Below are 288,358 nucleotides of genomic sequence, written 5' to 3'. Positions count from 1 at the left end.
ACATCCACGTATGCAGAAGATCAGAAGCGTGTTTTTAATGGGGGCAACAATGTGTCCAAGTAAGAAGGAGAAGGAGGAGGAGGAGAAGAAACAAGAGGAAAGAAGGAAGAAGAGAGAGCTCCTCCCCATTTGCTGGCAAATAGTGGTGTGCAATGGAATGCAAGTAGAAGTCTTTAAAGACAAGATTTTCAAGGAAATCTCTTTAAGGAGACTACCTTAGGCAGGGAAAGCATTCTTGTTCTTTATCCTTTCCCATTTGTATTTAGGATGTGATGGCTGGTGTTACACAACCACTTTAGAGCCACAAGGAAAAGCAGACAGAAGTGCAGATATCCTGATCCTGAACAAAGGGCCACTAAACTATAGCCAGTGACCCTTAAACTTATGATTACATTCTATGTTAAAATTAAGCTTTTATTCACAAGTTCTGCCTCAACAACTTGTAGCCAAACACAATCCCTAACTAATTTATGAACAGTTATATCTTGCAGTCTTGTGAGACTGAAATTAACATAGGCAGAATTTCTGGCATTTCTTAGAGCTAATTTTACTCATCTATCCCATCAGAATTTACGAAATGCCTTCTCTCTGCCAGGCACCTTTCTCGGTGCTAGAGAACATTACTTTGCCCTCATGGAGATTATATTCTAATGAAACTTTACTGCCGTTTGCCCAAATGTTTCCTATTTTTAACTCTACACATGATTTTGAAAACTTTCTGCCTTATGCAAAATCTGGATTTATATATTTCTATTTTATATGACACATTTTTAGCATTAGATCCATATATCTACCTATTGGCCAAATACAATTTGCATGTATGTGTGTGTATTTGCTATGTAGTTACTGAATACATCTAAAAAAAGTGTCCGCTCTCAAGAATCATAAATTTCTACTAAGAGGGATAAGATGTGAATGGATAAAAAACACCAATGGTATTTATGCCCCAATGTCATGCTCTCCATGAGCTTCTCTCAGTGTTTGAGCCCAGCAGAGATACTAGAGCTCTATCATTCCTGTCCAACACAGGACTCAGCTAGCAGGCAGTCTTCCCTTACAATTGAAATGCAATCTGTGGTTCCTCCTACCCACTTCTACGTCCCTCTCTTCTTCACAAATCAGACTTGTATTCTGCTCCTCACTCATCATTTCATCCATCACACGAATTCCCCCACAGTAAATCTGTGACATGTCTAAACCCACATTGATGTCTGCTTCTTAAAGATCCCAAATTGATGCAAAGTCAAATAATTGCCCATAATTCCAAAGAGAGCTGATGGCAAAGCCATTCCTAAGTATTTATATTACTAACTTTGATCAACTGAACATAAATATAATGATGATGAGTTGAAATACATTGAAATTATTTGGTGATGAGTGCTACCTCAGTAAGGTTTTCATATATTCTGGTGGAGTGGTTCTGATTCTCTCATTAAATAGCTGTGATTTTGAGCAAGCAGCTTACCTTTCTGTGTCTCTCTTCTTTCAAATGTAAAAATGAAAGATTGCCCACTCACAGCTTGTAAACCATTTCTCCGTCACGTGTCCATGGCTGACCTCATTAATCCAGCCCCACCCCTTTTCCACCCTATGGCACCAGACAGAAATTCTAATTGATTGGAGTTGGGTGTGTATATGATTAAACTTATTTGCTTCAGATGTGTAAAGATCAGTATACTCCAGGCAGCCCAGCCCAATGGGGTTAGATTATTACACTATTTTTGACCATAGTACCACCCACAGCAATGAACTCTTTAAGACATCCCCTCACACCTGTCTGAAATTCTCATCACCATCATCAGCCTAAACCAGGACATCAGAATGAAATGATCTTACCCTACTTCCGAATTTATGTCAATCAACACCAAATCACCTTCTCCCAGATGAGTCTTTATCACCCTATAATTCTGCCCACCCTCTATTCTGACCCCATCTTCCTCCTCTCCTCATGAGCCTTCTAGAATTCATGGTCTATTATCAGCAAACCTCTCCCTTTATTGTCGTTCCCTTCAGCTTCTCGGACATACTTTAACTAAAGCCTAGTTCTTCACTTGTAGACAGTGGATCCCCCAGAACTTTGTTAAAAGTGAATGAGTTCTCTCTTACACACCTCACATCATCTTGCACCTCCAAGATCATTGTCTCGTCCTCTCACTGAGACTCCCAGCTTTGGACTTAACTCGATCACTATATTACCACTACCACCCTTCTTCTTGACCTAGCCCTTAGCCACGCCTCATGCTTAACAAATTTAGTACCTTCCTCATTATTTGTCTCCAGCATTACTCTTGTCATGATTCTTGTTGACACTCAGTATCCACACAGACAATTCTTTTATTACTCTGGCCTCTTGGTTAGAGTTTTCTTGATCTCTCACCTCACAGTGTTGTCTATGCAACTTCAGCCACCCAATTCTCAGGACATTTCCTGAACTTTGTTTTTGCCATAATCTTCATTTCAAGTACCCTCTCCTCATACCACCCCTCTTTTCTGTGCAACTTACTCACTCTTGTGTCCTGAGTCACATAATTAACCAACCCCACAGGGGCCAGTAAAGCATAGACCCTAGCACTCATTCTTCTCGTGTCCTCATTTCCCCCCATAAGCTGACTTAGATTCCGGGATTCTTCACAAACAGGCACAAGTCCCTTTCCCTTTCTTCTTCCATCATGACTCCCTGGCCAAGGCCCAACCTTGATAGATTGAATTCTTTATTTTCAATGGATCTGCACCAGGCTAATTGAACTTAACTGAAGAAAAACATACACAAATGCTTTCTCATGTCACTTAACAATCATTATCATGGCTTGCCAGAGGGTCCTTAAAATTGTCTGACAATCCTACTACAATTTCCAATTCTGTTTTCTCTCCCATGATTCTAGGTGATGACTGCATACATCACCTTTAAAATTCCAGCATCTCCTGCCTCCTCTTTGCTGCTCCCTGCCATGACGTCACTTCCAACGGCACTGAGAAAAACAGAAGCCATCAGAAGAGAGCTTCCCTCTGCTGCCCCCACCACATTTACCCCCTCCTCACTCCTTCTCTCTTATTCTCATGTTTTCTTAGCACTTACCCCACCCAAATCTATTATTTATGTAATCAATTCTTTATTGGTTCGCCATCCATTTTCTCCTGTAGAATCTAATTCCCAGGATAGTGGAGATTTGTCTTTGTTCATTGCTATATCCTGAGCAGTGCCTGGCATGTAGTCACATTCAATAAATGTTTGGTAGTCATGCAGCCATTAGGTTGAGGAGACACAGTTCGTAGCGTGCAATCACAAAGCATACTTGTGCTTGTCTCCTCGTCGCCCATAGCCCCTTCAAACCAGCTCTCATGGTGCTCGTTCTGCCGGGAAACTGTGCAGGGTTTTTTATTCTTTTGGTCATCCTTCAGTGCACAAATAGTTTTCTTGTCCCTTTAATTCACGAAACAGTGTCTCAATTCAGTAATTAAAATGTGTACTTCCACTTAACAGTGTATCTTCAATTAAAATTAAAGCTTGTGCCTCTCCTCCAGCTCAGACTGCTCCATTTAAAAAAAACCTATGGTCAGAAGGGGTTGAATGGTCTTATCTCTGTCCCAGCTTTTTCTTTTCCTTTCCTTCTTTCCCAATTTGCCATTCGAGATTTCTGGTAGCTTCCCCCAAAAACAATGTTGGAGAACTAAGTATCTTTAGCTTCTCTCTGCTTAGATCGGCTCACCTCCTTGGGACAAAAATTAAGACCTTCATAAGAAATACTCACTCTTCCTTTGCTCTGATGAACTCTTAAGTGCCTGCTACTCAATAGAACAAACATGGTTTTGTTCCATTAGTTGAGCATTCAGCCAGCCAGTCCATCCGTGCTGCGATCTGGCAGTGAACCTGAGTCTCCAAACAAATATATAATAATAGCTAAGACTTAGTTTGGCACTTAATTTGTGCCAGGAGCATTTGAAGTTCCTTAAAATATAAATGTATTTAATCCTCAAACAGCATATAGACATAGATACTATAATGATTCCCATCTTACAGATGGGGAACTGAGGCCTCCTTTGTGGCGAGTCCTGCCTGTTGAGTTCTAATGCCACACTTTGGCCCATGGTTTCTATCAGCATTAATCTCAGCCAAAACAACTGAGCTTATTAACTAAAATCCAGAGTAGATAATTTCCAAGTTTATTTCTGATACTTAACGATTTTGAAATTTAAAATAGTATCATTGCCCCATTAATCCATGGTAAGAAATACAATAGGTTTAATTTGTGGTGGTGGTGATGGTGGTGGTGTCAATAGAAACTTGGCAGTGGATTGTCCTGGTCTAAATCCTAGAGGACCCCAGTGTGCTTATAGCTATGACTTTGTGGTTCAGCCAAAAATTGGCACAACATAGATGGTATGTACTCCTGGAACCATGCAGTCAAACTCTTCTCTGGTCCTATCCCCAGATGTTGAATGGACCATTCAGACTGGCACAAAACTGCATGCAGCAAATTAACTTATAGTGTCTGGAAGACTTGACATGAAGACCTACTTTTTTTTAAGTATATACTTAAAAGCCAAACTTCCAAATGTTTATGAATCTCTGCACCCGTATAATTCCAACCTTCTTCTACTGAAAAGATCTCAGAAAAGTGGGAAACAGAATTAACTCCATGATAACTAGTTGGAGGTTTAGTGATACAGGAAAAACAGGTAATAAATGTGAATTTTATGACAATATTTTGGTACTCTCTTCTGGAGCATCTCCTGGCCTGAAAGGGAAGGGGCTGGAGGACTCTCTCTGAGTTCGAGGATATTTAAACTGGCTTCCTGAACTGTGGTCTGTGAGGATCCTAGAGGTTTGTGCCCTTTGTTAATATCCAGCTGACAATCATTACTGTGATGCAGAAATAAGCTCAGAAAGAGACTATTAATAGTTAGAAGGCTCCTATGTCTCACATTGTGGATTTTGAAAGCTTTGCAGGGCACCGGAAGGGCACGAGTCTCCTGTTTGCCGGTCTGTAGCTGTGACTAGTGAGGTATCTGTGAACCCAGAATTAAAAGACAAGGGGAATCCATAAATGTAGGTATATAATAATAAGGTGGATCTAGAGAGAAAATGATACCAAGTCCTTACTCCACTACCCCTAGTACTATTATCCTTATTTCATCCCATTGCAGCGATCTCCTAACTCTTTTCTCTGCTTTCAGACTTCCCTACTCCTATCCAAACTCAACTTCACAGCCAGAGTCATATTTCTAAAATGCAAATATGATCATGTCACTTCTCTGCTCAAAAACTGTTGCTCCCCACTGCCTACAGGCTAGAGTCCAAACTCATTAAAATGGAAGTCAATGCCCTTGAAAACCTGGCACTGACCCACCTTCTGGCCTCGTTTCTCAATGTAATATTTCCAAACCCATCATACTTTCTCCATTCTCTCTGTGATCCTTTGCACATGCAGGCCTCCTATCTAGAATTTCCTGCAGTTAGGAGGGTATCAGTTGCAAGTAACAGAAAACTCAGCTCAAACCATCTTCAACAATGAAACCTACACATTGGCTCACAGATTAAAAAGTCAAGATGTGGACAGGATTGGTATTTGGTTGAACTAATGACTCACTGCATTATCAACGGTCTGCTTTCTTGCCATCTTCCTGACTTCTGCAGTGTTATCTATTTCAATATCTGGGAGGCTCATCTTGGGGTAACAGCATAAATATTATCAGCATCCAGGTCTTCATAGGAAGAAACGTAACACATTTCGAGGAAAGAATGGCTCCTGGAGAAAAATCTGGATGTTGAAAAGGGGAAATAGAAGAATAGTTTCAGGGCACCTTTCAGTTGAAATAATTTAGAAATCTTTCAAGTCCTAGCTCAAGGGTTCCATCAGATGTGGGGAACACCCCCTCTCCCTCATGTTGTTCATAATTTCTTATTTCATGTTCATCTGATGCATTATACATAGCTCTTTCATTAATGTTACTACAATTCATAAAACTTCTCATATAGGCCTATTATGCGCTATTTGATAAACATTAACCTACTTAACACTAATAGTAAAACTTTGAAATCGATATTGCTATCTATGTTTTATTTATGAGGAAACTGTTCATAGAAGTTAACTCCCCCAAGGTCACATGATCAACAAACTAACTTCTGAGCTCATATTCCTTGCTCTATACTATGTAAATGAAAGCATGTTTTAAAATATTCTTACATAGCAGTCACCAGAAAGATATGTTGAGTAACATAACACATATCACACTGTTTTACATTTATCGGTCTCTCTCCAACACCAATAATAAAACCCTTATAAAAAGGGATTGTATCTTATTTCAGTTGAGAACCCTGGAGTCTCATGATTAAAACCATGGGCTTTAGAGACAAACTGGCTGGATTAATATCTGAATATGGGGATAATAATAGCACCTACATTACAGAGTTGTTATGAGGGTTGAATAAAGTATAGAAAATCCAAACGACTATGCTTGAAACATTGAAATATTACCTAAAAAGTAGTGTTGTTTGTCTTTGATCCCTTTAGAATAGTGCCTGATACAAGGCAAAGTAGTCAATGAAATATGATCAGAGTCATGGGTAAGATCCTTAACCTGCCAAAAACTAAACTTTTCCTCCAAGTTTCCACACTGTCTTCTAGCTCTAAGGACACAGACATATTTTGTGCATCTGCAAAGCAACCAAGACCTGGTTAGCACCAAACTATGTCCTTTCAGTGTCCTAGATGAGAAACAGGAAGAGAAAAAAAATCATAGAATGGTGAGATGGAAATTGAAGATGGTCTAGGAATCAGGAGATTTCAGTTCCTAGAGCTGTTTTTTCTAAGTGTGTGTGACATTGAAGTGAAATCAGCAGAATCTGATGACTGAATGTGGGACTTGAGAAGGAAACAGAAACTCAGGATTGTTCTAAGTTATTCTGATATTGGCCAAACCTGTCAATGCAATAGGCTTTGATTTTCCCATCTTGATGCACCATCACCCTTCTGGGTTGTTCTGAAGATCAAGCATGCTTCACATGTAAAGAACGGCACTAAGTGGGTAGGAGTCAATGCAGCCAGCCACAGTGAGAGAGCAGCAGCCCTCCTGGCAGTGTCCGAGAAGGGAGGGTCTTCTACGCCACGTCAGGGACTTGGGACTTTCTCCTAGTGTGATGGGAAAGCATTGGAGAGCTGGATGCAGTTGAGTGGCATTGTATTTGCATTTTAGAAATATTTCTTTGATTACAGTTTGGGTAAAGATTGGAAAAACAAAACTAGCCATACCAATAAAGGGTTATTGGAATAATCTAGGCAAGAAATAATAGTAGATTGGGCTAGGGTTATAGCACTTTCTCATTTAAACACAAAAAAATACATGAATTAAACATGTTCAGTCATACTTGGTGACTGATTTAATGTAGGAACTGATGAAGAAAGAGGAATCTAAGAATATTCTCAGTTATTCTGACTCATCCAATTGGGTGAAGGTGGTGCCACTTTTTAAGATCAGAAAACTAGAAGATCAGGATTAAAAATAATCAGTCTCTTCAGAAATTAAAATAAAACATCAAAAAAACTCTTACCTGTTGCATGCTATAATGTGGACTTATAGATTTCATTATAAGACATATGATTTTATAAAAATCACTGTGGGATCTAGTCTAGAGAATATATGTGAAATTAAAGAAATGGCAAGAATTTATCAAGTTCGTTTATTCATTTCAGCCAAGGTGTCAGGTACTAGTGTAGGCACCTGTGCTACAAGAATGAGGAAGAGAGAAAGTCCTGCTCTAAGGAAGCTGATACTGTAGTGGGAGCAAAACATACAATAAACAAAAACAAGTAGTTAAAAAAAAAACAGCAATGAGGATTCTTCAGAGCACTAATGTAAATTGATGTGACAGAAAGGGCCAGAGTATTGCCTTTAGAGGCAATAGGAAGGGAAGGCTACTCTGGTGTAGGGGACACTAAACTAAATAACAGGAGACCCTTATTAACCAAGTGACCCTTATTAACCAAGAGAACGGGCATTTTAGGTTCAAGGAACAGTCAATGCAAAGGCCTTGTGGCAGGAAAAGGCTTATGTTGTTCGTGCCAACCATAGTGAGTAATGGGTAGAGTGGCACAGGAAGAGCAGTAGATGAAAGCATTTCACTTGTGGTTGCAAACTGAGACTTGGAGTCGCATTTTATTGAAGGTCTGAAGGAAAGCCAGGAAACAGATTAAACTAGTTGATATGCTTAAAGGTGCCCTAGTTGCTCTATGAAGAATGGATTGTAGGGAGCTACACCGATAAAATGGTCCAGGTGAGAAATGCTTGGGGCTTGGTGATCAAGGATCTGCAACTTTTTTAGTATAACCATGGATATAGCAAGAGAAGAGTCTCTGTACAGAAAAAAGTTACAATGAGAAAGGAAAGCAGGGGTAAACAAGAAGGTCAGCAGGGGAAAGGCTGCCCACAGGAACTGAAGGAGAGCCCCAGGCTTCTGAAGGGAGGGAGAGTGATGACCCCCCACCAGGCAGAGGGCAGACAACAGAAAACAGGCGATCAATCAGGGGAGGAAAGGGAAAGTGAGAGAGAAGCAGAAAATCTACAAAGAGCATATTTTAGTTAAAAGATACATTTATGTTTGGCATCATTTTGAAATATGTATTTGCTTTGTTAATAACACTTTTATTTTTTAATTATATGTAGTGAGAGCTAGGCACTGGGATATTATGATCTTTGAAGGTGTACTTTAAAACCTCTGATGGTCTTAATTTATCTCTGAGGAATGAATGTAGCAAGACTTCAAGAGAGATGAAGGAGAAAATATAAAGAAGACACGTTACAGGCTTTGTTGGGGGTTGTAGTACAAGAAAAGCAAGCTGGAAATAAAGAGGTCAAAGATGCTCAAGACACAAAAGGAGAAATATGCTGACTCTTTCATCATAAAGAAAGCAGAAGACACAGATCTTGCAAAAGCCAATTTTGTGCAAATGCCCAGAAAAGAAAGTGAATAATTAGGAGGGGCATTCTGAGATTAGTTGAAGTGTTAATAATATTCAGTAAAACACGAAACAAAACAAAAATGAAAACAAAACCTAAATGCTTTAGAAGTGATACACTCAGGAAAAGTAGCCAGACACTGAAAATAATGGGAAAGGAAGACTGAGGAATGAGTGGACTTTAAAGAAAGACTCTAAGTAAAGGTGTCCCTGGATTCTGAAGGCAGCTATGAACCCAGATTCTGCTTCTTTTTCACTGTGTGAGACACTGAGAAGTTCAACTTTTCTAAGTCTCAGTTTCTTTACCAAAGATAGGGATGATGGAAAGAAAAAATCATAATATATATATGAGAAGGTTTTGTAAACTTTAAGAAATTACATTAGAGAAAGAAATAATTTCAAAGAAAACCTGAATAATACATGCATGTATATATATATATATATATATATATAGACACACATACATACATACATATAAATACATATACACAAGCACACACATACATTTTAAAGATCACTCTAGCTGCTGGGTGGAAAATGGTTTGTCAGAAATGAAACTAGGGAGACCAGTTAAGACTATTAAAAACAGTGCAACAGTGGAGAAAACCCAGAATCACATTCATTGCACATAGGGAAATTTGAAAAATGCCTTAGTGGGTGTTGTAGGTCAGTGAGAAAAACGACTCTCCAATAAATAGGGCTGGGACAATTGGTTATCTCTATAGAAAAAGTAAAAATGAGTATGTACCTCACACCATAAAAACATTAGCTAAAGTAACAATCTTTACTTTAAACATCTCATAGAAAAACATTCTCATTTTTAAGGGAAGAATTTTTAAATAAGACAAAAGGTAAGCAACTTATAGAAAACAGGAATGACAAATGTGACTATTAAAAAAATAAACTTTGGTTCATCAAGAGAATCCACAAAGATGGGGGAAGAAAATAACAAACGTGGCTGAGATATACACACATATATACACACACACATCCCTCCCACCAAGAAAACAACTCTCCTGCAATGTGTTAATTATCCCCTTCATTACTGTTATCATATGTGTGTGTGTGTGTGTGTGTGTATTTCTACATAATGTATTATAGTTTTGCTTGGTTTTGAAATTTAAGCAAATGGAATCATAATATTTTCCTTGGGTCCAAGAAAACCATAGTATTATGGTTTCTAGCTCTGTTCTTATTGATGTAGGCAGCTCCTTCATTGTCACAGTTGTGTTTTATTTCATGGAATGTTTATGTCATAGTATATTTGTCCTGTTATTCTCCTTTAACTTGTTTCAAGGGCTTTGCTCTTATAAACAAAGTTATTGTGAACACTCTTGAACATTCCTCCCAGTGTTCAGGGGCAAGATTTCTTTCCAGCGGTGGTCAGCAAACATTTCTGCAAAGAACTCAATATTAAATATTTTAGGCTTTGCAGGCAAGATGGTGTCAGATGTAATTACTCAGCTCTGCCATTGCAGCATGAAAGCAGCCATTGATAATACATTCTCATAAAACTTTATTCATACAAGCAGTTGGCCAGATTTGGCTTATGGGCTGTAGTTTGCTAGCTGCTGTTATAGACAATAATAAAAAAAATTAATACTGAAGAAAAGAGCAAGCTGCAATAAAACATGTTATGATTCTATTTGCATACATTTCAAAGCCAAACAAAACTGTATCATCATACAAAACAGAGACACATATATGTGCGGCAGAACTATCAGAAAGCAAGGGGTCGTTTCATTACCAAAATGCAGGATAGAGCGTTTCTCAAGGGACAGGGGATGAGGGCCACTGAGGACTCTTCAAAGCTGTTGGTGATGTTGCAAAGCTTGAATTGGTTGGTGGATACAGGGAGACATTTCATTATTATTTTTAAACAATATATTTAAGTCCTCTAGACTACTCATTATATAAAATAAAATATGTATGTGTATATGTACACTTTATTTCTCAATAAAAGCGAAGAATTTAAAAAGAGTGTATTATAGTGGTGTAGGTGATGATGCCTTGGTCCAAGGTGGTGGGGACTGAGACATGGGGTCAGATTTGTAAGATATTTTGTAATCAAAAGTAACAGGACTTCATGATTATCTGCATGTCAGGGGTGTTCAAAGATGACTTGAATATTTGGCATGAATACTGCCAAATTTTTATATGGCAGTCTATGGCTAGACATGGGGTTATTTTTTGAAATAAGAGGACTTGGGTAAGGTGAGGCAGAGTTTAGTCTTGAGTGAATTAGTGGTGCCTGTGAGATTCCTGAGAGGAGATGGCTTTAGGCAGCTGAATGTATAGGTCTTGTTCAGAAGGCATTGCATGCTGTGGGAGTAGGTGGAATACATGGTACTAAACGCAGGAAGGCCTTAGAGTTGACCTTGAACAATGCAGTGGTTAAGGATGCCAACCCCCCACATGGTCAAAAATCCACGTATAACTTTTGATTCCCCAAAACCTTAACCACTAATAGCCTACTATTGACTGGAAGCCTTACCAATAACATAAACAACCAATTAACACATATTTTGTATGTTGTATATATTATATACTATATTCTTACACTAAAGTAGCTAGAAAAAAGAAAATGTTTTTACAAATTGTTACAAATCTCCAAAATATTTTACCACTATATTTGTTTTTAAAAATCTGTGCATATAAATGGACATGCACAGTTCAAACCTGTGTTGTTCAAGGGTCAACTGTGTCCTTAGCAGTGAGTGTTAGGTCTTAGTGTCAAACCACACTCTGCCACCTACCCGCCAAAATAACTTGGAAAATTACTAAATCCTCTCTGCTGTAGTTTCTTCATTACATTACATGTCATGTACATTCATTACAGTTTCTTCATTAAAGACAAATGCAATTAAGGTACATTGCACAGGTACTTGATAAAAAGTAGCTCTTAACTAATATTATTATATCGTCTAGGTCATAGAAAATGTTGACCCAGTGGGCAGGGTATGTGAGAAAGTTTTCCTCTTCAATTCTGCCATTTCCATTCTCGATGGGGAAAAAAAGCCACCATTTTGCCAAAACTGTATTTTTTATTCCCAGCCTGAGGCACATCGAAGGCAGTGGGGACAAACCAAGAAAGAGGGAGAAGAGAGGGACCACCAGCTCACCAGATTATACTACACAACGCAGCATAAATCTCACCCAACTTGTTTCCCGACCATGAGCATTACATCCTGCTCCGTAAGTAGTCTAAGTCCCTAAATGTACCTGGACCGTGCAGAAACTTCACTTTCCCTTCCTCTTTTCTTTACTTTTCTTCAAGTCCATCCACCCACATCATCTTCCCTCTGTGGAAGCTACCATCCTCATCTGGAAACATTCAGATGAGCTCTCAGTTTTGCCCGTCGCTGGGAAACATTTTCAGATATTTGGTATGAAGATTGCTGGAGGAAAACAAAACTGTTTTCTCTCCTGCTGCTACACCAAATTTAATGAAAGATTGCCATCAGGTGTCTAAATGCTTAAGTGACCCAAAGGTCAGAGGAGGGCTTATCTGCTCTTGGACAACCTCATATGAATCACAGACCCATAAAGCCAAAGGAATTAGAGTGAATAACAGAAATCATCATGAAACTCCTTTTCCATTGTCTTGTCTGGGTTTTTATGTGAAATTTTTTAAAATGTTAAATGATTTAAAATGTTTGCTATGAGAAAATGGAAAGTCAAAACTCACCTTTTTCATAACTCAGTGCTACATTTGTTACACCTCCTGAAATGCCGATTATTTTTCTAAAAATTGTTATTATTATTAGGAATGCCCTTTTTAATTATAAATATATTAACCAAAAACAGTATTCCTTTTGAGTGAAAGTGAAATGATATAACATGCTGAAGTGGTTTCAACTTGCATAAAATTGCAAAGCTATACTTTAGTTTCAACCATAGTAATTCATTCATTAATTCAACCACTATTTACTGAACACTTATATTAATTCAACCACTATTTACTGAACACCTACTAAGTGTTATAGACTGTACTAGACTCCAGCAAAAAGCAGTAGAACCAGGTGGACAAAGTCCCTACACTCTTAGAGTTTGCATTAGAGTTGAGAATAGAAAGTTGAAATGGAGAGACTGGCAATAAACAAAAGAAGAAAATTTGATTACAGAACACAAGTGCTTTGAGGAAAAATAAACCAGATGGGGACTCAAGTGATCCAGAAGTCAGAGTATTGGGAAAAGGGAACAGACCCTCTCAGGAAGATGGAAACTGGAAGGATGGAAATGAGCCATTCAAGTGATGATGGGGAGGTGGAGGGACACAGAATAGGATCTCCTAGGCAGTGAGGTTTGCAAATGCAAGGGCCCTGGCTGGGAAAAAAATTGGCTTTTGTTCATAAATCATCAAGGAAGCCAATGGACAAGTGCATAGAGGAGCAAGTGAATGAAAGATTGTACCTGCAAAGACCTAGGAGCCAGGAGATGGTTACATCTAAAATTAATCCACTGTCTCTGGACCCAGGCATTGTTACCCACTTGTGATCAATCTTGGGGAAAACTACAGATCTGGTGGCTATTTTGATTCTCCTTCTTTGTCAGCTGTGTCCTTTGATTGATCAGGTTTACCTCTATAAATTTTACAAATCCCACCCAAAGTTCCTGGCCTAATTAGGCACTCAGCATATCTCAGTGGGCCCATTAAAGAAGCCCCAGATTCTGGTTCCCTGCTGCCTCTAGCCTGAAGTTTCTCCACTCGGAAGCAGTTAGCTTGTTAAGGTCCCTCTGACCAGGGTGCACAACCTCAGACAGTCTCAGAAGCTCCCCACAGCTCAGACTGATGACTCACAGCAGAACGGCTCTCACAGTCTAGCCCCCCAGTTACATTTCCTGTTCACTTCCTGTATTCATTTCCTATTCATTGCTTCCTGCTGTAATGAAGCACCACACACTGGGTGGCTGAAACAACAAAAATTTATCATCCCAAATTCTGAAGATTGGGAGCCCAAAAGCAAGGTGTTGGTAGAGTTAGCTCTTTCTGAGGGCCTTGAGAGAAGGATCTGTTCCCACCTCTCTCCTTACAGATGGCTATCTTCTCCCTGTGTCGCCTCTATCATCTTCCCTCTGTTTTTGTGTCCAAAATCTCCTCTTCTCATAAGGACATCAGTCAGGTTAGATTAGAGCTCACCGTAATGACCTCCTTTAACTTGATTACTCTGTAAAGGCCCTATCTCCAAGTAAGGTCACAGTCTGAAGTACTGGGGGTTAGGACTTCAACATATAAATGTGGGGAGGGGATGACACCATTCAACCCATAACACCTCCCATCTTCCATCCAATACTCATTCTATGCTCTGATCCCATTTAACCCTCAGTTTTCCAAATCCTCCTGTACTCTCTGACACCACTGGGTGTATCTTTCTTTTTCCTCTATGTATGGAATTCCCTTCAGTCTCACTGAGTTTGGTGAAATCTTAAAAAGTCAAACTCAAACATTACGACCTCTATATAAGTCCCTCACCTCTGGAATACAATTATGTAATTGGAAGAAATGGTCTCACTCACTTATGTGTTTGCACCAGTTTCCTTGTAGCTGGACAGGACTTGTGATGCATTATAGTAATTACTTTGGGGCACATCCATCTCCCCAGATAGAGGGAGATGAGCTACTACAGGCCCTGCATATTCTAGGTGCTCAATAAATGCTTGGTGGACTCTCACTGCATGGTATTGCTTTCACTCTTTGTTGGTTTTCTTTTAGAAATATTTTGTTGGAGACTTTTGACAATGACAAATGGCATTATCAAAATAATGATGGAGACAATGTAATGGATCATGCTGTCAGACTCTGCAGTTTCTTTTATATATGAAGGATTGACCAGCTATGTGATCAAAGGAAAATAGAAGTATTATCCACTGGATGAGGGGTTGGGCTTGACAACCTTTAAGTTCTCTACCACCTCTCACATATTATGACAGAACTTCCAGTTGGATTTGAATAGCTGCTTAAATGCTAACCCATCCTGTCCCCCGCACCATAAGTAATACTTTATTACACAGATTTTAAAAGTGCATTGGAATAAATAATCATCCAAAGAGGTAGCCCATGAATTAAGTGTCCCAAGCTCAGATGAGTTTGACTAAAACTAAATTCCAAATCTCCCTCTTGAAGCTGACAATGATGTCAACACAGTAAAGACTCAAAATAAAATCCAGCAGCAGAATTTTTGTTTCAGCATTTCTCCAATATATTTGGTTACAGAAACTTTTCTATATATAAAAGTGTATATATACACACATAAACTTATAAATATATTTTGTGTATATATGTGTTCATAAACTTATAAAACATTTATTTGCATATAAATGTATATTCATATATTTACATATATTATGAAATACATGTTTTGTATATAAATGCAGATAGATGCACAGAAAAGGATATTGCAAACAAGCATTTCATCTTAAGAAACTAGTGTCCCGTGGAACCTCTTTTAGGAGAATCAGACCCAGTAACATTCAATGAATCTAACAACAAAGGAATTTGTATTATTGGAAATGGGCATTTATATTTCCTTTTAAATACTATATACTTGTATTTTGCTCCCATTCTACACACACATGGATTAGAGAGAGTAATATAAAACTCATTTATCCACCTAACTCCTCTGTAAAGACATGTAGCGGCAAGAGTTCTGAACCTCTGAAGACATGGTAAAACCAGTGATTATAATTTCAAGGCAAAACTTGTAGCACTTTAGGTAACAGAGTCTCATAATATTTGCTCAGCAGACATTGCCTGTGATTTTGGAAGAGCTCTACGTCAGATCTCTGACTCATAAGGATTTTGCAAATGATTGTGATGATCAGTTTTATGTCAATTTGGCTGACTCTAGCCTGAGGATATTCAATCAAACTCTAATCTAGATGTCGCTCTGATTGAAAGTATTTTGTAGATGGGAAGAGAGTCTATAATCAGTTGACTTTAAGTAAGAGTTTGTTCTAGATAATCTGAGTGGGTCCAATTCAATCGTTAAAAGGCCTTAATTGCAGTTGGAGCCTCACTGATGAAATAGAAGTTTGACGTGTGGTCAGCAGCTTTGACCCAAGTCCAAGAATCCCACTAGGCCTTCCTGATGACCTGCCCTATGGATCTGGGACTTGCCTAGACAGTCCACACAATTGCATAAGCCAGTTCCTTGTAATAAACCTCATACTGTGTATCTCCTGCTGGTTCTGCTTCTCTGACTGAGCACTGATGGATTCCAGGGGGATGCGTTTTCTGTGGCCACCACCCACACTTGCTTTTGACTGGTGATCAGGAGCCTCTTAAGGGCAGGGAGTAAATCTCATTCATCTCCATGGCCCCAGTACCCACACGATTTGGTAGGGTTGAGCTCAGTAAATATGAATTGAAGGAAATAATTATCTCTACAGGCCAAACCCATGACAATGGCACATTTAAACAGACTTTTTTGTGCCTCTGTGTGGTTTTATAAAGACTCACTAAAGTCATATTTTTTGTGGTTTTGCTGGTAAAGGAAAAGAATTCTATTATTCTCTCTCCTTCTATAGAACAAAGGAAAAATATAAAAGCATTACAAACACAAGCCTTGTCTAATTATTAGGGAAATTTATCCAGCAAGCACAGCAAACAAAATAGTTTCAAGGGTAATAACTCTGGTTTTTTTATGTAACTGTAGAATTTTGGAACAAAAAGGATTCTTACTAACCCTATGACATAACCCCACAATTTTGCAAATTAGGAGACTAAATTTTTTAAATCATTTTTATCACACTCTAAAATGCAGGTATATAATAAAGAAAGCCCGGAGTTTCAATGGGGCTGTATTGGTAAGAAAAAGAAAAACAGCATAATTTTCACTGAATATATATATGATAGATGTTGCACTATTTTGTTTGTATTCCCAACAAACATATTCTTCCCTCAACAATAGGTCAAGTGATTATGATGAAGTGAAATAGTGTTATAAATGTACAGAGGATGTGTATAATGTAGGGGTTGTGGGGGGAGATAAATGTTACTTGTTCAAAAGAAGAGAAATGAGGAAAATAACTCACCATAGAGTTCTACTATATGCCAGCATTAGTGATACAGAGAGATAATGAAGTAAATAATACATCCCACATCACTTAATCTTTACAATCCTATAGGTTTTGTTATCAATATTTTACAGGGTAGGCTCATATAGTTTAAATAATTAAGTCAATAACTAATTAGTCAAAGAAGTAGGATTTGAATTCAGGGCTGACTCCAAGGATGATCGGTTTTTCTCACTATGTAAATACTTCCTTTGCATTTTTATCATACTCTAAAATAGACAAACTCTTTAATATATGTTTGGGTTTGGGATCATAAAAATTCAGAACTATTTTCCACACCCATCCCTTAAGAAAGGAGCAAAAAAGTTAGATTGCTGGAGGACAGGCACCCCATTTATTACAGGGAAAAGTGGAAGGGAGAAGCCAGCTTCAAAGTGCAGCCACATTAGGGCTTCTGAATACTGGCATGCAGATCACTTACTCAGAAAGTTTGTACAACATGCCTTTTTCCTTATTAGTAGGAGAAGTTAGAACTCTAGCCCATCCTTTAGAAATCAGACGTAGAATATGATCCACAAATGCTAACCATATGGAAGCCAAAAACAGAGAACACCCATGCTGTAGCCAGGCTGATCCAAAGGGGGTGACAGGGAATGCACTCGGCTGTGCTCATTCAGCACCCCTTCTCCCATCGCAGGGGTCAGTACAGTCATACTTCTCCAAAGATGGGGAGGGGTGAGTGGTGGAGAAAGATCAGAGCGTATCTTCTAAAACTTTACCCTTTGGAAAGTGTGGTGAAATCCCACCTACCAGCACTCCGCTCACCCTGCCAATCACAGAAATTTAAGGAGTGGAAATTGGGGCCCTTTCTAATCTTTTTCCAACCATGTTAATCAGAACGTAGCTACCTCTCTGGATGGAGATAAGGAAAGACTGGAAGATTATTATTTTATTTGGGACAATCTCACTCCCACTTTCATGAGGTGGTTCCCCCATGTCACTGCCTCTTTGGAGGAGCTCGAGGGCAGCTGAGCTTTTCTGAAATTATGAAAACAATAGATTAAGTAAACACCAAAGCCAAGTTCCACCCACAGTTAGAAATATATTTCCTTGTCTATTTACCATCCAAAATTTCACCCAGTCAATTGTCCTACACAGCTTACCAGAGTCACACAAAGGTATCAGTTCCTAGGACTGCTGTAACCAAGTACCACAACATTGGCTGACTTATAACAACAGAAATGTCTTTTTCTCACAGTTCTGAAGGATAGGCCTCTAAAATCAAGATGTTGGCAGAGCCATGTTTTCTGTGAAACCTATAAAGGAGAATCCTTGCTTGCTTCTAGTCTCTGGTGTTTGCTTAAAATTCTTCAAATTCTTTGGTTTAGAGACACTTCTCTGCTCTGTCCCCACCACTGCATGGCCATCTTCTCCCTTTCTGTATCTGTGTCTGTATAGGGTGATCTTTCTTCTGTTGTCTCCCTATATTCCTCTTATAAGGACCCTTGTCATATTAGATTAAGTGCTCACCCTACCACAGTGTAATTCTCAAGATTCTCAGCCTAAATAATTATATCTGCAATGACTTGTTTCCAAATCAAGTTATTCTGGTATACAGGGAGTTAGACCTGCAACATATAATAGGGATGCAATTCAACCCATAACAAAAAGTCATCACAAAACTACGTAACGATACTAAAACTACAACATCCATAACTGAAACGAGCTCCAGATTTAAGCAATTAAATCTTTATATTCCTAGGAAACATGTAAGTCCAAAAATTAAAGTTGATGTCCGGTGATATTACAGTCCAAAAATTCTGAAATTAAGGCCCTGAATTTACCTCATTCTGCTTTACCTCAATCACATACATCTCTCTCTGATGTGTTCCACCAGGAGCTGTACTCCTTGGAATGGTGGTGATATTGTCAAGAATTAGTTCAATACAATCTCCTTTGTGCTCTTTTTTTCTCAAAAGTCTGAAGTATCAATAAGATCCACAAGATTATCACAGCAGCACCCCTATGTCTGCACGGCATAGAGAACAAACTATTCCCCAGCCCCAAAAGTAAAGTTACACTTCCAAACCCCTCAGCCCAGCAATGGGTATAGGCCAAGTGAAGGAGGACAGAGAATGCTTAGACCGTAACAGAGTTTTGCCTAGATTTTATGTTTTTCCATCATTAGCAGTTGTGTTGTCCACCATTCACAACTGTGGGGCCTAGAGCAAGAACACAAAGCGAGGTCCTCCTATTGTCTAAAGATTCAGAAGTTATACATCAAATTAACAAACTGAAATACAACATGTCCTAGCCTCCTTCCCAGATAAAAATACAACCAGGAAGTCAAGTTAGAATTTAGAATTATTAAACTCTTCAGCGTTCTTTTTCTGATGACACTTTTAAGAGACACTTTTAATGAGACCCTGGGTGCAACCCTTTTCCTCCTTTACTCCATGATCACAGAGCTCTTCCCAACTGTTCTCTCAACATCTTTTTCACTTTTTGGTTCTACCTCAGTTTTCCCTCTGCTGTTTCCACAGCTAAACCCTGAGTTCTGGTTCTGTGTTTATCTAAAACATCTTGAGTTTTGTTTATCTGCTCTCCCAGGTCCTGGCACTCTTTCCATGTTCGCCTAATTCCCAAGAGAAGCAATTTCAGATACAAGCCATCTCTGCAAAATTTGTGTCCTTGGGGTTTGTAATGATCTCATGCAACTCTTCTCCCTTTGTTCATGGAAGCTTCTCCAACGAATCAAGAACACTATTAATCTCTACTTGTTTATTAAGAAAACATACCATTTTTCCATGATTTAGGCCAGTGTCAAGGCATCTGAACTAAAAAACCATTGTCAGAGCTTTCCGTAATTGGCAGTCTAGACACGCATGAAACAATGTAAAGAGAGAGGGGAACACTAATGACTCTAGGACTCTGTGAACAAGCCACATGGAACCAGGAGGTTCATCCTTCCAGAGTCCTATCATTGACCTTCTCTATAGTTAGCTCACAGAAAAAAGGAAATAGAGACAGAGGAAAGAAACAGAACTGGGGCAGGTAATCCATCGCTCTTTATATCCCACAAAAACAACTTAAAGGCTCAATGTCAAATAGAGCTTTTTGTGCTCTAGTAGAATTTACTTGTCCTTTTCTGTCCTGATCTGAAGTTCTAGGTGAGAACACCACAAACACAACAATAAAGATACTGTTACACATACTGGTAGGTAAAAGGCAGATTTGCTCAGTTTGAACTGAGCTTTAACTAGAAATAAAAACAACCCTTTCCTTATAATCTAATCACTATCTCAGCAGAGCCTGTAAAGTCAAAGTCAGCTTTAGAAGTCCGTTCATTCAATTCCAAATTGACGAGGCTCAGCACAGCCCAGGTGAGTTTCAACAACAAATACAGCAGAACTACTGAAGGGGAGCAGAGTATGACACCCCAAAATATGCCACGTTGGTGTATTGATTATTTTGAATTAAATTTGCTTGAGAAACAGGCAGTACAAGAAGGGCGCTCTGACTCTGCTTCGTCCGCCCGAAAGCAGGAAATAAATCCCCCGTGTGAAAGGTACCTTCTCCGCACCAAAGGGAGAAAGACATCCTTCCAAACAGGATTAGAGAATTTAGGGCTCAGAAAACTATGTAAACAAACGTTGTTACTTCCTAACGTACTACTCCAAGCCCAAACTTCTTTGTCTTGCCTATCTTCACAAATTTATTGTTTCTTTGTGTACTAGGTATAAAAGCTAGCTGCTTTGGTCACTTCTTTGAGTTTCATATTTTAATAGAGTTCCCATACACACAAAATTGAATTTGTTTTTATCCTAGGAATCTGTTCGTATGTCAATTTAATTATTAGACTAGCCAAAGAATCTAGAAGGGAAAAGGGGCAAGTTTTCCTCCCCTGGTCTACACAATTTAAATACTTTGCTTGTTCTTCTCCCTGGTCCTTACTGTCATCAAGAAGGGTGACTTCCCTCCAAAGGAATTAAGTTGAAGGAAGAGTCAATGATTGTCTAGTTAAAAGATGACATTGTCTTCATTTTATAGGTGAGAAAACCTCAAGCCCTTGCATTATGTGCTGACCACACACTGATTATACCTAGGATGAGCAGAAATCTGCACTGGCACCTTGAGCTATATAACAAGAAATGAAGGGTTTTCTGCCCTCAAGGGCTGCATTATCTTGTGGAAGGCTAAAATAATTCTAAATGATGGCCCACTGGGTCCTTTTCAGTTCTGAGAATCTATGAACCTATAAATAAACAACTTTTATGAACCAAGACAATTAAAAGTAGGTTCTAATGGAGAGTTCTATATTAGTAAGAGAAAACATGCAGCTGAAGGAATGGAAAAGATCTCAGGGATAAAGTGATATTTAAATAGGAGGATGAGTTGAAGTTCACAAACTAATTCATGTTAACTATTTTTATAAAATAACTCAATTTGCTCATGAGCCCTGATTTTTACCTTTTAGGGGGTCAACAGACTCAGTCATGCCATTTCAAGGTTGTTCCATCATTTTTTTACTGAAACCTACTCTCTTCCAGATTAACTCTCCTTTTAAATAAATTTTCAGGGTATTTTCTTTTTTGTTTTTAACTTTGTTTGCAGGATCTCTGCACACCCTTTTCCTTTCTTTCTCTCCTTAGACCTGATCTAAAATCCCAGAGGGTCAGATCCAAGTGGTATGATCAGAAGGAACTGTTGTCAGGTCTGCTCTCCCCCCCCAGGGTCTCCCTGGCCACCGGGTCACAGGATACCCTGCACCAGAAGCCGCTGGGGGTGCTGGAAATGCCCAAGTGCTCCGGGCATGGCCCTCATGTGCGCCACTGTGGTCCATGGTACCTTCTGTGGCCTAGACTCATGACTGCCCATCCTCATTCCCTGCTCCAAGCTGCTGCCGCTCAGCCAGCTTTCTCAGTACTTCCTACAACCTGACGGGGCCTGGGAATTCTAGACTGCTGTCTCCAGACTCCACTGACATTGGGGACCCTCTGAGGCTGCCTTAAGCTTTTCATCAGCCTCAACTACAGAACTGCCCTCAAGAGGAAAGCCAACAAACACGTTCTATCTCCCGCCTGCAGTTCCATCTCAGCTTTCTCCCCTCTTCTCTTCTCCCTGCTTCCCCTTCTCTCTGCTCTTCCTGTCTCTCTCTCTCCCCTCTCTCTCTCTCTCTCTCTGGTAAAGTGCAGGAATCTTTGCTTTCTCTCCTGGGCAACACCAACCTCTCTGCGGCTCTCTGACAGCCTGCTTTCCCTGGAAATTGCCTCTTCATATGTAAAGCCCTCTTTGGCATAGAGGGGGGAAGTCTTTTTCTCTCTCTGTACAGCAGGAAACATTGACCCTTTTGCTGGTAGGAAGGACCAGGAGAATAAATAAAACTCTTACAGTTGTGTGACGGTTTGGGGCTGCACAGAGGGGAGGAAGCTGACAATTGTGTGGGCTTCTCTGGACACCAGTCCTGACTCAGCTGAGACAAGGTTTACTTAGAAGAGGCTGTTACCTCCCAGGGAAGGCTCACCTCCAAATGGGCAGAGTGCCATATGGTAACTTTCTGGACACGAGTGACTTTTTTTTAAATGCCACTTTTATTACGCTTCTTAAACATTACTTGAGGCCACTACTTTAAGATGCAAAGGGTAAGACGTTCCACTGGGCTACAGCTCACTGGCATTTGAAATTTGTGCCTTTAATTGTTAGTTTTAGGTATAAAGAAAGAAGTGATGTTAGATTTGCTGCCTAAAATTCTGAGACTTTTCCATTTTGAACGACCTGTGTGCCTACTCCATGAGAGAGGGGCGACCTGCTCTTTCTGTGTCATCGATCCACCTGGCTCCTTGTTCCCAGTCGCCGTATGGCTGTAAGTTGGCTCTGTCTGGGCTTTCAAAATGTTTTCAAGTCTCACTATTAAAGGGCTTATTCTAGGCAGAAAGAATAAGAGTCATGACTGAGTATACAGCCTGCAGGGTGGGAGGGAAATACAGCAAGTACTAGAATTGGACTTAAGTTCAGGTTTAGACCATACCGTGAAGAGTCGTGATTGTAGAGTTTATTCATAGACAAGGAGGAAACGTTAAAATGTTTAGGTTTGTGAGTAACGTAACTTAACTAAGTCCAGAAAAAAACAATGATCTGAAAACAGTCCTCTGTAGGAGCTCAGAATAATTGTGATTTGGGGAAGAAAAATCATGCTTTGCAGGCACAATATATGGACAAAAGGGCACTGCACCCTAGAAAAATGTCCTTTCCCCAAAACTAGAACCAATAACTTCTACCCAAAAGATCATGGGACTGTTTCTAGTAAAAAATGGTTATTTATATCATTAGGGCATAGACATAGTCTTGAGAAGTATAAAACACATCAAGACGACTTTTTAAAAGATTATTAAATATAGGTCATTTCCAAATCCCCCTGATCACGCCACATGTGTTCAAATTATGCTCCCAAGACTTATACTGTGCCAGCTTGGTGTGACTTCTGAGTGACAGCAGCTGAAATGTGCTTTAAAAATAGGTTTTCTTTAATTGGATTCAAAATCAATTAAAACCCCATTAGAAACATAATCATAGTGATACAAATCATAAAATGGTATCTTTTAAAATAAACTAAAAACGGGGGGTGCTTGTGTAATTAATGCTTGGTACCACATAGACTGCATCATACTTCTCAGTCACCACCTGCCCAGATGCAGGTAGATGTTTCAATTACTGGAGAAAGAGCAATCAGAAGAGAATGTCAAATGCAGGTGTGCACCAATAAAACCTCTAGATCTGGTTCTCTTCTGAAAGAGCTGAAAGCCTCATATGTATCCCAACATGGTTTAGGACATATTCCCCGTCTTTCTATCAACTAATTAACCCATGAGAACAAATTAGGCAACACCTCCGTTCACTTATTTTTACTCATTATTCAAGGCTCAACTTGTGTGTTATTCTTTTGACAAAGCTAAACCTGATTCCCTTAGCTGCAATTGGCTCCTCAGAACAATTATGCATGGTCCTTTGGCTTTTATCACTTCAAAATTGCTTTAAGTGTACACTCTGTCCTTGTTCTCAAAGTGTGGTCCTCAACCAGGAGCATCAGCGTCACCTGGGAGCTCATCAGGTCCCACCCAGACATGCTGGGTCAGAGTCCACAGCGTGACACGACCTCAAGTAGTTCTTCTAGCCATTGACATTTGAAAAGCAGTGAATTTTGTCTTGTTCTTAGTAGAGTGCCTTAGAAAGAACCAATTCTCAACATATATTTATAAATGAATAAAGGCTTTTACAATTTTTTGACATATTAGCAATATTGTATTAAAAAAATGAGCACATTTTTCTATAGTGGGGGCAACCTTTACTTTTGAGTGGCAAGAATTAAATGAGACAATTGCATATAAATCACTTATCGAAGGCAATTACATTTAAATGCTTAGAGTGGCTCTCATATAGTTGGCTTATTAAATGGTAGTTAATATTGTCATTATCTAGATTCTTATGCCACTTGGTTTCTTTGTCCAGAGAGGCATGATTTCCTTCTTTTGGTCAATGTATTCCAGTAAAACTTGGTTGAAATCTGCTTCCATCATAGAGCAGGAAAATGACATAATATTGCATAGCCATCGTTTAAAAACAGTAGGAAAGGCTTTTCCTCTGGTATAGCAGAATGACCATGAGGCTTATGTAAGGGATATAATTATTATGGTCATTCTATAGAGCATTTCTGAAGTAGCCACTGGGTATCCTGGAAAATTCAGAACAGGCAGAAGAGCTATGCCTTGTATGTTCTATTCAGCATGAAAAAATTTTGGGAGGGGTGAAGGGAATCTTCCTTCATCCAAATTCCAGTTTTCATCCATTTCCTCATCAATTGTGCTTTGAAAAATCTTTTTAAAAGAAGATACAAACAAAAAGCAAAAAAACTTGGTTGAAAAAGGTACACATTCCCAGTTTCTGAACTAATGCTTGAAGTGAGGGCCTATATAAAAATGAAGTAGATAATTTAGTTGTCCTTTTATCAGACTAGGGGGCGGGGGCACATGATAAGATTCCCTTCAGCAGCCTACTGACTCTTTCAACCTTGCCTCTTAAAACCTTTCTGAACACAGGAGCTGATACTGCAGGTTTTATATTTATAATGATTAATTAATTCTGCACTAAGCAATGTTCTTGACTGCAAGAACAAAATCCACTTTAGAAAGCCTAAATGACAGCTTGCCTGAAATAATTAACACCCATCCTGACAGAACTGAAATGTTCTTACTCTACCCAGGTAGATTTCAGCAATTTAATTACTAGTATTTCTAATTGTTCCAAAATTATAATAAAAATAAGGAGAAACTGAGAAGGCAACGATGCAGATGAAGAAAATCAAGTATGGGATAGAAAATGAGGAAATAACATTTACATGTGAATACACCTAAAATTGTTACATACAACCCAACACAAACACATATTTTGGTTGGATGAACTGGGAACGTAATTATGATTATAACGTGATTATGGTCCAAGGGTTTGGATGAGGCTCTTAGAAGCACCTGCGTGGCTCTCTGGAACTGCTAAACACTCCAGCAAAGAACTGTATGACTGTGGCTTCTGAATGTCAGAGGTTTAGCATTTTCTTGCAACTCCTTGGCCCTTAGTGGCAACTTTATTATCAAGCTCATTGTGGAACTTAAAAATCTCCAGATTTGAGAGTTTCTGACATCTGGTTCACGTGACATAAGTAAATAAAAGAGGAAGAAGCATGTGATACTGTCTTTTGCCTTTTCCCATGAATGTCTGAGTACAGTTCATAAAATTACCTTCAGGTGGAAGCTCTCAACCAAGCAAACAGCACAGCGCCTGTCAGATGACGCCCCTATAAAGTGACAGCTTTGCTGATAAAAGACTTTGATGACATCCTCCCCATTCTTATTCTCCCGTCTCCCTGTTTTGTATTCCCTAAATATCTGGTAAACGAATTCTAAATATTTCCTTCTGTTCCACAGGAAATCCTAATTACCTTTTTGAAAATTTGCTGATGAGATGGTAAAAGCATCTGAGTTCCTACTTTGAACAAATCATTTTGTTTTCTTAAAGGAAAAGTAAGTGAGACTCTTCTTTTCTGTTTAGATTTAGCAAGTGTAGTCCAACGTTTCATTGATGGGATTTATTCATAAAATCTTTGATCACATTTTTCCTTTTTCGTTATAATGTGTCAATTGTGCTGTGGCTACCAGCCTCAATGCCTTCCACACTTTGGAGAATCCTCTTAATTATCAGGGTAATTGTCTAAAGCTGCACTGTTCAATGCGGTGGCCTCCAGTCACTGTGGATTTCAATCACTTCAAGTACGGCTCATCCCAAATGAGATGTGCTATTTATCAGTGTAAAATACACACTGGATTTAAAAGACTAAGCACAAGGGAAAACATTTTTGAACACCTCAGTCATTTTTATATTGATTACATGTTGAAGAAAAAGTATTCTGGAAATTTGGGCTCAATAAAATTATTAAAATTAATTTCTTGAGGTTTTTTTTTTTTTACCTTTTTAATGTGGCTACTGGAGAATTTTAAATGACATGAGGGTCTCATAATTTGGGTTTGTATTACATTTGCACCGGGCAGGGCAGGTCTGCAGAGGGCTGCACACTCAACAGTTTACAAAGTATTCATCTGTATGTTCTTAAGGTGGAGAGAGGGCTTCGGAATCTGAGCAGTATAGATTTATATTCTCTTTCTGGGATTTTCTATAAATGAAAAGCAGAATACTTACCTCTTAGAGATATTTTAAACAATAAATGAATAAACGATTAAAGAGCTAAAGGCTATATATACCTGGCAATGTGGTAGGAGAAAGAACATGGGCTTGTCCAACCAAACAGGATAACATACATGCTCCTCTTCCCAGGGGCTGACAAGAATATGTATGACATCACAGTATAAATTATAGGATTTAGTACTAAACACCACCTTGAACATCCTCTAGTTCTGCTTTCTACATTTTACAAATAAGGAAATTCTATCCCAGAGAGAGTTCAACTTGACACTGATTTTCACAGAGCTATTTAGCCATTGAGGTCTAGATCCAATCCAATATCCTTTATACTATACAACTCTATACTCCAAATTCATTCACCTTTAATAATAGCTAAACTCTACTGTTAAATACAGAGCTCCATTTGAGAAGAGACAATTCAGAGAAAGCATAGCAACAGCACAATTTTTGTGGCTGAATCCTATTGTTATTTTTTTCTGTTTATATTTCTTGGCCCTGTTTTAAAATGAACCCATGTTCCCATAGTCAAACTTTACTTGCCTCAAAGCTTCAGTGCAGAAGAGAGCAACTTGCATTCTTCCCACACTTGGCCTTCCCACATCCAATGAAGACAAAATGTTTAGTCTCAGAGCTGCAAATGCAGCCTGCCTAATGTTGTACAAACTGAAACAACAAAGACACCAAGTTACCTGGCTGATTTCTCAACTGCATCCATCTGCTTCCCCATATCTAAACCCTCAGAACATTATGGGTCTGTTCTACATCAGGACAGGAGCCTTACTATTTAAAAATCACTCCTGGAAAGCATCTGAAGCTGAATGAAACCCCCTAAGTGCTTCTGATCCAGCTTTCCTAATTATTTTTCCACAAACCTCTAATAAAACTTTTCAAACTTCAGAGCATCACTTCCTGTTTACAGCAATAACATCATGCAAAACCTGGTAAGGGTAATTATTTGAAAAATGCCTTCACAAGTGAAGTCTTCTCAATCTGAGAGCATATTTACAAACTCCTCTTGTGCTAACTTACTCCCACCAAGTTTCCTAATGGCCCCCGCAACACACACACACCATTACTTGGCACATTCTTGAATCAATTATTGCTATTATATCTACTAAAGAAGGTGGTAGAAATGACCCTGTATTGTTCTACATCTTTAGCATGCCAATAAGAAATGAACTACAAGTTTATGAACCTTGGCCAGACTATATAAATTTCAAGGAAATAATGTTAATTTATAGCAACCACAGTACATGTTGATATCCCTCTAATCTCTAAGGTTGGTTACCAGTCCTTGTGATTCATATCTCTAGCAGGGGAATCTAAATCTTCCCCATCTCATGGAGTCATTTGTTCTTAGGAGAGTTAGATATAGTTTCCAGTTGTGCTTTTTGGTGAGTGAGCAGAAAGAAATTACCAGCAACAGTATCTTCAAAGAACATCTATGGAATATTCGTTTACACCCAGCAAAGCTCTGGGTATCACATAAAACCTGATAAGCTGGCATGGCCCTGCCCTTTTGAAACTTAGATAGATGCCCATATTGTGAATATATATAGACTTCAAGCATATACTTCTGTCATTATTTGGTAGACATATCTCTCAGCTATATAACATAAAAATACTGACTTTTAACAACCCTTATTTCTATAGCCTCTATTTGTGTAGCAAACTCCGTAGAAAGTCATTAAGTACTTTCCTAAGGGAGTACCTTTTTAAAACTTGTGTTGACTACCATATTGCTTCAAGACAGAGCCATAAATTGAATTTGAATTATAACTTGGTGCCTGTCTATAGCTTTTATCTCTCATATCAGTCAAACTATGGTGCAAGGATGCAGACTTCTGAGGGATGTAGTGTAGAAAGGGCTGACCCAGGGAATAAATACTATACTATACAATACATCAGATCCTTTCTGCATGCCTAATCCAAGACAGGCATTATCCTAAGTGCCAGGTGGGTTCAAATCCTGTCTGTACGTCTAACTATGTGACTTTTAGCAAATTCCTAAACTCCTCTCTGCTTCAGTTCCCTCAGCTGTGAGATAAGGATAATAATAATAATAGCAGTAATAAATAAGTCATAGAACAGCTCTGAGAACTAACCTATTCAGACGTTAAGACCCACAGAAAAATGCTTGATGCATATTAAGCACATACGTTCTGAGTTGTTGTTAATCCTCAGAATAACCTTCCTAGGACTAACACTATTCTGAACTTGCAGAGGAGGAAACCAAGGGACATAGGGGTAATGCAATTTGCCAAAGGTAACCCAGCTAGCAGGTGATAGGTCTGGGGGGAGTCAAAGTCAGAGATTCCAGAGCCATAGCCCAAGCTTTTAACCACCAAAATTCAAATCTGCTGATTACCTATCAAGAGTCCTATAAAATTCCCATTTGAGCCTTCACTTGACAATCAGTTTTCCAACAGTGGGGACAAGGAATAGTAAGCAAAGAGCCCCTTGCACACCAAAGCCTCCAGCAGTGCCCTCTGTGAATATGTCTTCTCCTCTCAAGTGATTCATTCTTTTAACAACCAGGGCTTCGTCCCTTCAGTACCTGTCATTACCAACGATCGCTCCTCTCTGATTTCTTGGTCTTGTGTTGTTTTGTCTTCCTCCAGCATTAATGTTGCCTTCACTTCCCACTTCTCCATCGCAGCCAGGCATCCGCCCTTAACTTTTCGTTTTTGCACTTTATTCCGTCAAATCACCTATAACCAAAGCTCTGAAGTAGAAAACTTGGGCAGTGCAGCCCTCCCCCTAGTGGTAATGAGGAGAATGTCCTAAATTTGGGTTACGAATGAATCACTTTTTGTTCAAACCTACTTTGAAAGTTTTTATAATGAGGTGCAGACGAATGTGGAATATCAAATGACAAGGATAAAACAGGTTTCTGATGCCTCCCTAACAGCTTGGCATTTCAGTCATCTGGAGGATGAGTAGAATTAACAAGATAGAGTAAAGGGGTGGGGCAAGAAAACTCAAATTCCCAGGGCATGCCCTTTGTCGTGCATTCAAAATCGCTGAGGCAAAGCAAGCAAGTCTTTTTGGAAGGGGACTGGGAAATGAAGAAAGGCCAGCGAGGCTGGAATGCAGAGAAGAGACTGAATTAGCAGGGCTGGGGCATGCAAACTCTTACAGGCAAACTTGAGGATTAGGTCTTTTGTCTAAAAGCAATGGGAAGCAATTACAGGTCTTTAATCAAGGAAGTGATATGCTCAAGCTAAAATTGTGAATAAATTCCTCAAATCATATCTAGTCATACATGTTAGAGGTAAGAGTCATTCCCAACCCAGGGATTTTGTTTTCCCCATTTTCTTCTTTTCATATTACTGGACATGGATGAGACCAAACCAATAGCAGCAGAGACCTGCTTTCCTGACAGAGACAGTAAAAGGAATGGTTTTACTGGGAAGCAAGGGATGTTTCTAAGTCAGCCTTCCTGACTGGGTAGATGTCAGCTCCCTTTGGAAATGCTAAAGTTATTTATCAGAGTAACAAGTTAAATTTCTTGGCGATCCTCCCCTCTGTGAAGGGAAAAACAATAAATGCTTCTCTGTGGTTATACATTTGCTTAGCCACTTACTTACCCAAACGGTGTGGGAGTCCCAGAGGAGCTTGGAATGTCAATGCTGCCAAGACTCTACCCATCCTTTCTGCCCTTCTTCTCTCTGAACCTTCCTGGCTGTGACCCACCTCTTTCTTCTCTGCTCAACTGTAGTAACTGACATCACTGATTGCAATCTAACAGTCAAATGTTATTGAACGTAATCAAAAGAGAAACTGTGAGTTACCTGCTTGCCCTTCCCCAAAGCTGCTCATACGGCAAGTAGAGATCAATGCAGAGATGGTGGTGAGACGTCTACAAGCTAAGGCAGGCCAAGGATTGTCAGCAGACCATCAGACACTAGAGGAGAGGCAGGGACCAAGTTCTCCCCCCCAGTTCTTAGAAGGAACCAATTCTGTCGACATTTTATCTTGGACTTCGAGTCTGCAGAACTGTGAGACAGCAAATTTCTGTTGTTTAAACCACCTAGCTTATAGTAGTTTGGTAATGCATCCCTAGAAAACAAATATAGCTTTTGGTCTCAGTCTTCCATATCTGAAAACTGAAATCCATTACTTCCCCAACAATGAAGGTCAGAGAGCTCAGAATCATCCTTGATTTGTCAATTTTCTTCCACACCCCTCCACTATGTTCAAACCATTTATAAGCAACCTGTCAATGAGTAATATTGCTCCCTTCTCTCTTGTTTCCACCACCATCCCCTAATCTAGGTCTCTATTACTTCTTGCCAAGACTATGGCAAAAGATTGTATTTCCTATTTAAAATTTTCCAGTGACTTCCATCACATTTAAAATAAAATTCAAACTACTTGATGGATTCCTGGGTCTCTCTTGTTCACCTTATTCCCCATGCTTCAGCATGCTCACGTCTTCCCTGTTGCTAAAAATCACCAAGGTTAATCCACCTCAGGGCCTTCGCACTGGCTGTTCACTTCTATCTGGAAGGCGCTTCATCCAGACATTTGCAGAGCTGGCTTTTTCTTGTCTTTCAGACCTCAGTTCAAGTGTTAAACTCTTCAGTGAGACACTCCCTGATTACCTCATCTGAAGTAACCCCTCAGTCCCCCTCTATCATGTCATCATTTTATTTTCCACTTGGTCCATTTTATTCCTTAATATTTTATTTTTGGTCAATTGAAAATATTGATTGAACTCTTCCTTACTCTTGTAAAGACTCTCCCAGGTGAAATGACAGTCTTTGTTCTCAAACAGTTTACATTCGAGTGGGGCAAGACATCCCTAACTCATGTTCTTCTGGTTTATTCCTTTATTATTTGTCTGCCAACCTACCCTCCCGCCCCCACTAGAATGTAAGCCATAACACATCAGCGCATCCTTCTACCTTGCTCATCTCTGTACCTTCAAAGCCTTAAAGAGACCCTGGAACATTTTTTTAAATAAAAATACTGAACAAAGAAAAGAAAATAAGGAATGATTGATTTCGTACTTACAATATGGCATTGCAAACCTGTATCTCAACTCTACCATTGAGTGTTCTAGTTTGTATAAATGAGTTTCAGTGAATTCATCTATAAATATGGGACTAATAATAACCACCTTCAGGCTTATTATGTGCACAAAAGAAGGTTCTGCTTGTAATTTTTTTTTAGGTTCCAAATTTCTTTATTTGAAGGAATGGTACAAATGAAAGAACTTAAGTAGATGTTTTGGTACACGTAATTTGCACAATGTCACACACAAAGGAGTACACAGTAAATGCTTAATGAATTAAAACTAAGTGATTAGGAGCCTTTCTTAGAAACCTAAAAATTATGACTGGATTCCCAGGTAAAATTTTAGATTTAACTACTATCTCAATTCCCCAGACATCTTCCTTTCCCCTGCACTCCCTCCTTCACAATCATTTTATGCAGGACTTGTGATATTCTAGGTTAAACCATAGGCTTTCAGATGTAATAAGCTTCATCTGTAGTAAGCAAGATCCACTTATTTTTACAAGAATTACATACAGCCTTGTATTAATTAACTATTCCTGTGGGTTTGGCCATCTCCTCAACTTTGTACAATCTTCTTGGGAAGAGGAGAAGACGCACACTCATATTTTGGCTGCCATATTGGCCATTTATCAATTCTGGGTACCCTGCTGGTTGTCAGTCTTCAAATACTTGCCAGTTGGGTAGGACTGATTTTGGTAGGCAGCCTCTCAGATAGCTCTCAATGCTCCTGCCCTCCTGAAATTGTATGACCTCCTCCCCTTGAGTGATGGCTGGACCCAGGGATTCCCTTCTAAAAACAGAACCCTGCAAAAGTGATGGTATGGTATGTCGCTTCCATTATGACATTAACAGAAGACTGAGGTGCCCATCCTGCTCTTGCTCTCTGCCTCTGTCTCTGCCTATCACTGCCTCTCTTTGTTTTTGTCCATGTCTCTGTCTGCCTCTCTCTCTCATCTCTCTTGGAGCCCTCCTTCTGCGGAAGCAAGGTGCTGTGTTGGAGAGTCCTAAGGAGAGGCCCACATGGCATGGAACTGATGTCTTCAGTCGACATGCAGCTAGGATCTGAAGCCCCCGCACAGCCGTGTGAGTGAGTGAGCTGGGAAGCTGCTATTCTCAGACCTGTCCACAGCCATGTGACATGGCGCCTCCCCCACCAGAGCCCTGAAATGACTGCAGCCCCCAGAGAACACTTGACTGCCATCTTTTGAGAGACCCTGAGTCAGAGACATTCAGCTAATCCATTCCTACATTCCTAACCCACAGGAACTCTGAGAAAACAGCTTTGTGGTGTTTTACATCACTAAGTTTAAGGATAACTTGTTATACAGCAAAAGATAACTAATACACCCATGTAGGACACTTAGTAGTTGCTCAATAAAAGTTCTTTGAACAACCAAATTATTATCTTCTGACTCTTCACTGACAGTTAAGACATAGGAAACCAGAGATTTATAAAAGCAACTTCTACTTTACTCTGCAATCTGAAACTACAAGAACATAAGCATAGAAATCAGATTTTTACTCAATTAATTTTTTGATGATATTGTGTGTCAGAAAGTGAATTATGATATGACCCCTGACTCCAAAAAGGACATACCAAACTGGAAGGCACATAGCAGTCTTCCTATCACTCATGGATGTTTCCAGATAGTGTCTCTCTGTATAAAATTCTGGATGAAAGAAAAAATAGTAAATTTGATAGTTATTTTTAAGAGTATCAGGCCAGATAAATCTGTATATAAGTGCTGGCTCTCCACTGACTAACAAAGATTTCTGGAGGAAGTAAATAAATCTAAGTCCTCAATTTCTTCAATAGTAAAATAGGCATCATGATATCCAACTTGTTAAGGATTTATATGGTCAACCCCCAGGTTTAGAATTACCAGTACAATAAACTGAAAAATATTTATGGTCTCATTTGCCATGCTTCCCCAAAAAGGATCATCAAAAGGGAAAAACACTGAAACGTTTAACTAGAAGGATCCTATAGAAAAGCAAGTGACTCATGTTGAAAGAGTGGAAGCCTATAGGCAGGAATTCCTGACTAAGTGTGGCTCTAACCAAAACTATAAAATCAGCTGGGGTATGCTTAGATCTCAGACTTTCTCCAACATTCCCCAAATACATATGGAAGCAGGAATCACTTACAGCTTGGGAAAAATAAACTTAAAACATGACCTTGTAAAATACACAGTAAATGCAAGAAATTTATAGACCTGAGAAATGAGATGGGATGAAATGGAAATATCAAAATATATAACTGAAAAAGGCATTAAAAATCCAGAGTTTATCTGAAAACCTTAAAAACAAAGTCTAATAAAAGACAAAATTAGTGTTTATTTATCAAAATGCTTGTCTTTTAGTCTCTGGGTGCCCATTTGCCTTTAGTTTACACACAATTCTAACGAACAGGGAAATTTGATTTCTCAGTTCCCCCTAGATAAGGCTCAACCAGTTGCAGAGTCAGACAAGCTGAGAAGCACCAATCTGACAGAAAGAAGACAAATGACAACAAATTCGACCAAAGCCTAAAAAACCAATAAGAATAATCTGAGGCCATTTAACGAAGAGAAAGAAAATCCTCTATCTCCCAATTTTATCAGTGTATGCATTCCTACTGTATAGAAGTGCATACGTATTCTGATTAAACTGGATCTTTCCAAAGATGCTAAAAATTATGTTTTGCATTTTATCTCCCTAAACTCAGAAGTATGCCATAACTCTAAAAATTTTTTATTGTTATTTGGCATTAAAATGATATAAGATGTCACATTTCAGTCATCCACTGAATTCAAATGTCCTCTAACTTTGTGACAGCAGTTCAATAAAATATTAAGTAAATGCACATAAAGGGATTACATGGAGGGGCACTAGTCTGGGTGAAGTAGACCCTAACCTTTGATTGTGACAATGGAGAATGATAGGCATTCTTGTGCTTCGTGTGTGTCCCTGTGACTGTCAGGCAGAGCGGTTTGCAGATGAGCAAATAGCCAGTTGAGAAGGAAAGTTTATAAGCCATAGTACCTGGCTTTTCTTTTCCATGTGTATTGATAGGAAATAGACACTCCATGGAAGATGCTCTCAGCATCTCACACTACTGCCCTAGTTCAATGAGGTTCCCTCAATCAGTTTGCCTTTGTGTTGTCAATTGTCTCATTTGCAAGCTTTGAACCAAGAAGTATTTCCTACCCAGGATCTTTCTCCGCAGTGGCTTTTTAAGGGCCTCACACTACGTGGAAATATTCTGTGCTGGACGTTCTCCATTTGCTTCTATGGCTCTACTTTCCATTCATCTCTGGGCCCCAGGAGGCTGACATCAGAAGCCTCCCTCAGACAAACCCCTTGCCCCTGCCTTCTGGGCAGAGTGGCTGTGAGAGGCAGCACCAAGGGCTCGGGGAGTGGGAGAGGAAGACTGCATTTTACCCTGGTGGTTACCTCTGTGCTGGACCAATTCTTAGAAGTGGCTTCTCTCTCTCTCTCTCTTCCTTCCTTCCTTCTTTTTTCTTTCTCCCTCCCTTCACTTCTTCCTTCATTCTTCATTCGTTTGCTCATTCGTTCATTCGTTTGTTCCTTCCTTCCTTCTTTTTTTCCTTCCTTCTTTCTCTCTTTCCCTGTATCTCTCTCTTTATCAATTTTATTTGCATGTCCTAAAACCCCTTCTAATTGTACTGTTTATTGAGTTTTGTCAAATACATATACCTGTGTAACTACCACAATCGAGAAAGAAAACATTCCATCAGTACAAAATGTTACCTAGTTTCCCCTTACAGTCAGCTCCCACCTTCCCAGCCCCAGCAACCACTGATCTGATTGTCATTATAGATTAGTTTCACCTTAATTAGAATTGAATAGAAATGGAATCAGAAGAGTATGAACTGTTTCATTCAATATAATTATTTTGAGCTTTATGTTTTTGAGTCTATCAGTAGTTCATTACAATGTATTGCTTTGTGGTATTCCATTGTACGCCTGTCACAACAAAGACCAAGAAGGGCTACTTTCATACACGCCTCTCCTACATCTGGCATTCTCCCCAGGTCTACCACCCTTGTTGATTTCCCTTAAGTCTGCCGCCGTCTTTGTAAATAGCACCTTCGTGAACTCTAGTCAACAACCCCATATGAATGTACCCTCTGACCCTTGCTGGGCCCTTAAGTAACACACCATCACTTGGGAAACACAATATTAAAGAGTATATAAACTTCTTCTCTAAAGTGATGGATGTTTTTATCGGCATCATTCGACCATCCTTCTTTATGTCCCTCTGTGGCAAACAAAAGGAGGTGTCAGCCTTTTTTAACTGCAAAGAGAAGAGAAATGTGGAGACCTTCTGGTCCTTGCCTGTGGTAGGTCATGAAATAGTAGACAGAAAAAGAGTAGGGCTGAAGAATCTGATGTCCTTAAATTACTAAGCCTTCAGAGTCCCTTTCGTATTTAAAAATAGTCTGTTTCTTCAAATGATAAAATGTATGTGTGTCTAATGAATATTTAGAAAATGCAGGAAAATGTAAAGAAAAAATAAAAGCCATCCATAAACTCACCTTCTTGAGATAAAAGCAGTGTATTTCTTTCCAGTCTTCTTTTTTTAGTGATGATCCATGTGCAACTGTTTTAAATAAAATTAGATGCCTGGAGTAGTTTTGTTTCCTGTCTTTTTATACCTAACTATATACTGCAGCATTTTCATTACCATTAAATATTATTTGCAGACATTATTTTTAATGGCTGTATAAATCTTACACTATATAACGCAAGTGTTCAACTACTTCTTATTGTCTGTGATCTTTTGCTTCTATAGGGACCTAAATTTTGCAGAAAGTGAACCAAGTTTCAATTCACTCATTGGCCATTACAATGGTGTTCTTTGACATGTGGGGCCAGCCTAGCTCCTAAATAGAATTTAAAATCAAGGGATTTAACAATTGAGAGAAAGGTGCCTGACAGCTAATCAAGGCATTTGGGGAATATTCACTGGACTTAACTAGGAAAATAATGGGGTTCTCAGTTTCTACCTCCAGGTAACTTCTAAAGTCTGCCCTGCTAAGGTTCAATTAAGATAAAAAAAGATCAGTTAACTTCTCGGAAGAACCATAATTCCTGCAATAACAAATGTCAAACGTTGCCATTTTAGCTGTTCTGAGTGACTGCCTTGTTATTTCTAAGGGTTTTAAGGGTAGTATTTGTCAATGACAGTGTCACTGACTTTCCTAAGTAATTAACTTCATATCCAAAAATAAACTTAATTGTTTAACCACCAGTGTTTTAGGCACCATGGGAGGGATGTACCACTTCCTTTGGAAATAAATCTGATTCCTTCAGTCTCTCAATTTATTTCTCCAGGAACTGTGTTATTGTCTTGTAAAATGTTCCACCCCTCCCATTATCTCCTAAGTAGTGGTTAGAATGGGGGAGAAAACAGTTATATTGATATATGAAGTTGGAGGCAGATGTCAAGCTAATTGATCTGAGTAGGTTAAATGGGTGAAAATACTTCTAAAAATCAATAGAGGTGCTAATTTGGCTAATTGTTGGATAGTGTTTCTTTTTTAAGTGAGCGATTTTGCCAATTACTGTTTATCATGTTGTTGTTGTTGTTTTTCCATTAAATTTTTCAGTTTCAACTTTACTGAAACTTACATGATTTAGGTTTCTGATGTGTCTTTGCCCCAAAGGTTTTATTGCCAACTTGGTGATAGGTAGTTTTCCTGGATCTGCTGATCTTAGAGTGCAAAAACTAGGCTTGATCTTTTACCAAGACAACTCCAGCAAAGACTATTTTCTGCCAGTGACATCTAAAACAAAAACAGGAGTCCTTGTCTTTATTAGAGTTGATGGACCAAGAAATAAAAGTTGAAGCATGTTATTTAAATTTATAAGGGTAAGATACAGACAAACTGAAGATAACTATCTTACTAATTAAAAAACTGGGAAGGGAAATGTAGAGGGAGTGGATAATGAACTAATTTTTTACCTCTTTATAGGTGTTGGGAAAGGGTTGCCAGTAGATACTGCTTAAGATTGATGGCTAAAACATAATGGACAGTAGATAGAGGGAGCGGATGTAGGGGAAAGAATGAGAAAGCAAGGACAGACATTTTTTAACCTGTCTACGTAATAATTTAAAAATAATATAAGCACAAAAGAGTTGGGAGTTTGGAAAGAATAGTGAGTAGATAAGAAGGACAGAGGAATCCTAGAATCCCATAAAGTAAAGACTACAAGATGCCTAGAGGAACAGCATTTTTTCCACTCAACCGATTTACAAAGGACAGACTAAGAGACAGATGGTTGAATAATAGAGGATATAACAAACACTGAGACAAAAGGACAAAACAGAGTATATTCTATTGATGTGCATGATATTTTCTTGGAATAATACTTGGAAAGTTCTCCTTGCTCACCCCCACCCCAAAGCCTGCTCACCAATGGCAGGAATTCTTATAAAATGGGACTAAGCCTTTCACTCCAAAATGAGGGATACCATAGGGGAAAATGTACACATTAACTCAGGGTTCTGCTTGAGTGATTTTGACCTAAATTGAAACAAAGATTTAAATGTCTAATATTAGCATAGGACAAAACTCTGAATGCAGAGACAGGGAAAGCCCTGTCAAGATGTGCTCAAAAAGGGATGACCAGAGGCACAGGCTACAAGCATTTTACACCATACCTTTTCCTGCTGTGCTTCCTGCTGTCTGCCTCCTTCTTTCTTCCTGTGCAATGGTCCACGATGTTGGACCTGTTTTTATGGCTAAAATAAGCATCAGAATTGGAATTTCAAATAGTTACTGTCAGATTTTGGTCGAAGTCTTTGGCAGATCTCCCTGTTGGAATATTCACTGTCCTATCCGTGTGGTAATGATAAACTCAAACCAGCACATCAACTGGACTAGAGAACTTTTCAAGTCCTTTCCCAGGGAAGTTAGGAGTTCACATTTTTTTTAATTAACATAAACATCAGGACGACACCATCTCCCTGCAAGTAATGTGTTATCATCACCAACACTACACTTGGGTTGCCATATGACCTAAAATAACTTAATTTCACTTCTCTGATGATCAGCCTGGTCATCTATAAAATGGAGATATTGAACTTGGCCCTGTTCACTTTGTAAAGAGACATAAATGTGGGAAAACATATGAGGCAACAAAAAAGAGGAAACCACTAGGAAGCATTAAGTAAATATGAAAATAATCAGAAATGATTGGAAGGTTGTGAGTTCTTTGATGTCAGGGACCCCACATATTGTGTGGAATGGTAAATGCCATAGATATTCAAATATGTTTTATGTATATCTAATGGAGAAAACAAGGCAAAAATAGACAAATATGCAAATGACAGTATAACTGATTCCATAAGGCAGAGTGTTAGTGAAGGGCATAGTCAGTGCGATGATGTCAGAGCACACTGAGCCCTCCAGGGGGCGCTCTGGAATGAAACTGTGGGGGAGAGACCTCAGGTGGGCTTGAAGACAGATGAGATTTAGTTAGCCATTGAAGAAAAGAGAAGACTGTCAAAGGTAGAGGCAAAATATAATTGATAAAATTATCAAGTATTTATAATACATCTGGAAATTATTGTCTGGTAACCCTTAACATGTACTCTTTAGTCTTCCCAAAAACTTTCTGGGGAATAAGTATAAATATTAATTTAAGTTCCCAATCATTTATTTTCATAGATAAACCATGATTCAAAGAGATTGAGGTGCCGAGATCAGAGTTAATCATGGGGAGGCTTGAGTGACTGACTCAAGCTCCTTACTCTTAACCACACTGTAAAGCGAATGTGCACACAGTTTGGAAACCGTAGACCACCATTCACTTGGCATGAGATGTCATTTAGCCCTCAGAGGAGGATTGGTCTTGACATCCTAGAAGAGATGCTCCTTTGCAGCCTGAACTCTGTGGAAATGCATCTATGATCAATCCACATTTTTTTGCAGACACTGTTTTTTTGAGTGTGCCTACTTGCTAAAATTTATTGTCAAAATCAGTGCTCAAGGAACTTCCATGGTTATTGTAGATATGTGCAGAGTCAGAAAAAATTTGAATATACAAACATGCATGATACCATCTGAGGTCCAGTGCTCTGTCTGCTTGGTTTAGTTCTCATTCTATAAACAAGGGGCCTTTCAGAACTTATTTAGTGCCAGGCTTTGCACATTATTCTTGCTTTTGTTTGGTGCTTTCATTGTTGGAAATGGCTCCCAAGTGTAGAGCTAAAGTTCTGTCTGGTGGTCCTAAGCACAAGGAGGCTATGATGTGAGAAAACACATGTGTCAGGTAAGCTTCATTCAGGCAAGAGCTATAGTGCTGTTGGCCATGAGTTCAATGTTAATGAATCAACAATATATATTATATATTAAATAAAGAGTCTTTAAACGGAAACACCCAGAAAACAAGATTATGTTCTGATCAGATGACAAGAATGTGACCAGACGCTCCCGAAAACCTAACCCTGTATTTCTCCCGGGAGCAATGGCTCAGTCAGTGTTCTCCAACTCAGAGTTTGCTGCAACTTTACAGAACATAACTACTGCAAGTAACAAAAATCAACTCTATTTCCTTGAAGACATACTATGTTGCACACAGTATCACTAATGAGTTATGTATCACAAATTAGTTTATTGAATTTACTAACTCTTCAGGGAAGAGGTGAAGTTAGAGACAGGGACAGAGGTGGAGAAAGGTATGGATAGATAGGGTCCTGAGCCAAATGGGCAAGTGTAGTGGGTTATCACAATGGTGAGGAAGATGATGGATCCGTCTTACCAGCTAAACAGAGCTGGATTTGAGGCTCTGAGTGTGAAGGACTCTCGAAGGAGACAAGGAGGGAACCTGTGAGAACAAGCTTTAGCTGTTCAGCATTTTGTCTTTTGAAAAAAGGACCACTCAGTACAGCTCTGTGGGCGGTGCCCATTGTAGTCAAAAGGAATTATCCAAATGGAAAGCCCCCTCCCTAAAGCACCTGGTTAACTGTCCAGTCAGGGCCAGGGGGCTGTGTTTTCCCTTCAGTGTTTTCAGCTGGGATTTGCCCATCCCAGGCTGTGCTTTTAAACCGTTCCATGAGAGCAATGCCCATCAGGTCAGAGGAAAATGGACAGAGTGTCCAGGGCCCAAGGCCTATCATCACAGAGTCAAAGCTTCTTTGGGGGTTTATGTTTTACCATAGAAGCTCAGGCAAATTTTTGCACTACCCTCTATAATGTTCCTGTGCCTATGAATGCAACAAAAAAAGTGTACTTTAAGAATAATAGCTAATATGCATGAGACACTGACCAAGAGTCAGGCACTGTTCTATGCTTTTTACTCTCCTTTTCTTTCCTAATTCTCACAGCATGAAATAGCAGGATTATTATTGCCATCAGTTTCATTTTAGGTGGAGAAACTAAAGCTTGGAAAGAATAATTACTTTGCCCAAGCCCACTCAGTCAATCAATGCTGCATGCAAGATTCAATCCCAAGCTGGCTGGCTCCAGAGCTCTGCTGGATCCTTCAAGGCCCACCAGAAGTTCCTCCAACTCCATACATCTTTTCATGTCCCCTATAATGAGCCCAGTGTCCTCTGAAATCATATCATTCACCACACACACCCTTTTCTTATGATATGAGGTATATTTATCATTTCCATTTTTATTACAATGTGTCTATCCTAGGGTTTCTGGAACCCCCCCATTCCAAGACCCCAAGTTTTAGAAGGACAAATCTATAAGATTAGGTCTGCCAGGGAAAGTCTTAAAGTTGTTTAAGCTAAGTAATAAGCTCAGCTTGTATCACAGACAGCCTTAAGCCCTCAAATGGGGGAAAAGAGATAAAGAGCAAAAGAAAGTGGTGGTGAGAGAAGTACATGGAAGAAGATAAAAAATAGAATACAATTGTTGGAAAGAAAAGAAGATGAGATAGAAAGAAAAATAAATAAATAAAAGTTGTATATGAGCGTGGGCATGGTAGAGAGGGAATAATACTGGTGAAGGAGTCTGTAATCACACATGTTCCATGGGGTTGCCACACCCACATGGGCTGGCCCAAATTCAAGGCTAATAATTAGAAAACCAGAGTTCTGACCCTGTGTTCACTCTTAATTAGTTAGGAAATCTTGAGCAATTCAACCAACTTCCAATCAACATGCCTCACTTAATCTCAACTTCTTCTGCTCCATTACCTCCCCTGACCACTTCGCTAGATGACTGAGAGAACAAAATAAGTGAACATTGTATGAAAGCATTGTGGGGAAAAATGCATTTTATAGAGAATTTTACTGCACTTTTAGAAAGTATGGCTTGCCAACCATGCTCTTTGTTGGGTACTAGAGACTCAGAGATGAGCAGGACCTGTCTCCGCCTTCAAAGAACTCACAGGCCAGGAATGAAGATAAGTTGTGTTAACAAATGCATGTCAAATCAGTAGGAAAAGTGTAATGAGAAAAACATTTTCCTGGACTAGGGAATAGAGAACTTCATCAGGAGAGGTCAGGGGGAATGTCAGAAAAAGAAAACCAAGGTGTCAGTATTTTATTATGAGGGAAAAAAAGGAAGGTGATGGAAGGAAAAGTAAGAATTAAATAAAAATGTCCAGCTTTAAAACCACCTGCTTCAGTATGAAACACTGTATTTGTTAATGCCCAACTTCCTTTCTCTGCAATTTTAATCAAGTCCAAAAGGACACTTATGAGATTAAATCACCACCCACAAGACCTTGATTTATCCAGGAAAAATGGACTATTTCAGCCTCTATCCCATAAGCAAAATAGACAGGCCAATTTTGCCTTTAAAAAATCAACAGGTAGAGGCATAACAAAGGTCATATATTATGAGGCTGCAGATGGAAATTCAGCCCCAGCAGTTACATCGACACAGTTATTACTGTTATTACAGCTAAACCTCCTCATTCCACTGACATTATTAACCAAGACAAACGTGGCCCTGCAGCTTTATTTCACAGGGTAGATCACCTATTAAACCAAGAACAATATCGTTGTCTTTTGTAGCACTTCCAAAATTGCTTCCTGCCTCTGAGAGATTTCCTGGTCTTTTTTCCCCTTACCATCAAAACAGACCCCATCTATCTCATACCTTGTTAGATAGACATATTTTGTTTTGCATATCCCAGTACATCCCCACAATATTCATGCAAATAAGAGACATGCAGTTGCTGTGATCATTTGTACAATCATCAACACGCTTTCTGGAAATCTCATTTACGTGCTTACAGAGTGAATCCGCCCCTTAAAAAGCCCAAAATTAATCAAGGTGGTTTTTTTTCCTTTAACCAGAAATGCATGTTTCAGGATTAGTGAAATTTATCCCAGAATTGAGGAAGAAACCAACTCTCAGAGTAAAGGATTTGACCAAAGTTACACAGCTGTATGCGGCTGCACAGGAACCAAAACTATGGTCAGACAGATCTTTTTTTACCTATTTATCTAGAGAAAATGGCAACTCATTTGAAACAGGAATGCAAACCTTTACTATGTAGGTGATAACTAAAATTATACCACCTGCATTTAGCTCATAGGTTGGGCTGATTCTTGCATGGAAATTCCCTTCATTAATTATGTCTTTTGTACCTCAATTAATTTACAGAGTAAATCATTCCCACACTCCATGTCACATGTCTTGATGTGTAAGGTTCCCTTCTTGTCAAAGGGGAAGCAAATACCCTCAAAGCACTGATGATCCTGGAACTAGCAATATTGACTATTTTCAATGGAGTCCTAGGTGCACAATGTAATTATGAATAAAAACCCCATCAGAAATAATTATGGCAATCATTTGGCAGCATCTTCCATTCACTTGTGAAGGGTAATCAAGGGGAAGAGCCCAGCAAGAAGTTTAGGGCAATCCTCTCCTTAAGAAAAAGGAAATATCTTTTAGGTTTTGCAAAAGTCCAAATGATCAAAGCCGTCCAAGGAGGTTTGCCATATGGCTTGGGTTTTGCATGTCTTTTCTTGAATTTTATTCTCTAATAAAACACACCAACACGTTGCTGCTGAGCAATAACAACATAGCAGGACTAGATGCGCCAATGGTGTCAAGGTCGAGAGCCTGACCTCCGGGGGTCTCTGTGGGCCGCCTCTCCCTTGGTCTCCACCCCTCCTCGCCAAGCTGGCCGGTGGCAGACAAGCATGATGAGTGGAAGCAGAGCTCTGTTAGTCTCAGTGGTTCCCGCGGTCTGTGGGCAGCCAGACTGATCCAGGGCCAGACCTGGCTCCCCAGCTCTTCCCTTTTGGCGACCAGCCACCTGGAGTCTGTTCAAATGAACAAGCTGCCTTTTCTTCCTACATATTGGTTTCTCCTCCATTTGAAAACAAAACTCTTCCCCATCTGCTTGCTTCTGGGATCACCATAATTGCATGGAAGATAATTGGCGGCAACTCAATCTGAGGAAAACCCTGTTGATTCGAAGCACAGTCTCAATAAACGTTTGTGTTTCATCGTTTTGCTAAATGGAGCCTGCGTCCCAGCCAGCTTTGCTAACACAGGAGTGGAAATTAATGGGAAGCATATGAGGAGGAGGGGAGTTCGCAAACAATGCTCCTCCACGACCCTCTTTTGTTTCTAAGAATCCTCTGGTGTCAGGGGATCCAGTGCTTTGTCTGGATAGTGTCCTCCAGAATCCATAAAGCACCGAAGTAAATGATGTCAACATGGAGCCTTAAAACCAACAGAACTGCCAAGAACAGGGCCATTTTCATGACTCCATATACTAAACTGTGGTCCTGGATCTGAGTACTGAGCTGCTAGGCTCCCATAGAAAAGAAGAAATGGTTGCCTTAATACCTAACATTTGCCTGCTGAAATGGTCATTACCTGCCATGAAAGAAATCACTCGAGTTTGTTCACAGTTGAGCAGGAAGCATTGGTGCAAGAGAGTAAGCTTGTCATTCACACTTCTGGGGTTCAAGTCCTGCCTCTGATACCCACAAACTGAGCTGCCTCTGATTCCACAAATGGGGGTTCAAGTCCTGCCTCTGATGCCCACAAACTGAGCGACTTCCAGCATGTTCTTCACTCTCCCTCAGACTCAGTGTCTCATCTGTAGTACGGGGGTTAAGAATCATTTCTAACTCACTGGTTTTCTGAGAAAGATCATTCATGTAAGGATTACATCAGTACCTGATGCACATTAGGCTCTATAAAATTTGGCTATTATTGCTTATTACAGTTGGTGTTCATTAAACAAACCTTTACTGAGCACACTCACTATCTAGCAAGCACTCCTTTGAGTTCTGGAAATAGAGCAAAGAAAAACATCAACAAAGTTTTGGCAATCATGAATATGTAGGTGCTTGTAATAGAGATAGACAATAAACATGAAAATAAATTAAACCAGATCATTTGAAAGGGTAAGGATGTCTATGATGAAAATAAAAAAGTAGATGGGATAGAGAGAGATGGCAGGAGACTACCACTTTAGGTAGAGTTTTCAGGAAGAATTCTCTAAACTGGAAATATTTTGAGTCACAACTTGAATGCTTAGACATAGGAAAGAGCTGGTGCAACAGCCAGTAGTAGGGATGGTTTTGACATGTTCAAGGAAAAAAGATCCTGAGGATGGAAAACAGTGAACAAGGGATAAGGAAGTCATGAGATGAAGACAGAGGACTTGGCAGGACCTTGTAATTCAAGGTAAATATTCTTTGGTGCTCAGTGGAAGGTTCTGCAAGAAACTGGTGTTGGGCTATTTCTATGTTTAAATGCTCACTCTGGTTGCTTTGACAATACTGTCATGGGCGAGAGCAGAAACAGACTGATAGGATGCTGATGCTGTGTCCTTTTTGAGAGATGATGGGAACTTGAACTAGCATGATAGCTGCAGAAATAGAGAGAGGTGGAAAGCATTCAAGCTGTATTCTACTTTAGTAATGTCATTCATCCTGGCACATGTTTATTTTCACTGATGTGATTGAGCTCAAGTTCTTAATTTCACTCCTGAGTTCACCTGTCCAGCAGAGTTCACACAGACAGTGGAAGGGATTTAAACGGCATACATTCAAGGGACTTCCCTTCATTAGTCCACTTAGCAGAAAGTGCCAGGGGCTTTTAATCAAAAGAACCTAGAATGAGCTGGACTCCAACATCCACTATGTCACTTTGATCAGGTCACTCACCATCCAGCCTCAATGACCTCATTCCAAACTCATAGAATTATGAAAATGATGTATGTGGAAATGGTTCTGGGAGTTTTCATGTGGTATTAAAATATAAAGAAATAATTCTGAACAGAGCTGGAACAGATGGTTTCTGCTTTTCTTCTTGTCTGGTGCCCAACCACAAGACCAACTGGGCCACAACTTGTTTGAGTTTCCATATTAGTTTGTTAGGGCTGCTGTAACAAATTAGCACAAATTGGGTGGCTTAAGACAACAGAAATGTGTTCTGTCACCAGTTCCAGGAGCTAGAAGTCCAAAAGCCAGGCATTGGCCAGACCATACTCCCTCTAAAGCCTCTAGGGAGGAGTCCTTCTTTGCCTTTTCAAACTTGTGGGAGCCTTATGTTCTCTGGCTTGCAACATCCTTGCCCCCATCCTCACATGGCCATCTTCCCTCCACATCTGTGTGTCTGTCCTTACGTGCCCTTCTCCTCCCTGTTTCTGTCTTCTCTTCCTATAAAGACAGTAGCCATATTGGACTAGGGTGCACCCTAATTGACTGGGACCTCATCTTGACTGTAATTGCCAGGACCGTATTTCTAAATAAGAGTACCAGGCAGCAGGCATGAGGACCTCAGCATACCTCTCTTGAGGACACCAAAAAGCAAATACTCACATTTGGACTGTCCTGGCATCCTTCTAAACAGAACAGCAATGACCAGTTTTGAGTTTGAGGAGATGCCTCGGCAAGAAGGCAAAATCAAGAATCTAGGGGAGAGAACTCTCATCAGTAGGTGGAAGAAGATAGGATAAATTTGATATATTAAGACTGAAAATTAGGCTGGAGCCTTTTGGTAGCCCCAAGGAGGGTTATCAAGTTTGAAGAACTAAGGAAAAGAGGGACCATAGAATAAGCCAGCATTGTCATAAGGAATGGAAGAGTTAACCTGGCACAAGTGGGGGCAGTGGGGACACTTGCCACAAACAATGGATACTGCCTGGGCACTCCATTTGCCAGGCAAAGAGTAGGTTACCTGACAGGAAACGAAGCAAATGATTCAGAGAAAGCAGGTTTCAAGTTTGGCAGTTCATTAATTGAGCACAGGTGGAAGCCCTAAAGAAATTAGACTGGAAGTCACTCTGAACTGTAGGTGTGTTTGATGGTGGCTCAGTCTAGCAGACAGTCAGGTTCCTAGGCAGACAAGTTAGAGAACTTTTTCTCAAATTCTTCTTTTGTTGGTTTCCTTTTTGTTTTTTATTTTAATGAAAGTTCAACTTAAACCTTTTGTGAGCATTCAGTTAATTTCACTGAGCAGAGATTGTAAATAATAATCCCAATTTATTAAAAAAATTTTTCTTCTGTAGCTGGGGTAGGGACTCTAATCCTGGAATTAACTAAGTACATTAAAAAAATATTCAAATGGAGCTTCATGGGATGTCTTCTGAAAGAAATTAATTCAAGGAATGTCGAATTTTATGTAGAAAGGCAAGAAACAGAATATTCTCTTTCCACAAGAAATCATAGCAGCTTTCAGGGATCAAAGCAGTAGGCAAATCTTTATCCCAGTGCTGGTGAAATGAAATGTGGCCTTTGAATCCATAAAGTGGAACTGACAATGTTTCCTCACAGCATCAAATGCTGCCATGTAAATTTTGCTATATATGGTTTCACCCACATATGTCATATCAAACCACATTAGCAGATGTACCAACACTCTACCAATCTCTGAGAGATCTATCAATATGTTAGCGTAGTTGTACGTCTCTGTGTTTATATGGTTACTCACCCATCTCCCCTGCTAGACTGAAACCCCCTTAAAAATAGGGGCTGTCTTTCATCTCCATGTACCTGGACCACTGTGTAATCAAAACCTGAAGAATGAATGTACCTTACATACAACCACGTGTTTCCCAAAATTTATGACAGAAAACACTCTGGGGAAGGTGACATCTGAACTGAGACTTGATGGAAAAATAAAAAGATATTACAAGCAGCAAAAATGAAGTGGACACAAGCATGGAAGTAGGAAATTACTGAATGAAAATTAGAAGATGACAGGTTTGATGTTAAGACCATAAAATTTGCAGAAGCCATACATAATCCCAAGCATGTTATCTCAACCTTATTTTTTAGACTTCAGTATCAGTTAGGGTTCAATCTAAACACAAAAACTACCCTAGGTGTTTTAGTCAGGGGGGTGGATTTAACATAGGCAGCTGGGAGCTTATAGGATTCTTGGAGCTTCTGGACAATGCGTTCAAGTCTGGGGCTCTGGGTACATCTCTCAGACTGATTTACAATGAGCCACCAGGAAAATTACTATCTCTGAGAACACTGGTGCTTTGGCAGCATCAGAAAGCTGCTCCTGCCTCTGTTGCTCTGCTATGATTGCCTACAAATGCCTGGAAGCTGATGGTGGGCAACAGAATGCTGTGCAAACAGCTCCATGTCTGTGCCTTGTGTGAAAATGGCAGGAAGATGGGACCTTCCAAAGATTGCACAAAATCACTTGTGGGTAGAAACTTACTCAAATCCAGAGCCCTATCCATAAAGAATTCCAAGAAATGTCATTTCAATGTAGTTTTCAGCTTTTTAACCTCTCCAGTTAGAAGGAAGCTGGTGGTTTCAGTTCTCCAAATCACACCGCTCAGAAAACCTATTGCAGTATTAAAGCACAGACAATCAAAGTGATGGTTTGAGAAAATTTACAGTCTGAAAATGAAGAACCAACAGAAACAAATGAAAAGATGTATTTGATAATGTGAATGCAATATTATTTTATTGATGACAAAAAAAATCTATTTAAAAAAATATATTTCCTTCTTTGGAATGCATGTGTGTGTATGTGAGTGTATTTTAAGGAAACTGTTTTATGACTGATAAAGACATTTATCAGTAGGGAACAATGAAATACTGATAAGGGAAAAGCATCCCTCAGCTCAGAAGGACTGCCTACAGTTGTCATCTTAGGCTGTGGCTTGCTGAATCCTGGAGCCATCCACAGGGCTTCTTGAACTCATTTGGCATTTTAAATATCAGCTGCAGTTGGAGGTCAAGCATGAGCTTAAATTTCTATGGGGTTCATTCAACACGGTGCCTCAGGTTTTGGGTATTGGAGAGCTGTCATCATAATTGGGCATCTAATCTGATGTGACTTCAATACGTATCTTTCACTAAAACCTCCTGAGAAGATTTTAGAATCCCTGATTGGTTTAGGAAAAGAAAAATTTTCTCCATTAATAGAGAGAAAGAAAAACGGTCACATTCGGAGTGAGGCTTTCAAGATCCATGACTGAGAGAAGAATCTCCATCACTTCACAGCTCCATCCTGGCTACGCTTCTCTCCTGTGCACCATCTGGGAGTCCCGGATGTGTTGTCTTCAACCGGAGCTGACACCCAGTGCTCTTCCTACCTGGTATATGGCCTGGGGCTAGTTATTTCACTGCTCTAAACCTCAGCTTCACCACCTGTAAAATGGATGTGACATTTATTTTGTAAGATGGCCAAGGGGGATAATGAGATATATAAGTCATGGCCTTAGGATAGTTCTAATAAATGCTAGTCTTCTCACTTGTTTCCTACTGAACTGTGTGCTCAAAGAGCATACTGTATGTCTCTTTGTTCCTGAAACCTATGTATGTATATACCTGGCACATAGTAGCTTCTCAGTAACTGTTTTTTGGATAATTAATGTTAGGATGGATGGATGAACGGATTGTTCACAACAGCCACTCATGCTACGAACCAGTGTGGGCTGATCATGGAGGCTGTACCTACATCTCTGTAATGATCGGTGGTGAGTTTATAATGTGGACACCAGCCCATACTGAGCAGTAAAGCAACAGTCATTTTCACTCTTGATCAGAACCAAACAAGACCCTCTTTCTTACTGCCACAGGAGACTTGACTTGCATTTGAGGCAGCAGGAGTAATTGTCCTTTCCAACAGGCTTATTTCACAGCCGATTATGCTGTGGCAGCCCCAGACATCCCATCATAACCATGGATAGAATGTCTTTGAAGAGCCTGATTGCTTCAACAAGAAGCAGTCGCTCAAAATACTACATATCACTCAATCTTCAAAGCAACTTATCATATCAACCAGTCCTTCCTGAGGCAAGATCTGCTGTTGCCAAAAAAAAAAAAAATTAAAATAAAAAATACTAGGCTTAGAGATACAATCAGTCAATTAACAAGCCTTGGTATCCACAGTGCTGGGCACCAACAAGGATAAAAGGCTCAGACATAGCTGTTTGGCTACCAAACAATAACTTTAAATCAAATAAATATAGGGCTCTGATTCTTCACAATTTGCAAGGCTTTGGAGGTACAGATGTCATTGTCTTGGTGGGAGTCCCATGGCTTACTCTCACTTCTCAGTACCTCCAAGTGGATATTATCTGGGCTGCCTAATCATCCCTGGCATCATTAGTGACTGTGGAAAGAAACGCCACATCCTCTCCACTGCTTCCAACTCACTATGGAAAGAGACAGGGTGGTTAGGATAACTCCTGGGAAGTAGATTGCTAGAAGAGGCTTTCTCTCCCTCTAAGAAGTGAAATTATGAGCCTTTGATCTTACATTTATTTTCCTTTTCTGAAGTGAATTTTATGCCTGTGGAAAGTGCCAGACTAGCAGGCCAGGGAAATGAAGGGTTGGACTTGCCAAAGAGAAACATCAGTGTGAAGGAACAAAGGACTTTGCTCACAAAAGTCGATTTTTTCCTCCCATGTCTAGGGGGTTTAGGAGAAAAGTATCCAAGAATTATATTGTTTCCTATCTCTGTTGCACAGTTTAATTTGAAAATTTGGCCAACTCCCTCACTGTACCTCAGTTTTCCTTTCTGTTGAGTGGATGGAATCGTAAGTGTCCTTTTCTTTTTCAGAGAGATACTGGGGGACAAGGGTGTTTTCAGGTTTGAAATTCTTCTGCTTACCAGAGAATAAGCATGATAGCAACAAGACCCCAGTCCTCTTCTGGGTGATGCAGAATGTATGCAGAGAAATTATTCATCTCCTTGTGTTTATCAAACCCCACTGGGTCCCCAGACTGTGCCCGCCTCTGTGTGAAGCAGACAGAGATGAAGAAATGGGATCCTGCCCTCAGTCAAGAATTCTCTCTGAAATTTTTTGATTTCTCTGAAAATAAAAACACTGATCTACCCAGAAAAAAACAAAAGTAAGCCAATGTATTATTGAGAAAGAAAAAAGTTCAGCCCAAACTGACTTGTCATAACCTAATAACTGTAAAGTATTATGGGGTTAGCAATTGCACTGAGTAGCTACCACCCCCTGGGGCTGGGAACACTAAGGGTAAGATTGGCATCATTAGAACAGAACAAGAACTCAAAGAGGCTGAAACTCAGATCTTTGAGGAAGAAATACTGTTCGGCTAGAATGGGTGTCTCTGAAGGTATGTCATGGGGTTGGTCTTGCAAGTGTTGGAAAACGTCAACATGCACTCAGCTGCTGGAGAAGAGAAGCATCCCCTGAGCAACACGGACAGGAACAGGAAGTGGAATAAAGCAAATGGAAGCACATAGAAAGGAGCCGGCCCCTTCTCCCCTTCAGCCTGCTCACAGTATCCCTCTAAGGCCCCCACTTGGCAGCACTGCACAGGGAGCAGTGGGTGAAATGGGAAGGTGGCTGCCAAGCCCCAGTGCCAGCATCACCAAGAGGACTAGAGAAGGGGCAGTTTGGAGTGGAGAGACAATTCCTTAGTAATTAGCACTGGGAGGTAATCAGGCAGAGGAAGAGATGTGTACCTTTTGGGAGCTGGTGCTATCAAGATACAATAGAGAATAAGACTCAGGAGAAGCAGAAAACTGAAGTGAGAGATAACCTGTAAAAAAATGAGAGATAAATGTAAACCCTTGCAATTCACAAGCAAAATGTGAAGAAGGAGTAAATATAACACAGAATATAAGATTAAGGTGAGTCAGCCAGGTCAGGGACCAGGGTAGTGAGCCAGATAGATTGGAACGGGTAAAACACTGGGGGCATGGACTCTCACTTAAATACAAGCCCCATCAATTATTCAATGTCTGACCTTGGGCAACTTGCTCAAACCCTTTAAGTTTCATTGTCCACATCTGCAAAGTGGGGATAAGAAAGTTATCTACCTTGTAAGGTTATTGTGAAGAGTGAAGGAGATAATTTGGTAAAAGGGCTTAGTGGAGTGATTGGCGTACAACAAGTACTGTTTTTTCTTTTTTCCAAATCCATTTATACCTATTTTCCTCATTAGTGATGCTAGGGAAGAAACTGCTATTTGTTCTCCATTGTCCAGTTTTTCTTTCAAACATAATAATCTTAAACTGGGCACATGATTCCGTAGAGCAATGACTTTATTTCTCAGCTATCCTTGTGCAGCAGCCAGTAGACTAAGTTCTGACCAATGAGATAATAAACCTAGTGAGGCACACAATTTTGGGTGGCAGCTTTAAAAGAAGGGCCCCTTTTCTTCTTCGCTTTCCTCCTTCCTGCTGGCTGGAATGTACACATGGTGGAAAGTCATCTTAGATTTGTGGATGGAAGCATCACTCTAGAGCTGGTAGAGCAACAAGATAAAAGGAGCCTATTCACATGACGATATAACACAGCCATCACAGCAGCTCGGACTTCATGGAAGAGAGAAGCGAACTTCCATCATGTTGCAGTCACTGCAATTCAGAGTGAACTAGAAGTGGTCCCCATCCTCATGGAGCTTGCATTCTGAAGGAGAGTGTAGCTGTTATAAAGGTATGTCAGATGGGACACTTTTGGTTTCAAGAAACAGAACAACCAGAAAGTAAGAGCCTTTGAAATGAAGATTTGTTTGTTTCACAAAAATAAGAAATCTGAGTATTTCCAGGGTTCATTCCATGGCTCAGCAATGTCAGGGCTCTGTGTCAGTTTCTCTGTGATACTTTTGGCCCTATCCTCATGGTCCAAAAATGGCTGCCATAGCACCAAACATCATATCCTCACACAAAAAAAGTAAGTAAATCAAGAAAAATGGGGAAAGATGTACTCCCTGTTTCTCTCTTCCATCAGGGTGAAAAGTCTTTGACAAGTGTCCTTACCAGGTTTGGTCTCAGGTCTCACTGCTCAGAATTGGAACACTTGCCAATACCCTAGCAGTGAGGGAGGCCAAGCAAGCAGCAACTGTGTTTTCAGCCTCTGTAGGCTTTGGAAGGGGGGATGTCAATACTGTTAGGCATCAATCTTTTCAGAAAACTTTCTTCACTTTCTATAAATTTCACGTGCTGAAATTCTTGTTTAAATATGCTTATCTATACCATGACTTCTTGTTGAGTTGTTCCCTTATATTGCAAAGGAAGTACATAAGGGTTAATTAATTTTTTGAAGAAGTAGTTTTAACTACTATTTAATTCAATTCTACCATATGTCAGGTGCAGTGTTGAGCACTTAGTATACATTATATCATTTAATAAAGTATGCTTTCTGAAAATTGCTGGTCATCTGCTTGTTATCTTCCAAAGCACTGCATTTTAGTAGGAATAAAAATAAAGCTGTATGAAAGAAGGCTCTGTGAATCAATTTTCAATATGCTCAAGAATCAACATTATAGAAAGCAGACATCTTATTATTGTGGCCAAACTACATGAAGTGTTGGCTTTGCTTTTAGCTATGGCTTCATAGATTCTGATAACAATGACAGAAAACACAATGAAAACTAAAACATATCTGGCATTTTCCTGTCAAATAAACCAGCCACTCCTTGGGAAATGAGACATCAGTCAAGAATTTATATTGATTCACCAAGATCATTCTAGGGCTGACCAAAAAAGTCTCAGAGTTCTTCTGCTATGTTTAAATATGTGCTGCAGAATTTGTGAGCCCTGAGTTATTTGTAACTCATAAATTACTACACATTTACTTTGTACCATGGGTCCATGGCTTGTGTTTGAATCTGCTGAGTTTAAGGAATTAATGTTCAGAGATTTTATTAAAACTGTCACCATCACATCCCATCACCCTCAAGCAGATGGTCAGATTGCAGACATGGTAGAATTTACTATGGTCGCAACGAAGAAAGTTTTGAAAAAATTGTCCAATACGATTAAACAAACATCTCATCATACAGCATGGCCTAAATGTGATATCAGGTCTGTGGTTTGGTCATTTGTGCTGCATCTCATGTCTTGGCTACATCTACACTTATAGATGGACAGGCTCAGCACAAACATAGTCTGGACTCATCTGTTCTCAATCTTGGGTAGCCATAATAATCACATAAGGAACATGTTAATGAAATAGATTCTTGTGACTTATCCTAAAATGTATATTAAGTAGACCTGGCTTAAAGTAAATGATTCAGCATTCTTAACACAGGCCCTGGTGGTTCTGATGCAGGTAGACTGGACCACCAACCATTGATCTAGATGCTGCTTGCTTGGCGTCTACTTTTCCAACTTTAATTTATAAAATTTAGTCTTTGCAAGTAACTATGAAGTTGGGCTAAAAGAGGATTCATTTAAATTAGAGATCATATAGGCCAAGTCATGCATTGGTTAGACATCAGAAAAATCAATGCAACATACTGCGTTGACTGGCACGAGCACACATATGTACACATACACACATCAGCCCAGTGACTCAATAAAGGCAAAGCTATTAAAGTATTTCATAGCAATCACTTATCAAATGAATTATTACCAGAGACATCATATAAGAAAATGTTAACTATTTTAGGACCACCATGAACTTCTACAATCAAGTTTCCTGATAGTTGTGTATACCTACTGGCATAACAGAAAAACCTGAGGCACCCTCTTTCAGGATAAACCCTATCCTAATGTTAGAGACCAAGTATAAATATCTGATAGCCAAGGACTTCTGAATTCTTAAACTTACCTTGACAAATATCTTTCTCTCCTTAAGGTTCCCAAGAGAGATATATGCAAAGTACGGCAGCAGGATATTTAGAATCAAAAGGACCACTAAATAGCTATGCAATATCCTCCTACCATTTACTCTGCTAAATGGCAGAATCACAGCAAACTTGCTTTTGGTGGGGACCCAAGAGGGACCTTAAATTCCCTCCCTCTTCCTGCAAATCTAAAGTTTGAGACAATTATATACAGGTAAATGTGTCAGAGTTGGAGAAAGGAGGGAAAGATGAAAGATAGATCAGAGGATACAGAAAAGAAAAAGAAAATGAACCAGTAAATGTGGAGAGAGAGCCTTGACATAAATTTCCTCCCCAGTCATATGCTGAGAGAGACTGACAAATGAGTGACCATGGTTCTAGAGGACAGCAAGCCCTGCCTAGGTGTGCAAATCACAAGAGCCCACCCTTAAAGACTGTAAGCATACCTGTAACAACATCATGGCCCCAGGGAATGCTTTGATCTCAGCAAAGCAACTGCTCCTTTGGCTGCAAGTACAAAAGGGATTAGGTAGTGATGGTGGAAGAGAAGTCCAAGTTCACTCTAGCTATGACACACTTGATCATTGGATTTGACACTGAAATGGAAAGGTCAATCTCTCCCCTCCTCCCTCTTACCTTTTTAAACCTTTCTCATCTTTCAGGGTTCAGCCCAAACATACTCTTTGCTTGACCCCCTGCCCAGGCAACTCTTGCCCTGTGATCACATGGCACACACCTATACCATTCATTTGGCAGCCCCCCTATTGACAGATCGTGAATGATGATACCTATCAGAAAGGAATACAACCCTTGCATGAATTAGTAGAATAATCAGATGGGATCTTAGAAACGGGATTATGTCTTGTCTTCCTAACAGGATTCCTCGTTCTTCAAAAACAGCAGCTCAGTTTTGAATATTTTACAATATTTGTATCACCTGTAATCTATAATCTAGAAATAGCCTCACTGATGAACATTCAATTTACAAACTTTCACAGAAACAAAGGTTTTTCACTTGGGCAAAAGTGAAGCAATCTGCCTGCCATCAACAGACGGTCCCCTGAGATGCAGTGATCAAGTCTTCCATTAATTAACTGCATGTTTGAAGCAGTATCATGTTATCAACTTATTTATGATAAAAAATGAAAATGCAAGAGTATTTGTGGAAAATGAGGGTTAAAAACTTCAGAACTGTCAAATAGTCACAGTTCTTCTGCAAAACTTTACATAAATATGCTGACAGAGCCTACTTGTCAAGTATCTCAGGACTTCTGAACAAATAAGTTAATGAACAGCCTTCTCGGTCCTGACTTGAACATAAGTTAAAGAAGATTCCGCACCGTCTACTCCATGTAGTTAAGTACTCAATAAATTTTTATCTGATTCTTTTCTTTTAATTTCTATGATTCCAAATGTAAACTTTAGCCTTTTCAAAGGCAAGAATCACATCAGCCAAATCATCATCAAAATAAGCCCATAATACAAGCCCATGTGTGAACTTCTACATGTTAACCCAGAAGTTTTCCCTCTACAAAAGTACAGGAAATGAAGGGAAAGGAAAAAGATGCAGAGACGATCTTCACACACTTGTCTGCATCAGAGTGAGTAGGTTCAGGTCAAACCAGGCTTGGTTTCTTCAGATGGAGACATTCAGTAAGTACACGGCTTTGGGTAAGCTACCTAGTCATTCTATGCCTCGGTTTACTGCTGTAAAATGGGGGTGACAATAATAGCAGGATCTTTGTCTTACAGTAGATACTCTAAGGCTTTAAAGTGTTCGGGGTTGGCAAACTATAACCTACAGCCCAAATCTGATCCACCACTCATTATTCATAAATGAACTTTTACTGGAACTCCCCCACCCCAAGAGTTACAGCATGTGAAGGGCTCAGAGCTTTGCCTGTTCCCCAGTAAACGTTCAGTGAGTGTTAGCTGTTGTTTCTGTGGTGTCGGGAAACATAGCCTGTAGCCCCACTTCTGCTGCTACCAAGCCCTGTGATTTTTATGCTTCCTTGTCTGAGAAATGGCAATATTTAAATATTTAAACCAGATGATCTGTAGCACTAATTCCAACTCACTATTCAGTAAAGAAAATACATACAGTATTTTAAAGCAAAGTATAGACAAGGGGAAAAATAGAGAGTGGAGTCATTACTTGACAGAAAATATTTTGCCTCCTCCTCCCACAAACAAAATCAAAAGCAGCGAAGAGAGGGACTGGGATACAAGGAGAGACAGCAACACTATAAAAGGGAAGAAGCAATGTTTCACTCGAGCTCTGTTGCTTTTATTAACTGGGAGACAAATTCACTAGGAACTTTTAATTCTTCAAATAACAAGCACCATAAACACCATTATCTGTTTGCTTGTGCCTGTGGCATTTACAGTAATTCCTCAGATTAAAACTGCAGCTTCTAATATTACAGGACAAGGATGGAGTGAGAAAGGCTTAATGCAATTCAAGATATTCAAAGGTAAAAAGCTGCAAATGAAAATCATCACAATGAGCAAGAATAAAATTATTATAAAACTGTCACATTTCTAATATTTCATATCACTTCTGACCATAAGCTCTACAGCTATAAAAGCAATATCTTTTGCTCCCCAGTGTGCAGTGGTGATGGTTCACATTCTTCAAGGCTTATGATGTTAAAATGCCTTTAATTATGTTCCGGATAGCTATTCGTAAGGCATTCTTAAACCTCTCCAAGGTCAGCATCTTCCTTCTCACTGATTCTCAGATCATCGCTCTATGATTCTAGCTTCACTGACACAATATTCACTTTATCCTGGGGAAAGAAACAGTTGCTGAATTGGCCACACTGGCATCCGGGACGGGAGCAAGAACTGTCCCGGAAGGTTCCTTTGCTGGACACTTGATGTCTGCGTTGGTCTCCTCTGCCATTCTTTAGAGGTCAGCCAAACAGGAAATTCAGACTGCGACTTAAAGCAATTCAAAAGTCCAGGCGCTGCAAACAGCCACCACCTTTTGGGGCCATTTGGAGACCCTGAGTATCAAGCAGATGGCAAGCGGCAGAGCTCCTCATAGATTTGTGTTTCTGGCGACACCTTGTAATGGGGAACATGAAAGCAATGTTGAGTTGCCAATCGCAGGGCTAAGTGGGCACCTTGAAAACTGAGAACCTGAGTCAATCCATAGCTTATCCTGAATTTAAACAATGGCTGACTGTGCTTCAGACAGTAATAGACTTTACTCTCAAACCATTAATTTAAGTGCTCAGACACCAAAACCCCAAAAAAGAATCAGCTTCATGGATCGCTGGCCTTGTTAACAAGCAGTGAATGGGGTAAGGTATATTTCAGGAGCATTGGCTCACCAAGTTCTTGTGAAACGCATTGCATCTTTGGAAATGTCCTTGTTTTCAGGGATTTTCTTTTCATTCACACACACACACACACACACACACACACACACAGACCCATACATCTGTTTCCCTGATGTGAAATTTTCTGAAAGACTGTGAGAAACAAGCAGGGGCAAAGGGAATCCGAAGCCCAAAGCTGTGCAGAAGGAACACCAAGTACAGAATGGGGTGTGGAACTATCTCCAGGGGCTGCCCAGGTAATGAGGAATGGCTTCATTTTCCTATGAAGGAATATGTTATTTTTTGAATATTCACAATAATGATTTTTAAAAATAATTTTACCATGTAATAATTTTTTAAATAATTTTACCATGGTCTTTCTGCTTATTGAGAGAAATCCATGCCCCTCAAAGGAAATTTAGAAAATACAGAGATGTCTCCGAATAATGTTCAACTACTCAGAGACCACCACTGACAACTTTTTGATGTATTTTTACCTAATCCTTTTTCTAAGCATTGTTGTATTGCCATTTTTTTTTACCTATTCATTTCTCATCTAGACCTAATCGCAACCTTTAATTACTTTGCTTATTTGTTGGTTTATTGTCTTTCACCCAACCCCTAGCCCCAAATTCTCCTCCTGCCCTAGAAAGTGTGCTTCCAAAAGGAAAAGAATTTTGTCCTACTCTTTGATCTCACAGAACATGGGGCCTCGTCAGCACAAATGCACAGATCAGTTGCGATCATCTTGCACATGCAACTTTAGACCTTTATTTCTCTTCCAGTATCAGAACAGTGTAATAAGCACATCTTGTGCATCCCTGCATAATGCCCTCACTCTCCACCCACTCCAGGTGCAGCAGGAGCAGGTGTTCCTGCAGGCCTTGGGGGGCTGCAGACAGCAGCAGATAGAGAACGCTCACATGGACTTGGCTTCTTGCTTGAGGGCTTCTCTCATTCCACAAAGGGGACACTTTTGGGAACCCGATACACAGCCCTGAGTTGTGCTTATTAAGGCTGCTTTTGGCCAGTAAGGGGCAGGAGCCAGGGGATGAATGTTCTCTCCTTTCATTCCAGAGAAAGACGGTTCTCAGACATATTTCATAAGATCCCTTGGAAGGTCCTAGTAGGATTGAGATCCAGTTAGCCATGGACAACATAAAAACACCTCTTGTTTTGGTTCTCCCTGTTTTACTCCTCTGTGCTTTATGAGCATGCTCCACGGAATGCCATCTTAAAGCTATTAACCTGTACACATGCCTTTAACTCAGATCCTGCTTCAGGGGAAATCTGCCTAAGAAAAAGTTAAATTTTATACATAATTATAAATTATTTAAAATGCAAGTTTAATGGCTGCATAATAGCTACTTATATGAATTACTATATTTTATGTAATAATTTTAATATTACTGGAATTTTAGGTTTATATTTTAGGTTTATAGTTCTTAATCTTACAAATAAGGCTATGATAATTATCTGCATGTGTAAAGCTGTTTCTCATTTAAGAAAAGGAATTAGTGAGTCAAAAATAAGAATCTTTTTACGTTTTAGATCGTATTGACCAAATTACTTTACAAAAAAGACTGTACCACTTTGTGGTCCCACTAACAATATATGAGCTTGTTCCTTTCATTACAACCTTAACAGCACTGTACATTATCTGCATTTCTATTTTTGATAATTTGGAAGGTTGAATACAATTTTTTACTTTAATTTGCATTTCTAGTATTCCCTCTTTTAGTAACTGCCTCTTACTGAAGAGCAATACTTTTCAGAATTTTGTGAAACTCTGAGCTAGACATACCCTACAACAGGAGCCAAATCACCCCAGGAGATAGCCATTAGCATAAATGAGGATTTGAGAGTCTAAAGGAAGGTTTGAGTTGGAACAAGGAGAAGGGAGCTCTTCAGCTGAATAAAATATGGATGTCTATTACCTGCTGGGCACATGGGAAGATACTAGAGATGCAAAGATGAAAAAATCAGAAAACTGTCATCTTGAGGCTGTCTAGTGATCATGCTAAGAGAACTAAACACCTGAGTTAACGTCATCCTAGAGGAAAATTATAGAGGAAGCTTCGTTAAAGTTTGATTTTACTAGGAAGGGAAAAAGCTAGTTCAAAATCCCACACAGTAAGTTAGGAAAAGTGCACTAATTGGATTGTGTTTAGTTTGACTATGAAATAAATCAGAAAATGCTATGGTTTAGAGCTACACACACAACTGGATTAGGCCCATGTGGTCCTAGGGGGGCAAGTGGTAATACAATAGTACAGTAAGAAAACGTGATCCTAAGGATCAGGCAACCCTGGTTTCATGACTGAATTCAACCACTTCCAACTTATGACTGTGGACAAGTTCATCTCTCTGGTTCTCTATTTTCTTATCTATGAAATGAAAAGTATAATATATTCCTGACAAAATTGTAAAGTATCTTTAAATATGATAGTGTATGGAATTGCCTAGCAAATTATAATGGTACAAGGTAGTTAACCCATAAAATTCATAAAGAAAAAAAGGTTAATTTTTTTTAAAGTCAAAGACAAAATTCCTCTGTGAATAAGGGCTGTATTTTGTTAAGTGAAATAGATCAAATCACATCTGATGTGAAAAGATAGACACTGGAACAGCATCTGAAAATGGAAGAAAGACTCTAGAAGATAGAAACTATGAAGAAGGTAAGAATAGCCAAAAAAAATACAGATTAAAGAAACCATCCCAACAACTTTGTCAAGAATGAAGGACATGAAACAACCACTTAAAAGTTGTTTGTTATGTGGTTACTATAGTTAATAATACTGTATGACATGCTTAAAATTTGCTAAAAGAATAAATCTTACACGGTCTCATCACACACACACACAAAAAGGTAACTATGTTCAGTGATGGATGTGTTAATAAATAGTTTGTGGACCTCTTTTCACACTGAAAATATGTATCAAATCATCACAATATATCCACCTTAATGATAAACAATTTTTATTTGTCAATTACATAGTGATAAAGCTGGAAAAAAATATAAGTGGCTTTTCTCTCCCTGCTCACTAAAATTGGATGTTATCAATCTTCAAATCTGACAAGTTTTCTGAAATGTATTTAGTAATTTTTTACTTTGCAAATTTTATTACTAGTGGAGTTGAAGACCTTCCTCACAATGAAATAATAAAAAAAATTATCTTGGGAAAAAATTTGTTTGCTGGTCAATGCTAAACTATTACCCCTCCTTTTATATCCAGAACTACAGCAAAACAAACACCTCCATAATGCATGTATTAATTAACTATTATTTATCTGTTGGGCACTCAGTTGTGGTAGTAGCTACATTAGCCCTGGTAAGTGCAAATCCATGCCAATGAGGCCATTTATGGTGTCTGCTCTGTCCCCATGGCCATCTCATCCACATGCACATCACACCAGCACTGAGGCAGCCAACAACAGAAGAGTCATTTTGAAAATTGGTTGTTTAGTATTTCTTTCATTGAAGATACACTGGGATGGGCATTAACATGTCTTAATAAAGATCCTTACACTTAGCACCTACCCCTATGTTTGCTCACATGCCTCTATTCTTGTCCCTAGTCTTCTAGTCTTTTCCTGCCATTTGTCTAGCCAGCTTCCCAAGATATTCACATCTGCCCATGAATCCATATATATTTCAACTTAAGGTGGCCACTCCTCTGACCACATAAAATTGATAACCAGGTGCACCACTTGTATGTCTGCCAAACCCAGATAGCACATTCCATTGTCCATGAGTCAGTCACATAGTCCCACCTTAAATGAAAGAGAGGCTAGACAAGCTGATCTTATTCTGAGCCTGGAATGTTCAAATCATTGTCTCCAACAAAAGATTATAATAAAGAACAAGGAAAAGTGAATGGTCAAGTCAAGAATTATTGAGGATTTTCCAGAACTATTTAAAGGTACCAATTCTCAGAACTAGGACTTGCAAGAAATCTCAAGGGGACTAAAAAAGAAATCCACACCTTGATCATCATAAAAATACTGAAGAACACCAAAGAAAATGAGATTTTAAGACACAAATTGCCTGCAAAGGAATGGAAGTTAGACTGAATGATGATTCAATAACAATAAGAGATGGATTGTATTAGTATAACACTATCAATGTTATCAGGAAAAACTAAAGTTGAACTCTTGTTCAAAAATGAGGGTAAATACATTTTCAGATAAATAATGTATGAGAAGTTCAACTTCACATAGACCCTCCTTAGAGCACAACCTATGGGAAGTACTTTAAACACAAGGAAAATGATCACAGAATATCTGAGGTAGAATGGTGAACAATAAATTCAATAAATAAAATTGAGAAGTATGTGGGTAAATCTAAACCAACATTGACTATTCAAAATAACTAAGAATTTTTAGTTGCTGGAGAGGAAGAGACTTAAAATGCAGAAAAATAATATTCAAATTGGAAAAAAGTGATCAAGACTAAAACATATAAAGTCTTTGAATATCTGGGCAGATAATAAAGTGGTGGTGACGGTTGTTAAATAAGTCTGTTCCAGGTGTTAAGGTAACAAAGAAAAAATACATTGAGCACATACATCCAAACATATAAAGAGAAAAAGTGAAATAAAATATTTTATATATATATATATATACAATCATATTATTTTACTCACAAATAGAACAGAAGGCAGTAAAATGAAGCAATATATTTTTAGGTGTACATACCAAACCATAAAGGAAGTTTAGAGAGTAAGTCAGGGAAAATTTGCAACAGTGGTTACCCTGGGAGAGGGCATGGGGACGTGGGGAAGCAAGAGGGATGCAATGAGGGAGGGGCACACAGGTTTCTATTTTTAAAGCTGGGTGGTGGATACGCAAATATTTATTTTTTATTATATTTTAGAGGAATCATACATGTTTTAAATATTCTTTTGCATGTACAAAATATCTCATCCAAAAATATACTAAAAAGAAAGGCAAATATGTGAGTTGATGGATGTGTGAACTAACGCAACTGTGGGACATCCTTTCACAATGTAAATCAAATCATCACTCTGCACACTTTAAATATATTACAGTTTGATTTGTCAATGATGCTTTCATAAGGCTGAAAAAATGAATGACAAATAAGTAAACAAACAAGGAGTTTTACAAGTGTCCTGCTAACTCTGAATATTCCAAGCGCCATGAGCGTTAGTCAGCATAGGTTGTCAGCACATACATTTTAGAGGAGGAATGGGAAGTGTCAATTAATGCCATCAGTCAATTCATCAGTCAAACATTAATCCAGCAGTATGACTAAATGGAGGTTAGTGAAGAGTGGTCCCAGTGGTTCTGGATGTGTGCCGCTCCCTGGAGAGCTCTCCCTGGGTCGGAGGGGAGAGGAGACTTAATAGAACTTCTTACTCCTGGTTTAGTCCTTGGGAACTGCTCTGGGTCTTGGGTGTGGGTTTGTCTGACAGCAATGTGTAAGGGACTCTGTGTGTTAACTGCATAGTGTGGTGTACATGCATACTGAATTTTTCTCCTTATGGGCTGTATCTCTTTACTATTTTTTTCCTCCCTCAAAAGCATAGCAACAGGTGATTGTTTAACAAAAAAAGATGATAGTTAATAATAAGACTCTTATTTCTTCTAAAGTTGCTGGAAATTGTGCCTGCTCAACTCCCTGAAGAAACTAGGATGAAATAATGGTATACATTTTAATAAAATATGCAGGGAGTTTGAACATTAAAACTGCCATTATCGGTATTACCATTATCAGTAGAGAGGTTGTATACCTAATTCTCCATACATTATGCTAAAAAATTAAATCATTATATCTAATACAATGTCAAAGTCAATGCTAATGTAAAAATTAACTACAGGGAAGTACAAAAGTGGAAGAAGGGAATTCTAAGAGAACAGATTAGAAAGATGGTAGCAAGAAGTTATCTTTGGATTCTAGAATTAATACAGAGCTTTCTAAGGTAATGCTCTGAAAAAAATCCATTCATGGACTGTCTAGCCATAGTCATTTATGTTTTCATAAATGATATGTAAAATGACTGGTTGTTAAAATGCAATATTGACATTAGGTTGATAACAAATCAACAACCAAAAAATGCCCATGAGTGTATTCACCCAAGTTATCATAATTGGCCAGACACTGTGCTCTGACAGAAATATGAGGGCAAAACAATCAGGGTTCCTACCTAGTTGGGTGAGTGAAGCACCAGAGGGAAGAGGTTCCATTCTCATGCAGTGAATCCCTGATTCCCATGCTCTCTTGGCAGGTGCTTCCTGAAATGTTAGTTGAACGGAGTTTGTCATGTTGGGTCAAAGTGCTTCCAGAATACTGAGTAGGAGGTAATATTTGAGCTGAATCTTTAGGAAGTACAGAGTATTTCCAAGAAGAAAAATATTCGTCTAGCAGAGATCACTGGAAAGAAAGACTGCTTTTTTCCATTCAAAATGGACAGGCAGGCCTTGGAGGGTTTGGAGCGCCCAGAACAGAGGGTGGCTGGAGATGCGACAGGGTAGTAGCACTGGGCTGCACATCAAAGATGTCTGCCGCAAAATAAAGAGCTGTACTTTCTCCTGCAGAAGATACAGAGCCCTCAGAGGTTTTTCTGCAGGTGAGCATGCATGCAGGTTGTTTCTACATGGAGTAGAGTTCTTGCAGCATAATAGAGGGTGGACAGGGAGAGGGATGCCATGCCATAGGTCCTGTATTAGTGTCCACGCAAAGATGAAGAAGACACTATCACTTCCTCATGGGTGCCGGAAGCCTAGTGGGAGAACAGGTAAAATCAGGGGCAAATAATTGCTACACAAGGCTGTTACATGTTATGATAAAGGTATGCACAGTAGTGTCTTTTGAAGGACACACAGAGATACCTATCCGTGGTGAAGTCAGAGAAGGCTTCCAGGAGGAAGTGTCAGTTGAACTGAGCCTAGGAAATCAGAAAATAAAGGCACACATGCTGTTCTTTAACTCATTGCTCAGTCCAGACCATAAAGTTAAGAGATCATAACTGATTCTTCTCTAGTGGCATTTACTTGCGTAACATGGCAGGATATAAATATAAAATTGATTAATGTAATCAATCAATGAAATCATAAGAACAGTATTTAATCTTCTTAGAACAGGAACTATTTGATTGATTTATCATGCCCACTAAATGTTTATCAAGGGCTATGAATCAAAGAAGCTCCAAGAGAATTTGAAAAGTGACAGAACTATGGCAGAGGGGATTCCCACAGTGGGAAAGGTTAGTGGAAAGAAAGAATTTTTTTTTTTCCCATTCAAAACTTGAGGCAATGCAAGAATAAAAGGACGTGCAATCCTTGAGTGTTTCAGAGCGCCTGGAGCAGAGGAAGAGCTGGAGATGAGACTGGCAGTAGACTGGGCCATATATGAAAGATGTCTGCCCTGAAATAAAAAGCTTCCTCCTACAGAAGATGCAGAGCCTTCAGAGGTCCTGTTCCCTAAGCGCCTTTTAATACTGAGGTTCCATTTCTGCCACCTTCCAGCTCAAGAAGCTTATCAATAATGCAAATTTTTCATGCCAAAAAAAAAAAAAAGGCTAAAACAAGACTTATACAAAAAGTAGAAGTATCTTGATACAAACTGAAACTTCATGGGACTTCTGAGAAATAAACAGAGAAATGTGGACTAAGCAATTCCAGACAAAGGGAATATTCTGGACAGAGTACCTAGAAATAAGCAAAGGCATGGCTTTCTCTTTTCCTCCCGCCACGCCTCCCTCCCTCACTCTCTTTTCCTTTCCTTCTTTCTTCCATTTGATATTTCTTGAACCCAGATTTTTTTCATTTTCAATTTAAAACATATTCCTTCTCTGCAAATTGCTTTAGTTCAGTGAAGGGACACCAAAAGGAGAAGCTACCCTGCCCTGTTTCCCCTCCTAAATCTAATCCATCTTCTGGAGACAGGAATGGGGGTTGATCAGGGAATATATCCCAAAGGAGGTGATGCCCAGACGGAACCATCAAGGAGCCCAGGAGGCACTCCAGGCAGAAAACCAGCTCACCGCAAAGCAAACTACAGAGTGTGGCATACTCCGTGAACTGCAAGGATTTGACTGTATCAGAAGCTCTGGGTGTGTTGCAGAGGGGTGAGGGGGAAGATAAGAGGAGCAATGTGATGATGTCTCACAGGCCAGGAGACCAACCTGGCCCCCGGTGAGGAACAGTAGGAAACAAGGTTGAAGAGGTCACTTAAGGTCCTGCTGACTAGAGAACAGCAGATGGACTTTACACAAAAATGTTTCCTCATAGTGCTTGAGAACTATGTTTGCTAAGCAATTTTGCACACTTGAAAGCAATATGGGCACATTTAGTCCTTCTAACTGTAGTTTGTGTTACCTGTAATTATTATTAATTAAGGCAGAGACTTGTGTATATGAAAGGAGTGTGGAAATCTGCAGGGTTCGCTTTCCTATTTGTCAACTTTTATTTGAAAACAGCAGGTGAAATTCTGATCTGAGCAATGTTTAGCCTCAAACTATCATGCAGATTGTTTCGGTATCTATGTAATTGCAAAAGACTGCTTTGGTCGAAGCTCCTGAACACTTTTTATTGCTAATTTTGGCAATAAACCTGTTAATTAGTTAATTGTAAAACATCAGTGAATCAAGCAAAAAGAATCCATCTGTTTATAAAATTTCAAAGATCTCTTCTGGGCATAACATTTAGAAACAAGAGCTGGCTTGCACGCTATTCCCTGCTAACTACAAACCATCTCTTTGGAATATTTGTACAGTCTCCTCTCAGGATTAAGAGGTGATATTTTAATGCAACCATTTGCTATATGTGAAGGTAATTTTGTAGGCACATGATGTTGCATACAATTTGTTTCAGGGACTACTGGAAACTGAAAAATTAGTAAGGGATGTACAAGTTTTTTCATCCATATCACAGGCTGAACCTAGAAATAATTAGCCAGGCAGGAAAAAAATGCAGAAGGGTATTCCACACAGAGAAATACAGTTATAAAACCAAGGAGGAAAAACAAATCAGAGGAATGCAAAAATTCCTAAACAAAGAATCTGCAGTGCACTAGGGAGAAGGGCAAGAGAGAGGACTGGTGATCTGGGCAGGTGCCAGACTGTGAACACGTTACACTTCCCTAAGGAGGAAGCCTTCCTGCAAGTTTACTGTCAAAGACACAAGAATCCATTGAAGTTCTTCCATCTAGAGAGTATGAGGAAGAATTTGTCTTTAGGAAACGTTGCCGATCTTTTAGTTGGAAAACTGAAGAGTCCTGTGGTCTTCCTTCTCCCAGGAAAAGCCCAGGCACCTTCCCAACCAAGCAGGGGAAAAGTCGCCAGAAGAGGAGGCAGAGATGTGGGTTCTTCTCCTAGGCCTGTGCTGGCCAGTTGACAAATGAGTCATGTAATTCACCTTGCCTGGATCTCTACTTTTCTTTGTAAAGTTGTTGGGGACACATTTAGTCTGGGTTTAAGGGTATAGATTTTTATGGTTTCATTCAGTCACCTCTGTGTATAGCTAAGTTACTGATAGCCATCAGGGTGTAGGGATGGCTTCAAGGAACTCCTCCCACCAGAAATATAGTTGAACCTTGAATAACAAGAGTTTGAACAGCTTGGTTCCACTTATGTGTGGATTTTTTTAATGAGTGTATTGGAAATTTTTGGGGGAAATTTGCAACAGTTTGAAAATATGCTTTATTTTCTCTGGCTTACTTTATTGTAAGAACACAGTATATAATCCATATGAACACATAAAATATGTGTTCATCCCTGTTTATGTTATTGGTAAGGCTTCCAGTCGATAGTAGGCTATTAGCAGTTAAGTTTTGAGGAGTAAAAGTTATATGTGGATTTTCAACAGTGCAACAGTCGACATCCCTAATCCTTGTGATGTCCAAGGGTCAACTGTACTATCTCACCTCCTGACATGAAAGTGCAGGGCCAGAGGCAATGACTCAGTGTGAGTTAAAGCACTCATGACTGGAAGCAGGTAAGCCTGGTGAAAGAAACAAGGTTTGAAATTAAAGATACAAGAAACTACCCCATGATCTAAAAATCATTAAAAGCAGGTGTAATTTTGATGGACACCTAATGGTAAATGGAAGTTATGGAGTTTGTTATATCTGAATTTTTGGCTAAAATCTGCCTTTCAATGTCAGAATGATTTCCGTTGATTTTTGTATTGTGATCCATGGATTTTGTTTTGAACTCTGTTCAAAACATTATATGACTTTTCTCACAATTCTTTAATAAATGCATTTAAAGATAACAAAGGAAGGTACCCTTCAGGTGTATCTATATCCAATCATTTGTTTTGTTTTCTTTAAACATTCTAAAACATCTTAATTATCTTTCTAAAATTCAATTAAAATGAGTATATATTAGGCCTCTGGATAGGAGCCTTGAAAGATACAAAACTTTCAAACATTCTTTTTCTCATTTATGCTCTCCTTTTCTGTGAAATTTATTGTGTCTTCTAGTTCATGCAACTAGCAATTTCAACATTATGGGTGGCCCAGGTACCAATAATTTCCATGCTCATTTTTCTGCCTTTACCATAGATTATCTAGTTGTAAGTCAAAATTCCATTTATTTCATTATTTAATGCCTTTTTATTTTTATATTCCCATTTGGGAGGGGGGTGCATCTGTTTTTGAGCACTCTGATTTGTCCATGAAGTCCTCACTTAAATATCAGCAAACCTTGAGGAAGAGAAGGTAGCACACTGTGATGAAGTATGAAGAGCACTGAGTTAGGAGTCAGAAAATCTTGCTTCTTTCTGGTGCAGTCTTAAGAGCTATGCAGCCTTCAATAATTCATTTAATCACCTTAAGCCCCATTCTCCCCAACTATAAAAACAGAGGGCTGGACCAGATATCATTTTAGATTCCTTTCACTTAAAATACTCTGTAATTTTATTTCCCAGGCTGCTTTTGGGGGTATCCATTTGCTTTCAGCCCAGGAAAGCAAAGGTCACTGTTATTATAACCCAACAGCTGGAGAGATAGACAAAGGATGACAGCTTCCCTAAGTGCTCCTGATGCCCCAATTTTTGTAAATAAATAAAAAGACTTCATTTTCCAAAGCAAATCCTGAGTTGCAAAAGCCATCTATTTTTCTTCATGGGGAGGTAAAAAAATTAGCATTTAAAAATACGCCAGCATGTAACATTTCGTTTGTTTCCATAATGCCTGATTTCAGGATAAAGATCTTTTTTTCAACACAGAAAGCAAAGCCTCCTAATTCGTCTGACTTACAGGATCATTTACATATCCAGTGGAACATTTATTTTATCTGACCAGAACTGAAGATGATACAACATTCGTGGCTGAGATTAAAAATATATAAGGATGGAATATTGATGACAACACGCAGTATACAGGAGAGCGGTCCAGGTGATGCACTGTGGGTGATAAGAATGAAATGGTTCTCAGCGTCAGTGAAATGATAACCTCAAAAGATAGAGATTAATGACAGTAGTTTCTAAGATTGAAAGAGGAGAGGCAAGGATAAAAGAGGAATAAATTTAAGCATTTCAACAAAGGATAGAGAAATTTAAGGGATAATGTTAATTGAATTATGTGTTGTAACCAGATAATACTCTATTATACAAAGATGAAAGCCACAGTCGTATCAAACCATCTCGTGGAAAGACGTCAACTTGAATCCACAAGGGTTATTTTTAAAGTGGCAGATTCTAATATGAGTCTGAATTTCAGGAGTACAATTTTAGTATAAGCTTCTTAATTTATGATGGTGATAAACTTAGTTTGATTGCTCAGGTACGTATATCCAGATTTATGGCAACATCAAGATAACTGAATGCATTGTGACTTTTCAACCAGAATTCATTGTTTCATTTTACATAGATTTATTGAGTGACCCTATGTGTCCATAATCCCAAATGGTCCAAAGGGCCCTATTGTTTCAATCCCCATTCATTCAACACACCTTTCCTAAGTACCTTCTGTATGAAGAGCACTGTGTGAAGTTCAGAGCCTAAAAGAATGAATACACTTTTTGAGGACAAGAGTTATATCATCTTTACCTTTCCATGCCTAGCAGTTCTGACCTAATACATGTACTTGGTAAATATTAAAATGGACTGAATATTTTAGGGTGGCAGATATACATGAAACTAAAAGAACCAAATAACATCTTATGTGTCTATAATTATGAACTTAAAAAGTTGAAAGAGACCTTTCTATGTCATTGAATCTAATGTTTCCTAAGTGTGTCCCATGGAATAAAAGTAATGGATGTTACTGAAACAAAAGAGAGTAGAAGATTCATTGGTCAAATATTTGGAGAAAACAGAAACAAGATCCTTTTCTTCTTAGAGACTTTGATATGCTGACATTTTATATTTCTCTCAAAATCAGATATAATGTAGCATTTCCAAACATCTTCATCCAGGAGGCACTATTTTGAGCCACATCTTGTGAAACTAAGGTTCTGAATTTGGGAAGAGGTCAACTGGCCCATTTTCCTTGCTTTAACCCTCAATCCCAACCATCCTTCACCTAACGAGAGAGACTTTGTGATTCTGCTTAACTCTACAATAAAGTGGTTCATCTACTTTTTGTGCAAACTGATTCTATCATTGGATAGTCTTAATTGTTAGAGATCTTTTGGAATTTGAGCTGAAATTTGCCTTACAGTTCAATGAAGCAGGTTTTGACAAACAATGGTTTGCAAGAAAAATCTGGCCCATGTCCTATTGTTTTTGCATGGATTATTACGGCCTTCAAGCTAAGATCTCCTTTATATCATTTAAAGACTTAAAAAAAAAAAGAATATGCAACAGTGATCATATATGGTGTGATCATATTTACAATCTGGACCTTTATTAAAGGGTTTGTAGATCTATACTCTAAAGAAGCTATCGCTAGACTTTTTGGTCATGTTTTCTGTGGTAAGCAGCCTCCAGTGTAGTCTCCAAAGATCCCTATATCCTTGTATTAAAATCCTTATATAATCTCCTCCCCTTAAACATGGGCTAGATTTAACATCTCACTTCTGTTCTATTCACAGACTTGCTTCTATTCTGTTCTGCCAAATACAATATGGCAAAAGTGATAGAAGGCTTCTTCTAAGATTAAATTATAAAAAGACTGGCTTCTGAACTGAATGCTCTCTCTCGTCCTTCTACTCACCCGCTCTGAGGGAAGCCAACTGCCATACTGAAAGCTACCCTATAAAAAAAGGCAAGAAAAGGAGAAAGGCCTCCAGTCAACAACCAGGGAAGAAATAAAGCTTTCAGCCCCACAGTCTGCAAGGAACAGAATCCTACCAATAACCAGGTAAGTGGGCTTGAAGTGGACCCTAGTTGAGCTTTCAAATGTGACCTCAACCCTGGCCAACAGCTTTATTTCCAGCTCATGAGACCTTGAACTAGAAGCAGCCAGCTAAAGTATACTCAGATTCCTGACCCATAAAAACTGTGAGTTAATAAATGCTTGATGTTTTAAGATGTTATGTTTGGGGATAATTGTTAACCAACAATAGATAACTAATACACACTCCCATTAGTAGAAGTTTTCAGAGCGTGCAGTCTCAATATATGTGCATTTACTTATGAATTATAATACTACTGTGAACTTTTACTTTAAACACTAATAAAGCTTACATTATTTTCTTAATTTTTAAGAAAAATAAATTAGGGTAAAGTTTTAATAACTTGGTATGAGTGTTGACCCTACGAAATTGGTTTGTCCACACTTGATGTGCCCATATCCACTTTGGAGAACACTGTGATACAGTAACATATAAGACCATAACACAAACATTGTAAACAAAGAATTTTGTCAGATCACTATATCCTTTCAATAGAATCAGATCTTTCTGTCTAAAGTACTTTATCTGTCAGAAATGTTAACTCTTCATTCATGTTACTCAATGGATAACTCATCCCACATGTCACCTTGGAAACCTATACTTAGGTTTGCAGGAAATTTCAGATGTCTAAGAGAGTTTGTCTTAAGGGTTGTTTGGCCGCTGAAGAGCAATGTTAACAGCTGTGGGAGAAGCAATTAGTGCCCATTCTATCCTGATTGACAATTCTGTAACATGCCCAGTAGCATTTTCTATGGTTTTACAAAATGGCGACCTTCTGTCAGAGTGCTGGATAGCTGTTGAGTTCTGGGACACTTATTATCATGTGGATGGATACCCCAGGTGGCTTCCAATTAGGGAGCCTAATTTCACTTCCCAACCAGACTGAAATATAAAAGACACAGATAAGATCTTCATAGTGAGGTATGAACAGAGATTTCAAGCAAGCAGAATACAGGAATATCAACTTTGAGGAGCATTCCATTAAAAATGCAAAGGCAGAGCTCTCTGAGAAACTGGGAGGCTCTGGATGAAAGGAGAGAGATTACTGAGAACCCTGCAACGAATGCACTGTTTTCATACAATGCCCTAATCAGGAGGACAAGCGGCAGTTGCTATGAAGCAGTGAGATCTGGAACAATGCCTTTCCCAGGAAAGTAGTCACTACAAAACAAGGGCTACAGTAGGACAGTACTGGCTTGTACAAGTGAAAAAGAATAATTACTTTAAGACATGATGCCCAACATCTGGTGAGCTTCCTTGGTTCAAAAGCAAAAAGGAAACTGGAAATGAGTGGGTTATTTTTTCCCTTGGCTTCCAAACTTCCTATTTTTCTCACTATGCATTGCATATTATCCCAATTATCTAAGTTAGTGCATTAATATAGAAATGCTGTGATCTTCCATTCTCCCTAATTAAGACTATTAGAAAGACATTTTATGCTTTATTTTTTTAACAAAATTCCATTTAAAGTCACTGTATCAGATCTTATTAGCTGCTACATTATAGCATATAATATTTCATTGGGAGCAAAATGCCTAAATCAAACATTAGATCCAGACTTCAAGAATATACACTATAATAGTAACATTGTCATGGTCCTTTGCATATATTTCCTGTAAAAAATAAAACTTTCCTCAAATCAACTTTTAATGAAGAACAGCCCCCAGGAAATACTATGACATGGAAGATCCGGTGAAAAATTTTATCATTCCATCTCTTTAATAATATGATGTCCAAATGAAGGGTTGCATATATTTTAAGGAGGGTCTGAAAGGTGAATAAAGGAATTGACCCACACCATACCAACTTTTTTTAAAGCAACAAGTATATTTAAGTGTTAACTACCTGGTAAGCATGAAGCTAATCACAATGGGATGGGATAACATACTGGAGAAAGACACCCCAATGTCCAGCACAATACAAGATTTTTTAATAAATGGAAAAAGGGCTTACTCTTTTTCCTAAAGGAGCATGTCATCTAGTTGGACTCAACAGATATTCCTGCATGTAATCTTTGCCATACATCTGTGAGTGAGGAAATATTCTTAAGCTAATTTTGTAAATGAGTAAACTGAGGTTCTGCAAGGTTATTTACTTAAGGGCAGAGAACTAGAGGATGGTGGAGCGAGCATTCAACCCTGTCTGGCTCTGGAGCGCACGCTGTTAGCTTGGACTTGCACCTTTCAGCTGCTGATGTTTCATGGTTCTGAAAGCTAAGGTCTGCCCTCAGTGATCTGCTAGTCCTTCAGGTCTGAACTCTTTTTAATATATTTTCTTCCCTTTCCTATTATTCTCCCTTAGAAATGCTATAGAACAACAATTCAGCCTCCTACAGGAAATCTTCCAGCTGTAATTATTTAAACGTGAGTAAACATGGACCCCCATGACCCGAGGGAAAAACCCTACTTCAAGTCAAACTTTGAGGGCTACGTGGCAAACCACTTGGCACATATCCAGGGCTCAGAACAACCTCCACCAGGAAAACTGATACTCAGGGATGTTTTCTTTGTCATTACTGGGCAGGAGGGACCTTTCTCAATGATTTTCTGTCACCACATGAAAGTGATAAGTTCTACAAACAGTTTAATGGTCAAATAAAGGATTTCTGGCTACCCCATGGAGGCAATTCTCAATTTTGCTGTACTCCCAGTACATCTCACAGATATGCTCGGTAGATGCATGATGTTCAAATGTTTACCAGTGCTCAGAATTGTCTATTTCTTTTGGAACAGCTCAGCACTGGTAGGGCGCAGCTGAGACTAAGGATAAAGCATGTTGGGAAGTTAACAGTCAGTAAATTATGGGGACTCATTTTAAGCAGAGGAGGACAGAAAGGTTTTTCAATTAGGGTCTAATTTTTTTGAAGCCTTAAAAAATGTGAATAGAAGGAATGCACAATGGGCAAACATGCCAGAATATAAAAATTACAATTGGGATTCCTCAACCAACAGGAATGAGTTGTTTCACACAGCCAAAATGGCTTGTTGCCTGATCTTTATTTTTGTTTTTGTTTTCACAACCTCAAATACTTAAATTATACCACTCTCTCTTAACAATCTATCACTTTTGAAAGAGGTTCAGCCATTCTTGGCCAACAGGCTCCCATCCACTCACCCAGACTCAGACCTGACTGAGCGAACTGGCAACTCTAATTTCCCAAAAACTGACAGTGCGCCAACTCCAACAAAGACAGGAATTTCTGGGAACACCACAGAATTATTAGCACCTTGTTTTTCTGTATTTTCTGCTCTGTAGTATAACATCAGCCAACACTGCTTTCATCTTGTATCCGTGATTGTTGAACATCAGAGATTTCTTCTCCCCCCCCCCCGGGGACACCTTCCCAATCTTTGAGCCTTTGTTTATTGGACACACAGGTAGAGATATGTGATCACAGGGAGAATTAACAAAAAGTTTTACTGTTTTTTTGGGTTTTGTTATTGTTTAGTTTACAGAATGTTTTCAGAGATAACTTCATGATCATTGTAACAACTTTGTTATAAGAACACACCCTCTCAACAATGACAGGAGAAATTTGGAGACGTTCAATGGCGAGATTAAGATGATCAAGGCATTTGTAAACAGTGGCACTGGTTATCTATCCAGGTCTTCTGATTCTTGAGCCAATTCCCCACCTCTTTCCACATCCCCACCATTAAGGGGAGTTGATTCGTTGGCATACATACACCAGTGGCTTTCAAAGTCAGCAGCCTCAGCATTACCTGACAATTCATGAGAAATGCATGTTCTCAGTTGCCCACCTCCCAGACTTGCTGAATCAGAAACTCTGGGATGGGCCCAGGAATCCAAGTTTTGACAAGACCACCAGGTGATATCGCTGTCCATTGATGTTTGAGAACCACTGGCATACAGTGCCTCCTTATGGCATCATAAAGTCACCCCAGAAACGGCCCCATGCCAATAGTCCTCATACAAAACTTCCAGAAAGCCTCAAAGCCACGAGGAGCAAAACGTGTAGTTTATCCATACAACGCAGATGATGTGGGCTTTACTTGCAGCTCCTCTTCCCTTCATCCCTACCATTTGAAGAGAAAGGAAGTGATGTTTATTTCTGAAGTCAAATTCACCCAACTATTCAATTTTCTTAGAATAAAAAAATCTTTATCCTATGCAAACATTTAACCCTTTATCAAGGGTTTTCAATTCTTTCTCAGTCTTCCCACTTGTTTTTATCTACTTCACGGGCAGCCAGGAAGACTGATCATGTCTCCCCAACCCTTGCCCACTGTAGGCACACTGTAAACACCAACTCCTTCAGGAGCTTTATTGCACTATAGTTTGAAAAGTGCATGGCTTGGATTTTATCAAGAAAAAGAGGGGAGGTTGGTTCCCTTGTCATTTGCTGCATAGCACTGTGCACTTCTCTTCACCATACCCATCACACTTCTCATTACTTGGTCAATGTCACTGTCCAATTACTTGTTCCCCACATGTTCTCTATGAAGACTTTTAGAGGCCCTAAGCTCTGACAAGGTAATGGTGTCTCCTCCAACACCATATGGATTTTGAAATTAAGGGGAAAAAAATCAAAACTTGCAAATCAGGTTAAGATGTTAAACAGGTTTTGATATTTCTTATCATGACTGCTTTACTCCAAGCATCATACACTAAGCAAAATTTTCAGAAAGAGGGAGGAGGGTGGCTCCACCATGGCGGGCACCCTGGGCCCTGGGTTGGTCTTCCTGTTTCCAAGTGAAATGTAAGTTTCATGAGGACCAAAGTTTTATTGATCTTGGTCACGATATAGTCCCAGTACTGGCACAATGCCTGAGCCAAGACAGGTTCTTAATATGTCTGATGCAAGAATAAGGGTGGGAGGGAGTAGATGGAGCTAGAGGAAGAGAATGAGGTAGAAAAGAAAAAGCAACAGGCAGGAAAGGAACAAAGAGGAAAGATGTGGGTAGAGAGGACGGAGGAAGGGAGAGAGAGCAGGGGGTTGGTTCTTCTCTTAATTTTGCTGCAGTTTAACAAAGAGGTGTACAGGTACTGAATCCTTAGTCCATTTCTAGAGCTCAAAGAATCATGTGTTTCATTGTTGCTTAATTCTAGACTAAATGTTGTCATCATCCTTATGGAATTATGAACTGTGTCTTTATTTACTTACACAGCACCATTTTCAAATACGTGACAGCCCATTGCTCGTGTCTTTGTCATGGAATTAGGGAAATGGAGCATAAGCTTTAAATTTGCAGCCGCTGCCCAATCAGTGAGAAGGGCTCACCATGCCGAGAGCGCTGTGATACGTGAAGTTAGCTATTCCACAGTTAGGCAGTCCTTGGGACTTTGGATTTCTGTCACCCTGGGAAATGAACAGCATTTGTGCTGACAGATTTTTTTTTCCAATTCACCCCTTTCTAATGAATTTATTCTAATTCCAGGTACACATTTAAATAAATTTTACACACCATATCAAAACAGCGATAGGAACAGTACATGTCGGCACAAAATCCCATGCAAATTACAGGGAACTTACACATGCAATACATTTAACCAAATGGGGCTTTCAGATGGCAGCAATTTTATAAGGTGTCAACACACACCGATGATATGCAGACCTTATTTTCCACTTTTCTTGATGAGAATAAAAGTATGCTTTGGCACAGCACTCAAATTCATCAAGTAAGTACCCAAGAACGGATTTACTGCACAGGGTAAAGCTGAGTAAAGAAGGCCCATATGCTGTGTAAAAAAGCCCCTATGTCTTTAGGTCCCCAGATCCTAATGTGACAAGGATATTATTATCCACTGGACTCATAAAGCCTTTTATAGAGATATTTTCCCCCTTAGCCCTGTTATTTTAATTTGTGCACAGATTTTAGCACAGGCAATTTTCCCCTGCAAGGGCTTTTCACTAAGAGAATTATACTGTCTACACTCAAAATGGCCTTTGGTTCTTAGTCCAGTGGGCTCAAAAGATGATTTTCTTGTATGGAGAGCTCTCCACACCACCCAGGGGCCCACCATTATTTGCACCAAACACCCCCAATCTTCTACATCCTTCAAGAGGCTACACAGCTGGGCCCAGCATGAAAATGACAAGCATTAGTAAATGCAAGAGTTTATTTTCCTCTGTCTGGGCATCTTGGCTTCTGGACTCCTGTCAACGCCATCACAACACATGCCTTTCAATAAAAAGTGATCCTAACAGGATTAAATGTAATTTAGAGTCAATAAGAAGAAGTTTGCCATCCGGCTCAATTATAATAGACAGCCTGATCAGAAGGTAGAGAATCTGGAAGGTTTTCAGGGATTCATTGTACTGTAAAAAAAAAAATGAAACAGAGAAAAGAAAAAAATTAATTCTCTGCCAAACCTTTCCACTAGTTCCATCTTGCACACAAATCAATTCACAGTCTATTAAAGTAATAAGAACCATGTATGGTCATTTGCAGGGAGGGAGACAAGGAGAGAGACATTTACAGGAGAGTGGCTAATACAGTGTGATTTCTCCACCTGTCTTCTTTGTTGCTATGTAAGTGGTAAATCAAATGTTTTCAGTTCTGTGTGACCTGGAGAGCACAAAGGGCGCGTGGAGCCCACCACAGAATTCTATTTGATGCAGACAGGTCCTAAATCATCACTAAGCAGGCTACAGATTTGGGAAGGCAGTCACTCCTGGAAGGCAGCCCTCCATCCCCTGGGCAGGGTGGATCTGGAAAAGTAATGGAGGATTTGAGTACTTGATTAGATCTCTAGCCAAGGGAAGAATAATCCTCCAAGATTATGCAAGAAGGATGAGCTTCTCTCTCAGAGCTGTCAGTGGCGATCCTTCACAGAACCATGGCTTCAGTACAGATGGAAGGAATTAGGAAGCAAGGTAGACATCTAGCAAGAGTTGTTTGTTCGTCAAATTATTTCCTTGATGTTAGAGTCTTTGCACTAATTTAGACAAAAAATTATAATGATAGCTACCATCTGATGGATGTGATGATTACCACTTAGTGGAAAGTGTTCTAAGTTATCTTACATGTATCATCTCATTTAATTCTCACTACTGCCCTGTAAAGCAATGAGAGTTTATTGTAATTCTCACTTTATAGATGAGGGAAATAAAAATCAGAGATGTGAGTGATTTGTTCCAGGTTGTACATTCCATAAATACTGAAGCTGCACCTGAAGCCATGCTTGTCTGACACTACTCACGCGGTTACGCACCACATCTGCTCGGCTGGGGACTGCAAACACTGCACTTTCATCATGGGAATAACTTTGTTTTGGTCAATACAATTGCAAGGAAGAGTCACTAGTTTAGAAGACAGGATTCAAAAACAAAATGGCCTGGGTGAGTGTAGAAGCAAAGAGAATAATGTTTGGTATGGACAATGGTAGTCTTAGGAAAGAAACAACACGTTTACTACTTTGTGAAATGACTAGCTGAGGAGTATGGAAAATTAACTGAAGTTTCAGAGGCAGAGAGGATTTGACACTGAACTACTGCAGTCCGGCTAAGTTATGTGTCAGTGTAGCCTATTGAAAATAACCAGGAGCCAGAAACCTTGGGTGGCAAAACTGATTCAGGTGCCACAATCCTATCAGGAAAGTATGAAGTTGTATTTTGACGGCTGGAAACAGACTGCATGGGTTGCGGTACTGGCTGTACCATTTACTAGAGCTATGGGTTAGACAAGTTACTTCTCTTCTCTCTGCCTTGGTTTGCTCATCTGTGAAATGAGGACCATAATTGTAGAATAACTCATAGGTTCTTGTAAGGATTAGAGGAGTCGATCTGTATCTTAAATTTCCATTGCAAGTAAGACTTCAACTACCTAATGTCCACCACATCAGTAATTTAATACACATTTATAAATTGCTTAGAATTGCCAGACATCATGCTAGGAACTAGAAATATTAAGATAAATAAGGCCTCAAGTTGCTCACCACCTAGAATGACAAACAAAAAAAACATTAAAAACAGGTGTGACAGAGACATAATAAATTGTTGATTGTAGATGAGAGGTAGCAATTCATTTTTAAATATCTCAAAACTAACATCTATTTAAGAAATATTTATTGTCATGACATGTTTAAAGTATCATCCAGATGGAGTAAGGTAGGTACCTGCCAATTTTTGTCACCTGCACCATTGTTCCCTCATAGAGCCATCACCGACTTACTATCTCGATTACTCCAACATTTCATGAATCACTTTGACTGCTATAATTTTTTTAATATTGTCCAATAATAGAAGAAAACAGAAGTAATGAAAACATGAGAACAAATTATAAAGAAGAAGAAAAATTAACTACAGTATACCACAACCAAGATAAGAGAGAAAGAGGAAATAACAAGACTTTTATAGTGGGTCTTTCTTTCCTCTTTTTTCTCTATGTAGATTATATGTCTATACCTAATATTATTTCTGAATGTATTATTAACTATTCCCAGATATTTTTAAAACTTTGGGGAGAGATAATTTTAGATTTACAGAAGAGTTGCAAAGAGAGAACAGAGCATTTCATATGTTCCTCATCCAGTTCCCCCTAATGTTAACACCTGACATAACCATGGTATATCTATTTACCAAAAGCAGGGACTGAACACTGGTAAAGCACTACTAATTAAACCAAACACTTATTTGGATTTTCCCAGAGTTTCCACTAATGCCCTTTTTTCTTTTCCAGGATCTGATCCAAGAGACCATGTTGCATTTAAGTTCCTGTGTAACTTTCATACATTAATTATAATTATGCATTAACTTTTCACATATGCACTTCCCACTTAGAGCACTTAAGTTGGACCATTAAAGCATCAACTATATTCTCATACAAGCAATTCTCTATCTGGTTCCTACATCCTAGGTTCTTTGCCATCTTTCAGTATGTTGCATCACCATCCTGTTCATGAGCCTTTAACCTTGTCTAAGAGGAAACCAAAGCATCTTTGAACATCAACTCCCTTTCTAGTTCCACCTTGACTCACACTAACTCTGCCCTTACTATGTTTCTTACCATGTTTTCTCCCATTCTAGCCTGAACCTGTCCTCTCTCTTCTTGAGGTGAACTGGCCTGGGCACTGCCTTCCACTCCAAGAGGCTTTATGCTTTCCACTTCCATAGTTTTCCTAGTATTAGTTATGTTATCATATTTTATTATTTATATTACTTTTATATTATATTATTTTCCCTTGCCCATGAAGCCATATGCACCCACTCCAGCTGGCAGACATCTCTCTCTCCTCTTACTATCTGGAAAATTTACCTGCCATCACTTGTTATCATTTCATGTTTCTATCCTAGCTCCCCAACCACACCATGAACCTCCTGGGAGAAGAAGTGTGTCTCATTTGCAGTTTTGTATTTCTACAATTCATCATACAGTTTAGTATAATAAATATGCAATGACTGGACTCTTGGAAACCTTTGATTCTAGTGATTATGAAAGTAATGGTGACTTCCGGTTTCTGGTCCAACACGTAAGGAGCTTTGAAAGTGTTGCTTCCCACAAGAAAAAAAGCTGGACAAACTGCAAATTGACAGTTCTTCTTAGATAGCCAGAGAATGAGGTCACAAGGAAAACCACTGCCACAAACATGGGAGAGACCAAATATTAGGGAAAGAGTGAACATACCAGAGCAGAAATCTTTGTGGGAAGTGGAGTAGGAAAAACCTACACTGTCATTGAATTGATGGTGGACCAGTGTGAACAAGTGTGAAAGTTAAAAGTAATGGCGCACACTAACCTGCCTTTACCATGTTCCAGAAAGTGCTCCAGACATGTTACATCCATCAGCTTATTTAATTCACACAAGAGCCCTGTGAGGAGCCCATTTTATGGACAGGCAGATTGAGGCACAGGAAGCTTCGGCAAATTGGTTAATGTCCCTTGGCTAGTAAGTGTGAGAGCCAAGATTTTAATCCAGGTGTACTGGCTTCAGAGCCAGCATTCTTAATGATTATGCTATGTTTTGCCTCCTACTAGATAAATACCAATAGCCACTCGAGTAAGGTCAAGTGACACTTACAGACACTGGGGAAACCTGGGACAACAGGCCCCATTCACTCTACAGGATACGCCCATCAACCCTCTGCACTGGGAACTGCTCCTTCCCATGACCCCGATCCATGGCTTCTACCATTTGTTCCCATCTCATCTACTGCCACAATTGATAAGGTTTATGCACTTCATAAAGGCCACAGTAAAGTGTCTCTATGTCAAAGTTTTTTCTAATTTCATTCTTAAAAGCTCATCATGCTTTGTACTAAATACTATATCCCTCCCAGGACAGCTAGAGCCTGAAATATTGTGATCAGTGATGAATATGCGCTCTCTGGGTAAGGTGTATTGCTAGTAATTAAACAGTATTAATTCCATCAGCTTTGATTTATTCTGCTCTCTCAATAATGAAGCTCAGTATTCTATTTTTCTCTCTCACTAGCACTGAGCAATAGAATTGGTGTTTAAGGATTATCATATAAATCTACTTTTTTGGTCAGTCAGTGTTGGGGAATTTTTTCAGTATATTACAGATGTATTTATTATTCCCTCGTTCATAAAAATAATTAAAAGCTACAGGCTGAACACAAATTCCCGGAGCACAAAAGGCTGACTGACACACCACCGCCAAACACCAAGGTTGTCAGCTTCTTAGTTTACGGGTTTCTTAATGAGAACTCATACCTTCTTATTCAATAAAGGGCTTAGGTGGGCATTTCCTGCTGGTGTTAGCAGGAGTTATAAAACTAAAGTCCCACACATCAAAATGAAAATGGGCTGCTGTTATTTTTTGTATGTTTTAGCAATTTAGAAATGACTTGCCCTAAAATAAAAAAACTATCAAAAGCACGCAATTTTTTAACGTAATCCCTAGGGTGTCAATAACATGTGCTCACATTCTCTTTAAAAAACAAACAAAAAAAGCAAAGAGGTAAGGTAGAAAGAAATACAAGTAGATGCCATCCATCACTGTGATATCCAAGTTTCTCCTTAGATAAAATAGACATAAAACATGTGCTTTACAAGCCTCAGATGACCTTCAAGACATCTAAGTACACTACCTATGGATTTTTAAGCATAATTAACAACTCCTGTTTTTCCATGTAAAGAATCCGCGTTGTGTTTCCTTGACATGCAAAAGCCAATCAATCTTGTTTTCAAATGCTAATACCAGCAATTAAAACTAGCATTAATTAAAATACTACAGGGGCTGTTAGGTTTTTGGGTGGTGGAATATTTTTTTCTTCGCTTTAACCTCACGGCAATTCTGATTTACAGGACTAATTAGAGAAGCACGCTTGGTTTGTCCATCTCAGGGACTAAGAGCCGGCCTGTAAAATGCAGCAGAGCTGCCGAAGGGCCCTGCATGGCTAGAAAGCTCACCCGTGCTGCAGCTACAATGTTTACTTCACCTGGTGGACCAAATGTGACAGATCGTTTTATTTACAGCGTGAATATTAATTTTCTACTTTTGGAAACGAAAATACAGGGCTCATTTGTATTGTTGTAAAACTTGTAAATATGCCCTGTAGGATAAGTAATATTCAAAACAACATCCTAATTAAAAGGAAAACTCAGTTGTCTTGCAAGATAATATAAGGAAGGCACATAAATTGTAAATAAGGTACATGGTAAAAATGAAAAAGACAGGCTGGATAGGAGAGGAATGAAATAAGATTTGGAAATGTGCTTTTTAAATGAACACAAATTGTAAGATAATGTCTCATTGAACAATAAAAATAACAAACCAGTGGCAAAGATGTAATAGAATTTCCTATGAATACCGTTTTAATCTTAATATAATTTTCCCCAGTGCATCCACGCTTATTGACTACTACAACCATTTCTTTCTCACTCTGTCTAAAGTTACCAAGAGAGTGCTCTTTTGCTGTAAATAATTCCCTGATTATGAAAAAGAAAACGATCCAGAAATTGACCACAATTTTTGGGGGGTTGTTTTTTATTTAATGACATAGCGTCTGCTCAGGGCCAAAAAAGCCTTATGAGAATGGTAAAGTGTATGCAGAGTATTGCTCAGGAAAGCAAAACGTGAATACAGAAAAACACCTTCTCCTCTTCCTCCTATATCAAGCAATGCCACACCCTTGTTTCTTTTCTCCTCTCTTCAAAATATACAAAGACATCTGTGGCACCCCAACTTACTGTGTGCTGGCCAAAGAAGTGCGTGGTCTAGGAAATAAGTACTGATGGGACTTGAGAAAGATGCACATAATTGCGGCCTCAGTTTCTCAGTGTACAAAATGGGCAATCTAATTACCTCTTACTTTCAAGCCTGTTACAAGAATGAATGTTCATTACTACTTAAATATGGATGTGAAGGGCCAAATTCCAGACATGCTGGAGTGGAGCATGAAGTCCAGAGGGAGTCATGAATCTACTCCTGATGCTCAGTAAAATGCCCAAATCCACTGACCCCATATACATTTCAGACATCTTAGCTACCGATGCAATGAATCCTTCCCTCCTTTGCTTACACTCATGTAGGTAATTCAATCCATATATGTGTTTCAGGAGTGCCATCAGTATTCCTAAGAACCTTAAATTTTTTTTTAAATACTCAAACTAGAGACCATGCCCTGCTTATTATTTTGCTTCCCATTCGGAGTCACTCAGCAGTAGGTATCTAGTTTCTCTGAAAAATCAACATTCAAATATTTTTTCTGCCAGTCTGTTTTACTAATTTATTATTTTTCAGAAGTTCATCAAGCAAGAAAAAGATGTACTTGTTCATGCATAGATAAAATATGTGCCAACTACATCAACAAATCCATTTTATTAAATTATCAATTCATCCCTTTGTTGAATACAATGCATAACTACATAATGTGACTAATTTTCGTTTTCATTTTTTTATACTAGATTAAATAGTAAAAATTTCATGGATGACATGAACATGGATCTATTCAGCAAACAATAGCTTATGTAACCAGAAGAAAACAGGCTCATAAACAAGTATTATTATAATAAGTAGTCTGCTGTTAGGGTTGTAATTCATGAACATACAATCCATAAATTTTGCATTATTGTTTCTAGAAAAATTCTAGGGATTTAAATTGAAGTTTCCAAGTCTATCTGATTTCTTAATATAAAAATCAGTTTCAGTGGTTTTCTGTTCTGGTTTTTTAAAGCCTCATTGATCAAATGCAAATACAGTAAAGGCCATCATTAACTACATCCCCAGGCATTACATATTCAGACTTCATAATCATGGATCAGCTGGTAGGGGCTGATTACAAAGGCAACTTGAGGTTGTCTGACGGACCACCAAAGCAGACTTCCTTTCCAAAAGCAAAGGTCTCCTGTTGAGGTGAGACTCCACAGCCATCTCTTCTATACATGTCTCTCCAGGCCATTATTTTGGATGATCTTGGCATACTCCTTTGCTGATGTGTAAGGGACTCGGGGTCTAGCTGGATCTTCAAAATCAACATGGAAGAGACCAAACCGGCTACTGTATCCCTGGTTCCACTCAAAGTTATCCAGAAGAGACCATAAACAATATACTTTAAGATTGACTTCGTCAAGTTGGATAGCTGAAATTTAAAAAAAAAAGAAAAAAGAAAATTACCATTTCTGGGAAAGTTTAATCAGAACAACAAAATCACTGATGGCCAGCATGGGTATCTTTCTCCTGCAGGGATCACAGTGGAAAAAGAAAAAACTTCTCTCAATCTGCTTTTCTAATTTTCTCTTTTAACCAAGCAGAGGTTTCATTCAAGAAGTTAAATTACATATTATTCTAATTATTTGGCTCTTCATTTATTTTGATATTCATTTTGTTCATCATTCATTTGTTTGATACACATCTTTTCAATTTCTACTACTTTTCAGACAAAGAAGTACACACACACACACACAGGGGTTCTCCCTAATACCTAGAATTATATTTATGAAAAGCACTTCCCAGCTTCTAAGGACAACCTCCAGATAATCCAGAAAGTCTACTGGTAAGTCAGAGGAAGTGATCAAAACATGACTGAGGAAGCCCTAGCATTTATCTTGTATCCCCATGACAAAACTGAGACATGTTTTAGAATTCTAGAAACAGAACTTCCAAAATGAAATGAGTCAGGACATAACTCTGGTTGTGCCCATATCCTAGACTGAATAGGCACAAAAATGCTATGGTTTCTCCTCTGCCCCACATCTCAACTCAGAGTGGGACTTAAGCTCTCCTAAAGTCAAAGCATTGGACCATCACTCCCCCAAATGTACATATACACACACACAGTAGTCTATATAATCTCATTTGCAGATGCCCCAAAGCCCATCCATGGACTCCACATTAGGGTGCCAAAGTGTGGAGAATTCTCTAAGTAGTTTTACACTGATTTCCAACACTTTAGTCAGGGAACTGAGCTCACTTTTTAATATTTTATTAGTATTATTAACATTTTAGTATTTTAATTAGTATTAAAATACTTATTAGTATTTTAGTATTCGTATTAATAATTAATATTTTAATATTTTGAGTTTGGCAAATCTCTGAGGTTGTATGAATTGCTGCATTGAGCATTTCTCTTTTAAAACCAGAATAAATAAACCCTATCTATGGGATGCACTAATATCCACTTCTCAGGGCAGAAATTAAATAAAAAGGCAGGTTTCCTTTAAAAGAACATATTCCTAAATATGTTGAGTGAAAATGAACATTCATATAATAAGTCAAATTGTAATGATCTTAGGGAGTGACTTCAACCAAAATGACTTTTCTAGCTTCAACAAAGCAAGATCCACCGTTTACATTTCTCTTTGGAGTAAATCTGTATTTTTTAGGTCTCTTAAAATCACTTCACCCACAAACTACTGTATGTGTGTTGATCATCAAACCCTCCCAGAATTTTTTTTTTGGACTATGGATATTCCATAGACAGGTTAACTGATGCATAACGCCTCTACCTTTTTACATGGAAGCATACAAATTGCTTTGCTTAGAGAATGCCTTGTGAGTGGCCTGGAGGCAGGAATTGGGCCAAGCTATATTGGCTTTTTTTAAATAAAGTATTGTTGGAAAATGAAATATAAACATGCAAGCACATAAAGCTTTGCAGGAATGAAAACATGTTATTTGATATCCCTCCTACTGGTCCACAATGCCATGCGTGTCTCCTCCCCTCTCTGTTAACCACAACCTGCAAGATACCAATACTTTTAAATAATTTTTTAATACATTTAAGTCTTAGATGACATATATCTAAGAACTAAAGTGACAAAACCAAATACCAGGCCAGAAAAGCACAATCTCCTTCACCTTATAATTCAATCTGGGAACATGTAAGAATCTGCATATTTTCTTTCTTATTTGCAGAATTATTGCCCAACAAGAGAGTCTGCCAGGTATAAACCCAGACAGTTTCTGAAAACACACACTATCCCACTGATCATGTACAAAAGGATTGATGCATGTGCTAAACCAGGGGCTAAAAATGATGCCCTGTCTGCTTGGAAGGGTACAAAAAGGAAATCTTGACAATTTCATTGTTAACCACCACGAGTTCCACAGCAGGTACTAAACTGCCTGAGTGACACTGGGGGATGTCTGCGTTTTCATTGCAGGAACATTCACGTACAGAATTGCCTAGTTAGGACTGAGGAGCTAGCCCGCTGGAATGCTTCTCATTGTGCTACCACTGGAAAAAATGACAAAACTGTGCTGGAACCTGCACGCCTCTCCTCCTCCAATCTCCTCAAGAACAGAAAGAGGCCATCATCACCTTTCTTGTCACTATGATTTATGAGCTCCCAAATCTTAGTAGAGAAAAAACACTTCCGTGAGTTCACTTACTTTCTTTCACCAGAGTTTCAGGCAAAGTCAATACAGACTGGAAGGAGTTGTGAATGGGTGCAAAACACACCAGAATAAAAGGGACATCCCACAGAGTCAGAGTCAGCTTTCGGACTGAGAGCCCAGTAGGAAGGGTCTCCCAGTCAGCAGGCTGAAAAATATCTAAGTCTTGCTGATACAGACTTTGTCAGGCTGTTCCAATGATAAGACTCTTGTGCCAGTGTGTACTACAAACACACACTCACTCATACACACTCTGCCCAGTGTTAGCCAAACTGAAAAGTAGTTGAGAGAACAATCTTTCTCCAGACTTCTCTTACTTCTGACACCAACTTCAAATTCAAGAGGTTCCCCAAACTACCCTCAGTTTCAATAATTTTCTAAAAAGACACAGAACTCAGTGAAGCCTGTTATACTCACAGTTATGGTTTATGACAACAAAGATTAATATCAGCCAAAGAAAGAGACACATAAATTAGAGACTGAGATGGTTCCAAATGCAAAGTTTCCACATCCTCTCTCCTAGGAAGCAGGACAAGTTACCCTCCTGGCATCAACATGTGACAACACACAGAGTATTGCCAACCAGAGAAGCTCTCCTGAGCTTCAGTGTTCAGAGTTTTTATTGGGGCTTCATTACATTGGCATGAGTCTGATATGGATAAACTCCGTCTTCAGCCAAATGACACTGAGTGACCCAAAGCCCCCCCAAACTAATCACATGGTTCATCTTTCTAGTGTGACTAGCCTAAACGAGGACATTCTGTCAGGGGTGCTATAGATTTCCTCCCAGAAGCTGAGGACAAAGGCCAAACCACTCTTTGGGCAAAAACAAATTTTTTACTATACACACACACACACACACACACACACCTATTTTAGAAGTTCCTTATTTCACAGTACTGGGAAGACTCTTCTCAAGTTATTGGTTTATGTAGTGCCATGATTTTTAGTCCTGTTTGTCATATTACAAAAAGCTAGAAATTGGGCATTCAGTATCAGTGGGAATTATTTCCCAATGGTTCATAAACAGAGATAGCCTTTGTTTTCAAGACTGCCAAGACTTATAAAAGACATCCTTTAATGTGGCACAACTATTAAGCTATCAAACAAATCACCAATCCACAGACCCTAGCTACCTTGACAAGAACCAGTGGAAAGCTTCAGAACAGTGCAAAAGAAAGAAGTCTCAAAGGAGAAAAATGAGACAGATAAAGCACCAGGAATGAGTGAGGGGGGAAAACACAAACTTCTAGATTTCTGTGTTCAGGTAATGGCAGACTACATTATTCAAGCAACCACACCTAATGGAAACAAGTAAATATGCTAGATAAAATTTTTAAAACAAATTATCAAAACAATAGCTGAAAATTTCATAGGGAATTACTAAGCCAAAGCAGAAAGTAGAAATTACACATGGCAACTGCTTTTGACTAATAGATTTTCCCAATTTTAAGAAATAAGAACCTTTTTTTTATTTTCTGGGGTGAGGATAGATATCAAAGCCCAGAGCCACACCAGGTGGAAAATTTAGCATGGCACCCTAGATGCAGAAAAACAAAATCCTCAAATCCTAAACCCTCAGGGCAAGGATGAGCCACAAGCAAACCAGTCCCTGGAAAGTCTCAAGGCACCTGGCGATTCAGAAACATCAAGTCTGGATCTTGGGTTGAGGTGATCCCAGACTGGTAGTACCTCAAATGACTGGAAGAGGCACATTCGAATTCTTTCTGAAGGAGATGCCTGTATTCTAAGTCTCTAATTATTATTACAAATATTTTTAAGTATAATCATCAGTTTATAATCAAATATAATCAGACATTGAAAAATTATGACATAAAAAAAAATTCAGCAGAATCAACAGACAGCAGAAACAAACCCACAAAAATCTGTTATTGCAACTGTCAAACTATGCAATAACCATATTCATTAGGTTTAAATCATAAAGATAAGTTAAATGTCTTCAAAGTTCAGGAATCCGTAAAAAAGTGATGTGGCAGATTTGGAGAAGGAAACTCAGCAGCCTTGTGTTTGAGTCCCAGATGCAGCAAGTACTCGCTGAGGAGGCCTCTCATTTCTCAGAGTACAGCGGAGACACATACTCCGAGGGTTTTAATAAAGATTACACAGGCTAGCATGGCCCCCAGCACAAAATCTAGCCCATGGTGGGTTTCTGTTGCTTTCCTCTCTGGCCATCCCTTAGGAAAATTCAGAATCCAAAATAAAACTATACTTTGATGTGCCCTCTCTCTCCACCCAAACATTTTGATAAAGTAGAAATTGGGTTTAAATGAACATCTGGGACAGTGTAAAATGGAGAAAAGAATCACAAGGATAACATTCAGTCTGAGAAAAGTGAGTGTAACAACAAAGAGGTACAGAGTGACTGTAAATCTGATGACAGGGCTCTTTACATCATTTAACAGACTCCTTTGTTTTCTCTAGGGTAACATCTCCAGGTACTTCTGTGGCCTCCTGCTTCCCTGAGTCCTGAGAAGCAGTCCCAAGACCCCTATTGCTTCGAGCTTCAGACGTCCAAGCTCTCACACCTGTATGATATTAATTGAGCAGGTACATGCTGGGGTTTACTTCTGGAGCAGAAAATCTTATCCCATATATGGAAAAAACTGGTAGAGTATGTCTGAGTCAAAGTCCTTTAGTATGTAGCTAAGTCAATGTCATAACAAGTCAAAAAGATAGGATGTAAGACAACCTCATATTCAAAGTCATTAAAATAGAATGGGAACAGATCCAAGCCAAAGACAAGAGTTGGGGAGAGGTCATGGAGAATGTCTGCAAAGGGTCATGGCACATCTTCTATTTGCATTAATTTGTTGCTGAATATGTGGTGTATGGAAGAATCAAGCTGAAGTAGAGACACGGAGCCTAAGCAAATTTCAAAACGATAACCAATCCACCAGGGCATTATTTCTCAAAGTCTTGATTCTGACCACCTGAACCAGTTGGCATTACCTGGAGCATAACTTAAAAAGACTTTGTTAGCCCCACCCCAGACCTAGTAAAATCAGAATCTCTTGGGTTGTGTTATGGGCTAAATTATGTTCCCCCAAAATCTATATGTTGAAGACCCAACCCCTAGTCCTTCAACATATGATCTTATTTGGACATAAAGTCTTTAAAGAAATGATTAAGTTAAAATGAGGTCATTAGGATGGGCTCTAATCCAATATGGCTGGGGTCCTTAGAACAGAGAGTTACCAGGGTGAGTCTGCACAGAAGGTCAGTGAGAGCAAGAGAGAATGTGGTTATCTGCAAGCCGAAAGGAGAGACCTCAGGAGAACTCAATCCTGCTGATACCTTGATCTTGGACTTCTACCTTCCAGAACTCTGAGAAAATTAATTTTGGTTGATAAAGCCATCCTTAGGAAACTAATACAAGTTCAGATCTAAGAAATTCTGTTTTTAATAAATTCCCTGAGTGATTTTTATACTTAATGAAGTTTGAGACTCAAAAGCCTAGGATAAGCCATGACAGTCCACTACAATTTTTTTTTTAACACAGCTTCCAATCCCCAAGGCATCCCCCTTGAGACTTATAAATGCTGGACAATCTCTCTCTGACCCTCTCCTTAACAATCATAACTTGGGATCTCTGTGCAAAGAGGGTGCAGGCCAGGTCACACCACCTTGCGGAAATGGATGACCACTGAGATAAAGGTGGAAAGACCGTGTGCTCAGGAGTGTCAAAATGCCTTTTCATCCCCCTGCTTAATCAAAGTCTAGCCTTATCTCAGTAGATCATGGGAAATCTCAATTTACTAGGTGTAATGGGTTGATTAGTGGCTCCCCCAAAAGAATAAACCTGTGAATGTGACATTATTGGGGAAAAGGGCCTTTGGAAATGTAATCAAGGATCTCAAGATGAGATCATCCTGGATAATGGTGAGTCCTAAATCTAATGACAAGCATCCTTATAAGAGAAGGGGAGCAGACATGCAGGGAAGAAGACAGGATGAAGACATAGGCAGAGACTGGAGCCATCTGTCTACAAGCCAAGGAACACTGAGGCAGCCAGAGAATCTAGTAAAATCTACCAGAAGCCAGTGGAGGATCATGGAACAGATTCTCCCTCAGAGCTTCCAAAAGGAACCAATCCTACTGACACCTTAATTTCAGACTTCTGGCCTCCGGAACTGAGAGAATAAATTTCGGTCTTTGAAGCCACCAAGTTTGTGGTAATTCGTTACAGCAGCCACACAGAACACAACATACCCTTTGCAAGTGGTTGCCAACTGGGCTCTGAGTCCCAAACCACCCACCTGATTTTGCAGAGGGCTTGTGAGAATCACTCTCAAGGCCTGTCAAAGCTGGAAAAAGAAAGCCTTCCAGACACGGTTTGAAGCAGATTTTCTGGCAACTTCCCCACATGCTAACTTTGAAAATGTGTTTCCCTGAATTAGGTTGAAATGCACAAGAACACTACAATTGGAGGAGTGCTTTAGCTGAATAACAGTTCCAACAGGAGAGCTGGCACAGTGGCTGCTCTTCCCTCTCTTCGTGAAAAATAAAATAAAATAAAACAACATCAGGGAGATCTAAACATAGGAAATGCTCAGTAAGCTCCCGACCCCCAGCTCCAGGTGAATATCAGGGGCTGGACAGCATCTGTGAAAATGTTCAAATAATCCCAACACAAGAGGTCCCACCTGCACATGGCAACTCCTGGTAGCAAAAACTAAGACTCTCTGAAAAGATAGTTTGGAAACCAAAGGCTGATTTTTAAATATTTTATAGGAAAATGGCAATAAACCAGAAATGAGCTGTAAAAGCTTTCTTAATTATCTTCATTGTTTCTGTTACTTACATAAGGTTTTTTCTGGGAGGTGAGGGGAAGCTGTGATCAGCAGTTGAAAAGCATCATATAAAAATCATATTTTTATTTAATTGTAAAGCTGATCTGAAGATAGGTATGCATTCAGTGTCATCTTCCAAAATTCCTCCATCAGGACTAGTTTTGCAGCGATTTCTACTGCAGGAGACAAGTCTTTATGGGAACAAAAGTTCTCAGGCAGTGAAGCTCTCTTCTACCAGAAAATCTTTCTTCCTTCCCCCTTTCCTTCCCTTTCTCCCCTCCTTCCCTCCTTCCCTCCTTTCTTTCTTTCTGGGACTTAGCTTCCCCTTCTATAAAATGGGAATAATAGTATCTTCTTCCTAGCACTATGGTGGCATTAAATAGGTGCATACATGCAAAGCTCTAAGAATAATGCCTAGTTTATAGTAAACACTCAACACACACTACTTGTTGGTACTGTTGTGGTGGTTATTTCTCTCAGAATCTGAAAGGGCAAGGAATGAAACCTGTTTTATCTCTTCCTCCCATCTGGCATCAAACAGCTTTCAGAGGGTAAAGAGTCAGCACAAAATGCTCAGTGCTGAGAACCAGAGAAATTAGGGCATCAAGGGAGAGTGAGGCATCTGGGCCAGGGTTTGTGCTCTGTGGGAAAGGGTCAGGTGTGGGTCATGAAGAATAAATCAGTAAAGACAAGGACCTTAGGGTGACACTGCCAGAGACACAGGGAGCTGCTGAGGCTCCCCCACCCCAGGGAGCTCAGAGGTGGGGTGGCATCACTCAAGGTTCGGGGGATCCTATGAAAACAGACACCCCCCCATTTATTAAATAAATATATGTATTGTGCCAGAAACTGGGAATATAATGGTGAACAAAATAAACAGCCTCTCTTTTTACAGAGCTTAACAGCCTATGCGAAAGACATATCTTAATCAAATTACCACCCTTTAATTAAAATCTGTAAAAAGTATTAAGAAAGGAAAGATGTGGGAACTGTGAGAGAGAACACGTTAGCTACCATTTACTGAGCACTTAGATACCACTTCAAGGGCTTCATGTCTGCATTAATTCATTTAACGTTTACAGTAAACCTATGAGTTAGATAGATAGTCTCACTGTCCCCATTTCACAGATAAGGGAATTGATGCACAGAGAGGTTAGGTAACCTTTACAAAATTTATTATCAAGTAAGCAGGAGAGTTGAGGTTGGAACCCAGGCAGGATAACAACAGAGGCTGCATGCCAAACCATGACACCTGAGTCTTGGCAACACGCTGTAATGGCAGATCTATCTTGGTCAGCAAGGGTGGGAGAATGGGGCAAATGGAGCCGTTTCCTGGAGTGAATGAGTGCTGAGAGCTCAAGGATTAGTTGGCATTACCTACTATATCAGCCAGGGTTCTTTCCTAGTTGTAAGTAATAGGATCTGATACTGACTGATGAAGCATAAAAGAGGTCAAAGGAAGAGGCTCAAAGGAAGCCTTCAGGAACAGTGCCCAAAACGCACCCCATGGAACTGGTGGGTAGAAGAAATTTCCTTAACTGTTAAGACTCAACAGGCACAAAGCCGTATACTTCCTGTTGCTGCCAAAGCCTAACTTTCCTGCAGCCACAGTAGCCACCAGCATCTCAGCTCTGTTTGCACCAGACTAGACTGTATCCACTCTCGTTCTCCAAAGCTGGATGCTCTGCTATCCTCACCAGCACAGTAAGTTCTGCTTTCCCTAAACTGTTCACTTTCAGATTAAATTCTCACCTGGGTAAGTCTGATTGGTGGAGATAGACGTGTACGCTCTTGCTTCAAAGAAACCTGGGTGATGTCATTCTCTACCTTAGCTAGACAAAACTCTTAAGTCTGTGCATTCCCCAAATGCAAGTGTAGTCAACAAATGCTAGGCAGACAGAAAACATGACAGATGTCCACTTCACTAGATGAAGGACAAGAGTAACCCAAGAAAAATGAACATGTGTGTGAAAGATCAGATATGGGAAAGTTCCCAGCACATTTAAGGAACTTAAAGAAAGTAGATCAATGGATCATAAAGAATCACTGGACACTCACAGAGAATAGAATGGTGGTTACCAAGGGTGGGGGAAGTGGGAGACAGAGTTCAAAGGATATAAACTTTCAGTTATAAGATGAATACATTTTGGGTATCTAATGTACAGTATGGTGATTATAGTGAACAATATTGTATTGTGAACTTGAAGGTTGCTAAGAGAGATCTTAAATGTCCTCACCACAAAAAAAAAAAGGAAATGGTAATTATGTGTGGTGATGGCATTAGCTAATGCTATGATGGAAACCATTTCACCATGATTTGTCATAAGTTGATCAAATCAATATGTACACCTTAAATTACAAAATATCACATGTTAATTTTATCTCAAAAAAGCTGGAGGGAAACAAAAAGCTATTGTGAGAGAGCCACAAGGGGGGCTGAGCTATGCACTTCCTTATGAAGATTTTAAGGATTCTGATCTTTATGCCAACAGCAGTGAAATATCATTGAAGGAGTTTAAGCAAGGGAGTGACTTTAGCTAATTTGCATTTTTAGAAGATTACTGTGACCTGTGTAGAGAATGGATTTGAGGGTAGCAAGAATGGAGTCCTGGAGAGTGTTTAGGAGTGATGGCAGTAATTCATGCGGGAGGTGGTGGGAGCTCCATCTGGGGTGGCGTAAGTGAAGACAAGGAGAATCAGATGTATTCAGTAGATACTCACATAAAATCAGCAAGATTGAACAATTCCCTGGAGATCAGCGGTGACGGAAATAAGGTAGCAAAGTTAGCACAATTAATAGATGATGTCAGCCTCTGAGTTATAGAGTGCTAGGCACAGACAAATTTTGGAGGAAAGGCAGGGAAGATAATGAACCAAGCTTTGGTTATGATAATGTTAAGGTGATTTTTTTAACCTCCAAATGAAGAGTAGGGCAGGGAGTTGGATAGACAAATAAAGAACTCAAAGTAGAGCCTGAGATGGAAATGTAAATTTTAGAGTCATCATGTACAGATGGTAATTAAAATTGGTATTGAATAGAATTTGGAGAATAAAAAAACAATACTTTCAAAGACTTATACTCTGAAAACTACAAGTCACTCTTAAAAGAAATTAAAGGGGACACTAACAGATGGAAACTCATCCCATGCTCGTGGCTAGGAAGAATTAATATCGTCAAAATGGCCATCCTGCCCAAAGCAATATACAGATTTGATGCAATCCCTATGAAACTACCAGCAACATTCTTCAATGAACTGGAACAAATAATTCAAAAATTCATATGGAAACACCAAAGACCCCGAATAGCCAAAGCAATCCTGAGAAAGAAGAATAAAGTAGGGGGGATCTCACTCCCCAACTTCAAGCTCTACTATAAAGCCATAGTAATCAAGACAATTTGGTACTGGCACAAAAGCAGAGCCACAGACCAATGGAACAGACTAGACAATCCAGACATTAACCCAGACATATATGGTGAATTAATATTTGATAAAGGAGCCATGGACATACAATGGCAAAATGACAGTCTCTTCAACAGGTGGTGCTGGCAAAACTGGACAGCTACATGTAGGAGAATGAAACTGGACCATTGTCTAACCCCATATACAAAAGTAAACTCAAAATGGATCAAAGACCTGAATGTTAGTCATGAAACCATTAAACTCTTGGAAGAAAACATAGGCAAAAACCTCTTAGACATAAACATGAGTGACCTCTTCTTGAACACATCTCCCCGGGCAAGGAAAACAACAGCAAAAATGAACAAGTGGGACTATATTAAGCTGAAAAGCTTCTGTACGTCAAAAGACACCATCAATAGAACAAAAAGGAACCCTACAGTATGGGAGAATATATTTGAAAATGACACATCCGATAAAGGCTTGACATCCAGAATATATAAAGAGCTCACACGCCTCAACAAACAAAAAACAAATAACCCAATTAAAAAATGGGCAGAGGAACTGAACAGACAGTTCTCCAAAAAAGAAATACAGATGGCCAACAGACACATGAAAAGATGCTCCACATCGCTAATTATCAGAGAAATGCAAATTAAAACTACAGTGAGGTATCACCTCACGCCAGTAAGGATGGCTGCCATCCAAAAGACAAACAACAACAAATGTTGGTGAGGCTGTGGAGAAAGGGGAACCCTCCTACACTGCTGGTGGGAATGTAAGTTAGTTCAACCATTGTGGAAAGCAGTATGGAGGTACATCAAAATGCTCAAAACAGACTTACCATTTGACCCAGGAATTCCACTCCTAGGAATTTACCCTAAGAACACAGCAATCAAGTTTGAGAAAGACAGATGCACCCCTATATTTATCGCAGCACTATTTACAATAGCCAAGAATTGGAAGCAACCTAAATGTCCATCGATAGATGAATGGATAAAGAAGATGTGGTACATATACACAATGGAATACTACTCAGCCATAAGAAAAGGGCAAATCCAATCATTTGCAGCAACATGGATGGAGCTGGAGGGTATTATGCTCAGTGAAACAAGCCAAGCAGAGAAAGAGAAATACCAAATGATTTCACTTATCTGTGGAATATAAGAACAAAGGAAAAACTGAAGGAACAAAACAGCAGCAGAATCACAGAACTCAAGAATGGACTAACAGGTACCAAAGGGAAAGGGACTGGGGAGGATGGGTGGGTAGGGAGGGATAAGGGGGGGAGAAGTAGGGGGGTATTAAGATTAACATGCATGGGGGGGTAGGAGAAAAGGGAGGGCTGTACAACACAGAGAAGGCAAGTAGTGATTCTACAACATTTTGCTATGCTGATGGACAGTGACTGTAAAGGGGTTTATAGGGGAGACCTGGTATAGGGGAGAGCCTAGTAAACATAACATTCATCAAAATGTAGATTAGTGATACCAAAAAAAAAAAAAAAAAAAAGGGCAGTTTCTGTGTGTGGTAACCTCCAAAGAGTTCTACACAAGGGTATAAAGGGCATATAAAAGTGTAGGCAAAGGGTCTGTTTGTGTTTATACAGAGGATCAAAGCCTAATTGGGCTACCCCGAAAATGAACTAAGATACGATGTGAAAGAGAACTTCCAACATCAGCACTCTCTGGAAGACTCATGCCAGAAGATGATCATCAAAAAACCCCAACAAAGATCCACGCACTGCTACAGCTGTAGATGCACTCATCCCACCAGCTCCTGGACTTGCCATGGGAATGAGGAAGGAGATATCTAAGCTGGCCTGTGCATACAGTAAAACAACAAATTTGACTGGATCTATACTGTTGGAACTCAACCAAGAATTAGGAGAAGTGCAAACTGTAGCGCTCCAAAATCTTACAACTACAGATTATTTACTGTTAAAAGAACATAAGGGATGTGAACATTCCCCAGGAATGGGTTGTTTTAATTTGTCTGATTTCTCTCAGACTATTCAAGTTCAGTTGGACAATATCCACCATATCATAGATAAGTTTTCACAAATGCCTAAGGTGCCTAACTGGTTTTCTTGGTTTCACTGGAGATGGCTGGTAATTACAGATATGCTTTGGTTATGTAACTATACTCCTATTATGTTAATGTGTGTGTGCAATTTAAGTAGTAGCTTAAAACCTATACATGCTGAAGTTACTCTACAAGAAGATATGTCAAAGAAATAATCAATCTTCCCATGTTTTCTTCCGCCTGCTACTTCTATAGCTTTTCTTCTTCCTTCCTAATTACAACCCTTAAATAGAATTCATGCCTCATATCAAATTTACCGAGTATCATAATTCTTCCAAGTGGTAAAGATACCTCAAGACAAATGCTGGGCATAGAAGCCACAGGGCATAAATATGCAAAGAAGTAAAAAGCTAACCATTTCAAACAATAAGGCTTCTCTCTCACTTACCAACTTTACATTTCCCTGTATGGCCCCGGAAGATGACTTTTTAGCCAGAGACGGGTAAGATTCCTCAAGGGAGGAACAACCTAAGACAGGCACAGTCGCAGGGGGGCCATCAGGTGAGAAATTGGGGATCAACAGAGGTGAGGCTTAGAACCTCACCCCCCCTGTTCTGAGAGAAATCTTCTGCATACGTGGATGTTTTATTGCCCTTGTCTAGCTTGGATTAACACATAGTCTACAGGCACACACCTGATCATCTACATTTGCTCTCTTACAACACTAAACTATGTTTTCTACCTTTATCTTGTATCTACCTACCACTTCAGCATTTTATTAAAAATAATAATAATAAAGAGAGAAATGTGGTATCCACATATTAATCAAGTATAAAAACCAAATGAGTATTCATATTTGAACTGTTTATAGTTCATAATGCATGAGCAAAACCGAAAGTTTCTGTGATGACTGCCCTTGTACTGTTCACCATGTAACTTATTCACTGTGTAAGAATTTGTTCTCCATGCAAGAACTTGTTCGTTATGCTTCAGAAGATTGGAGACTGACGAAAATTAGGCTTGGGGTGGATTAATGATTGTGCATTGAGCATTGACTCCCCTATACAGAATTTTATTGTCGTTAACAACCATTTGATCAATAAATATGAGAGATGCCCTCACAAAAAAAATAAATAAATAAATAAATAAATAAATAAATAAATAAATAAATAAATAAAGACAGACTTCCAATGGTAAAATAAATAAGTAACCGGGATGTAATGTATAGCATAAGGAATATAGTCAAGATATTGTAACAGCTTTGTAGGGTGATAGCTGGAACCTAGAATTATGTATATAAATGTTTTATCACTGTGTTGTACACTTGAAAGTAATGTAATGTAATACTGTGCGTCAACTACCCTTCAATAAAAAATAATTATTAAAAAAAAAAAAAAGAAAACAATACTTTCATGTAAGCCTTATGGCATTCTAACATTTAAAAATAAGCTGGAAAAGGAGATTGTGGAGGAGGGTCAAAAATGTCCCATGTCTTTGACTTAATACAACAGGTGACACTTTCTTTTGACCAAAGTCACACAGTCAAAGGGGAGAATTTGGAGGTGAATACTAAGGCTGTCAGACTCCAAGCTTACAGTCCTAATAAGAATACCATGGAAAGACTGTAACCCTAAAAAGGTTGCAAATGTGGGACTATGGGTGAGAAGCCACGTTCAGAACCACTTCATAGCCAGACCATGTGGAGAACACATAGTGGGTTGTGGGTTAAGGTGAGGGAGGCACCTCTAACATCAATCCCTTAAGAGCAAAAATCTAGTGCTTGTAGGGTAAGGAAAATTCTCAAGCCTTCTCCATTCCTTTCACAACCTCCTTATTTGGCTGCTGGCTGCATTTCTGAGGTAGTCCTCTGGGACTTTCTGGAACTGAAAACTTTCAGTTTTCTCCCTGAAACCTTGATACTCTTAATTAGCAACACCATTCCACTCTCTAGGACATAGTACTGAGCTTGAATGGTGGCTCCTTGGTCCCGGAAGCCCCTTAGGGCACCACAGTAAAGTTCCAGGAGAAAACATCTTCCATCATATGACCATATCCCTAGGCCTGAGGTATACACTGTGGAATAGCTATCATATTTCAGGCCATATGAATATTGATCTACTTATGTGTAGAAATAACCCACCTCAAATAACTGCAGCCACCTAAGAATAGCCCTCAAAGAAATTGGCTGGTGCCCCAAATAGAAATATCAGTCACATATTTCTATACACAGGTGAAAGACTAAGGTCTAGGTCCTATGACTCTAGAAAGAGAAAACTACGCACATGGGTGATTTTAACAATGGCATCACCACATGTAAGGGCAAAAGGAAATTGTGCAATTTTGCTCCAAATTTGATTTAGGGCTTTAGAGCTGTAAGTTGTAAACAATCTAATATTGATTCCTTCTTAGCTTCGTTCTTTCATTCCTCCCTCATATTCACAAACTATTAAGTATCTGGTGTGTATACACTATATACAAGTTACTGTTTTAGGAACAGTGATTCTCATATGGGGGTAAAAATCTGCTGTAGATGTTACCTTGAAGGTCAAGTCGAAGAGCAAAGACCCCACATAGTTTACCTGCTATGTGCCAACATTCAACACCTTTAAGTTCCCTTCTGTAACATGAATAAGATATGGAATTAATTATTAGTTCAGTGTCTGTCTTGTATTCCAGACTCTAAGCTCCATGAGGGCGGGAAGCACATAGAACTTCTATTCCCAAAGTTTGGCACAATGGCTGTTGAAGGATAGGTACTCTTAATCAATAAATGACTATGAAGAAATATAGAATACTGAATATAATGTTAGCAACATAATGGACAGAGAACAGGTAGTTCCCAAAGTCCAGATTATTTCCTTGTCCATGAAGATAAAAATTCAACTCCAAATTTATCCTTTCCAAACAAAGAGAAAAAAATATCTTTTTCCAATATGATCAACTCCCTGCTCATTTTGTATGCTGGAATATTTTTCTGTGACTACCTGACTCCAGGACCCTGTCTCTTGTCAGATACTGGTACTCTTATACACATACAATATTTGTTGAATAAATTATATTAAGTGCTTCTTCAAAAGCCCCTCTTGGAGGAGTCAGGGCCACCTTTTGTTCATGATAAAGGGAGAGGAAGGAAGCATTAACTTTATCCCCACCACAAAAACACTTCAAGCATTGACATACAGTGGCCGCTGTAAGTGCCTGGAGTCAGGAGATGTAGGGAAGCCAGTCAAGAATGTTGAGAAGAAAGAACAACGACACCTCTTTAAAATGCTGCCATATCAGTTTTCAGATTGCTGGCACCAAGTTCAAGCCCAGGTGGGCGCACCTCACCCAGACTGCTTGTCCTGGCCTATTGTACAAGTCTCACTAGTCTGCTTTCTAAGGACAAGGAAGGACACTGCTTGGTGATATGACCACAAGCTGTTCAGGGAAGAGGCTTTGCTCAGCACATTTCAGCCACTACGCAAGGCTGGGCTCGTTTCCGAGAGCCACCTACGATAAATAATCATGCAAAAGCAGATTCGTTCTGATAGGGCTCTGACAGCCGCTCCGAGAGGTGGCTCCTTGCTAGCCCATCTTTCAACGGTGAATTGACCCAAAGATCCAGGAAAGCTCCAGACAGGACCATATGGCCTGGAATAAAAACATATTTCAAACTCTGTTTATTATGCATATCTTTCAAAGGTTCACTTCTCTGTGATGAAACATTGCACCTGCAAGGCTTTAATAAGCTTCCCAAGCAAGTACAATTATAAAATTGCAGGCACCTGGAGAATTTGTCTTCTCTTCCACTTTAGCCATACACTGCCCACCGATGACTGGTCTCATTCTTTTTAGTTGCATAGGTTTGCAGTATTTTGTAAGCTGCGATCAATACTTACTCAGAAAATAAAACTCCTTATAGACCTCAGAGTGAGGGCCATGATATATCTTTCCTTCTAAATTTTGGGGACTCTAACATTATTGCATATGGAACTCTCCAGTCTGCCTGAAAAGAAAAGCAGGAGTTCAATCATGCAGCCTTGCAAAGACAGGAGAGCGTTTGACATGAATTTAGGCTGGGCTTCATTCATCAGCAAAGGCAGGGGCAGAGGGCGCATGAGCAATTTCCCTTCGTAGTGAGCTCAGTCTCTTCACAATCTGGTGCAAATGTTTGAGAAGCACAGGTTGTTCATTATCTACTCAACAAGTATCCACTGAGCAGCTATTACGTGCTAGATTCAAAGCTAGTTTAGTGATTCAGAGATAAACAGCACATAGTTTCTGCCCTTAGGAGTTGATGGTCTCACTGGAAAGACAGACTCAAAAGGAGCTGGTTTGGAACTACAAAAAGACACCAGGGGGACAAACAGGGGGTGATTTAGCTCTCCTGGGATGTTCAAGGACAGCTTTCTAGAGAAACAGGCATTCGAACCGAAACTTGAAAGATAAGTAAGAGTTCGCTGGCTACTCAAGTATGAGAAGGTGAGCCATATCACAGTTGGAACTTTGTCTATGTGCCAATTTCAAAGGCCTTTCCCAGGGCCATGATCAGGGTGATACAGTTCAAGGCCACAAGTGCTATTTCTATCTGTAGCTCTAATTAGCTTATGCATGAACAAGACACGTGTGTCTGAGATCGTCCATATGATCCAGTGATAGGTTTTAAATGGGTGATCTTTATAGGTCTATTGGCATTAGAATCTCTGTAGGGTTTCTTCCCAAAGTAAGACACTACATGAAATTTGGAACTCCTTCCATTCTCTACCACAGAACAGTGCACAGTGGTGTGTCTTCAGGTTTTCAGAATGGGTTTTTGTAAGATGGCTTAGCCTAGTCATTATGCAGAGAGACACAGTGGCTGAGTCTGGTCTGCTAAGATCCTGTCCTATTCCCCTCGAATCCATGGTCCTGTATCAAAAGAACTTTTGGATTGTGTCATACTCGACTTTCAAAATGAAGAATGTAGTACTGGTAATGGTAGAGGAAACAAAGATCTTGACTATGAAGATACGTGGTAGACCTGGAAATGTGTGAAGGAAGTAATGTTGATCCCTAGACATACTGATGGTGGCACCGGTAATATACAAAAAGATGAGCTTCTCTGACTAGGGTTTGTTAGTTTGTTATTTGACAAGTGCATTGAGGGCACAAAAGAGAGGAAGGGAGGAAAAGAGGGGAGAAGGGAACGAAGGAGGAAGGACAGGAGGGAGAGAGGGAATAAAGGAGAGAGGAGGCAAAGAAGGAGAGACCAGGCAGGAGGAACAGAGGGAAGGAGGAAGGGAGGAAGGAAGGCAGGGAGAAACATTTACTTGCAGTCAACAGCAGCCCTAAACTGTTTTTATCACCAGCCTCTCAACAATGATTCACAAATATGTAGCCAGGGCATTTACCTTTCAAGGCTTTTCAGAATCAAGAACAACAGAAGAGCTCCCAAGATGGCTCCTGATACTGCGCAGGCATAGAGAAAGAGGAACGGCTATGACTCATCGCTAAAAGCCATGTTGTTCACAACAACCCTTAAAGACTGACGCCATTGTGTTCATTATATGGACACAGAAAATGAAGATCTGAAAAGTGAATGTGTCCAAGGTGACTGAGAGAAAGGAGGAAGACCCAGGTGTCTGCTTCCAAAGTTCATGCTCTGTACAAAAACCTGTCTTGTCCTGTCCCTGATTCAGCTTCATGAGAGTTCACATCCCTACTTAGGAGGTAGAAAATAGACATTTTTTTTTTTCTTCTCAATTTTACTTGTGCTTCAAAAGACTGTTGCCCACAGCCAGGCAGGTGGCCAGGCAGATAAAGTGTCAGAGGGATTCTGGAGAGGGGCCTGACATGTGGGCGTGTGACTGACAGGGGCAGGTCCAACCGGGGTCTCTTTTTATTAGACTTCACTGTCTCTTATATATCAGTTAATCTCTTCTGGTTTTGAGCATTAAAAAGACAAAAATCCTCCTAAGAGGCATCAGCAGGAAGGGAGAAACAATAGAGAATGTGCATGAGAATAGAAAACCTTTTGTTTTACTGTGACCTATGGGCAGAGAAAACCTTCATACAAAGAGGTAAGGGGATCAGATTTTTGTCTTTCTCTCGCTTATGTCAGAAGTCTACAAGTTTGTGAAGTACATTGTTTTCCTTGATGGATACTGGCTTTGTCTGGATTTTAATAAACCTGTTCTTTTACGAGTTACTTCATTGAGATAAGGAAAATCTACAGAACACCTTTCCCACCCAAGCTTTTGTTAACCATCTCCAAGAGCAGCTCTCCTGAATGAAGGATGGGATGAATTTACTCCCACTTGAGAGCCAATAAGACAGTAGTAACTCACATTTACTGACTGTTTACTGGATACCGAGCACTGTTTAAGAGTTTTATGTGCATTTTTCATTTCCTCTTTCCAACAATACTGTAAGGTGGATACTCTTACTATTCCCATTTTATAAAATGAGAAAAATGAGACTTAGGGAGGCTGTGTCATTTGACTTTGTCAAGGTCACGCACTTGATAATACATCTTGAGTATGGTCTCCTTAGTAAGCCTCTTCTTGAAAGGAGAGGATTAGCAACTTGGAGATGATTCTTGAAGGAGAGCTCACCATCTTATTTTCACTGAGTACAATATTTATCCTTTCATGCAACATTTATTGTTTTTGTTTTTGTTTTTGTTTTTTTTGTCTAAAACACTGGGACTACAGAAACAAGTAGGATAAAATCCTAATCCTCAAGGGTTCCTCTGTCTTATAAGGAAGAGAGATACATAAAGGAGTAGTTATGATACAATGTGATCAGGGCAAACACCGAGTGTTGTGGGGGCACAGCAGAGGAACTCCTTACTCGAGAAGGGTACTGGGGAAAAACAACACCAGAGAAGGCTTCTTTAGAGTAGGCAACGCTAGAATAAGTTTGAAGGATAGATAGAAGATAATGAGGAGGAAAAGTCCAGAAAGCACAAGAAAAAGACAAGGACACGTTCTGGCAGTTATATCTAACTTGGTGTGGCAGAAGGCATTGATAAAGGCAAAAGAGCAATAGTGGTCCTGGGGAAGTGTGTAAAATGTGTGTAAGAAGCCATGTGATGGAAAAAACCTGGTTTATCATGCTAAAAAATTGGAATTTTATGCTGACAGCATTGAGAATCCATGGAAGAGTCTTAAGCAGGGGAATGAAAACATTGAATTTGCACTTTAAGATAATCATTCTGCCAGCAGAGTAGAGACTGGAGTCCAGGCGGCCAGTTAGGAGGCTCTTAAAGCCTCATATTTAAGGAAATCACAGTGATATAGGCGGAAGGAGCAAGATACCAGAGATATTAAGAAGAATCAAATCTTAGAGTCAACTAATTGAGAGGAAGAGTTTAATACGACTCCTAGTTTTATGATGTGTCAATGGATTAATAAAAAAGAGAATTCAATTGAAGGAACAGATTTTGAAAAATAATGATAAACATGAGGCTTTACAGTTTACAGATGAAATCAACAGAAATTAATTTACAATTCCTTTAAGCAACCCTAAGAGGTTGGTGCTTCCTTATCTCAGATGAGAGCCCTGAACAGAGATCAAGGGACTTGCTCAAGCTCCTGCAGGTCATAGAGGGAGCACTAGAACTTGAGTACTTGCTAAATCCTATTTTCTTTCCACTGCAAAATCTGATATATGTCATAATAGTAGCAAAATAATAATGATAGCTAATGTGTGTTGAATACCCAGGCCTTCTTCCAGAACTTTATATATAATCAATTCCTGTCACCCTTTCAGCAACCCTACTCAGTATGTATTATCATCTAAACCTTACAGCTGAAACAAATGGGGCACAGAGAAGCTCCAGCAATAAGCTGTATCCACTGGGGCAAAGAATCTAACTGTTGCCGTTTCCCCTGTGGGGAGCATCTAGCTGGGTGGCAAAGACAACCACATAGCAGTAAGTCAGGGACTTGTCCCGCCTTTGTGTTCCTCACCAGAGGTCATATGGATGAGGGAAAAGTCCAGACACAGGTCCTCATTATCTTAACCCATATATTAAAAATGAGAACCACTTTCCCCCACCCCAACCCCAATTCCTTGAGTCTGTAGGAGAGTTTAGCCAGGACCTCCTTGCTGGGCTGCGAGTGTTGCCTTCTGGAAGCTACAGCCAGGCTCTGTTGATCCGGTTTGAGTTTTCAATAGGGAGCCATTTTCTAGCAGCATTCGTGTGCTGGGCTGTGCTATTCTGGAGCGTGATAAACAACCGCAGGCCTGGCTGCCCAGTGCGTCAGGCTGTGGAAACAGCCCTCCGGAGGACATTACTCACCAAAAGCCCATTAGCCAATTACTCAGAGCCTGTTTAGTAAATGAGCTCTCTCTGTGTACTAATTGGAACCCTGTAAAAGTAAATTTGCAGTGAGAAGCTAGCTCTCTGTGGCCAGATTTCTCTCTCTGACGGTCCTCAGAATAGGGCATCGTGGACAGGCAGGCCAGTGTGAGTGGTAGAGCCATAAACTCTGAGCCTGGGCTGTCTTGGTTCAAATCCCAGCTCTGGGGCTACCAGCTCCATGGCCTTCCTTGAGTTGTCCTGGCCTCCTCACCTATTTCACGGGATTGTGAGGTTCTCAAATGAGGTAATACACCTGCACCCAGCAAAAGTTAGCTGGTGGGATTTACTATTCAATAAATGTTACCTGGTGTGATTTACTACCCTGGCTTATTTATGTGGAACAACCCATCTATTCCGAAGAATGTGATATAAAAAAGTGAGAGAAAGGAGAACAAATTTACTCAGGTTTGATTACTCAATTTTGAGTAAATAAATTTACTCAGGGTATCTGTGATGTCTGTTATATCCCCTCACTCGGCAATTAAAATACGCTTTATTATTGGCCTGTATTACTATGTTGTTAGGTGGCTTTTCATTTACCTAAGCCTTAATTATGTCATAAATTTGATTTTATGTTCCTTCAAGATAGGCTCCTTGTTCCTTCATGCCCCCCAGTGCCATGCAAACATGCAGGAGATACGTTTGTTGATTGACGTCCTTGAGTAAATTCCTGTGTGTCCTGATGAAAATCAGCTGGAGTGAATATTGATGCGTTAGCTTTGCTACTGATGAATACTTAATTTTTTAAGATTGAAAGATTTCGAACCAATTTAACCTCTATTATCTATGCATATTCTGGTGTCAAATTAGACATACATACAGTTAGATCCATAGAACAAAGTAGTGATAAAATAAGCTCAGGCAAGAGCTGATACTTCTCATGAGCCACAGGAAATTTATCTGATGAGAACTACATCACAGAACCAAAGCAAATGAACACTAAGGCCTCCATGGTCTTAATGCTACTGGGCAATTGTTAACCTAAGAAATAGAATAGACTCTGAAAAGTAAATTGGAGTTGTGCCTGAATTAACTGTAATTGTCATTAAAGTTGTGCAAACTTGAACCGAATAGTTTTATTGTCTGCAAAAGTCTAAGTTTATTTTAGTATACAGGAAAACAATATATTTGGTATTATTGAAACAACATCAGCCTAGTAACCATTTTATGGATTTGAGAACTTGATGATTACTTATTGAAAATTATAGTTATCATAGTAAATATTGAAAATAGTAACTTCATAATGTGGTAAAAGCCAGTTATTGGTATTTAATCGCTTTTCAGAGCACAAAAACAAAATGTTCATTGTTTAAAGGAAAAATAAGAGAAAACATGTCACATCTTTTGTTAAGCATAGGTAGCAGTTGAATGGAAAAGTCAGAACTGTATACCTGCAGACCTGTCATTCACACAGACTTAGGTAAAGAGTCAAATTACTCTTCATATCAAGTTTCTATGGAAATAACTTTGTACTTTAAAAAAGAAGAAAACCTTGAAATAGCTCCCTTTCTTTAGTGAGATCATTTTCCTGATTCTACAGCAGAAGCAAATACAATGTGACTAGCTAATCCCCAGCTGAATAAAGATTTAAATCCATGTCTGAACACTGGACAATCAAATTATGGAGTAACACAGTAGCTAGAAATAAACACAACACATAAATACAGTTTATTCAGCATTATTAACACAAATAAAATGTATACCTATGGTCCTGTGCATTAAAAATAACTTCTACCCCATCAAATAGCAATATTTTGCTATGCCAATCAAATTAAACCATCAGAAACATATGGGAAGAAATCAATTCGATAACAAACCTTTGAAGAGTATGGCATTTATTATGTTCAAGACAGCTTAATTTCAGTTCTAAACAAACTTTCTTCTTCCAAGCTGGGGCCTTTGTTTTCTGTTCTTTTCTTTTCTTTGCTGGGAATGTACTCAGCACAAACATTCTGCCAACCTAACCACAAAATGCTTTTTCTCCCACCTTAGGTGAATTAAAAGGAAACAAGACAAACACAACCAAATACACACACACACACACACACACACACATACAAACACACATGCAGACACACACACAGTCCTACTAGATTCAGGCAAATTTAACTGCACTGATTTAAGGCAAAAGTGGTACAAAAATCTCATGCCAAGAATTAGAGTTCTGAAAATTCTGGTAAGAACTGTTTATAGAAAAAGGCCTGTCCCTTTGTCCCCTGTCAACAGCTTCAGAGACTAATTGTAAAATCACTTCAGCAAATCTACTTGACTAAAAGGTGAGAAGCCATTTTTAATGGCCTCCAGAGCCCTAAACTCCACATTACTCTACAGATGAAAACTTGATAGCCTCAAGTAGAGCCCTACTCTGAACAATAAGTGCATCATCACAACCCCTGAATCATATTCCTAAATTAGCGGCCTCTGCAGCCACCATTAGCTCGCATTTGAAAGACATCATCAAGACAAGTCTTTCAAATCATGTATCACAATACCTCATCTGCAAGTTATGAGCTATTGAACAATACAGATGAGCAAAAAGGAACAATGTCTCCTTTAAAGTACATGTAGAGTGGGATAGAAGGAAAAGAAATGCATAGGGTGTGCATTTTAGGACAAAAAGAGACCTTCCCAGTTACCTAGCCGGGTCACGTAGCTTCCGTCACGTGAGCATGTGGGAGTGAAAATGTGGAATGCAAAAACCTCCCCCACTGGCAAAGAAGAAATGAATGTACAGCGCCAAATGCCCAAGGGGCTGCTCCAGCATTTGTGCAGGTACTTGGTTATTCTTCAAGAAAATGGCAACAGTCAAAACTACTGTGTCAACATTAAGAGTGGAGTTGGCTTTTCTGCTGGGGGTTTGAAATTTGCATTTAGTTAAAACCAGTCAACTGAAACATCAAAGTAAGTTTCTTCCTTCTGTCACAGTTTAACTATATACATCCTAATTAATTCAGCAATCATTCACTTAGGTTAACAAATATTGATTTCCTGAGACCTACCAAGTGTCAGGCACTGTCCTGGCTGTGGGAACAAAGCAGTGAACCAAGCATAGGAAGTCCCTGGGAGGGGACTGTCGATAAACAACTACAGACATGTATCTATCAGGTGGTGATAAATGATACAAAAAAGAAGAAATTGGGATAAGAGTGGAGAGTGTCAGAAAATGCTGTTTTATACAGAATGGTCAAGGAAGACCTCACTGACAAAGTGACATTTCAGACGAGATTTACAAAAGAAAGGGAACCAATCTTGAGAATATACAATAAAAGCATTCCAGGCAGAGGCAACAGCAAGTTCAAGGCTCCCAGGTGATCGCATTTTTGACATGTATGTATAATAAACAACAAGAAGGCCAGGTCAGATTTGAATGAGCAGAGGCAGAGTAGCAGAGCAGGGGTGAGAAAGGAAGTGAGGGCAAGATCGGGCAGGGTTCTGTAGGCTGCAGCAAGGACTCGGAATCTTACTCTAAGTGAGGTGGAAAGCCATTAGAGGGTTTTGAGTAAAAGAAGTGAAATCTGACTTGGCTGACGTGTGAAGAACTGATCACTCGGAAGCACATAGAGCATTTTAGAGAACTGCCAGAAATCAGTGGCAGCCACTTCCCCACAGAGCTTGTTTCGTTTAGGACTTCAGTTCATCAACCACCACCAAATCACTACTAACACCTCCACTGACCCAGTAGATAGGAGTAGAACCAGGCAGGTAGAGAGGTCCCCTGATTAAAGCATCTAGAGCAGCTGACATCCTTTCTTCTTGGGCCTCCCCATCACCCCCTTCTGTAACATTGAAAGGGCTTCCCCACCTTTGCTAAGTCGGGGCGTGGTGATCATTTCTTGCCTGTAGGACTGAGCAATGGGATCCTCAGGGTGCTCAATGTTGCAAAGATGCAGGATAAAGGCTAAGAGCTGGATGGCAGTGGTAAGAGAGGCAGTGGTTTTGGGGAAGCCAGGGTTTACCATGACAAAAATACAAAAAGTTCCTGTGGGTTAACCAGATGCCAGGAGATAAAAGGATTTAAGCACTTCCAAAAGGAGCCCCTGCTGCAAGAGTACATGGGGTGAGCGGCCTGCCTATAGCATGGACTGGAGCTGACAGGAAGGGGTCAAGACTGAGCCAGGTCTCCTGGGCCAATAGACTGTGCAAGGCAAGTATGGAGAGCGCTATCCTGTAAGCACCCATAAGGGGTAATAACTCTTTGGGACCTGCCACACAGAAGAGTGACAGCCAGTCAGTAGACTAAAGGGCTCCTAGAAAGCCTGAAGAGCCCTCTTCCCTAAAACTGTTGCTTTTTATGGGATAATAATATAAATATATTCTCCTTTCACAGAATGAAATTCAAAACAATTCAACAGAGAAAGTTTTAATAGTTTCCTCATAAAGCTGTATGCACTTCCTTTTGGGAGTTTTCCAATTTTTTTGAAAAGTCAAACACATCATTTTCGAAAATTGGCCAGTTTTTTAATCATGTGTATGATTAACATTAAGAAATATTCTGGTCTGTAGGAAAAGCATTAGAATGGTGTTAGGCTGCCTTTACTATTTAGCTGTGATTCTATGGACAAGTGACTTCATTGTTCAGAGATGATATCCTCACAAAGGAGTTGGAATGTAGAAAGTGTTCCTAATCTGTGGATTTATAGTCCTCTGAGGAAGGTTCCTCCTAATATCTCCTACCTCAGGTTCATGACTGCTGCCAAGTATCCTAGAGTCCGCTTGTGAGCTTCTTATGGGCATCTGTCAGTTTTGCCTACACTACATTTACCTCCTACAAACTACTGGTAAGAACACCCCAATTTTTCTGGAGAAATGATACTGCCCATACTCAGCACACACAGTGAGGAGGACCAGCCACAGCCCAGGAATCCAGGTGTGGACTAAAGAACTATTTCTGGTCAATCAGTATTTCCCCACTGAAGTCACAGTGATTGGTTCAAGGATGGACTCCCAACTCATTTAATCAGAGCTAAACGAAGCACTGGCTGGAGAAGTAGGAGGAAATTGTTCCCTTCCCTCTGATCTTGAACCTAGAGGATGTAAACCTGGATCTGCCGGTCACATCACAAGAATAAAATATGAGAGTTGAAGAAAATCCAAAGAAGAGCAGAGTCAAGAGATGGAGAACAAATAGATCTCTTTACATCTCTGACTCCAATTAATATGAAGAATTATCTTTGGAGCTTTCAGTCACTTGAGCAAATAAATTCCTTTATTTCTGTTAGGTTTTTGTAATTGAAGCCAGTTTCTGTTTTTTTTTTTTTTTTTGTACCTGAAAGGTGTGTCTGACACATGGTCCATAAATTGAATAATTTATTCAGTCTAATAATACAGAGATATACAAATATCTTTATATGTGGATAAAATGCCAAATAAACTACAAGCCTGTGTAAAAGTTCTGTCTTTATTAGGATTTTCTCAATCAATATATGGTAAAGTTATAATTAGAAAATGTCAACCGTCCCTTCAGGTTCTAAAACCCTGTGGTGTTTAAGAGACTTTGCATTAAATAAATCAAAGTATAAACCTGTGCATAAAATGGTACAGGAACATTTGTCCTCAGAGATTAATCAATAAGCAGCTGTGTACCTTTGCTTGATATTGTGGAATGCGATAACTTTGAGACAATGATGTTACATTGTGGGTTTTACAGATTAGAGGCATGGAAATAAGGCTGTGAAATCTGAGGAAGACCAAAAAAAAATTTTGAAATCCAAAAGATGCCTTATGTTTTGATCCTTCCTTTGGTGCCAGTAGAGATTTCACACTGGGTAATATAAATCACCAACGTGCTAATTAAGCTGTTTTTCTCACTTTAAGGTCTTTTTGTGCTTCCCTCAAAGTGATAACAAATGGAACATCATCATTTTCCTTAGATCTGAGATCACAAAATATCCACAAGCAATATACAGTTGTAGTGATACAGTAGCCGACAAAAAAAATAGGCTTTAAATATCACCCACCACAAAACTTGGAATATAAAATGTGAAATTTGCAGAGGTATGACTAATGGGGTGATTTCTATTTTTCCAGCAACTGAATATCCAGTCCATGAACCAAGCACATATAATACTTAGAAAACAGTCTTAGAGAAAACTGACAGATATATAGGGTATTTTATCTTGCATTATGTGATTTGTAGAAGTAATCTTAACTGGGAGTACTTCAAAGGATGGCATTAAACAAGTGTAAAATAACTAATCTACAAGTACTTATTAAGTGTTTCCTATGTAGCCAGCTAAATGCAAGGTGATGGAGGAGGAAATAAGAAAGTGAATCCTAAGGACTCCGTGAGAGTAACTTGCTAACTATGCCCCCTCTTTTAGCCTCAACCCCTCCAGATCACTATACACAGGGCTCCCAGGCTAATTGATTCAAAGCACAGTCTGACTCGTTTCACTCTTCAGCTCAAACATCTTCAGTGGCTCCCTGCTGCAGCCTATTAACTACATTCCGGATCTCTCAGGTCGGCATGACCTAGTCCCCACCGGATGGACGAGCCTTCCCCTTTGGGTGACATGGATGCGGGTTAGCTGTTTTATCTGAGAAGGTGTCGGCTCTGGAATGGCTGTGACGGTGATGGCAACGGTGATAATTGATGGACAAGAAAGAGATGAGGAAGAAGGGGAAGAAGAGGAGATGTTCTTTGACTGGTTACCATGTGCTAAGTAATAGCCACTGTGCTCAGTAATTAACATCCATAGGTCTCATAACCCTGTGAGGTGAGTACTATTTTCCTCCCCACTTTTTTCTGTCCAGGGGAGATTCACATAACATAAAACTAACCATTTTAAAATGAACAAGCATTTAGTACATTTGCAATGTTGTGCAACCACCACCTCTATCTAGTTTCAAAATGTTTTCACCACCCCAAAAAAAAAACCCATAGCCATTGACCAGTTGCTCCCCATTCTCCCCTCTAATCTGCATTCTGTCTCTATCATCCCCATTTTAAAAATGAGGAAATTCAGTCTGGAATAGGGGAGGCTGCATGTCCAAATTCTCACTGCTTCAAATAATGGAGCTGGGATTCTACCTTCTTCCTTAAAGCAACTAAGCTGTGAGGCGTCTGAAACACCATTACTTGAAGAATAAACTTACCATGAATACACGAGTTAGACAGAGGTTGAATGGTGAACTTGAGGACCTAATAACTATGAAATAGATGAGATCCTCCACTCCCCTAACAGCTCTCATTACCCGAGGACCCCTGTGGTTCCTTTCTAATCACTGTTTGCCCCCACCATTTATGTATGATGTGGTATGTGGTATTTATTGAGCATCTACTATGAGCTCAGTATATAAGCTCAGCTAATAGCATAATATGCTGAATTTTTTATGCCTTTAAAACTTCCTAGAAGGAACAAAATTCAAAACAAAATATCTATAAACCTGTATATGCCAAACTCAAAATGGCCATTTTGTTTCTCTCATGATGAGACACATGTTCCTTTATAGAATATAGTGTGAATATTGCACAATATCTTATATAGCAGGTATAAGTACCCAAGCTATAATATAGATGCTTCAATATTATAATTATATAATACATGTTGTGGTAATCTAATATAAAGCTAGATATATTATACATAATAAATCATACAAATTGACTCTAAGAGTATACTGATGTAGACATCTCACTTGACCCTGGTCTAAATGATCCACTACAATGGCTGTCTGACTTATGCCCCTAATCCCATCCCTGCTACCTAATTAGTCAGAATACTCCAGAGAAACAGAACCAATAGAATGTGTATGTGTGTATAGAGACAAAGATAGAGGGAGAGAATTTATTTTAAGGAACTGGTTCATGTGATTGAGGGTTCCTGGGAAGTCCACGGTCTACAGGACAGACTGGAGATTCATGAAAGAGTGGGTGTTGCCCTGGAATCTGAAAGCAGTCTGGAGGTAGAATTTCTTCTTCCTTGGGGGACTTGAGTCTTTCTCTTAATGTTTTCAACCAATTAAATGAGGCCCATTCACATTATAAAAGGTATCTGATTTACTCAAAGTCTACTAATTTAAATCTTAATCACAACTAAAAGATACCTTCTAGACAACATCTAAATTGGTGTTTGACTAAACCTCTGACCAATATAGCCTACCCAAGTTGACATATAAAATTGACCACCAGACTACCTGTTATGGACTAGATTTTTGTCCCCCCAAAATTATGTTGAAACTCTAACCTCCAATGTGGTTGTATTTGGAGATAAGGAGTGGGGGAGATAAAGGGCTGGTTGCAACATAACCCTCATTCAGTAGGGGTTTTTTGAGGATTGACTTGGAGATGATGAGAACAGAAACAGTGCAGACATTCTGGAAGAAGCTTCCAGGCAGAGTTCGGCTCTGGCCAAGGATGACAAAGGGGCCAGCAAGGATGGATAAGGGTATATGAGATCATCAGGTGGGGCCCTAATCCCACAGGATTGGTTCTTAAAAGGAAGAGACACCAGAGAGCTCCCACTCCCTCTCTCCCCCATGCACACAGAGGAAAGCCCATGTGACGACACAGCAAGAAAGCAGCTATCTACAAGCCAAGGTAAGATTCCTCACCAGAAACCAACCCTGCTTGGTCTTGAATTTTACCTCTAGAAATATAAGAAAATAGTTTCTATTGTTTATGCTACCCAGTCTGTGGTATGGTAGCCCTAGAAAACTAATACAGTATCTCAATCTCCTCCCAGGGGAGTAGCCAGGGATCCACTGAGAACTCACCAGGTTCTGTTCATCTTCTGCACAAAACCTTCCAATGATTATTTTGGTCAAAGCTGAAGCCAACATCGTTAAAGGCCTACCTTGCCCCATGGGATCTGTTCCCACAGTTCCCTCTCCCCCTCAGTCACTTCTTCACCCTCATCCATGCTGTTCCATCCTTGCTGGCCCCTTTGCCATCCTTGGCCAGAGCTGAACTCTGCCTGGAAGCTTCTTCCAGAATGTCTGCACTGTTCCTGTTCTCATCTTCTCCAAGTCAATCCCCAAAAGACCCTGACTGAATGAGGGTTATGTTGCAACCAGCCCTTTATCTCCCCCACTCCTTCTCCCAGCATCCCTGCCTCCCCAACCCAATCCCTGCTCTACCTCAGCAATCCTCTCAGGAACCCCATGAAGTAAGTGCTATCATTACCCCCACTTTATAGATGATGAAACTGAAGAACAGATGATTTAATTACCTTGTCCTTGCTCATTTATCCCAGAAGTAGAGAGACCAGGACTTGAACCTAGGCAGTCCTACTCTAATTCCACATCCTTAATTATAAACTATCTCTGTTTTAGGGGAGAGAAGGAAATTTTACTTTTTCTTCCAGTTTTATGGAGATAAATTAACACACCACAGTGTATGACCTCAAGATGCACGATGTCATGGTTTGGTATTTGCGTGTGTATAGTGAAATGATCGCGACAGGAAATGCTGCTTCCCAAGTGATCACAGTGCACCAGGGACAGCCCACACCCCACACCAGTGCTCAACTTTTGTACGTTGTTTCATTGAATTGCCAAACAACTCTGTGAAGTCAACGTGGGTCCCTTTATGCACATGTGGGAATGGCTGTTTAGAAGAGATTAGGTAATACAGCAAATGACAGAATGCAAATCTTCTATCCAAAATCTGTTTCTCTACTACTCCATCCTATTGCTAGTCATCTGGCTGTGGATAACATGGGTACCACTTAAGTGTTAATTGACAATGGGTTCAGAAGTAAGACTACCATATCATTTAGGGTCTTCCCAAAGACACATTAGTAAAGTTCAGGTTTGTATATAGGGTTTAATGGACATTTGCTTTATAGGATTCTTCTTGTGGTCAAGGCTAACTTTTACATGGCCTACATATTATGAACTCAGGAATGCTATAAAGTTTGTTAGAATGCTTATAATTCCATCATTAAAAATGAATTATTTTGAGTTATGGATTTGCTTATTCCACTAAACCTTTTTAAGATATAACAGAAAATCTTCAAAACGCTTTCTTTTGAGACTGACAAAGACTCAGGCCTAAACAATAAAGGGAATTTATAGACCCAGACAATGAAAAGTCTAGAGATATGCTGGCTTAAGGTAAAGTTTGATCTGGCAGCTCAGATGATCTCACCAAGGATGCAGGTTCTCTCAATGTCTACTTGGACTTTCTCCAAGGCTATTTGAGCTGCCCCCAAAGCTCTCTTCTTGTGAATGGAACACAGTGGCCTTATTCACACCACATAAGGAAGACCAAGGGTCTCCTTTCATAGCTCCAACAGAATGGAGGAAAATTATCTCTGTAGAAACACCCACAAATGTCTTCTTGCATCTCTTTATCTCTAATTAGCTTACATCCCTTTCCGTGTTCCAATCAGAGTGTCTCAGGAATAAGATTCTCTGGTTGACTTGAACTAATTAAAGCTTCTCTCTGAAGCTAAAGGTAGAGCCATTCTTGCCAAAATTAGATGGCAGAAATGGGAACTGAATGTATTGTTTAAAGGAAGTGCAGGGCAATGTTAGAAAAGGTAACATACATCCACTAGAAGAGGGCACGATACACACCATTTTCATTTAAAGCAAGATCTGGGACAACCTGAGAGGACTGAGTGCCTTAGGTCCCCTGTGAGAATCAGAAGTTATGAGACAGAACAGAGGAGGAAGACAGAAGAGTACAGGAGAGAGAAAGGTTTTGCCTACTTGACAATTTTGCCTTCTCTGTGAGGCAGGAGCTATCAGACGGGCAGGCTACGAAATGAAAAGAGATAGACTCTGCAAAAACAAGCATACATTATAGAAATTCTCAAATGGGATGATCCTCCTGAGAATTTTGTTATGTCCTAGCTAATTAGCCAAGTAGATCATTCATTTTACTCTTGAGAATCCAGTTTTCCCTGAGGGGGTGAAATATTCAAGGTCTGCAAAAAAGAGAGTCCCGGACTACTGTGAGCATTACTAACTAGCAAACAGCTATCCTCCAGGGCTGGAGCCCAGCAAGGACAAGGCAAAGACAAATTATCTGGCTTTGACAGTAACCACTCCTCTCACACTTCCCCTCATCCCCTTCGATCTAATTTTCCTGCCCCATCCCCTAGCAGTTAGGCCTGGAGATCTCTTATGCCTTGGAAATGCAGATCGTGGGGAAAATTCTTCCTATTACTGCCACAATACACAGTAGGGAGGATTTTGCATTAGGATGTGGGTGGAACACTGGAGGGACTGATGGCATGCCCAGTGCTCAGGCAGTTAGAAGAGCCCCCCTGAATAAAAATCGGTGAGAGCAGATGACTCCAGGAATGCTCTTGAGCGACACAAGTTTCCCCCAGTACAGATCAGGGCTAACCAGGGCCAAAACGAAGGTATAGTTATAACTAAGAGTCAGGCTATAGCAAGGGAAAGCTAAAGTTCAGCCATGAAAACATAGGAAATTGGGCAGAATTTTTCAGTGTGTGTCTAGCACATCCAGAGACTAAACAACTAGGACAATTTTTGTGTCCCATGGAGGAATACCATTATAATAGAGGTGTATCAGGCTAAAAGATTATGAGGCTGTAAGTTCTTGCCTTGACCATCTAGCCACCTTTTCAGCTTTTCTTATGTTTGACTTATAATTTTCTTCCAGAAAGAGAAAGTGCTGCCTAATTGACACAAATATCTTATGTCCGTGACCACTGCATTTCAAATCATTAATTAATAAGTTGACATTTTGGTTTATCTATCTGTATCTTGGAAGTTGCTAGATATGAATCTATTCCATGAGAAACTGATATACTCTGGGAATGCCGACAACACTTTAGTTTCTGAACAAGAAAAGCTGAAGAACATGGCTTTCACTGGCCAGGATAATGTCCTCTTCAAGGCCTTGCCCAACTGTCTGGCTGGACCCTCTAGGTGTCATGCCTTCTGTTTACGCCCTTCAAACTACAACAGCAATGCAGGGCTGTCAGCAGGGTCAGGTTCATTGCAAAGAATTAGGCTCCACTTTAACTAGAACTGTAGGAGAAACCTGTATATGCTGAAATTTTGTGACCACTTTATTCAAAGTAGTCAAAAGTCAAAACCATATAGAATTTAGGACCTGCAGTGAGCCCTCATTTCACAACAGATGACAGAGTCTCAAAGAAGCCAAATGACTTGCCTATGGTCACATGTATTTGGCAAAGACAGAACTCAGTATTCTTGGTTTAAGTCTAAATTTGTTTCCACTGCATCTCAGTCATCCCCAAAGAACATCAAAGTTATCACCATGTCTACAAAAACACCATGATTCTACAATATTGTTTGCATTCACAGTTATTCTTAAGCCAATTAAATTTGAAAACATAGCCAATCCTAGTTAATGTCCTTCCTCCACCAAATAGTGTAGATATTTTTATCGAATTTCAAAGGTAAAATACTCTGACTAGTTCATAAGCAAATTATAATTACTCTAATGGGTCTTCCATTTCTTTACTATAATGATCCTAAGATTTCATGTAAAATTTCAATATAAATTAAGTGAGATCTTAATTTCAATAAATTGTCAACTCAACATGAATTCTCATTTTTATGTGGTATGCAGTAAGTTACAGGTAAAGTCACAGCTAGTCAAGTGTTTATTTTGGAACGAGAAAATTATACTCTTTTGCCTCCTGAAGAACTGCCATGCATCCTTTTATTGGGTAAAGAAAATTATGCAGCCCATAATATTTTCCTTTTTTGTCCTGGCTCATGAATCACTCAGCAGTAAGCATAATGCTCAGTCACAGGAATTGTGCTTGACTAGTGTTCTGGTATATGCACGCCCTTCACTCTGAGCCAGCCAGACTGGGCTCAAGACACCTTTAGGCAAAACCTGAAGAAGAGGTTATATAGAGATCATGAAGAGTGAAGTGTGGTAATAGGTCACCTATGCTACCTCTAGGATGAGCTAACTAAAATCTTAGCAAGATGAACAGCCAGGAAAATAAAATAAATAGTGTATCAGACTGGAGATAAAAACTACAGACAATAAGAGTAAAATAATGTTGACTAGAGATGATGAAATCTAAAGAATAAGAAAGAGGCTAGCCAGGATAAAAGTCCTGTGAATTCAGCACATGCAGAGTACCATCTTCCTTGTAAGTACATTGATTGGTTTCCAAGCTCAGTTTAGATTTCTAGAGTAACCTTCCTTTACTTTTGTATTTTTGTTACTAATATGCCTAATTTTATATGTTACTTTTTGTTTTAGGCCCTCTCTATCCCTATATGAAAATAATAGTGTATAAAATATGTGGATAGGCTAACAATGAGCTTATCTAATGATATGATTCAAATCCTCACTCTAGGCAATCATGTGGAGTGGAGTGCTGAGTAACAGAAGAAGGTGAGTGTGGCTGCAGTGAAATGAGGCAAAGAGCATAATAGGAGATGAGACCTAAGAGTTTGAATGAAAAGGGGGGGGGGCCATGTAGGACCCTGTCTATCATTTAAGGGTTTTCATTCATACACTGTATGAGATGGAAAGTCATCACAGAACTCTAAACAGAATGTTAAAATGATCTGACATGTTTTTAAGAGGATAACTCAGGCTGCTATAAGATAGAAAAATGGGAAACCCATTAAGAGCCTAGTCCATTAATCCAGGCAAAGATGATAGCAGCTTGAAACCTAGATGTTTGCAGGTGAAAGAAACAGAGGAGACAAAGACGACTCCAAGATTGGGATCTCAAGTTATTGAAAGTTCGGAGTTGCCATTGATGAGATGCTGTGCCAAGACATCAGGCAAACAAAGAATGTAGAAGTCTGGCAGCCTAGAAGAAAAGTTGTGAGAACTCACACACAACCTAGAAGAAAAGATGGACAATAAAAAGGATGTTGATAAAATCAAGTCCCATTTCTTAGACACTTTGCACGAGGCACTGAACTAAATATTCTACAAATATGACATAATTCAGTCCTCCTAATGACTTAATGTGATTGATACAATGAGCCCTATTTTACAGATGAGAAACTAAAGCTCAGCAGAATGAAACGACTTGCCCCAATCTAAGAGCTGAAAGACAGAGAATTGGTTTGAACCCCTATCTGTCTAGCGTCAAGCTTATGCTCTTAACTACCACACTTTAGTCTAACTCTGGCTCAACTTAATCTGAGTAAATAAGGTAGACAAAATATATGCAGCAGGCCCATGAGAACAGGGAGCAGTTTACCTGTGACAGAATGATTGCATGATCACTTTTAATCCATAAAATAAGATGAATGGGCTCCATGATTTCCATGGTTCCTCTCAGCTCTAAAAGTCTATAATTTTAAAACATGGTGATGCTTCTTTTCACTAAAGTGAAAGTCATTTTTACTCCTTAAGATTGAATAGCATAAAACACAATTCTCTTATTTATACTAAGCCATTTCAAGCCATGCTGAACTGAGGCTCAAGCCTTATAGTTTGCCCATTTTGAAATAAAAAGAACATTAAGGTTCAAAGAATAGCAGTGCACACAGAAGGGTAGATGAGGAAAAGGAAAAGGCATGTCCAGGAAAGAAAGGTATGGCCATAAAATAAGCAGGAGAAATAAAAATGAGGCTTGGAAAACTGTTGTTTTCCTGAAAATCAAAGAGATTTTATCTCTTTTATATTGAGACATCTTAACTGTTGACTAGAAAGTTCAGTGACAACCAGAAAAGTATCTTGCCTGTTAACTGAAACTTCAATTTTCAGTTCATAATGCATGAGCAAAACCAAAAGTTTCTGTGATGACTGCCCTTGTACTGTTCACCATGTAACTTATTCACTATGTAAGAATTTGTTCTCCATGTAAGAACTTGTTCGTTATGCTTCAGAAGATTGGAGACTGACGAAAATTAGGCTTGGGGTGGATTAATGATTGTGCATTGAGCATTGACTCCCCTATACAGAATTTTATTGTTGTTAACAACCATTTGATCAATAAATATGAGAGATGCCCTAACAACAACAACCAAGAAAAAGTACACACTTCCAATTGTAAAATAAATAAGTAACCGGGATGTAATGTATAGCATAAGGAATGTAGTCAAAATATTGTAACAACTTGGTATGGTGATAGCTGGTACTTAGAATTATCATGTATATAAATGTTGAATCACTGTGTTGTACACCTGAAACTAATGTAATGTAATACTGTGTGTCAACTACCCTTCAATAAAAAATAATTATCTAAAAAAAAAAAAAAAAAAAAAAAGAAACTTCAATTTTCATAGTCTTTGTTGTTCCAAATCCTGGTTTGTAATATCACATCTTCAATTTATCACAATAGCAAAATCATGTGAACATATTTTCACCCAGAGAGAACATAAATCATTCACAGCCAGAAAAAGATAATGCAATATATTTATGTTTGCCTTAGATCTGGGATATGTCTGTGAGATTAAAGTAAAAGCTGGCCCAGATTTAAGGAATCATAAAAACAATCTTTGGGTTTAATTAGGATGTAACAAGCCCCATGTTTTTCTTCACCACCATCACTAGATTTGTAACGGGCGTCCGTAATGTGTGTAACTGTAGCAGTAGGGGGGCTATGGAAATTTGCCACTTGATTTGCTGACTTTGAAGGCAAATGAAGTTACAATGAAGTGATACCAAAATGTTTGATTAGCATGAACAGAACAGGAAAAACTCTAACTCCAGTTTTTAAACTGTGTTTCTGGGACTAGAGCATCATAGTCCAGAGGATAGGGCTCCCCTCTCCTTCTCTCTCTCCCTATTTCATCCTCTTTTGAATGCTTCCATATGAAATATTTATATATAATGACATCTGATAAATCTCATTTTAGGCTTTATAAAATGTTTAAAACAGCATCAAAGATTATAACAAATGGATTCAATGATTAAGGATATAAATACCATTGAAGACTTTGCCTCGTATATTAGAATCATCATCGACTCTAAATACTTCCTGGGGATTTCTAGAGGAAATGGCAGTCATTTATTATAATGGCTATTAATTTCTTAAAAATCATGCTAACCATGAAAACAATAGAATGTTCAAAGGGCATGAATGGACACCTTATAGAAGCAAATCAAATAACTAATAGATAAAACGTTCAGTCTTTGCTGAAATTAATTTAAATATAAATGAAAACAAAAACATAAGTGCAAACATATATATATATATATATATATATATATATATATATACAATTAGAAAGTCTGTTATGTGATTTCATGTATTTTAAAGATAATACTCAGTATTGGTGAAAATGGGGCAAATGGGTATTCTAATAAGTATTTAAATAAAGTTAATTTCTAAAACCCAATTTGAAAATACACATGTAAACACCTCAAAGTGCATACTTTTGACTCTGTAATTTTCCATCTAGAACTATATCCTAAGGATATAAACAAAAGCTAGATCTAAAACATATTTTCCAAAGATTTATCATTATTTTATATAAGCTGCCAATGTGAGCACAGGCTTCTAATTTTCTCAATTCCATATTTCTACAGAACATTTCAAAGTATACAAATCAGTGACCCGCAGCATTACCTGCATATTAGAATCCCCTGGGAAACTTGTAAAATCCTTAATGCCCAGACCACACCCCAAATATTTAAATTGTAATTTCTGTTTCTGCACTTTCATGTTAATTGAAGCATTATTCACAATAGCCAAGACAGGGAAACAACCTAAGTGTTCATCTACAGGTGAATGGATAAAGATACAGCATATATACATAGAAAATGGAATTCAGTTATGAGAAATAATGAAATCCTGCCATTTGAAACAACATTATGTTAAGGGCATTATGTTAAGTGAAATAAGTGAAATGGAGAAAAACAAATACTGTATGATCCTATATGTCACATTTTTTTAAACTCAAACTCATAGAAACAGAATAGAATGGTGGTTGCCAGAAGCTAGCAGGTGGGGGAATTGGGGAAATTTGTTCAAAGGACACAAACTTCAAACTGCAAGATGAAAAAATTCTAGGGATATAATGTACAGCATGGTGACTATAGTGAATAATATTCTTCTATATACTTGGAAGTTGCTAAGAGAATAGATCTGAAATTTTCTCACCTCAAAAAAAAAAAAAGGTACTTATGTGAGTTGATGGAGGTATTAACTAACTCAATTTTAGTAATCATTTCACAATGTATACACGTATCTACATCATCAGCATGTACACCTTAAAATCACACAATGTTACAGGTCAATTATATGTCAATAAGGCTGGAAAAAGTAAATTAAAATTGCTACATGAAATGCTGGATGTTAACTTAGAAAAGAATCAGGAGGGGTAGAACCCAGTTGTCAGTATTTATTAAATCTCCCCAATGTGCAGCCAAGAGTTCAGTCCTCCAAATTTTGATATAAAGAGAGCAAAAGATACAGTTCTTAAAAAGATGTGCACGGGGGGCGGAAGATGGCGGCGTGAGTAGAGCAGCGGAAATCTCCTCCCAAAACAACATATATCTATGAAAATATAACAAAGACAACCCTTCCTAGAATAAAGACCAGAGGACACAGGACAATATCCAGACCACATCCACACCTGAGAGAACCCAGCGCCTCGCGAAGGGGGTAAGATACAAGCCCCGGGCCCCGCGGGAGCCGAGCGCCCCTCCCCCCAGCTCCCGGCGGGAGAGGAGCAGGCAGAGCGGGAGGGAGACGGAGCCCAGGGCTGCCGAACACCCAGCCCCAGCCATCCGGGCCAGAGTGCAGGGCCCTCGATACTGGGAAAACAGGGCAGCAAGAACAGTGAGCAGGCACTGGAGGCTGGGCGACAGAGGACATAAGAAAAGCGCGCGACCATTTTTTTTTTTTTTTCTTTTTTGCTGCTTTGTTTTGGCGAGCGCTTTTTGGAAGTCTTAAAGGGACAGGGACCGCAATATTAGGGAAACAGGGCAGAAAGACCGGTGAGCAGAGGCCTGAGGCTGGCACCGGAGAATAAAGAAAAACGAACGACCACCTTTTTTTTTTTAATTAAAAATTTTTTTTTTTTTTAATTAAAAAAATTTTTTTTCTTGTTTTTTTTTGTGGTCGTTGTTTTGTTTTGGCGGGTGCTTTTTGGAAGTCTTAAAGGGGCAGGGCGGGCCACTTAATCCAGAGGTAGGGAATCTGGGATCTCTGGGCACCCTAACCCCTGGGCTGCAGGGAGCAGGGAGGCCCCTTACGGAGATAAATAGCCTCCCAGCAGCTCCTGCTCCAACGCGACTCCACCATTTTGGAGTAGCTGCCCGAGCCAGGCCACGCCCACAGCAACAGCGGAGATTAACTCCATAGCAGCCGGGCAGGAAGCAGAAACCCTGTCTGCGCGCAGCTGCGCAGCACAAGCCACTAGAGGTCGCTGTTCTCCCAGGAGAGGAGGGCCACAAACCAACAAGAAAGGAAGTCCTTCCAGCCGTCACTGGTCCCAGTTCTGCAGACTATTCCTATCACCATGAAAAGGCAAAGCTACAGGCAGACAAAGATCACAGAGACAACACCAGAGAAGGAGACAGACCTAACCAGTCTTCCTGACAAAGAATTCAAAATAAGAATCATAAACATGCTGACAGAGATGCAGAGAAATACGCAAGAAAAATGGGATGAAGTCCGGAAAGAGATCACAGATGCCAGAAAGGAGATCGCAGAAATGAAACAAACTCTGGAAGGGTTTATAAGCAGAATGGATAGAATGCAAGAGGCCATTGATGGAATTGAAATCAGAGAACAGGAACGCATAGAAGCTGACATAGAGAGAGACAAAAGGATCTCCAGGAATGAAACAATATTAAGAGAACTGTGTGACCAATCTAAAAGGAGCAATATCCGTATTATAGGGGTCCCAGAAGAAGAAGAGAGAGGCAAAGAGATGGAAAGTATCTTAGAAGAAATAATTGCTGAAAACTTCCCCACACTGGGGGAGGAAGTAATCAAACAGACCACGGAAATACACAGAACCCCCAACAGAAAGGATCCAAGAAGGGCAACACCAAGACACATAATAATTAAAATGGCAAAGATCAAGGACAAGGAAAGAGTGTTAAAGGCAGCTAGAGAGAAAAAGGTCACCTATAAAGGGAAACCCATCAGGCTAACGTCAGATTTCTCAACAGAAACCCTACAGGCCAGAAGAGAATGGCATGATATATTTAATACAATGAAACAGAAGGGCCTTGAACCAAGGATACTGTATCCAGCACGACTATCATTCAAATATGATGGTGGGATTAAACAATTCCCAGACAAACAAAAGCTGAGGGAATTTGCTTTCCACAAACCACCTCTACAGAACATCTTACAGGGACTGCTCTAGATGGGAGCACTCCTAGAAAGAGCACAGCACAAAACACCCAACATATGAAGAATCGAGGAGGAGGAACAAGAAGGGAGAGAAGAAAAGAATCTCCAGACAGTGTATATAACAGCTCAATAAGCGAGCTAAGTTAGGCAGTAAGATACTAAAGAGACTAACCTTGAACCTTTGGTAACCACGAATTTAAAGCCTGCAATGGCAATAAGTACATATCTTTCAATAGTCACCCTAAATGTTAATGGGTTGAATGCACCAATCAAAAGACACAGAGTAACAGAATGGATAAAAAAGCAAGACCCATCTATATGCTGCTTACAAGAAACTCATCTCAAACCCAAAGACATGTACAGACTAAAAGTCAAGGGATGGAAAAACATATTTCAAGCAAACAACAGTGAGAAGAAAGCAGGGGTTGCAGTACTAATATCAGACAAAATAGACTTCAAAACAAAGAAAGTAACAAGAGATAAAGAAGGACACTACATAATGATAAAGGGCTCAGTCAAACAAGAGGATATAACCATTCTAAATATATATGCACCCAACACAGGAGCACCAGCATATGTGAAACAAATACTAACAGAACTAAAGGGGGATATAGACTGCAATGCATTCATTCTAGGAGACTTCAACACACCACTCACCCCAAAGGATAGATCCACTGGGCAGAAAATAAGTAAGGACACGGAAGCACTGAACAACACAGTAGAGCAGATGGACCTAATAGACATCTATAGAACTCTACATCCAAAAGCAGCGGGATATACATTCTTCTCAAGTGCACATGGAACATTCTCCAGAATAGACCACATACTAGGCCACAAAAAGAGCCTCAGAAAATTCCAAAAGATTGAAATCCTACCAACCAACTTTTCAGACCACAAAGGCATAAAACTGGAAATAAACTGTACAAAGAAAGCAAAGAGGCTCACAAACACATGGAGGCTTAACAACACGCTCCTAAATAATCAATGGATCAATGACCAAATCAAAATGGAGATCCAGCAATATATGGAAACAAATGACAACAACAACACTAAGCCCCAACTTCTGTGGGACACAGCAAAAGCAGTCTTAAGAGGAAAGTATATAGCAATCCAAGCATATTTAAAAAAGGAAGAGCAATCCCAAATGAATGGTCTAATGTCACAATTATCGAAATTGGAAAAAGAAGAACAGATGAGGCCTAAGGTCAGCAGAAGGAGGGACATAATAAAGATCAGAGAAGAAATAAATAAAATTGAGAAGAATAAAACAATAGCAAAAATCAATGAAACCAAGAGCTGGTTCTTCGAGAAAATAAACAAAATAGATAAGCCTCTAGCCAGACTTATTAAGAAGAAAAGAGAGTCAACACAAATCAACAGTATCAGAAACGAGAAAGGAAAAATCACGACGGACCCCACGGAAATGCAAAGAATTATTGGAGAATACTATGAAAACCTATATGCTAACAAGCTGGGAAACCTAGGAGAAATGGACAACTTCCTAGAAAAATATAACCTTCCAAGATTGACCCAGGAAGAAACAGAAAATCTAAACAGACCAATTACCAGCAACGAAATTGAAGAGGTAATCAAAAAACTACCAAAGAACAAAACCCCCGGGCCAGATGGATTTACCTCGGAATTTTATCAGACATACAGGGAAGACATAATACCCATTCTCCTTAAAGTTTTCCAAAAAATAGAGGAGGAGGGGATACTCCCAAACTCATTCTATGAAGCTAACATCACCCTAATACCAAAACCAGGCAAAGACACCACCAAAAAAGAAAACTACAGACCAATATCCCTGATGAACGTAGATGCAAAAATACTCAACAAAATATTAGCAAACCGAATTCAAAAATACATCAAAAGGATCATACACCATGACCAAGTGGGATTCATTCCAGGGATGCAAGGATGGTACAACATTCGAAAGTCCATCAACATCATCCACCACATCAACAAAAAGAAAGACAAAAACCACATGATCATCTCCATAGATGCTGAAAAAGCATTTGACAAAGTTCAACATCCATTCATGTTAAAAACTCTCAGCAAAATGGGAATAGAGGGCAAGTACCTCAACATAATAAAGGCCATCTATGATAAACCCACAGCCAACATTATATTGAACAGCGAGAAGCTGAAAGCATTTCCTCTGAGATCGGGAACTAGACAGGGATGCCCACTCTCTCCACTGTTATTTAACATAGTACTGGAGGTCCTAGCCACGGCAATCAGACAAAATAAAGAAATACAAGGAATCCAGATTGGTAAAGAAGAAGTTAAACTGTCACTATTTGCAGATGACATGATACTGTACATAAAAAACCCTAAAGACTCCACCCCAAAACTACTAGAACTGATATCGGAATACAGCAAAGTTGCAGGATACAAAATCAACACACAGAAATCTGTGGCTTTCCTATATACTAACAATGAACCAACAGAGAGAGAAATCAGGAAAACAACTCCATTCACAATTGCATCAAAAAAAATAAAATACCTAGGAATAAACCTAACCAAAGAAGTGAAAGACTTATACTCTGAAAACTACAAGTCACTCTTAAGAGAAATTAAAGGGGACACTAACAGATGGAAACTCATCCCATGCTCGTGGCTAGGAAGAATTAATATCGTTAAAATGGCCATCCTGCCCAAAGCAATATACAGATTTGATGCAATCCCTATGAAACTACCAGCAACATTCTTCAATGAACTGGAACAAATAATTCAAAAATTCATATGGAAACACCAAAGACCCCGAATAGCCAAAGCAATCCTGAGAAAGAAGAATAAAGTAGGGGGGATCTCACTCCCCAACTTCAAGCTCTACTATAAAGCCATAGTAATCAAGACAATTTGGTACTGGCACAAGAGCAGAGCCACAGACCAATGGAACAGACTAGAGAATCCAGACATTAACCCAGACATATATGGTCAATTAATATTTGATAAAGGAGCCATGGACATACAATGGCGAAATGACAGTCTCTTCAACAGGTGGTGCTGGCAAAACTGGACAGCTACATGTAGGAGAATGAAACTGGACCATTGTCTAACCCCATATACAAAAGTAAACTCAAAATGGATCAAAGACCTGAATGTAAGCCATGAAACCATTAAACTCTTGGAAGAAAACATAGGCGAAAACCTCTTAGACATAAACATGAGTGACCTCTTCTTGAACATATCTCCCCGGGCAAGGAAAACAACAGCAAAAATGAGTAAGTGGGACTATATTAAGCTGAAAAGCTTCTGTACAGCAAAAGACACCATCAATAGAACAAGAAGGATCCCTACAGTATGGGAGAATATATTTGAAAATGACACATCCGATAAAGGCTTGACGTCCAGAATATATAAGGAGCTCACACGCCTCAACAAACAAAAAACAAATAACCCAATTAAAAAATGGGCAGAGGATCTGAACAGACAGTTCTCCAAAAAAGAAATACAGATGGCCAACAGACACATGAAAAGATGCTCCACATCGCTAATTATCAGAGAAATGCAAATTAAAACTACAATGAGGTATCACCTCACACCAGTAAGGATGGCTGCCATCCAAAAGACAAACAACAACAAATGTTGGTGAGGCTGTGGAGAAAGGGGAACCCTCCTACACTGCTGGTGGGAATGTAAGTTAGTTCAACCATTGTGGAAAGCAGTATGGAGGTACATCAAAATGCTCAAAACAGACTTACCATTTGACCCAGGAATTCCACTCCTAGGAATTTACCCTAAGAATGCAGCAATCAAGTTTGAGAAAGATAGATGCACCCCTATGTTTATTGCAGCACTATTTACAATAGCCAAGAATTGGAAGCAACCTAAATGTCCATCAATAGATGAATGGATAAAGAAGATGTGGTACATATACACAATGGAATACTACTCAGCTATAAGAAAAGGGCAAATCCAATCATTTGCAGCAACATGGATGGAGCTGGAGGGAATTATGCTCAGTGAAACAAGCCAAGCGGAGAAAGAGAAATACCAAATGATTTCACTTATCTGTGGAATATAAGAACAAAGGAAAAACTGAAGGAACAAAACAGCAGCAGAATCACAGAACTCAAGAATGGACTAACAGGTACCAAAGGGAAAGGGACTGGGGAGGATGGGTGGGTAGGGAGGGATAAGCGGGGGAGAAGTAGGGGGGTATTAAGATTAACATGCATGGGGGAGTAGGAGAAAAGGGAGGGCTGTACAACACAGAGAAGGCAAGTAGTGATTCTACAACATTTTGCTATGCTGATAGACAGTGACTGTAAAGGGGTTTATAGGGGAGACCTGGTATAGGGGAGAGCCTAGTAAACATAATATTCGTCATGTAAGTGTAGATTAGTGATAGCAAAAAAAAAAAAAAAAAAAAAAAAAGGGCAGTTCCTGTGTGGTAACCTCCAACGAGTTCTACACAAGGGTATAAAGGGCATATAAAAGTGTAGGCAAAGGGTCTGTTTGTGTTTATACAGAGGATCAAAGCCTAATTGGGCTACCCCAAAAATGAACTAAGATACGATATGAAAAAGAACTTCCAACATCTGCACCCTCTGGAAGACTCATGCCAGAAGATGATCATCAAAAAACCCCAACAAAGATCCACGCACTGCTACAGCTGTAGATGCACTCATCCCACCAGTTCCTGGACCTGCCATGGGAATGAGGAAGGAGATATCTAAGCTGGCCTGTGCATACAGTAAAACAACAAAATTGGACTGGATCTATACTGTTGGAACTCAACCAAGAATTTGGAGAAGTGCAAATTGTAGCGCTCCAAAGTCTTACAACTACAAACTATTTATTGTTAAAAGAACATATGGCATGTGAACAGTCCCCAGGAATGGGTTGTTTTAATTTGTCTGATTTCTCTCAGACTGTTCAAGTTCATTTGGACAATATCCACCATATCATAGATAAGTTTTCACAAATGCCTAAGGTGCCTAACTGGTTTTCTTGGTTTCACTGCAGAAGGCTGGTAATTACAGATATGCTTTGGTTATGTAACTATACTCCTATTATGTTAATGTGTGTGTGCAATTTAAGTAGTAGCTTAAAACCTATACATGCTGAAGTTACTCTACAAGAAGATATATCAAAGAAATAATCAATCTTCCCATGTTTTCTTCCGCCTGCTACTTCTATAGCTTTTCTTCTTCCTTCCTAATTACAACCCTTAAATAGAATTCGTGCCTCATATCAAATTTACCGAGTATCATAATTCTTCCAAGTGGTAAAGATACCTCAAGACAAATGCTGGGCATAGAAGCCACAGGGCATAAATATGCAAAGAAGTAAAAAGCTAACTTTTTCAAACAATAAGGCTTCTCTCTCACTTACCAACTTCACATTTCCCTGTATGGCCCCGGAAGATGACTGGTTAGCCAGAGACGGGTAAGATTCCTCAAGGGAGGAACAACCTAAGACAGGCACAGTCGCAGGGGAGCCATCAGGTGAGAAATTGGGGATCAACAGAGGTGAGGCTTAGAACCTCACCCCCCCGTTCTGAGAGAAATCTTCTGCATACATGGATGTTTATTGCCCTGGTCTAGCTTGGATTAACACATAGTCTACAGGCACACACCTGATCATCTACATGTGCTCTCTTACAACACTAAACTATGTTTTCTACCTTTATCTTGTATCTACCTACCACTTCAGCATTTTATTAAAAATAATAATAATAAAGAGAGAAATGTGGTATCCACATATAAATCAAGTATAAAAACCAAATGAGTATTCATATTTGAACTGACTGTTTATAGTTCATAATGCATGAGCAAAACCGAAAGTTTCTGTGATGACTGCCCTTGTACTGTTCACTATGTAACTTATTCATTATGTAAGAATTTGTTCTACATGTAAAAACTTGTTATGCCTCAGAAGATTGGAGACTGACAAAAATTAGGCTTGGGGTGGAATAATGATTGTGCATTGAGCATTGACTCCCCTATACAGAATTTTATTGTCGTTAACAACCATTTGATCAATAAATATGAGAGATGCCCTCACAAAAAAAAAAAAAAAAAAAAAAAAAAAAAGGACAGACTTCCAATGGTAAAATAAATAAGTAACCGGGATGTAATGTATAGCATAAGGAATATAGTCAACATATTGTCACAGCTTGGTAGGGTGATAGCTGGAACCTAGAATTATGTATATAAATGTTCTACCACTGTGTTGTACACTTGAAACTCATGTAATGTAATACTGTGTGTCAACTACCCCTCAATAAAAAATAATTATTAAAAAAAAAAAAAAAAAAAAAAAGATGTGCAAACTTCTATTTTAATATTTTTAATTTCCCAAACTGTTTGCTTTTCTACCTATGATACTCTAAAAATACTTTAGTCTCATACTAAAAGGACACTTTAGGCCCTGCTGGCTGATCATTCTTAGCAACTCCAGCACAATGGCTCGGGAAAATCGCCTCTACCACACACTCCCTCTGTCCAACAGCCCTTACTCAGGACACGTTAATTTGAACTACATTTGGAAAACATAATTGTAAACTGGATTAATTTCAAGGCCAACAAATGAAAAGTAGACACACACAATGAGACTTCGGCCAATAGAGGAAATAACTAGGTCCCCAGACTATATAGCACAGGAATATTTTTAAAGACCGCTCAAGTGTCTTGTATATTTATTAATATAATAATGAAAACAAGCATTGACTCTCTGGGACTGTAATCTACCCAGGGTCATACTGGCTCCCAAAGTTATGGTACGTAGCCTCAGGAAGCACATTAATCCCTCAGGTCACTGTGATAGCATGTGGATCAGTTACTGCTGGAAATATTACACACATAAATGAGATTCTAACACATGCAGCGTGTGAAAGAGAGAGAGGCCATATCCGTGAGACAGCCAGTGTTGTGTCATTGGCATCAGCCAGAGAATTCAGACCAAAATGTTAGCTTTATAATGTGATACCCAAATCTAATGCCCAAAACAGTTCCATCCACACATTTATTTATTAATGTTCTCTGCTGCACTAAAGGAGGTTTCCAAGTCAAACACTTTGTGATTGATTGGGACGGACTTGACTTTAAAGAATTAAGTGTGCTTACTTATAATTCCATAAAGTCTCTACTTTATAATTCATGTTTTTGTCACCAGCGAGAATCGCAAAGATCCAATTTTAATGCAAAAATATTTATCTCAACAGAGATTGATTAAATAAAGCTGTCACACATTACCCTGAACTCAGAATTCATATTAACTTTCAAAACCAGAAAGAAGTGAACCAAACAAAAGACACTAACTTTTTATATGCCATAATCTTTCATGTCACAAAAGCAAAGCTAGAGCTTCAATCGGAGTGTGAAAGTAGAACTTGGCCAGGAAGTGGTATTCTGCACCGTGTTCTTCCTCCTGCCCGTAAGGGTATTACCAGTAAGTTGGCTGTGTATGGAGACCATAACTTCAGATTGCTCTAATGTGGAATTTGTGAGAATTACATCAGGGCCTTGGGTAAAACTTCCTGAGATTCACAGAATTTAGGATTGAATGGTGATCACGTCCAGACAGCAGCTGTGCCGTATGTATTTTTGTATCTTCCAAAGAAGCAAGCACACCGTGGGTACTCAATAAAGATTAGGTGACTGCACACACTTGTGGAATGAATCTCCCACGAGGGGCAGACAGCCTCTCAACAGCATCTTTGACAGATGGGCATCTGGCACCTGCCTTCTTGCCATCTATTGACAGGTATCTAATGATCTCCTGAGGACATTCATTCCCTTACTCAGCCCCACTAATTGTTAGAAAGCCCTGTCTTATGTTGAATTGAAACTTGCTTTCAGGTAACAGGCACCCACTGGTCTGAGCCCTGCCTTCTCTAACAACACAAAATGAATCTTCCTGGTGTTCTATCTGATACAGGTTTCCCCCACTCGCCCAAAGTAGAGAGTTCCTGTGAAACCTTCCAAAAGCTGAAATGGCATAAAGCGATGAAACAGTTTCCATTAATGTACATGGAAAATTCTGTGAGCATTCCCAGATCCCAGAAATAACCTCTCTTGGGCTTTTCTGACACTTCAGGACTCATCTTGCTAATGGGTGCACATGGTAAATTAAGAGAAAGCACAATGCTCACAGACACTGTTCAAAGCTGTGGCAGCTTGATGCTGAGATGCTAAGCGCGGTTCCCCAGGAAGGAACTCATGGCACCCCTCTCCCCACTCGGGGTGCGAGCTGCCTCCGTAAGGCTCACTGCAAAGCAAATGCTGAGCTCTGGTTTCTCTTTTCACCATTTTTTCCTAAAAGCAAAATCCCTCTGCAGATTTCTTTCAGTTAGCAAAAGCAGGTAGTAATGTAGGTCTTTCATAACATGAACTTTCAATGACTGAGGAATACTTGTAGTTCTTTACCAGTTTTAACAAAAACCACAGGCCCTATATGAGATCATCCTAGACATCCTCTTTTAGGTATGATTTAGATCATTAATATTAACATCAATGTTCAATAAAGCCAAGGATAGAAGATAATATTCCAGGTATAAACTGAGAGTAAGATTCTATTATGTCTTATCATCAGGATACTGGATGCTATGAAGTAAGTAAGGCAAATTTCTAAATGGCTACAACATGTATGCTTGCTTCCATGAAGCCTATTCAACAATGTCTACCAGGCTTCTAGTTTTGACACCTTCCAAATTTCATTTCTAACCAGGAATCTGATTATGTCACTTCCTTGCCTAATATTCTTCTATGATTCCCATGACTTTCATTCAATCAAGAAAAATGTACTAAGTTCCTATTATGTGCCAGAATCTATTCCATGTCTTAGGGTGCCAGAAATGAGTAGGGAAGCACGGTCCCTTCTCTCATAAAGCTTATAGTCTATGGAGATGTATCAGGAAACCAGTGAGCAACTAAGAAATACAATTTCAGGTAAAGATAACAGGCATAAACTAACTGGAAATGGAGGCCATACATTAGTCAGATCCTCAGAGACAGCTTCTGTGAGAAGGTGAAATTTAAGCTAAGACCCATTTGATGAAAATGAACTAACCATCGTAAAAGAAGCAGCAAGCTTATTTTTGCTCCCTCTCCTCGTGAGTTTTTTTGTCATCTGCATATTTGAAACTCAGTCCCCCAACTTTTCGCCCAAACCATCAATTAAAATGTTGCATGGAACAGGCTCAAGAAGAACAAAACTTCAGGCACCTAGACAGTTTCTTGTTAGAATGTCTTGTGCAACATCTAATTACAAGGTCTTTGCAAAGCAAATAATATACTTCCAGTATTTCCAAAGCAGGACAGAATTTCTCCCCTACTGCCCTACAGAATATTCTCTGATAAACAATAGAGAGGACATCGTGCTGCCTGGTGTCCGATGGTTTCCCTCTCCAGTAAAGCAACCTGGTGAGGACTAAAGGAACTTTTGATGAATGCATTTCAATGTATGGCCACTTGCAGCACCAGCCCAGTGGGAGGCGCACAGCTTGGTCCCTCCACCTTGTACTATTCAAACCTCCTTTCTCAGAACAAGGACACATGTGCCTTCCCCGGACAACTTCCCTCCCTTAGTAACAGACTGTCGAGTTAGCAGATGAAGCCTAACAGAAGCCTGCATTGTTATGTATGTTTGCATAGAAGGGGCTTGAGGGAGAAATTGATGAATAATACTTGTGGAGAACATCACTGGGCTCTGCCCCTGGTCTTCTGTGACCCGGATAAACACAAAGCCTGTACATATTCCTTGTGTTCTCCACTTGCACCATATTATCTCTGTAGAAGGCACAATTTCCCCCCGCCACCACCTGTTAAGCACACTCATTCACTCAATTCTTTATATCCTACTGGTTTTCATATTCTGGCATCCCCTGCATACAGGACTGCTGCTTATGATCATGGCACAGCTCTAGAGGACACCCTTGACATAAAATGACTTAGATTTGTTTAGCCTTTGTGACCATTTTCCAGAAAACATAAAGGGTTTTGAGGAAATGGAGCTTCATTCTAAATGGTACAAAGACATGAGGTGGGCTAGCTGTGGGCTGTTTCGTAAACTCCTGTGTACAAAATGTCTTAAAACATATGAGCTACTCAAGGATATTCAGTACAACACACTGTTTGTAAAAATGGGGGAGAAGTTCCTCATTTGGACGCCAAATGTCCATCAGCAGAACAGATAAATAAATACAGTCTGTTCACATATCAGAATATCATAGATCCATGAAAAAGATGAATGCAAGTGAAAGTGCCAACATGAGAAAATCTTAAAGAACATAATGTTGAAATGTGTATATAATGTGACACTATTTATACTTACAATAAAATGCACCAAACAGTAAGTATGTACATAGGCTATGAGCATATACATTTGTAGCGAAATGTGTATCTAGTGCACAAGCAGATACACATCAACTTCAGGATCAAGGTTATTCTAGGGGAGGGAAGAAAGGAGACATGTTAAGGCAGAGTAACAAAGGAATTTCTCCTGGGTCAATAGTTTTTTGTTTCTTTTTTAGTGTAAAACATATATGCAAAATATGGACATTTGTTAAAGCTGGGTCACTGCTCTGTGGGTGCCTGTATTTTTTCTGTATGTTTGAAATGACTTTTTTTTTAAGTGAAAGAGAAAGAAGTTAAGCTTCATTCCCCTAAGGGAGCTACTATGGTTCTTCCCCTCTGATAATGAGATCCCTATTATTCCATGGCTTTCTAATCTTTCTTTTTTTAGTGATAAGAGTCTTCCTTTAAAAGGACAATTTTTATAGATTTCCAATATGTGCAACCAATAAAGGCAGAGGTGCCTTGGAGCCCTGCCTTCTCACCTCCCTGCTGTGCAACCAACAGTCCCCCAAGATATCTCTGTGGAACCCAAGGTTCCACAGAGCACATTTGGAAAACTACTGATGTGACTAATGGTGAATTCATTTTGACCTGGATGCCAGGGAGCTCCGAGCCAGTTTTATTATGTCAATATCTGTGGGTAGGATGTTTGCATTCTCCTTTTCCTCCCCGCTTCTGCCTTACTAACTGGTATTGTTTTTTTCATTGAGAACCTGAATGTAATAAAATGATAGGTCTTCAAAATTTGACAAAAATCAACAAGGTCAAACTGGCATTTCTTCACTGTCCTCTCTACCATTATTCTGAATAACAGATTTAACAATGCTTGTGTTAACCAAAAAAAAATTTTCAAAATAGAAACACAAAAAAATAATAATTTTTTTCAAGAAGCAAATCTCTCCTAAATAAAAAGAAAGCAATACATGACTTAGGGTGGATGCAATTGCACATATTATAAGAGAAACAGCATTAGGAATGTCAAAAGTTGAAAAATAACTTACATCATATAAATTTCCTTTAGCTTCTGACCAACACAAATATTTAATACAATATTTCTATGACTAATAAGGTATTGTCCAAAAAGATAGTGAAGATAAATTAACTTCAATTCTGCTAATGTTCTTGAGATTTAACATTTTGCATTAACATAAATTCATTTTTTCTGCCAGATGGCTGATGCTACACTTAGGAAAATGTCACACTGGGTTAAAGAAGCCTATTCAATGAAACATTGCAATTGACAATTCTAATATACCAAAGTTCAAACTCATGGTTCCCAGAAGATTCAAAATAGCACTGTAATGTAAATATGGCTTGTCAAACATGAAACATGTTTTCAGTAGTTAAATAGAGGTTTGCTGTAGAGAATGATACCACTGAATCGCTGGCTTTTTTCCCCTTAGCCTTCCTCTTCTTTGCAAGGAAACAATCAGCCTCTTTCCACTGCCACCACTGACTCACTGAGTAAATACTGGGGGTGTCGGCTAAGTTGTGAGGACATTAGGGAGGAGAAGGCTGTTGGGTTGGAAGAGGGGATTTCAGGGCAGGCAGAGATTTAAAGGAAGGGAGATTGAGGCCAAAGGAGGACAGAGAACTACCACGTCCTACGGTGATCAGTTAAACCACTAAAAGTAATCTGCTTGCCTGCATATGTACCTATTTACAGAGATCACAAAGGGACAAAAATCAATAAATTTTTGAAGAGACTATTTTTAACACAAGTAAGTTGTGAAGCCATCTTTTAAAGCAGCATACGACATTACATGTGGGGGAGAGAGACACATGGGAGAAAATGTAGAAGGTTCAAAGAACCATGAAAATGATGAAGTGCATGCTGAAGTTTTCATCAGGAAGGTTATATAAAAAAGCCTAAAAAGTCCAATGAAAATGAGTCTGAAACATGACTGGATAAGAGTAAAGGGTGATGAAACACCAAGATAGACTGATTATTAATGTCAGCTGTGATATCCATCTCTAGAAATCTACAAGAAAAGGGCAGACAATGCTCAGTGATAGATTTAGTTAACTCATCTGCAGAAAATCAGATAAGATGGGCAACATCACAATTTGGTACTCAGAAATATGCAGAGAGGGTCTTGAGTAGACTAAGACTATTGCTTAAGGATACTTAAAGATTAATTGTAGAATTTCCAACAGGCAATAAGTCAACACATTGGCTCTGAGAATGGATATAAGATCAGTATGAAGTTAACCCACCCAGCAAATGCCCAGCATATTTGTAGGACAGAGTTTGGGTTCCAACGATATACAATAAACTCTTTATTAGTCAGATAGTCAGGAAGTGAAGTGCTCCAGCTAATCAAATATTTTTTGTTAATTGTTACCACATGCAGAAGGACTACAAATTTTTAAAGAATGAGAATAAATTAAAATACACTTAACACTGAAACTAAACTGATTATAATGTAATCTTTCTGTAATTATTCAGAATGCATTTCAGGGTCATCAAGAGAAGCATAAATTATCAGTGCTTGATGACTACGCAGGAAGTCACAGTTTTTCTAAAATCCTGGTTAATAGATGCTGGGTAACAAAGAATTCACTGCAATAATTATCATTTGGGGGATTTATGTGCTAGACATTTTGCTCAAGTATGAAGTATATCATTAATCCTTACCAAAAATAAAATTTCACAGATGATGGACTGATGTTTCATAGAGTTAGAATAACTTGTCCAAGGTTACACAACAACAGGGTGTCAGAGCCGGGTTTTGAAAGTGGAATTACCTCTCTTTAAAGAATATGTTCTTTCTTTATGTCAAACAGGCAAATCCTTGTTGTATGAAAGTATTCAGAAAATTTGTTGCCAATGGGCCATGCTGTTTGTTTTTCCAGGAATGCTGAAGGAATCTTAAGATTACTACCATGTGTTCATGAGGGCACCAAACTTTGGCCATGTAGTATTTTTGAAGTTTGATTTTTTTTTCAAATGAAAGACCAATGGCTCATTGAAAGGATCAAGAACATAGCCTGAATATCTTTGAAAAAAAATGTTTTAAAAGACTAAACCATCATAGTTTCAGCCACATAACAAAATGATCTACCAGTAAATGTATATATTTACAATAGACTCATTTGCTCCTATTTTCTGTGATGATCAAATTTTGGGATTATTCCAGTTATTTTAAAGTAGGCAACATATTTGACTTGACTATCACTTATGAAAGAACATGATCATTTAAAATTATTTAAAACTTTAGCCTGGGCTTAAATCTATTAAAGAAATGAATTCTACTTGTTAAGGGAGAAAAAAGTTACTTCATTAAGAGATGTGATACATTCCTCCTCCCATTATCTACTTTTTTAGTCCCAAACTCATTAATGTTTTCACCTGAAACATTTATGGCTTCTTGTTCACCTTCACTTACCAACACCAATTAAAATTCTTCAAGGTTCAAATGCCTGTTCTTCGTCCACCCATAATGGTTTCATTTATCTCTAAAGCAGGTAGTGATTCCTATAATGGAATTTCACAAACAAGGGGGGAAATGTGGCTGAACTTTAGAATAGCACAAAATAATCTCAAGCCATGATACTGTTTCATTAGCTAATCTCATTCACACACAGGCGTTTTTGCTGTTGCTGAGATGACCCTATTCAAAGAGACAGGCCTCCCTCCCCATCCTATGCACTAGCATTTCCAGATAAGCCTTAAGAATTACTTTCTATTCCAAAAGAAACTATTTTCATCTCCAGCGCCAGGATGATATTTTCACTGTATTCAAAAAAAATGCTACCTAAAAAGTAACTTGGGGTAAAAGGAGCCCTGATTAGAGTAAGCTCTGAACTCTAGAAAATAGAAAAACAGACTTCCCATCTATGACATCTCTACACAGAATTATGGTGGGAAGATAATTCTGAAAATGCTGCAACTTGATCCCTCTTTCTAGTTCAGGATCTTACCCAGAAACAAAAGTTTCGTGCTCAAGTAAAATTTAAGGAAAGTTAAAATTATCGCACTACCTAATTGAATTAAATTATGCATTTATGGCGAAGCTTCAAAATCACACTTAACTGTCTTACAACTTTGTAGATTAGATGGTGCCTTCCATGCTCATGTTTTGAAAGGTGATTTCATTGCTCGTGATTGTAACTGCCCCGTAGAATTGTTCAGCTGGGGATTTTACTCTAATGCTTTGGACTGACTTGTTCATTCAATTTCCTGCTCTCTATGGTAACTTTGTTGAACCTGAATCTGTGGAGACCGTTCTGACTATGAACTCCAAGGAATAAGTTTCTCAAGGAGGAAGAAAAGTCAGGTTCATTTTCAGTATGAATGAACAAAGGAGGAAACACCCAGATTGAAGGTCAAGAAAATGTTACCTGGAACCTGAATCAATATCAACAGAAGCAGTTCAGTGCAAGGTCTAATTTTATGTTCAGATAAGAAAGGTGTTCAGCTTTCAAATTAAGTAGCTGGATGAAAATGAAGAAAGTTTTTTTTAAGAACTATTAATTATAATTCCTCAGATTTAATTTTATGGCCTAAGAAATTATCAAGAGTTCTCATAAAATATGATCCTTGACATAACTGCCTAGAAGGAATATTTAGAGGGTCACAAATTCTTAAACAGGAAGGATCCCAGAAATAACAGCTAGTTCAACCCTTTTCTTTTCAAAATGAAGAAACTGAGGCAGAGAGAGGTTAAGTGTATTTATATAAAGAAGGTTAAAAAAACTTTAGCATGTATTTCAATCACTGTCACAACAAAACCAAGTTTAATATCAAAAAGGCTTAATTAGCACCTACGTATAATACCAATGCATGAAAATGTTCTCATAATACCAAAAACAATCCATCATTTCTTTAAAAAGCAAAAAAGCAAAATGGTAGTATAATGTAACTGTTCACTGAAATTCCCAAGAGTAATTCAGTTTTTCTGCTAATCTAGACTCTATCTCCTGGTCACTCAAACATTTACGAAGAACTTAATGAGTATTATAGCTCAAAATCCCAAAATTTTATTCTACTCAGAATTTTCTCTTTAAAAAATGATAAATAAAATCTTTACACACACTGTTCCTGCCTATGGTTGCTTATACATTTTAGTAACTTCCATTTTCTCCTAAAAATGGTTTTCTTCCTTCCTTTCAAGGATTATAATGGGTATTGTCTTCAAAAAGCAAACTCTCTCTCAAGTGCTATTTATTCAATTTCCTTATTCTACAAGTACTTAATTGTGACAGTGTTGCAGTTGCACAAGGAGCCCATGAATGACTTATTGCAACAATTTTTAATGTTTTTATTCATAGTATTACTGATTTTCTTCTACATAGGGTCAGACTCACCATTGAAAAAATAATATAAGACTGGTAGTTAACCAGTCACTCACCCAATTACAAGCCTGGGAAAGCTGGCAGAGACATTACTTACATCACTAAAGAGCGACTGGCAGCATAAGTAACAACTGGCAGCATAAGTAATGCCAACATGATAAATAGGTAAGATAAGGAGACCATGGAGAGGAAGGCCATAGAACAGCTGAGAGGAACACTGCTTAAAGTCTAATTATCAACACTGCAAATCCAGAGACTCATTTTTTTAATGCATCCAGACCTAATCCTCACTGCTGAACTTGATAGACCTTGATTTACAAAACATAATGTCAGCATTCATTTATAATAGCTTTATAATTCTTTCTAACTTTGGAGAACTCATGTTAAGTTTCCTGAGTAAGAATGGCTAACACCTGGCCATCCACTTCTCCTGATCTTTCCATGAGTCTACAGCTGTCCAATGGAATCTTTCTTAACACAGTTACCCAGGCAGCCCCTGCCAATCATATTAAGACTAAATTCTACTAGCCTTGTTCCAAAGAAGTACTTTTTTGTTCTCAAGGTAATTAAGAGGCCAGGCAGTAACTGATTATTTTGGAGGTAGGGATAGAAGAGCTAATGTACCCAGAAGCTAGAGGACCACTTCACCTAGGTCCTCAGGAAAACCTGAGAAATTCACCTTCTCTTGATTGCAATAGTCCTCTCATCACCTGAATAGTCCAGCATTGCTCTCCCCTGGAACAGGGGAGGAAAAATCATTTTCTCTTCAAACTCCAGTTTTCATTTCCTTTGGATAAATATCCAGAAGTGGAATTACTGGGTCATATGGTGGTTCCAGTTTTAATTTCTTGAGGAACCTCCATACTGTTTTCCACAATGGCTACACCAATACATATTCCTACCAACAGTGCACAAGGGGGCCCTTTTATCCACATCCTTGTCAATACTTATTACCTCTTATCTTCTTGATGAAGGTCAAGAGCTGTATGTACTCTTATGTTTATTGCGACATTATCCACAATAAACAGACATGGAAACAATCTAAGTGTCCATCAGTAGATGAATGGATAAAGAAATTGTGGTGTATATACATACAATGGAATATTATTCTGCCCTGAGAAAAAAGGAAATTCTGCCATTTGCAACAAATTGGATGGACCTGAAGAGTATTATGCTAAGTGAAGTAAATCAGATAAAGAAAGACAAATACTGTATGATATCACTTATGTGTGGAATCTGTTAAAGCTAATCTCATAAAAAACAGAGAGTAGAATGGTGGTTACCAGAGTCTAGAGTGTGAGGGAATTAGGAAGATGTTGTTTAAGGGTACAATCTGGAAACTAGTAGATAAAAAAAGATTCTAGAGAGCTAATATACAACGTAAGGATGACAGTCAACAATACTGTATCAAAGTTCAAAGCTGCTAAGAGACTAGATCTTAATTGTTCCCACTACAAAAAATGACAATCATGTGACATGATAGAGGTGTCAGCTAGCTACAACTGCAGTCGTAAACATAATGCAATATATAAATGTATCAAACGAACACCTTAAACTTACAAAATGTTATATCTCTATATTACAATTTTAAAAATCATTATCAAATCTTTATTTTTTCCCCTTTGCCAGATTCTACTGAATCTACTCTTCATCTTGTTAAAGTAGACTTTCTTCAGCTACATTATACTTCAGTTCTTTCACAGGTCTCTTTTCCAGCTGTAAAAATAAAACTGAGCTTTTGTTTGATGCTACATCATGCAAAAACTACTGGACAGATTGTCATAAAAAATGGAGGTACACTTGGAATTATCTGGGGGAAAAAGGCTGCATTGTAGTCTTAAAATTCACCAGGCCTGGGGTGGTAAGGGACCTTAAGTAATTATTCCCTCAGAGCAGTTGGAAACTGAATTAAAAAGGAGCCCAAGGGAACGTCCATCTACAGGGACACCTGTGTAAACCTTCGAATGCTATGGGTAGAGAAGACAAAGAATGGCTTCCAATCAGAAAGCACAAGGGCCAATTCTCCAATGAGTCCTTGAGCTGCTTCTCACGTGCCAACTCCATGAAACCTGTTTCCATGAAGCAAATGTACCTAAGAGGGTGTGCCTGCTAAATGGTGTATGTCCCTGAGTCTATCAATGTGCACCTCATCTAGATAAGCCTGGTGAGGCAGCTCAATAGCTCTGTGGGTGTGTGTTCTGACCTTTAGCAAGCACTATACCCATCACTTGGTGGCAGTACATGTTCTATACAACCCCTGCGGTGATTACACTGTCATATTAGTTTAAAAATGTGCTGAAAAATAAATAAAATAGACTCTGAGAATGGAAGATATTGAAAAGATCTGGATAATGAGCACCAACCACCTTCTCTTTGCAGAGAACGCTGAGGTTCAGGTTATATATTTTGGCCAAAGTGATGAATGTCCTTAGACGTATAAAGTAAATACATCAACTATGAAAATAATATCTAACAGTTTAACATGTTCCGAGCACAAATAGACACAAACTGTTTCATTTTATTTTCATAAACCAGCTTTGGTTCAGGCAGAATAACAGCCTGCCTTGTTTCCATTTAACAGGTGAGAAGTCAACATTCAGAGTCCTGATGATAACTTAGCCAAAGGCGCAGCACTAGAACCCAGGACTTACTCCTGTCTTCACTGACGAAGCCCTGCACACTTTCTGCTCTGCCCCACTTCAGTGAGGATGGAAAGCAAAGGTAAGTAGACCACTAAACGGAAGTAGGGGAGAAGAAAGAGAGGAAGGTCATCTGGCACATCTGTGTTTCAAATGAAGTCTGTAATCTCTGGCTATCTGGTTTCAAGTGTAGTCTGAGTATATAGGCTGGTGGGGGGCAAAAATATTGGAAATTGTCTTCTTCATGACTTTTCAAATTCCATGAGTCTGTACACTAGCACACACCAACAATTCTTGGACATGGCCTTTGAATCTCATTCTTTCTTCTCTATTCTGACCTTGACTCCTCTTTACCAGGTGCCATCCAGTCCAGCCAAGAGCAACAGTACCAAGTGAATCCAATATTCTACCCACCCTGTACCCAAGTTGTCAGCTATGAGATGAACTGCTTCATAGACCCTAAGTTGCCACAGGTTTACTTTGAGAAGCAATAAAACAGTAGATATGGAGTGGGAATCTCCATACGTAAACCCAGGTACTCGGGTATCTATTCTGAGTCTGCAATGGATTTTTAATTGGTTAGTTTTTCTATAAGGTCACTGTATTAGCCTTTGATATCTTTTCTTAATTCTTAGCATTTTTTGAATGCACATTTAGAAAAACAGGTGTTTAACACATTTTGTCCAATTAAATGGGCCTCTGTGATCGGAAACTGACATGGGCAGGTGGCTGCCGGTCTGCACTGGTTTGGAAAATGGATGTGTTTCTCCTTTACTGGCTCTCCATGGGAAGGGGAAGAGGACAGAGGAGGGAGAATGCTGACAGACAGCAGCAGGGTGATTCTGTGCTCAGCATCTTGCCTTGGTGGTATAGCCAAGCTGCAAGATTTATAACCTTCTTGTTACAATGCATCAGCTTCACCATTTCCAGTGAAGTCTTCAATAACTTTGATGACATCTTGCTGAGGGGTTTTGTCATTAAAAGCCTAAAGCTGGTCATTAACAAACCTTCTCTGCAATCATCTACCGCTGTGCTAACTCAGGCATGGATCTGACTGGAAAGTTGGGCTGGCTCAGAAACTTTTCAGAAGGCCACATTATTTTTTTCTCTGTGGGTTACATTTCTTTAGGGAAAGAAAATACCATTCCCAATCATTTAATCATTTATTTCTCATTTTCCATTGACAAACTCTTCTCTGATAGACACAACCAAATTCAACAAATGTGTAGAACACCTACTCTCTGATGGGAATGGTGCTCTGGGCAAACGATCTAATTATGAAAAAGACACAGCTCCAGAGGGTTCGTATCCCCCCCCCCATTCAAAATTAGCCTTCGTAGTGTGCCAGACTCTGTATTTAGGCTTTGTAAGCATCACCTTGTTCATTTTTCACCACTGTTTAAAAGACAGATGTCCTTATTATTCCCATTTTAAAGAGGAGATGGCTGAAAGTCTTTGAGAGGTTTCCCAAAATTACTGATCTTGTCAGTGGCAGAACCATGTTTCAAACTCATGTCCTGCCTGACTTCAAGCAAGTTATGTACTCCACACAGAAGGACTGGGCCAAGAAGAAGACAAGGACTATAGCATTCCAGGTTGAGGAGGGACTATGAGGCAAGCAAAAGGCAGGAACATGCTGCATAGGTTATCAGGAACAGGTTAAACATGGGCTCAAATCCCCTTTCAGGAGGATTTACGGCATGGGTGGAGTATTGCCCAGCAGTAATAAACTCCCCTGGCTTCACACCCTTCCTCACCTCCCCCTCCCAACAGCACCGAGATTATTGAGGTATCCATTTGTGTGTGTTTACAAATGATCTTAAGCTTGCTTGCTGGCTCAGGAGCAGTAAAGACAGGTGTAGATGTTATGAATAAAATAAGAGATTCATAGGGTGTGAGAAAAGTTTCACTCTTTGAAGATCACTGCTGCCTGAACTTATACAAAAATGTGCATGGCCCAGCAATTCAGTTGCTCAGCTGCTTGACTATTGTTTCTGCTGTCAGTGATTTGATTTCTTGCCTCATCTGACAACCCCTCTGATGGAAATAATGAGTGGAGGGAGGTCGTTGCTGCTTTCTCTTCCACAGAATTCAACCATGAGTAGCCAGAGGGTCAGTGTTACAATGTTCATTCAGAGGTTCCCCAAAAAGAATGATGGAGAAAGCCGAAGACATGGGAGAATAATGTATATAGACTTGGGTAAGTTCTCTACTGTAACTTGGAGAATTGGCGGGGGTTGGGGGGGATTTAAAAGTTTTGGAATGAATTCTTTAATTTACAGCAATCAACATATTCTTAAGAATGCATTATTTTGTAATAATAGTAAATTTTTATTATCATTGGTTGAAGGCCTACTATGTGCCAGGCAATTGCTAGGGGGTTTTACACAGTAACTCATTAAATCGAATCTTTACAACAGCATTGCCAGGGAGAGTGTTTCCCATTTTTATAGATGAACAGAGAATCTGGGAGGTTGAACAATTTGCCAAATGCCCCTCATTGTTTAATTTGCAGAGCTGGAATGCAAGCCTAATTATATGTTATTTCAAGTTTTTGATGACTCCACTGGGTTGCTTTTCTCTTATCTATATCTACATTAATTAAAACACAACCTATTTAAAGGCATTTAAATAATGCAATGATTAAAAAGGCATTAGCTGATTTCTCTTTTTTTTCTTGAAATGACATTTTTTTCCTCTCTTTTATTTTTTCTTTTCCCAAAGGAAGCAGAACCATTAGCTTACTTTTTACTGCTCAATTAATTGCTATGGGATTTTACCTGAAGAGATCAGTAAGACCTCCAGGCGGACACCATTGATCCAGCTATAGTGCCATTACGCGCCTCTCCGAATGTGTGATGTTGGTGGAAGGCTTTGTTCGTGGGAATCACAGAGCCATCATCCCGCCGACTCCCTGGGTTCTGGCGGGCTCTCTCACCTGCAGCGCTTCCCAGAAATGTCTTCCTTGGTCTGTTATTATTTTTAATTGCTCACGGGGTGCTTCTTACAACTGAAGTTCTCACCAATCAAGATCATCAGTACTACCTCAGAGGAGTCTAGGAAAATCAATTAGTAAGTTCAGCTCCACTCCTCTGACAGCCAGCAGGAGGGGTGTGTCTGAGCTTTGTCCAGGGTCACAGTACCTGTCTGCTTTTGCAGAGGCAGCGTGGAGCACTTGCAGAGAGTCTATGCAAGCCCAATGTGCCAAAGGTGAGGAAAGGGTTCCATGTGGTGGGACAAGCAAGCACTCTGAGTCAGAAAGCCCTGGACTCACAGATCTTATCAAATGCCAAAATAGTAGTAACAACAATAAATAACATGCACATTCTGCCTTGTTCCAGGAAATATTACATAGGAACATTGTGATCCTGAGCAACTAACTTAGCCTCTTTGAAATTTCGTTTTCTCATCTGTAACCTAGGAGCAAAGTCCTCATTTCACTGCTTTGAAAATGAAATGATATGACCATATCAATTAAGATTATTTTTGTCACAAGCAATAGAAACCCAGTTAGTATCAGGTGAAGCAGAAAGAGCAATTAACTATAAGTAATGTCTCCCAAGAACATATATGCAGCTGGACCTGAGAACAGTTTGGAATTATAGGTTCAAGTGCCATCCTGGGTCTCTCCCTATTTTTCTGTCTCCACTTCCCTTGAGGCCCTGTAGCTCCCCTTCCAACTACCCCTAAGCTTACATGGCAGGACATAGCCACCAATGCCCCACAAGGTTATATCCCAGGCTAAGAGACAAACAAACTGATTGGTCCAAGTTCTAAATCCCAGGGAAGAATTGGCATTGGCCTAGATCATGTCCTACGCCTACATCTAGACCAATCAACTATCTGTTGACAAAGAGCAGTATTTTATTCTACTAGCAAGGCTGTCCCTGTGGTAAGTCTGAGGATGTGGGCAGTGCAGGGGTGGTATTTCATAGAAGAAAGGGGATTAGTTACTACGAAAGAGAATTTCACCACAGATGACATAACTGGTGTCCATTATACCAATATATGAAAAATAGGTATCATGATACCCAGTCTAGAATAGATACACTTACATATGGGTTTTTTGTCAATATGTAGATTTCTGTATATTTTTTAAAGCTACGATTTTGTTTAAAAAACCAAGCAGTGTTATGTGTTAATTACAAGGAATATAGATCATCTACTGTTAAGAATCAGAAGAGAATATAGATGCTTGAGCAATTTGTGATTTAAGTGCATGGTACTGTTTCTACCAATTTAAAGACACAGTAGAAATTCAGTAAGTTGAAAACAGGATTTTGTTCCCAACCCTACTCTCCCCTCCTGTCCCTCAGACACCGAAATCCCACATTTGCTGTTCTCAACGTCAGTATCTTTTCTATCAACTTTTCTTTGTCTTAGTTTGTGGATCCACCATTGAGATTTTAGTGTTAAAGATATGAGTGGCTGTATAAGGTACTTGAAACTATTTCAAAGAGCACTGAAACGCCCTTATGTGTTACAACTAAATAGAGCATCACACTGGGAATGAAAAAAGTCAATTTTTATTTTTTCTCTCTTTTCCCAAAAGTACACAGAACAATTTTGGACAAGTCATTTATGGTCCCTATATCATCCATAACTCTGCTTGATGGTAACTAGCCTCTTGTGTCTCAGGATGAAGCTGGAAACATCAAAGGATTAACTCTGAATATTCCCATTTACAGGGAAAATTGGAGGAATCTCAGAAAACTAGAGATTTCCCTTCTTATCAAAAGGTGAATTCCTACACAGAGGAAGAATGTTTTGTGTGCAATAAAAGAGACTTATTTCTCTTGGATCAAATTGTAGGCACCCAATTGCTTCTGCCAATAAACTCCAGGCCTAAGTGAGGGATTAAGTCAATATTTTCAGGTTTTGGAAAGAGACTATTTTGCGTCCCTTTCCCGAATTCCTTGTGGCTGATTCTTGTGTGTACTGATTAATTTTGGAAAGAATAAATTCAGGACCTTTCAAATAGATTGATGAGCGAGAAGTGTGCCTATCATGGTAAAAGAAGAAATTAAAAGTTTCATTTTACATTGGATTTTGTTGCTATGCTATGATTTCTTTATAGGGAGGAGAAATTAAATTTATGAAGAAACAGTGTTCCAAGTAGTAACTAAAAGGGGAAGATTAACTACTGTAGAAATGTCTTTTACCACCCCATCAAGATTATTATTTCACATTTATTTTCAAATATGAAAAGAATCCAGTGAGGGAAAAGGAGTTAACAGAAGAATAACAGCATCTTGAAACAAACTTCACAGATTATATGTGACAAAAACAGTTCTTAACTTGACTGCTTGGTTACAGATTAAATGAAACATACATTGATCAAAGACTCATGCCACTTTAAAAGTTTATCACACGAATGTTTAATTTTGGTCCTTTAAAAATTCTGTCAATTCATTTCTTGGTAGTTAGGATATTAAAATATGCAAATAAGCATGCTATAGTTGGCCGATGCTAATCTTTTTGTAATAACTAATATTCTCTCTCAACAGCCACCACTCCTTCCATTCACATCACCTTCACCCAGGAGTCACAAAATACTGAAGACAGTCGCTTTTTACTTGATTAAATTTTGTGAGGTGGAAGGTAGGCCAAAACCCTCACCTTCCTCTTTCCTAAATACTTTATCTCCTCTCTCTTAATTACATGTCTTTACACTGATTTACATGAATTTCAGCTTTTAAAATCATTGGTCTTTGCTGAATGCAAATAGGCACATGGGGAAATTATATTAAGTTTGCACAATTGATCTTTCATCGTTTCAGATGGTACCTTTGAACAGTTCCTGAAATGTCTGTCTGAAACACTCCCAGCGCAGAGTATCATCAAGAGGTGCAGGGTCACCCTGGGGAAACCCATTCTCAGTGATGTAAATTACAGGGTTATTATACGTATCCTGGAACAAGAGAGCAGAAGTTTTATTCCAAACAGATTAAAAAAAAAAGATGGCTCATAAAATCAGGTGCATTACCTTCTATCTTCTCTAAGCTACAACCCCCAAACTAGTTTTCATCAAATTGCACTGACCCTATTAACTTAATTTTCCACGCCTGACCTTTTATGACTAACAATGGAAAAGCAAAACTGTGCAAATGTCCATGAAGCCAGTCAAATGACTCTTCTTATAATGAGAAGACAGAAATATCTTTCTTCCATCAGCATCTGCTGATTGTCACTGCTCCTTAACCCTTTGGTCCCATGAGCTCTACCCTCCACAGTAGGAATCCTGAAAACTGTTACCTTGAAATTTTAATTTCAGCCACTTGGACACCATCCAGCAAAACAGTGACCCAAAAAGGCTTCAACTATTTCAACCTTTAAAATGCCTTTTAATAATCACTATTGTGACACCAGCCTGAAAAAAAATATGTCCAAGCTCCTGCTATGGCCACAAAGACTTAAACTGTGAATCCTAACTTCTACCACAGTTTTGAAGTCCATTATCCCTCATCAACTTCAATCCTCCCCTCCCCGGACCAGCAAATGCATATGCTGTTGCCTAAAATCATTCTTTTTTCAGTTTCTTATACACACGTACATATGCCTGTCTTCCCATCTTCACATGTTTGGGTGTAAATGGATACAAACTGTGCATTTACCTTAATGTATTTCAGTAGTTTACGTATTCCCCATGGCACCACATAAATCCAGTCCAAATTTACCCAAGATGGATCTGACAGAAGTTTAATCTCTACATCCTGGAGAAAACCCAATTCTCTTTCCTTGTTCTCCTGGTGCTTGACTAAGCGGGTTGTATAATATTGCACAGCAAAGAAGTCAGCCGTGCCTTTGATCATTCTCTTCTCTTCTTCTGTAAATTCTGGAAGCCTTGATGATGCATAGCCTTGCTTTTTACTCATGAAGGCAACCTGGGACTTGACAACTTCAGGATAATCACCATCAATAAATATGGGTTTAGCAAAGAAATCCAAGTGGAAAGCTATGGCTCTTTTAACTGCTTCCTGGTCAAACACTGAGTTGGGATCTGCTGGCTCCACCCAGGCAGCAAAAATTGCTAGGGACACCATACCCTTCTGCTCTTTTCGGAATAAGGAATCATAGCTATGCCAGGATCTGGCATGTGCTTTAATCAAATTATGAGCCGCCCGATAACCTCCAGTTCCAAGGTGAGGTACACCAGGAGGAAATGCACCCAAATCATATGCCAGCAGGGCAAGCATATTAGGCTCATTCATGGTGATCCATTGCTTGACTCTATCTCCAAATGTACTGAAGCAAAATTGAACATATTTGTCAAAGGATTCTATGATTGCTTCTGTCAGCCAACCTCCTTGGTCTTCTAAGGCCTGAGGCAAATCAAAGTGGAAGAGGGTCACTATGGGCGTAACCCCATTTGCTAACAAATCATCAATGATCTTGTTGTAATAGTCAATTCCTAGGAGAAAAGAAAAAGAAAGTACAAAAAGTTACTTTTGGTATGTTGTCAAGAAATAAGGATCAGGAATAATTTCCTAAATAACTTTTATAGGGCTTATTACTACCTACATATAACCAATTAAAAGCTGGAAGGAAATGAAGAATTCCGAGGAAGATAGGCTGAACAGAATGGAAGTGTAATGAGGAGACAAGATGTATGTTCTGAATGGATACATTTGGGCAAGTTGCTATCATGCAACTTTGTGTTATTACCACACTTAAAGAAACTATTTTGTTTGTATGCTTGATTTGTCTCTTCACCCCTGTACAATACAAGCCCTGTGAGAGCAGGGGCTTTGGCTGTCTAGTTCACCTCGGGATCCCCCAAGTCCTGGAATAGTATCAGAAATTTAGGACACTCAATAAATATTCATTGAATGAATGAATGGCTCTCAGTAGTATTAAATACAAGGTAAAGGACTTGAACCAGAAATCTACCTTAAGGTCTCTCCAGACCCATCAGTCTCTCAATTCTAGGAAAAGAGAGCTCAGCATTCACCCCAGAATGCAGGTTGCAAGGGTGGTTAGCCAGAAGCTAGGGACATTAAGAAATACTCAGTTGGGGAGTTTGCTGTAAAATTCTGACACAGTCTGTGGGAATACATAGCCACTTCCAGCTCTCAGCTGGTCCTCCTGGAACTACATGTGTATGTGAGAGAGCTTTGAGGATTGTGGGAGAGTTCAGAAGAATGTCATTAAGTAGAAGATGCTCTGTCTCAAAAGCCAATGCCTCAATAAATATGAGAGATGCCCTCACAACAACAACAACAAAAAAAAGTACACACTTCCAATTGTAAAATAAGTAAGTAACCGGGATGTAATGTATAGCATAAGGAATGTAGTCAAAATATTGTAACAACTTGGTATGGTGATAGCTGGTACCTAGAATTGTCATGTATATAAATGTTGAATCACTATGTTGTACACCTGAAACTAATGTAATGTAATACTGTGTGTCAACTACCCTTCAATAAAAAATAATTATCTACAAAAAAAAAAAAAGCCAAGATATTGGGGCCAACCTAAGGACTCTGAATTTGGGAGAGACTTTCTCAGAGGCTATTTTAGTACTTCATATGACTTTATGTCAGAGAATGAAAGAAACCTAAGCTTGAGAGAAGCTGTCCGGTTTTGAGAGGTGTTTCCTGGATAATCATCAAGAATTCATACGTAGAATTATGTTGCATTCAAAGTTGTAGTAGTGGTAACATCCCTTGCTTTTTTTTTAACTTAGTATCCTCCAATTTTAAAAATAATAATTCAGACTTCTGCATGTGTTCCATTCATTCAGTCATTAATTTGTTCATTCCTCAAATGCACAATTTACAGAGAAGCCACTATACATTGGACTTATAAACATAACTAAGGCAAACTCTGTCCTTATCCTGAGGGAGCTTAAATTCTAGTAGGGACCTCAGATAATTATAATACAGTATTTTAGTAAGGATAAAGTACAAAATGATATTTAACATAGGACAAGGAGTACCCATCCCAAACTGAGGGCTTTGAAAATCTATTCTGAAAGTAATGCAGCAAAGGTTTTCAAAAGTGAACTATGGTGACATGCAATTCTATCCCAACTCCTTCACCTTCTAGCTCAGTGACCTTAGGAAAGTTACAGCATCTCCTTGAATTATCTTTTCCTGTCTGTAAAATATGAACACTAATAGAAACCCACTTCAATAATTGTTGTGAAAGCTTAATGAGTTGATAAAATGGATACAGTTAAAACAGTTCTTGGCATAGGTAAGGGCTCAGTACAGGTTAGCTACCACTCTAATAATAACTGTTATTGTTACTATTATCATTAGTGATACCTAAGCTGATACTCAGAAAATGAATATAAATCACCCACAGAGGGCAAGGAAGAATGTGCTCCAGAGAGAGAAGAAAAGAAAACAAAGAACAAAGGAGGTAAACAGAGATAAACAGAGACCACCCAATTATGGACAGACTGTTCAAGCTTGCTGTAGCAAGGGAGTCAGCCATCAACTTGCATTTGGCAGATACTCAGGGAAGAGGGAAACCTTTATCACAGAAAAAGGGGAGTTGGGGTAAAGGCTTCACATACACTCTAATCAAGGTCGTTGGCACAGGGAAGCTGGAGGTGGCCTAACCAAAAGTGGGGCATCCTGTGCAACAGGTTTGCAGAGCATATTTGATTTTCTCTAGTTGGTCCTGAGTTGGAAGCAGAGGACAAGAGAGCAAAGAAAAGAGAAGATGGCAGTTGTTGACCAAGTTCTGACTATTCTGGGCCAATTGCTGCAGAGGTCACAGTTTGGCTTCCTGGGCTTTTTATGTGGGTCAGAGTTTTATTGGTCACATATGGCCTGGCCATTGTCTATTTGTATATTCATTCCCGTAGGTGAGTATGGCTCTTCCTGGGAACGGCAAGTTCAGTATAAGGAGAGTTATAGCTCAGAAGAAGAGGAGTAAGAATAGTGAGAGGTAAGCAGGGTAAGCAGACACTACATTATGTGAGGTCATTAAACTGTCTGTCAGACAGTCTGTAATAGTGGGTACTTTGAGCAACAGCCCACACAAACCTGAACATAATGTGAATCATGTGTAATGACTCCATATTGGAAGGCCCATTTTCATGTCATTACTTATTTGATAGACAGAATAAGCCTACCTTCTACCCTGCAAAGAGCTCCATGCCCTATTAAAACCACAATGAGATATCACCTCACACAAGTTAGGATGGCCAGCATTGAAAAAACTAAGAACAATAAATGCTGGTGAGGATGTAGAGAAAGGGGAACCCTCCTACATTACTGGTGGGAATGTAAACTAGTTCAACCATTGTGGAAAGCAATATGGAGGTTCCTTAAAAAACTAAAAATAGAAATACCATTTGATATGAAATTCCACTCCTAGGAATTTACCCAAAGAATATAATTTCTCAGATTCAAAAAGACATATGCACCCCTATGTTTATTGCAGCACTATTCACAATAGCCAAGATATGGAAGCAACCTAAGTGTCCATCAGTAGATGAATGGATAAAGATGATGTGGTACATATACACAATGGAATACTATTAAGCCATAAGAAAGAAACAATTCCTACAATTTGCAACACCATGGATGGAGCTGGAGGGTATTATGCTCAGTGAAATAAGCCAGTCAGAGAAAGACAAGTACCAAATTATTTCCCTCATTTGTGGAGTATAACAACGAAGGAAAACTGAAGGAACAAAACAACAGCAAACTCACAAACTCCAAGAAGGGACTAGCGGTTACCAAAGGGGAGCAGTAGGGGAGGGTGGGTGGAGAGGGAGGGAGAAGGGGATTGAGGGGTATTATGATTGGTACACATGGTGTCGGGGGGATTTCATGGGGAAGACAGTGTAGCGCAGAGAAGACAAGTAGGGACTCTGTGGCATCTTACTAATTTGATGAGCAGTGACTGCAATGGGGCATGGGGGGGGTACTCAATAATATGGGCGAATGTAGTAACCATAATGTTTTTCATGTGAAACCTTCATAAGAGTGTATGTAAAGGATACCTTAATTTAAAAAATTATAATAAATAAAAAAGGCCTCTATGCCCTAATCAATGAAGAGTTCTCAGGATTATTCAGGTGGGTCCAATCTAACCTCATCAGTCTTTAGAAGTAAAAGATGATTGCAGACAAGTGGGTTGGAAAGATTCAGCAATGGAAGAAGAGGCTGGAGATGGATGAGAGGGACTGGACCCACTACGCTGGCTTGGGAGATGGAGGAGGAAGGGAGCCACAGGCCAAGGAATGCACGTGGCCTCTAGAATCTGAACATGGTCTTCAGCTAACAACCACCAACCACCGAGGAAAAGAGGACTTCAGTCCCACAACTACAAGGAATTGAATTCCGCCAACAGCATGAATGAGTCAAGAAACAGACTCTCTGCTAGATCCTTTAGAGAGAAATGCAGCCCTAATAGACACCTTGGTTTCTGCCTCAAGAGACCTGTGTCAGACTTCTGACCTGTATAACTCTAGGGTAACAAATCCATGCTGTTGTAAGCAACTAAGCTTGTGACAGTTTGTTGCAGCAGCAACAGGAAATTAATACACTCACCAAAATTTATACAGCTTTCCTTTTCTCTCTCAATGAAAGAGCATTCCTCCATCCTATCTCTGGGCCTCTGTAAGCCCAAATGTCCTCGTTTGTAAAATGGTATGATAATCATTTTGGTATTAGTATATGTTAAGGTTTTCATAGCTGACTCTTCACATTGGCTTTGAATATAAAAACAATATCAGCTTTCATTTACTGCCTCCATACTATATGACCTAGATTTCATGCATTTTGTCTGAACCTAGCTCCAAGCACAAGAGGTGGGCATTTTTATCCTCAGTAAACAAATGAGAAAACTGAGATTCAATACCAGACAAACTGACAATGTTGTCATATGACACAGCCAACATTGAAACCCAGTCTGTCTCACTACAAAAACTGAGTCATTCCCATTAGGATATTCCACTTACCACATTTACTACTATTTATTTCAAAACCAGAAAACATGGTGACTCTGTTCTACTAGCCTTAACAATCACCTACTTTGAAACTATTCATAATATCAGATCCTTTTTTTTTGTACTTTTGGAGGAATTAATGATTTATCTCTTGTAAGCATCATTAGATATGGCACAATCATTAATGATGGCAATCAATGTAATTCAAACAACATGATCATCCTCAGTTGAACTGAAGATCAAATTTTTAAATAAAATTTTTTCTCCCTCATCAGCATGGCAGAGCAACAAACCATTGCATAATTAATATTTAACATCCCAGAATTGAGCACTTTACTTCTGATTGGTACAGTTTATTTGATGCTGTAATGAAAGTTTCCCATGAGGTGACAGAGTAAGATTTTTAAGAGAGGAACTCCAGAATCAGTCAGTTCAGGCACACAATCATGCATAAATCACTTGGCCTCTCTACACCCAAGTTTTCCTCTCAGTAAAAGGGGAATATTAACTGCCATTTCATGAGTGTCATGAGTATGAATGAGAACAAATCATCAAAGGGTTCTTTAGCTTTATCAGTACAATTCAGTGGTAACCAATTCTCTGAATAAAAGCTTATTTTAAAATGATCATCTATTACCAATCAAGGGATTTTAACATTTTGAGAGGTCATTTGGACCCTGTTCTGCTTCTGGATATTTAGGACAGGGTTGATTGTTTAAGGAATAAATTAAAGGAAGGAATACTTAAAGATATATTAAAATTCCATAGTCTCCTTTCACAGTTGCTACCATCTTTGTTTTAATTAAGCCCATTTCTTCTTATTTGATTTTTGAATATATGAAGCGCATTTGAATTAAAGGTCTTTTGGATAAAGGGAAAAGAAACCCACTCAGATTAACTCAAATATAAAGGTGGCATTAGGGGCAGGTGGCTGGTTGGAATGGGGTGGAGTGGGTATTATTTGAAATGATAGAGCAATATCTGATACCCAATGACAGAAGATAATTGCAACTGGAACTCAAGGAAATCGAAACTGAGAGCTGAGAAAGTCTTTGCCTCTCTCAAGAAAGTCTGGTGGTCTCTTCCATCCCAACTTCTCTCAACGCATCGTGTCTCAACACTCCATTTCCCTCCTTCTCTCAGACCAGTTTTCTTTATCTGCCTAACTGGCTATGGTCTCAAAATGGCCCCCCCATCCACAAAGCTACCTCACAGCCCCTGTGCCAACCACCAACCAGATCCTCAATTCCAAACATCCTGCGACAGGAGAATGCATTTCATTGCCTCTTCCGGCTTCTAGAGGCGGCCTGCATTCCTAGGCGTGGCCCCATCCCCCGCCTTCAAAGCCAAGGGTGCAACAGCGTGTCTCCTCTGTGACTCCAGCTTCAGCCCTTACATCTTCTCTGACTCTGATCCTCTTGCCTCCCTCTTGTGGGATTACACTGGAACCACCCAGATAATCCAAGATAACCTCCCCATCTCAAGATCTTTAACTTTATCACATCTGTAAAGTCCCTTTTACTATGTAAGATAATATATCTGCAGTTGCTAAGAATTAGGACATGGGCATCTTTGGGGGGCCATCATTCAGCCTACAATGCTGCCCAACATAAAGTAGGAGATTAATAAGTGTTTCTTAAGTTATTAATTTAACTACCATTCCTGCTAAGTGTGCTCATATTTTTAATGTGAATAAGAAATTCTGCATAAACATTCCGTTTCCTTTTTTCATTTCCTATACTTAGGTCCCCTACTAATCACCTGAAACATTTGTGGCAAATACAAAAATGCACTTGAACAGTTGAGAAATACAGAAATATGTGATCTCGGTTGCCAGCTCAGTCTCTTCTTGTTAAACCTTGAAAGCTTGACATTTGAGAAAGAAAGGCTGTGTAACAATTCCATTTGGTAAAATATGGCTCCAGTTTGGGAGCATAGGGTTTTACAAGTTTCCAAATGTCCTCCAATCGAGCTTTAAAATAGTCAGATACAAAAAAGGGATTCTTCGCGAAGGATAGTGACAAAGGCCTTCTAATTCTTTACATGCTCTTTGAGAAGATGTTTAAACAGAAAAAACAAATGATGGCCTTTCTGAGTTAAAACAATTCCAGTTGCTTCAACAGATCACCGCACAAGAGTGAGCAACTGCTTATTGAAAACCTGCCTACTGAAAGTGCCTCCCATGCCCTCTTCATGGAAAAGTCTGTAATATTAATCAGCTATAGCTTTACAACAGCTAGGGCCAAACATAAAAATCTCAGTGCTGGCAGCACATGATCCCCACAGGAGATTTGCACACGTGGTCTCCCCACATTGTTCAGGTGATCCTGGGTCTCCAGTCCCCCCAATGCCACCCGCCAGCTCTCCTGCCAGCCTGCTTGAGTTTACTGATCTGCAGGGTGCTCTGCATATCTTACATTGGTTTTAAATAGCTTGCTATGTTGACATATTGCTACAGACCCATAATCCTCTATCTGAAAATCTTGGGAGTAAATGTGTTTAGAATTTTTGGATTTTAGAAAGGAAACACAGACAAAACACCACATATTAAGTTAACACCCCTAGAGGGTCTGGGTCAGTGTTGCATAACATTGCTGCAGTAAAACATATAAGTATTATCACCAAGTGAAACAAACTAAGCTGATAAACTTTCACAACAATTCAGATCAGCTTTTGCTGTCAAATCAGTTTCAGATCTGAAGTTGCTAAAAAGGACTCAGTACTCAGAACCTTTTGGATTTCAAAATTTCAGATAAGGAAATAGAGACCAATATTAAAGTTGTGGGGGGGTTCTTTAATTTTTCTTTTGGTTACCATTCCAAACGAAAGCTCCGTGAAAATCCCAAACTCCTAGAATCATGGACCAAAAGAGTGGGAAGCATTGTGATGATGGAGTGCCTCTACTTCATTCCCCCAAAAGGGAGAATGTAGCACAGAAAGGACATATGGTTTGTAGTGGTTGTAAATGGCTCCAGTCTACGTATGAGGGTTTTGATGTCAGATGATCTAGGTTGAACTCAGCCCTAATTTGTCAAATACATGACCAGCCTTCCACCCAGGTTACCACCATTCCCTCTGTTTAGAGGAGCTCCCCATTCATAGGGTTGCTAGGAGCATTACATCTGCAAAAGCAGGAGCAACATTTGGCACTGTGAACTCCATAAAATGCAACCATTATGGCCCTTAGAGGCTCTTTTATGATTGTTATTGACCTAATTAATTAAATTCAGTAAATGTTTCGTGAATTCCTTTCTGCAAAGCAGTGGACTAGACTCCAGGGGTGAACAAGGCAAAATTATCTGCCCGTTACATCATAGGCAGAGTAAGGGATTCTCTTCTATCAGTGTTTTGAGTACATAGCACAGTCCCTGGCGCACAGAATACACTTCGTACACATTTGAATGAAAGTAAACTCAAGGGGCTCACAATCTAACAGGGGATACAGTAACCTTAAGGGTGAAGAATATGTGAAATACCTCAAGAGTTTTACAAAATGCCATAGGAATAGGAAAAAAATGTCTTCTGTCTTGGAATAAGGAAGACTCTAAAGAAGAGGAAATATTTGTGCTAGGCCTTAGCAGAATAGACACTTGGTGGGTGTAGTTAGGAGTTAGGGAAAGGCCATTCCAGGTGGTAGGAAGAGCTTAAGAAAATTCCTACAAAGGAGGAAAATTGCATAATATGTTTAGTAAGTACTGGGTTGTGTACTTAGGGAATTGCCTGGAGGAGTTGCTGGGGTCATACACAAGGGGAAATTTCAACCTGTAATCCTTCAGAGGTGAGTTAAAACTAAGTCAAACAAAACCGGGAATGACATATGAAGGAGTGTGGACTGCATATTGTGGCTGGGGATAGCTACAACTTTTTTTTTATATCGCTTTGTTTTTAGCAAGAGATAACACAAACCAGTATGACTAGGGCAAAGCTTTAGGAAAATACTATTGTGGCATTTTGTGCAAAGAATTAAAAGATAGAGAAAGAGAGGGAAAGTAGGTAGACCTGTCAAGGGTTTATCAAAAAGTCCTTGATGAGAATGTTAAACACCTGCGCCAGGACAGGGACACAGAAGGTGGCTAGAAGGGGAGAAGTTAAAGAGACCTAAGTGGAATGCATCATATTTAGCAATCAATTAGATGTAGGAAGCAAAGGAAAACAAGAGGAGATTCAAAGATTACTCTGACTTTTTAGACCATGGGGTGTGATATTGCCATAGAGAAGAGAGGGTACAAACAATGAATTAGGAAGGTGAAAAATTATGGGCTCATTTTAAAACTGAACAACAAATTAACTCATGTTCAAAATCAAAAACTAAAACTCGTCAGTGATGTCGAGAAAATTAGTATTCGACCAACAGCAGTTAGTCCTGGGAGGTAAAGTCTGTAGAATCAAGGGGGAGGCTGCTCCAAGGCCATTTGCCACATGGGAGCCCCTGAGCTGTGGTTCCACGTCACAGTGTAGAATCACCCCACCTTACAGAAAATGAGCATGTGCACAAGGCTACCTGGGAACTGTTGTCTTACTATGTGGGATATCAGATTAATTACTAGAAAGAACCCCTTAGTATCCATAACGGAGCTTCAGGCTAGGAGTATGATGAGGTAAGCAGGTGTCTCCACTCTGGCTTCTGCAAGTGCCCATCTCACACTTGGCAAGACTCTGAAAGTGAATCATTCCTTAAATTTTGCACCTTACTTGCTCTACCTAGTCCTAACCTTAGGAGCAGTGTGAGATCTCTTCCAGGACAAGGTAGCAGCAATAAAAGTGTTTTATTAAGAAGTCATTATGTTGTAAGGAAGGAGTCACATTTCCTGGAAAGGACCACATAGTAAATATTTCAGCCTTTGAAGGCCGTACAGTCTCTGCCCCAACTACTCAGTTCTACCACTGCAGTGGAACAGCAACCATAGACTACAGGCAATGAAAGGACATGGCTGTATTGCAATAAAACTTTATTGACAAAAGTAAGAGTGAGGTCAAATTTGGCTCTTAGGTCATCGTTTGCCCACCTTTTGGTATGGGAGGAGCTAGCCAGACCTTAGATTTAAATTCCAGATCCACCATTTACAAAATATCTGGATTTGGACATGCACCTCTGTAAATGTGATAATTGTATGTTCCTTATTGACCGTGAAGATTAGAAAAAAAACGTATGTTAAATGCTTCATAAATAACAGGCATTCATCTCTTACAACACTAAACTAAGTTTTCTGCCTTTATCTTACATCTACCTACTACTTCAGCATTTTATTAAAAATAATAATAATAATAATAAAGGGAGAAATGTGGGATCCACATATAAATCAAGTATAAAAAATCAAACGAATATTCATATTTGACCTGATTGTTTATGGTTCATAATGCACGATCGAAACCAAAAGTTTCTGTGATGACTGCCCTTGTACTGTTCACCATGTAAGAACTTATTCACTGTGTAAGAATTTGTTCACCATGTAAGAACTTGTTCATTATACTTTAGAAGATTGGAGACTGTTGAGAATTAGGCTTGGGGTTGATTAATGATTGCGCATTGAATCCCCTATACAGAATTTTATTGTTGTTAACAACCATTTGATCAATAAATATAAGATATGCTCTCTCAAAAAAAATAATAAAAAATAAAAAAAAATAACAGGCATTCAAGTAGGACCTGTTATTCAAGTAGTCTTTTTAACTGCAAGGTATAGTAAGAGCAATAATTAACATTCATTGAATGTTTTTATGATATACCAGCTACTGTGCAAAGTACATTTTAAAGATCATTTCAGTTAATCTTCCAACAGTTCTCTGAAGTAGGAACTATTACAGTATCCCTTTCTACTTGTGGGGAAACTGAGGCATAGCAATACCCAAGAGATGTTACACAGAGAGTAAGGGATATAGCTGGCACTTAATCCCACCAAGCTGACTCTGGGTGTCTTGGTGCTGACCTCTGTGCTAGTTAATCAGTTCCACTCATTCAGGTCCCATTGAAATGCTGAGCATCTTCTCTAGTTCTACAGGGTTTTCATAACTCATCACAGCATAACACAACTGAAAATATTTTAATGCACAACTTTTGGAAATTCACTGTCAGGTTAACACTTGAATAACATCTTACATAAATTAAACACTTATTTCAACCCCTCTCCTGCCCATCTCTTTCCCCCTCTCAACAAAGATCTCCAGGTAAGGGAAATCAGAAAATTATTGAGAAAACTACTGCAAATGCATTTCAAAAAATTTATCCTATAATCACTCTAAAACTTGCAATTTCAAAGCTACACCGCAGAATAGCACACTGGATTAATTATGCCAGACTGCAGCAATAACCTTGAATTAAAGCTGCAACCTTCTATTTTTAAGAAACACTTGCCTTTCTGGTTGATGAAACCTGTCGTCCCATCAGGTAACAGACGTGACCAGGAAAGAGAGAAGCGGTAATGAGTCAATCCAAGCTGTTTGATACATTTCAAATCTTCCTCCCACAGAGTGTAGCTGCCACAAGCTACATCACCAGTCTGGTTCTTGAAAACTCTCTCTCCTCCCTGATGGGTGAATGTGTCCCAGACATTAGGGCCTTTTCCATCTGCATCCCAGCCTCCTGAGAAAAAGAAGAAAATGAAACGGTTACACTCTTGACATCAAGTGGCATATGTGGAATGTAAATATTTGTCGCCCAAAGAACATACCTCATTAACTCAAGGTACCGTATTTATAACTTTAAAATAACATGCATGAGCAGGTTATGTGTTTAGCTGTCCTTGATCCCTGAAGCTGACTGGTGGCAAATGAAAAATTATTGCAGTGCCGCTGCGTAGCAGGCCTTCATGGTTCATTATCTGAAGATTTCCCAGCTTGTAAACAGAGGCAGGCCCCAGCCTATGAATGTCTGTGTTGAAAACACCTCCTCTTTTTGAACATTTCTCCCAGCCACGACTGGCATGTCTTGTCCCTGTTGTGCATGATGGAGTCTCAGGACATTATCTTAGGCCCTCATCACCTGAGCTCCACTCTCCTGTTATCTAACAGAGGGGCTTGTGATGATCCAGTCAACCATTGTGGGGAGGGTGCTAGTTTCTGCCATTGTTGACCTGATATTGATACCCTACATTTATTCATTAATACCTCTGTTAAATCAACAAATATTATGGATCAGGCTCTAAGGTGAGCCCAGGGGTTCTCCACCATGGTGAACTCTGCTCTCTATGCTTCCCATCTTTGGGGAACTTAGCTATAGGCAACTGCCTGACAGCCATCCAGAAAGCCCTTGCAAGAAAACCAGGAAGCGTCATTTATCCAGGTGTGGGCTAGGGGCTGAGGTCTCTTACAGGAGTCATTTCCAGATCAAAATGTAAAGGGAAAGTTGGACCATGAAGGTGAATTGCTGGGAGGGGGTGGTGAGGAATAGAGAAAAGAGAAGCTAGGATCAGCATAAGCCCAGAGGTAACGGAGACTGTTGCACATCAGAGGAACAGAAAGTAAAAATTGCATTAGATTTGGAATATCTGTCCACACAAAAAAATTTTTAAATGATAGTTAGAATCCATTTTATGGCATAAAGGATTAATATTTAATGTCTCATGATTCTCTAATTCTACTTCTAGGTACATGCCATGGAGAAATGCTTATATATTTTCACAAAGAGATTAAACAAGATTATTAAGGCAAAGATGTCTGTAATAGCAAAATCCTGGACACAACCCACATCCTACCAACAGCAGGACAGATCATTGACTTGAGGTTTATTCACACAGAAGAGACACTAATCAGCAGTTAAAGGGAATGAATCAGAGCCCGATAACCTTTTGCTATGGTCCGAATGTCTGTATCCCCCAAATCACATATCGAAATCCTAATTCCCAGTGTGCTATGTCGTGGCATTAGGAGGTGGGGCTTCTGGGAGTTGTTTAAGTCCTAAGTGTGGAGACCACACAAATAAAAGAGACCTCATGGGGCTCCCTCACGCCTTCCACCCTATGAGGACACAAGCTGTCTGTGATGCAGAAGAGGGTCCTCACCCAGCCATCCTGGCACTCTGATCTCAGACTTTCATCTTCCAGAATTGTGAGGAATATATGTTTGTTGTTTATAAGCTACACAGCTTATGGTATTCTGCTATAGCAGTCTGAAGGGACACAGACAGCCTCAAAACTATAAACAAACAACAATAACAAAAAAAAAAAAATCAAGACTCAAAACAATATATACAGAGATGAATAGGTGAAGTATGGGAGATTTTTAGGGCAGTGAAACTTTCATATGATACTTAACAGTGAATAATCAACATTCTGCATTTATCAAAGCCCATAAACTATGAACTTCGTTTAATAATAATCTATCAATAGTCATTTATTAGTTGTAACAAATGTCCTACAATATAAAGTCTATTAATACTTTTAAATATATATATAATATGCTTATCATGCTTTCTATATTTCTAAATATGTAAGACAGTCCATGTATTTTTCGGAACATATGCACATGAGTTAAACTTACGACAACGTGCTAGGAATGATCAATTCAGTGGTTACTTGTGGGGAAGAAAATGTGAATAATGGAACCAGGGAAGAGCATAAGGCCTTTTTGATTACATATCTGGTGTTTCATTCCTTAAACTGAGTAAAGAGTATATGGCAGGCTGTTTATTACATTAGTCACAATCCTTTTTGCCTAAAATATTTTGTAATGATTTTTCTGTAAGAAAGGAGATCAAAGATGGAGTGAAGTAGATTAAAGCAGCTACAGGAAGGACTTTCAGGTCCTCGTTAACTCCACTTAGTCATATTTTGTGCACAATTGAAACAAGAGTAAGTATAGTTTCCCGACCAACAAAAGGACAGCATGAGCTTTAATTTATGGGAGGGGCCGTGAGGGGATGATAGAGGCTGCGAAAAGGAGGCGCTCTGACAAAGGCAGACATGACAGTTGATGTAGAGGTAAAATACTAAATATCCATACAAAGATAACAATAATATTACAAATTTTTGTACTCTGGAGCCATGTAATATAGAGGCAAAAAGTTATATATATTCCAATGGCTCTCAAGGTATGTCTTCACTGGGGTTTAGAAGGATGGGAGTAAAATACTGATATTCAGTGTTGAATGAAATGGGCATGAATACAAAAATACAATTTGGTCAAGTATGGCACTCACAGTTTTGGATAACTGATTTACTAAATGAGGGAGCTTAATCTCAGTGAGCTTAAGTAGTGGTGCCCTGGTAAATGTTAACAGCTGGTTATACGTTAAAAAAAAGTTCAACCCTACATGTATACACTTTTATTATAAATTTCATTGATAAAAGGACATGTAATATACAATTTCCAAATAATAATAGGCAATTACCTTTACTGTAAGTGGCACACAGCCGATTGATTCTCACAGAATGCTCTTTTAGTTTTTGCCAGACTTTCATATCGGCAGCCAACCTACAGTTGCAACCTGACAAATGTATGTAGTTCTCACATGAATGTTGGCTGATAATTTTCCTTAAAAATGAAAGGAAAACAACAAAGGTGTACCAGAATTATGCTTGCTCATCAGTGACATGATCTATTTCTTTGCTAAATTGGATAATAGTTTTCAAACACTGCAAGAATATTTCCTCAAATTTTTTGTCCTACTCACAATGTAACAGCTACCGACAAGACAACTTTTAAGTTTATTCTGCATTATTGACATTCTCTCTGTTAATAGTAGACAACTAACAAAACAATAAATCAAAAGCTCACTGGTAGCATTTGTCAGTATCTGTGGTGCAAATATTTCCACTCTGGCCAGTTTCGAGCAACCAGCCGGACTGCACCAAGGCAGAGCGGAGCAAAGTTGATCAGTGGCCCATCATGACACAGAGTTTCTTCTATACAGATGCAAGAAACTTAAATAACCTCAAGAATATATAAAATAATAAAATGCAGCAAAGTAATAGGAAGCAATGATTTTGAGTCTGTATTACTTTTGTTCTTAATATAAACCATGTACCTATGAGTTTCTATAATTCAGTTTTTAAAAATGGCTGTATTTAAGAATCAGCTCACAAAATTGCTGAAAACTTTTTAGCAATAGACACTGGTGAGCCAGTACAAGCTGGCTTTGCTGTATCACTGATGACTGATCTGTCTTAAGATCACACTGTTGGGAAGCATCAGAGCCAAGATATGTCTCCATATCTGTCTGATGTTGAAGTCCAAGTCCTGCCACTGGACTAGGCTGCTCTGAGGAATAACGATTCTGAGTGACAAAGAGTCAGCCGATGCCCGTGCTACTCAATGTACGAAGCCGAAGAAGCACATAACACGATTTATACTGTTTGGAAAGCACTCCAACTGAAGTGGCTAAAACAAGTTTTGACTATTTTAAAAGGTAAATGTCAGTTAGCAGGAAAGTGCACTTAGCTGTAGTAGCTCATTCTACGTGTATACAGCGAGAGGAAACATATCTAAGCAACCTTGTTTCCATGAGAAACTAGAATGTGAATTGAAAATTAACATAACAACTGAAATTTTGATAAAAAATATAGTGCCGGTACTCATTAGTGTTTTAATGTAGATTTTGTTGAATGAATGGTATTGACAACTCACTTGTTCATTAGGGAGTTCCCTGGATGCAATTATGTCCACACTCTATGAGTATGATTGCCCTTTATAAGGAATAAAATTGCCATATCCAGGCACACTCTACCCTGAGCCATCCTTCAAACAACTATAATTGCTGGATGAAATATATGTTAAATGTGCCACTGCTCTGGCAAGATGTTAGGTAACCAAAACAAAATGAAAGAGGTAATTCAGAGGCATGCGTGAGTAGTGATGCAGGCTTTTGTCTTCCAAGCCCAGATGATCTAAACTTCCATTTTAATGCCCTTAGGGGAAAGGGGAGAAAGGAGACAAAGTCTCAAGCTCACAAAAATGGGAAACCTCCCTAAGATACTCACTTAAAGCTGATAATGTAAGGACGCCACACCCTGTGCGAGAATAAACAAGAGAAAAACCTCACCTTAGAAAGAGACAACATAGCAACTAGACTGACTCAAAATTGGGTGGAGAAGGGAAACACACTGCCTATATTAGTTATATACTGCCTATGAGCAACCCACTTTTAAATATAGAGACAAAAGAAGGTTAAAAATCACATGATGAAAAAGATGTACCATGCTAACACTAATTGAAGAAAACTGGAGTAACTATAACTATATTAATACCAGTGTAGATTTCAGAGCAATATTACTGTGTGTAAGGAAAGTCATTTCATAGTATTAAAGAGGTCAATTTATCAAGAGGATTTACAATCCTATGTGTTCATGCACCTACTAACAGAGGTCCAAAGTATGTGAAGCAGAAACCAATAGAAATGCAAAAAGTAGACAAATCCACAATTACATTTGGATATTTCTACTAAAAAGAGCAACAAGATTATAGAAAAATGGACAAAGATGTTAAGAGTGCCTTCATAGAAGGGGAACCACATGGCTGGGAAACATTTTTTAAAAATATAACAGATGATTAAAATTCTGGGAAATGCCAATGAAAATCAGTATGAGATACTTTTCTATAACCATAAAGTTGGCTCAAATTTAAAAGTTTGGTAATACCAAGCATTAAAGAAAGTGCTGCATGATAAGAATGTTTATACGCTGCTGGTAGAAGAAAAATATGGAAATCTTTAGTTAAATTCAATATTATTAAATATTTGTTCAATTAAAGTTGAAGAAGCACATATGCCAAAGCCCAGCAATTCACATACTCCCATATACCCCGTTTCTACAAATGCAAACCAGAATACATATACAGCCATGACTGCAAAACAACGCTGGGAACAGCCCAAACTTCTTTTATCAGGACAATTAATCAATGAATGAATAAATAAACTATAGAATAGTCATACAATGAAAGACTAAAGAGGTGTAAGAATGAATGCATTACATCTACCCAGATCAACATGCATTAATCTCCCAAATAAAATATCAAGAGGGAAAAAGTAAGTTGCAAAAACTATACACAATATGTTCACATTTACGTAATATCCAAGCCATGTAAAACTAAATTATAAATTATTTAGCTATATACCCTCATGTGCTGAAACTATAAAGAATAGTAAGGAATTGATAAATCCAAAATTCATTTTAGTAGATACCTCTGGGAAGAGGGGTAAGGAGACAATATTGAAGAGGGGTTCTGGAAATATGGTGAGTATGCAGATCTCATTTTTATTTTTATACTATATACATAAATTATAAATATTGTTTTATCCATTATCTTAAAAAAACAATTTATAATACAATGTTTCAGTGTTTATAGTAAAACCTACTTATTGAGCATTAGCTCCCCATCAGTCCTGTACTAACAACTTAACAACTACCATCCCATTTTCTCCCTCACAATAACCCTTAGAAGATGTACTATTACTATTACTAACAAGAATAAAAAGAAACTGGGGCTCATCAAGATTGGGTAGCTTTCCCAAATCACTTAGTTAATAACTGAATATCAAAACATAACACATCAGACCTACCTTTATCAACACCATCAGATTAAACTCCTTCAAGTCTGTTAACTCACTAAGGTGAGTCTTGGACGAAATGAAACCTTCCTTTGTGAATGAATGTTCTGTTCCACATTTAAACATTTCACAAATAACTATTGCATGACCACTTTCCTTTGAGGATCTCACAATCTAGTTGCTATCTTAGACTATATTAAGCTAAGAGTTGTATTAAGAGCATGTAAAAATACTATGGGATAATCAAGAAGCAAGCATTCATGAGTTACCTCTGTCATTGAGAGTCAGACTTGCCCAAGAAAACATTTTAAGTCAGGTGTTGAAAGATGAGGAAGATTTCACACAGTGGACTCGGTGAGAGAACAAGCAAATGCATAAATCAGTGGCCATACTGAGGGTGAATTGCAAAAGGAAGGCTCTAGGGGCTCAAGTTAGCAGGTTATTGCAATATTTCTAGCAAGACATGATAAACTCATGTATTTTGTTTTTTAGTAATTTGGAAAAAAATAAAACTGTCTTTGAAATTCTCACAATGTTAGGACACAGATGGGATTCCCCCCCAAAGTCTAAAATATTGATGTTACCTCATCAATATTACAACATCAATGATTTATTTACAAACCTAAATATCACAGGTTTCCAAGGCTGCAAAGTATTATGAAAAGAGCAGAGAAGGTCTAGAGCCAGGCAGGGGGAAGTTTCAGTCCTGTCTCTAACATTTTACTTAACTTCTCTGTAAGTAAAGAAGTAGGACAGTAGTATCTACTTCATGGGGTTCTAGTAAAAATCAACCGAGCCAAAGTAAAAGTGCCTCACATGGCGCATGGCAGACGGTTTGTGCTCAACCAGTGTTATTTTTCTATTCTTCTAGAATCAATGCAATGAGCACTAACCACATTCACACAAAAAGTGGCCGGTGGCTCTTTTCTTCCTCTATCTGTGGCCCACTCTTGATACCCGAGTACACATGTAGGACATATTCTCAGAATATTTGCTGACCTGCCTGCGATTAAGATTCAGTGTCTGGATTTGTAAGATTTGGTGTGTGGGGCCCTCAGCTTTCTGACTTAGAAGCCATCACGACAAATGGCTTTCACTTCTGCCAAGACAATGCCCTTTGAGAGGACATAGATCTATACAGACCTCAGTCCTCTGTGCAAAGGAAATCACGTCAAGTAAAAAGTAGATAAACATGTGTGTGTGAGCCTCTGTGAGTGTATACTCCTCCTTCAAAACCCAAAAATGACATTACCGCATTCCCTCTTTGCAGAAGCATTCTCCTCCCCACCACAATCACACCCTCCTTGATGTACACACTGTTCGCTTAACACATGGTGCTGAGTCATCTTTAAATATATCTTTTGCCTCTGTTATACTTTGAGCTCTGTCAAGGCAGGGTCCAGTTTCACTCATTTATCTATGTCTTTCCAGTAGCAAGAATGGCATATGGAGATAGAAGTAAAATGCTTTCTGTGTGGTGCGCTTAGCATAAAATGGAAAATTGATGTTTGCTATCGCATTACTTCACAAAAATATGCAGAAGTTATCTTAATGCTCACAAGTTATTGCAAATTCTTTATGTGAAAAATGAAATGTAGCTAAAAATTCAAGTAATTGCCATTTATAAATTATGATCTGGTGTGCTTTCAGAAGAAAATATTTATTCTTACAACAAACATTAAAGTGTATTAGACATAACTGTTCTATGTGAAATATTGATATTGTGGTGAGCAAAGTTACCTCGATCTGGAAGCGGTGCTCTGTGCCCAAAGCTAAACTCAGAAGGGACAAGGGCCCCCAAAGTGACAAGAAAAACCACCATCCTACATGGAAACTCATTTTACAATCATTGCACAGGAGGATGGAAGATTCCAGAAGGGATGTCTCCAAGAAAAAAAAACTGATAAAGCAGTTGATTTGTTTGAACATGTCAAGACGTTATTTACATTTCTGGCAGACAATGTGGGATGAATTAGTGAAAGAATCATAGAATAGAAAGCCAACAACAAAGGCAATTATTAACTCTCAGGCAAAACAAAACTGCACAAGAAAAGAAACTCTATTATAAGAAGTTAGGTGGTTCAGTAATGAACCATATTTACATAAAACAGTGATGTAAAAAGCCAATGATGGTTTAAGTAAAATTTGTTAAATAACCAAATTGGGAAAATGGAGATGAGGAAGTTTATGAGTATGATGCTGCAAACAGGCTTAAAAAAAAATCGTACATAAGAGGAAGTCAGTATATTTTCAACTAGAACATCAAGTAATAGCTGGGTATATGTATGCCGTGTAAAAACATGGAAATAAATACTAGAAAAAGAGAGAGAAAAGACTCAGAAGTGTTGGCCTTGGAGAAAATAAATAAGCAGAGAGGAATGACATAAAAGACCTGTCTTTCTTCTTGGGTGTTATAACTCTCAAAATATTGAGTTTTTAAACTCTGCACATACGTTACTAAGATAAAATTAAAAGTTAAGTTAGAAAACTAAAGATAACCACAAGGGAAGAGGAATGGTGGTTCACAGTTGGGAGTAGTGTGACGCACGAAGAAAGCATGTGGAAATGTGCAAGTGTGCTTTCGACTGTCCCACTAACAGGGGTGCTGCTGATATTTAGGGACGGGGCAACAATGAGGTTCCTGCCAAGCACAGAGCAGCCACACACAACCAAGAAAGGACCAGCTCAAATGCCAACAGCCCCTCCCCTGAGAAACCCGGCCCTAGATGGGGAAAAGAGTAAAGAAAAACAGAACAGGGGGAGAAGCAGAAACAAAGGGAAACTATCACATTAGAAAATGCAAAATAACATGGCAGAAAAAAGCTGACATATTGGTAATCATAAAACCATAAACCCATTAAATAGTCCCACTTGAACACAAAAGTAAATGTTAAGAGGAAAAACTACTTACCATGTAAATACTGATAAAAATTAAGTAAATGTAGCAGTATTTTATTCATTTGTATAAAAATGAATATAAATGAAAAGCTTTAAATGGGACAGAATAATGTTCTCATATTAATAAAAGTTACAGCCCACAAAAATCATAGAGTAATCATGAATTTTTGTGCATCTAACAATCAAATCTGAAATATTCAAGAAAAATCTGCTGTAAATGCAGGGATGTATTGAAAACTCCACTAATACAGTGAAAGACTCTCTCAGAAATTGACAAAGAAAGAGAGAATTTGATTAATATAGTTTATAAGCTTATTTTCTTGTGGATAGATGTCTATGTATGACTTTATATGTACAGGTCTGTAAGAATGTGTGTAAATATACATGATACCCACATATATGAAAGAGAGACAGAGATTGTTACTTGACAACAGCAAATTATTTTCAAACACCCTTGAAGTATTCACAAATATCAGAATTCATGCAGGCCACATTCTGACCATTATATTAAAAAGAGGAAAGGAAAAAAGAATAAAGGAAAGGAAGGAAGGAGGGATGGAAAGGAAGGGAGGGGAGGGGACGCAGGAGAGAGGGGGAAGATTAACAACAAAAGAATAAGCCAATTTAGCCTCTTGGGTTTCTTTTTAGTTCTAACTAAATCTTGGAGTAAACTGAAAACAAAAGCAAAATGATTTTTAGGGAAAAATGTGCTCTTAGAATTACCTTAAGAAAAGGCAAAAACCTGAAAACAAACATCTTTAATGCAGCTAAATGCTTAAAGCAGACTTCCCCTCAAAAAATGGAAGCTGAAGTAAATGGCTGGCTCGGAAGTGAAGAGTTGGGAAGACAGCTTCTCACGCCTCTAGGAGGGTCTCTGAAGAAAACACAGTATGGCTGTGAGAACAAGAACCAACTCTAAGTATCTGCCAAAATGGCATAACACCACCTTAAGAACTTTCATTTTTATTACCTCCCTTCAACCAGGCCAAGCGGGTCAACCAGAAGCCTTGGTAAACAAGTGGAAATAAGAGAAGCAGGAGAAGAGGAAAGGTGGCCACCCCGTCTCCTGCCGTAGAGCTCGGAGACTTAGCCCTAAATCCATTTGGAGTTTTAACTATTGCGTAGATTAATTACTCTAAATACCAAAATGAGACTGTGTGTTGCTTGCAACTGAAAGTGGCCATATGTATCAGCCTGGGTCCCAGCAGGAAACAGATGGCACTCAAACTGGATAACTGAGAAGAGTTTCATAAAAGGACTCTTTACAATGGTGTGAGCAGGGCTTGGGGAAAGCAACCAGGGATGGCACCTCAGGGCTTGCAACAGCATGAAGTCATTAGCACCCCAGAAAGGGTGGGGGCTGAATTGGTTTCCAAAACCTATAGAGAGCAGTGGCTTGCTGAAGGCGACCTGGCAGGGGGCACAGCCAACCCATTGCAATCCAGCAGGGAGGGAACCCAAAATATAAATACGTTGGCTTCTCTCTCTTCCCAACCAGACTCTGCTCTCTCCTGCTAATGCTTCCCATTGATCAAATCCAAACCAAAGCCACAGAGACAGTGCCATCCATATAGGTTGGCTGTCCAAGCCAAAAGCAGGAAAAGGTGGAAAGTGGAAGCCTGGATGGACAAAGAAAATACCCAGTACACAGTAAGACTGAGGCCACCTGTGTTTACTTCTAAATGGGAGGGAAGAGCTACCCCCACTCAGTAAGCATAAAAGGACAGTGGGAAAAAATAAAGTGACCTTTATGAGTGTGTCCAGAGTGTCCTATGTGTGGATGGTACCAGTTTAACATCTAACAGAATGTGATTATAATTAAACTACTGATTAGTAATTCAGAGAAGTGATACATTCTAGAGAGAGATAGTGAGAGGACATATTTCAATCCTGGGTCTAGAACTTGACCTCTGGATTCCAACCCTGTGTTTGTCATGTTGTCTGATGATCACATCTGAAGCTACAAAGACTTCTCAGACTCCTTCATTTACTTCAGTCCTGGTCAACGCATGCAGCTTTTTATCTTAACAGCTTTTGCCTCTGCTTTTCTGCTGCAACTATCCTTTTATCTTTCAATTAAGTCTCTTTGCATTTAACCATTTATGCATCAAAACACACTATCTAGTGAAAGATACTTTTTCTGTCTTTGAAGGAAAACCCCTACTCTTCTTCTCTTCCATCAGAGCATTGAATTCATCTAAACTGGCTTCAGTTTCTGATTGCCACTCTACTAATATGAGTCCTGTTTGGAAGGATGGAGTGGTATCCTGGAAGAAGCATTATGATAATAATAATATAACAACTGTCATGTATTAAGCCCTTCTGATGTGGGGGCACTTTGCCAAGCACTTTCCACATGCAGGAAAGGAAAATAGTTTTCCTTCACCCTCTTAGGGTCCCTGCCTGGGCTAAGATGAAGTTGATCAAGACAGATTAACAGAAGGAACACATGCAAATGTAGTTGTTTTACATTACATGGGGGCCTTCTTAAGGAAATGAAGATCCAGGAAATGGGTGAAGCTGAGTATTGTTATGCAGGGTTTGGTGGAGAGTGGACACTCACAGAGGAATATAATGGATGGGTCACGGAGCATGAGGGAAGTGTGGGAAATTGGGGAAACTTAACAAGCCCTATTTACTCAGATTCTTAGTGTCCCTCTGTCTTGGGAGATAAGGAGGCTCCTTTTCGCCAGGTATAGAAAGCACTTCTCAGATGAATATTTTATGACCTATTTCAGGGAATAAGGACAGGAGAAGGTCAGAGTGACTTGCCAACTTCTGCCTTTTTCTCAAACCCCTTCAGCTTCCAAGGTGCCAGGTATTGGCAGAACATGTCCTGAACCCCATCACACATTTTACACAGTGCTGTTGCCCCATTTAAACATGAGGAATCTGAGGTTTTCCTTGGGTTTAAATATTTGGAGATCATCAAGCTGGTAACTGGTGAAACCAATATTATAAGATGAGTGTAACAGAACAAAGACTGTGCTCTTGACAAAATTCGATGGCCTTTCAATTCATATTTTCTATGTCTTAATTTATCTGAACACCTTATTTTCTCTGTGACCTTAGGGGATTCAACCACCATTCTGTGCCTCAGTGTCCTCCTCATCTTCAAAATGCAAATGATAATAACACCTGGATCTTCCTAGTTGGCAGAGTTGTCAAGAAAATTTATTAGATGCAGTATCAGAGGTGATGCACCTAAAACTGACTCCCTAGGAGGCAGCGTGTAACTGTTGTTGCTGTTAATAAACAGGTTTTGGACCTACTACTCTAGGCTATTCTGTCTCTCCTAAAAAGAGATCTCAGACTAACTAGTCCTTTAAGGGGCATGCCACGTCTTCTTGGCCCCCTCAAAGACTACGGTCCCAATTCTCTTTTCTGGATTCCCAGACTGCCTGGCTGCACTGGCTATCTGGGCCAGTGGCCACCCAGACCTGTTGGGTGTGCCCAGTGAATCCTGCCCACACAGGTCTGTGGTTCCTCTGACACCAGCATGGACTCATCACTCCGGACTCCTGGCATCCCCGAGAAGGACATCCTGCTGCTCCACAACTTTGGGGCAGGAGGAAATGGTTCTGGGACAAAATGCACTGTTAAAGCTGTCCCCTAAAAGCAAGTATTTTTCCCCATGGACTTTTTTTCTTTTTCCCTTTAAAAATAATAATGAAGTTCTCTTATTACATAACTACGGACAAAGGATCAAACATTAGTGCTTAAAATGCAAAAGGTGACCTACATTCAAATCTCTGTTGCCCAGAAGAAACACCCTTTGCAACACTTAAATCTTTTAACTCTTTCCTCCCTCTGCCACACAAAAATTACGAAGAGCATCATGCTATTAATCTGAAACTTCCCAGTGACATCATGTGAGACATAAAATACCCCCCAAAACCTTGAATCCTGGGAATTTGCCTGGCCTGATTCCAGAAACAAATCAACCCAATAATTTTTTGAACACTAATTTGATTTGATTTTCATTATCTTCCTATAAACCACCAATCACAGGTTTTCATTGTACAACACAATTCAGAAAAAAAGGTGGGGAGGACTTCCTAAATCTACTTTTTGAATTGGGCCAGGTAAATTGATTCCATTTGTCAGTTAGATACAAATGTCTTGTTTTAAATAATTCCATTTTAATATATTTTCTAGAATACCAGTAGAAATCTGGCATCCATTTTTGACTAATGAACATCACAGACTTCAGAGTCAGCTGGGTCTTTCTTTTATCATATCAACAAATATTTACGGATCACACAATGCTGCAGATACTGAGGCATGACTCTGGGGTTTAATCCTAGTTCCCATTTCCAAAGAGAAGTGAGAACAGCTTAGAATAAGTAGACTTGTAGAACTTGACCTAAAGACTGGTGTGTCATATCCAGCTATCACCACCTTATAGAATTCTGAGCCTACCAAATAAGGGGCAACAATTCCTTATAACCTGCATGTCTTGCCTGAGGGTTTCAGTTCCGGGAAAGTTTACTATGGAATCTGTGAGACCAAGAAATGACAAGGGAATGTTGTTGGGATAAAAGGGTTTATACCCAGCTTTATTCTCACCATGGTAGGTCAGGTATGTCTGCATTCAGCAGTCTGCAAGTCTGTAATCTGCCTCTGTCTCTGCCTCTGCCCAGAGCACTGGGTAGAGCTCTTGGTATAGTGACTCAGTCAGTAATAGCTCATTGCCTATGGGTGTGGAAGCATTAGCCTAGCAGTAGGCCAGTTACATCGTCAGGTAGTTTAGGGTCAGGTGAGGATCCTGGCCTTAGGAACTTCCATTTCCCCACACTCCACCCCTCCAGGATTCTCACTTCACAATCTACATACCCTCAATCTTCCACAATGGTCCCTGTGCGAGAAAGCTGGACCACTGGAACCAGATTCCACAAAAGCAACAGATGATAACAACAACATACAGATGACAACAAAATTATGATACAGGCAACAAAAATCTCTGGAGGAAATCAATTGCCACCAAGTAGTCATTCCAGCTGTATTTAAATCAGTTCCACTCAAATGAGTTCATGAGGGTTGCTGCCAGGGGAGTGAGGGTCGGGGGGTGGGGGGGTTTCTGTAATTGAAGAAAAGATTCTAGAACTCCAACATACTAATTCATCCTGGACAAAAGACTCTGTATCCTCATCTCTACAAAGGGAATGATTATATAGGAAGTGTGTAAAACATCCGACATGGTGGTAAATAGTAGATGTTTAAAACAAAGCAGCAGTTACTGTTAACGGTATTATTCCTGTCATTCCTATGAGAGAAAACTTTTTCTATATGTGATTTTTATGTTTTCAAATATCTCATTAGACTTGCTAAGGTATATTTAGATCCATGCAATATATTCAAACTCATTTAACAGCAAGGTATGTTGCAAGGCAACTCTGCTATATTTTTTGTCTTTTAGAAAAATGCTGTTCAGAATCAATGTATCACAGAAATTAAAAACCCAACTTGAGGTATTGTTGAGTCATGGTCCATTTCCTGTGGAGACCAGAACCATCCATCCCTCACAGGCAGGTCTTCACTCCACACTGATGGGTCTGACTAAATCTGCACGTGATCTAAGTTTTGCTAACCTTGAAATGGTTAATTTGAAGAGGTAGGGGAATCTGAAATGTCACAGCCAGTTCCTCTTGGCCCTCTGTCACGTTTCATGAATTCTTGTGCTGAACCCATTTGGATTAAGCAGTGACCCAATCCAAATAAATTGCTTCTGTGTCTCTTATCTCCTATCACCTATTTGTGTTTCAATACATCTGCATTGCGTGGCTCAGTAAGATCCATTAAGTCCTTGGGCAGTGTTTATGGCTAATTTTTTTTTCTTTGATGTTCAGATTTCTCACAATAAAGTGATAGGAAACTACTGTGCAGACAGTGAGTAAAACACGCTTTTAAAGGAAAGAGAAAAAATGTATAACATTTGCAACCACAGTCTGGGAATTCTCAGAGCAACCCTGTGGGTGAGAGACAATAATTTCTTGTAGGTTTAGGTAAAGATATAATTTACCTTTATTCACAGACACAAAATTCTAAGAAAACATTATATGCCATCAATGCCTCTGGCTTTAAAAAATATTTATGAGATTGAAATAGTCACCTAGAGGCAGACATTTCATTTCAATGTCAGAGGTCAGGCACATTGGCTAACATCCCAGATAATATTGATGTACCTTCAAATTTTAAAATAATGTTTATACCATTTATTTATTCATTCATATATAGAGCACCCATCCTGCAGTATCTGGGACACTGAGCAAGGTTTACATAAATCTGACTGTTTCTTCCTCTGGGCCATTTGACTCAGTCTGGTAGACCATAAATATTCAATAATACTTTACAATGACAAAGCATCTTTTATGCAAACATCTCTAAACACATTATTCACCAATATTACAATCTCCTTTTTAACCTACTGGTAAAGTCACAGAAACTAATTGACTTTCTTCAAGGTCCCACCACAAATTGTTTGTTTTGTAGATTAGAGTCCAGGTGTCCTGATCCTAGCTATAACTAAAGGGAGAAGAAAACAAACAAACTCATTTTTTGGGTGCTTAAGCTGATGAACTACACTAAATATTTCTAAATTGAATCTATTAGGCAAAATGTCCTCCTTAAAGATGTTAAATGTTGTGATGCATCCAACTGAATTTTATAATTTTTTTTCCAATTTGCCCAAGGCCAGTTACCATTTTCAGAGCCCCAAGAATGACCTATTTTAATTGAATCCTGTTACAAACACTTAAACTTTCACTCTTTAATCAAACCCGGTTTCTAAATAGAAATGAAAGTTGGAGCTGAAAAATAAAACTTTTCATAGAAAGGTCCTTTAAAGCAATGACACAGCTGTACCTAAACCTTCCAGCAAAGGGAGACGCTGGGAATTGCTCTGGGATATGGGCAAGTCTCAAACAGTTCAGGTCACCCAAGCAAAGGAAAAGAGGTGAAATTCTTTATGTCACCTCTTCTTCCAATAGAGAGTTAACAAACTACCAAAAACTGGGAGGATTTTTTAAATCGCTCGCAACTGTGATGGCAATAAGAACACACTTTGTAAACCCCTAACCTCAAGGAACATAACTGACCAAGGGACCCGGCTGCTAAGCCTTGAACCCCTCCAGATGTGCTGTAGTTTGCACGGAGGCCACATTTCCCTGGGCTGATCCCAGCCGGTGCCAAATGTGGCAAGGCTACTATGGCGAGCCTGTCCTTGGAAGATGTGGGACTCTCCTGACAGTCAGCCTTGGACCAAGGACTCCCCAGAGACTTTGATGAACTTCCATTTGAACTGTACTGCAGTCTAAATACTTCAAACTTCTTTCTTCTTCCTTCTTTTTCTCATTCATTTTTCAGACCTGTGTCCAAGCTTCTCCTGGTTCCTAGTCCGCTTTCATGGACATGTCCTCAAAAGACTTCTTGCATGTTCAATACCTTCCTGGCATCTGCCTCTTGGAGGGGCCCAGACTAACACATCCCATGATGGCTATAAAGAGCTCCGCCCAGTGCTCTGGGTGGAGGCAGAGAGAGAGGTGGATTACAGACCTGCAGACATCTGGATGCAGATGTGATTCTAGTGCTTGACCTACTGCTGTGAGAATAAAGTTGGGTATAAACCCTTTTACCCCAAGAATGTTCCACTGTCATCTCTTGGTCTCACAAAATCCACAGTAAGCTTGCCAGCAGCTGAAACCCTCAGGCAAGACAATTGGCATAGTAGATGGGATGTGCTGTAGACTGAAGAACAGAATAGGCTGCCCTCATGGGAGGGGTGTTTCAGCAGGCTGTCCCTATGGATGGGAGACATTCAAGTGTCCCCCAGTGGGCATGTGGTGTGAGGTGGCCTGCCTCCTAGACGACTGGGCCCCTCCCCAGGACTGGAGGCAGGTGGAGGTGATACCTGAGACAATAGAGGTGGCCCTTGGCATAATAAGGAAGTCTTTTGAGAACCAGAGTGCCTGTAAGGCAGCAGAAGCTGTGGGTTGGCTGTTTCTTACAGTATTAAAAAATGCTGCAGGTGAGAGGAACATACTCCTGCAGGAGGCATGAGAAATGGCAGCATGAGAACAGGAGCTGTGACGTGCTATGCAGGAAGTGAAATATTTGTTGAAAAATGAAACAGCATTGCTGCAAGGCACTACGGAAGAGGTAAAAGTCATGGGGGAGAAGGATGTACCTGCAAGAAGCACGAGAAGAGGTAGCACGAGAATGCCAGCTGTGAGGTATTGAGTTGAAGGTAAGAGAGCTGCTGAAGACTGAGCTAGCATTGCTGTGAGGTAATGTGGACAAGGTAAAGGGTGTAGCAGAGGAGGCACTGAGGAGAGTGGCAAGAAAGGTGCTATCAGCCCCAAAAATGAAGGAGGAGCAGGGAAAGGATGAAAAGGTGGTGCTGGAGGCACAGACCCCTCCTCTATTCAAAGCCTGCCTGGTTGTAGTCAAGAAAATAAAGATGCAGCAACCACAGGTTCCTCTGAGAGAGGTGCAGCCTCCACCCCAGGTCATGGAGCACTCTATGTTCCACCACTATATTCAGGTTGAGCTGGTGGATTTGGGCTCCCAGTTTCAGCAGAAGCCCTGGGAATCAATATCAGCTTGGCTCCTGCATTTTTAGAATGTAGTGGGGGTGGCTTTGTTCTGTCTGGATCAGATATGGAAAAGCTGACTTCCCTGACAGTTCATCCTGCCTTGAGGCAGGGATTACAAAATGCACATCAGACCCAGAAAATCACTTCCTTCTCTGTTGGCTTATGGACATGCTTCTCGTTGTATGGCACAATCAGGGTGATTTGCCATCTTCCCCCACAAGATGGCCATGCATACTGAGCTCCAACAGATGTCACAGGAGTTAAGCATGAAAAATGCCCTTTACAGTCCAGGGAATTATGGCCCAGATAAGGTGCCTTTTATTGCAGGGATGAGAATTGTGGTGCTTCAAATGACTCCCACATCCCTCTTTGGACCCCTAATGGCCATTCTTGCCCCTCACTTAGGGAAGCCCATAACTGAGGTTACTCGTATGGTAGCTGACTTGGGAGAGGCTGAAACAGTGAGACCTTGGAAAGTAATATGGTCTGCTACTCAGAGGAAGAATTTAAAGAGCTCCATGAAGGTCACAAGGACCCAGTGGGTTGATTTAATAGGGGCAGAAGCAGACAGAGAAATTGGATGGAAGTCAAATAGAATCTTACTGGAGCTGTGACAACAACTGAAACCAAAGCAGAAGTTTCAGCTGCTGAGGGCCAGCAAGCAGAGGCTGGTCACAGAGCCACAAGTCCAACGTGTGTTTGCAAGACTTCCTGCTGGAGAGTGAGTCAACCTCACCTGAACCTGTGCAGGAAAATGATTGGGGGATATGGTTTTTGACTGAGGGGAGGGTGAAGATACTTTTCTCTGTGGGGGAACAGAGGCCAAATATTGAATTATCAATTCATTGGTCCCCAGTGAACATACAACATGGCCTGGCTCTGGTAGACATAAGAGCTGAATGTTCACTGATTTTTAACAACACTGAGCAGTTTCCCAGGACCCCTCATTGCTATGGATGGATACAGGGGTAAGGTTATCAGGGTGAAACAAGGCCAATTCCATTGGGAATAGGGTGTCTATCCCCAAACAGGTATAGTGTGTGTACATCTCCCATCACCAAGTATATTTTGAGGGTAGATATCCTGCAGGGCCTAGGGTTGCAGACCACTGCAGTTAAGTTCAAACTGAGGATATGTGTGGTAAAGGCAGTTCTGAGGGGACATGCTGGGCACCCACTTGTAGCTTTGCCTGTGCCTCAGCAGGTGACCAATACCAAACAATACAAATTGCCTGGAGGGCATAAAGAAATTGGAGAAACCCTTCATGAACTAGAGAAGGTGGGTTGTGTAAAGCCCACCTACAGTCCTTTCAGTTCTCCAGTATTGCCAGTAAAAAATCTGGACGACAACTGGCATATGACTATGGATTAGAGAATTGAATAAAGTCATACCCCCTCTGCATGTTTCCATCCCCTCTATTGCAGACCTGATGGATACCCTCAGTCATGAACTAAGGAACTTATCATTATGTGGTGGATCTTGCTAATGCCTTCTTTTCCATTAACACAGAACAGCAAAGTCAGGACCAGTGTGCCTTCATGTGCGAAGACCAGCAATGGATGTGTACTCCCCTTCCACAGGGATACCTCCACAGTCCCACCATCTGTCATGGACGTGTAGCCCAGGACTTGGCAGCATGGGAGAAACCACCAACGGTGCGGCTGTACCATTATATTGATGATGTCATGCTCATATCTGATTCTCTTCCAGATCTAGAAGGTGCAGTACCCAGACTGTTGTAACATCTACAGGAGAAAGGATCGCCTGTGAACAGTACCAAGTTTCAGGCACCTGGTTTGTCAATCAAATTCTTGGGGGTTGTCTGGTTGGGTAAGACTAAAGTTATACCAAAAGCATTAATAGATAAAGTCCAGGCCTTCCTTATCCTTACAACTGTGGCATTGTTACAGGAGTTTTGGGGTCTTGTAGGCTACTGGAGAGTGTTCATCCTGCACTTGGCACAAATTATGAAACCTTATACCATTTGGCATGAAAGGGCATCAGGTGGAACTAGGATGAGACATGTTCATCTGCCTTTACTACAGCAAAATGGGCAGTCAAGGCTGTGCAAGCCTTGAGTGTGATAGATCCATCAAGGCCCTGTGAGGTGGATGTCCATGTGACAGAAGACGGTTATGGCTGGGGTCTCTGGCAGCAGCTTGAACAACTTCGCCAACCTATTGAATTCTGGTCACAACTCTGGAAAGGAGAGGAGGTATGGTACACCTCAATAGAGGAAAAATTAGCTGCTCTGTACCACACTCTGCTGGCTACAGAACTCATCACCCGAACACTCCAATAAAGGTAATAACCACCTATCTCATCACGGGGTGGGTGTGAGATTGGATCCAAAAGCCATGGAATGGCATGGCACAGATGCCTACACTGGCCAAGTGGGGCATATACTTACAGCAGTGTAGTGCTCTCTCTACCAGCACCTTGAGTGAGGAACTCAATGTTTATTGGGTCCAGTGACATATACCAGGGAAAGGCAAGAAGAATTTGCTTTAGAGCTATTAGTAGCAGAGAGTCCTTACTAGGAGAGAAGAGCCCCTATCCCCAAAGATACATGGTATACAGATGGCTCCAGCCATGGGCAGCCCCCAAAATGGAGGGCATTAACTTTTCATCCTAAGACTGAGACAATATGGATGGAAGATGGTGAGGGGAAGAGCAGTCAATGGGCAGAGTTATGGTCAGTGTGGCTTGTGATCACCTAGGAGCCCTCCCCTCTAGTTGTCTGCACTGACAGCTGGGCCATTTATTGGGGCTTGACCCTGCGGCTACTGACATGGTACCATGCCAACTGGTTGTAGGTTACTGGCCCCTTTGGGGCTAAGAGCTGTGGCAAGACTTATGGGCCTCTGGTCAGACTAAAACAGTTACAGTTTATCATGTGACAGGCTATTTTCCCCTGGCATCCCTAGGAAACAGTGAAGCAGATGAATTCACCCAGGTACATTGGCTAGAAGGAAAGCTTGCCTCTGATGTGGCCCAATGGTTAAATCAACATTTGTTGCATGTGGGGCAGAAGACAATGTGGGCTGTAGCTTATCAGTGGGGCCTGCCTTTGACCTTTGAAGAAGTCACTAGAGACTGGCAGGAGTGCCTTGTATGGTCTAAAAGTGACTTACATGAAGTTCCACAGCAACATGGGACAAGAGCCAAGGGGCTGATAACCCTTGTCAGGTGGCAGATAGACTATACCGGGCCTCTGCCCATATCAGAAGGGTACCAATATGCCCTGATTTGTGTGGACATAGCTACGAGACTTCTGGGTGTTTTTCTTGCACAACACTGTGCAGACTAGCATCTCTTTGCAGCCTGTGGTGTACCACAGGTAACTGAGAACAATCAAGGCACCCACTTTACTGGGCATGCATTACAAGAATGGGAACAACAATTCAGGATAAAATGGAAGTTTCATGTTCCATATCATCCTACCAGGGCAGGCATGATAGAGAGGTACAACAATTTATTAAAATCTAGCCTAAAGTCACATACCAATAGTCTATGGGGATGGTAATTCCACTTGTGGACAGGCTACAGCATTTGAATGAGAAGCACCAGAAAGGGGCAATGGGCCTTGTGGACATGCTGACACATACTGCTGCCTCCCCTATACAACTGCAAGTACAAATCAAGTAGGATTCGTTGAAGCTGAAATTTGGCCACCAGAATAATATCTTGCTGCCAGCACCAACTGCAATAAACCCTGGAGACTCCATTGAGTGGATGTGGCCTTGGATATTTAGACACATGGACCAATGATTGCTGGCCCCCCTGGTACCTTGGGGATAAGGCCTGGAAGCTGGCCTCCTGAATTCCTGGAGTAACAGCAGATTAGCCCCCAAAGATCAGAGTAGTATATCCTAAACAGCCAGAAGATAGGAGCATCTTACCGGGGACTATTGTTTTATCATTACGGCCAGTGCATGTGCTTCCAGTGGCACTATAAATAGACTTCTTGTAACCCCTACAGGGAGAGGGGTAAAGGTATGGTATACTAGACCTGGATAGGACCCCCTTCATGCCAGAGTCCTACCCAGGACCATTCTCTTGCATACATCCTACCTGATGGACAAGATCTGCCTATACTGGTGTCATTAAAACATGTGTCTGATCACCCTTAAGGTTAATCTCCTCTAATGTCTTTGTGGATTGAGCACACAACCTGGCAAAAACTGCTACTCACTGGGTACATGGAACTCCCTATCGGTATCTATACCAGCCTCCCAGGGAAAGTGTGAATCATGAGCTAGTACCAGTTTGAATGCAGCTTGGTGGCAATCAACCTCCTTGGACTTGAGAGTGACTGTTATTATTTTAATTGTTTTGTTACAGGGTTCCAGCTTTCTCGCACAGGGACAATTGCAGAAGATTGATTTCTCTCATAGAAAGTAAGAGTCATGAACTCATTCTAAGTAGAACTAATTTGAATACAGCTGGAATGACCACGTGGTGGCAACTGATCTCCTCAGGATTGAGGATTATTATAATTTTTTGTGACCTGTATCATAATTTTTGTTGTTATGTCTATGTTGTCATTATCCTCTGTTGCCATTTTGGAATCTGGTTACAATGGTCCAGCTTTCTCACACAGGGACCATTGAGGAAGATTGAGGGTGTATAGATTGTGAGGAAAGAATCTTGGAGGGGTGGAGTGTGGGGAAATTGGAAGTTCCTATGGCCAGGATCCTCCCCTGACCCTAAACTACTTGATGTAATTGGCCTACTGCTAGGCTAATGCTTCCACACCCACAGGCAATGAGCTATTATTGACTGAGTCACTATATAAAGATCTCTGCCTAATGCTCTGGGTGGAGGCAGAGATGGAGGTGGATTACAGACCTGCAGACTGCTATATGCAGATGTCATCCTTGTGTTCAACCTCCAACTGTGAAAATAAAGCCAGGTATAAACCCCTTTACCCCAAGTACATTCCTTTGCCATTTCTTGGTCTCACTGAATCCATAGCAAACTCTCCTGAGGCTGAAACTTTCAGGCAAGACAGATAGATTTCACTCACTTTGAGTGGGAAGTAAGTTAAGTAATGTAACCATATCACTTGTGAAAGTCAAATTTAAACTCCTGATTTTCCTAAGCCACTGAAGAACAGAAGCATTGGTGCAAGTACCTACTACATTATATTATCTCTCTATATGAATATTTTTCAGTATAATTTCCAGTCCTTTTTCTGGATGGATATTATTCTGTATAGTTATAATTATATTCAAATAATAATACAATAAATTAAGCCTCTTTTTGGTATGAACTTGAAGTTTTACTTGAACTTTTTTATTCCTCTACAATTTGCACAGTGATCTACTTCTCTTCAGTTGTATAGACCTGATCTAATCATCCAAATATCATTAGTTAACATATTCAGATATTTTCCATATTTGTATCACATATATGAAAAACCACTGTATTGACTCTGTGCAGTGAGGGGGATTTTTTGCAAGCCATTAAAACAAACAAAGGTCAGTCAAATGAGCCAAGGCCATGTAACAAAGACAATCCAGACCATTAAAACATTCACAGTAACAATACCCAGCCTCCAGTTTTAGAATTTATTGACACTATTAAATAGGCCACTTAATAACAAACTAATGGGCTTCTTTTAAAAGAAACAATTGGTACAATGCCATGCACTTAAAAAGATTTATACCCCATAAGCATCTTTCTAAGAAAGAACACCAGCTTAGAACTTGGAGCAGCTAGCTAATTCAAGAGCAGAACTTTCTTATGGCAACAAATGCCATTTAGAAGAATTTGAAGTTCCTCTGACTCCTAAACTAATTGACTTTCCTCAAGGTCCCCCAGGAATCACTGGGTCTGTCTCCAGTCTTGGCAGATGTCTCAAAAAAAACTCCCTGAATACAGAGTTTTCTGGACTTTTCATGTTAAATACTGATCAGGATAGCTACAAATAGTTTCTATTACATTTCAGTTGGCTGTATAAAGGGGTGTTCTAACAGCAGTCCCCAAGAAGAGCCTTCTTAAATAGATATGCATTCTAATTAACAGCATGCTTGCCTTGCAAATAGCACTTTAAGACAAGTTACCAAAACATTGCCTTCCAAACAAGTTGCCCCTCTCAAAGACCCTCCTACATGCAAAGGCTACTGCTGTCTTTCACCCTGACTCTTCAGCTTGTCCCACCATTAAACTTCCACTTCTACTGAAATATAGAAGGAGTCTGAGCAATTACTGTGGCACAACATTTACGACAACTGCCAACTGCCACAAAGTTGTAGCAGTTGGAAAGACCTACTTTCTAACTTTCTCCAACCCAGCAAAAACCTTTTGCTCTGGATTTTAAGTAGGCAAGGAACTGAATCTCTAAATGTTTTCTTAGCCTCTAAAAATCTACTCTCTCTGCAACTGCTTCTCTGAATGCTACAGCTCAGAATGTTACCCCCTTCCCTTAAAACCACATAGTGTCTGCACCACTCATTTTGGCTCAGAGCTCCATATTGCCCTTTGTTATTTTGTTTCTTGTGGACCTTGCCACATCATGTCCCTCCTCTGTCACTAATGAGTTGCATGACATTGCTCATACTCTGTCTCTCCAGCCTCTATAAAATAAGGAATATGCGTGGGTGTTTTAAAAACCACATTCCCTGAAGAGGAGTCAAGAGTCACCAAGTGGCGAAGAAGCAATAATAGCATTTTGTTTGTTCTACTGTTAGAGCTGTCACATCATATCATAGTCATGAATATGCCTCTCTTCCTCACTAGAATGGTGAATTCAAAAGATCATTTTATTAACCTTTTATATCTCCAGGCTCTGTACTCACAGTAAATAAATGTCTAATTGGGATGAATTACATAGTTGTAATTCAAATAAATATTCATTCAACTTAATTATTAATATTCATGCCAAGGAACCCAGGTCTCCAGGTACAATGTGGAAAAAGACCTTTCCTCAATTTTCTTGTATAATTTCTCTCCAAAGTCATCATCCACCTGCACACCAACTATATCATAGTTTTAGTTTGGTTGTACCAGGTCTTTACATGCACATGTACAATGATGTGTACAGACATGACCCTGGGAGATGTTTGGCCTCAGCTGTATAACATCTGTGCTGAGAACCATCATTTCTCATTTCATCACATCAGTGAGGCAACATGAATTTATTGTGTACTTACATTTGCCAAGTTCTTAGCATTCTGGGAACCAGGGGATACATTAGAGTCCCTGTCACCTCCATCCCCAGGTCTTATTCTTCACACAAACACAGAAGCCAGTGGCCAAAGCCCTTCGTGATACTTGCCCCTATGAGAGAGCTTTAGTCTCCCATGCTCAGTTACAGAATGGCTGATGTGCATCCCTAATCTGTGCCTACAATCCAGACGCAGGTAATAATTTACAAAATATAGGAAGTAATAGATTATCAAGAGAAAATGTTGCTCTTTCAAAGACCCCCAAACATGCATCTGTATGATGGACTACAATGACTCCAGAGGATGATTATCATCTTTAGAATAAATAATGCACTTTTCCCCCATGTCTCAAAGCCTGTATTTAAATGATTATTCATGGGTGTTGTGGGAGACTTTAAGCCTTAGCTTGGCAATTCCCAACGTAAAAATGGGTAATGTTTCAAAAACCTTGTTTATGAGTCACCCGCCCAGGAGCTCATCATTGCCTCTTAGATTATGTTCCTCATTTCCAAGGCAACCCCCAAAATCTATTTATATCTTTACACACCTGAAGGGTATTCTTTGATGTCTACCCCTATTTAAAACATCATTCCTTTGAGAAAATGACCTCTAAATTCCCAGTCAAGTGACATGTAAATACATTTCTTCCTGCATTCAGGGGCACATGGGGAAAGATGAGAGCATGAAAATGAGAATGAATGAGATCAGATATTCCCAGGAATCAGAATCCTGTTAATCTTATACATACATTCAAAAAATGCCCTTCTCTTCACAACTAGTGCTCGTTAGGAGCAAAGAATTATAGCCTCTGCTATCAAGAGAGAGATTTTCAAAATTTGAAGTAACTCCTACCCTCTCCTTGCTACCTAGCTGAAACATAAACATGGTTATAGGAAGATTTGACATTGAATCTGAAACTGTCCAACCTCTAGTCTATATTATCAATTTTTCCCCTAACTCCATTAAGTGGATAGTGTAATTAGCATACGTTTTAAATAGGTTTAAAATGGGTGCATCATAGAAATTTATTTCATATTTTGAATCAACTTCAAAACAAATAAATTTATAGTTTCAAAATACAATAATAGACCCTTTTAGATTTTTAAAAAACTAGCTTGATATTTTTTCCTATTATTAAAATGTAAAGGATTTTTTAAAATCTCATTTATTTTGTGAATTGGTTCTGCTTAACATTCTTCAGCCCAGTCCACTCTCAATTATCCATGCCAAGGAAGGGGGATCAGTGGCCTGGATAATCTAAAACAGCAGACAATTTTAAAAGCCCTTTACATACTTTAGAATCAAACTCTGATTATCCACAGTAATGAAAGGAAGAGTAGACACCTTGAAAAAGGTCCAAAGCCAATAAAGATCTGCTCCGCTGGTTGAGGGCACCTCAAGGCAGAGGTCCACTTAGCATAGAAGGAAATCAACAGGGCCCCAGTTGCTGCCAATGATGACCACTCACACCATCCGTATCGACACCTCTCCTATTAGTCATCTTTACAAGCATGGAGCTATGTCCAAATGCCCCCAGGCAAAAAGGTATATTGTTCCAAATAATTAATATAAGAAGGATTGTTCTTATGTACCAAAATGCTCTTTGGGTATTTCCTTTGCCCTACCTTAACCCCAGACACTTAACCACTTCTACCAAACTCACAGTAACACAAACAGAAGAGTAGCAAAAAGGATGAAGATGAAAGAGACAGTAAGTGGAGTACAAAGAGCTCCAGCCTGGAAGTTAGGAGGCCTGGATCTTTATCCCCTGCTGGTCTCTGTTCACATCAAGGGTCAGCTGTGCATCCAAGCAGAGGGAGCAGAGCCTTCTGCAACCGTACGTGAAGGTCATGGACCATTTAAAGAATTCTATGTGCTTCATTTTGGCCAAAGAATAAGATACAAATGAAGAAGAAGCAAGAGAGGAAACAGGGTGGAGTCAGAGGCAAATTACAAAGAGATTTTTTATGCCATGCTAGAAATTCAGAAATTATTCTATCGAAGGTAAAGCAATATAAAAAGTTTAATGAGACTGCTGAGAAGATGGCAGCATGAGTAGAGCAGTGGAAATCTCCTCCCAAAATCACATATATCTATGAAAATATAACAAAGAAAACTCTTCCTAGAATAAAGACCAGAGGACACAGGACAACATCCAGACCACATCCACACCTGTGAGAACCCAGCGCCTCGCGAAGGGGGTAAGATACAAGCCCCGGACCGGCAGGAAATGAGCGCCCCCCTCCCCCCAGCTCCCGGCAAGAGAAGAGGAGGCAGAGCGGGAGGGAGACGGAGCCCAGGACTGCCGAACACCCAGCCCCAGACATCCGGGCCAGAGTGCAGACACAGTGCGTGCATGGGGCCCTGGATACTAGGGAAACAGGGCAGCAAGAACTGTGAGAGGGCACCGGAGGCCTGGCGCCAGAGGACATAAGAAAAGCGATTGGCCATATTTTTTTTTTTCCTGTTTTGTTTTGGCGAGAGCTTTTTGGAAGTCTTAAAGGGATAGGGACCCCAATACTAGGGAAACAGGGCAGCAAGACTGATGAGCAGATGGCTGAGGCTGGTGCCGGAGAATAAAGATGAACGAGCAGCCATTTTTTATTTTTTTTTTTTTAATTAAAAAAAATTTTTTTTTTGGTCATTGTTTTGTTTTGGCGGGTGCTATTTGGAAGTCTTAAAGGGGCAGGGTGGGACACTTAATCCAGAGGTAGGGAATCCGGGGATCTCTGGGCACCCTAATCCCCAGGGCTACAGGGAGCAGGGAGGCCCCTTACGGAGATAAATAGCCTCCCAGCCGCTCCCGCTCCAACGCGACTCCACCATTTTGGAGTAGCTGCCCGAGCCAGGCCACGCCCACAGCAACAGCGGAGATAAACTCCATAGCAGCCGGGCAGGAAGCAAAAGCCCTGTCTGCGCGCAGCTGCGCAGCACAAGCCACTAGAGGTCGCTGTTCTCCCAGGAGAGGAGGGCCACAAACCAACAAGAAGGAAGTCCTTCCAGCCGTCACTCGTCCCAGTTCTGCAGACTATTCCTATCACCATGAAAAGGCAAAGCTACAGGCAGACAAAGATCACAGAGACAACACCAGAGAAGGAGACAGACCTAACCAGTCTCCCTGAAAAAGAATTCAAAATAAAAATCATAAACATGCTGACAGAGATGCAGAGAAATACGCAAGTGATAAGGGATGAAGTCCGGAGGGAGATCACAGATGCCAGAAAGGAGATCACAGAAATGAAACAAACTCTGGAAGGGTTTATAAGCAGAATGGATAGGATGCAAGAGGCCATTGATGGAATTGAAACCAGAGAACAGGAACACACAGAAGCTGACATAGAGAGAGATAAAAGGATCTCCAGGAATGAAACAATGTTAAGAGAACTGTGTGACCAATCTAAAAGGAACAATATCTGTATTATAGGGGTACCAGAAGAAGAAGAGAGGGGAAAAGGGATGGAAAGTATCTTGGAAGAAATAATTGCTGAAAACTTCCCCAAACTGGGGGAGGAAATAATCGAACAGACCACAGAATTACACAGAACCCCCAACAGAAAGGATCCAAGGAGGACAACACCAAGACACATAATAATTAAAATGGCAAAGATCAAGGACAAGGAAAGAGTGTTAAAGGCAGCTAGAGAGAAAATGATCACCTATAAAGGAAAACCCATCAGGCTAACATCAGACTTCTCAACAGAAATCCTACAGGAGAGAAGAGAATGGCATGATATATTTAATGCAATGAAACAGAAGGGCCTTGAACCAAGGATACTATATCCAGCACAATTATCATTCAAATATGATAGTGGGATTAAACAATTCCCAGACAAACAAAAGCTGAGGGAATTTACTTCCCACAAACCACCTCTACAGGACATCTTACAGGGACTGCTCTAGATGGGAGCACTCCTAGAAAGAGCACAGAACTAAACACCAAACATATGAATAATGGAGGAGGAGGAATAAGAAGGGAGAGAAGAAAAGAATCTCCAGACAGTGTATACAACAGCTCAATAAACGAGCTAAATTAGGCAGCTAGATACTAAAGAGGCTAACCCTGAACCTTTGGTAACCACGAATTTAAAGCCTGCAATGGCAATAAGTACATATCTTTCAATAGTCACCCTAAATGTTAATGGACTGAATGCACCAATCAAAAGACACAGAGAAATAGAATAGATAAAAAAGCAAGACCTATCTATATGCTGCTTACAAGAAACTCACCTCAAACCCAAAGACATGTACAGACTACAAGTCAAGGGATGGAAAAACATATTTCAGGCAAACAACAGTGAGAAGAAAGCAGGGGTTGCAGTACTAATATCAGACAAAATAGACTTCAAAACAAAGAAAGTAACAAGAGATAAAGAAGGACACTACATAATGATAAAGGGCTCAGTCCAACAAGAGGATATAACCATTCTAAATATATATGCACCCAACGCAGGAGCACCAGCATATGTGAAACAAATACTAACAGAACTAAAGGGGGAAATAGACTGCAATGCATTCATTTTAGGAGACTTCAACACGCCACTCACCCCAAAGGATAGATCCACCAGGCAGAAAATAAGTAAGGACACAGAGGCACTGAACAACACAGTAGAACAGATGGACCTAATAGACATCTATAGAACTCTACATCAAAAAGCAACAGGATATACATTCTTCCCAGTGCACATGGAACATTCTCCAGAATAGACCACATACTAGGCCACAAAAAGAGCCTCAGTAAATTCCACAATATCGAAATTCTACCAACCAAATTTCAGACCACAAGGTATAAAACTAGAAATAAATTATACAAAGAAAACAAAAAGGCTCACAAACACATGGAGGCTTAACAACAAGCTCCTAAATAATCAATGGATCAATGACCAAATCAAAATGGAGATCCAGCAATATATGGAAACAAATGACAACAACAACACTAAGCCCCAACTTCTGTGGGACACAGCAAAAGCAGTCTTAAGAGGAAAGCATATTGCAATCCAAGCATATTTAAAAAAGGAAGAACAATCCCAAATGAATGGTCTAATGTCACAATTATCGAAATTGGAAAAAGAAGAACAAATGAGGCCTAAGGTCAGCAGAAGGAGGGACATAATAAAGATCAGAGAAGAAATAAATAAAATTGAGAAGAATAAAACAATAGCATAAATCAATGAAACCAAGAGCTGGTTCTTCAAGAAAATAAACAAAATAGATAAGCCTCTACTCAGACTTATTAAGAGGAAAACAGTGTCAACACAAATCAACAGTATTAGAAACGAGAAAGGAAAAATCGCGATGGACCCCACAGAAATACAAAGAATTATTAGAGAATACTATGAAAACCTATATGCTAACAAGCTGGGAAACCTAGGAGAAATGGACAACTTCCTAGAAAAATACAACCTTCCAAGACTGACCCAGAAAGAAACAGAAAATCTAAACAGACCAATTACCAGCAATGAAATTGAAGCGGTAATCAAAAAACTACCAAAGAACAAAACCCCCGGGCCAGATGGATTCACCTCGGAATTTTATCAGACATACAGGGAAGACATAATACCCATTCTCCTTAAAGTTTTCCAAAAAATAGAGGAGGAGGGGATACTCCCAAACTCATTCTATGAAGCTAACATCACCCTAATACCAAAACCAGGCAAAGACCCCACCAAAAAAGAAAAATACAGACCAATATCCCTGATGAACGTAGATGCAAAAATACTCAACAAAATATTAGCAAACTGAATTCAAAAATACATCAAAAGGATCATACACCATGACCAAGTGGGATTCATCCCAGGGATGCAAGGATGGTACAACATTTGAAAGTCCATCAACATCATCCACCACATCAACAAAAAGAAAGACAAAAACCACATGATCATCTCCATAGATGCTGAAAAAGCATTTGACAAAGTTCAACATCCATTCATGATAAAAACTCTCAGCAAAATAGGAATAGAGAGCAAGTACCTCAACATAATAAAGGCCATCTATGATAAACCCACAGCCAACATTATATTGAACAGCGAGAAGCTGAAAGCATTTCCTCTGAGATCGGGAACTAGACAGGGATGCCCACTCTCCCCACTGCTATTTAACATAGCACTGGAGGTCCTAGCCACGGCAATCAGACAAAACAAAAAATACAAGGAATCCAGATTGGTAAAGAAGAAGTTAAACTGTCACTATTTGCAGATGACATGATACTGTACATAAAAAACCCTAAAGACTCCACCCCAAAACTACTAGAACTGATATCGGAATACAGCAAAGTTGCAGGATACAAAATCAACACACAGAAATCTGTGGCTTTCCTATACACTAACAATGAACCAACAGAAAGAGAAATCAGGAAAACAATTCCATTCACAATTGCATCAAAAAAAATAAAATACCTAGAAATAAACCTAACCAAAGAAGTGAAAGACTTATACTCTGAAAACTACAAGTCACTCTTAAGAGAAATTAAAGGGGACACTAACAGATGGAAACTCATCCCATGCTCGTGGCTAGGAAGAATTAACATCGTCAAAATGGCCATCCTGCCCAAAGCAATATACAGATTTGATGCAATCCCTATGAAACTACCAGCAACATTCTTCAATGAACTGGAACAAATAATTCAAAAATTCATATGGAAACACCAAAAACCCCGAATAGCCAAAGTAATCCTGAGAAAGAAGAATAAAGTAGGGGGGATCTCACTCCCCAACTTCAAGCTCTACTATAAAGCCATAGTAATCAAGAAAATTTGGTACTGGCACAAGAACAGAGCCACAGACCAATGGAACAGACTAGAGAACCCAGACATTAACCCAGACATATATGGACAATTAATATTTGATAAAGGAGCCGTGGACATACAATGGCGAAATGACAGTCTCTTCAGCAGATGGTGCTGGCAAAACTGGACAGCTACATGTAGGAGAATGAAACTGGACCATTGTCTAACCCCATATACAAAAGTAAACTCAAAATGGATCAAAGACCTGAATGTTAGTCATGAAACCATTAAACTCTTGAAAGAAAACATAGGCAAAAACCTCTTAGACATAAACATGAGTGACCTCTTCTTGAACATATCTCCCCGGGCAAGGAAAACAACAGCAAAAATGAACAAGTGGGACTATATTAAGCTGAAAAGCTTCTGTACATCAAAAGACACCATCAATAGAACAAAAAGGAACCCTACAGTATGGGAGAATAGATTTGAAAATGACACATCCGATAAAGGCTTGACATCCAGAATATATAAAGAGCTCACACACCTCAACAAACAAAAAACAAATAACACAGTTAAAAAATGGGCAGAGGAACTGAACAGACAGTTCTCCAGAAAAGAAACACAGATGGCCAACAGACACATGAAAAGATGCTCCACATCACTAATTATCAGAGAAATGCAAATTAAAACTACAATGAGGTATCACCTCACACCAGTAAGGATGGCTGCCATCCAAAAGACAGAGAACAACAAATGTTGGCGAGGCTGTGGAGAAAGGGGAACCCTCCTACACTGCTGGTGGGAATGTAAATTAGTTCAACCATTGTGGAAAGCAGTATGGAGGTACATCAAAATGCTCAAAACAGACTTACCATTTGACCCAGGAATTGCACTCCTAGGAATTTACCCTAAGAACGCAGCAATCAAGTTTGAAAAAGACCAATGCCCCCCTATGTTTATCGCAGCACTATTTCCAATAGCCAAGAATTGGAAAAAACCTAAATGTCCATCGGTAGATGAATGGATAAAGAAGAAGTGGTACATATACACAATGGAATACTACTCAGCCATTAGAAGAGGGCAAATCCTACCATTTGCAGCAACATGGATGGAGCTGGAGGGTATTATGCTCAGTGAAACAAGCCAAGTGGAGAAAGAGAAATACCAAATGATTTCACTCATCTGTGGAATATAAGAACAAAGGAAAAACTGAAGGAACAAAACAGCAGCAGAATCACAGTACTCAAGAATGGACTAACAGGTACCAAAGGGAAAGGGACTGGGGAGGATGGGTGGGTAGGAAGGGATAAGGGGGGGAAGAAGAAGGGGGATATTAAGATTAGCATGCATAATGGGGGGGTGGGAGAAAGGGGAGGGCTGTACAACACAGAGAAGGCAAGTAGTGATTCTACAACATATTGCTATGCTGATGGACAGTGACTGTGAAGGGGTTTATAGGGGGGACCTGGTATAGGGGAGAGCCTAGTAAACATAATATTCATCATGTAAGTGTAGATTAATGATAGCAAAAAAAAAAAAAAGGCAGTTCCTATTTGGTGACCTCCAATGAGTTCTACACAAGGGTATAAAGGGCATATAAAAGTGTAGGCAAAGGGTCTGTTTGTGTTTATACAGAGGATCAAAGCCTAATTGGACTACCCCGAAAATGAACTAAGATACGATATGAAAGAGAACTTCCAGCATCGGCACTCTCTGGAAGACTCATGACAGAAGATGATCATCAAAAAACACTAACAAAGATCCACGCACTGCTACAGCTGTAGATGCACTCATCCCACCAGCTCCTGGACTTGCCATGGGAATGAGGAAGGAGTTATCTAAGCTGGCCTGTGCATACAGTAAAACAACAAATTTGACTGGATCTATACTGTTGGAACTCAACCAAGAATTAGGAGAAGTGCAAATTGTAGCGCTCCAGAATCTTACAACTACAGACTATTTACTGTTAGAAGAACATATGGGATGTGAACAGTCCCCAGGAATGGGTTGTTTTGATTTGTCTGATTTCTCTCAGACTGTTCAAGTTCAGTTGGACAATATCCACCATATCATAGATAAGCTTTCACAAATGCCTAAGGTGCCTAACTGGTTTTCTTGGTTTCACTGGAGATGGCTGGTAATTACACGTATGCTTTGGTTATGTAACTATACTCCTATTATGTTAATGTGTGTGCGCAATTTAATTAGTAGTTTAAAACCTATACATGCTGAAGTTACTCTACAAGAAGATATATCAAAGAAATAATCAATCTTCCCATGTTTTCTTCTGCCTGCTACTTCTATAGCTTTTCTTCTTCCTTCCTAATTACAACCCCTAAATAGAATTCGTGCCTCATATCGAATTAACCGAGTATCATAATTCTTCCAAGTGGTAAAGATACCTCAAGACAAATACTGGGCATAGAAGTCGCAGGGCATAAATATGCAAAGATGTAAAAAGCTAACCTTTTCAAACAATAAGGCTTCCCTCTCACTTACCAACTTCACATTTCCCTGTATGGCCCCGGAAGATGACTGGTTAGCCAGAGACAGGTAAGATTCCTCAAGGGAGGAACAACCTAAGACAGGCACAGTCGCAGGGGGGCCATCAGGTGAGAAACTGGGGATCAACAGAGGTGAGGCTTAGAACCTCACCCACCCTGTTCTGAGAGAAATCTTCTGCATACGTGGATGTTTTATTGCCCTTGTCTAGCTTGGATTAACACATAGTCTACAGGCACACACCTGATCATCTACATTTGCTCTCTTACAACACTAAACTAGGTTTTCTACCTTTATCTTGTATCTACCTACCACTTCAGCATTTTATTAAAAATAATAATAATAAAGAGAGAAATGTGGTATCCACATATAAATCAAGTATAAAAATCAAATGAGTATTCATATTTGAACTGACTGTTTATAGTTCATAATGCATGAGCAAAACTGAAAGTTTCTGTGATGACTGCCCTTGTACTATTCACCATGTAACTTATTCACTATGTAAGAATTTGTTCTCCATGTAAGAACTTGTTCGTTATGCTTCAGAAGATTGGAGACTGATGAAAATTAGGCTTGGGGTGGATTAATGATTGTGCATTGAGCATTGACTCCCCTATACAGAATTTTATTGTTAACAACCATTTGATCAATAAATATGAGAGATGCCCTCACAAAAACAAAAAAACAAAAAAAAAGAAAAAAAGTACACACTTCCAATTGTAAAATAAATAAGTAACCGGGATGTAATGAATATAGTCAAGATATTGTAACAGCTTGGTATGGTGATAGCTGGTACCTAGAATTATCAGGTATATAAATGTTGAATCACTGTGTTGTACACCTGAAACTAATGTAATGTAATACTGTGTGTCAAGTACCCTTCAATAAAAAATTATTATCTACAAAAAAAAAAAAAAGTTTAATGACTGTTAAAATGTATTGAACACGTACTGTTTGCCTAGCACTGTTCTAAGCATTTGATGTTCATAAACACATTTAATATTGACAACAACCCCAAGGTAGGCACTATTACTGGTCCCTTTCTACAAATGAGGAAACCGAGGCAGGCGAACTCTAGATGTGTCCCAAGATCACACACCTGGTAGGTAGGGAGTCAGGGCTCGAAACTAGACTGTGAGGTTTCGGAGTTCATGCTCTCTCTCAAGAAATGGAATGATGTGCTGGGATTTTAAAAGACCACATTAAAAGCAGTGTGTCGGAGAGATTAGAGAAGGGTGGAGAGAAGAAAAGGAGATTTTAAGAAAAGAGCAGGCAGGTTCCAGAACTAAAGGAAAGGTAGTAATAATGGAGACAAGGGTTGTAACCAAGAGGTTTAGAGAAGATAGAAAAATAATGGGTTAAATAAAGGAGAGAATAAGAGGAAGGGTCTGCACAAGTCCCATATTTCTGGCTTGGGCATCGTGTGATGGCCTAATAATTGTTAAAGACTCGTTTACCTTTGCGCACCAGTGAACTTACCTGGAAAGCAACCCCTACCAGATGGGCAGGCCTAGGAAGGAACAGCACAAGTTATGTCTTTTGTTTCTACATTGCTGGCACATATTCATCCAAATAAACAAATGTCCCATCTTAACTGATGAACTTAGTGGTGACAAAAAATTTGTGTACAAATATGTAGGCCAATACACAGAACCATACTCCAAACAAATTATTGAGATGCAGTTATTTGATTCTTGTTTTCAAGGTTAAATATATTGACTCATATTCAGCTTTCTGTGTAACATCCATGTGCAACTGTAGAAAGATAAGGGAGAAAGGGCACAGGAAGAGGAAGAAAGAGGTAGACATATCAAATATTATCAAAATATTTGTGTCTTTAAGACACCAAGACCATCTATAGAACATTCCTCTTAGGTTCAAAAAAATAAAAGGGTTTATGTACATGAAAGTCTGTGAATGTAGAACAAGAGGCAGGAAGTACATACTCAGTTTGAAAATACCTCTCTGGTTGATTTTTTATATCTTGCTTGTTTATGTTTTAAATGTTCTACAATCATCTTGTATTGCTTTCATAATACAAACAAATTTTTTTTCTAAACATATGTGATAAGCATCCATCCTGTATTCAGAACTTCTGACACAAAGGGATGCATGAGCAGGCAGATGCTTACCAATAATAACCCACATATGCCAACAGCACTTTGTGTGAAGCCAGCTGAGATACTGGAAAGGTGGTACATGTGTGCTGAGAATAAAAAGAGGTAAGAAATGGTGAAAAGTACAAATGGCTTACAGTAGCAGGCCTCAGAAGCAGACGCCTAGACATGTGGCCCTTGATCATATTCCTGCTGCTCCACTGTGGCTCTCCTCACATTGTCAGAATATCATACTTTTTCTTGTTACATTGTCTGAAACTCTACCAATTCTATATCACCTCATCCTCCTTCTAAGAAGTGTGGGACTAGGACATTTCCAGAGGCTGAAGGAGGAGGAAGAAGAGAATGGCAAAGAGAAGGTGGAGGATAGTCACTTTCTAACTTTGATTAATACTTCATATCAATGCATGCTAATAAAGATCTCGAGTTCAAGGTGGGGAACAGAATATACATTCTTAATTTCTCTTCCTCACAACCACATTGAAATGACAGATTTAAAAAAAGGAATCCACAATAGAGCTGAAAACAAAAAACTACCCCAAACCGAAAGTGGAACTGAATTGTCTAAGAACCTAAAGCAAAGACTTGCAACATAAACTCACACACTGACGATGTGTAAGGATAATAGGAGTTCCCCTAGAGAATCTCTGGATCCGCCAATGCAGGGAGCAGAGCAGGCCTCAGAGCAATCATCGTGGCAATTAAATAAAGGATTATCCACCTGCTGGCTTGACTGGTTCCTCTCCCCCATAAACAGAGCAGTTGGTGCTTCAGCTAAATAGAACTATTTAACTTCAAAGGAAACCTAACTCAGTTACTGACATCCACATCATCTTTCATTCATAAACATGAAGGGGCACGATTCATATGACAAAACCAAATAGCAGGAAAAATAAGAACCCAAATAAACAAATAACCCAAAGATCTCAAAGAGAGAAAAGAGACAGAGACCTTAATTTTTAAACTAGCATTCTTAAAAAGATTGGAGGGGTGACTATATCCAAAAAACAAAATGTGGCCCCCTGAAAAGGAAGCAATAAAAGAATAAGAATGAGTTTGAAAACCTGAAAGTATGGTGGTCCCAATTAAATATTCAATAGAGGGATTGAAAAATAGAATTAAAGTCTAAATGCATAATCCAGAAGAAAAAGTTGAGATCCAACCCAGATTCAAAGAAGCAAAAAATGAAAGACGAAGTTTTCCAATATTCACCCAAAGAAATTTCAAAAAAGACCAACGTTAGGAATTTCGCAGGTAACAAATCTGAAGTTTAAAGAAGTTAGATGATTTAACTCTCCAGTCATCCACGAAGAGAGTGGGATATATTCCAGATGTGCCCCCTCACATAAGCCCAAGGCTGACACTCAATAGGTACATATATTACATATATAAGTGTGGCTTTGGTGATTATTTACAGCCGGCCCCCACTCTGATGGGTCAATGTGAGTGGCAGCCTCATCGACATCAGTAGTTCACAGCTGACCTCTACGCTTAATGGTCAGTGAAGATGCGAGTCGGTCCCATACCGGTTATTGACAGCTGGTGTCCACTCTCGCCAGTCAGTGAGAACGCTGGTCTAGTCTATACCCATTGCTTACAGCTGGCATCTGAAAGGCTGGTGTAGGGAGCATATCAACTGAGGAATATTTGAATGTCATCCCTGCCCAGGCTTACATGCTTTCAGTGATGCCTACATAATTTCCTAGAACAATCAAAAAATGGGACTAATTATTGAGATTTTCATGGATCTCAATTTGAAACTGGGGGAAAGAAATAAAGGTGGTTTCTGTCATATTAATTTTTAAGTTATGAGAAGTTTCATAGATAAATGCTCACTTCTCGTCCTCCTTTTTCCTAAATGACCGTATGTTAAGTCTGTTCCCTTTTCTTTTCTCTTTGGTGCACCAGACAAAGGGCAGAGCTCTCTGGTGAGCCCTGTTCTAGTACCAAGGAAGAGCAGCCAAGAGATGGAGTCCTAAACTGCGACGTTTAATCCAAGGGGTTCAGCAAAAAATAGGAACCAGGACACGCAACTGAAATTGATTGAGTGGAGAAAGCAAACAGGAAGTGCTCTAGGGGAACATGGGGCCTGTGCAACATGCAGGTAGATAATATGCATCCAACAACAGGTACATAATATGTGTCTCTAGCTCAGGTTTGTGTAGACCAGAGAAGTTTTTAGCAGGGACTAGAGAAGAAACAGCCTGTATAGAATCACCCACAAGCCAGATCTAAAACCAACTAATTCCACAGCCCTGTGTACTCTACCACATTTTCAGTGCAAAAATAACCCCAAATATCTTACTCTAGGATTCCACCTTTGATACACCAGGACAAATAGGTGGCCAAACTTTGAGGCCAGCCCCAATTTCTGCCAACATAAAGCCAAAATCAAAGTTAAATAAAAATCCAAACATGCTATCGGTATCCGGTGCAGCATCAAAGGTTAATAATAGCCTTCATAAAACCGAGGCTTTTGCCTCCTGAAGAACCACAAGCTCACATCCCACCAGGAAGCGTCCACAGAGTATTTTACACTTTGCTTAGGATTTGTGGGGTTTTGCAGAGCGTGTTCACCCCTTAAGAGGCTTCCCTGAAATCATCAGGAGTTATAAGCTCATAAGAATTGAAGAACTGGGTCTTAAATGTCATTTTCATAGCTCCTCCGGGTCTACGGAGCAAATAAACAAAATGCCACCGAGTACCCGCTGTTTCGTGTCCACATTCCCTCTGGCCAAAAAACAGAAGCAGTCTCAAGTTCACAAAGGGTTAAAAATCATGGGAATTTTTCTGTACTTTAAAATATTGCATGAGACTCCCTTCTGTGTGAACAATGGTTATCTGCATGTTTTTTTCCTGCCTCTTCGTCTAACAAATACAATTTCACAGGTTTTGCAGGGTTCTTTACAACTCACCCAAAACACATGGTTTTCTTCCTGCTTATACAACTTGTTTATTACTTATTTATTAGATTTATATTAGCTTTCCTCCAAGAGGCCCAAGGTACCATGGAGCTGACTCTTATGCAATAAGCACTTTGTTAAACTCTTCTTAAAAACCATAAATGGCGAAGTAGCTAGAATGGAAGCAGAAAGAATATCAACACAGACAGGAAGAACCACAGATCTGATGATACATGCAACCAAGCAGTCACTGTTGGGAGGCGCAGTAATCAGAAAGCCCAGCCCTGCCCCTTTTGGTCAGCCCCACCTGCTAAGCCCTGACAGTGCCTCTACTCCAAGGCGCAGAACCAAAATACCTCCATTTCTGTGGGGGATGAGCGTGCGTATATAGAGGGGTAGGGAGGTGGCGGAGTAAGCCAGCTATCATTCAGCGCTCTACAAACAGATATACCTACACAGATGACTGCATTTTGAAAACCAGTGGAAAGAGATACAAGGCAATGCTTTTTATAACAAATCACCAAATGTTAGACTTTTTTTTTTTTTATAAATACGTGTTCAGCCCTCAGTTCTGCTGAGAGTATGTGATTTCCAACAGCTCTGTAGAGTTTCAGGGCCAGAGCAAACCCAAAGTTCAAAGAGTGTCAAAATCAAAAAGTGACAGGGTGACCTCAGCTTTAAAATCCCAGGCCACGTTGATTTGACAAAGCTACAGATTGACATCCTGCATGTGTGATCTGCACAATGGTGGAAGACATAGTTTAACAGTAACTCCCCCAGCAGCTACTGGTAGAACCAGTCAAGAATAAGCAAGGAGGAAATAAATTATAATTTGCAGTCTGAAGAGGAAATAACCATTCCCACTAACAGAGCAGGCAACGTAACTCTCCTGTCAATACACCCTAGGAAAGAATACAGCCAAGAGAAAGGACAACCATATAGTGTTACTATTGTTATTTGGTGGGTACTATTGTGCTCCAATTACACATGCTAACTTCTTTAATCCCCAGAACAAACCTACAAAGTGGGCATGACTATTTTCCTAAGGAAACTGAGACTTAAGTTATTTGCCCAGGGTAGCTCAGTGAGTAGGGGCTGAGCTAGGATTGAAACCCAGAACGAAAGGGTGGGGAAGAGCTTTCAGATGGAAAACAAGCAAACACATAAAAGTCATTCTGTGAGTTGACAAAGAGAAAAGGCATGTTGGATTGAGACCCACCTCCTCAAAAAAAAAAAACCCTGCTGATAGTTAGCTCAATAGCCAGTTAAGGACAGATAAAGACCTTAATTAAGGCTGCAGCAAGCTGGGTGCAGAAAAGCATGGGACCAACTATTTCCAGAAGACAGCAGAGGTGCAGGAACACCAAGACTCTATACAGAGAAACAGAGAGGAGGGAACAGACATGAAAGGTTATCCAAGGGTTCTGACTGAGCAGGACCGGGAAAGCCGAACCTGAAACCCACTGTGTTGTCTTGTATAACTGACTGTGCATTTATTGCCAGGTTAACTGTGGAGCTCTATAGTGAGACATTCTCAGTAATCGTTTGTGACCCCACACACACACAACTCAAAATACCACACATTGAGCACTTACTAAATGCTGAGTATTTAACATACATCATCTTAATTTAAACCTCGGAGTAATGTAAGACACCATAATTATCCCCATCTTACAGATGAGAGACACAGAGAAGTGGAGTAACTTGCCCATAGTCACTCAGACCTCCAACTCCACTTTGCGTGATAGTTACCATCTTGCTGCCATTCCCTTTCACGTCTCAGCTGCCCAGGAAACGGATGGCACACTAGATTAGGCTCTGCTTGGTGATCACCAGAAATAGAACAGGGCACCTGTCCCAAGTGATACGTGTCCTTCAGTGAAGTCTCTTGGGCCCTTTGAAGGAATTTACCCAAGGTTTATCCAGCCAATAGGAGAAACCGGTATCATTTTTGGGGGAGTTATGACAAATGTTCAAGAACCCAATATGAAAGCAGCTGCTCCAGAGTAAACTCTCAGATAAGCCTGAACTGACCAAAAACACTTCCGCCCCAAGCACCGCCACCCATGCCTAAGAACAGCAACCAGGGAATGTGAGCCTCCTGCCGGGAGAACGACAGTTTCATTTCTACGATCACAGACTTGCCAATCCTTTCCCATCTTTTCTTTTTGCCTCCTAGAGAACCCACCCGAAGGAATCCACCCCAGCCCTAGCAAGAGGCAGGGAGCTTCTCCTACCTTCCACTTGGTAGGCTGCTGTGGCTGCCCCCCATCCAAATCCTGCAGGGAAAGCCATGCTTCCAGAAGGTGGCCGACCAGAACACTCTGGAAGGGGAGGGCTGTGCACTTTGGTCGGAGGAGCCCAGCAACTGTGCAGGCAATGAACTCTCACCCCAAAGGTCTCCACATGCAAACGTGTACACAAACAAGGGAGCCGGTTTAAAGGATCCCACTCGACTGGTCACAGCCTTGACATGAATCCAGGACACTTTGCACAAGGCGAGATTTCTTTTTTCTTCTCTGGACACTCTCTGACTCCTAACAGCTGGACCCAGCCGGGGTGCTGACCGAGTCCCTGCTTTGGCAGGGCACCTATTCATCCAATCTTTTTCCCTTTAATGAAATACATAGACATTGTTTTAGAAGTCACAGAATCCTGCTAGAACTTTCCCTTAGCCTATTCCTCCCACTCCCTAATCCCCACTCCCTAGGGTTAATCATTTTCAACTCTCTTCTGGAGCTTACTCCCATGTTGTTTAAATAATAGGCTGAGAGTGGTGCTTTTTGATTTATTTTTTCAGTTTTAGACAATAACTATTGAATTCTGGATATGGGGTGGAAGATCTAGCCTTCTCTCTCTCCCTCTCCCTCTCTCCCCTCTTCCTCCTCCTCCAATATGAAAAGATTACTTTCTGTTAAAATAAATATTTTATTTTTATACTACTATGACTCTATATGGTTCAAGGCTGAGCCATGTGGTATAGGCTGTATTTATATGCAACTTTGTATTTTCTCTGAGGTTAATCAGTCGTTAGGTTTTACATTTGATTTCTCTGTCCCTACCATTAATTTATCCCCAAACACCCTGACATTACTAGAAATCTCCAAGTTGTTCAAACACCCCCTTTTCCAGGCTCCGTTCTATGCTGTTTGTTTTCAGGCCACTACAGAGCCGTACACAGAGCTGTACAGTCCCAACCTCCTCCACCTCCGTGCTTTCTCCCTCTTTGTTTCTTCTCACCTTCAAAAGAAGCAAATCCTTGAATAACTTTCTTTTTTTATGGATCAGTTATTTAATTAGGTTCTCTGTAAAAAATTTAGAACACCAATTTGTGAGGATAAACTCCATTTGTGAGAGCAAACACAGAGCAGAGGCAGCCCTGGAGCTGAGGAACGGCTTTGATTTTTGGCAGTTTGCAAGTCCACAGCCTACTGATCAACCTTGCACTGTTCTGTAAGCTCAGATTTCTCTTTCTGTCTAAGGTCTCGCCTGCCCGGTGTCCAGGCTTGCACAGCCTCTTCTTGGAGTAAGCGTCGGTGGGATGTTTGGGGATTTTCACACCACTGATGTCAGTTCTGGGGGAGATGGCGATGGCAAATTTCTGATGTGTTTTGAACAGAGGTATTGGATTGAGGATCAGAGGTCAGTCACAAGTAGCAAGCCACACTGCTCAGCTGCTTCAATAGCGACCCTCTTGCCGCTGGGGAGCCCAGTAAGGAAGATCAGAATGACCCCAGGAGTGATGCCCGCTGGGTTTCCTCACATGCTCACTGAAGGGCTTTTTGCTGTGGCTCAGCAGCCTCTGAGGCACAGCTTGGGGTCCTGTCTAGGCAATTGCAAAGTCTAACCACTTGGGTGCCACCGTTCTTGTCGCCACCAGCTGGTTTTGTGTCGGTCGCAAGAACCTTCTCTCCCTTTTCCTTCTCAGTCCCGGATTTAGCTGCTGAATACTTCCTTTCTAGAGCACACAGCTGATCGGAAATGCCCGCCGATTCTTCTGCCTAGGATAGGGTTTCGGCTACAGTGGGTCACCCTCTTAGGCATTTTGGCCTTGACGTCACCTTTTTAACCTCGCCACCTGCACCGGGCTTCTTGGCTTCAGGTCTCTTCTCCTTGTTATCTGCTTCTTACCTTTTCAACTGCCATCTTGCAAGATGGGAAAGAGCAATAACTTTCTGATAAAGGGGGCATGGGAGGTAAGTGCTTTGAAATCCTGTAGTCATGAAATTGTCTTTATTCTGACACCACACTTGATATGTACTTGGGCAACTATGGGAATTTATGGTGGAAATAATTTTCACTCAGAATTTTAAAGGCATTGGCTCATGGTTTTTCAACTTCTGGTTTCAGCTATTGAGAGATTTGATGACAGTCCTAATTTTTTACAAATATCCTGCTTTGTGCCTCAGCCCACCCTCCCTGCTCCCCCAAGCTTCTGTTACTGAAATTTCACAGTCACGTACCTTAAAGTGGCATTTTTCCATCCATTGCGTGTGTCGTTGGTACGCAGAAGGTTGACAGTAGGGGGAGCTGGGTGGGGGCACATGGGAACGCACTGGTATATCTTTGCAACTCCTCCGTACATCTAAAATTGATCCAAAACTGAAAGTTCATTTTTTTTAAATGCTTGTGGAGAGAATAGTGAAGCAAAATCAAAGCGAGGAAAGTCACTTATTCAATTCCCCCAGGACTCTGTTAAATCACCCTACATCATGCAATGACAGGACCCCAAGGCTGGAATGAAGTATAACTAGATTGGTCCAGTTATCCTAGCCCTAAGAAGGGAGAGGTTAAACATAGAAGGAAATGAAAGACGATATTTAAAACATTTAAACGTACATGTTTAGTGAAATTAACATAAAAATGCAGGGCATACTATTAAAGAGTCCCTGTAGTTATTCAGCTCTGCAGCAATCATCGTAAATTAAATGAAAAAACATATATATTAAAATAGTTTTTGTATGGAACACGAGATGGCAGTATTGCAGTTTCTTTAGGTTAACTCATCGCTGTATGAAGTGTTATCCCACCACTGGCCACCCCTAGCTCCTTGCTACTGCTCTCCTAATGATTTCTCTCCAGAAAGAATAATCTATCTTCTCAGCACTCCACATCCTCTTATTTGACCATAACTGGCAGAATTTAATTTTTCTCCCCTCTGATCAGATTAACTAGCACAGCATTCTTAAGCAATTTGGTATTAGGACCTCTTTATACTCTTAAAAATAATTGAGGCCCCTAAATAACTTTCTTTTTTAAGTGTGGGTTCTTTTTATCAATATTAACTATACTAGAAATTAAAATTGACATTAAAAAAATATTTGCTAAAAAGCATTTACTTATAACTTCATTTAAAATTAAAAAATCATATGAACATAAATAACATAGTTTATGGAAAATAATCACTTAATCAAAAAAAAATTTAGTGAGAAGAATGACTTACATTTTTTCAAATCTCTTTCTTTTCTTCAAGCCTGGCTTAAGGGAACACAGTTGATATTCCTATCTGCTTCTTACTCTATTTGTTGCCTCTGGAAAACTCCACTGTACACTCTCATGGAGATGAGAGAGAAATGGCAGATAATATTTTAGTATCATTATGGAAATAGTTTTGACTTCACGGACCTCCCCCAGAAGGGTCTCAAGGGCCCCAGGGGTCCATGGACCACACTTCAAGGACCTTAGATTTCCTGGTAATCTCTGCCTTCCTCCTTTCTAGTACCCTCCTTTGCTCCTGCAATCCTTCTGTATTCTTCTCGCCTTTCAGAGAACTCATTCCACTAACAGTCCCCACACTCACATCCTTATGGATATAAGACATAGGAATTTTCAATCATAATCTTGGTTAAGAAAGAATTATCTAATTTATTTTCTTTGTACAAAAAGAATTCTAATTTCATGGCCCTATCTACCAAGACTGGCTGGTAATTTAATTTGTCAGTATGCAAGTTCCTTACACTCCATGCAAGAAACTTTAGGTCTTAATGAAGAACAAATATTTTTTTTAAATGCCTGATGTCGCATTTTCCCATCCCCCAGATTTGGCCATACTGATCATTACCAAGATGTCCATTTTATTATCCAAGCCTACCAAGGACTTGAAGGTACAAGTCTTTGAATCTTTCTGAGACACAGAAATCCTCCTTGAAGGTTATAAATCCAAGCCTTAGGTTCAACTCCCTCCTCAAAACCACAGTAATCTCTGAGGTGCTGCAGTCTTCCCAGGATGCAGCCCAGAGCAGCAGACCAAATGCTGCCATTCATGAGCGCCAACAGGTTCTGCCCACTTTCCAAGCTGAAGGGAAGTATAAGTTACTTGCATTATTATGCTTTTGGCTACAGATGTGCTCTCTCTAGAAGTCCTGGGAGTGCTAAGAGACTATTAATTCTTTGTTCTCTGGAATAAAAATATATTGCTGCAGAAACTCTTTTCTTTGTTAACTACAAAAAAAAACTATTGTTCAATAAGGCTTCAGTAATGTTTCCCAGTCATGACTTTGACCCTCCCAATATGAAATGCTGAGATGGAAAAACCGTGGCATTCAAAATGCTCCCATATACTTGTGTCAGGAGAGAAGTACGGTTCTAACCAAGCATTTTTCTGTCTGCAGCAAAGATTCCTAGGCATTAGCCAAATCCTGTTCCCTTTTCCATCTGGGCACACAATTAGGCCACATTTGTCAGCACCTTTGCATTTAGATGGAGCCGTATGACTGGGTCTTGACCAGTGGAATGTGACAGAAGTCATGTGCACTACATCCAGGCCGGGCTGGTGAAACCTGCCTGCAGAAGCAGGTGTGTTGCACTGATATGTCACTGTTTGCCTTTCATCCACCGACTGGATACAGAGGCTCTGCTGGAACACTCTGAGGGCCCAGAACTCCTCAGATGGAAGGAGCCTGGTTCCCTGTGCCACGGTATGGAATGAACCACAAGCACCCCACTTTGGAGTGGGGTATGAGTGAGAAGTAAACGTTTGCTTTGCTAAACCACTGGGATTGAAGACTTGCTGATAAATACATTCTCTCAATAATGACTTTTTTTCTTTTAAAGAACAAGGTAAAAGTTTAACGACTTGAAAGTACTTTTTTTCCAGCAGGGAAGCCTCTTGGGCAATAACATATCGTTGGAAGAAGAAGGAAATGAAGACAAAGTGAAGGAGGGCCGGTGGGGCGACGCGCAGCAAAGGGCAGATCCACCTGCGGTTGTTTGAGCAGTGGATTATTCATCTAGATTTTCTGCATTTGCCAAGAAACCTACTCAACTCTTGACCTGCAGAGGCACATTGTACAAAAGTGCTTCCCAAGCAGAGTCCTTGACTCCTGAGACTCATCAACCTATTCTTAATATTTCAGTAATTCTAATTACAATTGTACATTTACTTCCTATCAGGTCTCCCAGGCTATCTAAAATGTCTACTTTATGCTTTGGGCTGGAATTATATAAACTCACTGTGGTAATAGCAGCTTCTCGTGAATTAAAATGCAAAAATGAATTAGTTATAACAATGCTCTCAGTTTCTTAATAGAATCTGCCAAAACATGAAGCCCAGAATGTGGAATCTTTTTCATTGACAGTTCCGACAACTGTACATATGTGTGCAGGCATGGGAGCCAGGAGGCAGGGGAATTTATTAATCTGGGCCATGCAGGTTCAGTCAACTTTCAGGATTCTCTTGGTGACAAAAGTCTAATTTTCCTCTGAGTATCTGCCTTTCTCCTATGCACCCTGTGTGCTTCTAGAGAAGCTAACACTGACTGCCCACAACCCAACAACCCACCAGCTTCAGGGATTAGTTTAAGGCCATCATCACATGTCATCTTTTTGGTTACAGGGATCTGAATGGACTTGGGCTAGAAACCCAATTAAACATTGAGACATGAGAAAATGTATATGGGGGTTTCTGAAAAAGAAGCTTCTCATTCTTCCATAGATGCCAACTAAAAATATGTTCTTTTTTTGCTGTACATGGATGTGGACATTTTTAGCAGCCATTCTGAAAACATCAGGAGGACTTGCTTTGGGATATGCAGGAAAAATGAAAAGAACTGAACTCTTGAGAACCAGTAAGTTCCCTCATGGTTTAGGCCTATTTGAATTGGGTTTCCTATTACTTGAAACCAAAAGACTCATATACAGTACACAGACGTATTTGGGGTATGTGTGTGTGCATATGTGTATCTAATGCTATCTCTATATATCCATCCATATGCATGCATATGTGTATATGTGTGATATATAGGTGCATGTGTATATGTCTATCTTTCCATGCATGAGGTTTTATGTAGATGTAGATGTACATGAGGATAGACACAATTATATAAAAGTGGACATGTGTATGTACATGTTTCATATGTGTGTCCATATATCCTCCAAATGAAGGAACATCAGTGACTACTTTTTCCAGGGGATTTGAGTGTTGGCCTATAACACCAGCCAGGAAATAAAGATATATATTTCATAATGAATGGCAAACTCAAGTGGGATTCAATTACATTATTTGAATTTATTTATTGGAGGCCGTACACCTAATAAGATTTAGCACAAAAGCCACATAAAACAACAGCAGTCCATCACTCAACATTTTGAAAAGCCATACTGCTTTATAATTAAGGATTTACTATTGAGTAATTTTCAGAACAAACAAGAAATGCTCAGCCCTTCAAGGTGTTGACAGGCTGGTACTAACAATGGCATAGAAGTAATCACAAAGACCACTCAGTGCCACTCAAAGGCTCAATGGTTGAGCTTAGCAGCACTAGGAATAAAAGGGAGTCCGTGGAGGCAGAGCCCTTAGAATGCCTTTTGGGAGACTTCCAGCAAACACCCACAGCTGTGGGGTCAGATTCTCATGGCAGCATAGTTTAGGCAATCATTCCTACGACAGCTGCCAGTGTTCTGTCTCTCTCGTCTAAGTGATTCAGATTCACCAGAAGTGCTGTTCCACCAACTTGGATTTAGCCACTTTCAAGAAAATGGAACTTTCTGATAAGAATTCCTTCCTGGCCTTAAAAGCACCCATAATGCATATAATAAGAGCATGTTTGCTTATTCATGGAGTATTTACCAGCAGCAGAGCTGCTGATCAGTCAGTCACAGGATTGCCTGTCCAAGGTGGGGGTAGAGAGGAAGCACCCATTCTCTCCTCTCCTCCCTTCCTGGTAAATGGTCAGGCTCCCACCAGTCACTGGAGACGCACCCACAGAGTACTGTACAGTGTGGTAGTGTGGCCCAGGTCAAGCAGGGAGAGAGAGCTGAGAAGCCAGAGTTCTGAGTGAGGAGAGACTGAGCCATGAGAATAAACCCTTTCATTTCCAACCTTTTTCCCTAGTCTTTCTTTGGTCTTAGTGAATTCATAGTGAACTTGCCCTGGTTGGAGAACCTCCTCCTCCTGGAGTTACAGCCACTCAAATCATTCTCCTGAAAATACTTCTCTACCAATACCATTTCAACTCTACCTGTATTCCTATGGACTATTTGAGAACAGCTAACCTGATCAAGAATTAGGATGCAGCAAGTGAGGTAGGTAGGGTGTAAAATTTAAGGAGGCTGTTGCTCTCAGTCCTGGCCCTGGTGTCAAATACCCAAAATGAAACACTCAAGTTCAACGTCTTTGCTGCAGACCATGAACTGGTTTTATTTCTGAACTGTTTGTGGCCATGCACAGGTGTGCTCAGGACCAGACTGTAGCTAATCCATCTAAGTCTCATCTGAGTTGGCACATATGAGAGTATCTCTGTTAATCTCACTTCCGGAATTGGGTTTGGAACTTCAAAAGTAATTTCTGCCACAGTGAATAAAGCCATACGTTAGAGGCCCACAATCTGGAGAGGAAGCTTAAAAGAGAGGAATCAAGCCAAATAAAATGTAAAAACAGAGTGAAAAATAACAATTTCAGTGATCATAATGTGATTTTAGATGAACTATATTGGAGGAGCAAGCACAGGTTTCTGTATAGCATGTGACAGTCTAGAAGAACCTGCCCAGACCTTTGTCCCTTGGAGGCTCAAAGACCCCCTAACAGCCTGGCTACCATTCTGAACCCTCCTACTTACTGCCACCTGCAGCCCACCTCCAGACACTGCTGACTAATTCCTTAGCATATATTACACACATCAGTTTACCTGCATTCCTGTGCCTCTTCCCTATATGTGTTCCCTGAACATAGTGTCAGGGCAAAGTCAATAGAAGTCCTCTCAACCTGGAAAGTTACAAATGGATTCCCAACTTCCAGTTTTGTTTCCATTCAGTAGATTCTGCTGCAGCCAGAGCTATTTTCTAAAACAAATTGTTCAGAGCTTGTCTACTGCCCCTGAAGTTCAAACTTCTTGATCTATACAGAGGCTGCAATGCATGGTCTGGTTCCTGCACCCCTTCTATTCACATTCCCACCAGTTTTCCTCTCATATGCTCTTAACTTTTCTTGGCTTTGCAAACGTACCACTTTCTGTGCCCTTTCTCAACACTGATTATTCACAAATGATGCTTCCCCTGCCTACACCATTTTTTCCCCTCTCTACCTGAACTAATCCTTACTTATATTCCATTGGCCAGCTTACGGTTACTTTTTAAGGACATGTTGCCCAGGACAATTAGGTCCCCTGTCAGATGCTCCCATTATACTTTGTGCATCCCTTATCATAGCATTCATGACATTTTATTTTAAAATGTGTTTAGTTATCTGACTTCTCCAGCAATTTATAACTTTTCTGAGAGGAGATATTGCCTCAACAGGGCAATCTAAGAACAAAAGGCTCAATTGGTATATATTTCCCCTGGATTTATTAATTTATCCATTAAATGAATACTGAGCATTTACTATGAGCCAGGCATCATGCTAAACCTGAGAAAGAAAGTGGTGAACCAATCCGACCAAGTCAGTCACTGAACATAGTGTCAGGGCTTGAATCATCTTCCAATCTACAAATTAAAGTCCCCCAAGTTTCTTTGTTTTAATAGCATCCCATTTTTACCCCCAAGTTACTCAAGAAAGAATGAAAGACTGAGTAGAGAATTACCTATTGTCTTCCTAAGTGTATTATTGCCACTCTTCCTCAGCACCTCACTGATTCATAGTAGACAAAGGAGATGGATGGCGAGGAGGAAAGAGCATTCCAGAAACTACAGGATGCTGCTTTGCTATGTTGTGCCTGTGAAGTTGCCCATGGAGAAAGGAATCCTCCGGGGCCACTGGTGAAGTAGATTTAGGATTGAGGCTCAAGGAGCAGACAGTAAGGATGCCCCTCAGAGAATTCCATCCTAAAGTTGTCTGTGAAACTTCTGGGTCTTAAGGTAGCTGGCGTAAAGGTCCATCTACCCAATTTGGTGCACTGATGGCATGGGGAATCTCTCAGCCTCTGTGTCAAGTCAAGGAGCCACTCCTTCCTGTCTTCCAGAAGGCAATACTTAACTGTACTCATATTCCCTTTATTTGGGAAACTCTGCATTGAACAATGGCACATGGCACAACAGCAGCCTTCAGCTTACATTTCTGTTCATAACATTTAGAGCTAAAATATACTCTGTCCATTTTTAGGGATTATAAAAGACTATTATATTCTCAGTCCATGTGTGAGTTTTATGTGGTTGAATTCTAACTAGTGATTTCTTATATTGTAATCTTCGTGCATAATGATCAAAATGCATAAAGAATGTGCAATATATTAACATTATTCCTGAAATCAAGGTATGCCCAGACAGATAAGGTCAGTGGGCAGGAGCTTGTGACAAATGAGAATTTTTCCTGAAAACCTCTTTTTGTAACATTCATTTCATGTGCTTAGAGTCTCATTGAAGAGACAGACATTAGATGCACAAAACAAAACAAAAACAAATCCAATTACAACTGTGATTAAAAAAAAAAAAACAGTAGTTTTACCTTCTGATAATGGCAGAGTAGCTTTCTCAGGATTACCCTTTTGCCAATTTCAATTACAAGCTGTAAATTTAATACCAAAAAAACTTTTTGAAAGAGTGGGAGATGAGGTGAAAGTGCATAGAAACTGGGAAAGATTCAAACAATAAAAGCAGTTGTAAACTGTGTTGGGCAGAGAGCCTTTCCTGCAGAATATAACCCCCAAAAGCAGCGAATTCCCCAAATCAGTTTAACTTAACAGTGGGTGGGCCACATCTCCAGGCTTAGAGCAAATGCTAAAGCTTACAATTATGAGGCACATGGGAGCAGTATGTGCAGCGGCTCACGCCGGTGAACGGCTTCTCACACCTGATACTCTTTGACTCAAGTGGATTCTCCCACTTTTACAAGTACCTGTTCTTGTTTACACAAATCTGACAAAAGAATTGAGCCAGAACAGAATTCACGTGTATGTATGAAAAAAGGTCCCCTGCCAATTCTTTCCAACGTATAGATTCCAAAGTATAGATTCTATACTTTTGTATGCATAAAGTGTGGGGCTGGACTTGTGGCCTTTTGCCATTTGTGGATCCAATCAAGTCCCAGTGTACTCCTACACACACTTGAAAAAATGTGTGTCAGTTGTCCAGGAAGGATGCACTATTCACCTTTCTCACATACCTACAACATTTCTGACAGCAGATGGGTGAGTTTTTACCCCCACACTGACCAGTTCTCTACACCAGCTGGGCATCCTGTAATTTGATTCATTTCTAACACTGTCTTCCTGGAATTAGTGTCAGATCCCACAAGCTGAGCGCTCAGTCCCCCAGAACTCCCCACACAGAGGACAGGTGCAAGTCCCAGAATGTAACCTATACTGACTGACCAGCTATAAATTGGGGTTTCCGTGACCCCCTCCTTATTCAGTAATTTGTTAAAACAGCTCACAGAACTCAGAGAAACATTTAACAGTTATCAGTTTGCTATATAATAAGGGATGTGATAATGGATCCTGGTGAACAGCCAGATGAAGAGGTCCAGAAGGTCCCAAGCACAGGAGCTTCTGTCCCCGTGGAGTTGGGGCTCACTACCCTCTGTGCCTGGATGCATTCACCGTCCTGGAAGCTCTCCTAGCTCCGTATTTCAGGGATTTTTATGGAGGCTTCATCACATAGGTGTGATACATGATTACCTCCACTTGCAGCCCCTCTCCCCTCTCAGTAGGACGGAGCGGGGAGGGACCAGGGGAGGGTGGAGCTGAAAGTGCCAAGCTTCTGATCATGGTCTGATTTTTCTTTTTTTTTTTTTTTTGTATGCATTATCTTTATGCTAGACTTGAAGAATACGAGTATTTTTCTAAATCTGTACCTACTCTGGATCTTAGTAGTGTTATTTTCAAATTTTACTTTCCAAAAATATCTTAAGCACTGCATGTCTTTTATTTGTTATGATGGACTTGCTCATGTTTATAGCTAGCTCACTTATGTCTTATCTCTTATTAATGCCCTTTTCATATCTTAAAGGAGTGAGGATATAATGCTTATCTTTTCAGTGATATATCAAAGCTGTTAGTAAAGATGATAAAACCTTTGCTTCTGGTGCATGTTGTAAAGATCTTTTCCTAGTTTACCTTTAAACTTTGTTCCGCTTTTAATCTGAACCTGAAATGTGTACTTTGTAGAGTTTTTAGCTTAACAGTTTCTAAATTTGTATTCAGGTTTTTCCCACCCAAGAATTTTATCTTCTAAAATTCACGTATGCTTTAAGAATTTGCTTTTGAACTTTAAAACCTTGAATCCACGTAAAACTTACTCTAATGTGTGAGCTAGACTTTAACCTTAATTGTATTTGATCCTGGTCACTGGTTAAACTAACATAACATATCCAACACTTTATTTTCCCACCAATCCCAAAGCCCTTTTATCATTGGCCCCTTTGTCCTAGGCCTTCCTCTGGCTAATCACTATCCTTTTAAATTATTATGGTAAAAGTGTCAGAAAGATGGGAGCCTAACGGTTGAGTACAGTCATCTGTTGGGGAATGAGATACATTTTTTTCTTTTCGTTTGTGTGCATTTTGACTTTCAATTTTCTTGTATAGTGTCTTAAATTCAGGCCCCCTCCCCTTTCTTTTTCATTCACATTTTTAAAGATTTCTTGGCTGGCTAATTTGGAGTGGGGTGATGTCGAGGATGGCAGTGCAGAGCGTGGAGAGACCAGGGTGCTGTTGGGGAGGAGTGGGGTGATGGTCTGGGGTCGGTGTGTGGTCTTTCTTGTGACCAGCCCCCATCCAGGAGCCCACCAAGAGTCTACTCATTAGAACAAAAGATGCCTCTGTCACCCAGGAAATTACAAGGGTTTTAGGAACTCTGTATCATGAACTTGGGCCAGAGACCAATTTACATGGGTCTTTCACATCAGTGTAACCTTAAAAAATACTGATTCCTAGGGGTTACTCATTCCCATGTCTCAAGCAGTATTTGCTGCACTTGTTACAATTAAATTTCAGGACAAGAACACAGTTTGAGAAGCTCTTTAATTAGTTTTGTCTATATTCTCTAGAGAGGTAAGAAGACATCACAAAAATAAGATAAGAAATTGAGAGTATTAATATGAGGTCTGTCCCCTTCTCTCACAGGGCATTTAGATATTATTTTTGTCAGAACCAAATACCAGCATGTGTTGCTACATCCATTTCTGGATTGCTTTCCCCAGTTTGCTGTTTTTGTTTTACTTCTGCCTCTGTTTTTTAGAAACCTGGAGCCTTCAGCTAAAAATAAGGACTTTATTTTATGGCCCTATGGCTAATGCATAAGCAAATAATTAGTTTGAGTTGTTCTTTTTTTTTGCCCCCTAAACCAATTGACCCCCTAAATCGATATTTTTTGTTAAATTGGATGGTCAATGATTGAATGGCAAACATTGTTAAATGCCTCCAAATTGCCTTTGTTTCCTACAGTGTTAATTTATTTCACTTCGCCTCTGGTATGTTGAGCTGTCTATGCTTATCTTTTCTCCTTGGTACCCTTTTCCCCTCCTTGTATTGATCTGAGCTTCCAGAATCTCTAGTGACCAGAAATCTGTGGCAGTGGAGAGCAGGTCACTCACCAAGGTCAGTTTCCTTTATGACATCCCCACTAAGAATAAAAAGCTTTACCCATTTAGAAGAAGTGTGATTCTGTATTTTACCTAGTTTTTGGTGCCTTAAACAGAGCTGTTAGTTTTGCCAGGCTAAGGAGCAAAAAAAAAAAACAAAAAACTTTTTTTTGCACTATTCTCCACAAATATGCTATGTAGGGCTTTTATAGTAAAAAAAAAAAAAAAAAGCATCATCTTCTCCAAGTGTAAATATTTTCTTGGGATGAGAAATCCAATAAAACCCCAGGTCGCTGACCTTTGAGGTTGGTGTAAACAAGGTCTGCTTTTAGAGCGTTCAGTCTCAAAATGGGACAGCCGCCATTTTATTTTAAAGGTTGCACTTTGCATTTCTTTAAAGTGTGTGCAAGATTTATTCATATGTGGTTAAATGTCTCTACCTCTTTGAAGTCACCTGCAGAAATCAGTCCCACTTCACACATGGGAAACCGTTGATGGGAAGTGGCAGACAGGACTTCCTTGTATCAAACCACAAGCTGGCTCAGCCTCACCTTCACAACGCACAGCTTCCAAAATTATTGTCCTAGTGTTCACTGGGATTTTCTCCTCTGCAAAGTAGAGAACAAAATTGCCTTATCCGACATCCTTCCTTTAGCTTTGGAATGTCAACAATGTTTGCACTCTTCTGAAATGTGTAGTGGAGGCCCTGGGAAGTGCAGTGTAATATAAAGGATCTGTAGATGTGGCAAAGGTTGCTGAACTTTTCCAGGCCTATTTCCAAATGCATAAGTCTGTATTTTCCACCTCCTGTGCCCTTTTGGCTTCTTACTGATATATTTCTAGCAAGATATATTTCCAAAATGTGGTTATGTCTTGGTCTGATATGTTCTACAACAAGCATACATTATGTATCAGGAGGGGAAAAGCATTTTTCTTAAAATGAGACTACATGAGGAGTAGATAAATTCTACCAAATATCAGAAAACCCAGATTCTAACCAGTAATATTCTTCAAAGCAATTTGTGTGTGCATTTCACTCTATGCCCCTAGAAGAGAGGAAAAGCAGAGCCTCCCAGTCCTGCTGCTGTCTCTTGAGCACTTGGAACAACTGTTTTGAATGGCAACAGAGATGCTTTGAGTAATAATGTCACAACAGGCTGCCAATCATTTGCTGCTAAATAAAGCTAACATTCCAGAGGCTCTTGCCCTTCCTCTGTTTGGTCTTTCTTTGTTCATTTCAGCGCAGTCTTATTTTTTTAGGAAGCAGAAATGCTTGTAGTACAGCTGCTCTTTGTGACATATGGGATAGGAGTTAACTACCCACAGTCCCATTTACTGTGGTCAAGTAGAAGTAAGACCTCCTTTCAGAACCATAAAAACAGAATTGAAAAGGCCCTATTCATGGAGTTCAGAGAGTAATCCTCAGTTAGGGTCATAGAGCCTTTTGAGCTGGAGATGATAGGTCATTTGGTAAAACATAATCATTTGTAAATGAAGAAGAGGCCCAGAGAATTGCCTGGAAAAGCACCATTATAAGTCAGTAAAGCCAGAACTCAAGTCCAGGTTTTTCCATGCCAAGTCCTCTCTCCTCCCAGCATTTTCAGTCCATTTGAAAACAGTCTGCTATTATTATTCCAGAAGGCAGAGAGCCATAGTACCATAGAGCCCATGGAATAGAAGGGCTTTTCCCAAAACTTCTCTAATTTTTATTTTTTTAGCTTTTTACAAGCACCTATCTTTATTTGGTAGTTCCACTTTCCAACAGGCTCATATCTAACAATAACCAAGGGATCATGAAAATTCCACTCCTGGCCAAAGTCACTTTGCTCCATGTTTTTTTTTAAAAAGTCGCCTTCTCTACTTTGTAGCTCTTTTGCCCTCATATAAAAGTAAAAATGACAAAGGGAGAGGCAAATCTAGAAATACGTTTTGATAATTGCTTGGCACTGGGTCTCACACCTCTAATAAGGGAATCTCATGGTACTGTGGCATACCCAAAACGGATTCACAGCACATTAACTAGAAGTGAACCAGGTCTCCAAACTATGGGACACATTTGAAGTGATCAGCATATTTTGGGCAAACATCTCTTGCCAGGATCAACATACAACCAGAATTTTGGCACTCCATTTTGTTGGATCAACACTATACTTAAAAAAAAAAAAACACAGACTAAAGTGCTGTTTTAAAAAATTCCCATGATTTCAATCATTCTATAAAAAGACAAAAAATCTACTTGGGTTAATTAATATAAATGCTTTCTGAAGGTAGCTAAGTCACTTGCCTTGGATGGGGAGGAAAAAAGTCATACTTCAGTACTGTACCCTAATATCCCACTTGATCTTGGACCTCACATTCTAGAACACAGCCTGATTCTAGACACTACAATGAGGTTGTTTGGATAAGAGAGTACATGGGATTTTCCAAGCCAAGAAAAGACTGTTTATCTCTCTTCTCCATCCTGTTTACAAACCCCTAATACAAATGCAAATAGCTCATAGATAAATCACAGATATTTTGGGGGAAGGGGAGAAGTCGGACAAATAGGCATGCAGACATGATATTTTTCCCATTATGCACGGGACTTGGGTTCACAGTGCTCCAGCCTTCAACAGCTTTAACCACTTCCCTCTGTCTTAAAGCTTTTCCCACTCTTCAGAACAAAACTAGGCATTTCTGAGGGAGGATGGAGGGAATCCACATACACAGACGAGGCATCACCCTATCCCCTTGGTCAGGTAGACTCAGTTCCTCTTCACAGCATTCCTGAAAGCCAAGAAATCTTATACTCTTTTTAAAGATTGAGAAATAGGCGGTTATCAAGGTTTAGCACCTTGTTCAATTCAAAGCTGGTAAGAGTATCATGAGGATTTATTTGACAAGAAAACCGATTGGCTTTGCCCCATATCCTGACACTCAAAGCTAATCTCCAGTGTGTGAAGAGGGTGTGAAGATTTCAGTGCTTCATGGCTAGGCAGGAGGACAAACCCAGAGGCCACACCCTTTCTGTCTCTCTGTGGAACTGAATTCCTAAAATATCACCATTTTCCATTTAGGCAAAATCCATCACCTTATAAACAAATGGCCCTGGGAAGGAGAGAGCTTAGCTCCTGGGGTGGGACTGTGTTTGCCTGTTCCTGGTGAAGGAAAAGCCAGCTGGAGTGTGGGGTCGATTCATGACCCCTCCAGTGTGGGGGTCTCTGGAGACAAATCCCAAGAAAGCCATCCTCCCTTTTCATTGCACTTGCTGATGCACAGACCCTCTTTGTTTAGAGCTCTGACTTCTCACTTTCCAGACTATAATAATATCTTCATTTAAAGAGCTCTACCTCCCAGAGACTGCTTCTGTTGCATAACAGACTCTGGCAGTCTCTTTCCAGGGGTAGAGTTTAAGTTCCTTGAGTACATGGGCCCTGTCTTAACCACTTTGACATCTACAAAAGGACCTGAACCTGCACTTTGGTGCCTCATTTAAATCAGACAGGCAAGGAGGGGAGACAGGACAAGAGGGAAAGGGATAAGGCTTTGCAAGAAATAAAAGGTTAGTGGAAGAAACAAAGCAAAGAAAGAAAACTTTGCTACTTTTCCCAGCTTTCCAACCTTTGCCACATTTTTTTCAAATCCATTTCCACGAATCATCTTGGTCATTCTCATCTTGATGCCTCCCTTTGCCTTTTTAAGACCATAAATTAGACAATCACTCACATGTGGTTCAAATGTCTTCCATCAGCAAAACTTTATTTTCTATTGGTAGGCAAGCTGCGACCCTAAGACGTGATGTGTGCCCTGATCATGATGGATGAAGTACTCCAGGAAAATGGTTCAACAAGCTGGATGTGAATGTTCATGACAAGTACCATATCAGTAGGTGGATGTGCCCATTGATGTAATGATATAAAGTGAAAGCAAAGAAAAGAAGAACACTGGTTGGTCTTATTTATGATCAGAAATTTTCTTAGAAATTATTTCTGTTACCTTTGTTTTGTAAATGAGGAATTTAAGACATGCTGACAGCTGTTAAGAACAAAGGGTCAATCCTGACTAATCGCCTTCTACTTGCTCTCACCGTGCACCACTCTAGGTCAGACAAAGGGGCTCATAAAAGGATCATCTTGACAGCCAATGGGAAACCTATACATTTGAACTGTTACTTTCAAATCCTTGTATAGAAGTGTATTGTGGTCGCTGTTACAAAGCATTGTTGTAGATATCTAGTCAAGCCCCGAAATAATTCTGTCATCTTGAAAATGCTGCTCATTTTATATTAAGCAAACCCAAAAGAGCTCTTAGCTCTTGAGGAAATGGTAAGGTGTGGTGGTTACAAGGTTATGTAACACTGTTCCATGTGCCCTATGTGTGCCCTACTCATAAGTTCAAATCTAAGCTCTATCACTTAATAACTGCAAATAATTGGGGTAAACCATTCCTCAATTTCCTTACCTATAAAATAGAAATGGTACATACTTTATTACAATTAATTTACAATTGTTACAATTAGTTTATTTTATTCACAGGGTACATTTAGAACTGTGCCTGATATATAATAATAATTGATGCTAGCGACTATCATTCATACTGAAACAAATATCTCAAACTTTTATCAATTTCTTTGTGGGAATAAGAACAAGACTGCCTAAAGGAGAAAACAAATAAATGTAAAATGCCAGGGTCTACCTTGAGGACACTCAGGAATAATGAGCCTGGAATCAGAAGACCTTAGCGTACCCTGTAAAAACAGAGTAAAAAGGAATACCTACTAGAATCTCTGTTTCTCAAAACAACTCATCTGCCTGCTTCAATTGTTTAAGGATCAAATGAATCCGTAGTTAAACCTGCTGTAAACTGAAAAACATGATCTAAAAAAAGTCATTTGGGTTATTTGTCTTAGTGTTGTTTCTTACCAACATTAATCTGACAATAGTTTTATTAATGTCTTACAAATCAATTCCCTATCAACTTCCGGTTTCTTCAAGCACAGTTTTGATCATGTCTCTCCATATGTGATTCCTACAAACAAATTAAATTTCTTTGCCTGGAAGTCCAGGCTTTCCCAGATTTGGCAGAGCATCTTTTTCCAGTCTTATTTCCCCAAGTCTGGTCAAACTGAGAATTATTCATGATTGCCGTTCACAGACTGTATATTGATTGATTGATTCCTTTTCAGTGCTATTCCTGCCATGTGAAATGCTTTTCCCTCTCCATTGCCATCTGTCCAATTCTTACTATTGCTTCAAGGTTCAAATGTCACTCCTATGAGATCTTATCTAATTTCCCAAGAGTCAAAATTACTGTCTTCCTTTTCTGAACTATGCCAATGCTTTATAATGTCGTGGGAAATCAAAGCTCACCTGCCATGCCATTTCTTGTCAAGAGCCACAGAAAATGACTTGTTCTTCCCCAGATCAACTCTCTTCTCTCTTGGGAGTGTTTGCTCATGCCGTCTCTACAATCTGAGATGCCTTCTACCATCTCATTCACTTAGTGGGCTTCTACTCCTGCAGACTTTAGTCCAAGTGCTGCCTTGTCAGCCAGGACTCCCCCAGGCAAAGTTTAGTAAATGCTTCCCACTCTTTCACAGCACCTAACTGACTCTGAGCACTTCAAGGAGTAGAAGACAGAGTATTGAATGCTTGACAACCCTGTGTTTGTATCCTAGCCCAGCCACTTACTGCTCTGATCATTTAGATTAAATCAGCAAAACCTACTCTAAACTCCAGTTTCCTCCACCAAAAATAGAGAAAGAGATTGAGAGAGAGAATATTAATGTTGAGAAGAAACTGCTACAGTATTTCACAAAGTCATGAGAATTTGCAGCATTGTAAACAAAGCACACAGCACTTTTAAGGGAATACATGAGGCACAAACAACCTCACATAACTCTATGTTCTTTCCTATCATAATATATCACAATTGCTTTTTTATTGATATTCCCTCTGTACCGTGAGCCCCTGGAAGTAAGCTACCCTGGAGCATAAAAGTCTTAGGGCTGGATGCATGCCTGACTTGAATATCAGCTTTGTTACTTACGAGCTGTGGGTCACTGAGCAAGCTCCTTCACCTCTTTATGCCTGTTTCACTACCTAAAATGCAGGTGATATTAGCTATGGGGGAGGAGTGTTGGAAAGGCCCAAAGAGTATAAGTAAGAAGCTCAGAGGAAAATATAGGACAAAAGACATTCTCAAAACATGAATTTATTATTTATCTATAATACCAGTAGCTAAATATAGAACAGATCAGATACTAAATCCATGTTTCTTGAATGAAGAAATGAGTAAACAATAAAGTACTATATAGATATTAACACTGCCTTTATCAACTTGATGCAATTATTTCTGCCCCACTCTCCAGTTCCCAGCCGTGTTGGGCAGGAAATCTGATTTTGTCATTTTGTTCACTCCACTCCCTGTGAATTGAGTTCCAGGATGCAGATGAAACAGAGTCCATCTTTCTTTTAAATGTGCTGGAAAATATACCTAGACTAATAGTCAAAATTTACTTTTATCCAATGAGATAATCTATCAAATTATCTGTAAACAGGGTCTGTATGGTTCAAAACAAACAATGTTGCATCTTACAACATTCTGCAGATTTTTTTTCTAAGTACACTTCTCAGTTCCTACAATCAGCCAAGATTTGTATTAAGGGTCCAAAGTTTGGCATTTGTAAAGCAAGAGCTTTGGACTAACTATTCTTGAAGGTTCCTTCTAAAATTGTAGGATGCTCAGCGCCTTGCTGGGTTCTATGGAGAGATGATGAAACATGAGGCCTGTTATCTCCCTTCAAAGAGCACATAGTATTCAGAGCTAATATTTTTATTTTTATTGTATTTATTTTTTTTTTTGAGAGGGCATCTCTCATATTTATTGATCAAATGGTTGTTAACAACAATAAAATTCTGTATAGGGGACTCAATGCACAATCATTAATCAACCCCAAGCCTAGTTCTCAACAGTCTCCAATCTTCTGAAGCATAACGAACAAGTTCTTAAATGGTGAACAAATTCTTACATAGTGAATAAGTTCTTACATGGTGAACAGTGCAAGGGCAGTCATCACAGAAACTTTCGGTTTTGATCACGCATCATGAACTATAAACAATCAGGTCAAATATGAATATTTGTTTGATTTTTATACTTGATTTATATGTGAATCCCACATTTCTCCCTTATTATTACTTTTTTTTAATAAAATGCTGAAGTGGTAGGTAGATGCAAGATAAGGTAGAAAACATAATTTAGTGCTGTAAGAGGGCAAATGTAGATGATCAGGTGCGTGCCTATAGACTAAGTATTAATCCAAGCTAGACAAGGGCAACAAAACATCCACAGATGCAGAAGATTTCTCTCAAAACAGGGGGTGTGAGGTTCTAAGCCTCACCTCTGTTGATCCCCAATTTCTCACCTGATGGCCCCCCTGCGACTGTGCCTGTCAGAGCTAATATTTTTAATCAAATAAGGAGCAAAAGGGAACTCCGGCTTAAAACCAGAGCCAACTGGTTGTCAGTTTAAGGCTGAAAACATGGCATATTCTTTCTCTGGGACATTGTTTTTCATTAGGACCAGAATCTTCTGATTCCCCAGCATTCCGTGCATTGCAATACCACATATACAATTTCAACACCAAGTTTTACAGGAAAGACATTTTCCGTGGGCCATCTCCTGACTGCTCCTTGCTTATCTCATGTCTGTTCCTGACAGCCTAACAGAGGGTATCACCTTTATGACGTTTTACTTTTTGCAGATGCTAATGTCTTTGCCAGCATCCACATTATCTTGGACACTTGCCTGTCCCCTCACTTTAAATATGGCAGCATTAAAGGTGACAGAGAGTTTTGGTCTCAGACAGAAATGAAGCACCCGTATTATTAATTTCGACTCTCACTGGAAGAGTTTTCAGGACACTTAATTAAGTTTTGAATTTTTGAACTTTAAGCGTTACCTATTTCATTGGATTTATGCTGTGTGTCTTCCTTAAATTTGTCTTTAAACAACTGATTCTCACTGCCATTTCATTTTCATTGTTTTCCATTTGTATCATGTTAAATTTTTACTAGTTTAATGATTTGTATCTTTATCCTATTTCCCCTAAAAAGAGCCAGTATTTTTTGTCCTTAATATGTAGCAGACTATTCCACATCATTTGATCCTTATACAACAACCCTATAAGAATGGTATTATTATAATTAAGTCCACCTTACATCTGAGAAAACATAGGTTTAGTAAAGGTATATAATTTGACCAAGGGCTAATAACCAGAAAATAGAAGAATAAGATTGGAACTCAGTTTTTTTTACTCCAAATGCTGATTCTTGAATTACTGTAGCTTAGCAGCCTCCCACCAGTTTGAGTGCGTCTTTAGAACAGAAATAATGTATTGCTCTGATTTCTCTCTCTTCCTGATGCTTAGCCCAGTTCCTCTTGCTTAGGATCTTCTTAATAAATTTTTGAGATGAAGACGAAGGAGGAGGAGGAGAGGGAGGTGGTTTCCAAGAATAGTGTAGCAATTGCAATAAGGTTTCCTCTGAATGGCGGCATCTCCCTGCTTCTCTCAAAACCTCGGGCTCAGCGGACAGTGCCCACTCACCGTGAGGGGTGACGAGATTGGGAGGTGGGCAGGCAAGGCATTTCTAATTTTCTGCATGGATGCCTGAGTTACTATTAAGATATTGTCAGAGGGAAGTAATTTCAAAGAAAAGAAGCTAGCCTGATTAAGAAGTTCGATTAACATTGACTTTTGAGAAAATATTAAAAGCTCACAGGAAAAAGAAAAGATTATGATTGTGAAGGAGGCCTCAGATATCAGGATGGCAGAGAACAGGTGCTCACAGCACGGCACACAGACTTTGTTCTGATGGTGCCTTTCATGATAGCAATCACAACACAAGTGTGCATTGTCAGCCGGCTCAAGGGTGCAACACCAATGTTAGCTGTGACTCTAATAAGCTTGGAGTCTCCACTCAGATCCTGCAGGACCCTGTTTAATCACACAGCCTCCCTGTTTATCTCTTCTGTTTCTGGACTGCTCAAGGCTTAGGCCCAAATCACAGCACATGGAGCTTAACTCAGTCCTATTCCTTAGATCCTGTGAATTAATCTTTTCTCACCTTATAGATTTGCTGAGACAAAAGTAACCATCCCAACCACCTCTCATTTAAACAAGAGATTTATAACTTTAAACCAAGGATATTACCACATGCAAAGCTCCTAGCTCGTGGAGTCCTTGGCAGACTGTCTGGGTTCTTCTGAACACCCATCTCTTCTGGCCGGTGCTGCCCAGAAGTTGATGGCATTTGGCCCCAGGAGTATAGCCAAGAAAGATGTCAACAGCTAGTCCTACATGGGGATATCTGGGGACAGCTGACATACAGATCCATACACCTTGGCCTCTGCAAATCCTACTATCTATATATCTGGATTTTATGTCTTTGGCAGCATTTGAAAGCTGTCACTCAAAATGGACTCTGGCCATTTATTCTCTGGTCAGTCCAAATACACTCTAATTAAGTTCTCTGAACACCAACAGGTAAGGAGCAAGCTGTCAGGTTAGCTATTCATGGAAGAGTAGCCAGTGGGGAAGACCTAGAAACTCTACTACAGTTAAAACACTGGGCATCCCTGGGGGGGACAAGGGTTAGGAAAGTGGAACTACCAGGAAATTAGAAGGTTCTTTTCATTTTTTTTTCTTTCTGAGTTTTCTTCATGGTACAAAGCAAGTCCCTGAGTTTCAAAATCCCACCTTTTTACAGAAACAGGGATAATGGTATTGCCACCTTGGGAGTTTATAATGACAAATGGAGGGCTTTTGTGTTACTGTGCACATGTGTGTGCTCCACGTTTATGAACTATCTCACCTAGGAAACAGGGCGATGATGTCTTCCTCAATTTACTCAGAGCAATGTGACACTGAAAGGGACAACAGTTTGCAACTTGCCACTCCCTGCCACAATCCATGTAATAGAATTCTACTTTTAGAAACCCCAAAAAGTGTATGTTTGAGGAATGAGGGGACAGGCCAGAAATGCACAACATGCCTTGGAATTAGACATAACAATCAGGTCATGTACTAAGCCTACACCTGGGATTCTAACTCAGTAAACCCCAAGGAATTCTAAGTCAACAGTTTTGAGGTTCTCTTGGATGTGTGTGTGTGTGTGTGTGTGTGTGTGTGTGTGTGTGTGTGTTTTAGTCAACTTAAAATAACTTTTTACTTTTTTTCTAATCTCTAAAATTGGAAGAATTTTTATAAATACATCAGAAAGAATAGAAAAACAATAATAAAACAGAGAAATCTCATTCACAGAGGTATTTAAGATTGAACATCCTGTTACTTTTTGTTCCCTTAAATATAATAAGACCATTTCATTACATCTTTCTTCACAGTGTTCTTCAGTAAAGCATGAAATGACTGTTTTTAGTCCCATTCTTAATATCTATAGAGTATCTGAGAAAGCAAAGAGATGGTACATAGCATCCATAGGCAGTTGCACATGCACAGAATCAAAGAGAACATTTTAAACCTAAAGAACCCTTAAAATTAAATATGGTGAAGTGAACACTCATTTACTTTGTGCTCAATTCATGCTCTTTAAAAATATTCTATTGAAGTTGCAATGTAGGGATAAACTCACAAGTTCAAAGAGAATGGGAAAAGAGAGCAAAACATTGTGATAAGAAAGAAAACAGTTGGACAAATTGGAACAGACTTAGCAGACGAGAGAAATCCATGGGAGATTGCCCAGAACCAGCAAACTGATTCAGTCTTTGGAATTCCAAAATCTAAAAGTGAGATTGCAGATGAGGCTAAAAACTGGAGAATTTACTGTAATCTGTCTAATAAGCAGCAAGAGTCAATAGTGTGCTAGTACCCCACCCCCTACCCACCCCATCACCAGAAGCACTGTTTGCAAATTTCACTGATGTAAATATTCCCACCATGGCTAATAATATAACAGTACTGAATGCAGAACCAGAAGGGGCTGAGCACAATCTTTTCTAGACAACTGCTTTAAGCTGGCTCCAGCCCACCACTGAATTGGCCCTATTAAGAAAAACAGGAAATTATCTTTCTCCTTCTGCAGCTAAAGAATGGCTGCTATTCTATGATGACATTCCAGAAAGAGACATGGCTCTGGAAAGCAAAGCTCAACTAAGGAGGAGGTGCAGCACTGAAAGGGAGATGACATGCTGGAGATTGGAGAACCCCTTTGCGGATAACAGAGACCCAAGAAGAAAGACCAATGGTTATAGCATTTGCGAAGTTCCTCAATGGAACAGCCCCATCAAAATGACACCCATACTGAGATGCTCTCCTCTTACCCAGAGCTTCCAGTGAGCTTTCCAGCTCATTGCTTTTACAAATGAACAGAAAAGCACATTGATGATGGTGGTAATAGTATTATTATTCTAAAATGATTATGTATTATGTGGGATAAAACATACATGTAATTGTAGGATATTCTGCCACCCTCTCTGCCCTTGAGAACCAGAACTGACTTATATCATTGTATGATATAAATGTAGCTAGAAGGAGTTAAACCCTTGCATTTGTGGCTGGTTGATTTCTGGTAAAGATTTCATGGAAAATCAATGCAGAAAGGAAATTGTCAAGAGAGCTGGATAGTCATGTGCTAAGAATATAAACTTTGATTCATACTTCACACCATCTATAAAAATTGACTGGAAATGGATCACATGCCTAAGTGTCAGAGCTAAAACTACAAAACGTCTAGAAGAAACCATAGAAGGTAATATTTGTGACTTCAGATGACACCCAACGCAGAGTTCATAAAATAAAAAATTAATAAATTGCTACATTGTTGATAAACTTCATCAAAATTAAAATATTTTGCTCCTTAAAATATGCAATGCAATAATGAAAAGTCAACACAAACTGGGATAAAATATTTGTAACCCATGTCTGACAAAGGGCTTATATCCAGGTTGTAGAGAGAATTCTCAAAAAGATGACAAGGCAATTTAAAAAATGGACAAAAGATTTGAACAGACACAAAGAGAAATATGTACACATTTGATAAGCACATAAAAAGATGCTCAACATCAGCAAACATCAGGAAAAAACAAATTAAAACCACAGTGAAATACTGCATAGCAACTAGAAGGGCTATAGTCAAAAAGACTGTACCAAATGCTAGCCAACATATGGGAAAACTGAATCTCCTATACTCTGCTGGTGGGAGAATAGTTTGGAAACTTTGGGAACCACTGTGGCAATTTCTTAAAAAGTTAAATGTAAATACCTTACAATCTAGCAATTTGATCCTTAGGTTATTTGCTTGAGAGAAATTAAAATTTATGTCCACCCAAAGATGCAAATGACCATAGCAGTATTACTCATAATAGTCAAAAACTGGACACAGTCCAAATATCCACAAGCTGGTTCATAGATCAACAAAAGTGGTATATCCATACAACTGAATACTAGTCAGTAATAAAAAGGAATAGGTTACCTTTACATACATAGATGAGCTTCCAAAACATTCTGCTTAGTGAAAGAAGCCATATGTACAAATGATTACAAATATCATATGATATAAATGGAACTTCCAGAAAAGCAAATTCATAGAAACAGAAAGCACATCAGTGGGGGTGGAGCAAATAGACACAAGGGACTTAATGAAGTTGGTGGAAATGTTCAAAAGCTGGATTGTAGTGATGGTTTCACAACTTCATAAATCTATTTAAAAATCATTGAATTGTACAGTTATAATGGTGAATTTAATGGTATGTAAATTATACTTCAATAAAACTATTAAGAAATGAGAGACTCAGAAGGCATATTTAAAAAGAGACCAAGAATGAATTTTGTGTCACTAGTGTGCCCACTGTGGTGATGAATCTAGAAAGAAATAAAAGGATGTGACAATTATTCCACTTTTTCATTTTTATGTTTACTCAAATTCCCTAGTGTTTACCATCCCTTGGGTAAAAAAGCTATCGTAATAACAGATGGACCAAGTTTCTAATTTTAGAACTCTCTGTTCTAATGGGATTTCTGCTTTTTGCAGTCTTCCATTGTAAATTTGACAAGTCCATGCAATTGCCTCTCTGGACTCAGAAACTGAACTCTCAGCCCAAAGTATATCATGGGACCAACTATGCTCTTCCTGCCATCATCAAACTCCCTTTGTTAACATTTGTGCAAAAACTGTAAAACAAATTATATAATTGTAGTGATTCTACACAAGAGATCATTGCTGTAAGAGCTGCATTTAAAACTGATATTTACAGTATAAAGATGAATAACAAAAATCTATGCTTATAATTTAAATTTCTAATTTTTCTTTATTTAGAATGAGAAGAAAAGGAAAATAAAAACACCATGAAGGTTTGAAAGAAAGCCTGTGGAAAGAAGAGAAAAAGCATTATCATTTAGAGCCTTTAACACTTTTTCTAGATTTTCAACAAGGGACCTTGCATTTTCATTTTGCACCGGACCCTACAAATTGTGGAACTGACTCTGACTTGAGGGGACCATTTGATTCAGAGGATGGTACTTAGTTATGACAAGTAAGATCAGATCATGAAAAATGAAGAGCCTATCCTCCTATCTTGACTCTTTCTTAAGACCCTGGGGTGGAAGCCCAGGTCTGCTGCCTAAGTTTGCAGAATGCAGGACAAGAGTTTAGAAAGTGGAGTGCCACATGTGATATGGCTGCATATTAAAGGTAGTAAGGAAGGTTAACAAACTCTAAAGTAAAATAGATATGTTCTCCCGTTCACCTTGAAAAACATATTCCTTTGTAACAACTGGAAGGCAAGATGGGAATTTGGAAGTCTTAAGACTTCTTAGAATTGTGTTCCAGGATGCAAAGATGTAGGGATTGCCAATGGTGGCACCCGTTCCCAGCTGTGATATGATCCCATTTTCTTTCCACTTCCAGTTTCATCCCACAAGGTCTCTCCATAGGCCACACAGTCAAGCTCCACATACATCTCTGCAAACAGCCACCCCTTGCCTTCCTCTTAGACCTAAACAGAGAGGACTCAGCATACAAATAGACAATAAGCAGAGCAGATACAAAAACAGAACTTCCACCCACAGCCTGCAGCAACCCCTCCAGGAGGCCAATCCCCTGTTCTATAAGGAACAGCCAGAAGGCCAGCATTCCGTAAGGCAGACTTGCAGACAGCCAAATTGCTACCTTCAGTGACAATCCGGGAAGCTAAACAAAATCTGTTACCGTGGACACAAGTGGCCAGGATGTGATTTATTACTGACAGCTTCCCTAATTTCTGTCCCCATGTGCAATTTAGGACCAACTAGAGAAACCTCACTACATCCGCCTAACCAATCACACTGGACACCTTGCGTCCAGCCCGCCTGCCTCCAGCTGCCCCACTCGCAAGCAGCATATCCAAAGCCTCCCTCTCTCTGTGTGTCTGTGAGTCTGCCAAAGCCCAGGTGACAGTGGCTGACTCCCTTCCTAATGCAAGTTCAGAATAAACAGCCTTGCTTTTCTCATTTGGTTGGTCTCCATTTATTTCCACAACACTCACTGGCCACACAGCCATTGGTCAGGAGGACCAGCCTGGAGAAGAAGCCTATCAAGCCCTGGAAACAAGGCCTGGCAACACTGAGGTCCTAGGTATCTGGAATATCTCTAGAAAGGTAAACATGGGGTTGAGGTGGGAAAATCTCCTCAGCCCATGACTCCTTGTCTACTGAGCTGGGACACAGTTGAGGAGAACCATGGCCAGTCTCTCCAAAGCATAAACCCAGGACAGGAGCTCTCTTCTTATACAGCCCTTTTTTATACAAGCCTGAAGCAGGCTTTGGGCAGATTACATTTGCATGGCAGTGGGGGCACATGCCTGGCAGTGGGGGCCTGGACTGGCATGCACATACACGACAGAAGCAATCACAGAGTGAACACCAGGGTCTATAGCCTGTCCCTGGCAGTGCTGGCTGGAGGGGCTCTGGAAGGGGTGGGGGTGGTGAGAGCCTCAGGAAACTGGAGAGTGTGCAAATGCAGAGACCTGTGGACCCTTTAGGGGTGGATCTGCAGGGGCTCTGCAATGGCTTTGTGGGCCATTGGTTTCCCCAGTGATGAAAGCTGCTAAGTCTTCTGTGGAGCAGTCCCTGGGGTCTGGGAAAGTCCATAGCAATGAAATCTGCAGAGTCCACAGCACCTGCAAGAGCTGTCAGAGTCCTCAGGTGCAAAGGAACTGGGGTCTTCTGCAGAGCAGGCCCCTGGGAACTGCAGTCACTCCTACTCCCACTCTGTGACTGGTACTAGTAGCAACCGACTTTCTTCCTTGTTCCTATTCCTCTTTGGATGTCTCAGCTATGCCAGTCTCTGGGCGGGGTGAGACCAAAGTGGGGCCTTCACACACAGTGCCCCAAAGCTGGGGAAGCTGGGAGTTCAGCCCCTGGAACAGAAGTCTCTTGCACCAGGGAGTTCCCTCTGGGCACTGAGTGGGGCCAGCCTAGGGGAGGTGATAATTCAGGCAAAGTAAGATGCTCTTCCCATGCTTTTTGTGTGGCTGGCTCCAGGATTTTTGCTCCATCCCCTTGCTGAAGCTTGTTAAGAGGACCTCTGAGCCCTCCTAGAGCGATTTTTGCTCATGTTGTTCTTTGTGGGGCAAGGGAGGCTGGGGTCTCCTACTAGCCATCTTGGTGTGACACCACTGGACAGGACTCTTTTTTCCTATTTGTCCTGCATCAGATTTGGGTGCCTACCCATGAGCTATAGCTGCTGCAGGCATCCCTCTTCCCACCTTCCTACAGTGCCAGGAAAGCACAGGGCCAGGAGGCAGGCCTCCACTACTTAGAGCTGTAGGACCTTTGCAAACCATCATCCTTATTTAAACCATTTATTCTTATTTATACCATTTTGTTAGGCAGACAGACGTGAGTGGGGTGGAAAGAGAATAAAGCCCACCAAAAGGTACTCACAGAGTTAATCAGATAAAACCAGAGAGCCAGAAACAGAGTTGATTAGATGAAGCCACAAAGACCAGGACTGACTCTAAATGTCCACACATTCCCAGATGAAAAAACAATGCCCCAGATGAGAAACTTAAGAGCACAGGCACAGCAAACATCAGGGCACAGCCCATGTCTCCATTTCACCAATCAGAGCAGGCCTCCAAGGCTAAGAACTGTCAATCAGGGGCTTCTCTGCCCTGCCAAAAACCTCCATAGGAGAAGCCACACAGTAGGCAGTGGGACCTGTCTGACTTTAGGCCGGGCCTCTGTTGCAGAGTCATAAAACTTACTTTGCTTTCGTGACTTTGGTTTCACTTCTCACTCTATCTGACTTCCCTGCACCATCAAACTGAACTCCTTCCTAACAGTTTCCCCACGTATAAAATGGGGCCTGTGATATCTGATTGGAATGATTGGTGTTTATTCTGGAGATGGTTATGTTACTGTGTCTGGCATATAGCTGGTGTTCTATAAATACTTAACTGCTGTCGCCACTGTTGTAACAATTGTCCATCCTTCCCCTCAGCAGTCTATGAGTTCTATGTGATTCGGGTTGATGCTTAGTTCCTGTCAAAATTTTGCTGAACAAGTGCATCAAATTGTGTATTTATGTAGCTAAGAGAGAATTCTCTCTCTCTGTCTCCATCTCTCTCTCTCTCTCTCTCTCTCTCTCTCTCTCTCTCTCTCTCTCTCTCTCACACACACACACACACACACACACACACACACACACACACACTCCATATTAGACTCTTTCCTTGACAGGAAGAAAGGCAATGATACCCGAAGAGACTTTTCCATTTCTAATTTCAGCCCCTCTATGGCCCTGTGGTTGCTAAAGCCAACTAATCAGCTAAAGATAATTATGTACAATTCCAGACGTATTATGAAGTCATAAGACCTTTATTTTTCATTGTGCCTTGAATGCTTCTATCATTAGAGATGTAAAAACAAAATTTAATCTGAGCCCACAGAAGGGAAAAGTCAAAGGAATGAAAAAGAAGATAAGAAGGCCTAGTTTTTTCCTTTTTAGCTCTGAAATATATGAACACTTGCATCAGATTTTGAAAGTGTGAATAACCTCACAACTGGTAGTTCATACGGGGGACTCACCTTATTCAATTCAATGTTGTAGGAATTTTATCCTCGATTCCTTTGAGAACAACTAAGTGTCAGAAGTCTCTGATGAAATGCAAAGGATTAATAGTGTCCTGAAAAAACTAAACACATCTGTATCAGGATCATCAGGATGCATCATGATTGTCCCACAGTCTAACAAACGTCTAACTCTACAGTGTTCTAAGTTCAGACTGTGTGTGTAAGCTGAAAAATTAATTCTAGAAGCATATCAATGAAAATCAAATCAGAGCATAGGTTTTTACAAAGTAGCTATGATATAACTCCTGTATCATACCATTAAATGAAATAATGAATGCATCCTGTTCTATAATTTATAACACAGTGGATTAGGTACAGTTATTATTATCTCTAATGATGAAACCCACTAAAATTCTCATAATGAGAATAGAACTAAGTTATGCATATTATCCAACATCTTCAATATACAGTCAAGCATAGGAGCTGCCAATATATGCTTTGTAGAGAAAACCAAACAGAACAACACATGCATTTTCAAAATGAAAAGACAAGCTCAATAAATTTAGAAGTTACTTTAATAATTCTTTTCTGAATTAGAAGCTGAAATATGGTGATGCCCAAACTCTATCTCCAAAAATTAACAAAACCATAAGTTATTTTAAATTCGAGGTATGTTATATCCCACTGTTTCTCCTGCAACCTGCTCTAATTTTAATCAGCACAGTACAAAACTTGATACTGTGTCCTCTCAGGTCTCTTTTTGTATTTGTTATTTAAATTTCCTTGGAGAACACTGCACATAGCTAAACATTCATCATTCTCTAGGCAAAACCTTCTATGAATGTGGATTTCAAATTTTGTCTCTTCTGTTTTATCCTATATGAACATACATTAAAATTCTGACTAACTTCATGAGGTACTGTCATGACTAAGTTAAAAACAATTAGACGTGTTTAAATCCAACTAGCTGGAGCTGTTATTTCAGGATCCAGGGAGGTAATACATTGTATTTTTTTTCTTCCCAGCTCTTAACTTTTATATGTCTCCTCTTCTGTTAGAAGTTAAAAGAAGAATGTTGAACTTAACATCAAAGATAGATTACTCTCAAAAAGGAACACTTATCAGAGAAAATATTAATTGGTTGCTGGAAAGCAGATCTATGAGAATTAAAGAATCTGAGGTGAAATGCGAGATAAAAGCTAGAAAACATCACTGATGAAGAATGGAATTTCCTTTCAGGCATGTGGGAGCTTGCATGCATGTGTTCATTTTCCCCAAATATCTAAGATGTTTAGATGAGCAACAGCATGCCTCAGCTTTGCCAGGCAAGTTTTGCCTCTTCTGCTTTGTGATATGAGACATTTTTCTGCTTATCCTCCTGGCAAAGTGTGATAATTCTGCTCTGGGTTGTGAATGCCCACACTGCTGCCCGTGCTCTGATGACTGCAATTTGAGGGTACAGAAGAAATGCACTCCTGCTTGTGACCTTGGCTAAGATTCAGTGAAGAGAAGCACAATGGAAGAAGACCATTTAGTATCCTGGCAGAATTATGCATGTGCTTCAGCAGGTCTTGCATGGCCCAATCTAACACATGGGAATGCTCAGCATAACAGCCCCCAAATAAGAGTGGGAGGCGGGGGAGTGCATGCAGCTTGGCAGGGAATTTGCAAGAAAGTGAAGCAGAAGGGTGAGCATCAGCAGTAACTCCTGCTTGTTAATTTCTGAATCTTCCTAATAAAACCCAAGAAAGGCATTTGGGATACAAGAACCAGATATAATAGAAATGAGTGAAATCAGTGACTTCTTTTGCTGTTCACCTCCCTTCCCCAGACTTCAGATCACTTTCTTTCCTCCAACCCTGTTTAACTCCCCCTAAAACATACAAACACACTAATCGGGTTTGCAGGATACACAATTATTCAAGAGAATTTTTCTTTGCCGACTCATCTTTCTACTTTCGAGCATTCTTCTCATCTAAATTCTAGAACTGGCATGCCCAAAGGGTCTTGGCCTCAATATTAATGATAATATTGATAGTTAATGTTGATTGAACACATATCATATATTAGGCACTATTCTTCACATCCTTTACTTTTTTAAATCACACATCCCACAAACAACCCTGTGATGTATTATTATTCCCATTTTATAGATAAAAAAACTTAGGCTTAAATTTTTTAAGCAGCTTGCTTATGCTCATACGGCTTATATGGTATGGGGCCAAGATTTAAGCCTAGATCTTCTGATTCTAGAGGGTACACTTTTAATCACTACCTATATTATCACTATTCCTACCCCATTTTTCCCTCATCAAAACTTAATGTCCTATCAGCAGCATCATGAATGAAACTAAGGCTATGTAAGGCTCCTAGATAGTTACTGGTTGTATTAGGGACTCTATAAATATTAATTGTCCCATCCCTTATTCGCAAAAGTAAATTATAATATGAACTAGCCAACATCTTTGTTCAACTGCTAACTGTCCACTCCAAAATAATAGTGCCCTAAATCTCTAGTGAATGGAAAAGATATTGAGACTCCCTTGCTTCCCAGGAGGTGGAGGGAGATCTCTGTCAGAGCCTCAGTCTAGTCCTGGTTACAGGTTTCAGTGGAGGGGTGCATCTATAGCCAGGTAGGCAGAATTGAATGGTATGGAGCTATATTTTCCTGCTGTCCATTAGGAAGGAGTGCCATTGTCATGATGGAAGCTTAATTCAGGGCCTTTATTCTTTTTTTAAAAAAATTTTTTATTAAGGTCTTATTGATATACACTCTTACAAAGGTTTCACATGAAAAAACAATGTGGTTACTACATTTACCCATATTATCAAGTCCCCACCCCACCCCACTGCAGTCACTGTCCATCAGTGTAGTAAGATGCCACAGATCCACTATGTGCCTCAGGGCCTTTATTCAATCATGATAAAGTGCTAGATACTGGGGCTTATTAATGAACATAACACAGTATCTGGGTTCAAATGATTTTGCAGGATTGCTAGACAACTAAGTTGTCTAATGAAGTCCAACAGAGAAAAAAACTGCCACTCATAAACTACATTCTGTGTCTCAGCCCTGATGTCAATTTTACATCAATTAAAATAAAGACCAAAAGAAATTGTTAGGAATTAGCCAAGAAAGGAGAAGAGAAAGGAGTTTCTAGAACAAGAGGAAGAAAATTTTCAAACCTCCTGAGGTAAAAGAAAGGATGGCATGTCTAGAAATGAGGAGAAGTCCAAAGAGATTAGTGTGTGAAAGCAAGTGGCAGAAAGGTTTAAGGATTTTGCTGTTTTATTTGTTTTAATCTTTATCTTCTTATTTTCACAATTTATACTTGCTTTTATATCGAAGTGGTCCCAGCTTTGGGTCTCACTTAGATCTGGGCTGGCCCAAAAAACTTGTGGCTGTATGTCTACAAGGCGATTGCATGAAAATGTTTGACTAAAGAAGAACATGCTGAGGATCTGCTCCTGTGCTTGGAATAGAAGGTGCTGGAGTGGACAGTGGCAGGGTCGCCCTCACATTACTTCTGCCCAATCCTTAGATTCATGTTTGAGCCTTCCAGAAAGAATATCCCCAGAAGAAGTTAAGGAACTGCTTATTAGAAGGGCTCAGGTATGGGTGCCCAACACATACTGCAGGTTCTCGTTAAAAAAAAAAAGATACTCCAGGTATGAAAGATGAATAACGTGGCTCCCCCATGTATGGGATGTGCATAAGGAGACATCACAGCAAGAAAGACTCTTCTTCCCCACTGTTCCTCTGGAAAACCAAATAATATATAGCCCTTTATTAGTGTGAAAAGCACACATCAGAGAGAATAAGGGTTTGGAGAAGTTCCAACAACATGCGTCTCCTTTGAGACATGTCAATAAATAAATGAGCCGGTACAAGCTCAGACATGGGCAAAAGGGATCTCTACCCTGGGCCCAGGGCTTTCATGTGATCACGCATATATAAACTCACACTTACAACAACGTCAAATAGAACATATGGGTCATTAAAACAAAAAAAGTTCCCTTTCTTTTGAGATCTCATTAAGAAAATGAAAAAAGGCTGGGAGAGAATACACTCAATACTTAAATCAGACAAAAGACTTGTATCTAAAATATATAAAGAATTCCTGCAGATCAATAATCAAAGACAAATAACTGAATTGTTTTTAAATGTGCAAAAGACATGAACAAATACTTCACAAAAGAAGATATACAAATGGCCAATAAGCACATGATAAGATGCTCAATGTCACTCATCATTATCAAGGAAATGAACATTAAAACCAAAATAAAGTAATATCTCAGACCCAGAGAACAGTGAAAATTTTTTAAATATTGGAATTCCAAGTCTTGACAAAGCTGGAGAGTAATTTGTGTTCTCATACAAAGTGATAACAACCACTTTGGAAAACGGAAATTTCTTTTAAAGTTAAACATACTCCTACCCTATGGCCCAGTAATTCCACTCCCAGGTGTTTACCAAAGGCATATGAAAACATATGCTCATACAAAGAATTGTATATGGATGTACAACTTTATTTATAATAACTGAGAGCAACTTTATAATAGCCCCAAACTGGGAACAACCAAATGTTCATCAACAAGAGGAAGATAAGTAAATACACATTATAACAAATATATTTAAATCTAAATATATATTCAGCAATAAAAAAACTATAAACTACACAAATAAAATGGATTGATCTCAGAAATATTACCTTAGCAAAAGAAGTCACAAAATAGTACACACCATATAATTTCATTTATAAGAAGAACTAAAACAGGGAAAATGAATGTAGGGCAAAAGAAACAGAGTAGTGATTGCCTGTGGGGTCTAAGGATAGACTGGAAAGAAGGGACAGACATTCTGCAATCATGGGATGCTAAATATCTTGAATGAAGTGCTGGTGAAATGAGTATACACGTTTGCCAAAAGTCATGTGATTTTACACCTAAAATCTGTTTATTTTATTATAATAAATTATGCCATAATAAAAAAAAGTTTGGAATTTAAAAAGTTATATTTAAAACTATAAGAAAGAATTATCCAAATACAGATAATACCCCATTGAAAACATTTCTCTCCTAAAAAAATTAGCGTCTGTGTCTTTCGGGAACTAGTGCTTAGCACTGGCAGGGTGCAACACATTATCTCTGCAGGGGAGAAAAAAACTTTGCGTTTACCCTCTTAGATTCAGTAACCAGGGCCTGCAAACTGAACTGACAAAAGACTGATGGGAGAAAAAAGTTTACTCATGTACATATAGAAGCCAGCAAAAAGTAGCTGGTTCATTCAATGCTTAAAATTAGAGGCTTATATATACCTAAATCAGTAAGAGAAAGTTACTTTAGATCATTACTGGGAAGAAAACACAAATTATGTGTAATGTGGATTATGACAATATAATTAGTGATTTTGCTGAAATGCAGAAAAGAAAAATAAATTTTATAAAATAAATATATAGTGTATAAATTACATGTTTTATTATTTATTCATACATCTTCACTCTATCAGCACAACATCCAGGCATGTACAAAAGTAATAAAATCAGTCATCCTTAAAAAAATTTTCCAACTTGCAGTCATCTGAAATTCATCACTTTACACACATTTTTCCAAGGTAGGAAATACTACACATTTTATTTAATGATTTGTTATTTGATTTATACCTTTCAAATAACTAGACACTGGTATTTGGGTCCCCATTTTTACTCCTGCCTGGGGCTCTGAACACTTAAGGGAAAAGATAAGCCATCCCATATGCCTGTAACCCAGAGACCTGCCTCTCTACCACAAGAACCACTTGGTTGGGAATTTGTGGGAGAGTCTTATGTCTGCTTTGACAGGATGGGTCTTGCTGTCTTTGATGTCCTTAGACCAGGATGAGATGTAATAATAGCCCTTCGTTCTTCCTATGGCCTTTTTGTCTCCAATGGGCAATGGTTAGCCAATGCAAAGAAATGCTGAATGGAAAAGGAAATGGGACTGCAAGAAGAGGACCTATTTTTTCTTTCACTTTATAGCTTTCCATACTCTTTAAAGCAAATCAAACAAATTGTCATATATGAGAATTACGTATAGAGCGAGTGAGCCTGCAGGTTTCCCAGCACTCAATGGAGATAACGTTTTCCATCATTAGGCAAAGCATTTCGGTTCCAATGTCTTCCTCTTTCTTCTCCAACCTAAACACGGGGTTTTTCCTATACATAAGACACCAGGGCCTTCACAGTGACTTCTGCTCTCCCTTTCTCACCATGCTTAATATTAGAAAGCCTCAAGAGAAGCTTGAAAATTTGTTTTCTCTTCTATCATGGTCTAGATTCTTAGGCAGGGTTTCTACCTATATTCTTTGTAAACAGGAAAAAAAAAACAGTACAAAGACTTATTTTTATCAGTTTTAAGTGTAAATCATTATGAATTTTCTTTACTTTTCCAGGATGGTAAAATCGGATCAAGAATGAGGAACAGTTTTTTTCTCTCTTACTGTGTACATCCATACCCCACTGTGTCCACACAGTCATGTTTCTGGTGGCCTCATACTGTTTTAGGCTGGCAAATTCAGAAGGGTGGAGCATTGCCTAGAATAGAGTAGATGCTAGAGGGGCGAAGCATTGCCTAGAACTGAGTAGATGCTAGAAAGGCAGAGCATTGCCTAGAAATGAGTAGATGCTAGAAGGGCGGAGCATTGCCTAGAACTGAGTAGATGCTAGAAGACCTTGGGTTTACCTCAAGGATACAGCAGCTTACTTCGCTTGCATACATCCATTCAAAGCCCCAGAAGAGGCTCTAGAAATGTGTTCTCATGATCATGTATTTCTGCAAAATTTGCAAAAGTGAGGCTACTATCTCTCTCCAGTTTGACTTCTCCCTTGTATGTATGCTTGCATTCTGGTGATGTTGAAATGGCTATGGGGATTTTTCTTTAATCTAGCTAAGGCAAAGCTGATTTAGGCTCCCTTTGTTTGTGTTTAGTGGGATAGAGGTAAGTCATTTGCAACCACTCCCATCTACAATTAAGCTGCTGCTAACTTTCCAGCTAACGGTCCTCCTTTGGCCCACTGGGCAAACTCCTCCAGCGTGATAATCTGGTGGCCAGGGCTAGAAACTGCACTGTGCTGTGATGGTATCATAATTTGTCATTTTTTTTTAATCATTCACAATGAGTAGTTAGTTACACATCTAAATTTATTTGTATGAACTTGTATGCTTTATCCTAAAGATCTCTGAAATATATGAGTCTGGCCCCAGGTAACCTAAATATGTCCTTAATGGACATTCAGCAAATGTTTGGTGGAGTGAATGACTTCCCATGACCAGATAAATTCAATTTATCTGATAAAGCACCTTAATTTTATTTAAAAAAATAAAATTTTAAGACAATAAATTAAATGCCTGGATCTTCACATGCTACTTCAGTATATCTGGAAAAGGTTGGAAAAAGCATACACTTTAGAGTGAAATAGAAATGAGTGTATAGCTTTTTTCCTAGTAGTTTAAATTTGATCAAATTATTTAATTTCCTTGCACCTCATTTTCCCAATCAATAAATGAGGATAATAATACTGACTTTGCAGAATCATTTTCAGGATGAAATGAGATGATACAGGCATGGCACCAAGTTAGAATGCTGAGAATGAAAAAGGCATTTGGGAAAAGTATTGGAGGCATGTGTAAGAATAGACTCTGAAGTCAGATTACCTAGTTTAAGTCCTGGCTCTGCAGCTAGTTACCTGTACAGTCTGAAACAAATTATTTTACCTCTCTGTACCTTTGTGTCCTCACCATTAAAATGGGAATAAAAATGACACCTGTATTATAAGATGGTTATGAAGATTAAATGAGTTAATATTTCTAAAGCACTTAGAGTGGTGCCCTTGGTACAAGGTATGCTATATAAGTATATATTAAATTGTCAGCTATTTATTTATTGAAAATCTTTATTCCACCAGACCAGAACTGTTCTATTAGGTACATGCTATAGAAGAATGACCACAACATTATCTCTGATAATGTAGAAACTTTATTCTAATTAAACCCACATTTCATTGTTAGAGTTTCGTGTAGTTGCAAATTTATAGACAACTTTTTTAAAAGCCAAAGTTTTGATTCTATGGCAGCATGTTCTGCCTTGTTACTCTACATAAAGACCCAATTATACTACTTGGTTACTGCCTTCAAAAGTATTTTTGGTAACAACTAAACAAAAAGAGTTCCAATAACAACAAAAAAAACTATTGTTTTCTCTGGGATTCCAGAAAGTTTAATTAAAATGCCAACATGATCAAGCAGGCTAAGAATGTCTTCTCATTATTCCAATTAAGAGTCAGTAAGATTTGATCAATATTATTCTGACTGCTTTAGACTCTGGCAGATTTGTATATTTTCATTTAGTTATTCAACTGTAGTATATCCTATTAATTATCTTTCCTTTTCTCTCTGCCTTTTTCAGTGTAATCTTTTTTTCAAATGGCCTCTGGAACTTTTCCTTAAAATAGTAAGAATTATTTTAAGTGCTACAGTTAATTTCAGTCAAAACCTTAAATACCATTTGAGTTTGGTCATATCTCAAATTCTTCACATAAAAAGAATATGTGCTTTTTTAAAAAAATGGAACTTTCCCAGGCTTGATATAATTTGCTATTTAATTCAGCATCTCCTAGAGAATTAAACTGATTATTTATGTTCCCCAGAGTCAGAGAATTAAGAAAACATTGAAGTGTGCTGATTTTTTACAACATAGCTGGAACTGTCTAGTAATGCTTCATTCATATGCAGAAAGCCCAACACATATTAAAATAGGTACTCACTTCTGTGTTGGTATCCAGGAAATGAAGGCAAACCAGTTCATCATCAAAGCTTGTAAATTCAATATGCACCCCAAAATTATATAAATTGATGCCATGTCTGAAATACTAAATGGACAGAAGTCTAAAATCCAAAGTTATGACTCAAAAAAGAAATGATAACTCATTTTTTAATATATTTGCAATATTAAATTCTTGGCTTAATTTATAACTCTGAGTAGATGTGTGAAATGGTTTTCTATGGGAAAAATGCCCAGTTAGTGCTCTTTTTCAGTCTGGTAATTTTGCTGGCATTTAAAAATATGTTATGATACCCAGAGGTTTTGGAAATGGTAGTAGGTTTTATAAAAAAATGAAAAAACGTAAGACAGAACTGTGCTGCAAGTTCTGTGGAAACCATAATTCTGAATTGAAAGGCTTTTATCTTTTTGAACCTCACCTGCAGAAATATGAAATTAAAATGTGAGTGCTAAAAAGGGCATCTATAATTATATTCTAAATCTTTTGTGTAATTAGTTCCATGCTGTATGTGTTTGTGTACACACGCAAGTTTTTGGTTCCTGTTCTTTGAAAAAAACAAAAACCTAAGTTACAGTTATGTCAGGCATTTTAAACACAATTGCAAAAAGAGTTTCCTGCTTTTTAATATGTGGGTTAGTTTGTTGTTTACTTTTTGTTTCTTTATGCAAGAATTAAGAAGGGAAAACAAAATGTCCTTACTCTCCCATATCTGCCCGCCACCACCGCCACTGGAAGCTATCACACCTGGCTCATTTCATCCTCCAGGTATGGATTTATGTACCAGGCAGGTAGCATTCTTTTTTTTTTTTTTTAATTTTTTTTTTCTTTTTCAGGTAGCATTCTTGACAGCGATCTTATACACAAAATGCTTTTTCAACTTAATTTACCCAGACCACATTAAGTAAATGACAGAAAGAATTATTTTGATTTTAGTAATTATAATTGCACATGATTTAAAAAAAAAACCTTAATTTACCCAGCTTTTTATTGATAACAAAGAAAGGAATTCTTTTTTTTTTTTTTTTTTTTTTTAAATAATTATTTTTTATTGAAGGGTAGTTGACGCACAGTATTACATTACATTAGTTTCAAGTGTACAACACAGTGGTAGAACATTTATATACATAATTCTAGGTTCCAGCTATCACCCTACCAAGCTGTTACAATATCTTGACTATATTCCTTATGCTATACATTACATCCCGGTTACTTATTTATTTTACCATTGGAAGTCAGTCCTTTTTTTTTTTTTTTTTTTTTTTTTGTGAGGGCATCTCTCATATTTATTGATCAAATGGTTGTTAACGACAATAAAATTCTGTATAGGGGAGTCAATGCTCAATGCACAATCATTAATCCACCCCAAGCCCAATTTTCGTCAGTCTCCAATCTTCTGAGGCAAAACAACAAATTCTTACATGGAGAACAAATTCTTACATAATGAATAAGTTACACAGTGAACAGTACAAGGGCAGTCATCACAGAAACTTTCGGTTTTGCTCATGCATTATGAACTATAAACAGTCAGTTCAAATATGAATACTCATTTGGTTTTTATACTTGATTTATATGTGGATACCACATTTCTCTCTTTATTATTATTATTTTTAATAAAATGCTGAAGGAGTAGGTAGATACAAGATAAAGGTAGAAATCATAGTTTAGTGTTGTAAGAGAGCAAATGTAGATGATCAGGTGTGTGCCTGTAGACTATGTGTTAATCCAAGCTAGACCAGGGCAATAAAACATCCATGTATGCAGAAGATTTCTCTCAGAACAGGGGGGGTGAGGTTCTAAGCCTCACCTCTGTTGATCCCCAATTTCTCACCTGATGACCCCCCTGCGACTGTGCCTGTCTTAGGTTGTTCCTCCCTTGAGGAATCTTACCCATCTCTGGCTAACCAGTCATCTTCCGGGGCCATACAGGGAAATGTGAAGTTGGTAAGTGAGAGGGAAGCCTTATTGTTTGAAAAGGTTAGCTTTTTACTTCTTTGCATATTTATGCCCTGTGGCTTCTATGCCCAGCATTTGTCTTGAGGTATCTTTACCACTTGGAGGAGTTATGATACTCGGTAAATTTGATATGAGGCACGAATTCTATTTAAGGGTTGTAATTAGGAAGGAAGAAGAAAAGCTATAGAAGTAGCAGACGGAAGAAAACATGGGAAGATTGATTATTTCTTTGACATATCTTCTTGTAGAGTAACTTCAGCATATATAGGTTTTAAGCTACTACTTAAATTGCGCACACACATTAACATAATGGGAGTATAGTTACATAACCAAAGCATACCTGTAATTACCAGCCATCTCCAGTGAAACCAAGAAAACCATTAAGGCACCTTAGGCATTTGTGAAAACTTATCTATGATATGGTGGATATTGTCCAACTGAACTTGAACAGTCTGAGAGAAATCAGACAAATTAAAACAACCCATTCCTGGGGACTGTTCACATGCCATATGTTCTTTTAACAGTAAATAGTCTGTAGTTGTAAGACTTTGGAGCGCTACAATTTGCACTTCTCCTAATTCTTGGTTGAGTTCCAACAGTATAGATCCAGTCAAATTTGTTGTTTTACTGTATGCACAGGCCAGCTTAGATATCTCCTTCCTCATTCCCATGGCAAGTCCAGGAGCTGGTGGGATGAGTGCATCTACAGCTGTAGCAGTGCGTGGATCTTTGTTGGGGTTTTTTGATGATTATCTTCTGGCATGAGTCTTCCAGAGAGTGCAGATGTTGGAAGTTCTTTTTCATATCGTATCTTAGTTCATTTTCGGGGTAGCCCAATTAGGCTTTGATCCTCTGTATAAACACAAACAGACCCTTTGCCTACACTTTTATATGCCCTTTATACCCTTGTGTAGAACTCGTTGGAGGTTACCACACAGGAACTGCCCTTTTTTTTTTTGCTTTGTTTTTGGTATCACTAATCTACACTTACATGACGAATATTATGTTTACTAGGCTCTCCCCTATACCAGGTCTCCCCTATAAACCCCTTTACAGTCACTGTCCATCAGCATAGCAAAATGTTGTAGAATCACTACTTGACTTCTCTGTGTTGTACAGCCCTCCCTTTTCTCCTACACCCCCATGTATGTTAATCTTAATACCCCCCTACTTCTCCCCCCCTTATCCCTCCCTACCCACCCATCCTCCCCAGTCCCTTTCCCTTTGGTACCTGTTAGTCCATTCTTGAGTTCTGTGATTCTGCTGCTGTTTTGTCCCTTCAGTTTTTCCTTTGTTCTTATATTCCACAGATAAGTCAAATCATTTGGTATTTCTCTTTCTCCGCTTGGCTTGTTTCACTGAGCATAATACCCTCCAGCTCCATCCATGTTGCTGCAAATGATTGGATTTGCCCTTTTCTTATGGCTGAGTAGTATTCCATTGTGTATATGTACCACATCTTCTTTATCCATTCATCTATCGATGGACATTTAGGTTGCTTCCAATTCTTGGTTATTGTAAATAGTGCTGCAATAAACATAGGGGTGCATCTGTCTTTCTCAAACTTGATTGCTGCATTCTTAGGGTAAATTCCTAGGAGTGCAATTCCTGGGTCAAATGGTAAGTCTGTTTTGAGCATTTTGATATACCTCCATACTGCTTTCCACAATGGTTGAACTAGTTTACATTCCCACCAGCAGTGTAGGAGGGTTCCCCTTTCTCCACAGCCTCGCCAACATTTGTTGTTGTTTGTCTTTTGGATGGCAGCCATCCTTACTGTTGTGAGGTGATACCTCATTGTAGTTTTAATTTGCATTTCTCTGATAATTAGCGATGTGGAGCATCTTTTCATGTGTCTGTTGGCCATCTGTATTTCTTTTTTGGAGAACTGTCTGTTCAGTTCCTCTGCCCATTTTTTAATTGGGTTATTTGTTTTTTGTTTGTTGAGGCGTGTGAGCTCCTTATATATTCTGGACGTCAAGCCTTTATCGGATGTGTCATTTTCAAATATATTCTCCCATACTGTAGGGATCCTTCTTGTTCTATTGATGGTGTCTTTTGCTGTACAGAAGCTTTTCAGCTTAATATAGTCCCACTTACTCATTTTTGCTGTTGTTTTCCTTGCCCGGGGAGATATGTTCAAGAAGAGGTCACTCATGTTTATGTCTAAGAGGTTTTCGCCTATGTTTTCTTCCAAGAGTTTAATGGTTTCATGGCTTACATTCAGGTCTTTGATCCATTTTGAGTTTACTTTTGTATATGGGGTTAGACAATTGTCCAGTTTCATTCTCCTACATGTAGCTGTCCAGTTTTGCCAGCACCACCTGTTGAAGAGACTGTCATTTCGCCATTGTATGTCCATGGCTCCTTTATCAAATATTAATTGACCATATATGTCTGGGTTAATGTCTGGATTCTCTAGTCTGTTCCACTGGTCTGTGGCTCTGCTCTTGTGCCAGTACCAAATTGTCTTGATTACTATGGCTTTATAGTAGAGCTTGAAGTTGGGGAGTGAGATCCCCCCTACTTTATTCTTCTTTCTCAGGATTGCTTTGGCTATTCGGGGTCTTTTGTGTTTCCATATGAATTTTTGAATTATTTGTTCCAGTTCATTGAAGAATGTTGCTGGTAGTTTCATAGGGATTGCATCAAATCTGTATATTGCTTTGGGCAGGATGGCCATTTTAACGATATTAATTCTTCCTAGCCACGAGCATGGGATGAGTTTCCATCTGTTAGTGTCCCCTTTAATTTCTCTTAAGAGTGACTTGTAGTTTTCAGAGTATAAGTCTTTCACTTCTTTGGTTAGGTTTATTCCTAGGTATTTTATTTTTTTTGATGCAATTGTGAATGGAGTTGTTTTCCTGATTTCTCTTTCTGTTGGTTCATTGTTAGTATATAGGAAAGCCACAGATTTCTGTGTGTTGATTTTGAATCCTGCAACTTTGCTGTATTCCGATATCAGTTCTATTAGTTTTGGGGTGGAGTCTTTAGGGTTTTTTATGTACAGTATCATGTCATCTGCAAATAGTGACAGTTTAACTTCTTCTTTACCAATCTGGATTCCTTGTATTTCTTTATTTTGTCTGATTGCCGTGGCTAGGACCTCCAGTACTATGTTAAATAACAGTGGAGAGAGTGGGCATCCCTGTCTAGTTCCCGATCTCAGAGGAAATGCTTTCAGCTTCTCGCTGTTCAATATAATGTTGGCTGTGGGTTTATCATAGATGGCCTTTATTATGTTGAGGTACTTGCCCTCTATTCCCATTTTGCTGAGAGTTTTTAACATGAATGGATGTTGAACTTTGTCAAATGCTTTTTCAGCATCTATGGAGATGATCATGTGGTTTTTGTCTTTCTTTTTGTTGATGTGGTGGATGATGTTGATGGACTTTCGAATGTTGAACCATCCTTGCATCCCTGGGATGAATCCCACTTGGTCATGGTGTATGATCCTTTTGATGTATTTTTGAATTCGGTTTGCTAATATTTTGTTGAGTATTTTTGCATCTACGTTCATCAGGGATATTGGTCTGTAGTTTTCTTTTTTGGTGGGGTCTTTGCCTGGTTTTGGTATTAGGGTGATGTTAGCTAAAGAAAGGAATTCTAAATGTAAAGTATGCCTTTTTTAAGAAATAAAAAATTAAAGCTTTTGAACAACATTAGTGACAAGGAAAATTCTTCCATGAAGAGAATGAAATGCAACATCTTGATCCACTCTCTGGTGGCAAAAGGAAAAATTACAATATGGCTGTAGTAATGTTATGATCATTTTATTGCAAAATGAATGAGAGCTAGTCACTAATGGTGTTATATCCTAATTCTTTATTATGCTGTGCATTCTTTACCTCATGTTTCAAGTTTAAAGTAAAATGAAAAATGTACACTCCTTCCTGTGTTGACAGACCTCAATGAAATAATTTGCATAAAGTAGTCAATTATGCCTGATGTATAGTGAGTGCTTAGCAAATGATAGTTCCTGATTCAAAACCAGATTTAAAACTTACTCTTTTGACTTCTCTACTGATGTCTTGTCTCTTTAAAACTTAAACCCTACTCCTTTGCTTTTAATACACAAGTGTTATCTTCATAAAATATTTATCATTTTTCCATAATTCCTTTTAATTTTGCTACTCATTTGCTTTTAAATTTGTAATTATAAAAAGCACTCTTTTCTTTCTATTCTAAAATTGTATATTCAGATTTTTATTCACTGAATGTTTTTTCAAACAAAGTTCCTCTCCTTTAAGTATGAAATATTTCATTATTTGCACAACTGTTCTGTTTAAGGAATTCCCTTGTACTTTATCAGTAACTGCCATATCTACAAATGGCAATGGCATGTGAACCACCATTTTTCCTTAACCGTGAACTAAGGAAAACATAACAAGATTACGTAATTTAATTTTCTTAATAAATTCTTCAATTCCATTTCTGAGAAATCAACAACACACACTACCCTAGCTTCCTGAACACTCAATTATTAAGTTAAATCTCAGACTTAACAATTATGGAAAGAAAATGAGATTGTATTGAAACTGTAAAGTTAACTTGGAATTTAGAAAGTGAGAAAGACAATGGAAAGTACCCAACTATATGTTTTCTACAAGAAACCAACTTTCAGTACAAAAGAACATGTAGCTTCAAAGTCAAAGTTTGTAGAAAAATATACCATGAAAACAACAATTTGTTACAGTTAACTTATATGTGTCCCTTTGTAATGGTGCATAATTTTTACTGCATAAATTGCATTCAGGATGCATGAGTTTCTTTATCTAATCATAGGCTGCCAAGAATCTGTTTAGACAGTCACCTGGGTTAATATGCTTATTACTGTTCTTCAGTTTAGAAAATGAAGCTTTGGACAGATCCCTTATCAGCGTGTGTTAGTTTGCCTGAGCAATTGTTTCTCAAATGCATATTAATTTTATTTTGATTATTTTTAGCTCTGATCTATCTGAGCTCTTGGATAAAAACAGATGTAACAAGTTATAGGGAGTTGAGGAACAGGTTTAAGTGTCTCAGGTTCTGTAACACTAGGAGACCTTGTCCATCCTGACAGCGTGCTTGCCAGTCCGGTGAAGGACACTGGGCAGCAATCACTGATAAGGCCTCCAAATCTCCTCATTATCCATAGTGAATCCCAACAAACATTAGGCCCCAAATGACTAGAAATTTATGGTCAGAAATTGGGAAAAGCTGTATACTTGAACCCCATTGGAGAGCCAGCTTGCACATTCTTGATCATTGTGACTCTGAGAATGCATCATCAAAGTCTACTTAACTTTGTTTAACCCAGTTTCCCAAATAATGTATTTGAGCATGGAACTCTTTAAGCAAAACAGTTATGAAGATTTTCTCCTTTTTTCTTGTATGTAATGGAACAACCACTACTAGAAAAGAAAGCAACAAATACATGGAAAAAGAAACAATTAAAGCTGCCCCACTAATGGAGCAGAATGCCCATGAGCCATCTGCTCTGTGAGATCCTGACTCTCCTCACATTTCCCCATATATAAAGCATGACTAAAATCACATTCTCTGACTCGGTCTATTGTTTAGAGCAGCATTTCTTGAAGAAGTATGTTCTATAGATCATTAGATCCCAGAGATGTTCATGAATGCTCCACAAAAAAAAAAAAAAAAGAGTTTCAAAGTCAAAAACCTTGGGTCTACAAAGGTTTCTGATTAGACTTCTCAGACCCCTCAATATTCTAACATATTTCATGTATTCCCAAAAGGGATGGGCTTGCTTGCTGTGTTCCACTAAATTTATATGTCCATGAATCACCTTTTGGTTAGTAATATCTTGAAAGGATTTTTTTCTACCAAAATATATTTAGAGGACACTCACTTAAAATTTAGTGTTTGAAGATATAGAGAAGACAGGGATTAAAATGGTTTTCAGCAGATGACTCAAAGCCCTGCCTGAGCGCTCAGGTCTTCCCAACAGAAAAAAATACAGATAAATTTGCCTAATAATTGCCATGGACAGCTAAGATATCCAGAGACTTTGTTTTTATATGTCAAGGAAAGATAGATGATTATTTTTATGATTAATTTTATGTGTACAACCAAGATATATTTCCCTAAGTGAATGAATGTGTGTGTGTGTATGTTTTCTGTTCACTTTGTCAACCAATTTACAGCCAACTCTGTTCCAACAGGTGAATACTAAAAATACAAAGACACTTAGGTGAGTCCATGACCTCTGAGAGTTTGCAGTGTCACTGGTGAGGCAGCCATGCATTTAAGCCCATTGCTATGATAACAGTGGGGACAAAGCTACATCATAGGAGCAGAGAAAAGGGACCCAGAGCTTGTGGAGATACACTGCAGGAAGGCTTTCTAGAAGAGCAGATTACTAAACTGAGATCCCTAACCCCATGCCACCCACTTCCTACCCAGTACCTCCCTTGAAGATCTTATGAAAAATGGAATTTCATCCTATAAATTTATCTTTTTTTTAGTACATCTCACAACAGTGGCAATCTCTTCAAAATGTGAATTGAAAGGCATGTTTACCCAGTGGTAGTAAAGAAGTGTCACTAAGATAGTAAATGTGACCTCCTGTGCTTTATTTTATATAGAACAAGAAATTATCACTAATGAAGACAGAAAAAAAGTATTGGCTCCAAGAATAAGGTGCGACTACTCATTCAGATTATCCATGTTGAAGAAATACTGAAAATCCTCTTTTTGCTGACTTTAATCTGCTGCTGAATTGAACCTTTGAACCATTGAATCATTAATTTTAAAAAATTGCATTTTGCCAGCCAATTACTCAGCATTCCGTGAAGTGATCAATGATGTTAAAGGTTTTCAACTCATTGTATTAATGAATTAAGCATAGAATAAAAACAAAAAAAACAGCTGTCAGCTGACCTAGGTCCATGGCTGATGAACGACTATTTAAAACAATTAATAATGAAGCACCACTGGAAAACTAAGGGCAAAGGCCTAATTGATTTTTCAAAGTAAGAACACTCTAAATGCTCAATTAGTTAATAATTTGCCTTCTCATTGATTTCTTCAAGGTGTCTGACTTGCAAAATTGAGAAAGATACTATAATCGCTATCTTTCTACAAAAAACTCCTTTCTAGGCATCTAGGAGGGTTAGAAGATCAATTTAAACTCCCATTAATAGTGTAGGAAACTTTCTCCAAGGGTAGAAAAGCAACAATCAAAAGCAAAGAAATCATCAACTATAAAACTCTGAGGAGCATTCTATGAAATGAATCAATTTCATGAAGAATATTAGTAAATTAAATAGGGGGAAAATAATGAAATGATGCAAATATTTATTAGAAATCACAGACATTTACCAAATGCACAAAGACAGGTTTGAGACTGAAGACTTGTGATTGAAAGTGCTTTTAATTGCAGGTAATGAACTAAATAAAGAGAAATGAACATATGAGGATGCAATAATTCTCCTAATTAGTTTTTTATTCCCTAATTCTATCTTTTCACTGTGTGGGACAGGTTATCTGATTTTCTGGCAATGGAACCTGATGAACAGTATGTAGATGGTGTCATAGAGATTATAGGTGTTAAAAAAAAAACCCAAAGCATCCTAAGGTTAGATTACAGTGCTAACAGTATAATAGTAACTAACATTCATTAAATGTTCGTTATGGACCAGGCATTTTTCTAAGCATTTTATATAGACTTACTCATTAAATCCTCACAAATTCCCATGAAAGGTTGTCTTTCCAGAATTTGAAAACAGGCAATCTGGTCGTAGCATCCACACCCTTCATTTCTCATTCCCTTTTACAAAACCATGCCCTGTTTTAGCACCTGATGTAGGTTTTCTTGTTTAATCTCACAATAACCTTATGCATTCGGTACTTTTCATCTATATTTACCAACTAAGAAATGCTGATCAAGCAATTTGCTCAGGAGCCATGGAGCCAATATTTGGTGTCCTAGGAACTTAGAGAACTGATCACAGCACATGGTGTCTGGGCACGAGTATGGACAGATGGACCAGACTTCTACCACTACGTAGCTCTTGATCTTAGATTTTTAATTCTCTTCCTCCTCTCATTCCTCTCACAATTTGAATACAAGCATCTAGCTTTACTTCTTTTTCAGGGGTACTGTGAAAATATTTTTAACAAGTACAAATTGTGTGTAAAAACTATAGCAGAAAGATATTTGCATGAGGAGTAATATAAGTTCACTACCGTAAATTGCTTTATAGGATGGCCAAAACACAATGTTAGCTAAAAATATCAAGCACACGTTAGTGGCAGAGCTAATGGCAAGAAAATCATTTCATCCTTAAGAACCATCTGTCAAGGCAGGGATCCATCCAGAGGACAACGAAGCTGAAGGAAGGAGGCAGATTGGAGTCCACCCTGAGCATGGGGCAGGAGCTGGGACCCAGAGTCCAGACTTTGGTCTCTTACATCATAGTCACCCTTGGGAAGCAGCATCTTCACCAGGTAACATCAAATGATCACCAGTTAGCCCTGAAGAAAGGTTGCAAGTCTTTCCTCCAGCCCTTCCTATCTCTTTGCTTATCCTCCAGGTAAAAAGATTTAAGTAGAGTTAAGCAATAAACACATTTTAAAGAATCAGGAGCATCCACCTTTCTTTTGGTTTTTTCCTTAATAATTTTGGGCTGGAATTGTTTGCTATGAATAAAAATAAAGGACCCATAATTAGGGTTTTAAGATTCTAACCCAAGCTCCTCTTTTAAACTGGACAGCAGCTTTCTTACTACCTATTGTGATTGTGGGACTCATCAGGTAATTGACCCAATGTGTTTGGACATAGGTGTTGAAGCATGTTACTCAACTTCCTCCCTGCCCCCCAACACATAAACCACCATGCGTACTCCTTCCCACTCATTTCATCATTGCATTGAAGAGACAAGTGTTGAAACCAAATGTTGAGTTACTTGTCCTTCCTCAGCCTCAAGTCCTTGTTATCCAGGTCAAATCTTCCACAATGCACACTCTGCCCCCATTTCCATTCCTCCCACTCCATGACTCTCTGTAGGTCTTTCTGGGTGAAAACCTAGGATCCATTTTACTTTTCCCCTTAACCTTGTCCCTATGCAGTCAGCCATATGCATTGTCTGAGGGTAGGAATTGCATAGAATATGGAGAATACAGGGTTATCAAGGCTTTGGAGTTCCAAAATTAGGTTCTGAACGTCATAATCTATACAATAACCTTGAAATTAAGTTTGTTTAATTTATGAGTATCTGGATTTTTTTTCTTTATCCTCTCTCTAAAACACTCCCCCCACTCCACACACACACAGAAATGTTTGATTTTATGTATGGAAAATCAAACTCCAAAGGCAGAGTCACAAATTGTATGCCTAATACTAAATAGGAAAATAGGAAGTTTTCCTATTTTGGAAACCTTCCTAAAGTTTTTGCTCATCCTCCAGGTATCCTCCAGGTTCCTATGAGGAACCAGAATACAATCTGGATAACTACATAATGGTTTTCATCTAAGAGAAGAACACAGTGTCAGCTGCTGAAACATGTTTCTAAGAAGGTGGAGCAGGTAATGTGGGAAGGCAGAAGGAACACACAACAGAAGCCACAGGTGGGTTCAGAGCAATCCCAGGGAGAGGACCCCAGCTGATGAAGCTCAGTTGGTGGTTTTCTGAGGACTTTACCACAAAAGTGTGGCAGTACCATTGTGGTGAGGCAGCAAAAATGGTAGCAAGGTATATCCAGGCTCTGAGTCCACCCACTGAGCTCTCTTCAGCACCAGGAAGCATGAAAAAACATCCATTAGTGTCCATGATCTTGAGAAGATCAGAGACTTGCAGGAGGGAGAGGACATCAAACCAGAAGGGACATTGCATCAGTACAGGGCAGATCATGAATGAGTGTATTTAATCTGTTACTAGCAACTATGATCATCAGAGATGATGGTTCAAGATAGCATTCATACAAGATTTTTCATCCTTTAAAATGTCTGTATTTTTATACCTGAATTTGTGATCTATAAACTATTATACCCCCACTGCAATAGAAAAAGTTTGTTTCAAGAAGCATCTAAGTCCCTCTAGATTTATTAAAATGAATTGGAACCTTTGTCACAAAGAATTGAAAAATGGGTGTGTTGACTAACAGTCATGACAGCTTGTAAACTTTTAATATGCCACAGATAAAAATATTCTGTGCAGTACACCCAAATTCATAGAAGAACTATTCTCAATAGCCAAAAGGTGGTAACAACCCAACTGTCCATGGTTGAATAAACAAAATGTGGTATATACATGTAATGGAGTACTATTCAGCCTTAAAAAGGAAGGAAATTCTGACACACTTACAGCATGGATGAACCTTGAGGACTTCATGCTAAGTGAAATAACAAGCACAAAAGGATAAATACTGTATTATTTCATTTAAATAAGATGCCCAGAACAGTCAAATTCATAGAGAAATAAAGTAGAATGGTCGTTGCCAGAGGCTGGGAGGAGACTGAATGGAGAGTTACTATTTAATGGGGAGAGAGTTTTAGTTTTGCAAGATTAAAAGCACTCTGTGAATGGATAATGGTGACAACAGTGCAACAATGTGAATGTACTTAATGTCACTGAACAGTGCCCTTTAAAATAGTTCAGATGGCAAGTTTGTATTATGTGTATTTGAGCAAAATTTAAAAAAAAATTTTTAATGATTAAGAAAAAAACTTTTGTGGAAACACAAGGAACTTCTGTTTATCTATATCCACACAAGTCCTTCATGGGAATTTAAAAAATATAATGTTCCTCTACACAAGGAATTCATGTGAACTGCCAAATTCACAACTGAAGTCCCCTGAATCCAAATCTAGAGCTCTCTCCATTAATTCTAACAAATGTACACTGAGTTTATGTGATCAAATAGAATAAAACATAAACACAGTCATACAAATTGAAGTATAGTGTATATGGCTCTTAAAAGGAAACAAAATAATAAATACATTTCTCTGAGCATTTATCTTTAATCTGTGAATTTCAGATCAAGTTTTTTTATTTTTTATTTTTTGTAACTATTTAAAGTATAGTTTATATACACTATTATAGTGGTTTCAAGTATACAATTACACTTGTTGAACAGTGATTCAAAAATTACACAAATTATTAAATCCTTACCCCAACTAGTGCAGTTACCACCTGTCAACATAGAAAGATGTTATAAAACTATGCTGCACTTCCATCCATGGAACAATTCATATTACGACTGAGATGTTTCTGGCCCTTTATCCCCCTCACCCTCCCTACACACCCATCCCAACCCCTGCCCAATGGTAACCACCAGTCACTTTTCAGTGTCCATGAGTCTACTATTTTTTGTTCATTTTGTTTTCTTTTTAGATCCCACACGTAAGTGAAATCCCATAGTGTCTGTCTATCTCTAGCTGGCTTATTCCACTTAGCATAATACCCTCTAGATCCATCCATGTTGCTACAAATGATGGAATTTTTCTTTTTTGTGGCTGAATAATATTCCATTGTATATATATATACCACATCTTCTTTATCCACTCATTTATTGATGGACACTTTGGCAGACCAATTTATTATTATTTTTTATTTATTTCCAGATTGTCTTTCATGCCCAATAATTCTACTATGCTTACTTATATATTTTATTTTTTGAAATAGTAAATCAAGTTTACTAAGTATTTAATACTAACTGGTTCAGTTTCATTGTCTCTAACTGTAAACCAACAAAATTTATCCTGTCTACTTCTTTAAAATGTATCTAAATTTCCTATTTCCTATTATTATTGAAGTCAAATAAAAGATCAATTTATTGTGTATATATATATTCAAAATAGGAAATAGATGGCTGTCACTAAAATAAAAAATTATTACCTTATTATACAATATTTGGACACATCGAAAAGAACTCACAATTTCCAACAGACTAAAAGCTGCATTTAAAGTGATAGAAAGAACACTTATTTATGATTGAATGTTTAAGAGCTTATTTTGTAACATTTGCATTCACCCCATTTTATTTTGCTGTGTATTGAAAAACAAATAGCTCTGGCACAAGAACAGACCCATAGAACAATGGAACAGACTAGAGAGCATAGATATAAATCCAAGCATATATGGCCAATTAATATATGATAAAGCAGCCATGGACATACAATGGGGAAATGACAGCCTCTTCAACAACTGGTGTTGACAAAACTGGACAGCTACATACAAGAGAATGAAACTGGACTATTGTCTATCCACCTAAACAAAAGTAAACTCAAAATGGATCAAAGACCTAAATGTAAGTCATGAAACCATAAAACTCTTAAAAGACAACATGGGCAAAAATCTCCTGAATATAATAAACATGAGCAACTTTTTTCTGAATGCATCTCCTCAAGCAAGGGAAACAAAAGCAAAAATGAACAAGTGGGACTACATCAAACTAAAAAGCTTCTGTACAGCAAAGGACACCATCAGCAGAACAAAAGGTCATCCTACAGTATGGGAGAATATATTTGTAAACAACATATCTGACAAGGGGTTAACATCAAAATATATAAAGAACTCACATGCCTCAACACCCAAAAAGCAAATAACATGATTAAAAAATGGGAGGAGGATATGAAAAGACAGTTCTCCAGAGAAGAAATTCAGATGGCCAGCAGGCACATGAAAAGATGCTCCACATCACTAATTATCAGGGAAATGCAAATAAAAACCACAGTGAGATATCACCTCACACAGGTTAGGATGGCCAACATAGAAAAGACTAAGAACAACAAATGCTGGTGAGGATGTAGAGAAAGGGGAACCCTCCTACACTGCTTGAGGGAATGTAAGGAAATTCAACCATTGTGGAAAGCAGTATGGAGGTTCCTCAAAAAACTAAAAATAGAAATACCATTTGACCCAGGAATTCCACTCCTAGGAATTTACCCAAAGAATATAATTTCTCAGATTCAAAAAGACTTATGCACCCCTATGTTTACTGCAGTACTATTTACAATAGCCAAGATATGGAAGCAACCTAAACCTAAGTGTCCATCAGTAGATAAATGGATAAAGAAGAGGTGATACATATATACAATGGAATACTATTCAGCCATAAGAAAGAAACAAGTCCTACAATTGCAACAACATGGGTGGAGCTGGAGGATATTATGCTCAGTGAAATAAGCCAGGCGGAGAAAGACAAGTACCAAATGATTTCCCTCATTTGTGGAGTATAACAAAGAAGCAAAACTGAAGGAACAAAACAGCAGCAGATTCACAGACTCCAAGAAGGGACTAGCAGTTACCGAAGGGGAGGAGTGTGGGAGGGCGAGTGGGGAGGGAGGGAGAAGGGGATTGAGGGGTATTATGATTGGCACACATGGTGTGGGGGGGATCATGGATCATGGGAAAGACAGTGTAGCACAGAGAAGACAAGTAGTGACTCTGTGGCATCTGACTACACCGTTGGGCAGTGACTGCAATGGGGTATGGGGGGACTTGATAATATGGATGAATGTAGTAACCACATTGTTTTTTCATGTGAAATCTTCATAAGAGTGTATATCAATAATCCCTTAATAAAAAAAATAACTTTGGAAAGTAAAGTATAATTTACAGTGTTCAGATCTTTTAGACCCATTTGATACAAAAAATCCTACATAAATAAAGTTATTTGAAGTTGTTTGAAAATAAAAACAACAAAGAAAAACAAATAACACTTCTTTTTTTCCCTCACAGTCATACTTGGAAAGGAGTAGAAGAGCACAATTATGGAAGTATGACATCCCAGCTCTTCTACTGTGCAATCTTCAACAAGTAATTTCACCTCGTTGAGCTCATTTTTCTCCCCAGTAGCGTAAGGGAGAGACAGTAGTTGGAATTGATTACCTTTCCATCTTTCATATTCCAATGCCTCCTGCTTCCAAGACTCTGATGGGCCCCTCAGCAGCATGGGCTGCATGCAGCCCTCATCATACAGTAATCTGTACTCATTTCCTTCAGCCAAGTTAAACTCAACCAATTCAACGCAACTTATAATTACTTAGGGCCTTCAGCGATGAGGATGCTGATGACAGGTAAAATTTATTGAGCACTCACTCACTACATTCCTGGCACTGACTATGGCCGATTGATTGTAAAACCAGCCCCAATTTTCCAATCCAACCCTGTATCCATGCTCTTTGTAATGTAACTTTACAGCTCTTCCTATCACAAGGAGGAGTTTGTCTCTTCATCTTCTGACTCTGGGCTTGCCTTGTGACATACTTTGGCCAATAAAATTCAACAGGCATAATGATGTGCCAGCTCTGAGCAGAGGTTTCTATCCCTGCTGAGAACTCTGCAGCTGCCAGAAGCCTGCCAGAAGGTGAAAAAGCATGGGAAGCAGAGAGTTCTCCTAGTCACGACTCCGGACAAGTGAGAGAGCCTAGCCAAGATTAGCAAAGTTTCTTGGCTGAGCCACAGCTAGCCATACACACATCAGTGAGCTCCCTGGAGCCCAGCTCAGTTCAGAGCACCAGGCTGAAATAACAAAGGCTTATTGTTTTAAGCCACCATGTTTAGTGGTCTGTTACCCAGCATCATTGTGGCAATAGGTAACTGTTACTCGGCTCTAAAAATGTCATACAGTTAATTTACTTCTCACAGCAGCCTTACACAAGAGGTATTATTATTATCTCACTTTAGGAATAAAGAAACTGAGGCAAAGAGAGATTAAGTTGCTCAAATTCAGAAAACTACTGTATTTTACATATTATAAAACAACGTACCATTATTTTATGTACCACTGAGAAAGAACAAGTGAAGCTTCAAATAAGATGCATCCTAATTTCAGAGATGTCATAACATGACAAAGAATTTTCATGGTTCATATTTCAGTGGTTCTCAGAAGTTGGGGGGAGGGAAAGATACATAAGAGTGACACAGAGGATTTTTAGGGCAGTGGAATTATTCTATAACATGTACAACACCAAGAGTGAACCCTAATGTAACCTATGAGCTTGGGGTGATAATGACGTGTCAGTGCAGGTTCACCAGTTGGAACAAATGTCCCACTCTGGTGGGGAATGTTGATAATGGGGGAGGCTATGCACATCTGGAGGCAGAAAGCATATAGGAAATCTCTGTACCTTCCCCTGCTCCAAAAAATAAAGTCTACTTAAAAAAAATATGAAAAAGATAAAATGCCTCCTACAATTGATAAAATAAAGGAGTAAGTGGTATGGGCCAGGCCTTGGGTTGGGCACTGTCACTTATTTGAAATATTTAAGGCATCTGAGTATTTAACTGGTAGTTTGGGAATTGTATCCACCTTTAAGTTCTCTGGAATCACAAATGATATGTAAGGGAACTGCTCATCTTAAAATCCTTTGTTAGTGCTCTGGGATTTCAAATTTTCTCTTCCAATTCCACAAACTCTGCTATATCCCTTTTGCTCTAACTGGGATTCCTACTCTTTGCTGTAAACTTCATTGTCTGGGTTATTTCATTAACATTTCTTCTTTCTAAATCCCTCTTATGGTCTTCTAAAAATTCCTTCAATTTACCTATGTCTCTTAAAAGAAACCAGATGCTCACTTACTAAATATAGTATTAATGAGACCTAATCATTAGTGCTGAATTAATTACCTTGCTTATTTGGACTGTGACACTCATCAGTCAATTAATATTCCACATATGTGTGATTCCCCCATTGTATTCCCTAAAACAGATTAGTCTGACTATGGCTTTTGGAGGTAGACAGACCAAGATCAAAGATTGCTTCTTTCTGTCACTCACTGTTTATACAATCTTGTAACCTTGAACAAGGTACTTATTATCTTTGAGATCCAGTGTCTTCCTGTAAAAATGTATATAAACACGTTCCAGTCTGTATCACTTAGGGTTTGTTCCATGAAACAGAATTATTGGAGGAAGATTAGATAGATGATAGATGATAGATGGATAAATAGATAGAAATAGAGATATACAGGTGATATAAATACAGATATAGATATGTAGATGTAGATATATACGATTCATTTCAGAGATTTGATCGCATATAATTGTGGGTTGATTAGACCATCTAGGTGAGGCTGCTGCTTCGGTGTCTGCTGCTTTGACCCAAAGTCAGCAGGGTCAGCAGTCTAGAGAGAAGATAAATGTGAAATAGGGAAATCAGTTTGCAACTAGAAACCTGCAAGGCTGAGGGAAATCCACAAGAATGTGCTGGAACCCACATTGGTCTCTGTCTGCAAGCCTCCTGCATCCATGATGGGATATCCAGATGGATAAGCTGCTCTCTGCATCACCTTTTTAAAACTCTGCACAATATTCCAGTGTATGATATACCACATTTCTTATCCATTCATCAATCAATGGACACTTAAGCAAAACACACCCAGGAATCAGCAAAACTGAAAGAGGAGATGCAGAAGTTGCTGAAATTGTCACCTATCTGGCCACTTTCCCACGTCAAAGGATGAATTTACATATGCCCAGCAATGTGCATGAGCCCTGACAGTGCCAGTGATGCTGGGGTTCTTGTTCTTCACGAAGCCGAAGAATGCGCTTCACAAACACTCAAGGTAGGAGAGCAAGGTACAGGCTTTTATTTAGAAATAAAGTGAAAGGACAGAGCTCCTGGGTCACGCCAGGAGGGGACAAGAGAGCCCATGATGATGCGTTGTCTAGGGTTTTATAGGCAATTGAGGATTTTTAGGAACATGAAAAAAAGGGTGTGGACTTGTACCACCTGCCCTGCCCTCGAGGTGGGCTGGGTTGTTGTCTGTTTGCTAGGGCTGTTTACAGTGAAGTCACGGGTTATGCAAGATACCCTTGCGGAACACTCAAACATTCTGGGCCAAGTTGCTCCTGGCCTTTTGACGTTTAACTGATCTCACTGAAAATGTCTATATTCCTAGTCTGGTATCTTTACCCTAGAGAATTAGTGTGATCTTGACTTTGCATAATGCTGAACACAGAGTTTCAATAGGGACATTACATTGTTACATTGCTTTGACTGTAAATATCCTGCCTTGCTTTTTCCGGAGGCCCTCACCCTACTCTGACTATATCCACAGTCCCTGTCTCACCAGGGCACTGCACTTAGGGATGTCAGATTCAACAAATAAAAACACAGAGTGCCCAGATAAATTTAAATTTCAGAAAAATAACAAGTAATTTTTAAGTATAAATGTGTGTCAAATATTGCACATAAACCCTTTTTTAAATATAAATATATCCCATGCAGTGTTGGAACATATTTTTTATACTAAAAAACTATTTTTGTTTATCTGAAATCCAAACATAGTTGAGCACCCTGTATTTTGCTGGCAACTGTAACTCCAGAAGGAAAATCCCAGGGTAAAATACCTGTGAAACCAAAATCAGTCAAAGGGAGAAATAAAGTTTAAGAAACCAGTTTATTTCTTATAAGCACTCGTCCTATGTCTCTCTTGACCCGGCTGCAGCAGAAGAGAGCCCCACCCAACCTCTCCAGAGTCCATATACACCCTCTCTCGCCCTTGTAATCACCTGTTGATATGGAGATGGACTACTTCTCTCCACCCCTTGGAAACACCTGTTGATACAGAGATGTGCTAAATCCAGGTGAGAGATTCAGGAAATATTGCAATTTTACCCACAGCAACCCTATCTGCATGACCTTCAAAATATAAAAAGATTATGCCTTCTATTTTACTTTTATTTTCCAAATCATGTTAAATAATTCTCTTACAAGCAAATTAAAACCACAATGAGATACCACCTCAAACTCATTAGGATGGCTACTATCAACAGAATAGAAAGCAACAGTACTGACAATGATATGGAGAAATTGGAACCCTTGTATACTTTGGTGAGAATGTAAAATGGTGCAGCTGCTATGGAAACAGTATAGAGTTTCCTGAAAATAAAAACAGAACTACCACATGATCCAGCTATCCCACTTCTGGGTATATATCCAAAAGAACCAAAAGCAGGACCTCAAAGAGATATTTGCACACCCATGTTCATTACACTATCCATAATAGCCAAGAGATGGAAGCAACTTAAGTGTCCATCAATGGATGAATTGATAAATAAAATGTGTGTGTGTGTGTGTGTGTGTGTGTGTGTGTGTGTAGTGGAATATTATTCAGCCTTAAAAAAGAAGATTCTGACACATGCTACAAAGTAGATGAACCTTAAAGATATCATACTACATGAAACAGGATGGGAGAAGGGAGAGGAGGGATTAGTGTTTAATGGGCATAATTTTAATTCTGCAAGACATGAAAGTTCTAGAGATCTGTTGCCCAACAATGTGAATATACTTAGAACTATTGAACTGCACACTTAAAAATGTTTAAGATCGAAAAGGTAATGTTATGGATTTAAACCACAATTTAAAGTAAGGTCAAATAAAATAATTTTTTTAAAGAAGTCTCTTCTAGTCCACACTGATCAGAAGGAAATTCTGATTAGAGAAGGAAATTCTGGAACATGACTCCAGTTTAACCAAATTAGCATAATACAAATCCTCTACACAATGCAACTCATACAGTTGAAGGATTGACTTAATAATGAATTTGAAATCACTTTGTAGGTATAGTCTTGGTATCCAATTTTTACTTTATTATAAAGTTTATACATTTTCTTATGCAGTATAATTTTCTGACATCATATCATTATTGGGTCACATATCATTCTAATACAAAAGCCCCTCATTCATCCTTTCCAAGGCACAATTAACCTTACCTTCCCCTAGTGAGGCCAAGTGCTGTCCGCAACCAGCTACAAGAAAAAAGGTGTGGCTGAGCAAACTTATGTTGCTCTAGAACAACTTGGTCTGTGATTCAGAACTAGGGATCACTTTAAGACCCCATGGTTGGAAAGGGAAACCCTGTCCTTCAAGAATAAGAAAATTGAATCTTCCAGCATCTCTCACTGCAGAAGAATATTAGATGCCAAAGGGGCCCAGACGCCAATAAATAATCAGTACCAGAAGCAGAAAGAGAAGTGAGAGAATATATCAAAGAAGACTACAGGCCCTTTACACTATGTCTGCAGTGCAAGCCATCGGGAGAATTTATGAGCAGAGACGAAAGGAAAGAGGTTGACACAGGAGTTCCGTGCTCTGGGGATGAGGGCCTGGGTGTCCGTCATGAAGGCAAGGTGAGAGATGGAGCAGTGCTTTATGGGAGGCAGCATCCTTGGGAAAGGACAGAGACCTTTCACTCTTGAGATCCCTAATTACTTTTCTTTTCCCCATACCCTCTATTATTTTCTCTTATTCTCTTTATTACCTCTGCTAATCCTGTCCCTTTCTTAACTCACCTATACTTCTTCCACTATTTCTGCCCCCAAGACATAAAGAACACCTACTCTACTGACATCACAGTGCCCTCCCACTTTTAAGCATATAACATAATGGGATATAACATACCAACATTAGGAGAAATAATTATGAATGACTAGTACCATAATATGACAACAGTCATGATCACTCAAAGCTCTTCCCTTTAGCAGCAAGAATGCACCCATATGGTATATGGTCCTTGGCAAAACTAGCCAGAAATAATATTGCTCACATAGTATAAATACTAAAAGATTCCCCTAAATAAGGGAATGTTTCTGTCTTCTTGCTCCCTACTCTCAACCAGATGTTACTTCTATTACCTGCATGTCAAAGTCTTATATTTTCAAAGAGATCTAATCTTCTCCAACAGAGCACCATATGCTCTGAGGTGCAAGGGCATAGCATTGACAGAGAGTATCCCAGAGGTTCACAAAAACCTGTGCAAATACTACACCCAAAAGACTGGAAGTACTCAATATATATTTGATGAACAAACATTTGAATGAATAAGTGATTTCAGTTAGTTGTGAAAGTTTTGTCACTTTGTCCTCCTAATTAGAGGATTGTATCATGAGCTTACCATAAAGTTAAATTTATTTGATTAAAACACTGTTCTTTATTCTGAGAGTTTGTCCCTCCTTCTGTATTGAAGTAGAAAAGGATTTGCTATCCTAACAGCTAGTTCCAAAACTCCTCTTCTGTTTCCTTCCACTATCTCTGCTACAACCAATTCACCTACACCAGTCACAATCTTCAGGTGTGCCCAGTGAACTCACAAACGGTGTCAGTAGGGTGTTGGCATATTGTAACTATTACTGCTTTGGAGGAAGCTGGTTTGACCTTGGGTTGACTGTGAACAAAACAGAAAGAGTACAGGTTTAGAGAAGTAGCTATAAAATATAGGCTATCTGGGAATTCAAAGAAATCTAGAGTGAAGTACTGGAGTTTTCCATATGGATCTGAGGGGGAGTTTAACTTTCATCTAGTCCTTGGGGAGTTGGGAGAATCCAGCTGCCATCTGGATTACACTCTATTTGTTTGTTTGTTTAAAACTATCTTTCTCTATGAAATGCCAGTAATAGCTATTCCTTTTAAAACATCTTCCCAATGTGGTCTCTCAATTCAAAAAATAATCATATTTTCTAGGAACACACACACACATGCACACACCTAGAGAACATTATGGAAGCTTATACAACAAACTGATAACAATGATTATGTAGGAATATGGGGGATACTCTTTCTCAACTTTTATATATTTTTGCATTGTTTGAAGTTTTTATAACTAGTATGTTTTACTGTTGCATTTGGAAAAACAGGATTTATAAATTCCCTTTGTAAAAGAAGATTTACAACTGCACTACAAAATTGACAAAAACACAATTGCAGTGAGAGAATTTAAGGCACCTATCTTTTTTTTATACTAATATCTCTCAACAACTGATAGCAAAGGAAATCAGGATTTGCCATCCCAAAATATGATACCTTTATTATAAGAATTACTTTGTTGTAAAAAGCATTTAAGTTCCTTAAATCCCTTATATTCTTAAAAGCAGAGCTTCCCAAAGAGCTCAATTGTCATAAATCTCCTCCCCAGAGAAACACTAATCTCTTCTTAAAGAGAAGTCAGTGCCACACCCAGACAGATGTCACAAATTACCATCTCCTATTTATTCTCCTAAGGGCCCGCTTACCTTTCCAAAAAGTCATTTGCTTTTCCATAAATGCCTTTCTTCTCCTCCCCTTCTCATATTCAGGTATACAGACCCCAAGTTCTAACTATCCCTTTGAGTTACTCATCTCTGAATGCTTCCACATATATATGTAGTGACCGTGCTAATAAATTTTTTTGTTTTTCTCTTGTTAATCTGTCTTTTGTTAGTTTTATTTACAGAGTTCCAGCCAAGAATCTAAGATGAGTAGGAGGAAAAGATTGTTTCATCCCCTACAATAGTTAAAGTTAGAAAAAAAAAGAAAAGAAAAACTGTATAGATAGAGGACATTTGAACAACACAATTAGCAAGCTTGATCTAATAGAAATGTGTAAAACAATGAGCTTAACAACTGGAGATGACATGGAATGTTTATAAAAATCCACATATACTAAGCCATGAAGCAAATATCAAATATCAACAAATTTTTAAATAATCAGTATCATTAGTTGATCAGAATATAATTAAGATAAAAAATGTTTAAGTAGCCTACAAGAACAAAAAAAGATCATAGATGAAATGAATAAACACTTAAAAATACTCTATTACAAAAGGTGAAGGATATAACCAAAAGGTATTTAGAAGGGAATTTATAGCCTCAAATGTTCATGTATTAGAAAAACAAAGAACTTGAAAACTAAGCTCTAAACATGCAAAATAAGAAAGTAAGAACTACAGTAAACCCAAAAGGATAAAAAGAAGAAAATAACAAAGATAAGAAAAGAAACTAATAGAAAACCAATGTAAAGTAGGGACATTCAACTCAGCCAAAAGTATGATACATTGAAAAGATAAATAAAAATGGCAAACCACTGGAAATGATGATCAGGAAAAAGAAAAAGCTAAAAAAAACAATATAGGAATTTAAAAAACATATGCATTAAGAATGAAAACACCACAGTTTTTAAAACTCTTAACCACTAAATTTTAAAACTTGAGAAGACACGCTCTTTAAAAATACTAATTGCCAGAGCTGACTCAAAAAAGAAAGAGAAAAACTAAATAATCCTAAAACCAATAATAAAGTCACTTATTTTAAATCTTTCCACAAAAAAGCACTATGTTGGTTTTACAGGAATCACCTACCAAATTTTCATTTTGTTGGGCAGGAAAATAGATATGAGTGGGGTGGAAAGAGAACAAAGTCAGTAAAGCCCCCTAGAAAGGACTCAGTTAACCAGTTAAAACTAGAAATCCAGAACTCAGTTAATGAGTTAGTCAGTTAAAGCTCCAAAGGTCATGAGCATTTGGCCTTGAATGTTTGAGTATTTCCCCAGATAAGGAAAAGTATCAGCACAGCCTATGTCTTCATTGTGTCAATTAGATCATTGTAAGATTTACTCTAGCCTGTTAAAAGGCCCACCTATAAACAACATAATAAAGACAAGGAGAACCCACCATATAGCCAAAACTGCATTTTGAAAAAACCCAGGAAGCAAAGAAGAAAGATTATTAACATACTCTTTAGCAAACAACAAAGAACTCTGCCCACCTTGGAGGAAGGGTAGACAGTCTTGATTGATATGCTAATTTTGCAGAATTACCCAGAGGACTGATAAGAAACTTAATGGTCTCATCAAAGATACTTGAGACCACTTAACAAGTCCACACCCCTAACCCTTTGTCACGTTCCTGAAAAATCCTTAAAAGGGGGAACCTCCAACCTTTCAGGGCATTCCTCTCTCTGAGGTCGCCCACATTTTCTAAGTGTGTAACCTTTAATCTTAAACTCTTTCTCTCCAAACTTCTCTCTCTCTGAGGTCGCCTGCACTTCCTAAGTAACTTGAAATAAAACTATTATTTTCCTTCACTACTGTGTCTCTGCCCTTCAATTCATTGTCGCGGCAGGGACAAGAACGGAGGAAAATATACAACACCTCTCCCCCAGCAATTTCAACTTTCTGTGAAATAGTAGAAAAAGTAGGAATATTCCTAAGTCATTTTGTGAGGCTAATATAACCTTGACACAAATACTACACAAAGACAATACAAGAAAAGCAGTTATCTCATATAGGAAGACATTTACAACACATATGTAGAAACCTCAAACAAAATGATGGTGAACCAAATGAAGCAATGAAATAAAAAATTTGTCATAAACACAGTGGGTTTCCTATCAGAGAGGCATCTGGTTCAACTTTAGAAAATGTTGTAATGAACTGTTTCTGGCAACATGGCTGTCTAGAGGTTCATATACTGACACTTCTACTGAAGCCAACTGAAAATTCAAGATTGCAGATTTTATAAAATCATCTTCCAAGCATCAAAGGGCTTGGTGGAAAGTAAGTAATGCTTTAATCAGAGACTGAGATGAGGTAGACAACCAGATAGCAATGAAGAATTGAAATGAATCTTCAACATGAGAATACTCACTGAATCCTAGAAAATTAATCATTGGTTTGCACAGCCTTACAGATTTAGGAAACTAAGCCCAGGGCCACTCAAAGTTAGGAAAATAATAGGAAAAACTCTCAAGTTTAGAACCTGAAAGGGTCTCATCCTCAAAGTAAGGGTGAACTAGAAATAAAACCTCCATTCAATACCCTCAGGTCTACAAGGAAGAATGCCTGTCTGCAGTCTGTCTTTTGTGAAGGAAGGAAACGCTCCTAAAAAGATTTAATATAACCCATTCCAGCCTGATTTGGTTGAAACTGGGTGGTCCAAAAACACCTCCCACAGAATTTTGTTTAAAACGAAACTGGGAATGGACAGAAGGGGAAGAAATGGTGTTAGATACAAGGAAAGTATTTCATGGTGACTTATATAACCAAGGTTTAGGAGGGAAATCTGGATGGGGGAGAACAAGTCATGTGAGCCAGTGATAAAGGAGGAGTTGGTGAGGGGAGAATGTGAGAGGCAAAATCTACCAGCAGTGGGGAGTTATGATGGCAACAGGTGGGAGATGGAAGATGGAGGTGTGGGTATAATTATAGTATTTCCAGATATCTCACCTGGCCTTAGTGCCCCTGCAACCTCAGGGGTGGAGACAAGTATGGTGTTAGTGCATCTGCATATCAGTAGGCATTCCTCAGGGGTGGAGAAAGGTTCATCTCCATATCAGTGGGTAATTACCTGAGCAAAGGAGGGCTTATCTGAACCTGAGAGGTGAGGGGGAGTGCTGGTTTTGCTTCTGCCAGAGCAGGAAAGAGAGATGGCCCAGGAATGCAGCTTGTAAGCAATGAGTGGGTTTTAAACTTTATTTCTCCCTTTGACTGATTTCAGTTTTAGAGGTATTTTGCTCCAGATTTCCTCTCCACAGACTTACAGTGGATATTGATTATCATTGGGAAAGAGCTATAAAAAATAAAACCACAGGCTCAGAATTTTAATATAAGACATGGCTACTTATAAGAATCACATTGTTGGAAGGAAGAGGTCTCATCACCCATGGCTGGAGACCATCACATGCCAATAGCTCAACACATTAAAAGGAGTGCTTTCATTTATGCCTAAATACATGTAAGACCCCCTCCACAATTCCTCTGTGGTTAAAAGGGAGGGGAAGGGCCTCCTACCTGAAGGGCCCCCACCCATAAGATGGCGAACTTCCTGCTTCTCTTCCGGGTCCTCGGTTCCCACTGGCACCACCTGAAGCCCAATCACCTCTCCCCCCTCCCAAACCAAGCACCTACCCAATAGCCACCAGCCCCGTAGAAGTGACACCACAATCACCCCATGCCCCTTCCTATATAACCCAGCACCTTTCCCTAATAAAGCGGAATTCTCCGGTGAATTGCTGCTGTGTGTCGCTGCTTTCCTTTCATTGGTGCCGAAACCTGGGAGACGGGACACCCCAACTGGGCCCCGTCTTCCCCCGACACCAGCAGCAGCTTGCCCTCGTCCTCTTTTCCCGGCGCTGGCTCCTCACACTCACCACTCCTCTCTGGCCTTTGGGTAAGTTTTCCCCCAGAGTGGGCCGCTCTTCCCCGACGAGGAGGGAACTCTCCCCGCCTCAGGCCTTCACAGCTGCGGCGGACCCTCAGCCCCCCCCTCCAACAGCCATAAACGAGGTGACTCCTTGGGGATGAGAACACTCCCTTTTCCACTTCCTCTTTCCGTTCTACCTGCCGAAACCATTCCATCTGCCGAAAACTCCTAGTACTAGGTGCCTCGGACTCCGGCACTCTGCCTTCTTAGAGAAGTCAGGGTGACGACCCGCACTTCCTGAGAAACCGACTCGTATACGAGTGTCCGCAGACCACCAAGGATCATCGCGGACGCCCTTTGTCTCCTTGCCGTCTGCTCCCAGTCCGAGGGTCTCCGTTCGTCTTCCCCTGTTTGTCTCCTTCTCTGTCCTTTAGCCATGGGAGCCTCCTCATCCCTCCCTGGAAGCTCACCCCTTGAATGCCTGCTCAAGCATCTAGCCACCCTCTCCCTGACGCCTGGTATAAAACCAAAACTTCTCCGCAAATACTGCTCCCAAGATTGGCCGACATGCCCCCTAGACAATCACAACCAATGGCCCGCAGGGGGAGCTCTTGATCCTAACATCACTCGCGATCTCTTTAACTACTGCCAGCGCCTGAAAAAATGGAAGGAGATTCCCTATACCGAAGCTTTCCGCCTCCTCCCCCCGCCTCCCCCAAGTTCTCCTAGCCTGCAAGCCGTCTCCCCAGCAGAAGCCTCCTGGTCACTCCCTTCCCCCTCCTACAACCCCTCTGCCCTCTTCCACCACGGCCGCCCCTCCCCCTCCTCTCCCACAACAGCCCCTCCCCCTTCCTCCACCACCATCTCCTCCCCCACCTCACCCCCCTTGTGGTTCAAGCCTGAGCATTTCAGCCCCCCTCCAACTAATTTCCAGGAGCCTCCTCTGTCTTTGCCCCCATCACCTGTTTCTCCCCCACAGACTGAGCCTGAACCCTTCAGTCCTCCTCAGACTTGGTCCCGAGGGCCTTCCAAAATTATTGCGCCCCTTCGAGAAGTTGCAGGATCCAAAGGCATCGTGCGCATTCACGTCCCTCTCTCCTTAGGAGATTTAGCCCAACTTGAGAAACGCCTGAGTTCCTTTTCCACTAATCCCACGGCATATATCAAAGAGTTTCAATAGACACTCCAGTCATACAGCCTCACACATCATGACATTTTCATGCTCCTGGCCAATACCTTCCTTCCTGAAGAGCGCAGACGAGTTTGGGACTTCGCCCAAACGCACGCCACCGAAACCCACAGGACTGACCCCACCTACCCCCCTGGCCCCACCGCTGTCCGCGAACAAGACCCACACTGGGATTATAACACTGCCGTGGGTCTCCGCTCTCGAGATATTTTTGCCACCTGCTTAATAGCAGGTCTGAAAAAGGCAGCTCATAAAGTAGTCAATTTTCAAAAGCTCCCTTTGAGTTCTTAGACAGACTCACTCAAGCCCTATTACAGTTACCAGCCTGGACCCAGAAGCTCCTGACGGGAGACATGTCCTTATGACATACTTCCTGGCTCAAAGCTACCCCGACATTAAAGCTAAACTCAAAAAGTTAGAACAGGGCCCCGCTACCCCACAGACTGAGAGCCTAACAGTGGCCTTTAAAGTCTTCCATAACCAGGAGGAGGAGAAAGAACGCCATAAACAAAAGGCTGATCAGGCCAATTTCCAAATGTTGGCCCAGCTGATAAAACCACAACCCGGGCGCCCCTCTGCAAACAAGGCCCCCACAGGAGCTTGTTTCAAGTGCGGACAAGAAGGACATTGGTCAAGGGCGTGCCCCTCCCCCAGATCTCCTACCACCCCATGCCCCAGATGCCACAAAAAGGGCCACTGGGGGTCTGATTGCCCAGCCACCCGAAGGGGAGGCTGGACGAACAACCCCCATCCTAAGCCTGCCGTAGTGGGGCTGGCAGAAGAAGATTGACAGGGCCCGGGGGCTTCTCGCCCGACCATTTCCATCACCAACCAGGAGCCCAGGGTTACCTTAATAGTAGACGGTCGCCCCATCTCCTTCCTCCTAGATACAGGAGCCACCTTCTCAGTCTTGCAGGAATACCAGGGCCCTACCACGCCTGCCATTACTCCTATAGTCGGGGTAGGAGGTAAACAGATTTTCCCATTAAACCCCCCCTTTTATGCACAATCCAAGACAATCCCATACCTTTCTCCCACTCCTTCCTGGTTATGCCCCAGTGTCCCATCCCTTTACTAGGACGGGACTTCCTTTCTCTCCTCCATGTTTCCATAACTATATCCACTCCCACAGCCCCCAGTACTCCCTTCCTGATGGCCCTCATAGCCAACGACCCCCCTCTACCCAATGAAAGCTCCAGTTCCGCCCTCATACACCCTGTAAATCCCAGAGTTTGGGAAATTACAAGCCCCTCCATGGCTCTATGTCCTCCTGCCTCTATCAAATTACGTGACCCCTCTCAGTATATCTGTCAGGCCCAATACCCCCTAAACACTTCAGCCCTCATAGGCCTCCAACCCATCATTCAAGATCTTTTAAACAAAAATTACCTCAGACCCACTCACTCCCCATTTAATACCCCCATATTAGCTGTTAAAAAAAAAACACCAACGGATCTTTCCGCCTCGTCCAAGACCTTCCCCTCATCAACATGGCCATCGTCCCTATCCATCCCTTAGTCCCAAATCCATACATCCTTTTATCGCAGATCCCTGCCTCGGCTTCCCACTTCTCGGTCCTAGATCTCAAGGACGCATTTTTTTTCTATCCCTCTGAACCCCTTCTCCCAAGATTTTTTCACCTTCACCTGGACGGACCCATACACAAGACATTCTGAACAACTCACTTGGACAGTTTTGCCAAAAGGCTTCCGAGTCCACCTTATTACAATACGTGGACGATCTTCTACTCTGCAGTCCCTCGTGGGAACAGTCTCAACTTGACACTGCCTCCCTACTTAACCTTCTAGCTTCCAGAAGTTACCGGGTATCCCCTATCAAAGCTCAAATCTCTTCCCCTTCTGTCACTTACCTCGGATTTCTTCTATCTCAACAAAGAAAGTCCATTACCTTAGACAGAAAATGGCTCCTCATTGACCTGCTCATTCCCAAAACCAAGACAGAAATCCTTTCCTTTCTAGGCCTGGCTGGGTATTTTAGAGCGTGGATCCCTAACTTCTCCCTGTTGGCAAGACCCCTATACGACCTCAGCAAGGGCCCCCCTGAAGAACCATTATCCTCCTCACCCCGACACTCCTTCATTAAGCTCCGTGGAGCCCTTGTGGAAGCCCCAGCTCTCCATCTTCCTGACTTGTCGAAGCCCTTCTCATTATACATTCATGAGAGGTCCAGTCAAGCTCTAGGAGTCCTAGGCCAACATTATGGCCCATCCTTTGCCCCAGTAGCTTATCTTTCCAAGCAATTAGACCCCACAGTTCGGGGATGGGCCCCCTGCCTACGGGCATTAGCCGCTGGACAGCTCTTGCAGAAGGAAGCTCATAAACTGACATTCGGGGCTCCCCTTACCATTCTGTCCCCACATCACCTAAAGGATCTCTTAACCTACAAAAGTTTACAGACTCTCCCTCCAGACTCCTGACCTTACTGTCCTCTTTCCTCCAAAATCCCGTTCACCCCCTTTGCCATCCATACCCGAATCATGACTTTTTCCTCCTTTACTGCTCCCTCGCTCTCTCTCGCTTTTTTTCCTCATTCCTATTGTCTTCCCCGCCACCCCAGCCTCCTTTGTATGGCGATTCAAAGTCAGACAGACTTACACACAGCATCAAACAAAAGTTACTGCCCTCATTGCCACATCAGACTGCCCTCTGAAAGGCTGCTCCGAGCCTTTATACCTCCACTTTCCTCCCTCCACCGAAGTGTTCACTAGCAGCTACCTTTATTCTCCCTACCTCTGCTTCCTCTATGACCAAAAACAAGCCTGTTGCAGGCGATGGCCAGACACCTATGGGGGATGTCCCTACTGGTCTTGCGCCATTCACTACATGGGTAACTCCCAGTACCCACAGTATTACTCCTCCAACCCATTCTCTTCAATACTAACAAACCCCTTCCTCACCTGGCTGTGGCCCATTGCAGGCCCTATAATAATCATTCTTCTCGCCTGTCTCTTCTTACCTTGTATAGTAAAGTTTGTCAAATGCCAAGTCGGTAAAATCTCTAATCAAACTTTCAACCAGCTTTTACTCAGGAACTACCAGCTTTTAGCCACAGAAGGTCCCTCACCCTCATGTAACCTCCTCACCACACGCTGAGATGGACCCCTCTCTCCACTGGAAACTGTTTCTGGAAACAATGGCCGCAGATGCCTGGCTTCTGGCGCCCGTATCCTCTTGGCACCATTAGAATCAACAAGTCCTCGACCTATGGTTGCAGGGAACCTTCATTGATTTCCAACCTGAAGAAGTCCACGTCTACTCGTCCTTACTGTGGGGAGTCCTATCAACCCTTTCTCCCCAATCCTCAAGCCCTCACTCCCTTCTCCGCCCCCGTTCAGCAGGAAGCAGTCAGAGAGAAAGCAACATCCACAACCCCATAGAGGAGAAAGGGGGGAATGAAGGGCCCCCACTCATAAGATGGTGAACCTCCTGCTTCTCTTCCGGGTCCTCAGTTCCCGCCAGCCCCACCTGAACCCCAATCACCCCTCGCTCCCCTCCCAATCCCAGCACCTAGCCAATAGCCACCAGCCCCGTAGAAGTGACACCACAATCACCCCATGCTCCTTCCTATATAACCCAGCACCTTTCCCTAATAAAGCGGAATTCTCCAGTGAATTGCTGCTGTGTGTCGCTCCTTTCCTTTCACTACCAATGAGATAAAGATGAGACACTTTGATACTCAGCAGGGGAAGGAAAGATGGAAAAGTCTCCTTGAAAGTGGTATTAACAACATATACAGTATTTACCTGGAAGATATATTCAGGATCTCTAATGGATTACAGTATTTGTGCAGAGATGTAGAAAATCCAGGATTCCTTTGATAACTGAGATTTTGGTTTTAACGTTTAACATGTATCAAGGACTTCTGTCAATTGTGTTGGGGATGGTGGTGGTTGGGGAGGGATTTCCACATCATATGCCCCTCTCTGAGTAAACACAGATGCCAGTTTTTACTTTGACATTTATCAAGCTATAAATCTGCCTTTCTGAAGCTTGTAATTGTTCATTATCTCTCTAAATGCCCCTTGAGGGTAGAGAACACAGTGAGAGGCAGGGGAAGAGGACCTTCCTACTGGCAGCCCCAAAATAAATAAGTGGTTTTCTAATCTGCAGCAATGGCCCTGAGGTCACTTGCCCATTATTTCCCAGATCTTTGGGACTTTATTATGGTCTCCCCTCAGCCAGTAGTGAATGTGTTATGCAGGAAAATAGATATAAGCAGCGTGGAAAGAGAAAAAGGTCAGTAAAGCCCACTAGAAAGGACTCAAGAGTTAATCAGTTAAAACTAGAACACCAGAAAAGATTCAGTTAGAGTTAATCAGTTAAAGCTCAAAAGGTCAGGAACAACTTGGCCTTGAATGTGTGAAAGGAAAGTATCTGAGCACAGCCCATGTCTTCACTGTGTCAATTAGATCATGCCATTGTAAGATTTACTCTAGCCTACTAAAAGGCCCACCTATAAACAGCATAATAAAGACAGGAAGATTCCATCTTAAAGCTAAAATTGTATTTTAAAAAACCCAAAAAGTTAAGTAAGATTCTTAACATACTCTTTAGCAAACAGACAATAACTCACCCCACCTTGGAAGAAGGGCAGGCAGTCTTAACTGATATGCTCCCAAACCAGGAAACTACTATCCTGGGAGGAGAACAGAGCAGTAAATGTCTCATTTTAATTTTTCAGAACTACCTGGAAGACTGATAAGAAGAAACTTAATGTCTCATCAAAGATAAACATCTTGAGACCACTTAACGAGTCCACACCCCCAGCCCTTTGTCACATTCCTGAAAATAATCCTTAAAAGGGGGAACCCCCAACCTTTCAGTGCACTCCTCGCTCTGAGGTCGCCTGCACTTTCTAAGTGTGTAACTTTAACTTTTTCCCAATCTTTCAGTGTGCGTCTTTCTGAAGCAGCCCATGCTCCCCTTCCTCTGAGTAAACCTTTCAAAGCACCTCTCCTCCCTTAGGTCGCCTGCACATTTTCTCTCTTTAAGTAAGTAACTTTAAATAAACTTTTACTCTGCTAGTCTCTGTCTGGGCTTTCCATGTATCAAGTGGTATCTGGGATTTGAAGATACTCACCTTATTTTCATGATCATTTTAATGTAGTTAAGACCTAGAGTTCACACTGGCAACGGGATGCATGGATACACAAGGATGACTCCAAGAACAATTCAGTCAGTCATCAGTCATGACGCGCTCACCCCCCCCACCAGTGCCTTCAACCTTACAGTCAAGAGCATTCCTCAGGCACAGTCCATTTAGGCACAAGGTAGTTTTAGTCTAGGATTTCTTTATATATATTCAGTCTTCAATTGAAAGGACATGTTGATGTGGGATATATTATTGACCTGGTAGCATACATATTTGCAGACAAGAATTATAGTCAGAACCAGTCTTTATAAGTGACAATTCCTTGCTCTCCATTCAAGAAAGAAATGTTCAGAATATGAGCTGGAACCTTCATGCATCACTCATGATCATTCCAGTGACTTGAGCTACCCAGGGTGCATAATGGCAGCTCGCATGCTCCCCCTGATCATTGGAAGGTCTCAGGCCCTTAGTACCCCTCATTCACTGAGAAGTGAATTAGTCTTTGCTTAACAACAGTTTCCCTTCTCCACTTTGTCAGAGCAAGCGGGAAAAAATAAGTTGATATTTTAGATATTTAAGATTTCACATACATATTGAAATTGTGTCCCATATGTGAGAACCTTGATCTAAGTCTATGATCCCCAGCAAGAAACATTCCTGGAGCAAGTTATATTTTACAGTAATATAATTTGGAAACTTTTGGCCTATCCAAGGAGCAGGTATAAAGAGGAAGGATATGGGCATAACCCCCTGGATAGAAAATTCAGTCCCCATAAGTGAGTAAGGGACCCCCAACAATGAGGCCCTTCATTGTACTTGCAGCTGGCTTCTCTGCTGTGTAAGTATTGTAAGTGGCAAATGGTGGGGCAGTGCAGAGAATGAGGTACTACTCTTTGGGAAAATAAAAGTCTTTTGTTTTTATTGTTATTCTATTATCTCCATGTATGTTTCTTAATGGAATACCTGGACCAAGACAAGAAACAGGGAATGGGGCCATGGAAAGTTTATGTGGGTACAGTCAGAGCCTGTGAATTAATACGTGTGTTTGTGTGCATGAGTGTACACTAATATATATGCACATATACACAATTTAATTTGAATATTTCATGTTTGATTTAAAGCCACAATTTATGGCGTCGCTCTGCTCATATTCCCTTTCAGTCAGAAAATACATTTACCAGAAGTATTTACATTTTTTGCTTCTATACTCTTTAACAATACAATAAATTAGTCAATAACAACAACATGATCGAATAATAAGACAACGCTTTAAGTTAGCTTTTCTCTTTTGTTCAAAATTTCATAATAATGATTTTTCAGGTTTAAATTGTGTCAATTGTCCAGAGCCATTATTCTCCTTTTATTGCTCAGATTGTCTCAAGTATGCTTTAAATTGTTTCCTGAGGTCTTTTGACATAACACCACTCATTTTCAAAAGCTCCCTAACTTTCTGGCACAGCTAGATTCTCCAGTCTCACACTGAAACTTCACTTGGAATCAACCATTTCTCCAAGGAGTCTTGGGCTCCTGGGCGCTAGAGAGCATGCACTTATTTCAGTGTAATGTCAGTGAACAGGGCTTAAAATGATGTATTTCCCCCATAGAATGGCATGAATTCTTTTTTTTTTTTCAGATTTATTGAAGTAAAATTGACAAACAGAAATTGTGTATAATTAAGGTGACAGCTTAATGTTTTGAGGTACATATACACTTGTGAAACAATCACTGCAGTCAAGCTTATTATATCAATCAGCTCCCAGTTATCATTTTCTTTCTTTCTCCTTTTTTTTTGTGTAGTGAGTATGCTTAAGATCAACCCTTTCAGCAAATGTCAGGTATGCCATACCGTAATGTTTCTATGACTATCGTCACCATGCTGTACATTAGATTCAGAATTTATTCACCTGGGATAACTGAAACTTTGCAACCTTGGATCACCATTTCCCACTGCACTTCAGCCCTGGTCACCGACATTCTACTCTCCACTTCTGTGAAACTGGCTATTTTAGATGTCTTGTATTAGTAAGATCATGCAGTATTTGTCTTTCTGTGTTTGGCTTATTTCACTTAGTGTATGGTCCTCCGTTATCCATGTTGATGATGCAAATGGCAGGATATCCCTCTTCTTCAAGGCTGAATAATATCCCATTATATATACATAGATAGATACCTGCACTCTATGACCATTTTCACATAATTCAGCATAGCCAAGAAATGGAAACAAACTAAATATTCATTGATAGATGGAGGCATAAGTAAAAGGAATAAGTAATTTAAATAGGAATGCTGCATCATTAGAAAGGTTAATATGATAATAATTACATTATCTATATATAAAATTATATAATTTCAAAATATGTATCACCATAATCCATATGCCATTCCACTACGGATGAAGAGAACAGATTTTTGAGGACAGCTAACAGTCTCTGCCACAGTCCATTGCATCTGAACAATTACAAGTGACACCCTAACTGCAGTGTAACTTTCTTAAGTTTTAAAACGAATGCTTCATTAAGTGGGGGGCTCTGTTTCTGACTGTTTTTCTACTGATTTGAAAACTACGATAATTTGTAAAAAGACTTGAAATACTTTGTATTTCTTTTATTAAAGCATAACCTATATTTCTGAAATATTTATTGAAATATCACTTAATGTTCAAAATTATTTTCAACTTAGTAAAAATTAAACATCAACTGAAGATATTCATCACAAAATGATTTCCTTTCATACCCAGTAAATCTAACAAAACTGAAAAATATTTTAAAACTTCACGCTGATTGAAACAATTCTTTTAAATGGCTCTATGTGGATAATATAATATCAATTGTTCAGAAAATCTTTATGACAAAATAAACATTTCCGTGTAAATTAGGTGAGCCATTTCACAAACTGAAAGTATTATCCAAGTGAAAGGAGCAACGATGCTATGATAGGGCGATGGAAATTGTGACTGAGTACATCAATGCCCTGAGATCCCTAAAACAGGCCCATTTAATCTAATTGCTGTTTCTGCGGCAACAAAAATAAAGAGAGTCAGTGGAATAAATCAAGAAAGGCTTAAAGATTTAAACCGCTAATATGATAGATTAAATCTAATTCGTTGGCCACCGATCCTTCGACACCCCTCTTATAGACAGCATGGCTTTGTGCCCTGGAATCCAATTGGGCTAGATGGCTGATCAATATGACAAAAGGGGCAATGTGCTGACTTCCAGACCTCGAGACTGGTAATGTCTACTTCCTGGCCTTTTAGGGCACTGATGATTGGAGCCTTGAATTACAATGAAAGAAGTCTCAGGACTTCCTGGGAAGATTATGAAGGTAGACCCTGAGACTTCACGGAAAGAGAGAACAGATCAGCTGAGCCCGGACTTCCAGCTGTCCCTGCCAAGGCACCAGACATGCAAGTGAAACCCTCCTGAACCCTCCAGACCGGGCTAGCCTGAAAACCACTGAGTGAACCCAGTTGATAACATACACAGTAGAAGAATCACGCAGCTCATCCCTGACCAAACTCCTGACCCATGAATCACGAGCATAATAAAGGGACTGTTTTTACAAACCACTGTTTGGAATATTTGTTACACAGAGAGAGTTAACCAGAAAAAATAGAGTTTTAGCCACTTCATATGGGATCTCTACTTCCAGCAACACTGTAGGCTACATATCCTGAAAAACATCCCACTGCAAAACGCTTTAATATCCTGGATCAAACATTTTCTTAAAATTATTTTAAATGCATAGCTAAACTCACAAGAAGATAAAGAAGTATTCAGAAGTGGAGAGCCCAAGATGAATCTGGACTAGTAAGCAGGACTAAACCTGGCAGCTGCCCAAGGATGTTGGCTCCAAAAAGCAAGAGCCTAGGTTTTAATGGCTGAGGGAAAGTCTTTGGCCTTCGCAAAATAGGGAATTGGAATGGAGAGAATGAATAAAATCAAGAGCTTAAAGTGCTGTGCCCTGAATGAGACTGAATAGAAAAACATTCTCCCTGCACAGGGACATGACTGGAAAACTATTTTTGGTCTTGAGTGAAGGGTAAAAATAAGAGGGTATTTCTTCTGAGTATCCTGTTAACAGAAGCAGTCCTGAAATGGATTTAGGGTTCCAATTCAAAACTACCTGAATGCTCTGAGGAGCTAAGACATTAAGTTAAAGGGGTCTGAATCAGGAACAGTTCGAAGTACCAAACAAAATCCAAGGCAAATCCCCTCTAAGGAATAGACTACTGATCATGATCTACTTTGAATTTCAACAGACAAGGGCAATGCTTGGCCAAGTCAAATGCAGGAGCTGACTGATGCCAACTTGCAAGAGCCAACTGTGCACATCTCTTTCCAACTCCACATCAGCAGCACCAACTTGGTAGGTTGAAATTGGCTAGGTTGGGAGTGTTTACACCACAGAAATTGGCAAACACCACAAATTGGGTCCTTTTTTTTTAAAGGAGCCATCTTTTCAGCACATTAAAGAACCCATATACATGAGCTATTAGAAACCCCACAACAAACCACAAATAAGAATCAGTCAAAAACAGCACAAGTAAGCTCCTAAAGGATTCATATGATTAAATTAAAAGGTAGAGAATACAAAGTAACAATCTCTCATAAACTTGAAGAAAAGAGAATCACAAACATGAGCAAAGAACAAGAAATTATAAAGAGTGGTTAACAGATCTGAAAAAGAATTGAAGATTGCAAAACAAAAATATAAAAGGACTTGAAATCTTTATTAACTTAGATTATGTGCTATCAGCTGGAGTATACATGTAAGAAAAAATTTAACTCTCCAGTATTTCCACCAGTTGCAATTCTGCCATTGCTCCTTGGCTATTGATAGGGAATATGCTTCTGGTGCAACATTTTTTACTCACTGTCCAAATGGAATCATTGCCGTATTTTATTAATTAAAACAACTCCTGTTATTTTTTTATTTAATTATGAAATATATCATCCTTACAAATATTATGGACATTAATATAATGAATACCTGGGTGTGATATTATAACACAGTAAGAAATATGCATTTGGTCTTCATCCTCAGTTCTTGGCATAGAGCTCTTAAAATCATTGGAGTTTCATGATTGTAAAGAGTGATACACTTTTTAATGAACTTTCATACACTTGCTGATGAAACAATGCTTGGCAGGCCCCTACCTAGTTTCAGGCTGGGAGACTGGTTGGCAGAAGGAACAAACCTTGATTGGAAGCTTGGAAGTTTCATCTCCATATCCCATGAGTGAAATGGCTGAGTCTTAATAGTAAATATATACATAACCTTTAAGAGGCTGGCATTTTCTCAGAGTGTCATAATTTTAAGTCCTCTCTAGAAATGTATGAGTCACGGTTATTCCACGATCTTGCTTATACTTGTTATTGTTAGTCCATTTGATTTTAGCCATTCTGGTGAATATATAGTAAGCGGTCTCTCATTGTGGTTTTAATTAGCATTTACCTGGCAATTTAACAATGTTGACCTTATTTTTACGGACTTACTGACTTTGGCCTATCTTCTCTTACAAAGTGTTTGTCCAAATCTTTTGCCCACTCTTTACTGGACATCTTTTTTTTTTTTTTTTTTTAGGAGAGCAAGGTACAGGCTTTTATTTAGAAATAAAGTGAGAGGGAAGAGCTCCTGGCTCATGCTAGAAGGGGACAAGAGAGTCCCTGGACATCTTTCATTGTTCACATTTTTATTATTGAATTATATGTGTTGTTTGAATATTCTGGGTGCATGTGCTATTCATATCAACTATATGTATTGGGAGTATTTTCTACCAGTCCATGGCTGCCTTTCTGTTTTCTTAATAGTGTCTGTCAAAAAGCAAACATTTTAATTTTTATGAAGTGCAATTTATCAGATAACTTTCTTCCATAGTTCAATATTTTTTTGTTTCCTACCTAAAAAATGTTGCCTATTCCCAGCTCAGGAAGGTTTTCTCCTATAATTTTAGCTTTACAGTTTTATATAATTAATGTTTCATTTACATTTATATAAATAGCTTTAATGATACAATTTAAATAAATTTTTATGCATGGTGTGAGATAAAAGTCAGGTTTTATTTCTTCCTTTATGTACATCCACTTATTTAAGCCCCATTTATTGAAAAGACTGTTCTTTCTCCTTGATTACTTGGCACCGTATTGAAAATTATTTGACCATGTAAGTATGTGGACATATTTCTGACTTCTCTATTTTATTCCATTAATCTATATTTACATCTTAATGTCAGTACCACACAATTTTGATTACTGTAGCATTATACTAAATCTTCACATCAGATAATGTAGGTCTTGCAACACTTTTATCAGGATTTATTTTCCACCAGATACCATTTATCTTCCACCTAAATAAAGTCATTTAATATTTCTTGTAGTACATGTTTATCTATAATGAGTTTTCTTAGCTTTTGTTCATCCAAAAAATTTTTATTTTGCTTTTACTTTTGAAGCGTATGTTCACTGGATTGAAACTTTTAGGTTGAAAATCTTGTCAACACTTTAAAGATGCCAATCCATTTTCTTCCACCTGGCATAGCTTCTGATAAGAAATCTTTGATTAATCTTATCTTTGCTCTACTATATGGACTTATATCTTTTGTTCATAACTGCTTTTAAGATTTTTCTCTTTCAAGATGTGGTACATATGCACAATGGAATACTATTCAGCCATAAGAAAGAAACAAATCCTACCATTTGCAACAACATGATAAAGCTGGAGGATATTATGCTCAATAAAATAAGCCAGGTGGAGAAAGACAAGTACCAAATGATTTCCCTCATTTGTAGAATATAACAATGAAGCAAAATTGAAGGAACAAAACAGCAGCAGACTCACAGACTCCAAGAAGGGACTAGTGGTTACCAAAGGGGAGGGGTGGGAGAGGGCAGGTGGGGAGGGAGGGAGAAGGGGATGAGGGGTATTATGATTGGCACACATGGTTTTGGGGGGATCATGGGGAAGACAGTGTAGCACAGAGAAGACAAGTAGTGACTCTGCGGCATCTCACTACACTGATGGGCGGTGACTGCAATGGGGTGGGGGGGACATGATAATATGGGTGAATTTAGTAACCACATTGTTTTTTCATGTGAAATCTTCATAAGAGTGTATATCAATAATACCTTAATAAAAAAATGAAAAAAAAGATTTTTCTCTTTTTCATTAGTTTTCAGCAATTTGATTATGATATACCTTGGTGCAATGAAGTGATGGGATGTTAGTATCTTTCTTGGGGCTCATTGGGTTTTTGTAGCTGTATGTTTATACTATTCATCATATTTGGAATTTTCAGCCATTTTTCCTTCATTTCTTCAAGTATGTTTTCTGTCACACATAGCATCTCACTCCTTCTAAGATTCCCATTAATGTAGGTTGATTGATATTTTTCCACTGGCCACTGAGACCCTGTTCATTTTCTTTTTCAGTTTATTTTTCTCTCTATGCTTTATGCTTTATTTTTCATATATTCTTTGCTAAACAAATTCACTGATGTTTCTTTATGTAGTTTTTTCTGCTAATCTCATCCAGTGAAATTTTCATTTCAGATATTTTAATTTTCATCTCTAAATTTTCCATTTTAAAATCTTCCATTTCCTTTCTCATGGTCACATTTTCCTTGAAATACTTGAACATTATCATATTAGTGTTTTAATGTTCTTGCCAGCTAATTTCATCATCTCTGTCATATCTGCTTTTGTTACTATCGATTGATTTTTCTGCCTCTTAAAAATTATATTTTCTTGCTTCTTGGAATGTCTTGGAATTTTTAATTGTGTACTGGACAATTTAGAATGTTTCTTAGTGTTTGAACTTTGTTGCCTTCTTAACAAGAGTTGGACTTTGTCTTGGACTTTCAAAGCCCATTTTTAAGCTCTGATAGGAAAATTCTAGATTAATTTATAGACTGAGCAAAGTCTTTGGTGAATGGCAATTTTCAGAGTCTATCTCTATGACACTAATCAAACTCTTTTCGCAATAACTCCCACTTTCTCTTGAGGTTACTTGTGTACATTTCTGTTCCTTACAAGAATTAAAGTAGAGGGAAAAGAAGCAAAGGAGGAAAACAAAGAGAAATGAAAAAGGTAACACTTGCATGGGGCTTACTATATGCCAGGCACTGTTCTAACTCTTTTATATATAATAACTTATACGTACTCTTAAATAAGTCTACATAACATAGGTATTACCATTACATTCACCTTCCAGAACATAAAGGAGAAGAACAGACAGGTTAAAGTTAACTTGCCCAAGTTCACACAGCTAATAAGGAATGAAGTGGAAATCTGAACCCAGGTAATAAATCATCTAGAGTCTATTTTTCTAATCACAACACTCTACTTATGTTCTGTAAATGTGCCTGTATTTGTTTGCTAAGGCTGCCATAACAAAAGGCCATAAGCCAGGTGGCTTAAACAATAGAAATTGATTTCTCACAGTTCTGGAGGAAACTACAAATCGAAGAGCAAAGTGTTAGCATATCTGGTTTCTTGTGAGGGCTCCTCATGTCTTGCAAATGGCCTTCTCACTGTGTTCTCACATAGCTTTTACTGTATACGCTTTCTTGTGAGAAGGGCAGCCATTGGATTACAGTTCCACTCTTACGGACTCATTTACCTTCATTATCTCTTTAAATGCTCTACCTCCAAATATTGTTACAGTGGGGGTTACGGATTTTAAGGGCATGCAATTCAGTCCATAGCAGTCCTTAAGTTTTCAGATGGAAATCTAACCTCAGAAAACTGGGTTCATGATGCCAGAGTAATAAACAAATGAAGAAATTAGTGGGAAACACACACACACAATACCCTAATTCAGATGTCAGTTTTAGAGTAGCTAATTGTGGCATGTAAAAGTTAAGATCATAATCACACTATTTTGCACTAATAACTTAAAAGTGGATTGGTATCCTTTCAGAATATATAAACTAGAAAAGCATCCTTACTCTATTTACATAATTGCATTTTTATAAAGATGGAAAAAAGCTAGCTAACATATAACATTATATGTCCTCCTTCATCCTTTACCCTCCAGCAAGAAGCACTAATTTCTAACTGGACACTTTCCATGCCTAAAAGAAGGAAAGAAAAATTAATTTCATGGTCTGCAAGATACATTACACTAAAAATTTGAGTCAAACTGTAAACTTAAAAAAATTATAATTAGGTTCATAACCCTATTATTACCCTGAATTAATTCCCTAAAGTCTCAAATTTTATTTTCTAAAAGTCTGTGAGTTATGAGACATATTTTCAAAAACAACCTTATTTTGTTTATAATTTTTTAAGTGTATGTATTGCACAAGTCTTAGCTTTACCCATTGTTTGGTAAATTGGTCATTTATACATTCCCAAGATGTGCATACCCTAAGGGCTGAGCTTATCTTTCTGATCTTTGTGAACCTCTGAAAATGTCATTTTCTATTGAGATTTTTCTCTTAAATAAATGTATGATTTCCTATTATAAACAGGTAATGCCAACTGTCCAAAAATGACAAAGAAAAAACAATTCTCAATGCATCTATTAAAAGCGAAGCTTGGGAATATATGATTTCAAAGTCATTTCAAGTAGTTAGTCACTACAACTCCAAAATTAAGTAAATTTACATAGTCTAACACACAGTTTAATTTCTTAAAAGAGTTATATGAAGAAGTTGAATATTTGGGTATATCATGCCTTGGACAATCATTTAAATTAATGTTCCATAAATCACAATCTTACTTAGCAAATTAGTTCATATAATTAGTTTACATACACACGATTAGAACAATGAAATGCTCTCAGTTATGTAATTGTTTATAATTAGAATATTAAGTTACTGCCCTAGTTTTAAATTTCCAAACAAAATGTTTAATAATTATGTGGTATTGCTTAGCATTTATTTTTATTGCTAAACTTGAATTTCTACTTGAGAAGCTCAAATATTGTTACTTTAATAGGAAGAAGAAGATAAAACATTAGGTAAATGTCAGTAAGTTGAATATGTAAAACTTAGAGATAGATGCAAAGGCTTTGACTCCTCTCTGAAAGCACTCTAAAACCTGAAAAAGAAAAAAAAACATATAATCTTGAAAGTCTTATCCATGCAGAACATAGACTTATTAGAGTTTTGTTTGATTCTGACTTTAAAATCTATGGTAATTTGATATCATTTGTCTCTGACAGTCATCTCACCAGGGAAGAATTAATCTATCAGAGTTACTGTCTCTTCCTTTTCTTTCTCTCCTCCATCTACTGTTATTGTTCTTTCTCTTCTACATTTCCACTTTTTTTGTCCTTTTCTTCCTTTTCTTTCTTAATGCCAAAAAAGCTTACTTAATTAAACTACAGCTACTATACCTGATATCCTAGAATTCCATAAGTAATGCCTCTTCCTTCATTAAAATATCTGTCCTAGCCACAGCAAGAAAAAATAGGTTTTAGAATATGTGGTAATTTGTTCTTCTCTAGAATGTTTCTAGCACCAAACAAGAAAATTCAAATAAGCAAGAATTACTCTTATTTCAATTTTATTCTATGAATAAGAATTAAGTATTGAAAATATGAGGATGCCATTTTCAAGTTTATTGTTTGAAGGCCCTTTTTAAGGCTTTACATGAAGACTTTAGAAAACAATTTCTTCTCAAAAGGTAACTCTTATGGGTTCAATTGCATCTCCCCAAAATCTATATGTTGCAGTCCCAAAACACAGTACTTCAGAATGTGACCTTATTTGAAGAAAGAGTTTTACAGAGGTAATTAAATCAAATGAAGCTATTAGGGTGGACTCTAATATAAGTAGTGTCCTTATAAAACAGGGACATTAGGAGACACAAGAGAGAACCTTATGTGAACATCAAGGCAGAGATAAGGGTGATTCTTCTACAAGTCAAGGAATACCAGAGATTGCCAGCCAGCCAACTGCCAGAACCTAGGGACAGACATGGAGCAAATTCTTCCTCTAAGCCCCCAGAAGGAACCCTACTAACACCTGGGTATCAGGCTTCTACCCTCCAGAACTGTGAAACAATACATTTCTGTTGTTTAAGCCACTCAATTTGTGGTACATTGTTAGAGCAGCGCTGGCAAACTTTAATACAGTAGCTAACTTTCACATTATTCCATTTTTAACTTTGGAGCTTCCAATTCTGATCATGTTTTAATTTGAGTTGAAAACTCATTGCTACCAAGGCTGAAAAAATCAGAATGGGAGCAGAAGTAGGAAAATGAATCAAAATGAAGTTGGACTGTCAAGGTTAAATTTCACCTTCAGATTGGAAAGTCTCAACAATCCAAGCACCATAGTGATGCCGGGGTTCTTGTTTGTGGTGTCAAAGAATGAACTTAGCGAACACTCAAGGTAGGAGAGCCAAGGAGACTTTTATTGAGAGATACAGTGAGAAGACAAATGGAACTCCTGGCTTGTGCCAGGAGGGAACAAAAGAGCCCATAGTGGTGACTTGTCTAGGGGTTTTATAGGCAGATGAGGATTTTGGGGAACTGGATAAAAGACTTAGGGGTGTGGACTTGTTAAGTGATCCCTGAATACTAAAAATTAACTTAATACAAGAAATGTACTGCTTTGGTTTCTCCCTGGGATACTGGCATCTTGGTCTAGGAGCATATCAGAAGGCTGCCTACCCAGCCCCCAAGGTGGGCCAAGGTATTGTCTGTTTGGTAAAGAGTAAGTTAAGAATCTTACTTCTTAAACTTCCTGGGTGTTAAAATGCAATCTTATCTCTAAGGTGGAATCCTTCCTGCCTTTGACTGTTGTTTACAGCTGGGTCTGCATGCTAAATTAGTTGCCCAGTTTGCAACATCAACTCATCAGATATGAAGGAGGAAAGACAGCACATAGGCCTGGGCCTCTTAGCATGCTAAAGTGAATCTTACACATAATTACAAATGATTAGCATGATAAAAACATGTGCTACTCTTCTTTATCTGGGGAATATTAACTGATCTCACTGAAGAATGACCCTAGAGCTTAATGTTTAACACAGAGTTTTGGTAGGGGGTTTCCTTGCATGCAGTTACATTGCTCTGACTGCAAATATCCTGCCTTGCTTTTTCCGGAGGCCCTCACCCTATTCTGTCTAAGCTCATGGTCCCTGTCTCAATAGAATCACTTCACCACATGAAAACAAATTATCTGGAAATGCTAATGAATTTCAGCATTAGTGTACCAAAAGAGCACAGGCTCAGAATTTTAAAATTAGATGTGCCTCAGAATGTAAGGTTGGTATATCCAAAATTCAGTTAAAAACTACATGATCATCTCTATAGATATAGAAAAATCATTTGATAAAAACATACTTTTTCATGATAAAAACCATCAACAAACTAAGAATAGAGGGGAACTTCCTCCACTCAGTAAAAGGCATTGACAAAAACCATAACTCACATCATACTTCATGAAAGATCTATTGATCACTCTCACACCTCCCAATTTCAAACCTAGCACAAAACTACAGAGGTCAAGATAATGTGATTCTGTAGCAATAGACATGTAGTTTCTTGGAATAGATGAGAGAGTCCAGAAATAAAAACTCCTAATTATGGTTAATTCATTTTTGACAAGGGTAGCAAGACAATGGGCAGTAAATAGTATTTTAAACAAATGCTGCTGGGACAAATAGATACCCACACATAAAAGAATTAAGTTGTAACTACCCTTTTCACCATATACAAAAATTAATTCAAAATGGATCATAATCCTAAATGTAAGGTTTAAAGCTATAAAAGTCTTAGAAGATAATTAAGAAGCAAATTTTCATGTGCTTGGGTTAAGCAAAGCCTTCATAGATAATGACATCAAAATCACATGTCACTAAAGAAAAAATAAATCAATTAGACTATATTAGGGTTCTCTGGAGAAAAAGAAACAACAATGTAAAGAGAAAGGCAGTGATTCATGCATTTATGAAAACTAAGAAATTACAAGATTAGCAAGCTGAAAACCCAGAAGAGCTGATGGTGTAAATACCAGTCCAAAATCCTACAAGCTTGGGAACCAAGAAGAGCTGATGTTTCAGTTTGAGTCCAAAGTCAGGAAAAGATAACTGTCTTAGTTCATAGAGTAGGGTAGGAAGAGTTCCTTCTTACTAAAGGGAGGGTCAGCCTTTTTGTTCTACTCAAGTCTTCAACTGATTGGGTAAGGGCCATCATTAGTTAGGGAAATCTGCTTTGCTCATTCTACTGATTTGAATGTGAATGTCATCCAAAAATACCCACGCAGACATGAAACAGTCAAGTTGATATAAAATTCACCATCATATACACTTTATCAAAAATTTTTTAATTTGTTCTATAATCACTATAATCAAGCAAATCAAAGACAACAAAATAACAGAAAATATTTGCAAATCATATATCTCATAAAGGATTTATACACACTAAAGAAGTCTTATAACAGTAATAAAAAGATAAGTATTTTAAAGTTAAATTAAACAAAGAATTTGAAAAGGCATTTTTCTAAATAAGATTCAAAAGTGTCCAGATGTATATAAAAAGAAGATCAACATCATTAGCTATTAGGGAAATTCAAATTAAAACTACAATTAGATATCATCTTATATTCAGTAGGATGGCTATAATAAAAAAGAAAGAAAATAATAAGAGTTGAAAATGATGTACAGAAATTGGAACACTCCTACATTGCTGGTGGGAATGCAAAATGGGGCAATTTGGCATTTGTAGGGAAAATGGAAGTTTCATGACCAGGATCCTCACCTGATCCTAATCTACTTGCCGACTGTGTACGTGCAATGATGTAATACTTGGCCTACTGCACAGGCACATGCTTGCACGTGTGTTGGCAACAAACCATTATTGCCTGTGTTGCTATATAAAGAGCTCCACCCAGTGCTCAGTGCAGAGCCTGGAGTGGAGGCAGAGACTGGGGCAGAGGAAGAGACAGAGATGGGCTTGCTGCATGTAGACTTGGAGGCAGACATGATTTAGCGCTCGACCTGCCATCATGAGAGTAAAGCTTGGTATAAACCTTTTTATCCCACAACATTCTGTTGTCATTTTTTGGTCTCACTGAATTCAAAGTGAACTAGCCCA

General features: G+C 39.3%; 1 protein-coding gene and 1 pseudogene across 1 annotated transcript; both read right to left on the bottom strand.

Moving 5' to 3' along the window:
• Positions 1–84,133: 84,133 nt before the first annotated feature.
• On the bottom strand, positions 84,134–202,767 carry LOC118930143 (cytosolic beta-glucosidase). The gene is made up of 5 exons (XM_036921011.2): positions 202,628–202,767; positions 161,358–161,585; positions 149,709–150,505; positions 148,882–149,005; positions 84,134–84,845 (listed from the first exon to the last, which is right to left on the bottom strand). Exons 1-5 carry the CDS (start codon positions 202,683–202,685, stop codon positions 84,643–84,645), a joined length of 1,410 nt encoding a protein of 469 aa, XP_036776906.2. The 5' UTR covers positions 202,686–202,767; the 3' UTR covers positions 84,134–84,642.
• An 891-nt stretch (positions 202,768–203,658) lies between these two features.
• LOC118930329 (60S ribosomal protein L6-like) lies at positions 203,659–210,196 on the bottom strand (annotated as a pseudogene).
• Between the last annotated feature and the right edge of the window lie 78,162 nt (positions 210,197–288,358).

The sequence above is a fragment of the Manis pentadactyla genome, chromosome 5, assembly GCF_030020395.1.
Source record: "Manis pentadactyla isolate mManPen7 chromosome 5, mManPen7.hap1, whole genome shotgun sequence".
Classification (NCBI taxonomy): domain Eukaryota; kingdom Metazoa; phylum Chordata; class Mammalia; order Pholidota; family Manidae; genus Manis; species Manis pentadactyla.
Note: the sequence above shows the minus strand (reverse complement) of the source record. Positions and strands in the feature narration are given on the sequence as shown.

Excerpts from the sequence above, each read along its gene's own strand:
- LOC118930143 (XM_036921011.2), bottom strand. The coding sequence starts at position 202,685 with ATGGCTTTCCCTGCAGGATTTGGATGGGGGGCAGCCACAGCAGCCTAC. Across the intron at positions 149,006-149,708 it reads AACTACTGAAATACATTAAG|GATACGTATAATAACCCTGT; the intron begins GTAAATGCACAG and ends CTCTTGTTCCAG. Across the intron at positions 84,846-148,881 it reads ATTTCAGGAACTGTTCAAAG|CTATCCAACTTGACGAAGTC; the intron begins GTACCATCTGAA and ends TTTAAATTTCAG.